General features: G+C 46.8%; 5 protein-coding genes, 1 long non-coding RNA gene and 1 other non-coding gene across 13 annotated transcripts; 2 read left to right on the top strand and 5 right to left on the bottom strand.

Moving 5' to 3' along the window:
• Window positions 1–20,134: 20,134 nt before the first annotated feature.
• UCKL1 (uridine-cytidine kinase 1 like 1) lies at window positions 20,135–61,457 on the top strand. 3 transcript variants are annotated; one of them, XM_077831596.1, is made up of 16 exons: window positions 20,160–20,248; window positions 35,886–36,121; window positions 36,711–36,904; window positions 38,770–38,876; window positions 40,119–40,289; window positions 41,510–41,581; window positions 44,930–45,119; window positions 45,710–45,771; window positions 51,778–51,797; window positions 55,510–55,608; window positions 56,342–56,435; window positions 58,223–58,285; window positions 58,912–59,034; window positions 59,786–59,893; window positions 60,505–60,661; window positions 61,094–61,457. In XM_077831596.1, exons 4-16 carry the CDS (start codon window positions 38,814–38,816, stop codon window positions 61,162–61,164), a joined length of 1,293 nt encoding a protein of 430 aa, XP_077687722.1. In that variant the 5' UTR covers window positions 20,160–20,248; window positions 35,886–36,121; window positions 36,711–36,904; window positions 38,770–38,813; the 3' UTR covers window positions 61,165–61,457. The 3 variants fall into 3 exon arrangements, with proteins under 3 accessions (XP_077687720.1, XP_077687721.1, XP_077687722.1); XM_077831594.1 differs by lacking the exon at window positions 35,886–36,121 and having other exon boundaries at window positions 20,135–20,248; XM_077831595.1 differs by lacking the exons at window positions 35,886–36,121; window positions 51,778–51,797 and adding an exon at window positions 47,877–47,893 and having other exon boundaries at window positions 20,135–20,248.
• A 32,806-nt stretch (window positions 61,458–94,263) lies between these two features.
• Window positions 94,264–105,698, bottom strand: LOC144273782 (tripartite motif-containing protein 54-like). The gene is made up of 10 exons (XM_077832482.1): window positions 105,526–105,698; window positions 103,622–103,789; window positions 102,288–102,453; window positions 101,218–101,313; window positions 99,701–99,934; window positions 98,845–98,867; window positions 98,625–98,749; window positions 97,310–97,623; window positions 96,346–96,678; window positions 94,264–94,353 (listed from the first exon to the last, which is right to left on the bottom strand). The coding sequence occupies exons 1-10, from the start codon at window positions 105,696–105,698 to the stop codon at window positions 94,264–94,266; spliced, it is 1,722 nt and encodes a 573-aa protein (XP_077688608.1).
• A 1,916-nt stretch (window positions 105,699–107,614) lies between these two features.
• On the bottom strand, window positions 107,615–173,200 carry DNAJC5 (DnaJ heat shock protein family (Hsp40) member C5). Of its 2 annotated transcripts, XR_013347746.1 has the most exons (9): window positions 173,034–173,200; window positions 160,600–160,646; window positions 143,606–143,674; window positions 120,373–120,490; window positions 118,702–118,915; window positions 116,193–116,364; window positions 115,054–115,157; window positions 109,081–109,277; window positions 107,615–108,954 (listed from the first exon to the last, which is right to left on the bottom strand). XR_013347746.1 is itself a non-coding variant. In XM_077831858.1 (8 exons), exons 4-7 carry the CDS (start codon window positions 120,477–120,479, stop codon window positions 115,054–115,056), a joined length of 597 nt encoding a protein of 198 aa, XP_077687984.1. In that variant the 5' UTR covers window positions 120,480–120,490; window positions 143,606–143,674; window positions 160,600–160,646; window positions 173,034–173,200; the 3' UTR covers window positions 107,615–109,277. The 2 variants fall into 2 exon arrangements, 1 of the variants encoding a protein (XP_077687984.1); XM_077831858.1 differs by having other exon boundaries at window positions 107,615–109,277.
• A 600-nt stretch (window positions 173,201–173,800) lies between these two features.
• On the bottom strand, window positions 173,801–173,872 carry TRNAE-CUC (transfer RNA glutamic acid (anticodon CUC)). The gene has a single exon. It is a non-coding gene; the product is annotated as a tRNA-Glu (tRNA).
• Window positions 173,873–174,623: 751 nt separating this feature from the next.
• On the top strand, window positions 174,624–185,761 carry LOC144273714 (uncharacterized). The gene is made up of 4 exons (XR_013347783.1): window positions 174,624–174,773; window positions 176,553–176,741; window positions 180,650–180,697; window positions 182,091–185,761. It is a non-coding gene; the product is annotated as an uncharacterized LOC144273714 (long non-coding RNA).
• On the bottom strand, window positions 185,498–209,162 carry TPD52L2 (TPD52 like 2). 4 transcript variants are annotated; one of them, XM_077832405.1, is made up of 8 exons: window positions 209,001–209,162; window positions 207,466–207,611; window positions 206,060–206,208; window positions 204,414–204,473; window positions 203,026–203,085; window positions 196,749–196,850; window positions 187,646–187,694; window positions 185,498–187,329 (listed from the first exon to the last, which is right to left on the bottom strand). In XM_077832405.1, exons 1-8 carry the CDS (start codon window positions 209,017–209,019, stop codon window positions 187,237–187,239), a joined length of 678 nt encoding a protein of 225 aa, XP_077688531.1. In that variant the 5' UTR covers window positions 209,020–209,162; the 3' UTR covers window positions 185,498–187,236. The 4 variants fall into 4 exon arrangements, with proteins under 4 accessions (XP_077688531.1, XP_077688532.1, XP_077688533.1 ...); XM_077832406.1 differs by having other exon boundaries at window positions 207,466–207,584; window positions 209,001–209,159; XM_077832407.1 differs by lacking the exon at window positions 203,026–203,085 and having other exon boundaries at window positions 209,001–209,159.
• An 8,277-nt stretch (window positions 209,163–217,439) lies between these two features.
• Window positions 217,440–218,786, bottom strand: ABHD16B (abhydrolase domain containing 16B). Its single transcript, XM_077832397.1, has one exon. It carries the CDS (start codon window positions 218,784–218,786, stop codon window positions 217,440–217,442), a length of 1,347 nt encoding a protein of 448 aa, XP_077688523.1.
• Between the last annotated feature and the right edge of the window lie 21,219 nt (window positions 218,787–240,005).

Here is a 240,005-nt window from a genome sequence, read left to right as displayed (position 1 = left end):
AAATTCACCTGATTGGCGACTTGTGCACACAGGTTCCATGATTGCACATGCAGCAGCAGTCACTGTGCATGCAAGTTAGGCCCTCATTTGCACACTGGACCATGTAACCTCCAGAGTCATCAATACATTGGGGAGAAGAATATCAGAAATTTCTGGAGCAGAAAAAGACCCTCTGGCCCAATGTGGCAGCCATGTTAACAGTTCTCGTTCTGCCCCAGTCTCAAGTTTCCATTCCTTTTCTCTCTCCGGAAGCAAAGCTTGGCGTCTCTTGAGCTCATTTCTGCTATCATTGCTGTTCCCTACAGTTTGCTCTATGTGTTTGTCACACCCACGTCTGATAGTCCTGCCAGGGTTCCACATATACTCCTAGTTTCCCACTTTCTAGATTCTTGGTAATGAACTGAAGCCCGATGGCCAAGAATTCCCAGGACTGCCCTTCCCCCGGACACAATGATAGCCAAGCGCTAGGTCTCTGATCTGATTGATAGTTTAATGGTCAGTGACGTATTTTTCATAGTAGTTCGTTCCCTTCTTTCACTTTCCATTTCTGTTCCGTGCTGACTCTTTCTCTCTCTCTCTCTTCTGATTTTCAGCTCTCGATCTCTGGCCGAGGAGGGCTGGAGAGAATTTCCTCCAGAGCCCGTCAGTGTCATTCAGTCCATGGGAGCTTTCTGTATAGCAACGTGAGGCTTATGTTCCCTGCCCCTTCTGCCCTACTCAGTTCTCAGGGATCTAAGTGCGGTGCAAGTGCCTGGCCACCGTGCTCGTTACTGAAATATCCATCTGTCCATCTGAGACATTTTGAATGCCTTAGTATCCAGGTACCAATGTCTCCGGTAGCTGGAGACCGAGGGCCATGTGCTGGCCACCGCTACAGCCCTTTTGCATTGCTCTGACCTGGCAAAGGGGCCATAAAACTGCCCTGACTGGGCAGCTTCAGATTGCCCGGATATGGGGGAATCTTTGGGTGGTAGAGATCCAACATAGTACCCCTAACAGATCTCCTGCCTCGGTTCCTACACTGAGAGCTTGGCTGGACCCAATTGATTGGGACCCAAACATTGCAAATGCAATTAGCTCCTTGCTGGTAGCCAAAAGCCATGAAATATATTCCTAAGTCATTTTATATTTGCAATTGGTAGCTTCAGTGACTGTTAGAAAACATTTGGCCCTTCTGCATGCATGTGGGGCTGTGTGAGTATTACACACCGGACTCTTATCAGGGCTGATCTGTTCCTGCTAGGCAAGCACTCTGCCAGTCGACTGCAATGGGAGTTTTTCCTAACTAAAAACGTGCCAGACTGGAATCTCCAGTGGGAGCGCAGGTCAGTGTGGGGGTGGTGGTTAAGAAACAAACAGAAGAAAGACATTTTCCGTAGCACTGCAGTCAAATCCATTAAATACAAAGGTAGAGATCCTCAGCTGGTGGAAATCGGTGTAGTTCCATAGTTGTGAACAGCTGCACTGATCTACATCAGGAAGATCACAGTAGCACTTATTCTCTGTACGGTTAGATACCAGGGTTACTGCAAGATCCCTCATATGGGGAATGTGCGTATAATGGCGTCCACTGTGTGCAGAGTGGGTTTGATTGGGTGTTGCTCGTTTTAGATTGTTTTGTATGTGTTTTTCTGTTTTACGGCACTTTGATACACATATTCTATTCGACATTGGTGAGGCCTCATCTGGAGTACTGTGTCCAGTTTTGGGCCCCACACTACAAGAAGGATGTGGATAAATTGGAGAGAGTCCAGCAAAGGGCAACAAAAATGATTAGGGGTCTGGAACACATGACTTATGAGGAGAGGCTGAGGGAACTGGGATTGTTTAGTCTGCAGAAGAGAAGAATGAGGGGGGATTTGATAGCTGCTTTCAACTACCTGAGAGGTGGTTCCAGAGAGGATGGTTCTAGACTATTCTCAGTGGTAGAAGAGGACAGGACAAGGAGTAATGGTCTCAAGTTGCAGTGGGGGAGGTTTAGGTTGGATATTAGGAAAAACTTTTTCACTAGGAGGGTGGTGAAACACTGGAATGCGTTACCTAGGGAGGTGTTAGAATCTCCTTCCTTAGAAGTTTTTAAGGTCAGGCTTGACAAAGCCCTGGCTGGGATGATTTAATTGGGGATTGGTCCTGCTTTGAGCAGGGGGTTGGACTAGATGACCTCCTGAGGTCCCTTCCAACCCTGAGATTCTATGATTCTATAATATGGAGCAGGTAATCTGTGCATTTGCCTATCCAAACTGGGTAACTGTGCCCACAAATGGCTGCTGGTGCATGCAATTACCTGTGCATGTGTATGAACTTGTGTGTTCCCAGTGGTTGATTTTGTGTGCACGCACCAGAGTATACATGACCTAAGCCACGTGGAAAGTTTGCCTCCAAGTCCACTGTCTCCCTGTGGGAGTAAAACATTTTGGCCCTGATGCTCATTATCACAAAGGCCCCTTTACCCCACTCTGGCAGTGTAAAAAGGGGCCTTTAGTGCAAATGACATCAGGCCCTTTGAGATCAGCAACCCCCTATGATCCGAAGTGCTGTCTGCAGCTCCAGGTTGGTAGCAATGCCAGCAGGGTGTTGGCCACTTCTCCAGGTACAGCAGCTTTGCAGCACATCTATTTAATACCAGGAAGCTTTTGAAATTGACATTTTGGCCCAGATTCAGTGAGTAGGAGATGCAGACAACTCCTACTCACTGAATCTTGCCTTTGTGACACGCCTTTTGATTGGATATCTGGTTTTGCTCCTTGGCTGCTTCCGTTAAAACCCGAAGTGTTAACTGCAAAAGCCATTTTAAAAATATTACCTTTACCTCACGACTCGGTAATAATCAAAGGCTGAAACACTTACCGCAGAGCTCTGGGGCGGGAGGACGAGGGATGTGTCCTTTCTATTTATCAGTCATTTCTATATTTCATGTGCAGTTTCCATGCAGAAGACAAGGCAGCAGGGTGTCATTGTGACCTTTATCTTCACGAGCAAGGGGAGTGACAGCTTGTATCTGTTCGGTAGCTATGATTAGTTCATGGAAAGAGTTATAGAAAGAGAGGTCAGGAGCAGAAACTGGAAATAACCCAAACAAAGGTCCAGATCCTCAGCTGATGTCAATTCCTGGAGCTCCATTGAAGTCAATGCCAGTATACACTGACTGAAGATCTGAATGAGTTGTGTTCGGAGTTCTTTAGGGGTCATCTCTCCTCTCCCCTCCTTCCCACGCCCAGGGCCTTCATTAAAGAGTTCCCATCTCTCCTCTGAGTGGGAGTCAGCTGATACCTGCAAACTGTATTGGGGATACATATTCCCAGTTAGATGTTGCCGCCCTTTGTGTCTTGCACATCTGATGGGAGAAGGCCTCAGAAACTTGCATGAGCTGCCACAGATCAGTCAGCCCAGAAGCAGCCAGAAAACAGGAAAAATCGGTTATAAAATTGTGGGCCAGAACCTCAGCTGGTGTACATGAACCTACCTCCATTAGCTTCAAAGGAGCTGCACTGATTTACCCCTGCTGAGGATCTAGTCCTGTATCACTGGCAGCTGTTTCAACACCTGCGTTGCAGGGATGAGAGTGGAGATGCTGTAAGGCTAGTTATAAAACTTGGCCAGGAGAGGAGGATATTCTAATTCAGAGAGTTAATGTGGCCAAATGGGTAATGCACTGAACTGGGACTTGGGAGACCTGGAGTTCTAGGCCTGGCTTTACTGCTGGGTGGCACTTGGGCCAGTCGTGTCCCTGCTCTGTGCCTCAGTTTTCCCATCTGTAAAAGGGGGGTGATGGTACTGACTCCTTTTGTAAAGTGCTTTGAGATCTACAGACGAAAAGAGCTAGTTATAATAGGAGTTCTCACTGTAGCTTTTATCACTGCTGTTTTTTCAGAGCTTTACCGACTGCAATAGATGATATGAATTTTGATATTTACCATCCTGGTGTATGTGTCTTTGCTATCTGTGAAATTTCCAGTTGCTAGTTGTGACTAGTGGTGGCATATTTTATACCCTGATTATCCTCTTTATTGTCATAAATACTGACGCTCTGGTGGTAAGATTTTCCATCAGGGTTAGAGTTTTGGATTTAAATCTCTTTGAGCCTTTAATTGAGCAGAAAGGTTTTAAAGTTGGTTGCAAGAGGGTTGGTTTATTGTTCTTGCTGGGGGGTTTTTCCCTGGGGCTGAAGTCTGCGTTGGTCCCTCCACCATCTTGGTTTCATTCTCAGTAAGGAAGTGTTTTATTGTTGGAAGAAGTTCAGAAAGTAGATGGAAGAACATACTGTAAACATTGAGCGAGTATATAAATCTGGATCCCATCCTGCTTCTGTTGAAGCCGATGGCAGCACTGCCATTGGCTTTACTGGGATGAGGAAAATCATATCCAGGTTCCACTCGTTAAAAGTCAATTCTCATGAAAAAGGAAACAAAAGGGAGCTTGTTCTGCAGCTAGGGGGGCCCCATTGATTTCAAAGGGAGGGTCATTCATGGAGTGACTTTGGGTTAGCAATGACACTGGGGTATATTATTCCTCTTGCAGCCAGCCGTGGTTATCCATGTATCAACAGAAACAGTGTCATCACTTGGGTTTTAACTGCTTTTCTGCTTAGTTCTTGCTAGATCGTCGGCTGGACCTAGCTTCCAGGATGCTGTATCTGTACTGGATGCACAGGGCAATGTGGGGCAATGCACAGGGCAACGCACAGGGCATATGTACTGCTTTCACGACCCGGATATATTAGAGTTCGATCCAGTTCCATTAAAGTTAATAGATGTTAGATCATGTCCTCAGCCAGCATGGAAGCTGGGGAAAAAAACCCACTTCTTAGGAGATGGCTACACTGGAAACTTCAAAGCACTGTCGTGGGAACACTCCCGCGGCAGCGCTTTGAAGTGTGAGTGTGGGGTTGCGCGCGAGCGCCGGGAGAGAGCTCTCCCAGCACTCCTGGTACTCCACCTCCACGAGGGGATGAGCTCCGAGCGCTCGGAGCCTGTCTACACGAGCGCTTTAAAGCGCTCAGACTTGCTGCACTCAGGGGGGTGATTTTTTACACCCCTGAGCCAGCAAGTTAGAGCGCTATAAAATGTAAGCATAGCCAAGCACTTAGAAACTTTGGTTTCAATGGGAGCTAGGTGCCTAAATATCTTTGAGGATCTGAGCCATCAGGCCACCCCCCATAATCTGTCCTCTGTAATCATGCCTATTTATAACAGCACAGGTGTTATAACAGCACAGTGAGGGTGGCATGGTACTTCAGAGTGGGAACAGCTAGGGCCTTTTGAGACGTCCCATCAGATTCACGTACTAAAATCCTAATACCTGAATCCCTACTCTGTGGAGACGTTCATGAGTAGGGCCCCACCAAATTCACGGCCGTGAAAAACGGGTCACGGACCATGAAAGCTGGTCTCCCACATTGAAATCTGGCGATTGTAGGGGAGGGCAGATTTCACAGAGCGGAGTGGCCTGCGGGCGGCGGCGGCGGCTGGCCGGGAGCCCAGCTCTGAAGGCAGCAGCAGCGCAGAAGGAATGGTGGGGAGACTGCGACCCGGTCACGACACTGTGAAATGTGTGATTTAAATACCTGGCACCATGAAATTTACAACTTTTAAAATAAGACGATCGTGAAATTGACCAAAATGGACCGTGAATTTGGTCGGGTCCTATACATGAGCCTGCAGCTATGTACGATGTGAGCATGTAGGTATAGGCAGAGAACAACAGATGGGCTGCAGAGGATAGCAGGGAAATAATTTAATTAGGAGGGCCCTGGGGAGGTTGTAACCGGGTCAGAACTCTAATACTTCGGGCCCCAGAATCCCCCAGATTTGGGGGCCCCATTTGAAGTTCTTCGTCTAGCCTGGAGCTGATTCCAAATTTGTAATCAAAACTTTTTTTAAAAGGGAAAATTTTAATGAAAGGAAAAATGTTGTGAGAAAACGTCTGGTTTCATCAGCATTTTTTGTATCTTCACAAAAAAACAAACAGGGGAGGGGAAGTTGATCTTCAGCTGTCATAAATCGGCGGGGGGGGTGCTTTGGGGAGGTTGCTTTGTTTTTTTTTAACAAAAACTCAAAATTCCATGAAAAACAATGGAAGAAAAAAAGTTAACTTTTTTCAAAACACTTTAGTGGAAAATTGATGGCATTTTCCAGCCCGGTCTGCTCTGTGGGTACAGATCACATTCTCATTGAAGCCAAAGGGGACTTGGCATCACTCAGGACAGGACCCCTGTTAGCTGCACATCTCCCAGAGCCAGAGAGACAGGAGAGGAGAAGCCCCCATCTGGCTACGGCTGGAGGTGCTGAACCTGACGTGACTTTCGAGGGACTGACTTGTCCCATCCTGCCCCTGTAAGACAGAAAGAGGCAGAATGACTATGGGAAGCTGGTTGAAGTGGGCTCCGAGCAGCAAGAACTGTGCCCGTCGCCCGCTTCAGCACTGGCCTCCCCTCAGGTACATGGAAGCAAGCCCTCCTCCCCTCCTCACATGCGCCCGTAGGATGTTCCTTGCCGGCAGTGCCTCTAGACCTGTGCTCAGCTGCAGCATTGTAGGTGCTTCATTCTTCGGTGGCATGCTGTGGAGGGGCTCCCCTGCTACTTCCCCTGCTGACGACGCTGGGCATAGCAGCTTCTCTCAAGGGCAAGTCCTCCATCCCCTGCATCCTCCCAAGTCTCTTTGAAGGCCCTCCTTTCCCCAAAGCTGTGTCAGGGACCTGCCCTAAGGGCGGCTCTCTTTCGGGCTCTGAAATCCACACGCCGTCACAGCTCAGGGGCCATGCCTTCAGCCGGGTTTGCAACTGCGTGGGTCAGGCTAAGCATTGTGGCTCTTGCTCAGAATGAGACTGAGCCGAAGTGGGGGATGGGGACGGGGTGATAGTGGGGAACCTCTAGCCAGAATGCAAGGAAGGGGTAGGGGTGGGTCATTCTCTGTTGTTTATTTCCCAGAGCCGTCCCTCCCATGCCCCACCAATCTTCACCAGGGAGCTGACCAAATAACCCAGCCTGGCATCAGACAGGTGTTGCTGATGTGCAGGACACGTGCTTCCTTCCATATTCTCTCTAGGCTTGATGATAAGATGCTGAAAGGCTGTTTGAGGCATTTGCTTTCAGTCACTCATGGATGTGAGGATGTGCAATGGCTCCCCTTCCTGGAAAGGCCAGTTCTATAGCCAGCCTCGAGAACAATCAGGAATTCTTGTTAAACAGCAGCGGGGCCACCTGACAATTCCTCCCCCCAACACAGGCTAAGCCAATACAAGCCCCTACCCCCCAAAGAAGTGTTTCTGATCATAGTGGAGAATAGTGCCTTTAGGGGCAGCCTGCAAACCTGTTCTTTCTTGCTAGGTCATTTCTACTTTGGGCTTCTCAGATGAGAAACCCCAACCCTGGATACTCAAAAATGGGCTTAAGTGAGTCTCTGCCTTTGAGAAATGCTGATGGAGGTAAAAAGCTAGATACAAGCCCCAAATGGAAGGTTCAAAGCCAGACTTCCCCAAAGCTGGGGCGTGTTTGGATCCAGGGGTTCGGTTTGGGGAGTTCTCTCTGTTGTGCTTCTTGCTATCTTAAGCAGCAGAAAAATAGTAGCAAGGCAGAGTAAATGCCATCTTTACTCAATATGAGAAACCAGCAGAACTCGGTTAAGGATTAAAACCAGTATGCAGACCTCTCTGAACCTAGCAGTCAGTTACACCTTGCAGCCTGGAGCAATTACAGCAGCAGAATGGGAAGCAGAGAGAGAGAGGGAGTTATTTTCTTAGCACATCATGGAAAAGAATAAAGTTCAGTACCTGAGACCCAAGAGGCGTCGAGTCAAGTTCACTTCTTCCCTGGACATGGCAGGGAGTAGGGCAGTCATCATCTGCATAGCTTGTTATCATAGCACCTTGATTGCAGTAACTTGCATTGTCTTCAGTTGTGACGCTTCTTTGAAAGTAATGAAATTCACCGTTTTTCTGGGATAGTCAGAATAGCCACCAAGACCCGGCTCCTTTCGAGCCCTTTTAATTCTTTGCTGGAATTGCATAACCAGCTCAGGGGTTTAAAGGAAAATGGCTAATTTATTTGCAGTGCAAAGGAGCCAGACACTGGTCAGTTTCGCTTGTGTAAGTCCTGAGTGGCTGTGAGCAGGAATTCAGCCCAAGGGTTTGCTGAGCTGCCAGATTTTAAGTGGGGAGAAAGTTCAGAAGACTCTTTTTTAATCACCTGAAAAATAATAATTGCATAATAAATCTTTATTTAAGAAAGTATTATCTATCATGGCTCACGTTTTCAACAGGCACCTGAGCAGAACTCTTACTACCCGATTTGTGCATGCAAATCTCCATTTGCGTGCACAATTGCAGCTAGTTAAATAGACAACTAGAGTTTGTGGAGGCCAGCTGAAAATTTGAGCCAATTTCTTTCCATCCAGCACAGCCCTCCCCATATGTAGGTAGCCCTAGAAAACAATTGACAGGGTATGAAATAAGTAAGGACCACATTTTCAGAATTTGGCCGCCACAATATAGGTGGATTGGTGGGAGCATCCATTTGTGCATTCAAATGAGATAAATGCACTGCACGGATGACTAATTAGATGCACAGGTACTCAGCCTGCATACATCTATAAGTGCATCGTTTTGTAGGCCACTTTTGAAATCGTGCCCCTCAATGTCAGTGCTGGATACACCGGTCCTAGTGTCTGGTGTTGTCGTTAGCTTCCTGTGGTTGTTACTTTAGCACTTTACTCTGCTTCAGGAAGGGGATCTGCTTGGATCAAATAGCACCTCCAGGCTGGGGGATTAAGTTTAACATGGGGGGGATTAAAATAACCTAAAATGCACCCCAAATGAAGATCAGGGCTTAGATGTAGAATGAGAGTTTCAATATAAAACAACCTGAAATTATTTCAGAGGCATGGTCTTTTGGCCAAAGTAAAATACAGTATCAGTTTACTCTCTAATACCTCTTCTATCTGGAAACTGTGGGCCAAATGCTGATCTCATTTACATTGGCACAAATCTGAAGTAACTCCAGTTCCTTTTCAGTGTATGAGATTTACTCCAGATTTAGGCTGGTGCAGATCTGGTTTACCTCTCACCATGGCAATGGGACGAATTCACTAGGACAGGTCCTAACCCCTACTCTGGCTTCTTTGTGCTGTACTAGTGTTGCAAAGAGTCTGTAACGCTTCCATAACATGGCAGCTGAGGATTCCCCCAGCATGGGGGCAATTCCTGGCTGGCAGAGAGTCGGTTTTACCCATCTCTGTGCCAGCCCTAACTTGCCCCCTCTCATCTTCAGCTAAGGGAGGGAGCAAGACTGCATTCCAACAATGTCTGCCAGTATAGCAGTCTTTGGACAGCTCTTACAAGCTGGTGCAAGTTAGAACAACCTTGTGGCAGCTCTAAATTGTGCTGGGAAGCAAATCAGCCCCAAGGATCAGGGGAGCACAAAGGTGGTATACAGCCCCTATACCTCCCCGCCTCCTTTGGGTTCTGCTCCAAGCACTGGACCCAAGAATGAGTTAATGGGTCTTTTCCAACTCCGATACCTGTGATCTGTTAGATCCTGTGATCTGTTTGGACTCCTGGCTACCCAGGTACAAGAGGTGCAAAAAAGAACATCAAAAAATTGCCAATTGCAGTGGTTTTATGTTGGAATTCCAGTTTTGTCAAAGAAAGCCTGCTTCCTCCACCCGGGCACTGGACAAAAGGTTCTGCTCATTCACCTTGCCCTCCCGTAGGGACCTTTATATCATCAACTTCAGAGTAGATCAAAAGGAAAAGTCAGCACATAACTAGAGAGCTGGAATGATTGTCATGGGACTCTGAGCTCTTAAACAAACATAACGCCCCCAAAAGTTAAAGGGAGTATTACGCATATAGAGGTTGTGGGAGTGGGACCTTAGATGCCAAAATGTGTGAGTTGAGTCCCAGACAAGATGCTGAATGGCTGGCAGGCTGAGTTCTGGTGAGACATACACAGGAAACCACGACCGACCTCGCAAAGGGCACCACAGTCAATGGCCTCTCTGGAGTTGATCCCAAATACATTGAGGGAGAGACGTGCCAAAGCATTCTGTGGGTTTTTTGCATTCTTTTTTTTTTTTAACCATTAACTTCACCAGGAGCAAGGTTCGATGATTGCTGGCTGCTTTTCAAAATCCAGCCCTGACGTTTCACAGGCTGTAGGCGAGATCCGTCCATGTCCTATCACCTTAGGGAAATTCCTTCCAGAAACTCAACTGAGCACGTTTTAATCTGATCTGTGTTTAATCCCCAATAAAACTGACACTCATCAGGTTTTGTAGGTATTAATAGGTTTTCCTTCACAATAAGGCATGACACGCACAACACACTTGCAAGGCTCCCTCTTGCATTTTGATTTCCTTTTCAGGCCTCTGTGCTCAGCAATTTTGACACATTTTGTTATGTTTTCTAACACAGAAGAGCTCTGTACACAGAAGAGCTCTGTACAGGCAAGAAACCCAGGATCTGGGTTAGAGCAGTGGATGGCAAGCAAGGGCCCAATTCAGTAGGATTTGTGGAGACCTTACAAAAAATCCAATAGATGGGAACGTTGAAGATGAACAGGGGTCTTTCACCCAAACTGAGGGAATTAAGATGATCTGGGGTGCAAGTCAAGCTCTTGACATCTTTATTTGGCTTATTTTCCAAAGGAAGCTGAGGCAGGGAAGCTGTGGCCATCCAAGAGGTCCATCTCAAAAGCCATGCTAGAAATATCTGTCTATCACCTCTGGTCCAGTCCACAGAATAGCATGTTGTAATAGCTACATTGTTCTGAAAACAGAGTTGGGAGCAGGGTTTCGGAGGGAGACTGCCCCCATGCCTTTAGACATTGCTGGAAATATCCTGGCTTGCTCATGTTGTGGTTCGTCCATCGTAAAGGGATGCTTGGCGGAGATTTTTGGATGGGCTGGGGTGGCTGGACTTTATAGGAAACCTGCCGTTCAAAGGAAAATATTTGCCATCATTCAGGCTGGCAAGGGAATCCATGCATTGATCCCTGTGGATAGGGTGCGATCCCACCCATGAAGCGCCAGCCCCCTTTATTAATACTAGGTGATGGCTAATCAGATGTCCTTTTCCTCCTCCTCCTCCATTTCATTCCACTCATGTACCTGTCTATATGAGGCATGAGCATAAAACAATTTCAGTTTGGTTTAAAAGGAGGATGAGATCTGGGAACTTGTTTCTCTGACTTTATCAGCTTCAGATCTAGTTGAGCTGGGTTAAGGGTCGATCAGTGGTTCTGAAGGTGGTTTTAAGGTCAGGCTTGACAAAGCCCTGGCTGGGATGATTTAGTTGGGGTTGGTCCTGCTTTGAGCAGGGGTTTGGACTAGATGACCTCCTGAGGTCCCTTCCAACCCTGATATTCTATGATTCTAAGGTCCTGGAGCATGCTGTGTTCGGGGTCCATACATACCTCAGACTTTGGTTTTATTGTATATCCCATAGGCAGAGGAATTTAATTGTAGCCCAATTCTTCACTCCCGACATGTGTAAATCCCATTGAAGCCAATGGGAGTTCTACAGGGAGAAGAAATTCATGACTGGGCCCACTGTTTCGTCAGGCTGTAGCTCTGGTGGTATTTGGTCTCATTTCTCATGCAGTCACAGAAGCTGATGACATGTCTATCACTTACTCACATGCTGATCCTGTCGAGCTCTCTGTGAGCCCTTTGCCCATAGTACCTCTCTCCTAAGGATTTGGCCTAGCTTGGGCTGCCTAAGGAAATTAATCCAGGTGCAGACCACGGCTACTTCCTGCAGCTACCACCTGCCTCTTCTGTATTTTTAAATTAAGGAATTTCTCCCCTCTCCCCACCATGGATTGATTGCTGGGAGCTCCCTTGTCCCTGTGGGAAATGCTGATTCCTAATCAGCGCAGGGAATGCAGCGTGTGACTTTTGCGTCCGTGCTGTTCATTTGCAAATGGGGTATCCTCCGTGGCTGTAGTGCCTCTTAGTCTAGCCTGTGCAATAACTACACCCTAAACACCTAAGCCATAGGGTCACCCCAAAGGAGACGCCGCAAAGCCTTTGGGTCCATTATCGAAGCCAACCCTCCCTGAATGAAACTGACGAATCTGGAGTTCAGACTCTCGTCAGGGACCCGTCTTCTAAAATGGCTTGACATAAGCAGAGCGATTCAAACGACATTTGTTCAGCCGTGCGGGTTGGCCCGTTTGTGCTGCACGGTTCAATAGACCCACTCCATTCAGCTGAAGTTGACAAAGGCCTGTTGCAAGCAAAGAAAGGGATAATAAGAAGGGTCTGAAAAACCAAACTGATTGTGAATATCTAGCTAGTTTATAAATGCAGGAAGGTATTGCAACTGGGCAGTCATGCTGAGCACCCATGTTTCAGGAGGGGCTGAAGGCATCTGCACATGCTTTTTGCGTTACTGTTTTCTGTGCATAACACCATAATGGTTTAAATGAAGGCTTCCAAATACCCATTTAACTTAGATTTAATAAGGCAGCTATTGCATGGTAAGTAAATCCCAGAAACTTCTCGGAGTTTAATAACTGTGTTGTGGGGGAGAGTCTGTTCCAGACTTTATTGTCTTCTTTAATCTAAATGAAGGGCCAGGGTTTCAGAACTGCAATGACCCTGACTGCGCACACAAATCAGGTAATGTCACCAATTCTTTTGCACACCATCACGGTTACTGCACACACAAATTTCACACACATTTTTGCACATGCAATAGTGCATCTCCAGTGGGTGAAAATCTGGCCCTAGATGTGCGTCTGCAAATCATAAATTGAAGGGCTAACATTTCAAAAACGACACAATTCAATCATACATACAAAGTGTGGCTTTGCACTCGAGTTCCATAACCACACACTTCACAGCATGCGGTGAAAATCTAGCCCAAACTGTTACCTGAAACACCAACTCCAGCCTTGATCTCAAATTTTCTCTTCCTTTTGGGAAACTTTGAAGTGAAAATGAGAGTGCAATATATCAGGAAAACCTTTGTACCCAATGACAGCAAATATCATGGTTCAATACGGGGAGAAAATCAATCTCTGGTCAGATTCTTGTTACTGTAGTTCTACATGGTGACTGATTCCTGACTGGAGTCACCTCTGAGGATGATCCAGCCAAAATGGGCACAGGAATTGCTTTCATCCCAGTAGACTCGCGCACATCAGCGCAAATCGTTTGGGATTTTTTTTTCTTTCCGTTCTCTTTGCAGCACCCATTCCATGACATGTCCGAATGTTTCTTGTCAATGCCAGTTATAAGTGCATAAGTGCATTTTGGAAAAAAAGATTTTCAATTTATCACTTGTAACCATATATATAAATATAAATATATATATATATAAAAGTGTTTATTTGCAAAAAATAAAAAAAAATGTTTTAACAGTAAACTATCTTATAATAAACTCCCAATTTGTGACGATCTGTTCTTTTGTTAATCATAGACAAAGCCTCTGCTTGAGAGTACTGTAATAAATAAATATTAACAACAGCGCCACTGAACACCTAGAAGGGATACATCTATGTACTGTATATATTTAAAAAAAAACAAAAAAAAACTGTATCAAATAAATGTTTATTGATTTTTTTTGTAGTTTGGTGTTAGTGAGTTTGTTCACTGAAAGACAAGGGTTATCCTCCAATCAGCATCTTGTGTCCTCTCTCATTTGGCTTGAGTCTCTTGCAGGAACGTTGACTGGGTGCTGAAGAGGAACTCTTTCCCCCCAGCAGAGAAAATTCTTGTTATTGGGATGAGGTGGTCTGGTTGGGCGTGAGACTGAGCCCATTTGGCTTAAGAGGTGATGTGGCCGAAGGCAAAGTACCCTGGACGGGGACTCACAAGACCCACTTCTGTTCCCACTCTGCCACTGGCTGGTAAGGTGACCTCAGGCAAGTCACTTCACCGTGCAGTGCCTCAGTTTCCCCATCCGTAAAATGTGGACAATGCTACTGACTGCCTTTGTAACATGCCTGGAGCTCTGCTGAGGCCAAGTGCTGGTATTATTAAGCAGTTGATTCTGCAAAGTGTTGAGCAGCCTCGGCTCCAGCTATCATCCCCGGGTAGGCACTCAGGTTAAATCTTAATGCTTAAACAGTGGCTAGCTTTTCCTTTGGAATCTTCACCTGCTGGCCTCATGGCTTCTCCTCCCAGCCTGGTGCATGAGTCACGAGTGACTCCCCCCCACGCTAGGAGCTAGATTCCAAACAAGCCGAGAAGGTAGGGCCTGGAGATGATGCATTCACTCTTCTACAGGACAGGCGCTATCTCCAACCGCACCCTGCCTCTGCAAGCCCACCAGAGGTAGGACAGCTTCCCCTTAGCAGATCAGCTGGAGATGCCACCAGACCAGGCCACCTCCTCAGCTTGTTGGGGAATGCAGAAGGTCCTGCGTTTCCCCCGTCAGAAGCTTCATACGGGTTCCGTGTCTCTACTAGTTAGAGGGTTATTCATCTGTCTTGCAACATAGGCTCAGCGTGCCTGCAATACCGCAGGGGCAAAACAAGTTTTCACATGGAGCCTCTCAATATTCCTTGAACTCAAGTCTCCACATGGATGGAACCCACATGCTAAAGCACCAGTCCAGCTCCCCATAGGGCCCACGTCTTCCTAGCATGAATGGAGCTCTATTAATAGAATATGAAAGTCCAAGTACGGGGGCTATAGACTTTGGAGGTGCTACTATGCTCCTCCATGCATCAAGATCTCGGAGAGAAATTCACAAGGCAGCCTGAGAAGATTTCCTATCTGAGTACTTGAGGGGAGTCCTTTAGAGTTCACAGGTTGCATTACAAAGAGGTAAGCAGATGCATCCTTCTCTGCACTTATACAAATGGGCCAGGACCCGGTAAGCCTAGATAACTAAACCAGCTTGGGGCAAGCTGCGTGCTGGGTAGTTTCCCAGCCAGGGATGCAGGCAGTAAGAGGCATTGCGTCTGGCAGCGGGCACCACACGCTGTCTACATCCTCGGTTTTGTTCTTTTTTAAACACCCTCTCTGTGTTCACAGTACGGGTAGAATAATGAATGGCTCTAGAGAGACCAAGTGACAAGCATTTTCCAGCTGTTCCAAGCCTGCCTGCAAAGCCCACAGCTTGACAGCTGCTCCAGCCTCTCGAGTGTTCAAACAAAAAGCTGTTCTTGGTGAATGAACCTCATTCATCAGCAACTGGGTCATCTGGGCTGAGCCGACAGTTCAAGTTGGTGGCCCTGCATGAAAGCATCAGGTGAACAGAACCTGAATGCTGCCCCTCAGGAGGCAGATCAGAGGGATGTGCTCTTGGCAGGCGGGGGGTCGTTTCTTTGCTTGGCCAGGGTGGGGATGTGGATAATGAACACATCTCTCTCTAGCCCAGCGCTGGCTGCCAGCTCCTCAGCTAGGACAAGTGCCAACGGGGCAAGAACTCCTGTCGTTCTTTCAGGAATAATAGAGTCGTGCTGATCACTGCACAGCAAAAAACAAAGGGCCACACTACTCTGTGAGGCCCATTGGTTTAACCCGCTCGGCACTGAAGCGAGAGGTTTCTAGGAACTCGGGCCAGTTCAGCCAGACCATCAGGCTCAGTCAGCTGGTCCCTGTATTAGACCTGGATGTTCTCCAGCTGCAGGTCCCATCCCCAGCAACCCCCACCGGACTAAATTTCCCCCCCGGCCTTGAGAACAAGCCTCTGCACCGGTCCTGGTGCATCACTGCTGTCCATGCCCCAGGCCAGGGGTGGCCAACCCGGGGCTCCGGAGCCACACGCGGCTCTTCAGAAGTTAACGTGCGGCTCCTTGTCTAGGCGCCTACTTTCCCATGGGCCGGGGGGTGCTCACTGCTCAACCCCTGGCTCTGCCACGGGCCCTGCCCCCACTCCACCCCTTCCCGCCCCCTCCCCTGAGCCGGCCGTGCCCTCGCTCCCCCGCCTCTGAGCCACGAAACAGCTGATCAGGAGGTGCGGAGAGGGAGGGGGAGGCGCTGATTGGCGGGGCTGCTGGTGGGCGGGAGGCGCTGGGAACAGGGTGGGGGAGCTGATGGGGGGGCTGCTGACGTATTACTGTGGCTCTTTGGCCATGTACATTGGTAAATTCTGGCTCCTTCTCAGGCTCCGGTTGGCCACCCCTGCCCCAGGTAACCAGGCCCCCTGAACAGTGCAAGGCCTAGGCTGTGGGTTAATGCACCCGTAACGGACAGGTTTAGGGGAGGTCTTAGGCCTAGTCTTGCTTCCATTGAAATCAATGGGAGCTTGGCCATTGATGTCAATGAGAGCCGGATTAGGGCTGCAATGCGGCACACGGGTACGCTGACAACATGAGGAACTGCTGCCCTGTGGAAGGCTGCTCCCAAGACGTGGGCCGAAAGGATCAGCGAATCCCTCTGGTAACTGGGAGATTTATGATCTCTGGCTACTAGGGGAAGAGGAAAGAGCTCAGGTCTCCTGAATTTTGACCCCCTGACTCAGCTCCTTCTCTGAGGGAACTATTCTCTCTGGGGAGATGAGGGGAGGGGGCATGGAGTAGGAATCACCATAGAAACCCATCCTCTTTCCACTAGAAGGAAGGTCAGTGTTAAACCAGGGTCAGTTTAGTGATCAGCAGAGTCACCTCCCCCAGTGCAGACATACATTTCCACCCATCACCTTGATTTAGCTGGTTGAGGTTAAGTCTGGGGGAGACGCATCTGATCTTGACACGCCGGTCCCTATGTCAGGCTTCTGCATGCAGTATTTCAGTCAGAGCCCCCAAAGGTTTTCATTCATGAAAATCTCCTGGGAATATGCACGTGCAATTCCTTTCCAGCCACTGGATGGAGCTGTTGTTATTTGAAACCTCTCCTGGTTCCGTTAGCCCCCTCCCCCCCCCCCACCCCCCCACCCCCCGGCTCTGGGTGATGCTCCCAGGCGGCTCTGATCCAGCACAAAAATAGAAAGTTGAGACCTCGGGCAATGTTCTTCCCCACCTGAGAGGGAAAATGGGGATCACTAAAATAAGACATGGGAATGTGGCCATGTGTTTCCATGGACAACGCCTCCCACTCTGCGAGAGAGCAGCGGATAGTTTCCATAACCAGGCAGCTTTCCTTCAGTCCCTTGTGACTGGGCCAGAGCTGTGAATATAAACAGCAGAGGAACTTTCAACCAGCTGCAGGAGGAAAGGCAGGCTCATGACTGTTAAATCCCCAGTTCATCTGGGAGACTCAAACGTGCTCAGATGGCAAAACTCCCCGTTTGGCCGTCTCATGAGTAAAATTGAAAAGCCCTCAGTCTCCTTTCAGGGAGCATTTGCCTGGCTAGATGATTGCTAATCCCAGATTCACTTTGGTTTCTCGCCATACTAGAGCTACTTAATGTTAGGCCCCGATCACTCCCCTGCACCTGCCCAAAGCCTCATTAAAGTCAACTATGGGGTGCAAGGGTCCCCTGTCCACAGACCAATTGCAGGAGATGGACCTCCGTTTGCATGAGCTTGTTTAGCAATAGGCATAGCAAGGGCAGGCTCTGGATAAACTTCCTCCATATAGTTCTGCTCCTGCACCTTAACTCTGGCTTGCAGCATCATTTGCTTTACACTAGCAGGTCATGGCCTCTCTAACGCAGACATTGCCAGCTGGGTTTAACGGTGTGGTGTTTTGGTGATGTGCACAACTGGGAGCCATGATGAGACTCAAATGCATTAGTACTTGTCTTCTGTGGGAAGAGCTGAACTCAGATCGCTAGAGATGACAGGATATTGCACCAGACGACTGCACCAGCTACTCCACCAAGGTCAAGACAATTGGTCAGAGGGGCAAATCGTGACCCCTGCTGCTTCTGAATTTTGTGAGCTGGATCCATCTCTGGCATGAACTGTAAATATATATATGTGGTAGTCAGTCTAAAGCAATGCTCCACCTCCCCCCATTTCACTTCCAGGTGTATGGTGTTACCTGGCCCTTGCAAAGTCCTTGCTTAAGTGTTCACAGCAGCTGGGGACACCAAAGATGTAAGAATGAGACCTGCCTGTAGGATCAGGTTTAGATTGCCAATAAAGTCCTCGTCACTTTCTAATGCCTTTTTTGGCAGATCACCAAACAGGCAGCAGAGTTAGTCAAATCTCCCTTAACACAGCAGTTTGCCAACAAATCTGTGAGTTGGACCAATGAAATGAGGCTAAGGCCCTCTTTGACAGGGAGATTAGGAACATGTAAAGCAAGCTGGAGGATTTTCTGCATCTGCCCTTTCCCTTACCCCCTCCAAAACACAAGCCATCCTGAATTACACCCCGTGCAGCCCACAAATTCAATGGGGATGTAACTCAGAGCAGATCTGGATCTAATAATATCTATATTGTGCCAGGTTCCATTGCACCATGTGGCATTCACCTTGGTGAGTATGAGGCCAGGCAGCCCTCCAGTGAAGAAGGGAGATGGCACTTTTGCCTTCTCAAGTGTCTGCAAAGGGTCAATAATTCACTTAAGTCTCAGGCAGTTCAAGAATGCAAAAGGCCAAGAATGTGCACAATGCCATGGGTAAGCAAGTGCAGCAGATCTGCAGCTCCCCTCCCTGTGAAATTTGCATTGTTGAGCCAGTTCCTTTCTGAACTTAGCATTGTTTGCACACATCTCTCATTTAGCCTTCTCTGCCACTAATGCTATTAATGACTCAGCCAACAGCTGCACCTCGTGCTGGAGAGAAGGCGAGAAAGCAAGTGCTCTTGTCTGTTCTCTCAGCCTTGGCTAATAGTGTTTGTGTTTCAGGGGCTGCTGGATGATGTTATAATCACTATTTTCTATTTAAGTGCATTGGGGCAGGGAACCCAAGGGTTTTCTTGCTCCTGCATTGGGCCAGGAGGGGAATGTCTTTTTTTAGTTACTGCCTAGTCACAGAAGAAAAGCAGTCTTTGCCGTGTGGATGGCATAGCCATGTTGCTGTCAAAGGGACATTTTACCCTTTCACGTTCTTTTCTGTTCCAGTATTTTCTTCTGTCCCTTTTGAGTCTCGAGTCGCATTCATTCAGATTTGCAACTGTTTGTGGGAGAAGGCATTCCAGTAACCTTTGTGATCATGGAAAGAGAAATCTAATGCCCTGATCCTGCAAAGCCATGTGCTTAGTTCTACACACTGTGTCTTCAATGGGACCACTCCTGGGATGTAAATTCCACAGAATTCTTTGCAGGATCAAAGCTTCCTAACAATCAACCACATTATCTACCATCTGCTAATTCAGTTATGACAGCTAATGTATGCATCATTTCTGCATGAGCTAATAAATAAAATACACCTGAAGAGTGCCGAGATCAGTCATAGGCTTGAAGGAGGAATTACTGAGTGGAATTCTATGACTTGAGACCAGACAAGATGATCACCATGGCCCCTTATGGCTTTAAAAATCTATGAAGGCTCAGAATGGAACCCAAGTTCTGACGCTTAATTTAATAATACAGTAGCTATTTGCTGTTAACCCACCGCTGGTCACACACAATAGTCTAAGAATATACCCAGCTCACGTGACTTAACTTCCTTATAGGACTTGCTGCAAGAGCTGCCAAGTCTCACCCATCTGGGGAGGGAAGCTCATTGCTGATTACTGTTGAGGCAGTTTTTAAAGGCGCTCTCAGCACTGAAGGAATGTGCAGCGTGCCACCGAAGCATGTTAACTCTCACATGCAATTTTGGGAGATCTCCCTTTTCCCCAGTTTTTCCCGTTTACCACAGGGCCTGGTTGTTGACTTAGCACATGGTATAAAGTTATATAGCTCCAGCATTTAGCAGGGCTACGATTTTGGAGGCTCACTGGTAAGTAGCTCTAGTATTTTGCAGGCCCGGTGTCCTCTCCCTCTAATATTTTGCAGGCGGACGGCTCTGGCATTTTGCAGGCTCGCTAGTGCACGCTCTGGTCCTTTGCAAGCTCTTTTTACATTTAAACCCACCACAGGGCTTTGTGTGGCCAGCAGCATCCATCTCCTTGCTCTGCACCCCATGACCTCCAACCCGCCCTTTCAGTTTCCTTTCCTTGCACGGTCGTTAAGTTTCCTCCCCTGCAAAAAAAAAAAAAAAAAAAAAAAACTACGACTCCCATGATGCAAAGGGCTCCCACCCTTCCGGCGAGTTGTAGTCCACCCATGGGTTCCTCGCCTCTGGGAGTAGCGCGTTCGCGCCCGCCTGTGAACTACAACTCCCATGAAGCCCTGGGGCGCAGGGAGCGTCCCGCCCCAGCCCCTCTCCCAACAGCTGATCGCGAGGCGCGATGGCTGCAGCCGCCGGTGATGGTGGGGGAGAGGGAGTGAATGAGGAGAGAGGAGCGCCAGGAGACGGCAGGTAACAGGGCCCACTGGGGAGCCAGGGGCGGCCCCTGGGGGCTCTTTGGGGTGCAGGAGGGGGGTGTTTCTGTGGCTTGTTTGCGCCGGGGTCGGTTGCCAGGGCAAGGCTGGTAGGGCTGGAGTCCAGGCAAGGCAGGACAAGCTCCCCTGAGCTCTCCAAGGGGAAGGCTTCAAGATGCATCCACTTTGCCCCTGCAGTTTGCTGTGGTGGGGGCTTTCTGAGGAGCCCCGGAGCGCGGTGGATCTGTCTCTTTTGCATGGACATTAACCATCTCCCTGGCACTCCCACGGGGCAGGATTTGCCCTAGGGAGCTTGTCCAAACTTTCCCTTGCGTCTCTGGCTTGCAAGGTGCTGTGCACCTGAGCTGGCTGCATTTCAGTGGGGCAGCATGGAGAGCATTTGGAAAGCGCCCTGGGGATACTTCAGGGTGAAAAGTGTTTGTGTTTCCACTGCCCTGTACTGGGCTGAATCAGGCCTGCTCAGCTGCCTGGGTGTCAGAGGCCCTACCTTGCTAGTAGAGATTCTTCTTAAACTCAAGAATCTGGGGCTAGTACAGGAGATCTGAGTTCAAACTCAGCTCTCCGCATGAAGCTCCAAATGCCTGTGATGAGCTCTGTGATAACGGTGGAGTGCTCAGTGGGCTTCATGTTTTTTGCAGGGGTCACTATTCAGAACCATACAGTTTTACATTATGACAGGTTTCAGAGTAGCAGCCGTGTTAGTCTGTATTCGCAAAAAGAACAGGAGGACTTGTGGCACCTTAGAGACTAACCAATTTATCTGAGCATAAGTTTTCGTGAGCTACAGCTCACTTCATCGGATGCATTCAGTGGAAAAAATGAAATCCACCGAATGCATCCGATGAAATGAGCTGTAGCTCACGAAAACTTATGCTCAAATAAATTGGTTAGTCTCTAAAGTGCCAAAAGTCCTCCTTTTCTTTTTACAGTTTTACAGTGTAAATTATAGTATGATATGCCCTGCACTCATTAGGGAATAGTGTGGTACCCTTAATTACTTGCAAATCTCAACTGTAAATATTTAGAGGTGACCAGTGTACGCATCACAGACGGCTCTTGCAAGGGTTATAAAATCTGCAGTTTGTTCTTCTGGGGTGAAATTCTAAACCCTCTCCTGCCCTGTGGCCCCCCCCCCCCCAAAGTCAATGGCAAAACGCCCACTGACTTCAGAGAGGTCAGGATTTCACCTGATGTTTATAAACACAACTGGAACCTTTCTGCACTTGTGAAATCTTTATCTGTTGCTATCTTGAAAACTGTGAAAACGATCTCTGTGTTGAACTCTTTCAGTGAGGAAAGATTCTAAGTGGGTGTTAGTTTCACACACCTCAACATTAGCAAAGGGTTCTAGTCTGCATACACAAAACCAAGGAATTAGTCACTTTTTTTCTTGTTGCTTTGTAAAATGGTCAACAGATTAAACTGCCCTGAGGATTAGCTTTCTGGAAAATATTAAAGTTTAGCTGTTTACAAATCATGTGTGCTTTTGCACGTATGCACACACCCCTTCCAAATATCCTGCACTGCAAAAAGTGTCTTAACATTTGCCATCTTGGAAAAGACGTGTGTATATTTTTTCCCTACTCACATAACAGAAAAATGGGTGGATGGATTTTCCTCAAAATTTCTTAAAAAAAAAAAAAATTCTTTGGTCTGAGACCATGCATGGAATATACCAGCTCTAGAGGTGAAATGTTCAGAACTCTATGATGAGTGTCTACAAACGATATTTATAATAAATGCTGCAAAGTAACTCTTACTACAGTGCAGTGCACCCTAGTCTAGTGTTTCGAGCAAACCCCTGGGGATGTCCAGAGTTCCCATGTGTTTTGCTCCAAATTAGTCAGCCACGTGATGTGTGACTGTGGGCAAGTCACTAAGGCCAAATCTTTCAAACTTGGGGGCTTAGGTTTTTCAGAGACGCTGAACGCACTGATTTCCAGTTGAGTCCGTGACAAACAGACCACTTACTTGGGGGGAAAGAGAGACTCAGGCCCCGGCGTTGGAAAACATTGCCCTTAACCTTTTGGTGCCTCAGTTTCATCAACTGTCAAATGGGGCCTATGAACACAATGAGTTTACCAGAGGAAGGAAGTGCATTACTGAGTAATAGCTAGAGAAGCTGATGAGTAGTTGGGTTGTACAACAATGGCTGTTTTAACCAGGTAGTCGGGTATCAGTTACACTGACCTCATGGTTTCCTGTGTCCAAGCTGTCAGAAATGCAAAAATGAACAGATCATAAACTGTGGTGAGAAGGGTGCATTATTTTTGAACTTCATGGAGCTTTGATAATCAAAGTTATTAACAGAGGATAAACAAATGTGCGTGTGTTATTCCACGGTGCCTGGTTCTCCTCTGTTATACCGGGGTAGGGGAATAATGATTCCATCACACTCAAGGGAGTCACTCCAGTGGAAATGCGGTGTATGTTTGTGGCGGGTCGGGCCCCTGATTTTTCAGTGAATGGAGCTCCTTTCGATGATTTGCCTTATATAAACACTCCTTGCTGGCCAGGCGTGGGCTCTCTTCTCTGCTAGCAGCAGTGATTCTGCATTTTTTCCCCGTGGGCATGAATTTTGCATTCAAGTTGCTTCATGATTGTGGAATGGTGTTGCCATAGAAGGAAGTGGTGGTACCGTTGACCTCTGTTGTGGTATTTAAATATTTGGACATTTACCACTAGGGGGTGCTAGCGCAATCCCCATAAACGTGTCTGGAGCCGCAGATTAAGGTGCTGCTGGTTATACTCTAGAGTGGAAACTTTTTAACTCTTTGGACTCTGGAGCATTTTCATCCTGTGCAACTGGTGATCCGGACTGGCTGTACCAGCGGCTCTGCCAGTGTCAGGAGTTGGGTCCTGCCTCTCACCAGGAGAATGGGACTCTGTCCCTATCTCCCTTTCCCCGTTCTTGGGGCAGGTTAGCACTGCACGCACCAAGCCACAGTTACGTGTCTCGCTCTGGTGGTCGTGGCGGTGGGAGGATGCAGAACGCTACTTCCGAGCTCCTCCCTTCTGCTCCTGGGCTGAAGCTGCTGCTCTGATGAGCTGGCGGGGGCCAGGGAGGGCTGGGGGAAGGACTCCGCTCCCTTTCTGTTGTTAGGGAGGCTCAGTGAGGGAAGAGGCGCGTCTACCCTGTCAGTTCTGCACACACAGCTCAGGGCTCAGCTTTTTGCTAGGCGAGGCAGAGCGCTTCAGTTCTTGGTCCCAATCATGAAAACAATTATTTACTTTTGCCAGTTATGCTTGCGGGTTTCAGCCCTGCTTTCTATTAGCCTCATGCATCCTTGTTAGGAGTTTGCCCCACCAGCGTAACTATGACAACGTGGTTACACCGGTGCACGTTTCTCTAATGTAGGTGAGGCCCCAGTCTGATGGGCACCCAGCAGCTGCATGAGAGGAGTTCAGGGGACTTGCATGTGTCCTTTAGACTCTTTGATTGTTTGCTGATGTCTCTCTTACGCACCCACCCTGGAGCAGAGGCTCCTGTGTGCAGAGACAAAGGTGGATGTCCCTCTCTAAGGACGAGAGGCCCTTCATGCTTTGTGCTGATGGGGCTGTCATGGAGAGAGATGGGTGTGACGAGAAGGATCAGAGGTGGCTTCTTCCTCAGTGTTAACGCAGCCCAGGAGTCTGAGCAGGTGGCAGGGCTATAGTCTGGCCGGTGGTTAGTCTCAGAGACCTTCTCTTGCTGTCATTTCACCGGCAAATCAGCCTCGCTCCACCAGGCTCAATGGAGCTGTGTCAGTTTGCACCAGCTGAGGATCTGGCCCTGACAAACGCATAAGGTCCCAAATGGCTTGGAATCGTGGTGTACAATTGTTACAGTCTGGTGGGGGGCTGTCCTTCAGATCCCGAATCTCTCTCTCTTCTCCCCCCCCTCCACTCTTTTGGATTGTGACATCCACCACTCTGTCATGGAGGGTCAGTAGAAGAAATAAGTGAGACAGGGTTTATACAGGACGTAGTGTGTTCTGCCAAGCCAGCGGTGTGAGCCAATGCTACATTCATAGCAGGGCCCACTATAACTGGTTCACGCACACAGGCCCTGATCCTGGAGTTGGATCTACGTGGGTGGTCGCCTGCTGGGGTCATGTATGGACACGAAGGCCCACATGGATCCAGTTGTAAGACTGGGGTCATGGTGACCAAAAGAGAAAGAACCCTGGTTCATTTCAGCTTTATCCTAAAAATTAAAGGAAAAATAAATGATTAGCATTTTCCCAAAATCTGCATGAACGTGCTGGAATGAAGGCAAATTGGGAAGACATGACTCTAGCATTTATATTGAGTGCATGTCCTATTATGATAATGTCTGGGCCATTTTAATAGTCAGTGTGCAACGCCAGACACAGACCATCCCTCACTTTTATGAACACCCCTCCCTCAGCATCTGCATTTCACTTACACTCACCCAAGGGCCGTTGGGCTCTCAGTCGTAGAACTAATATAATATAGACATGATGACCAGTATCTTACACTCGGACACCGCTTGTGAGGCCAGCTAAGAGCAGAGTTGCTGTGTTCCCATCAGCCTAACCAGCTGTAAAGGGAAGTTCACAAGCATCTGAAAGGTACGCATGCTAAGGAGACCGAGGGATTGTTTAAAGAGGGTCAAGGAACAATGGGGCGAAATTAACAAGAGAACCTGTTTCAAATCTCTTTTAAATCTGCCTTCTTTGATTTTTCACAACTAACCCGTTGCCACTGCTGGATGAATCGACTGGAGGAAACGTGGGTGCTTCTGACGCAGATTGCCAGCTCTGATTATTGTATTGTATCGCTATATTTAGGGGAGGGAGGGCTTCCAAGTTCCAGGTCTTCGACCTCATTCTCACTTGCTTGCGTTAGAGTCTCGGCTTACATTTCTTTTTAAAAGTAAGTTTCTAGCCCTTCTGGGCCACATCTACACCGGAAGCACATTGGCAGTAAAGGAATATCGGTATAGGATGGAAGCAAAGCTCTTCCTAGTGTGAATGCAGCTATATTGCTTGGGGTGGACAGTGCTGTTGATCATTCCTTTCAGACTCTTCCTGAAGGTCCGCGAGCTCTTTGGAAGGCAGTCTATGTTGCCAGAAAGTGCAGTCCTTAGAACTGCCTTCAGACTAGATTTGATCTGATGCACTCCTCTTGTGGACTGCCACTGAGTCTTTGTTCAGAGTCCGAGACTATTTGCAAAGATGGAAAATGTTGTTCTTGGCATACTTTTAAAACAACCACAGCATAGAGTGAAGAAAGGCGATTTTGTCTGACTCTTACTAAATTAGGAGCTAGATTAGACTGCGGAGTAGACTTTGTCAGGAGAATAGGTGAAAGCCCCGTCATTTGGCCATTGAGACAAAGACCGGAAAAAGGCTCTGATGTTCGCTGTAAAGAACAATGAAGCATTGGTGGGGAGCTTTGTATGTCTTTTTCTTTAATGGGAAAGAATAGAAATCACTGGGGAAAGATTTTATTTTTAAACTTCTGAAAGTGCTTTACAGACACGGGGGAGTTTAAAATAAAATTACAGCGCGGGAAAAGTTCTCCACATGTTCCTTTGAAGTTCACCAACTCTGCCGTGCGATTGGCATCATTATTTAGGGGGGATGGCTCAGTATAATGGCTTGAGTTAGGGCCGCATTGTCAGTTTTACCTTTGAATTCCCTTCCCCTTGTGCTGGCCGTGTGTCGCAGTTTTACTGTTATTTCAAGCAGGGGTTTGGGGCAGTTTCTTTTTGTCTGTTTCTTTACATGTCCTCATTGGTCCAAGTGTTAGTGATTTGATACATATTTCAGGGTAACATTCTCTTCTGTTAATCTAGCTGTTGGGCATTGGTGCTATAGTTTTGTGTGCTCCATACTAGACTAGGATCCCAGTGCCCCGAAATCCTATTCACCCACTCTCGTGCACACTCCTGTTTGTTTCGGAGTTGGGCCTTTGTCTCCAGAGACCAGTGCAGCAGGCCATTGAGTGTTGAAATATCTGAGACCGTTGCAGTTGGGCTTTCAGACCCCGTAGCTTGCATTGACCAGTCGGGGTGGTGGCTCCTGAAAATCAGACACCTGAAGTGTCGTACCTGCCTCAGCAAAGGAAACCAGCTCAGAGAGGTGCGTTACAGCCTTTAAAGGTCACTCACAAAAGTTATCTGTATTGCACTGGTGCCTGAAGGGCCCCAAACAGGATCGAGGGCCCCTTGTGCTGGACAGGGCTACAGTGTTCTTAAAACCCACATTCCTGGCACACTTGGAGCAAATGCTCAATGCCTGTCCCCTCAGGTGTACGGAATAGCCCCTCTGATCTGGGCCTTCTTTTGGTCTGCCCTTCCCCCTCTCCAAACGCACCTCTTGGCCCCCTTCTTCTCCACAGCCTGGCGGCTCCATTTTTCAAAGCACTTAGGTTGTCAAAAGTCAAACCCAGAATTCCTAGGGAGGGTTGGCCGGAGGCAGCTGTTATGGGTGCAAAACAAAGGAAAAACTTGATCAGAAATTCTGTCCTGGGGAGCTGGGCCCCTCAGTGCAGGGGAGCAAATCAGGACCCCAGTTCTGATCAGTCTGCGTTGTGGGGCGGCAGGGGAAGCTTATTTAATATTCATAATCTGGATCATAATCACTGCCCGTGTGAGGGGTGAAAGTCCCTAATTATTATGGGTGTTTACCCCAAACTTGTTGTCTTTTCTCTTTGTTCGAGTAACGTCCCTTTTGCTTTGGTGATACATCAGTCTTACGTACGCCGGTGACCTCGGAGCAAGGCCCGGATGTGTGGCACACAGCCTGGCAGGCTCTCATGTGCCCTGGGAAGGTGTATACAGCCCATATGCTGCACCAGACACCTGCTGCTAAGTGGCTGAACGCCCTGTATCCTGATGCTCCTAGTCCCCCAACCCTTACCAGCTCTGCTGTGCCAGCCCGTCTGTGGTCCTTTGCCTAGAATCCTCCCCCCTTCACACTTCCCCTCACTCCCTGTGTTCAGTTTGGTAATTCCCCTCTTCCTGTACTCCGATGCTCATTCATGCCTCAGCTGCCCCTTGGCATCTGCTGGCAGTCAGGTATTTCCCCAGGCCCAGCCACATGGCCCCATGCCTTTCCCCATGTACGGCTCCTTCCCACGTTGTTGTCTCTGCCAGGAGGATGTGTTAAGCTGGGAGAGGAGCAGCAGGTGGAAAATTGCTGTTGAAGTGGCAGGGCTGGCATAAAGCACCTGGCAGCAGGATGGCTGAGAGTGCAGAATGCAGCGGCCTCGTGCATGGGGGGCGAGGGGCGTGTGAGGGGGTGTCTTGTTTGCGTGGTTACCCATGGCAGGGGGTGTTGAGTTTCACAGACTTGTTTATGCTGGGGCTGGAGGCAGGTCCGGGGATATCAGGAGACCTCCGCAGCTGCAGATCCACCTCCAGCAACAGGCTCGGCCACAAGCTGGGAGCTCGTCATAACTTCCCTGCTCAGAGTGAATTTGAATTTGTAGCCAAAAGCCAGGAGGCTAGGGGCTCCTGGCTCCCTCCCCTGCAGAGCTGGGGTCTGCCCCAGGAATACCAGGGCAATATTAATACCCCGGCTCAGCTTCTGGTGATCTGCTGCTTAGGACAGAGAGTCTCTTCTGTCCCCACTGGCTCTTGTTTGGGTATTAGTCTACTCATTCCCTAGGGGGAGACTATCTGCCCTAGCAATGGGATGGGCCAGCTAATCCACTCGCTCTGATCCGTTCCGAAGGACCCCGGCTCCCCCCCACAGCCCCAGCTGCAGCTCTCTTTATCCAGACGCTGCTACAATTGCTGGGCTGGGGGAGTCGGCCCGTCACTTACCCCAGCAGTGGGGCATCCTTGCTGCTTCCCCCAGTGAGTCCAGACTCTGAATGTCAGTAGCAGGTGAGTGAGCCCTGTCCCAAGCCGCGGGTCTGTTGGTCGGGGTGAGGGGTGGGGGGAAGAGGAGGTGCTGCTGTCTTTTTTTTAAACAACGTCCGTGCTATTAATATCAGGTAATGAACATAATCTCCAGGATAAGTGATCCTCTTCCCAGGCGTGTTGGCCGCTCCAGGACTCTGCTGCTGGTGCTTTCTCTCCTCCCGCTGTCTTCTTTGCCCAGCCCTTCACTAACACCCCAGCCCCCTAAGATTTCAAAGGAAACCGTGCTGGGTGTCTGAAACCCTTCCTCCAGCCCCACAGGCTCTCTGGGGGTAGGGAATAGCCCCACGCAGGACTACGCTGGTGTCATTTCTCCAGAGTGCTTCATTCACATGGCAGCCCTGTTACAACGTTAGTGCCGTTCAGGCAGCCATGTGACAGGCAAGCCAAAAAATACACACACACGCTCTAAACTCCTGAAACCCATCCCTCCCTTGCCCCCCACTAGAGACTGATTCTGCAGCAGCTGGGTGGAATGAGCAGCCCCCCGATGTATGCGGGTGTCGGGATATCTGGCTGCTGGGCCCTTGGGGCTGAAGGCAGGTGAGTGTCATAGTTTGCTTGCTTTGTTTTTTTTTGTTTTTGTTTTTGTTTTTTAAATCCCTGTTTGCCTGCGAATGAATTCGTAGCACCTCCGGACCCGAAAGCATCGTGCCTGTTTGTCAGAGGGCTGGGAAATTGGAGACAGCAGCTGGGAGAGAGAGAGCAACTTTGCCTAGGACACAGGGTGAAACCTGTGCAAAACAGCTCCTCTTGCTGCAGGATTTAGGGGTGGCTATTGTTATGGCAGGGGAGGAAGATAGCTGGGAAGAGAGTCTGGCTCAATGGTTAGGCTTAGCATGTTGCAAACAGGGGTGGGATTCCCCTTTAACTCACTGGCTTTGGATCCAAGGTCAGGAGCTTTACTGGCTGTTAGGGGGAAGGAGAAACTGTGATTTTTTTTTCCCCCGGGTTGGGAGTGTTTGGGAAGTGTGTGAACTCTTTTTCCGACTGAAAATTAAACCTGCTGCCTTTTTAGATGGCCCAACCTTTGGGTGGGGGTGGGGGTGTCTTCTCTTTGGCCTCTCAACCCGTCTGATCCTGTCCATGATGCCAGCTGGTCCTAAAGCTAATCAATGGCAGTTTGAAGCACAAAATGCATTGGGATAGAAGGAACTAAATTTTAAAAGGGGGAAACCCTAGGACTACCTGAGACAAGGGGCAAAGTCTGAACTAAAATTGGAAGCATCCTTCTCCTCTCCCCCCTGTATGATGAGTAAATTGAGTGACAAAAGAAAAGCTACCTTAGTTTGTGCCAATATTAATTTGCACAACTAATTCCCATCTTGCAGCAGAGTGGGGCTAACAAATCAATCACCAACAGGAGTGCAGTTGATTTACTCTCCAAGATTAACAGACAGCTTTGTGGGACACCGGTGAACGAATTGCACTGTGGTGTTTCACACTGGTAAAGGAACTGGAATTATCCCTGGGGCTTGCTCTCCCCTCCCCCGGTCAGGGCAGGTGGGATTAGGTGGGCGGGATTTAATCTGGAGTCCTGTTTGGAGGAAGGATTGTGGTTGAGAATCAGGAGGAATCTGCAGAGACAGGAGAGAATTTTGTGAGGTTGGGAGTGTTGTGATGAGCATCCAGGGCTGTGTAGCCAGAGCATGTCTCTATCCTTCATCTGGTCAGGTTTAGTGTTGAAAGCTGAAATAATACTTCCCTGGTTTATCCAGAATCCCCGTGTCTCTGAGTAGGAGGGGATGGGGCAAAGGGCAGCAAGGAAGGAGAGGAAACTTCTCTGTCTATCCAGCAGCGAATAATAATTTCACACTCTTCATATCTGGCTCTTCTCATCACAGATCTCAAAGCGTTTGTTGGGGGGAGGGGGGGTTAGGATCATTCTCCCCATTTTACAGATAGAGAGCATGAGGCATGGAGAGAGGAAGTGACTTGTCCAAGGTCTCCCGGCAAGAACAGAACACAGGTCTCCTGAGTCCCAGTCCAGTGCACGAGTTACTAGGCCACACTATGCGTTACCCAAATACATTTGGGAGGTGCCAAGCCTTCCTCCTATTAAACTCTTGTAGCGTTTTTGGGCTGATGTGACGCTTTGTTTTTAACTGGAAATTCCATCTCCCTGTCCCACCCAAGACAACATACCATGGTGGGATGTGTCGTTCCCCTGCGGCTTCCTGGATTGACTTCATTGGAAACAAGCTCCCACAGAGGGGACGTGTCCCACCAGGCTGTACGTTAGGGAGCAGCCGAGAAGGAGGAGGGGTTACTTGTCCCTGGTGTGTCTCCACTCCCCTCCTTTGGGAATAGCAATGAGAAGGCCCAAGTTGGGGAGCCACTGAAGGGGGTGGGGTACCTCCGATGTATCAGAGCCCTTCTTTGAGGTCTAAGCTGAAGACCAAGAGGGGAAACAGTAAAAGGATCGTTCCTGGTCTCTTCCGTTCTCCAGACCATTATGCTTCAGATATAGACTGAAGTTCTGGCTTTGTTGAAGCCACCGGCAAAAGTCCCATTGACCATGGGTGGAACCAGGATTCCACCCCCAGGTTCTTTTGAAATGTTATGTCGAAGCCTGAGTCCTGCTGGTTTTCGACAAGACTTCGGCTGCGAGGTCACTTAGTTACTTTTAGAAACGTTACCCGTAGAACCGTGGGCACGTCACCGTGGGGAGAAAACTACAACCAAGACCAATCCCCTTCGTGTTGTGTAGGTGGCATTAACGCTGGGCTTTCCTAGTCATTGCTGAGCCAATGGGCTTCACTTTGTGCCTGTTTCAGGATCTACAATTCGGTGAGCAGTTCTGGGGAGGATTACCTTGCATTAGTCGTTATTTACTGGTGGCGTTGTGATGGTTCCTTGGGGCCCCAGTTGCGGAGCAGGACCCTGTTGGGCCAGGTGTGGTACCCAGACAACGGTAGATGTCTTTAGAACTGAGCGATGCTATAGTGCCCCATAGGCTTTGAAATGCTTTCTGAGGACCCGCCACACCCCACAAAGCATGTGGAGCAATGCTAAAGTGCTCCCCTGCAACTCCCGGACCGGGCAGACCTTTAGTATGGCCTCCTGTTGTAATTCCAACTTCCAGCAACGTAAGCCAAGCAGTGTAGATGTCATAAGTGATCGTTCTGAATCAAATTATTTCAAATCTCTCCAGAAACCTCAAGGCCCAATTTCTTCTTCCTAATACAAAATACAAATTTTCTTTTTACGAATACCTTTCCATATGGCCTTGGGCCATTAACCCAGAAATGACTGTAGCCCCCTTGCCTAAGGGGCAGGATTGTGTGTGCTAAATGCCCAGGCTTGTTGCTGTTTCATGTTACAGCCAGCCAATATCAGGGCCCCACTTAGATTATTTGCTCTCTGAGGCAGGGAACCATTGTTTGTTCTGTGTTTGTACAGCACCTAGCACTATGGGCTCCTGTTCTATTACTAGTGTTGCTAGGCGCCACTGCAAGACAACGAATTATTATTCTGTTTGAATGCCGTACACACGTGGCAAGACTGTCCCTTTTGCAAACCCCTTACAATCTAAGTAGGCGAGATTGAGGTATAAGTAAGGCTACGTTTTAGTCACGGGTATTTTTAGTAAAAGTCATGGACAGGTCACAGGCAGTAAAAAAATATTCACAGCCCCATGACCTGTCCATGACTTTTATTGTATACCGCTAACTAAAACTTGGGCCAGGGGGCTGCGGGTGCTCTGGGGGGAGCACCCCAGCCCCCTGCTTCAGCCCTGAGCCTCCTCTCACACCCAGACTGATGCTGCTGGCCCAGGGGGGACAGGGGATTCTCTGTGCTGGGCTCCTAATGGTTTGAAAGAGTAGGAGCAGTTGTAGCATTAGGCATCTGCGCCAACTGCGGGGTCCCAAGGCAGCGAAGGGCCCCCTGAAAGCCAGATCTGACCCGCCAGGTGTCAGCTGCTCTGTTCTCAGTGCCGGCCGGGGCTCAAAATGGTGCCCTCCGTACGGCGTGATCTTGCCCACGCTGTGCGTGTGAGGTCACGGGTAGGGCCCAGAACTGAGCTATGCAGGAGGCCCCCACGGGACAAACACTGCCACTGAGGATGAGACAATCCCTGCCCTGCCAAGCTTACTACCTAGAACCCCACCCTGCCCAGAGAGCCCTGCACCTGCCCAGAGCCCAGCTGAAGTTGCCCGCTCGTCTCACAATGGTATCGCTGATACTGAGAGTGAGAAGGGCTCTGGTAGACAGGATCCCTGTGTTCTCCATCGGTAAAACTCCCTTCGCCGCTTCAGCAGCATATCCATCCCCACCCAGAGAGCTGCATTTGGAATGTAGATGAAACGATCATTTTCCCCTCCCTGGTAAATAACAATCGCGCCTTCGTCATCTTTGCTTTTATCGAGCTGGAACGTCTCTGTTTACGCACCAGCATCCTTCTCCGGTGTCAGCACCGCTTGGGGAATCGCGGGCACTGTTTAATTGCTGTCTCGGGGCCCCCCAAAGAAGAGCAGAACAGAATACCCAGGCGGGCTGTCTGTGCTTTTCGCGCTTTCTCTAGGCGGGGAGGAGTCCTTCGAGTTGATACAGTCTAGTGGACTTTCCCTGTCGGCCTCACCTGTTTGTGATCATGGTTTTTAATTCTCTGTTCTGGACATTTCTGTGTGGGCAGATTCCTGCACCTGGATGCAACTCCATTGAAGTAAAGGAGAAGCAGGGGCTGCCCACATCATTCTCTGGTCAGATGTGACCTAAATAGAGGAAACAGAGAAAAGGAAGGACAGCTGTTATCTGAAGCCCAGAAAGGCTACGTGAGTCACTCAAGGTCATGCAAGGAATCCGTGAACTGGGAACTGAACCTGGATTGCTTGATTCCTGGCCCTTTGCCTTACCCACCAGCCCTTTCTCCTGCTAGCTAAGACAGCAAGATTTACACCTCTTCACTGTTCATTCTGCGTAGCTGCAGCAGGTGCTTTTAACATTTAAACTTTCATTTGTGCTTTTGCTGAGGGTTTTCAGACCAACCTTTGACCAGATTTAAAATTGTTATAAGCAGGTTGGGAGAAAAAGCTTAAAAAAAAACCAAACAAACCCATAAAAACTTACCACTGGGTAACCAAGAAATATAAAAAACCCCAAGGCAGTCCCTTGGTGTTGGACTCAGAGGATCATGCTCTTCGTGTTGGATCTGCAGCAGCTACCATGCCATGTCCACCAGAACCTGACTGCCACAGTCAGTGCTGCCAGGGGTCCGTCCTGCTGTTACCGTCCGGATGACGTAAAAGTTGTTAAAGGCGAGATGGTTCTGTTTCTGCTCCATTCAGACCCCAGGGAGTTGGGGAAAGGGAGAGGTGGGGGCGAATTGGTGTTTGCGAGGTGGGGGAAAACCCCAAAGGTAGTTGGGGGGGAAAAGGGCCGTCAAGCCAATAGGAAAGAAAAAACTTGTCACCACCATCAGAAACAGCTCCATGTGGATGGCAGGTGCCTTCATGCTGTGGGATTGGTGAATGCTGAATGCTCATCTCCTCTGAAGCCGGGCGAGAGTTTCACTGGGAGATGGATGCTGGCATGTTGTTAAATGCCGAGCCAGGTAGATGATCTCTCTAATCCCTTGGCTGGTTGCCTGCTGCTGAGGCTCTCAAGCAGGGTTTGAAAGGTTACAGCCAGAACTGATCAGAGACCAAAAGGGTTTGGAGTGAGTCCGCAGAGGGCCGGGAGCTGCTCCACCTTCCAGGAGCCCGTTCAGCCTGCGTGACTCCGCTGCCTTTCTGAACTCACTTAAAGATCATCTTGTCTGCAAACACATACCTTTTCCACCGCCCCCAGCCCCTGGTCCCCATCTCGCTTCTTAAAGAGAGTACAGCATAGAAATAGGATGGTATTGAAATCATGCTGCAGGGGGAGCCCCTGGAAATAAGTGGGGGGTCACCCCAGCACAGTGAACATAGCAAGAGGGGATCCCCAGATTTCCTGTCCTGCGCAGGGTGATTTCCTCTGCCTGCCTTTTGTGGCCTGGCCGTTTTCTCCCACGCTTTGACCCCTTCAGCAAATCAGCTGGGGTCAGGAAGTGGGGTGGGGGTGAGACGCTTGATGTCCAAAGCACCTCTTTGTCTCCAGTTCCTTCTGTGTCCTGCTAATAGACCTGGGCAGCTCCACAGCAGGCTTGTCCCGCGAAGAACGGTGTTCCCAGAGACAAAGGAAGTGGTAGTCACACCAGCTCTAGCGTCCATCCTTCGGTGCCCCTCTTATCTGCTGGTTCCCCACCTGCCTAGGCCAGAAGGGACAGCTGTGACAATCCAGTCTGACCGCCTGGATAACTGGCCATAGAACGTCCCCCGGATAATTCCTCTTTGAGTGAGAGCAGATCTTTTAGAAAAACACCCAATCTTGATCTACAAATGGTTGGTGACGCTTGCCAATTCGCTTTGCAAGGGTGATGGCTCTGCGGCTGGCCTCTAGGATGGGGCCCCCCAAGGGTGGGGGAGCAGTGTCAGGTGTCGTGGCCTCCTTGGTCTCCCCAGGTTGCTATGCAGAAGGGGCTCTGTACAGGGAAGGCTGAGAGGACCCTTGTCCCCTTTGTATGGTCAGGGGTCTCAGGAATAGCTTGGATCCTAGGTAGGAGAAGAAAGAGTAATAGCTCTCTCCAGGAATGAGCCGGTGGCCCTCACTTTCTACTGTTCCCACGCCAGCTCTGGTCTTTCTCCACTAGGACCCAGGAGATGGGGGCAGGCGGTGCTAAGCCTGCTTCCCTGCCCAGGCAGCGCCTGCTGGTGCTGTTGTTATCCCCTTACGTGTACTTAAGAGGGAGGAAAGGTCCCCCGAGCCTTGGAAATGGAAAGCGCGAGGAGCAGGGAGGCCAGAGTCGGCAGGATCTGATAGAAATAATCTGTTCCATCCCTGGCACGTCGACCTGGCAGCGCCGGCTGCAGCTTATCTCCTGGCCGGCTGCAGTTTATCTCGGCACCTCTGCCACGGGGCTACCAAGTGTGAAAGGACTTGGTTCCCCCCCTCCTGCTGCAGCAGCTGGTGAGAGGAGGAGGCGGCCCTTAGCAGCGCAGCACAGGGCAAGCTCACACACCCACCCCTCGCGCTCCCCTCCCCAGGGGCTCGTGTGATTGTACTACAGCAGCCTGCGTCCCCCTCCCGCTGTGAGGCCAGAAGGGCTGGAAATGCACTGGCTGCAGCCAGACCGCCACTTCTCGGCAGATGGAGGGGTTAAAAATACAACCCACCACGCACCACCCTGCTATCAGGGAAGGAGGGGGGTCTCCTGTCTGTGCCTGGCTATTTTTGATCTCTTTATATGGGTGATCTTTTCTTTGTCCCCATGAACCCCTCTGCCTTCTCACTTGGGGGAGTGGGTCTGGTGTCTGCTAACCCGGGGGGTTGCCATGTGTTGGTATTACGTGGATTGTAAGCTCTTCGGGGCAGGGACCATTTTTTGTTCAATGTGTGTACAGCGCCTGGCACTGGGGGGTCCTGAACCATGCTTGTGGGACCTCTAGGTTCTACTGCAAGGCAAAGAATAATCATTATTAAATACATAAACACTGAATATCCGCAGCACTTTATAACCCTGGGCACACATTCCCTGCCCTGAAGAGAGAAAATCTGAATGAGATGAGATTCAAGAGGGCAGTTCAGGGCATGCCGGTGGGGGGCACTTTGGGAGTGGCTAACGGGGGAAGGGGAAGGAGGAGATATTGCTTGAAGAGGTGTGTGTTAAGGAGTGGGAGTACGTGGCCTAATATAGACACTTGTGTGTTCTCCACAGTAGTGTAAACACGTCTGGGCTACTTCAGGCCAGGCCAGGCTAAAGAACAGAGGTGTTTTTACCCTGGCACATGGATAACACAGAATTCACTGCTTGCTGAGAGAGCTTTCGAGAGGAGAATGTCTCCATCATGGCACTTACCAATGCTATGTGCTTGTGTAGCCCCTTCACTGGGGAGGATCTCAGAAGCTTTCACCACCAAACTTCCCTCTGCACCCTGAGTGAGGTACCAGCAGGCAAGTTTTTTTCACATGGGCAAACTGAGGCATGTAATGGTTGAGCGACTGGCCTGAGGTCACACAAGAAGCCTGGCACAGCCAGGAAGAGAGTCCAGGGGTCTTGAGCCCCAGGCCCCTCTATCCACTAGAGACACTTACCCCGAACAGCAGCTTGCTGCTGATGGCACTAGTCAGGGCCAGAACTTGGGGCAATTTCCTTGGGGCAATTTCAGATAGCCTGTTTCCCAAGCCTGTCAGACGCAGGAGCGCCCCGTAGGCAGTGGGTTAATGCAGTGCTTTGGGCAGGGCCCTCCTCTGGTCTGTTCCATCCCACTGGCAATGCGAAGAACTGCCGCAGAATCCACTGCGGAGATCACACGGTGGCTGGGAGAGGAGGGTTCATCATTAACCCAGCTGTGTTCCTTCCCCTGAGTGAGTTCAGGAGAACACGGTTTATCGTTAATCCCTCTGGCCTCTTTTCAAGTCAATGCGTCAGTTTCAGCCTCTCGAGGGGATGCCCTCACAGATCAGGGGGCCCCCGCTGCGAATGTTGCCCCAGATGACCAGGTTTCTTCTTCTCCTTCTTCTTCTTCTTCCCGTCTCCTAGCACCAGCGGAGCGGAATCCTTAGACAGACTGTACCCTGCGGTGGGTGCTGCAAGGCCGCCCCGGAAAAGGACCACCAGCCAGTGCAAATCCGAGCCGCCCCTGCTGCGGACGAGCAAAAGGACGATCTACACAGCTGGGCGGCCGCCATGGTACAACGAGCACGGGACGCAGTCCAAAGAGGCCTTTGTCATCGGTAAGGCATCTGCTGGGAGCTTTCCGAGCGCAGGCCTGTCAGGCGTTAACGGCCAGAGGGTGGCTTCAGAGGCTCTTTGCTGAGGGCTGGTGTGGCGTGTGTCCCTTCAGGTCTTGCCGTCCCTCGCAGCCGCCATAGCAAGGATCTTGGTTTGATCTTGGCATAGGGTCCTTTGCAACAGTGCATCTCTCTGAGATGGCTCCTGCCTCACTAGCACACCTCGCTACCATGCCAGAGACTCCAGCTTGGTTCCCAAGCTTGGGCCCCCACTCTTCTCAAACTGAGGGGGGGCTCTGATTAGTCTGTCTTAGCGACTGCTCCCTTAGGGTCCTTGTCTTTCTCCGTGGGCAGCTGAAAGCTACAATGCTCTAGGAATTATGCTCTGGCCTGTGTTCTACGGGAGGTCAGACTAGACCAGAGGTGAGCAAACTACGGGCCACATCCAGCCCACGGGACCATCCTGCCCGGCTCCTGAGCTCCTGGCCCGGGAGGCTGTCCCCCCTCCCATGCCACCACGTGGCGCAATGCTCTGGGCAGCGGGGTTGCAGAGCCCAGCCTGCCCTGGCTGCCTGTCCTGGTGCAGCCACGCTGCCAGCCATCAGTGCTCCAGGCAGCGCGGTAAGGGGGTGGGGGGCTTGGATAGAGGGAAGAGGAGTTTGGGGGGTTGTCAGGGGCGTGGATAGGGGTCGGGGAGGTCAGAGGGCAGGGAATGGGGGTTAAATGGGGGCAAGGGTCCCGGAGGGCAGTCAGGAAGGAGAGGAGGGGTTGGATGGGGTGGCAGGGGGGTGGTCAGGGGACAGGGAGAAGGGGTGGTTGGATGGGGGCAGGGTTCCGGGGGGGCAGTCAGGTAGGAGAGAGGGGGTTGAATGGGGTGGTGGGGGGCAGTTAGGGGCAGGGAGCAGTTAGGGGCGAGGGGTCTGGGGGCGGTCAGGGAGAAGGGGTGGTTGGATGGGGCAGGGGTCCTGGGGGAGGGGTAAGTCAAGGGAGGGGGGGGTTGGATGGGGCGGCGGGGAGCAGTTAGGGGCGGGGGGTTGCAGGGTGGTCAGGGGACCGAGAGCAGGGGGTGGTGGTGGATGGGGCAGGGGTCCTCGGGGGGCTGTCGGGGGGATCAGATGGGGGTGGGGGCTGGGCCATGCCTGGCTGTTTGCAGAGGCTCAGCCTCCCCTAACCGGCCCTCCATACAATTTCAGAAACCCGTCGCAGCCCTCAGGCCAAAAAGTTTGCCCGCCCCTGGACTAGATGATCCCCATGGTCCCTTCTGGCTTTGGAATCTATAAATACAGGATTGCAGGGGAGTGGGGCGGATCTGCAGTCCTACCAGTCACCATGGTCACAGAGTGACCCCCTGCGTACGCACCCTAGAACTTGGGGGACACCCCCCCCCAGTCTGTTGCGGAGAGACAGACATTGGTGCATTGGACGTATCTGTTTGTATTACGGTGGTGCCCAAAGATCCCACTGAGATAAGGGTCTCATGCCTTTGGCTGCTGTGTGTACACATAACGAGCGATGCCCTCATGAGCTGATGCTCCAAATAGCCAGGGCAGAGGAGGGGTGGGGCTCGCTCTCTCTCTCTCAGCAATGTCCCCCTGTTTGCACCTCGTGCTTGTGGGAGGAGTTTATTTTTTACTGCCGTGTGTGACCGATACCAGGACTCTCTCCGGGCTGGTTCGAATGCTGGCTCTCCTCCTAACCCAGTGATTCTAGGCTGAAGGGCCTTCGCCATCCCCAGTTACTTGTAATGACGGAATCATTCGTTTGTCAAGTGCAGCCCAGCGAGATCTGCCAGCGTTAACTGAGCTTGGAAGGTCGGGCTGCTGGTACGTTTGCTTCATTCTTCTCTCTCTGTCTCTCCCCCCCATCAGGCTTGGGAGGGGGCAGTGCTTCTGGAAAGACCACCGTGGCCAGAATGATCATCGAAGCTCTAGATGTCCCCTGGGTGGTCCTGCTCTCCATGGACTCTTTCTACAAGGTGAGCCGCCGCCAGCTCCTTAGCCCACAGCCGGCTCAGGTTTGTCCCCTCCGGAGTCCTCCCCATCCTGCTGAATGGGGTATGCCGACACACTCGGTAGAACAGGTCAGGGGGAGGCAGGCGGCTCTTTCGAGTGTGTGTCTGTGGCCTGGCTGCATCAGGAGCGATGCGCCAGTGACATGGTTCTGTCTTGCACAAATCCCGCCTGCATTAGGCCTCTGTCTCGGTTACCAGGGGACCAGGCTGGACTAACGTGGTCGGGACTGAGCTGTGTTAGCTGAATGACACAAGCTCTCTAACGTTAATGAAAAGCGTTGTTTCGATTGAACCCCCACTGCTGTAGGACCCAAGCGTCTCTCTGTCTTTAATGCATTAAAGATTCATAAAGCCCTGTGAGGTAAGGAATTGCTGTCATCCCTGTTTTACACGTGGGAAACTGAGGCACAGAAAAACTTGACCTTGGCTGATGGGTGAGGAAGGCACTCAGTCTATCTGTGCCTCTGTCCTCCGTTAGGAAGGGCTGTGGCAGAGCAAGGATTTGAACCCACATCTCTTGAGAGCCACAGGGCCAGCCTTATAGGTGGGTGCCGTGGTCAGGGGGGCGCTGTGGTCACACACACAGCCTGCCCCAAGGCCCTTTTAACCCCCGAGTGCTGGGCCTGGAGCTGGGGGCCCCTGCTATACACCGGCCTCCAGCGTCCTGGCTGGGCTGGAGAGGGAAAAGGACTTCTTCTTCCCCTGCATGGGCCACTCCCAGGGCCAGGTCAGACCCACCTCCGGGAACCTCCCCCGAGTTGCAGGAAGCTCTGCACTCCCTCATTCCTGCCCCCATTGCTCCCAGCCGCAGGGGGAGGGGTCAATGTCTGGGGAGCTGCCCCCTCCCCCATTTGCCCAAGCCCCGTGCAGCCAGACTCTCAGAAAGGGCCAGCCCTGGGATGAAACCCTAACCACGGGGCCATCGTCCCTCTTCCCTAGAAATAAAAGGGCTAGGGTCTCGTCAGCTGCAGCCCACACCCCGCGGTACGGGCCAGCAAGCCAAGCTGCTTCTGCCTGTCAGGGTAGGAGACCCAGGGAATCCCTGGCTCTAGGGCAATTCTTCACAGTTTGGCCTTCGTCCTGCTCTCTCATGCACTGTCCATAGCGCAGCCCACGTGGCTCCTGGCTGAGGCTTCCCAGGCTGCGGCGCTCTCTGTTTTGACGGCGTACAATGAACCCTGCAGCTCCCTCTCCTGTCTCGGGTAGGTGCTCACCAAACAGCAGCAGGAGCAGGCGGCCAGCAACGACTTCAACTTTGACCACCCCGACGCCTTCGACTTTGACTTGATCATCTCCACCCTGAAGAAACTCAAGCAAGGCAAGAGCGTAACGATCCCCATCTACGACTTCACCACCCATAGCCGGAAGAAGGAATGGGTACGAGGACACAAAGGGACTGATGGGGCCTGGGGGTGAGGGGTGATTCGTGTGCTGGGGGTGGAGGGGCTATCCTGAGATGGGAAGAGGGATAATGCACCTGCATCTTCAGACTAAAAGTCCCATCCCTTTCAAACACCATAGATTGAAAACCCAAGATCCCAGCCTAGTGGTCACGTTGCCGTGTGGGACGTATGGTGTCTGTTTCTGGTGCCTGGCTTGGTAGGAACCCAGGAGTGGCAGTGTGCTCTCCGCGAATGGGCTGGCTTGGTGTGTATAAGGGAGGGAGCAATGCTGTCATCTAGTGGCTGACAAACAAAAGATAAAGGATCTACTGCTACTGGCAGCAAAGGGAGTTCCCCATTAACTCAAGTGGTAGAAGCCCATGGTTTTGAAGCCGACAGAGCAGGTCTCTGGTCCCAGCTGCCCAGGGACAGGAGCAGGTGTGTGTGAGCACTTGTCTCTCGGTTGGTTACAGTAGGGAGAGCTGTAGATTATGCAGCACTGACCCCGGCCGTCGATGTGAGGAATAGCACAGAGAAGGTCTGAAGGGAATTCGATTCAGACCTCCTTGCAGAGGGGATGGTATCTGCAGCATACAGTCTTGAGGGAGGGAGGCAGAGATTTTACATGGAAAGGCTCTGAGTGGGTGAGATTTCCCAGCGCGGGGAAGGAGAAATGAAAAGACAGTCTCTTTAGGGGAAGCACCCGTCTTGGGACTGGTATTCATAAGCGGTATAGAAGAGGCCTCCTCCGTAATGGGCTTGTTCAATCCCCAGTCAGGCTGAGCACTTTCCTTCCTTCTTTGGCTTGAAGATCAATTTAAAAGAAACACAGCAGCCTCGTCTCTTGCCTGGAAACATGTGGGAGACCAGGTGGTGCTCCCTTTATCTGACGCATCCTCTCTCTGGGGATGGTGTCTCTTAAGGGGCTGGACCCTCTGGTATCGTTCATAGGTTGGTCTGTTCCATCGCCGTTTCTACTGTAAGGGGGGTGCCCTTGTCATGTCCAGTGTCCCAGCGGCACTTTTCCAGCACCCACTCGTTGGGGCCCAGCAATGGGGCCTTAATTGACCCCGGATTTCCAGAGCATTCAAACCCTTCCTGTTGTGCTGAACTTCATGCTCCTTTATCATCTCTCCCTCCGGTGGAGTATTTTTCTCCTCTCGTTCTTTTACTAACTGCATTGGGTTTGACCAATGTCCTTCCGTTTCCTCCCAGAAAACACTGTACGGCGCCAATGTGATTATCTTTGAAGGCATCATGGCTTTTGCGGACAAGGAGCTCCTGGAGGTGAGAAAGGGTCCTTTAGAAGGATGATGGGCTGCAGAGGCAAAGCCAAGAGGGTCTCACGGCATCGTCTTGCGTCCTGGCTGGGAAAGTAGGAGCTGTCGGGGAGCATTCCTTGCTGTACGCCTCCCCACCTCCTGCTCTCCATCCACGTGCATGTGGGGAGAGGAAGGAAAGATGGAATCTTCCCCCTAATGGTCTCTGATGTCTAGGGCCAGGGAGATGGATGCTTTCAGCAGATGTATTCCTGATTGCTGTAGGAGTTTACTGTAGGATCTCAATGGGCTTCAGCTGCTAATAATTACAAAGCCAAGTGGAAGGACGTTGGGAGAAACACAGGCTAATGCTCTAACCCATCTGTAGAGATGTGGAGGCTGGTGATTTGGTACCAGGTGTAATGAGTTTAGTGGTTACAATCTAATTCCTGGTGGCAATTGTCCACTGCACAAAAGCACCACTAAATCTGGCACAATTCTATTCTCCTAGTCTCTGTAATCTCTACACATTGCAGTCCGTTTGCTAGGATGAGCTGGTCCAGCAACTGCAAGCTTATCTGATCCTTGCCAGGGCTGCAAGTTCCTTTTTTTTTTATGAGCCCTAACGCAATACTTGAAAAATGTAACATGAGAGGCCAAGCTGTGTACAAACCCGAATGTGTCTGCCTGCTTTCATCTAGAAGCTTTGCTTTATTGTTCAATGCACTTTCGTGATCTGCTCGTCTGGAGCAATAATGACATCCAGTGGTCAGCTGCGTGAATCTCACTTGGAGCGAGGGATGTGATTCCCAGTTCACAAAGCCGCCCTAGCTCTCATCAAGCTAGCATGTTACAGACAGCATAGCTGGGGTTGAACAGGCATCAGAGAATGGCCTGTGGGGTAGTTAGCCTACCCAAGAACATACCCATGGGGGTCAGGCAGGTTTATGGCTAGTCCATGCCACTACTCACTGCCATGGTTACGCTTCTATTTTTAGCATGCTAGCTCATGGGAGCTAGCAGGAACATGTCTGCATGAGCTGGAAATCGCACCCCTATCTCCAAGTGTAGATGTAGCCCCAGAGGAGTATTTCCTGGGGGGAGAGAGAGATTGTTCTTGCTTTTCCTACTTAAAGGCAGCGCTGTGACTTGGAGCCGCCATGGGCGACCTGCTGTGTTTGGCCCACTTCCAGCATTAGCCAGCCAGTGCCCACAAGTTACATTCTGGCACATCCTAATAGGTCTCTGCCATTGTCACTAGCCACTCGAATCTCCTCCGCATCCTTTTAAAGTTGAGCTTAGGAAATAGCGCCCTGGCAAAAGAGTGGGATCTACTAGTACAAGTGAGTTTTAGAACAGAATGGATCTCGCGGGCATGAGAATAGATGTGTGAATTGCACTTGCTGAGATACAGAAAGTGGCTGATTAAGGCTGCGTTGGCTCAGATGCAACAGATCAGACTTAAGGCCCATAAAGCCTGATGTCCTGTCTCTGGAAATGGCCGTTCCCTGACTCTTTGCAGGACATGAAGGAGCCCTAGCGAGTCATGCAATGCTGTGTACAGAGGAGACGGGGAGGGCACTCAGAGGCTATGCTGATAGGATCCAATAAGAACCTGGATAGATAGAATTCCCTCCTGACCCATGATGAGCAGTGCGTGCCTGAAGTTTAGCTTGGATTATCCCTTCCCCCACCTTACTGATCCTGATGTTGGGCACAAGTTTATCCAGCCCTTTAAAAAGAGAATCAGCTGCTATATTGGACTCTCTGACCTCTTGTGGCAATGAGTTCCACAGGCAGACTATGGACTGGACCTTTGCCTGGAGAATGAAAAGTTGGCCCATCCTGACTGGGCTCCCAGCTCGGGAACTACAGTGTCTCAGTTGACCTGGATTTCTAGTGGCTTCATGGGTGTCTCTGAAGGTGCATTGGAGGGAGGGCTATATTCAGATTTTGCAATGTAGAGGCTGTCACCCGTTCATTCCATTAGGTTAGGGATAGATTTAGGCTTGGAAGAATAAGATTTTTTTCAGTAAACGTCGATTTCACCACACACACACACAAAATAAATATTCCCAGCAATGATCATTGAAATTTACAGCTAGATAAAGTAAGAAAAATGCTTCCTGAGAATTTATAAGAGTTTGATTTAAGGATTTTTACCTTGGATGTTTGACATGTGATGTTGACAGTTCATGTTTAATAGTTATAAAACTTTTAACTTTTTGAATCTCAACATCTGCTGTCATTAAATAATTAGTCTGACCCCTCCATACATTCCTGCAACTGTGAAAATTTAAATGGATACAAATAAAGCTTAAAAATAAACATCAATAGTACCCGGGGAAATTATACCAAAAAAATCAAATTCTGCCAAGCCTAAATATATTTAATGTTAGTAGGGCAAGTGTCACTAGGTGACACTGTTACACATAGTCTTCCACGACATTTTTCTTAGTGTGCACGCAAATGCTTAGTCTTGGGAAGACGTACACGGTGGTGGTGGTTTTTTTGTTCTGCCCGGTTCTGCATCGAGGAATTGGTCCTTGGAGAGGGAGTTGTGTAAGCAGCAGTTTGAGATCAGCTTTTGAGGCAGAGTTGCTCCCTGCATGCTGGCTGACCACCTCTGTTCCAGGACTGGTCTATATGTATAAGTTACACATATACTCAGACACCACGTCTTTGATACCAGTGGGAAGCTGAACTGCAAGGCCCTGATATCTGCTGTTGCTCAGCAGAGTGCTGACCCTGGTGTCAAAAGAAGGGTGACAATAGGCATAAAATTTCCCTCCCCCATTGATGGATCTTTGAACCAAACTTCTCGTGCCTGTACCCATTACTGGCTCTGGCTGTATGGGCCCCTTTTCAGTGGCAGACCCTCGCTACCAGGTAAATTACAATCTCCCGCCGATGGTCCCGTTGAGCTGTAGGGGAAACGCACACTAGAAGAGGGGATTGTGATGAATTCCCTTCTGCCGGGTGAGGCTGGAGTTGGGGGGCTGTTTCTCTGTCACGATGATGCAGGCTTGTGCAGCAGAACTCCAAGCGCTGCCCTGACATATCTTAGTTCCCCTGCTGTGATTTCCAAGGCTGCTTGGACCCTGGTGACTTCCCAATGGGTGATTTTCCAGCTCCCTTCAAGGGGCTTGAACCGGGCCCTCAGCTCTGTGACAGCAACAGGGGGATCGGGGAACGGCTAACCGCAGAGGGAGAGCTCCCCTCCCTCTCCCTGGCTTGAGCGGGCAGGGCTCCACCCGCGGTTTCCCCTCCCTGCTAGCTGGTGCAGTGAGAGCGCGCCCTCAAGGCAGCACAGCGGGAGGGGTCCGGCACGAGTGATGCTCCACCTGGGCTGTGTGCGTGTTCTGCCTCCTTTCAGCTTCTCGACATGAAGATATTTGTCGACACGGACTCGGACATCCGGCTGGTGCGCCGCCTGCGTAGGGACATCGGGGAGCGCGGTCGGGACATTGAGGGGGTCATCAAGCAGTACAACAAGTTTGTCAAGCCTGCCTTCGACCAGTACATCCAGCCCACCATGCGGCTGGCCGACATCGTGGTGCCCCGAGGTACCCGGCACAGCTCGCTTCCGGCCGGCCTCTTTCCTCGTTCATTACGTTGGCTCACTGAGAAATCCCATGCCTCGTTGTCTCTTAGCAGAGGAGTCCGAACGCCAGCTCCCGCACCTCCTCCCTCTGCTCTGGCCTCTGGCTGTTCCCTTCTGCCCTCCTGCTGGCATCAATGCCAACTGCGGCAGACAACTAGGGCATTGAATGACCCTACAGCCCCTGCTCTTGATGGCTCCCAATCAAAATTAATTGGCCTGGCAACTCTCTGTGGGCACGTGTTGGCACCAGGGTGAGCTGGCTGCCTGTGCCAAACCCTTGCCAAGGAGCTAACGGTGCTGCCGTGTGGGGAGTGGTTTTTGGTTACGTCGGTGGGTCTGCCTCAGTTCACCCCGGGTGACTGCCTGGGCCTGCCACTAGATTAACCAGCAGGGAGCAGAGTGACCGTTTTGTGGGTTATGGTTTGGGTCTGGGAAGGCAGGGACCCAGCGTTCCCGTGTTTCAGAATCGCAGGCAGCAGAGAGGATGGTGCTGACTTGACGCCGAGTCCCTGGAACTCACCCTGTCTCTCTCTTGTTCTTGGCGCACTGAAGGTAGCGGGAACACCGTGGCCATTGACCTGATCGTCCAGCATGTCCACAGCCAGCTGGAAGAGGTAAGGGCTGTGCTGTGAAGCTCCAGTTCAAAGCCTTGCCTCGGAGGTGGCAATACGGGTGCTAACCGCCTGGGGAGAGCCGGGGGCAGTGGCGTGGCTAGGGACACCATCCAGCACCTAGCGGGGTATCATTTGGCTTGGGATTTGCATGTGAGAGCAGCGGGGCGATGATACAAGATTCCTGACCTCCTAAGTAAACTCCGCTCCAGCCTCCCTCTTCTCAACCAGGCAAGTCTTCCCTCTCCCCTCCGCCACCGCACTGGCTGGGAGCTGGGCAAGGCAAGCTGTGCATCCATGTGCCCGCTGCTGCTGGGCCTGCCTCTGTACAGTGGCATGCGACAAGCTGAAGGCAGAGGGCTGCAGCCTGGATGCTGGCGCTTTGCACAAGGGTGCTGGGGGCCTGCAGAGCTGCATGGCACCTCTCCCTGCGTTCTCTGGGCTGCACCCTGCCCTGGCCCTGGGCCCAGGCTTGGCACATCCCAGTGCTTCCTTCCGTGCCTGCAGACCCGGGAACCTGCCTGTACCTTACTGGGAGCTCTTGGATAATAGCAACTTCTTGCTGGGAACTGAGAGTTTGCTGGTAAGCATAATCCACTGTACTTGCCTCATCCCCGGTACAGTATTCCTAACTGCAGGCCTAGGAAACTCAGCAGCCCCAAGGAGTTAAGCACAAACCGGGCCCTGACTTCTCCCTCCAGTGCATTGCTCTGGCCCCTTCTCTTCAACCAGTTCCTGCCCTCCAAGCACGCGCTGCCGTTGGGTTTCTGGCTCTGAACAACTCTCAGAACAGGCCAGTTTTTCAAATCCGGTTCAGACGCGCTCCCCCACATTGATTGAAGCCTTGCGAAAATGGCTGAGGTCTGCCCCCTGGGAGCGGAGACCTTTCAGCAGCAGCCAACCCAAATACCACAATTCAGCCTCACACCTGAATACTAGTCTGAACCGGCTCGAAGGTGGATCCAGATTGCTACTTCCTCAGCCATCTCTAGTTTTCACAAATCTTGAATCCCGTAACTGGACTGTAACTGCTCTGGAGGGTGGGTTATGTCTGAGCACTCGCGGGGGGTGTCAGATCAGCGGATGAGGTTGTGTACCATACACTGTGGGCTGCAGTTCCTGGTTTCCCTGGGAAGATTAAGGGCAGACTGGTGATCTCAGGGCCACAACACTCAGGTCTATATAGCTTTGGTATGTTAACTCGGGGATATGCTGGGGGCAGGGGGAGGGGTCTCTTTGCACTTTGATTTTGCCATTGGAATCTGTTTGTTTTTCAAGATAGCTACGCTCCCCTTCTGCTCAGGGCAGAGTTCCAGAAGGGCGAATGCGCACACAAGTCAGATGCACTTGGAAGTAAAATTCTCCACTCCAGTTGGCCTTTCTAAGCTCCCACTCGGCTACAGCCATCTGGCTGCCTGGTATTGCATGCATGAGACTGCATGCAATACCATACAGGCCAGCAAGTCCATATAGGAGACATTGCTCCTATACGTTAGCACTTGCCTAGAGTGTGCCCCTCCAAAAATGTCTCCTCTCCTAGTTAAAAAGGGGTCCCTGTATTTTCCTGCAAACAGCCCTATTTGTAGTGTTGAAATAAGGGCAGGTCTAGAGATTGTGAAAGCCAAGTTTCATTTTGCTACCCGGCCATAGGAGCTGTTTTCTTGTATAAGTATGAAACGCTGATGTCATATCAGAAGAATAACTGGTATCTAAAACAAGATGGAAACTGGTTTTGCAGTCTCTGAACTGACTCATAGCTGGGGTCCGAGACCTGGCCGGTTTCCATGGAGATGAGATAGCTACTGCTTCCAGGAACAGGCCTCAGGAAAAGCAAATTAGAGCAAAACTTTCTTTCAGCTAAATCTCACAGCAGGTTAGAAATGTGGGTCCTTCCCAGACTGCTGGTTTGGGAGAACCTGTGGATGCTAAGTTTTGAGGTGTGGGAGGGGTTTATTGGGGGGCAGAGGGAGAAAGACTAACTGTGAATGCAGGAAAATATTCCTATTTTTCCCTTTTTTTTTTTTTTTTTTTTTTTTTTGTCTCTAAACGCCCGTGGGCTTGACAATGCTTAATGCCGGTTGCGTTGTGTCTTTGTGTTACTGCTGCAGCGTGAACTCAGTGTCAGGTAAGACCCTCATGACTCTGTCCTGTCTGCGTGACCTGAGGCATTTCCAATGCCAGGCACTGCTTGGGCTGCACTGTCTCTATCAGAATCCAGTAACTTCCTCCTGGAGCTCAGACCAGTAGAGCTCATCTCACCCTTTGTGCTCAGGTACAGCCAGGAGGGCAATATTTTAAGCACTGGGCATATATAGAAAGTGAAGGTACCTGCAGTTTATATGGCCAACATCTGACCTGACTGCGTACCCAATCCAACTCCCATTGACGTTGGATCCAGGCCTAACTTGTTCTTCGGTGAATCAGAGACATTCACAAGGCTGATGACTTGCAGAATGGGAAAGAGTTTGGTATTTTTTACCAGAATTTTTTTTTTCTTCAACTAATGTGAAAAGTGGTTTGGAGAATTCTTCTTCTGAGCAGCGGCCGCTGGAAAAGCATAGGAAAACCAAGGCCTTGTGTTCGTAACCCAAAGGAAATTTAAGCTGAACCCTCCTCACATTTAAATGAAGTTCCTTGAGAATTCAGGCAGCCTCGGGGAGCAGGAGACTAAAGCACAGGGGTCATAGCGCCCAAAGGGAACTCGACTGATTCTGAGTGGTAACACACACGCTTTGGTCCAGGAGGACAAGTTCTATGGAAATAATTTCAGGATTTGACAAAAATATAGTGGGAGATACGATTGCCTAGTAGCTCCAGGTGTATATACAGAGTAGACACCTATTTAGCTACCCTTACAATATCAGCATGTAGATGGTGCTTCTGCTTTTTCACTTCCATTAGGCATTCAGCTAAGATTTCAGCTATTTTTGTGGGAGGCGAAAAGATGCATTTCTAAAAATGCATTTCCACTTAGATGTATATCTTTGTTTAAAGAGACACGTAACTCAGGTAGGCCTGAAGTTTACATTTGGCATAAAAAAGCTTTTACAAACCCTCAGATGAATAGAAAAGCTTCTGTTTTTTCCCAAAGCTAGTTATTTTCAAGCAAGTAAATTGGATGGTTAAAATTTCACTTTTAACAATCTCAGGGCCTAATGTGGCAAACATCTATACGTGTGAGTAACTCTACTCCTACGGGTACCTGTGCTCATGTACGTAAGTGTTTGGAGGGTCGGGAGGCGGCATATAGTGACACAACCATGCAAATGTTTCAGTTACAAATGTCTAATTTGTAACAGGCTGATTTTTGCCCCCAAGCTTATATTATTCTGAAATCCAAAAAGTACTATTCGTCGTCTTGATTTTGCCTTTTCTTCGTGCATCTTGAAAATCAACAAATCGAATAAAATGGTGCTGATTGTGTAATGGAGAGTTTAGTGCTGCACCACTTTAATTGCACAAATAACTACAACTACAACACTTGGGTAACCTCAGAATCCTTATCGTGTATTTCAATCAAGGCTTCCTTTCTGGTAAAAGTTTGAAAAAAATGAAGGTCCGGAGTTGGAACATGCCTGCAAACATTGGTTTAAACTCATGAAACCCAAAGGTTTTTATTAAGTCAGCTGTCTCCAGCGCCCCGTCCACCCAGGGGCAGCTGTGTGTTAGGTAGCAGATCAGGGCTGATAGATGGGGACATGCAACAAAAGTGAAACATGCCTGAAAAAAATTGGGCCTTCCAACTAACTGAACTCCACAGCCTCAGTTCTTAATGGCTTATAATGAATACCAAAATCCCCCATTCTAAGGTCAGTGCCTTTCAAATGCTGTGTTGGTGAAGCTATGCATAATCTGTAACTGGTAGAGAAAAACCCAGATGTCGGATCTGGGCCCGGGCTAACCTACCTTCCACACAAACTGTAGGTAAATTTCGGTAGGAATCCAGATCCAAACTCCATTGCTTTGGCCCCTCTCTAGCACTTCGTCAATGGAACTTTTTAAGTATTATGGAGGTGAGCTGATTCTAAACCCAGTTGTAATGACAGGGTAAATTACCAGGATGAACTGTTGATACCTCTAACTGGATGGTAACAGAGTTAGTTGCTGATGCATCCAAATTCTCACTCATTTAAAGAAAATTGTAATAATCGCTGGACATTCGACTTTTCAGTTTCACACCCAGATGCACGTTTCCTGTCTGAAACTGCACCACACTGAGCCATCCATGTGCAGGCACTGTACACCCACGCGTGCAGTTCCCCTTAACACCAGTAGGAACAGACACACACCCTTCCTCAGCAGAGCAGACCCCGGAGTCTGCTTGCTTGTATCGAAGTATGATGCTCTCAGTGATGTCTTGATCCATTTTTTTTTTCCTTCCGCCATGCTGTTTGAGAACTGGACTTGCTTCTAGAAACGGGTGTTCTCGAAGATGAATTCACCGTTGCCAATCGATACTTCCCGTCCCCAGGTCTAGATCACCTCCATGTGCCCTTTGCCAATTGTCTTTAAATATCAAGCCGTGGCACGGTGTAGTAGTCCTTGTTTGAAATGTCAGCCGTTAAAAGCCAGCTGCCGTACGTGTTTGAAATGCCTTACCTACATTAGCTTCTTTGTAGCTGGCTGTCTCTTGTCTGCTTCCTGTCTGATTGCATGTACAGCAAAGAGCTGGTGGTATTCACCGTGCCTTTCTGAGAGACGGTCACCCCCATATTTCTTTTGCTTTCATTTCTCCCTCCCCCCCCCCCTTTGAAGCTTTCATTCTGGGGAGGGAAATAAGTTTCCAACCTGAGACATTTTCTCGACCTGCTCATGGTGGCTTGGCTGAATGTTCCATTGCTGGTCAGCCACAGCGAAGCGGGGAGAGGAAATTCTGCTCACCTGCCTCACCCACAGGATGGCTGAGAGCCAAGACAGCAAAGAGGGACAAACTCCTGCAGGCCCCCTAAGCCTGATCTGTCCGCCATTCTCCAGCGCAGGGTCCAGAGAGAGCATGAGCTCTTGTCCCTGTCAGGTTGGCTGTGCAAGCTGCCGAGCTGTTCTCGCTGCCCCATTTGCGATCCCCTGGTAGGGTCCACGCCGAGTTCTGTTCAGCGGGCCGGATTGCCAGTGTCTCTCTGCAGAACATAAAGTGCTCTTGCCGTGTGTGTGCAAACATGGATTGTACTCAACTACACTCCCATTCCACTGGGAGAGGAGCCTGGGCTGTGGATCCCAGGCCAAATCTTTAACTGGGCCTCTATCAAGAGGCACCTGCCACCCAAGTGTGAGTGTTTGTGTCCCCACGTGGGCCTGGCAAGCAGGTCGGTGGGCACATCTTGTGCCTGTTTGCATGTGCCAACCGTGCACTTTTTGAGGCCCAGCTGCATGCTTGGCCATCAGTGTGTGTCCTTCCCCAGCTTTCCCAGTTGCTGGGATCTTGGAGTAAATGAAGGCTCCTCTCTCTGATCGTGGGAATGCACGGAGTCCTGGATGAGGGGTCTGGTCTCTCCTCCATGCAGCAGAGTCAGGGACGGAGCCATAGACACCAACTCCTGTTAGCGTCAGCAGGAGCAAGGTGTGCAAGTCGTGGAAGGCACAATAGACTCCTGCCCGTCCGGCGTTTGTGACATCACGCTTCTCTGCCAAGGCCATGGCTGGGACTGGGGCCTTGCTCCATTGAATGCACAGGGGACATAACACTGTCATTTTTCCCCTGCGCTAGGTTGGTGTGAGTGCTGGGTGGGGCCCCTGGGAGACTGTCCAGCAGAGGGTGGCACCTCTAAGACAATCTGTTAAGCAAACACAGGTTCAGTGGAAAAGACGGTTGCCGAGGGATCTCTCCCTGATGGCTCAGCCGTTGATCGAATCCAACTGGTACTGCTTGAAGTTAATACGGATCATGGCTCCCCTCATCCCCCTGGTTCTTTGACTAATTGAAATGCTTTTTCCTCCCCCCCCCCCCCTTTAAACCCTTGTTGTATTTCCTGCTTTGTCACTCCCTGAACATCCCTCCCATCTGGTGAACAGAGGAAGCTACGCTGGGATATGTGAGGAACGCTTGCAGTGTTTTGATTTTGATACTAATCATGGGAGCTGTGGGGTGACGGCGTGTGAGCCAGGGCTGCATGCTGAACGTGGGGGCCCACCAAGAGGGAGCATGTGCAGGTTCCTACAAGTGTGATGTTCTTTAAGCTGAACCAAAAGGAACCCTCTCTCCCCTCAGTACCTCTTCTCCAGATCAGATCGTCCTGAGAATTAGACTATGAAGGTATCTGTCTTGGGTACCTATATGGCCACATTGCCATAGTATCTGGGCACCTCCTAGTCATTAATGTATTTATCTTTAGAACACCCCTGGGAGACCGGGCAGTGCTATTATCTCCGTTTTACAGATGGGGACCTGAGGCACAGGGAGGCTAAGTGACTTGCCCATGGTCTTGCAGGACGTCTGTGGCGGAGCGGGGACTTGACTTTCTCTCCAGCCCTAGGTTATTGCTCCAACCACTGGACCATCCTTCCCCTCTGCTGAATCTGGAGAGTTCCCCAGAGCATGAGGTGTCTAGTCCCACCATTGCTTTGGGGGATTGTTTGCCATGAGATCCACAGCAACTAATCCCTGGTCTGCCTCTTACCCCACAGAGTGGTATAGGGCTGCAGGCACCCCAAGGGGCTCCTCTGCTGTCACAGCCTGGAAAGCAAAGTGCAAGCATTTCAGGAACAAATGGAAACATAGGTGACAAAATGACAGGTTCCCCCGGGCCTGTTCACAGCTCGGTGGTGTAGGAGGGGTGTTCCTGGTTGCGTTATGCCTGGTTGTGGCATCCGGGGACCGTGTCTTGGTGTTTTGTGTAGGTGCTGGAGAAGACAACATGGGCTGATCCTCTCTGGTGTGGCACACAGTGACGTACCACGGTGTGCGTGGGGGCGGGGAGCTGGAGGGCGGCGGTGACCAGCACTTGGATCGGATACAAGGGCTTGGGCAGCAGAGAGCCGTGACCTCGGAGGGCCTTTGCAACCCACAGGGCCGTTCGGTTTGTGGCTTGTGACGGTGCTGACCACGCTCCTCGCTTTAAGGCCTGGGTCCCAATGAGTCTGCAAACGCCGAGTTGAGGCCAGCGCACCATCCTCAGGGGCGGGGGGCGTAGCCTTAAGGTGCAATTCCCTGGCTTGTGGCACGTAGGTGTAAAAGGACCTGCAAATGGCAGGGGTATTGGTGAATCCTCTGCCAGGCCTAACAAGAAAAAGTGAACTGCTCTGCCCTGGAGCCGTTACTGCTGGCTCTTGTCCAGCAGGTTTGCCAGCCTTGAGCACTGCACTGCTGCCAGCCCTGTCTTTCCGCAGAGAGGCGAAGCTCAGGGTCTGCCCCCGGGGGAGTTCTCTGAGGAGCCCCTGGGACGCATCACAGGGAGTGAGGTCGCTTGTCCTAGTGGCCTGTTCAAATGCCACCTCTGGGAGTTTTCCATCTCCTGTAGGTGCCCTGCAGTTGGATCTGCTGCCCTTATCTGCTGTTGCTGGGCCCTGCCACAGAACTGCCTCGTTCCCACCCCGGGCGGCGGGTGCGTAGAGCCCCGTGTTTCGGGTCTGGCTGTGACGTGCTTTGAGATCCAGGTGCTGTGTAAAAGCAGGGCACCATTACCCCTGCCCCAGCAGCGCTGTGGGGGCGGCAGCCCGTTCTCCCAGTAGGGGGGCATGCTGGAGATGCCCCAAGCCCATTGCTCTTGTTTTGTGACAAGGAATGTTGGCTCCAGCTGGTTTCTTTGATGATTTCTCCTTTTTTTGTTTTTATCCCCCTCGACCCTCCTGCCCCCTCCCCCCCACACACACACAATTCTCCCCCTCTCATGCCAGTGTAGACCAAGTCAAAACCTGTTTGTGGGCCCAATCCTGCAGCCATTCCCCAGGTAAAGTGGCTGCAGGATTGGGCCCTTATGAAGAGGGAGGGCCTCTAGTGAGGCTGGGGTTAGACTGCCCTGCAGAAGCCTGGAGCAGCGGCACAAGGAGGGGACCTGCAGGAGCATAGCAGCCTCTTGCTGCTGGCGAAGCCTCGCTGTGGGCATGGGGAGGGATGGGACACAAGTGGGGTGCCAGGGAGACTAACCAGGGGGTCTTCCTCGCTAACCGAGTGCAGCTTGTTTTGCTGACCATCTGCCCCCGAGGCTTTGAGGGGTTCGTCTTACTTCAGAGCACAAGTGGTGCCGGGGCGGCACTTTGGATAACGCTCTTGCAAAGCCTCCCCCTAGAACTGAGTGCACCCCATTTGTCTCTCCGCCCTTGGTGGGGGTGTATTCAGCTTTCCCCTCAAAGTATTTCACAAATGCCCTTTCCCAGCTTGGTTCCTGCCATTGAAATTTCTACCCTCTATCTGGGGAGTGGAAACCCCCCCCCACACACACACACATGTGCACACATCCCCAAACCTATTGCAGCCTTTCTGTGTAATCAGCTGATGCATCAGGGTGGGATCCCTGCATGCCCACACATGCAGAATGGTCACAGGCCATCCACAGCCCTGGTGACATGGGCACAGAAAGCATCTGCTTCCGTAAAGAAACATCTCTTTGTTTTTTAACAGTCAAAACTGGAGCTAGTGGAATAAGCACGAAACCCTCAAACGCTCAACGGGCTTCGCTCATGTCTTGATTTGCATTTGTTTTAGCCAAGGCCAAAGGATGACTGGGTAGATGGAGGAATCTGATCACCATGCCCCTCTTCCTAAATCCCTACCTAGTCATCTTCGTCCTCCTGGCTTGCTTGTGTGTGTTGCATTAATTAACCAGGGTGGTTCTCTACTAAATCTGTACTTGGCTGGTGCTTTTATCTTTTCCTTCCCCCAATATGTTCCCGAACCAGTGGCAGTCATTTTTGTGTGTGATCCAATGTACAGCTGTCCGAGTCCTGCGTTCCTCACGTGCAAGGCTGATTGGTTCATCCTTTCCAGCCAGACCTTACTACATCTTTCAAACAAAGAGAGGCAAGCTAATGGGAACCCATTATCAATGGCATTTCCTTGATCCAGGAATAGGCATTGCACTCAGCCATGTTAATTGATTTGTCATCCAGAGATGAGTCATCCCAGTCACCAGGCCTGTCCAGCTATAAAGCGTCTTGAGGCTATTCCTAATTTTGTAACGACGTGACTGTCTATGAATGGACCAGAGCTCCCGCACCAAACCCTTCCTAGAACAGTCGTGCATCCCAAGGGGTGCAGTTAATCTCAAGGGATCAAAGCTGTCAGCCGGTGCATGAGTGTGGGACATGCTGACCAAGTACCCTGTTTCTGATGATGTACCAGAAAATATTTGCTCTGAGAGAGGCACCTTTTATGGGGTTAAATTTGAGATACTTTACTCCTAGCTGTCCCTTCCTCATTCATTGACTGAAGGATCCATCCACTGAATTAGATCAAAGAAAGCAAATGAGACCCGTGAGCCGCGGGAGTGTGATCTATTTTTCTGAGAAGCTTTCTCTCTCCTAACATGACTGGTCAGTTACAGTAGATGGCACGTCCTGGATGGTAAATATGTTTGTGCAGCCAGTTGGAGCCTTAACATCCCAGCTGTCGTGGGGGCTGGTGGGATGCAAAGGCTCCGGGATTCTAGACGTGGCTTCTCATTAGTGTCAACAACCCCCTTGTCACCTTTGGGTGTCTTCCTCCCCCTGGACTGCAGGTCTTGGGTGCTGCCCTTGGAGTTTGGCTGGATGAGTGTTTATGCATGTAAACAAGCGCTCACCTAGCTGTGGTGTTGTGTTGGTCTCCAGGGCAGCGCTGGCCTCTGCCCACCAGTGCCATCCCCTTCCTCGGACTCTCAGCGTGCTGAAGAGTACCCCACAAGTACGCGGCATGCACACCATCATCCGGTAAGCACGCCACCTTGCGTTTGGAGTGGGTGAGGCTAAGGCCTTGGGGGCCTTTGGCATCATCCAACCTTGGTCTGGGTGTTTGACATCTCCCACTCCCCCAAGAGATGAAATCCTGCCCTGGGCCAGAGACCCTAGTCGGGGCTGGGCAGTTCTCACCCATTTCCTAGAATCATCCATTTAAAATAGGATAATGTCAACCCCTAACTCTGAGCGTCTGCATGCTGGCTGCCCTGCTCAGCTGTGAACAGCTAATCCTGCCATCACCCCAAAAGCTGGGTACCGTCCCTGCTGTACAGACAGAGAAACGGAGGCATAGAGAGGTAAGAGACCTGCCCAAAGCCCCACAGCAAGATCACGGCAGAGTTAGGATTAGAACCCTGGAGCTCTGGGACAGCGATTGCTCCACCTCGGCGCTCCCTTTGCAAAAGTGCCTATGTCCCAGCAACAAACCTGCAACCTGGGGTGGGACAGGACGACGCAATATCACGCAATTCCCGGTAAAGGGGACTGGTGACGTTCAGGGTCCTCGGCTGGATCCCCCTGGTGGAAGGCCTGTGGTGATATCAGCTGCCTCGACCTGGGAGGAGACTGAGGAACCTGCCATGTGTATCTGGTCCACCTTTTTCTTCCTGCACGACCCTGCCTCACCCTTAAGGCAGCCCCTGACTCACAGTCAGCAACTCATGGAGAGTTCTCATTGACGGACGTGCCTTTCTCCCCTCCCCCTTAGAAACAAGGAGACCAGCCGAGACGAGTTCATTTTCTACTCCAAGAGGCTGATGCGGCTGCTGATTGAGCACGCGTTGTCATTTCTGCCTTTCCAGGTATGTACAGGAAACAAGGGGATGGAGGGGAAAGCCCATTGTTCTCTCCTTTCTGATCCAAGTCTGGGGGGACAAGGAGAGGTCTGCGTTTGCCCCGTGGAGCCTTCCCTACTTCTCTGTGACTTGCCCTCATGGAAAAGGCTAAAAAGAAATGATTCTCCTAGGTCAGACAGCAGTGATCACGAGAGATGGGACCCTGTTCTGTTGTATATGCGTTCTTATTACCACACTCATCCCCGTAGTGTCTACATGCTTTCCAGCGGTGCAGTGAGCAGTGTGACTGACAGCTGTCACGTGTCTTGTTCTCATCTCCTCCCTGGGGGAAAAGGTTTCAGAGTAGCAGCCGTGTTAGTCTGTATCCGCAAAAAGAAAAGGAGGACTTGTGGCACCTTAGAGACTAACCAATTTATTTGAGCATAAGCTTTCATGAGCTACAGCTCACTTCATCGGATGCATGCAGTGGAAAATACAGTGGGAAGATTTTATATACACAGAGAACATGAAACGATGGGTGTTACCATACAGACTGTAATGAGAGTGATCACGTAAGACGAGCTATTACCAGCAGGAGAGAGAGAGAAAACAAAAAACCTTTTGTAGTGATAATCAAGGTGGGCCATTTCCAGCAGTTGACAAGACCATGTGAGGAACAGTAGAGGGGGGGAAAATAAACAAGGGGAAATAGTTTTACTTTGTGTAATGACACATCCACTCCCAGTCTTTATTCAAGCCTAAGTTAATGGTGTCCAGTTTGTAAATTAATTAACGTAAACCTAAAAGTGGCAATTCTTCAACAAAAAAACTTCAAAAACAGACTCCAAAGAGAGACTGCTGAATTGGAATTAATTTGCAAACTGGACACCATTAATTTAGGCTTGAATAAAGACTGGGAGTGGATGTGTCATAATGTCATAATGACACATCCACTCCCAGTCTTTATTCAAGCCTAAATTAATGGTGTCCAGTTTGCAAATTAATTCCAATTCAGCAGTCTCTCTTTGGAGTCTGTTTTTGAAGTTTTTTTGTTGAAGAATTGCCACTTTTAGGTTTACGTTAATTAATTTACAAACTGGACACCATTAACTTAGGCTTGAATAAAGACTGGGAGTGGATGTGTCGGTGATTCTGTGATTACACAAAGTAAAGCTATTTCCCCATGTTTATTTTCCCCCTCTCCTGTTCCTCACATGGTCTTGTCAACTGCTGGAAATGGCCCACCTTGATTATCACTACAAAAGATTGTTTGTTTGTTTTTTCTCTCCTGCTGGTAATAGCTCACCTTACGTGATCATTCTTGTTACAGTCTGTATGGTAACACCCATTGTTTCATGTTCTCTGTGTATATAAAATCTCCCCACTGTATTTTCCACTGCATGCATCCGATGAAGTGAGCTGTAGCTCCCGAAAGCTTATGCTCAAATAAATTGGTTAGTCTCTAAGGTGCCACAAGTCCTCCTGTTCTTCCTGGGGGAAAAGGTGTCTGCAGGGCATGTCTCCACCATCACTGCTGCTGTGGGGTGGGTAATTGTATAGCACAAGGGCACGTCCATCGCTCGGCTTTGGGAGCAGAGATCACAGTGCTGGTGCAGCCGTGTTTCTAAGGCAGCTAAACCCCTGCCCCTGAGTAAGGGGCCTTCTCTGGCTTGCGCGGCTAGTGTCCAGGGCTCAAGCACCTCCCCTGGCTCCATGACTGTGTCCAGGGTGCACCAGCCTGTGGCTTTTGTGCCATGGCTCCTGTGCGCCGGCGGTCTGAGCCCATGTTAAAGCCTGTGCTGTGATCTTTCTAGAGCTGCACCGTCCAGACCCCTCAGGGAGAGGACTACGAGGGGAGATCCTACAGTGGGAAGCAGGTAAGGGGAAGGGAAAGGCTGGATTCAATTGCACACACTGGGGCCAGATCCTATGCCCATTGAAGTCAACGGGAAGAGTCCCCCGGACTTAATGGGCCCCTCCTCAGCATCTGGAATAGCTGGGTCTGCTCCAGGGGGCAGCTGGCTTTCTGCTGGGCTGTAGAGACCAGGGGATCCTCACAGCAGTGACTAGTCAGGTCAGGCCCTTCAGTAGCACTAATTAGGTGTGTGCGCCGAATCGCTCCTCTTCTCATCCTCCCATGTATCCTGTTGGGGAGGCAGCTGTGTCTTGTTGGAGTCTGGATGGTAGCTGGGAGGAGCTGGCTGCCTAACCCCCTGTCACTTCTGGAGGAGATGTGGTTCACACGCGGCTGTGCATGGTTCAGTCCCATTGCTGGCCTGGGCAAACAGGAGCAGGGGACCAGGCCTGGGGCTTGCGTTCTGCGCACAGCCCATAGATCAAGAGCAGCTAATGAACTTACCTGTGGCTGTGAAGTGCTTTGAGCCTCTGGATCCAAAATTGCTGTAGATCCGTGCTAGGTCTAGGTCCTTTGGAGACCAGAGAACACTGGCGTAGGAGCATTTGAGGGACCCCGCGTGGCCACTTCATCCCCACTCTGTTGCAGATCACAGGTGTGTCTATCCTGAGAGCAGGAGAGACTATGGAGCCGGCACTCCGAGCCGTGTGCAAGGATGTCCGAATCGGCACCATCCTCATCCAGACTAACAGCAACACTGGAGAGCCAGAGGTAAAGGTCCTCAGAGTCGAGGGCGCCTTGCACCCCGTGACCATTCGCAGCAGCCGAGTCTCTGTTGCAGGGATCCCGAACGCTGCCACATGCCTAGTAATTGCAATCAGTTCATTCGTTCCTGCTGGACACAGCAGGTCTCGTCAGCAGGTGGCCGGTTGGTAACTGGCTTTCATATTTAATAAGCATCGGTCATTGAGGTCCAAAATGTCTGGCTTCAGGCGAACCCATAGGGTATGTCCCGTGGTCTGGAAGCGTTCACAATCGGCTGTGCAAAAATACACACACAGTTGCACGTGCAGTGACTGGGTAGACGTCTAGTCAGATGCACATACACCGGCCACAGCTGAGTGTGGCCTGGGCGTGCCAGTGAGGCACAGAACTGCACACAGTTCAGTGCACTCGCCATTAAAAATTCAGACCAAGGTCATTGGGGCTTTTTAAATGTATCCTCTTCACTAAGTGTTCATCCCCGTCTGGTAAGCACCAGCCCATTGCCTCGGTGCTTGCCCGGCTAGCCTTTTAGCAGCAACTGCCTCATAAACAAAGGGTCTGGTAACAGGCCGGCAGCCTGTACCTGATTCAGCCCAGCCCATTAATCCTGCCAGCAACGGGGTAAGTGGGCTCCGCTGTCTCCCTGCGGCAGGTGGTGCATCCCCCGCCCAGGTAAGGGAGATGTGAGCAGAGCTGTTCTGAGGGCACTTTCCCGACCGCATTTCCCAAATCCCTCTCTGGCCTATCCCTTGCCCAGCTCCACTACCTGAGGTTGCCGAAGGACATTCGTGAAGATCACGTGATCTTGATGGACTGCACCGTCTCCACGGGGGCGGCGGCCATGATGGCGGTGAGAGTGTTGCTGGTAAGGAAGGACGGAGGGGGCCCGTCTCCGTTCAGAGGGGGAAACCCCAGAGCAGCCCTGGGGGTGCTGGGAACTTGGGGAGGGGGGCGGGTCCAGCCCAGCTCTCTGATGCCAAATCCCGGAGTCCAAGTAAACAAAGCGAATGCCGGTACCTTTAAACCTGGGCCCCGCGGTGAAAAGAGGAAGGAGGCCGGCTGGCGTGGTGCAAGCCGCAGTGACCTTCGGGGCCAGACATTCCTAGTCACCCTTCCCTGGAGCAGCCCCAGGGGACAAGCCCTGCAGGAACTGAATTCACGTCCTCCCCAGCTCCTTCCCGAGACTTGGTTCCCGGTGTCCCCAGCCCAGCAGGGAGATCAGCTCCGAGAAGGAGATGAGGCAGGGGGCTGCTCTCGGTCCCCGGGGGCATAGGCCCAATCACAGTGCTGGCCCTTTAGGGTGGGAGGCCAAGGGTTTGAACTGGCCTGAAAGCGGAGTTCTCTCCAAGTCGGGGCTGACGGGGAGGAGGGGCGTACAGACCCTTGCACCGCTGCGGTCTGTGCATAGGGAGGAGGGGAGTCTCCAGAGCAGTGACATGGCCCCTCCCCCACCCTCACGCCACGACTCTCTCTTAGGATCACGATGTCCCCGAGGACAAAATCTTCCTTCTCTCCCTGCTGATGGCGGAGATGGGCGTGCACTCGGTGGCCTACGCCTTCCCCCAGGTGAAGATCATCACAACGGCAGTGGACAAGAAGGTGAACAATCTTTTCCGGATCATCCCCGGCATCGGTGAGTACCCGCCGGGTGGGATCAGAAGGGAAGGGCTGACGGCAGCGATCGCCCAACAGGGTGTGACGCTAAGAAGGGGAAATAAAGGAGGTTGCTCTGATCCCGCTGCTGTCTCCTCATTCAGCATTTCTTCTCCACCTTCCTTTTGCAAGTGACGGAAACTGACGCCCCCTGCCCTGGCCTTTTCATGCCCATGTGGGAGAGCAGAGTGCGTGGGCGGCCCAGCAGCCCCTCTGTTCTTGCAGGCTGTCCCGGGGGGCTCTCCCATGGGATGGCAGAGCAGTCGTCCTTCATGTTCTTTGGGGAGCGGGTATAGTTCCCACCCAGCTGGGTTAAGGGTGTGCGGCATTCCTGCGGCACCGATCTCCATGTGTAACTTCACATTGATGCCTTGTGCGTGCATGTCTCTCCCTCCCCACCCCCGTGCCCTAGGGAATTTTGGAGATCGCTACTTCGGGACCGACGCCCCCCCTTACTGGAGCGACGACACCCTGGACACTTAACAAACACCCCCTCCTGCCCTGGGTCAGAAGAAGAGACCCCACCCTGGAGACAAGGCAGCTTTGGCACGGCACCTTACTCTTCTATTGTACATTTCCAAAGGGATTTCCCCTGGGGCATAGATATTTTTTCAGCTGTTGCGTTTGAAGTCTAGGGCATATTTTTTAAAAAGGAAGAAATGCAAATCCTAGCTGACTGTCCTACTTTAGAGCGGAGTTAATTTATTTTAATTTAAATATTTGCCTATGTAACTTATGTGAGTTTTTATAACAAACAAAATAAAGTTTTTCTCCAGTTTTCTTGCAGCATAGCTGTTAGCAGTTAGACCCAACCCCCTGGCCTGGCTGCAGTGCAGGTAACTGGGTTGAATCCCTGTGCAGCTCACAGATAAACCCAGGAGGAGCTGTAAATATGAGTTTTATCACCCTGAATCTGGCGCCCGTGTTGAAAATGCTCCGATCCCTTCTCCGCCGCCACTCTGTCCTGGGGGACATGGTACAGCAACTAGGAGGGCAACTGCTAGATGCTCTGAAAGGCAAGGGTGGGCCATGGCTGAGGTCGCAGGCGCTGTCCTGCTGTCCCAGTGAGTTGAAGGAGGCGCTCTGGGGGAGTCGTGAGTTGCGCTGTATCCTTGTCTTCCTGTCACTCCACGGCAAACAGCCGCGTCTGTGGGGACTGATGTTTGTAGCACCAGCCCTTGCTGCAGCTTCACTCGGTACTCGCCGCTCTGGCCAGCGGTCAGGAGCAATGCCTGCCTGCCTGCCTGGCTGGCTCCAACTCCAGGGGCTGCCTGTTCCTATCAGTACAGATGCTAGCAGGAGGGCTAAAGGCACAACCTCGCTGTGGGAGCAGGGAGCCCAACGCCGGAAGGAGAACGCGGTACGCACTGCAGCCCGGCTGAGAGCAGCCGAGTGCAGACACGCTGGCTTCCATGGTTCTTGATCTCCCTGGACCGGGCCTGCTCTCTGTGTCCCCTCCTCGGGCTTGTCCTCGCTGAATCAGAGTGGTGACACAGCAGGAGGGTCGGGGACTGTCTGCAGGAAGCTGCTCGAGTTTTGTAACCCTCCCGGGAAGGGCTCCCTGCCAGAATAACTGGATTCTGCCAGAAAACCTGCCCAGCTGAACAGCCGGTGCCAGTTTCCTGCAGGATTTCAGAGCAGCCTCCAGTATTTTCCCCTCCTCGCGGCCAGGTTCCGAGTAACGCCAGCAGGAGAGATTCAATCAGCCCAGCCCTGCTGCTCTGCAGGGAAAGGGCCCAGCTCCCCTGGTACAGGGGCACACCCCTTGAGCTGACAGCTGAGGCTGGAATGTACTTATTGGAAGGGCTTAGCAAAGGTTGTGTGGGCAGGAAGCCGCGAGGGTGGCGTGGGGGCAGCAGGGTGGAAATCAGTGAGGGGTTTGAGCTCAAAATAGCTGCACTAGTGAGTGCAAATTCTTGCGCAAATCCTCAACTAATTAAAACAGACTCAGCCCCCCACATGGCGAGCGCAGGATCTCAACACTTGAAAGCTGTTCTGGGAGGCAGGGCTGCTACCTGATGAGCTAGCACTAAAAATACCTCCAAGCGTAGGTGGCCCGAAAGCTCGTGAGCACAAATGCAATGAGAGAGAGAGAGAGAGGGTGAGTTTCCGTGGCTGAGAAAGTGACCCACAGCACGAGCTGCAATGCCAAAGGGGGAGCAGCAAAGCGAGCCGCCCTGGGTGTGACCCGAACCCAGCCCTAGCGGACGGATGCGAGGGCTAGTCCCGTTGGACCAGGCCTTCCCCTCCAAGGCCTGCTCTATACCTAAAATGTAGGTCAACCTAGTAGAGGCACTGAGTTCAGGCAGTGGAGGGGGTGGCTTGACCTCCGCTCTGCCTCAAGACATGCCCCACGCAACCCCTTCCCCTAAACCCCCGCTCCGCCTCTTCCTGTCCCGCCCCACTCCTCCCCACCCCCAGCGCCTCCTGCATGCCACTGAACAGCTGATTGCCGCTGGTGGGAGATGCTGGGGGGGAGCTAATCTGCGGGGCTCTGGTGGGTGCTGAGCACCCACTACCTTTTTTCTGTGGGTGCTCCAGCTGCAGCACCTATGCTAGCTACATCACTGGGAGGGAGTTAACCGCCTAGAGAGAGGTTGTTAAGCTGCCGTGAGCCCCAGTGTAGACACTGCTAGGTCGCCGGAAGAACGCTTCCGTCAACCTAGCCCCTGCCTTGTGGAGCGGTGGCTGAACTCCAGTGATGAACAGTTGACTCAGGCTTGAGGGGCTAAAGATAGCAACATAGATGTTTCCAGCTGGGCTGGAGCCTGGGCTCTGAAGGCCAGTGAGGATGTGAGAGCCCAGGCTCCCACCCAAGCTATTTTTAGCCCAGCAGTGCAAGCCTGAGTCAATTGCCTTGGGCGCTGACACTTGGTGCCGTGGATTTTTCTTTGCAGTGGCGCGTTTGGAAATGGGATTTAGGCTGCTAAGTCACTGAGGCACGTTGGACAACCTTGCCCCTCCTTAATAATAGATGTAGCCCTCATCTAGCCCTCAGCCCAAGGGCTCTCCCAGTTTGGCGCTGGTTCGCTTACAGACACCCCCAGCACGCCAGCTGCAGGGGAGCCATTATTCCATTTGGTGACCAGCAGCTCTGCCCAGCTGGCAGCTGTGAGACCCCAACTGCTCCCTGGCAAATTGTTCATTTGAAATAAAAGGGGCTGGAGGCCCAGCCTTCAGCTGCAAGAGCTTTGCTGGCCAGCAGCAGCTGCACCATTGTGCAATTCGGAGTCACAGTGACCCCCAAGCTGCAATGCGCCCTGCTGCTGAATGGGGGCTAAGCACAGCAAATGGTGGGCGTCACAGCTGGTGGAAGAGCAAGGCAGCACTTAGCACTGCCATAGCGGGCTCTCAGGTCTAGATCGCAACATGCTGTCAGTTATGCGAGTGCGCTGTAAGAAGCGCGGCCCGTAGCGCGTTAGTTAATACAAAGAGCACCATCTGCTGGCATGCAAGAATACATAGCGTTGCCCATGAGTTAGTATGATCAGTAAAGTTGTTGCTGTACATGGCAAATGCAGCTCTCTGCACTGCTCATGAGTGGGCAGGCATTGTCCCTGCTTTACATGGGTAAACTGAGGCACAATGCGTTTAGACGGCTTGCACAAGGTCACACAAACTAAACTCAGCTGGTTTGGGGAGATATGATTGGTCAAACACATCACGTGGTGGTTCGTCTGGGCACAGATTGGGTGACGAATCTGGTGCAAGCTTTTATGGCCTATGAATTTAGCATGTGTTTTCCAGAGCTACTTGTATAAGTGTCTTGAAATGCGCTTTGAATCAGTGTGGAGATTTGGGAAAGACCAAGCACTGCAGGCTCCTGAGGGCCTGGCCAGTGGGAATGCATCCCAAAATTCATGGGCGGGGCCTGTCATTTTTCATCAAAATATTTCTGTCCCCAGCTTGTTGCTGATTGTACGGTACATAGGGACCTGCCCTAGCAGAACCCTCAGCGTCACCATTGACCAGGCCTCTCTAACTCATCCTGACAGAGCAGGGCTTGCTTTTAAATAGACGGTCCTGCGGGAACAGCCACCAAGCCAGGTGAGCTCAGACAGGGGCATGGCAGTTGAAAGGCTGCTACATAGCGCAAGGTTAGCCAGGTGAGCAGCGCTGTCCCTGCCAAGGTGGAAAGAGGCCAGAAACTTTCTCCTGATAGGCAGCCTTTTGGAGTCCTGGAATTGTCTCCTTCTCCTGTGTTTGGCCCAGGAGCAGTGAAGATTTCCCCGGGCAAGCTGGGAAAGTAGTCTCCAAAACTTCAGCACCCAGAGCCTCAAAGGTATTTAGGTTCCCAGCATGCATCGAAAGCCGTGAGAACCAGGCACCTAGCTACCATTAACGAGCTGGTCCCATGGGTCTGGGTGTAGGTTTTGTGACTGCCTTTGCCCCGTTGATCATTCTACCCCTTCCCTCTCCTTCTTCCAAAGTGTATAGGGTGTCCTATGTTTGGTTACTGAGGGGACCAGTGGTTTGGCCTATATTTGGAGCGCTGCCTTCTATTAGAGGGCTGACACTAGTCTATAAACCAACTCTTAGGCCTGCTCTGCACTTAAAAAGTTTTACAGTCCTAACTCATGCACAGGTACCTCGTGTGCCCACAGCGGGAGCTAGCTGCATGTGGTTTACGCTGCTGTTTGGCTGTAGAGGAAAAGCTCTGCTAATGTAAAGCACCTTCACGCCGCTGTAACTGCAAGCCCACTAGGCAGGTCCTACCACTTTAGGTTAAAGCTGTATCACGTTCCAGTGTAGACAAGCCCTTAGTGAGGCGTGCAAGAGTGTACACACACCTATGTCCAAGGGACAAAGAGGGAGCTACCAGCATCACTGGACACCCTCTAGGCATTAGACAGGGACGCCATTTAACTTGGCTTCCTTTATAGGGTAAATGACGAGGCCTCAGCGATGGAACCAGTTTCCTTCTCATTTCTGCAACTGAGTGCGACTTGCTCTCTCTGGGTATATCTACACTGCAATGTAACCCTGTGCTTGAGGCCTAAGCTCAAGCCTAATCCCTCTTTGTGTCTACGCTGCAACTGTGCTAACCCATGGGTTGGAGCTAGGGTCTCAGGACCCCACAGGGCTGGAGGGTCCGAACTCCAGTTCAACTGGGACCCAGGGTCCCAGCCCCATTGCTTTGCAGTGTGTAGACAGCCCCGCTTGACTCGGGTCCTGGGAGTTAGCCGGAACTATCCCACAATTCCACGGGACAATTCCTTAGTCCTCTCTGTCCCAACGATATGCAAAATCCATTCTGTTGAAAAGGGATGCCAGCCACCCCCTTTTCAAATGGCAGCAGCTCAGTTTAGCATAAACCCATTCTCTTCTGATGGCTGATCTGCATGCACGCTATCAGAGAGCCTCCTGGGTTTGCAACAGAGAGCGAATCTATCAAGCCTTTTGCAAAGCGAGCTGCTTCCTGGTACCATACAGGGACGGCAGTAAAGTTTTCCCACAGTGCACCACGGTCCTAGGTCTACAGTGGCCGCATTTCGGGCTGGGTGGCACTAGGGACTCTGGGACGTGGTTAATTTTACTTGGGTCTGAGCACTGCAGGTTCAAGCCCAGGTTAGAAAAGTCTGACCACAGGGTTAAACTACAATGTAGATGCTCAAGCCCAGGGTTCCCTAACATGGGTCAGCTGACGCGAGTCCCAGTAACCCTGGCTTTACCGTGCAGTGTAGACGTACCCTCCCTTCCTCCTGGCCTCACCCAGGTGAACAGCTCCCTGAACAGGTGGGAGCTGGGGCAGTAGCAGTGCCAGGAGAGGCAGGTACAGCTTAGCAGGGCTGGGGTGTTTCATAAGAAGCAAAGGAGATGGCTTGCTGAGGCTTCTGCTGCAGTTTTCAAAAGCGATGCAGGGAGGCAGGTGCCCAGCTCCTGCTTGATATAGGCACCTAACTACGCTCCTTGGAAATTCCTGGCCTTTGCCTTTTCTTAAAAAACGTAGCTAGGAAACTCATCTACCAGGCCTTGCTCCCATGGGGGGGGCCCTGCTCAATCATGAAAGCAGCCAAGGGAGCGTTCCCCAAGTTGCTTTGGTGTCAGCTAGGAGAGGTGCGAGGAGACGCCCACGCTTTGTATCAGGACCAGGGGGACGTTGGACTTGCCCCCAGCTCCCCACCGAACTCTCACACCTCTCGGTCCTCTTCCACAAGCAGGCCCATGAGTCAAACTAGGCGTGTGCTGAACCAGTGCACCCCAGCTAGGAATGCCATGCTGGGCTCTGAAGGGGGCCCCCGAGGAGCACGCTGCCAAGTCACAACACAGAGTGGCCTCTAGCCCTCAGGAAACCGAGAGCAAGTGGACAGTCTGCAAAGAATCCCCTTTTCTCCCAGGGCTAGCCCCAGCCCCAGGCCGGGCTCATGTATGCCACTTATGTGAGGCCCGCCGCAATCAGCCAGAGAGTGCTGGCCCCTTCCTTCCAGCGGGCCAGCACATAGCTTGTCCCAGGCAGAGACCTCCAGGGAACCTGGGCTCACCATGTTCTCCTCTCGCTGCCCAGAGCAGCACGCCCACTGCTCAGACACTGGCAGCTCCATGCACAATGCCTGCTGTCAGCATGCCACGCGGCTCAGTTCCTTTGCTGGCACAGCGAGGGCAGGGCGGAGCTACCGCCCTGAACCCATTGCTGCCAGGAGCCCTCTCATTGTGCACGTCCCCGCCCTTCCTTTTTCAGCCTTTCAAGAGCAACTTTCTATTGTTTACAGCAAACTTCTGGCGGCAAAGCCACCACATCGGAAAAAGTGCGTGGGAGGCCGTGTTAACCCTCTGTCTCTGCTCGCTGGCCAGACGGCAGCGTGCACACGCCCACCCGGCAGTGACCAGAAAGGCTGAGGCACTGACAGGCTACGGCAGCGAAAACAACAACTCGGCTGTGCTGAGATACCAATCTTACAGAGCCCCACAGACCCCCTGCTTCCTTAACTAGCCTTGCAGAAAGAGCTGTGTCAAATGAACGGGCTTTAACAGCAGGGGGGGCGCATGGCAAGGCAGGTGGGGCTGGTCCCAGGCCATTCGTTTCGTCTTCAAAGATTTGAAGGAGGAGAAATCACCTGTGCCTGCCAGCCCCAGATTGCCCTGCATAGTAAGATTGTTCCAACAACCCTAAGAGACTGGGGGGAAATGCCCTTTTCTGACCAGAAGCCTGGTCTCCTAGGTCAGGTTTGCCTACTTCCCAGTGCGCCCCTAGAGAGCCTTGGTCACTCAGAGCCACACTCTGGGTATGTATCTGTTTAGAGACAACAGTCGCAAGAGAGTAAATGTCACCCTCCCCCCATCTCATGGAAGCAGCAGCCAGTTGAGACTGGGGATCCCCTGTTTAATGCATGATGCATGCTGCCAAGGAACAAGCTTTATATCACCTTCCCCCTACCCCTTGATCTTCAGTATTGCATATGGCACGACTGTGCATTAACAGTATTATAACTACAGTGCTGCAAAGCGTGCTGGGTACGCTGCAGCCAAGCTGAAAGATGAAGCCCCTGCACCAAAGACTTTACAGTGAAATCTGTCCTTATTTCTGAGAGGGGAGGGCTGCCCTGTCCCCGGGCTGCAGAGTGAAAGTTGTCATTGTGAGATGGAGGGAGGGATATTTGAAAAGTTAGCACTGGCATCTTTTGGAGCAGTGGGCAGTGCCTGGAATGGTGATGAGATGTGTCAGGATATATTGAATCAGTGGTCCTCCTAAACCTGAGGTGTGAATTAAAGAAAACAGTTGTAGCGACACACAGGCTTCCGCACAGCTCCTGTTCCAGCTTTGTCTTCCTTGTTTACCAGGGACTGCACCCTACTTATTTGGGACTGAAAAAGCACACAGAGACATCCAGTGGCTGAACAACACACTGCAAGAAAATACAGTATTACAAGGTAAAAGGCTGTCAGGCAGTAGTCTCCAGCGGGCCAGCAACTGCCTGCCCTGTGATTACTGTAGGCCAAGATATCCCCCACCCTTACTATATTAAATAAAGGGGTTGCAAAAAATAATCCCCTGAAAAAACTGGGATGCTCCTGGTAATGAGAAAAGCATTTACCAAACTGAAGCTACTGCCCTACTTACACACTGAGGAAATGTTACACTACTGCTTCCATGTCTCCCATCCCCCTTGCCACCTTCTACCCATTGATTAAATTAGTCCAAAGCAGCTTCAAAGCACTTGATTTATTCCCATCACCTACTATCAAAAACCCCATCAGGCAGGGTTCAGGCTGACTGCTCCTGCTCTCTGTCCCTGAGCAGGAGACCTCCTCCCACCCCAGTAGCTTCTGCAAACTCAACCGAAGCCCAGGAACTTCTTGTCTGACTTCCTGCCCAACACCAGGAGCTAACCAAACCACAAGTAGCCTGACCAGCAACCTAAGGACTTGAACCTGGGCCCCTCGCAACTAAAAATAGACAAGAGCAGTAAAAATTAAATGTCTGCTTGAATATGAAAGACAAAGTCGCTCACGCATTTCAGGCAGCGTACTCTGGAAATGGTAGTACTTTCCGATGGTAGTTTCTCATGCTACAGAGCAGGAGACAGGGCCCTCTTAAAGATGTGCAGTACTATCTTATTAGCATACTGTAAGCACCAAGCTGGGACACCTCCAATGCACTGCTTGTAGCCACTGGTGTGTGGACGGAAGCTCAGAGGGGTACGGAGACTTTTTTATAAACGCTCGGCTCAGAACAGTAAATTCATTTTCCTTTTGACCTTTCAATCCATGTGTTTTCTACTTTTTCAGAAAGAGAGGGAGCCACAGCTTTTAGCCTGAAACACGAAGGTGCTATACTGTATTCGTCTGAGAACTTGGGCAATTTACTCCAAAATTGCACGATTCTGAGGAAACAGACCAAAGCCCTGGATTTTTCCCCTTGGACGCATGGATCTGAAATAGAACGACGTGGCAAAGTCGTCCTGTCCCGGGAATCCGCTGGCCCGTAATTTCACGGGATGCAAACGCAGCCAATTAAAATGACTGCCTCACTCCTGCTTACTGCACACAGTGAAACGTGTCTGAAGCAGCCACCGAAAAGGTCGGCAGTAAAAATGGTCACCTAGCAGCGACGGGTCTTTAACTAGAAGTTGATATAAAATTGTAGCGGAAAATGTGGGGATATTTTTAAAATGTCTAAGGGGAGGAGTATAGTGCAGCAATCAGTGTGTGACATGTTTACGTACACAACAAGGTTAGATAAGATGCAAGATACTGAATTAGTGGAAACTATGATTCACCGATACCGAAAATTAAATTCATATTGTCTGTCATTTCGTATATTTCCCAGATTGGGATCACTTACCTGGCAGCCATTTACATAAGCCAAAGAAAGTGGAAAGAGTTTGTTCTCTCCAGCTCTCAATGGCATTATACCAGGAGAATTAATGTGGATAAAAGACATTTACCATGAGAAGAATAAAAAGCCGGTAAAAGAATTCAATAAAATAATCAAAAGAGTCAACAATTGTCCTGTGTCACCCCAGAGATGGCTACAATTCAGTGAAGTGTTTCAGGCTGTCACTTTGTAAAACAGTCGCTTTGGGATCTTTCAGGATATAAGACAATCATCTCAATACTTGGGCTGGATGAAAAAAAACTTTGAATTGTCCAAATGTTAATGAATTCTTTCTGCAGGGGAAGATCACATTTGACCATCAACCCACATAATTCCAACTTTATGCTGGGATTATTTAATTTTAAAAACCCACTGCTCTTCCACGGGGGGTGGGAGGGAGATGGGTGAGTGAGACATATATATTAATTACATTGTGGGAGGTGCAGGAATTTAGTTAAAGCAATTAGATACAGTATATTATTATCCATACATTTAATATATTTGCTAACAGTATAGCCATATAGCCAGCTCAAGTGCATCCAAGTGCCTTTCTCGACATTATATTTTAGTGGTTTGTAAAGCTCATTAACTCATAACATTTTGATCTAGATTGAGATTTTACCACTTTCCCCCCGCCCCGGGGGAGGGGGGGGGTCTTTAAAAAAAGAAGTTATCTGGTGAATAAAAACAGTTTTCAAATTCTAGTTAGGATTTTTAAATAAAAAAAACTTGCAATATAAAATTATTTTAATAGTCCCATTTTGCTGAGCCTTAGTCCATAAAGGTAGCACTAGTGTCTTGAGAATTACACACACACATACACGTGAAATAAGAAATAATTTGGCTGATTTTATTATATATGTACCCACCCACATAATTAGCCAGGGTTTCAGGCAGGTTCAAACACCCCGAGCTGAAGTCCATGCTGCCGTATCTTCATTATCGATCTGTGAGCTAACTAGATTAAAGTTTAGATCATAAAGCTAGATTAAAGCTAGCTCAGGTATGTCTTCCCATGCTGCAATTGCATCTCCCATTGCCATGTAAGACACACCCTGAGCGTACCCAGGTTTGCTCGACAGTGACAAAGATATGGGTCTTTATGGCGTGTTGTGTCCATGATCTGTCTATTATGGGAGTGTCTCATGCTAAGGTTAGGATCACAATGGCTTTGAGAGAGGAATAATAGTTCTCTGAAAGGGCCTCAGAACCTTATATACTGTATACAAAGCAGAATCTAGAGGCAAAATAGGGTGAGTTCAAACTGGAAGGAGAAAGCTAAAATACTAAATATTATTTTACCATATTTTTCTGTCTTTGAAGGAGAAAAGGCATCCAAAATATACACGTATTATTCCCCAGCCCTTTCTTCATCTCCTTCCCTCTGTAATTACTGCTGCAAACAGTGAATTTAGTGTGCAATGTAATGTAAGGTGTAAACTTTGAACACCCACCATTACCAAGAAGCCCTTTGAAGCCAGGCAGTGTTAGTGTCACTAATGGACAAGCAAATACATACAAGTGCTTTTACAATGGTACACTGTCTAATGCAACCCTGGACGTTTGCAGTGAAACCGACCGTCCTCTCGCATGGGGATGCAGCCGCATGGTTCAAGGTTTTTTTCATAATAATTTAACGCTTGCAAGGCACTTCGCCCAAAGAGGTTAAACCACCGTGTCCACCCCAGCCAAGGGAATGGCTTTCAAGAGCTCCTGGTCAGAATGTACCAAGCAGATAAAGAGCTTGCAGGATGCACGCTAGAAACTGGGACTATACTAAATATTCTGGGCCAGATTCTGGCACATTTGGGGGGGGGGGGGGGGGAAGGATGTAATCACCTCCTCTAAACATACACTACAAAATGAGTGGCAATGTGCACCCACATCCCCATTGTGAGGAGCCCCCCCGCCCTTTCTCTTTGACAGCTGCTCCCCACTAGTACCAAGAATAGCCGCTCTGAGCTGGTGTGCGGGGTAGCTCCCCCCAGACTGTGGGGCATTCACCATGGATCACACTCTGCACATCTCAACCCGGGGGGCCCACAAGCAGGTTTCAGAGGGTCGGCCAGCCAGAGCTGGCGTTAGACTGGCTGGGGGCCGGGGCAGAAAGCCTAAGCCCTGCTGTGTGATGCGGAGGCCTGGGGCCTGAACCCTAAGCAACTGAGGTAATTGCCCGGCTTGCGACCCCCTAACACTGGCTCTGGCTCTTATATGCAGAATAACAATTGCACAGGCGGGCACAGGCGGGCCGTGGAGTTTGTATAGCAGGGGGAGGGCGGGGGGGAGGAGGGGCTCCGAAGGACAAATGTTACGAACCCCCAGCTCGAGTGCCTTGCATCCAAGGATCTCAAAGCACTTTGCAAACAGTTCTCTCAAATAGGGTCTGTCAATACCGGGGACATTTGCACACCCTCGGGGCAGAGGCCCCCGCCCTGGTGCTGCCTGCGCCTTGCGGTGGTGCCGACTGTTCCAGTTTGAAAGGTGTGTCCTGACGTAGGGATGACGCCAGTGCAGACAGGGGCTAAGGCTCCCAGCACCTTTCTCCCTGTCTGGTGGGTCCTACCCCCATTCTAAAGAAGGGGAAATTGAGGCAGGAAGCGGTGACTTATCCAAGGTGTTGGGCATAGAGTCAGGAATAGAACAGCGGTGACCGAGCAGTTCTTTAACCACAAGAGCACTTCTCTTCCCCAGTGACACGTGGCCCTCACAACTCAACGCCTCGGCCACACTGTGCCCTTCTCCAGCTTCTACCGCAGAGAGTTTGCAAAAGCAGCATTTCCATGCGGTTTCACAGGAGCCAGAAAAAGGCAGGTAACATTCCCATCCACCCCTTGCCCCATGTTTGCCCGCTCACTGCTATGCACATCATCAGCCGGAACATAGCCCTGGCGTGGAGACACAAATTAGGCAAGGAGCAGCCAGCGTCTTGGTCTGGAAACCAATGTGCTCCAGGAAGCAACGTGATCTAATGTGTCCGGGACAGGCTTGGCTCTACTCCTAACTCTGCTATGGGCTAAGTCAAGCCATCTCTCGGACCATGGGCCCATCACGGATCTTCTCCGTACCACAGCATCCCCGTCTTCTCAGTGGGATAATGCTAGTCAATCTCTCTTGTAAAAAGACAAGGAGGACTTGTGGCACCTTAGAGACTAACCAATTTATTTGAGCATAAGCTTTCGTGAGCTACAGCTCACTTCATCGGATGCTGTAGCTCACGAAAGCTTATGCTCAAATAAATTGGCTAGTCTCTAAGGTGCCACTAGTACTCCTTTTCTTTTTGCGAATACAGACTAACACGGCTGCTACTCTGAAACCTCTCCTTTGTAAAGTACTTTCAAATCCGCTGATGCAAAGTGCTCCGTAAAAGCAGTGTCTTTTATTGCACCCCGTTTTTCACCTCTGCCCTCATTTGCTTTTTAAAGGCCCACATTTCTTTAGCAAAATGTGTTTTCTCTGCTTCTTTCAAACAACAGAGGCTCTTCTAGGCTTAGAAAGCGATGATGTAAAAATCACTTCTCACTGCACAGCCCATTCTTTGGGCATGGCCATGCCGGCTCTACTGCCCTTCGTAAGGAAAATACACTTCTGTGTCGTGGTGCTCTTCTCTGCCCTGCAGAGTCAATACAGCCCTGGGAAAGGGAGCTAGGTTCTAATCTGGATCATGCATTGTCAGAAGGGTTATTAGCTAAAATCCCACTTGCAGATCCGTGCCAGCGAGCTGGATCCTGGAACCAAACCTCAGCTGGGTCAGAGGTTCCTGGTGCAGATGCAGGTGCTACCTTGACTGTCAGACCCCAGGCTGAGTTTGCAGAGTTGGCAGCTAGAAAAATGCACGTTTCTTCTTGTAAACGGAGCACATTGTACCTAGGTTCCTTGAGTGGGGACGTACAGAGAACCTCCTGGTAACATTTGCACAGAGGCTCTTCTACCTGTGAAAGTTTCCATTCTAACAAATGCCCCAGTGACCCAGTATCGTGTAGAAATTAAACCCAGGGATCCATGAAGCGAACACAGATTTTCCCTGTTCCTGGGGGCACCAGACCTCTGGTCTTACCACTAAGGAAACCCTCTTTTAAGTCTATTTTAAAAGCTGAGTGGCTCAGAAATGTTCCCTTCCTTAATTTCGAGTAAGCTTAAAGAACCTCTTCATTGTAAGCCTTTTTTGTTCTTCTTCTTCTCTGAGCAATTTTGCCGCCTCGTCTGTCCAGTGGTGTAATGGAAATTTTACCACAGACGTAAGCGATGAACAAACAGGAAGCCCGCAGAATGTGTGGCAATTTGCTACTAGCTGGCTCAACTCAGCCTAGTGCCGAGGAGGGCCATAAAAGCAGGCGTGGGGGAGGCAGTGGAGGAGTGAATGTGAGAGGCGGGGACCTGAGTCTGGGGCTGGGGAAGCCAAAGAAGAGAGACCAGAAACCATCAGCTCTCCTCCCAGAAGAAGTCACAGTTTCACAGGTAAGACAAACACTGCTCTGCACCTTCTTCTCCCCCCCCCCCCCACCCTCTTTGCAGAGGTAATTTCTAAGTATCCTTTGGCGTCCTGCAATGTATTTAAATGTCAAACCATTTTTATGCAATGGCTCGTTGCTCAGGAATTTGCTCAGGAATTTGCAACTGTTTCATCAACGCTTTATAAACATATTAAAGCTTCACACTGCTGCTGCAAAGGATATGGGAGAGAAGGGCACAGGGCGTATTCTAATTGAGTAAATGTACCCTTGCCTTTTGGCCTTAACAAACCAGGGCATGGGAGCTAAATCAGCCTATAGAGCTTCGTGCGTTTAAAAAACTTGTTGCTCAGAGATCTGGCACCCTTCAGGATAAGCGCACGGCACAACTTGGCGATTCTCATCACCCCCGGGAGCCAGCTGTTGCTTTCATTGGCGTTGGTGTGAACCCTGAGTAACTCCGCTGAAATCCGTCAAGTTCACACTGGGGGAGCTGGGAGACGAATTTGGTTCAATGCACAGTAGAGAGTGTGAAAATAATCCAATCAGGGAAACTAACCGGTAAAACCAGTCAAGGAATTGAGGACAGACAGCAGGTTCCTTTATGCATTTTTTGAATGAGTTACTGGACCTATTGGGGTTTTTCATGAAGTATTGTCAGCCATACAAAAGAAAAAAATCTCTCTTCTGAGACGTTTCAAATAATTCACTTTTTAAGTCTGCAAAACTTAACTAAGCAGTTCCCCTGCTTGTGACAAAGTGCCTTATGATAAGACTGTAAAATGAACAGATCAAAGAGAGCATGTCTGTGTGCTGGCCCAGGTATAACGCAGCATTGCACAGAGTTAAGAAAGTGAAAAGGAGCCTTTTGGGAAGTGTGCTGGTGAATGGATGGGTGACCTCTTAAATATGCAGGAGCTCTTGTGCGGCTGAATTTCAGACTCCAAGGAGCCCTTCTAGAAATACACTGCAGCACGCGGCAGCAGCAACCCAAATGCCCACGGCTTACAAGAGTGCCACTGTGGTGCTTTGGACCACTACTGTGCTGTTAAATATGTGATCAGGAAACCCCCAAATTTTGCTCCTTTATCTGCGCTCGATGCTGCACAAGCTCGCACCAAAGTTTGCAATTAATGGCTCAGCCCCACAAGGTGGTTGGTGGGCTCTCTGGCCCTTATCCAGCACAGACCTTGCTTAACTTTAAGCGTGAGAGTATAAATAGTCTGGTTTGATCTCAGTGCGCACACTAGTTGGCTGGAGAGCTCCATCTCTATACAAGGAGATCTTAGGCTGCTGCCCTAAATTGTTCTTAAGCACTGCCTGACACCCAGCCTCTGCAGAAATTAGCATGCTGGTTTTATGGTGTGCATTCATATATAGGCACAGAAATAGGAAGAAGAGTCTACTTCTATCTAGCCCAGATAACCATTAGTGCAATCCATGTATATCTATGTCACACACACAGAGGGAGAGTACATCTCTGTGTAAGCCATAATGCACACACCTTTATGTAAGCCATAACACATGACAGAGCACGTAGTTAATATGCAGTAAAAACCACACGGGAGACATCGTGGGCCAGAATTTCAAAGAGTCGGGCACACACCACTACCACAGTGGGAACTGGGTTCTGCAGTGCTCCCCTGAAGGTGTTGGCAAACCTCCCATTGACTTAAAATAACAGCAGGTTACCCTCCAGCCCTGCTCGCCTTACCTAGAAATATCTAGCCCTGCAAGTCCATCCTGCATGGGACAGAGCCCTCGCTGGCCTCCATTTGGATTAAAAATGCCAGCCTACCATTCCACTGTCTGCTTGCACATGGTGGGAAGCTCTGGCTTGCCCTCTCTGTGTCCCGGCTTGTAAAACCTCATGCTAACCATGCCATTGCACCCTAACGCCCTGGGCTGACTTCCACCCTGAACCTCGGCTGGTGTCTAGCTTCTAACCCGGCACCTTGTCCTGGAAATCTGTAAGGCATATTTACAACATTTAGAAATGTATATTGTCACACGTTGCTAGAGCACGGGGGTCACAGAGTAACTCTTGCCCTTCCAACGCAAATGTCCATTAACAGCACGCCCCCTCCTCAGTAGCTATTAACAGACGACACAAAGCCTTCCTCTCCCCAGCCTACATGTGCGGGTGTGACCTACCTATCTGCACCTTAGCTTTGCCAACGCAAGGACATGTGCTTTGCAAATTTCTTGCAGGTGCAAGGACGGGTGCAAAGTCTATGGGACTGCCCGTATTGCAAAGCTGCATCCGGTTTAACTTCAGGTCAGAATTTAAAACCGTGCACAGCTCTTTGTGGACACTGAGTTTGGTTTAAAAGCGGCTTTCTTTGGTTTAGCTTTAGTCAGTTGGGAACAGGCTCGACCACAATAAGTTGCTTTTAAACTGGAATAAGAGTGTCTATACAGGGGTTTGCACTGGCCTAACTAAATCAGTTTCAAAAGCGTGTGAAGTTAACCAGTTACAGTGTACCCCTGTACAGCACAGGCACGGGGGCCCTTGCACCTACGGGTGAGGGTCCCAGCCGGCCATGTTTGCCAAAATCCCCAATGCACAGGCGGGTAAAGTGCTGGAAGGCCTGCAATGGCAATCACACAAACACCTTGCTGGAGCACACACCAAACTGCCACATGCCCGTTCAGTGCTCTGCCTCGGACACCCACGCCGGGAGCTGCCAAGCCTCTCCTGCAATCCCTGGACTCCACAGCGTTTTACATTCTGTGCTGGGTTGAAATGAGCCCCGCTGAAGGGGAGGTAGGCAGTGCTGATGTGCCATTCCCCAGCCCAGGGGCTGACCCTCTCCGCCCCCGCGCGTTAAGGCAGGGGGAAAAGGAACCTGTGGTCACAGCCCGTAAGGCCTGGGGTACTAATTCCGCATGTGCAGCAGTGCACAGCCCTATCAGGGAAGCACGCGGAAGCATGGCCACTTATAAGACTGGAGTTAGGCATTAGACAAGCGCTTGCTGCCCAGGCTGGGGGCATCATGGAGCCAACGGTCGCCATCCCAATGGAGGAGGAGGAAGGGTCACTGCTCTCGACACAGTCAGCTCTGTCTCTCACAGCAGTGACAGCACATGGAAAAGCTTCCACAGGAAAGGGAGGGAGAGAGGGATAGCTCAGTGGTTTGAGCATTGGCCTGCTAAACCCAGGGTTGGGAGTTCAATCCTTGAGGGGGCCATTTAGGGAGCTGGGGCAAAAATTGGGGATTGGTCCTGCTTTGAGCAGGGGGTTGGTCCTGAGGTCCCTTCCAACCCTGATATTCTATGATTCTAAGCTACCCCAGGCCCAATCAAGCTGTTCTGCAGGCCCATTTGATGGCGATCATCAGCTGCCCCAGCCTCAAAGTGATATTTGCCCTTGTATGGTCATAATGCAGGTGCCTGTTGAACGAGCGAGCAATACTAATGTTACCAAATGGGCCTTCCCTGGGGTGGGCAGGGTCTCCGTAATCGCTACGTTCGCCACTAGGCCAAACACAGTGTCGTGAGGCACTGGCCAGGCATAAGTACAAGGATGCCAGCAGCAGGAGAATCCCAGCATCCTAAGGTGTATTTTTGCTTTGCCAGATGGTACCCTCCCATCTATCTGCTTAGGCCTTGCCTGGCCCAGAAACCCACTCCCGGAAGCCAGCCCCTGCCCAGCCCTGTGAGGGCTCTGAGAAGGTGATATTTTACTGCATTACAGGCTGGTGTGGAGGTGAAGAAGCTGAAATGCCTGGCTGGGAATAGAGGGATTGTAACTAGGAACGTGTATCAAAGGAATGGTTCACAAAATGTTTCCTCAGCTCTTCCACCCCAAACTCACCGCGTGCAAGAACGCAAGCACAATTGCAACCCTCTGTCAGTGCACATGCAGTTCCCATGACTGCACACGCTGTAGCCATGGGCAGGCAAGGGAGTTGCACGTGCTCTCAGGGTAACCCTCTGCACGTTCTCTTTTGCATATGGACCTTGGGTTCTGAATCCTTGATCCCCCCACAAATGCAGGAGACCAGTCTTGTGATATTTCAACCATCATCTGCCGTGACAGCAACAAGTTGCCACTGAGTGTAGGGAAGGCCTAAGATCAATACAATACATCCACACAGGCCCCCCGCTGCAGTAGGGAGAGGTCAGTAAGGGAGCCCCTCCGGCACTTACAGGGGGGAAACTTTCCAGCGCAGGTATACGACTGAATGGCTGTCACAGCAGCCACTTCTGGCCTAGACCATGGTAGACAGCTACACAATTTGCTACCATTAACTCATGCCGTCAGCTGGCTGCTGTTTCGATAACTAGCCCCCTGAATGGTTATTAATACAGCGCAGTAGCCGCAGGTGGCATTGGGGGTGAGGGCTCTAATTCACTCTCGTCCATGAAGAGCTCCGACACGGTGAGCAGACATGGTGTGTAGACATTGTTGCCGGTACGTAAAGAGGGAGGGGGAGGTATAACGCTTCTCTCTCTCATCTCTACTGCAGGGGACAGGCGGGGGAAGACATCCCACAGACGGAGCCTGGCCGCTGCCCAAGTGAGGGGTGTTTCGAGGACTGTCTAACCTGAGAATGGTGAAACATGAAGGTCAATCTCAGGTTCGTCAGCCCATGAGACGCCTTCTCCAGAGCTGGAGAGGCAGCACAAAACCTGCACGTCGGGCTGGCGGCTGGACCCATCCCAGGGATAAGATATTTCCATGCGGTTTGTGGGGGGTCACCCTGTCCCTCTCAGAACGGGGCACAAAGCAGCCCCACGCGGCCTTCCAGGTGAACCACAGAAATGTTATGGGTGACGGTCAAGGCGCTGGTGTTACCCTATAAAGCCCTGAGGGAACCCCTCTGCCTATGGCCTACACCACAGCGAGACCAGCACCAACTCCCTTAATATAAACCAGAGGGCACTGCTGGCAGGGTGTTCTCCGGGAGGGGGTACTGAGTTGGGGACTCACTCCCCCGCCCCCGCACACCTTGGCCCAGGTGTGTAATCTTCCCCTGCACACTGCAAGATCCATCTCTCCCCCTCGTTGCTAAGGCCGCTGATGAGGGTGTGGGCCGAGGTGGAGAGCTGGATGGGCCATCCCTGGGAGTGGGGAGGGCTGGGCTTTCTAGCGTGTGGGCTGGGCACCTAGAGCACTGGCTGGCGCTCAGAGGGGGAATTTTTTTTAAAAAACGGAAAAACAAATAAATGAAACTATGCCTGTTCCACGTCCAGGCGGCTGAATTGACGTACAGGCACTCAAAGAGGTGCCCCAAGCGTGGGAACGCATGAATTCTAACCCCAGGGTAGCCAGCCCAACAGAGGGCATTGGAGCCAAGACGTTCAGCACGAAAAATATGAACCTGTCACACCCAAGCTAAAGGGCTAAGGCCTAGATCTGCAAATGTGACTCGTCATCTTGGGTGCTTCCGGTTTAGCTGCCCAACGTGAGGCGCCTGAAAGGACTTGATGCTTCAGAGGGTGGCTTCCCAGCAATTCCTGAACATCAAACCCTTTGACGTGCCTCGAGTCGGACACCCAAAAACAGGGGCACCTAAACGTAGCTGTCCCTTCGGAAATGCGTGGCCCGAGTCCATAAGCATTAAGCAATCAGAGTTGGAAGACTTCTTGGTTAACCAGCCACTAGATGGGGCTAAAGACTCACATTCATCTCGTTGTGGGGGTCGCAACAACATTGCCACTAGTTTGGCATCTGACCTTGGATAAGTCATTTCACCTCTCTGTGACTCAGTTTCCCCACAGTAAAATGGGGATGACACCGCCTCTGTCCCTGGGCTGTTGTGGGGCTTACCATCAGCAAAGCCCCAATGGAAGGTGCTGTGTAAGTGCAGGAGACTCCTCCAGTTACAGTGAAGGGATGTCTGCGTCTCAGTGGCAGAGTTTCCACAAGTGCAAGTTCATTTCAGTCTCTCCCCAGAGGCTGAGAGCAGCGATAAGGGCATTGACTCATCTCTTCCTTTATATCTGGCCACCCTTCAGCACTCACCAATGTTATCAGCACCGACCGCATCTCCCCCAGGGCTCGGATGCAGTCAGTGCTGATCCTACCTGGCTCATCCCTGCCCATTGCAGAACTTTACTGTACTGCTTTCTGTCCAGCCATACATGCCAGGGTTTGCGCCAAGCCAGGGTGGCACCTTACCAGCTCTTCTCAGCAGGCTTCAGCTGGGAGACGGGAGAAACGCGGTCAATGCCAGCTCCACCTAGCTCCACCCTTTGGCCTAGTTTTTAATCTCAAAGGGGTGAGTGGGGTTGTTGTTCTGGGGAGCAGGGAGAGGTCTCTCATTTCTTTCTCCCCACTAACTGACCAAAACCTCCCGTGCCCTTCTCTGAAAGCAAACCTTGCTGCCCAAGGACAAGTGCCCTGGAGTGTTCCACGCTGGTCACCCAACTCCTAGTGAAATAGAGCTGCCTCAGCCTCTCCTTTGGGCTCACTGCAGCCATGCAGATCTGGGAGAGACCAGACATAGAAATGGGTTCGGACCCTGCTGCAGGTTTAATGAGACCAATCACAGCTGTGCCCTGTTCTGCCTCCTCTCATGCCCACAGAGAACATTCCCCTCTGTGAGAGCACCCAGACTGCCCCACAGGCAACTCATTGACCAACCCATGCCCTTGCACAATGTGGCGAACGCCTGCCTCCAGAACAGAGGCGAACCTACATGACATAAGCCAATGAGTCTGCTGGGGAATGAGTGCTACAAATTCCTGAGCCTCTGTTTCCGGATGTTCTCATTGCTCTGAATGTTACACAGCTAGTTTATTAAAACTTTCTGCGAGACCTTTCTGCAAGACAAAGTTGCGACACTATTCCCCCATATTCTTCATCGAGATGTTGTTATGGTATGATTATGGCATAACTATTATGTATTTTATGCAAGATAAGGCATGTGAGGTGTCATTGGAAAGGTTCTGATTTACTGAAGATGAGTATCCTAGTTGTATGCATGTATCATTTTTGTAGCTGAAGTTGGGAATATTGTCTATGCATCTATTACAAATGTGTTTACACCTGAGGAACACCCACTAGACAGAAAATGAATCAATCTGGTTGGCTCGCTGGGAAGGGACATTAGGGAAAATAATACATCTTTGAAGATGCCAATCTCCCACCAGGAAGCCTTCCTGAGGACACTGAAAGCAGCCCCTGAGCTATGACTGCAGGGACATATGACCAAGTCACCTGGTACTGGATTTCATGATAATACTAGTGTTTTTCCACTGACCAGGGGTGGGAATCAAACTGGGAGACAAAGGATTCCCACCATATGCAAAGACTATTTATAGCAGGGGAGTGACATCATCGTGATTCGTTCTTCAGTGACTCCCTGCCCGAGAAAGAGGATTGCTGGAAACACCTAAGAACAAAAAGACTGGACTAGGGGAGAAGGGCTGAGCCCAGACTGGGAAGGTGTCTGGCCTTTGAAAGATATATCTGGAGTTTTAAGCTGCAAGCAGGTGCTGTTTGCCTTCCAGAATCTCTGCAATCTGCCTAAAATGTTTAGGGTGAGAATTTGCTACTTATAACCAGTTTCTTTAGTATATTAGCTTAGTTTGTGTGTTTGATTCATTTGCTAGGTAATCTGCTTTGATCTCTGTTAGCCCTTATAATCACTTAAAATCTATCTTTTATAGTGAATAAATTTTCATTTGTTTTGTCTAAAACCAGTGTGTGTGGAAACCATAACTGGGAGCAGAAAGCTGTGTGTATCCCTCTCCACATTGAGGGAGGGGGTGAATTTCATGAGCTTACACTGTACAAATCTCTGTGCAGCACAAGATGGTACAATTTTGGGTTTACCCTCTGCGGGGGGTGCACCTCAGTAGTGGGCAATTCCTTAGCTGAGCCTTCCCATGCAGAGCTGATCTCAGCATCTGTGTGTATAGCTGCAGCTGGGTGTGTCCCTACCTGTTTGCATGCTGGTTAAGTGCGTCTGAAGCCTCAGGAAGGGCTTGACAGGCTGCATAGCAGTACAGTGGAAAGGGAACACAGGCTGGTGAGTTAGGCAAGCTCAGTGGTACCCCAGTCCCAGGTGGCACCCGGGGGGGGGGGGGCATCACAAAAGTATTGTCTCTCATTTGGCTGTATGGATCAGGTTTCAGCCCAGCCCCATCATGTGTAGGAAGAATCAAAACCACTTAGAGCCTCCAGCCTAAAATGTTAGTAAGGACTAAGGAAAGGAATTCCTAGTGGAGAAAAGTTTTCAGTGCTGCTAGGAAACACGCGTTTGCCAGGAGAAAGAAGTGAAAATTATTCATGCTTTGCTGGAGCTGAACTTGTCATGTTCCCTAGTTCAGAACTGCCACATCTAGCTGTTCAAGAGAGGGAAAGCTCCCATGACAAGTCGTCCCTAATTGGGAGGCTCTTTGAGTCCCAAGAGCCATGGGACCGCTTGGATGATCCAATGAATGGAGCTGACTGATGAGCTTGACATCACTGAAAGCTTCATGAACACTTAGCTGCCTTCTGTTTTTACTAGAGGAAAACAAAATGGCATCCTTAACAATAAAGCCATAATTAATCCCCAGGCTGCCTGTCTGCATGTGCTTTTCAGCTATGAATGTGTCATTGATTCTGTGACAGAACAAAAATGTTTAAAAAATCCTGAGACGAGATCTCTAAATACTATGCACACCACTTATTAGACTCAGCTGTTGGTAAAGTTTTAAATGTCTCTCCTATGATTAAATGACTAATCCTAAAACACCAGGGGCAAAAGAAAAATGTTCCAAAGCACTATCACGCAGGATTTGCCATAAGGGAAACAGAGATACCGAGGGACAAAACTAGCTTTACAATCCTGAGGCAGCTCTGCCTGATAAATGTAATCTGCAAAACAATCTCTACTCATCGAGTTAGGATCTGACTTTCAAATTGAGCTGAAACCACTCACACCATCACACAGAGAAGGGCAGGGACGAAGGGTCTTAGCAGCTCAGTTGCTGTGTGACAGTGAGCTAGGGGTGTTTGATCTTGCAGCTAAGGCACAGGACCAAGACTGGGTTCTGTTCTCTGTCCTGCCACAGACTCCTGGGAGACTTTAGACAAGTCTCTGAATTACTGTGGCTCAGTTTCCCCTTCTCGACCGGACTGGGGACAGACCCGGTGCTGATTTTCAGAGCTGCAGGACCCACAATTCCACTGAAAGTCGTTCAGCGCTGCAGGTGATGAGCATGATGAAAATCAGGCCCCTGGCATGTTTCTAAAACCAGGCCCTGAAAAAAGGACAGGTCTGAAACTTTGGGCCCGCGATATAAAGGTCTTATGGGGGTAGATCCTCAAATGGTGAGCTCTCTGGAAGTGCAGAGCTGTTCTTAGTGCAATGCCAAAGTAAAGAATTCCACAACGTGCCTTTGGAAACCTTAGTGACTCCAACAGATGAGACTAGAGAGAGCTTTACAGCGAGTATATAACAGAGCAATGCAGGTGTGACGAGCTATGGTCACAAATGAATTCTGGAGGGGACAAGAGAGGATGCTGGAGGCGGACAAGCTATTTCGTGTAAATACCTTCCGGTGCAATGTGGCTTAGGCTAAGCTGATCAAACGAACACATTCAGACACTTTAACAAGACACAACCTGAGCCATTTGCTTACCCTGTAAGAGATCCGGGGTCTTCAGAGTGGGGGGGAAAAAACAAATCAGCCAACCTCAGGTTGTAGCTCACTTCCTGCCCTTCAGCAGCTGGTGCTGTTTACTCCACCAGTATGGGCAGGCAGAGAAGCTTGTACTCCAGAGTGGTTAGCATTGACCCCATAGCCCCAGTAAAAGGACAGAAACCAGAGGCTTTGAATTGCTGAGACGTAATGCTGCCAGGCCCAGGCTGAATGTCTGCATGAGTTAGCTAAAGCAGAGGTAACAGGAAATGTAAATCAAGGGGCGTAAAGGATTTAGTGCCCAAATCCCATTGAAATCCAATAGCAGTTTGCCCCCAAAGCCCCTTAGACCAGGCCTGCAGGAAAAGGGTTTCCAGCATAGTTAGCCCTTTAGACAGCAGAGCCTAGACAGGTTCCCCAAGTGACATAAGCTAGGCCAGCAAAAGCACTTGCATGCTGGGGAAGCTTCATCTACCTCAGGGCTTTTGCCAGGATAGCACTTAGGGGTGTGATTTGTAATGCCGTTGCTATACTGCTAAAAGCCCTAGTGTGGATGCAGCTATACAAGCCTAAAAGTGCTTTTGCTGGTAGATCTTATTTCACTCACTGAATCAGTATAAGCTGCACTTTTGTCTGGGATAAGCTGGTTTTACCCTCGGTGGGTTTGCTGGTATAGCTAAGCTGGCAAAGCTTTTCTAGTGTAGACCTGGCCAAACACTCCTTGCAAATCCGACACTAAATTAACAACCTTTGCACTTCCCCACAGCCTGCACACCGGATCCAAAAGGAATCTGTGCTCTCTCTACACTTTAGCACTCAAGCAGGGCTACGTCTAAGCTGATTAACTGCTCCACATGCCACCAGTGTCTCCGGCCAAATCTAGGTTCTAGACAGATTTGGCTGCATCTATTCACAAAGCAGCACCAGCCAGCTGGCTCCCTGTTGAATCTGGAGCGATGCTGCAACCTGACACCCAGGAAAATTCATCCACCTCCAGAACCACCATTTAAAAGAAAAAAAAATTTTCCACTTCCCCACTACTCACTCTGCAGGAGCTGCACTGCTTCTCATAAACAAGCATATGAATGAAACACCAGGCCTGCAGTTTGGTGACTGCCTTCACACCCCTCCTTGCCAGAGCTGTTCCCCAAAGAGCCAGAACATCCTGAGGTGCAAGCTAGAGCAGGGCTGAGAACTGCTGTCACACTCAGAGGAGGACCCAGAGCCCACTGTCCCAACAGTCAGCTCCCTGCTGGTTTTAATTCCATGTGCAGTGCTCACATAAAGTGGGGAGAGAGGGAGAGATAATCACATCAAATAGGGAAATGCTCCAAAACTTTAGTCCTCCATCTCACACTTATGGTTTCAGCAGGACCATCTGTTAGGGAACTAATTTAGGGCCTGATCCTGCACAGAGGTCCACTGCTGCCCATCATCTTCTATGCAGCTGCAGGGGGTCGGCCTGTCCGGTACCCATTGCTGGGCCCTTAGGCTAGCTCATTCCTCTCAAAAATGAGGGGAAAATATGATGGTTTCATTTTAGACTCAGTTATAAAATGTTCTCATCTGGACAGCAATTTCTTTCCCACAAAGGAATTTGAATGGCAAAAAAGAAAAAAACAACGCAGTGACCCACAATTACAGAATTAGAAGATATTCTGACACTTCTTTCTCAGGATAATAGATGGTTTAATCATCATAATACTTGTTTCTTCACAGTTTTTGAGCATATACATAAAATAAAACCTAGAAAATAAACTTGGACTTCAAGTATCACTATGTACCACCCCTTGGCAAATGTAACTACATCATACAAACTAGGACCCTGAGTCTGCCAATGTTTATGCATCTGAGTAACTTTACACACACAGGTAGTGCCATTAATTTAATGGGGACTGTTCATTTGAGTAAAGTTACTCACGTGTGTGTGTGCAGAATCAACCGCTGTCTGACTGCAAGTGACTCTTGTCTACGGACATCTTCATTCATTTATGACACTAAGAACTTGTTAAATGTCATAAATCTGTCATGGGTGCATTCGCTCTCAGGAATAACCATCCATATCAATTATTTAACGTTCGGACCTCCTCTGTACCATTCTCAGAATCAGATGTCACGAAAAGAAAAAGGCAAAACATTATGAAAGACATGGGCAATCTGTACTGAACAGCGACTTGCATTTGAACCAGGAGGGAAAATGAAGATTAAAAGCGTCTATCACCAGATCTTCCTTTTCTTTAGGTAATGATAGCTGCAAGATGCCATTATGAACGATTGCTCAGTTCCATTATACTAGGAGTTACTATAGATGATGCCTTCACACAGTAGCAGTTGTTATCTGTGTCTGTTACTTGTCATCACGTCTACCTAGGGAGAATTGCATTTTATAAGGTGTAATCACTGTAGATTGGCCTTTATTATCTGAGTGAGACATGGTGCTACCCATAACCAAGTAAAATGTGTTCTCTTGTTAACATTTTCCATGTTCAGAAGATCCATCAAAGCTTTCACTTGAGTTTACAATCCTGATCACAACCCAAATGGGACTCAGCCTCTCTCTCTCTCTCTCTCACCTCCCCACCCCCACCCCCCCACACACACCATTTCTAGAGCTCTGAGCCTCACGTTCAAACAGAAAAGGGAGACATTCACTTTTTTTTTACTAAACTTACATCAGATCCTAATATTGATTGACAGGAAAATGGATAGGAAACTGACAGGCTGTATCAGACCTACAGTCTAGCCCAGTATCCTGTCTCTGGCCAGCACCAGATGCTTCAGAGGAATACCTAAGAACCTCACAGTAGCAGTTGTGAGATAATCTGCTGGCTACATTAGGTCTCATTCTGGTCCCCTTAAATTAGAGATTGTCTTAATCCCTGAAGCACAAGGTTTAATATCCCTTCCAGAACTAAGGACTCTGTATACTATCCCTATATACCTCCAAATCAGAAAGCCACCATTTGATCACCTGGACTGTGGTCCATGGAGAGATGGCTGGTGATACGGTCCTTGATTCTAGCTGTTAAATGCCAAAAAGAAGCTGAAAAGACATTAAGGAGGGGATTTTTCCGTGGCAGGAAGGGCAGTTCCACACCCACTCCCCCGGGAGTTGAGCGCCTCGCTCTTCTGTGTGTCTTTGAAAATCTCTCCCTAAATACTTTCCTGAAGTGACTGTGCCATGTGAGCAACTGTTGTAGTTGCCAGAGGGATGTTATTCAGCTGCCAGTGAGAGGGGAGATGGCCACAAATGGGAAGGGAGGCTTCCATCTTCTGACACGTGGTCCACACCAGGAAAAAACATAACAATCCATGGTACATCTGACTGCCTGTGGCCCTTATAAGGCCGCCCTCTTTGGACCAGCAAACAGAGCTGCCTTTGGCCTCATCATTGTGCAAGGCCAAGATTTTCAAATGTGACTGGTAATTTTGGGTACCAGACTTGAGACACGTTAAAGGTGGGGCCTGATTCTGGGGGAAAGGGGCCATCCAGCACTTTCTGAACATCAGTCTCAAGCTGAGCACCTGAAATTACAGCCCTGGGTAATAACTGAAACCAACAAAGGAGCAGATACCAAAGAACTCCAGCAAAGGGAAAGTGGAGAAGATGAAATGTACATTGCAGTCTCAGTCCCTGGCCAATTATACTTTTTGATGTTGCTTTAAATCAATTTTCATTTGAATGGGTTTCAGGCAGCAATGCTCGGGCTGGCTGGCAGGCAAACGCTGCTTAGAATATTTTGAATGAATAGCAAGAAAGCAGCCTCCCTTTTGTCTTCAGAACGAGCCTGCACATAGGGTCACCTAAACTAAGGATAGTGCTTCTTTCCAAGCAGCCAAGCTCTGGCCTGGCAGAAATCTCTTTACCCTTGAGCTGTTTATTGAGCAGAATCTTAATTCTGCAAGATCACCATAATAACTGAGCATTTCACTCCAAAAGCTGAATGATGTAAGCACCAGTTGGGGGGGGGGGGGAGGAGAACCACCCCGCAAGCCACAATTTGCAGTAAGAGGCATATACCTTGGTGGGTGATTAGGCAAAGAAATGTATTTACCTCTGTACTCAGCCAAAGGAGGAAAATTGCTTTCAGGAGCGTAAGTGAAGTTTTAATCTCCATGAGCTCATAAAATGAATCACTCTAAGAGGAGAATTGCAGACAGGCTAGTCAGGTAAATCACTTCGCTTCCCAACTTATGAAAGAGACACTGCAGCTCACATTTTTCACTCATAGAAACCTGCAAGGCTTCATTGCTCAGGCCAGTGGTTCTGGACCCACTGGGGGGCCCCTTGCAGCCCGGTCAGCGCCCAGCTGCAGGACCATGTGACGTGCTCAGGGCCATCCAGGTGATATAGCTACTGTGTGAATAGGGCCCCCGTAACACAGAGAGAGCTGCACACGGGGCCCGCAAGGGTAAACAGGGTGAGAACCACTGGCTCCCTCCAATGCAGGCCACATTAGTGGCCAGTCGCCAACGTCCACCGGGCACATAGGCGGAGAGAGAAATAGAAATAATATGGATCTTTTATCCTATCGCACAGCACCCCCCCCCCCAGGCATACGCCACACATGCATTGGCATATATCAGCGTGTGTGTGTGTGTTTGTGTGTGGACCTATATAGGTACCGGGTTTTTAAAGAATGCCTAAAATAAGCCCCCACATCCTTAGCCGGGCTCCTTCGCACTAAGTGGCTCCTTTGCAAAAGCCCTGCACACCCAGCCGTGTCCACTGCGGGGCGGGAAGCCGGGCCACTTTCGGGGGCCTGTGTCGGGAATTCGGGGCCTGACCTCCGGCTCTGAATTTTGAAAATCAGGGGCGGGGGGGGGGGGGAGGGAGAGCCGCGGGTGCCTGTGTATTTGCGAAGGAAAGAGGGCTACACAGCCGGCTGCTGGGCATGTCAGACAGAGGGAGCCTGCCCCCCCCCCCCCGCCCACCCCCCAGCCATACCGGCCGAGACAACAAAAACAAAGGGCCAAGTCCTGTCTTTTCGGCTACCGCCGGTTTGCTCGGGTGGGACAGGCGCCCCTGGCCCCGCGCCCCCGCCTGTCCCTGCCGTGGAAACGCCCGGACCAGGCTCCTCGTGGGAGCAAGCCCCGCGGCGTTTCAGCACCTTGGGCAGCTCCAGCGCCCGAGGCCGGCCCCAGCCTGGCTGCGCCCGCAGGGATGTGTGCGCTAATGAATGCCCCCCCCCCCTCCCCCCAGCCCCGGGTCCCCTGTGTGCAGCCCAGCGACCCAGCCCCGCTCCGCGGGGAGCCCGGCTCCCCTTCCCCAGCTGGTCTCTAGCGCGTCACGATTCCAGCAGCTCCCCGATCCGGGGCGCTGATCTGTGCCCCCCCCAGCAGACGCCCGAGGAGCGGAGCAGCCCGTCACGTGGTGGGGTGCCTGGCAGGCTGCCGGGGGTATATATAGCCCTGCCTGTATGGCTCGCCATGGTGTTCATGTGTGAGGGGCTCCTGCCACCTGCTGCGCTTGGGACCAGCGGCTGAATTCTCCAGAGAACCGCAACTGTGAGTCCCCCCAGCCCTGCGCCCGGGGCGAGGGTCCTTGGCTGGGCTGCAGCCGTCCGGCCTCTCCAAGGGCGATGCGGGGCGCTCCTTGGCTTCCCCTCCGCTCCCGGGGCCCCTAGTCCAGCGGCTGCCGCTCAGCAAACTTGAAAGCCAAGCGGCACCGCTCTCCGGTAGATGTAACTGAAGCTCCGGGGTGGCTGGTACCCCCCCCCCCCCGCCCCCGGGGCAGGGCTGGGGATCGGGCGGGGACAGCTCCTTTGCCCTGGCTGGGGCGAGCCTTAGGAGCCTGGCTTGGAGGGCGGAGAACGGGGGGAGTTTCTATCGCCTCCCTGCCATGTGTTCAGGGGACAGGGCTGGCTCCTGGTAACCGCCCCGGGGATGGATCCGGCGGGGTGGGGTGGGGGGCTCGATGCTGCTCGCCCCGGGAAGGTGCCTGGGTCGGGGCTGCCCGTGGCGGAGGCTTGCAGCGCCCCGCTGGCTTTGGGTAACCCCTCCCGGGCTCTCTTTGCAGGCGCCCAGCCCCAGAAGCAGAAGCTATGAGGATCCGGATGATGTCGGCTGCCTTCGTCCTCGTCCTGCTGTTTCTCCCGTCGGAGAACGGATCCCCGCTGGAGCTGCCCCGGGGAGCTGCCCCGCAGTTCGCTCTGGTCCCCGGTCCAACCTGGGAACTGTGGCCGAGGAGACCGGGGCTGGGGGCCAAGCCCCCGCTGCCTTCAGCGGGCACAGAAGCGGGGGCCCCCTCTCTCCACAGACTGCTCGGTCCCTGCGAGGCCGGGGGCGCGGAGAGCACCCCGGAGCTGCGAAGGAAGGAGAGGTCGCCCTACTCCTCGCGGCGGAAAGACGGCAGACCCAACTCCCTCGACCTGACCTTCCACCTCCTGCGGGAGTTCCTGGAGATGTCCCGGGAGGAGAGACTGGCCCAGAAAGCCCTGAGCAATCAGATGCTGCTGCAGAACATCGGGAAGTGAGGGCGGGCTGGGGGAGGAGAGAGGGGGCTGGGGGGGGAGCGTTTTTAGGTTGAACATTTAAATATATTCTTGTAACAAGTGTCAATGGGGGGGATCGGCCCGGCGCCCCTGAATCCCTGGGGCGCGAAGCGGACCCGGAGCGCGGGGCAGGAAGGGAGATAAACACCCCGCTCTTGGGGCAAGGGGAGGGGGACGGCAGGGGGGGCGCTGCCAGGTGTGCGTCCCACGGGGCCAGGTGTGTTCTCGCTCCGCTTAGCGCTCCGTCCCGCGCCGCTGTTTGCCTGTGTTCTGTGTGTGCCGTGGAGTAAAGCATGGCAATGCCCGAGCTCGCAATAAACTCTATTTTAACAAGCCTGCTTCTCTTAACGCCCGCCGGCCCCTTCCTGGCCCCGGCTGGAGCCTTCGGGCTGGCGCTACCCGGCCTGCTGCAGGCACGATGCCAGGGGGATGGCCGGGTTCTCACAGCGGCGCCCTGATGGGCTGGGGACGCACGGAGGGGGGGCGCCCCAGAGCTGCCCCCCCCCCCAAGGAGGTCAAAGACCGAGGGAGGCCTTTTCCGAGAGGGACAGGTTCGAACCTGCTACAGGGGCTGGATTTACACAAACTTGTTTGTTGGCATTTCGGACCCGGCTTGACTCCGGTGTTCCATTGGCTCCACACGACATTTGTTCAGAACCAGAGTGAGAGGAGTCCCCGAATGCATCCCAAGCAGGCAGCGCTGGCCGGGGCACGGATCCCCCTGGGGTCCCGTTGGCAAGCTAGGACTCAAAGGGCTTTTCAATCAGCATCTTATTCCATCTGATCCCCCTGAGCTTTCAGGTAAAATGCTGGAGGTGATGCCAGAGGCTCATGCCTTGCTGAAACCCAGGGGCTGCCAGCAAAGCCACCTTACAGTGGCAACATATCTTCCCTCCCCTCCATGCCAATTTCTCCAACGCCGGGGTGTCTAAAGTGCAGGAGCAAATGCAACGAGCAGACGCCTGGAGCCCTTCACTTTCTGTTCCCTCACTGTGCAGAATCAAGACAGCTGCAGCAATCCCTATTCACCGCCCCAGGCACAGATACAAGCAGACACAAGGTGAGCGTGCGGACGCTTTGGGTTTTATTTATTTACAGGTACATTTCTTTGCGCATTCTATGCAGCCCTGGGGCTCCCGGTTAGTCACCATCCTGGCCTTTGCTATTCTAAATGTAGGCAGCCCTGCTCCTAGCAGTCCCATGCCACCTTTCCACTTGCTCCCATGATTCAGTCTAGCCGCCTTATCTTCTTCCAAACAAAAAATCCAGATGGGTGGACGGGGGGTTTCAGATCAGAAAATTTCACCAGGAAAACAAGAAACCATAACTCTGGTGGTTTTCAGCTGTTGAGCTTGGAAGGTGGACCTGGGAGAAAAACCATTACAATCGTGTTAGATGTCTGCCCTGGTTTCTCTAGTGTCTGAATGAAAGACATTCACGCAGTAACATCAGTGTCCACAGAGTACATTTCACTGAAATGGAGTTCAATGCTTAAAAAAAAAAACCACACACCAGTACTGGGTGTCTAACACCCTTTTAGTCTTCCAGAGACTCCTGCTACACCAGGGCTCTGAAATGCAGGGAGGAAGACTGTGCATGGCAGAGACAGACACACTAAATAGCTAAGGATTTTACATGGCTTTCCCAGGACATATTTAATGAGGATTTTACATTTTTGCACATTTCCCTCCAAAGACTTCTTGATGGAGAGCACACATGGCAGATGTTTGAGGTCAGAAGGGGCCCTTCTGATTGGCTAGTCTGATCTCCTGCACTACAGGCCGAGAACTTCAATACAAATTAGAAACAAAAGGCCGGACTTTCAGCTGTGCTGAGCACTTACAGCTTGCGCCGGATTTGTAGGTGTTCGGTGCCTCTGAATATCAGGATGCTAATGTATCAGTTACTATTACTGAGGTAAGAAACCAGCGCAAGTTATCCAGTGTCTCTCTGCCCAGTCTCAGCCAAGGGTGGCTCTACCTATGAAAATGAAAAAGGAGGGCAAGGGATTGGGGGCAATGGGGAATTGCCCACCCCAGGAAGCAGAAGGAGCCCTGCACCCACCTTGTCTTCATCTTGACATCACAGAGCAGGACTGAAGTTACTCCCAAATGGAGCTTCACTGCTTTCCTCACTCTTCCCATCCACCACAGAGGGGTCCTGGAGAAGCAGGAAGGAGCATATATTCAGTGCCGCTCCAGAGAGCAGGGGCAAGCTCCTCATTTCATCCCTTGTAACTCTCTAACCTGCTCTCTAACAGAGGGAGAGAGAAGGAGGAAGCTCAGTAACCATCTGTGGTTCAGGGTATTATACCTGGCTTGAAACGCCACACTCCCATCCCCAGAGCAGGCACATGGCTGCTGAGTTCCAAAGGCATGTCAGGATGATCACCCAGGCCAGCACTGAAAGGGAGAAAGCTACAGCCTGGTGGAGAATCTCTCACACACACAATGCTGTGATCAGATGGGAATGCAGGCAAAGGAATGGGGATGTACAACAAACAGAAAGTGGTGTCCTCTGTGTATAAACATAGAAGCTGGCAAGGCAGGTACTAGTCCATAGGCTCCTGTCAATACTGTAAGCTCCTTGGGGCTCTTTGTTCTATGTTTGTACAGCAGCACCTAGCACAATGAGGTTGTGGTCTATAAGTAGGGCTCCTAAGCGCTGGGGTAATACAATCAATCAATCATAATACGCCATATTCCCCAGGCCTCTGAACTGCCCTTCGTTGTGAGACAGCTCTCTCATTCCAACACCAAAGCCCCCTAAGTCTCATAGAGATGTGAAGACCCCTCTCGTTGACTGCTGAAAATTGCTTACAGCAGCATGAAAGAGGCCTTTAGAAATCTCACCCCTTTTTCAGTTTTCTGCAGGAATCATTCTGATGGCGACCTTCATCATGTGTCTGTGCCACATTGTGTCCTACCCCCTCTGGCCTCAGCTGGCTGAAAGATGGAGTGCTTCCCTCCGACCCTCTGTGCTTAGAGAACCAGCTATAGAGAACAGGGCACTGAGATGACCCTGAGCAGTGGTTCTCAACTGTATCCATACTGCCCCCTCCGCTCAGCTGGGATCTAAACAACCGCAGGCTGATAGTTCATGGCGGAATGGACTTTCAGACGGGTTGGGGGCTTAATCTGTGAGTGCAAGTGCAGTAACTTGGTGCAAATCCATCCAAATAGTGATTTGCATGAGCAATTACCTGATGCATGCACAGGCCCCCGTCTGAAAATCTTTCCTCTCAGTGCTTCATTATCTCCATTACAGAAGGGGAAACTCACACCCATCTCTGCAAGAGCCTTTGAGATAAAAGGCACTGCACAAGTGCAGAGCATCATTAGATCACTACAATCCTTCAGAAAGAGGACGGGAACAGAGTCTCTAAAAATACATTTAGTTGGAGCAGGCAAGGGCAGTTCAGGTTCCCCAGCCTAGAAGGGAAAAAGCTTGATCATGGCCGAAGCAGCAGCTCGCTTTGCAGGGCTAATGCACGTGGGTTATTCTGGGGTATTTTTTTAAAAGTACATTTTTTCCCCATCTGTAAAATACAACGTAGGAAATACCTAAACCCTGCTATTTCTACTGGGGACGGGAAGAATGGTTTCATGGTTAAAACAGGGCCATTTATGCACAGTCTGTGCTGGCAAAGAAGTTGCTGGTGATATTAACCCTTCACATGAGTGCACCTCAAGTTCTTAACAGCTGTAGGTGAATAGTTACATAGACTCTGGTCCAGTATCTCTCAGTTGAGAGAGGGATGAAAAGGGAGCCAGTGGCTGCTTCCCTGGTCCTGGATGGGGTTCTCTTTGAACAGGCTGATCTTCAGAAAGACCTGAAGTGTAATAACCATACCAAAGTGAACAGAGGTTCTCCAAATACATTAAGAGCAAGAGAAAGATGAAGGAAAGCATAGGTCCTGGAGTACTGTATTCAGATCTGGGTGCCACTCTTTAAGAAAGATATGGACAAATTGGAAAGAGTCCAGAGGAGAGCTATAAAATGATAGAGAAGCTGACTTATAAGGAAAGGTTAACAAATCTGGGGATGTTTCATCTTGAGAAAGGAAAGCTGAGGGGAGATCTGATAGTCTTCAAATATGTTCAGGGCTGTTAGAAAGAAAACAGTGACCAATTGTTCTCAGTGTCCATTGATGGTAGGACAAGAAGGAATGGACTTAATCTACAGCAAGGGAAAATTAGGAAGTTTACCTAACTATAAGAAAAGGAGGACTTGTGGCACCTTAGAGACTAACCAATTTATCTGAGCATAAGCTTTCCTGAGCTACAGCTCACTTCATCAGATGCAACTGTAGCTCACGAAAGCTTATGCTCAAATAAATGGGTTAGTCTCTAAGGTGCCACAAGTCCTCCTGTTCTTTTTGCGAATACAGACTAACATGGCTGTTATTCTGAAACCTAACTATAAGGATAGTTAAGCTCCGGAATAGGCTTCCAAGGGACCCCATCATTGGAGGTTTTTAAGACCCAGGTTGGACAGAGACTTGTCAGGGATAACTCGATCCTGTCTCAGTGCAGGGGGGTGGACTTGATGACTTCTTGAGGTCCCTTCAAGCCCTACTTTTCCATAACTCTATTATTCTAACAGTCAGAGGATTGTTTCTGGCATTTGGAGAACTCTGCCTGCAGAAGTGCTAAGTGTGAAAACAGGGAAGACTAATATATGAAAGGTGACCAGCGATGGGGGGCGATTCCCGTGCACCAGTGGGCATTCTGTTCCCTTCTCCCTTCTGCAGGGATTTATTGCTGCAGCCTGGCCAGCAGCATTGTCTCCTCTGGATCTAAAGGACACAAGTTACACCAGGTTTTGGAGTCAGCCGCACCACAGCTGCTGCAGTGCAGCGGTAGGGCGGTGCTGAACTGGCCTCAGAGCCTTCCATGGGTAAGGCATTGAATCAAGATCCCACCCACCCATCCCTGTTGACTATCCAGAAATGAAAGATTCCAGAACATTTCCTGAATAATAAAGGAACCCCCACCCCCCACCACTTACATTGAGAGCCGTGAGACTAACAGGGTTTTCAGTTCACCGGTAATGCCAAAAAATTGGGGGGCAGGGTCAGACTGGAGGGAAAAAACTTTCCAAAATTTTCAGTGAATCAAGAAGTCCATAAAAAGATCATATCTGGTCAAACTCAATGTTTTCCTTCAACCCAAAATGAAATGTTTCATTTCCATGTCAGGCTTCTTTCAGAACCTTTCGGTATTGTTTCTTTACCAACATGGGGGAGGGATAGCTCAGTGGTTTGAGCATTGGCCTGCTAAACCCAGGGTTGGGAGTTCAATCCTTGAGGGGGCCATTTAGGGAGCTGGGGCAAAAATTGGGGATTGGTCCTGCTTTGAGCAGGGGGTTGGACTAGATGACCTCCTGAGGTCCCTTCCAACCCTGACATTCTATGGTTAAAAACCTTTTCTGGTCATTTCAGCCCCAAACCATGGGAACATTTCCATTTGAAACTGCCCAGATTAAATGTTTGGATTATTTTATGGGGGGCGGGGGGGGACATTCCAGCCCCCACAATTGAGGTGAAACCTACACAACTTGGCAACATGTTTCCTTGTTGCCAAATCTGCATCCCCCCCCCCCCCCCCAACACACACACACTAAGAAAGAAAAATGTGGATGAAACCTTGTCTCCAGCTCCCTCTCCGGGTGTAACAAACTCGGGAAGTCGCTCCCTGGCTGGAAGGCTTCAGGGATTACTTCCCAACGGCAACAGGCGTTGCCAACGCACCCACACCTCCTGGGCCATAAGTGGACCCTGCCCAGCCCGAGGGCCCCTAACCAGCCGCAGGGGCTGACTGACCTGGCCGGAGGCAGACGCCACAGCGAGGCCCCCCTCCGCGCTGTCTCTGGCGGGACTGGTACCGCCCTGGCTTGGGTCAGCACCCTTCTTGCTCCCGGCTGAGCTGTCCGAGGTGCTGAATGTCTCGGCGGGGACAAAGCAAGTGGCTTCTTCTGCCTCGATGGTTCCCCTGCCCTGGGCTGCGGAGTCAGCTGCGGTTTCCAGGGCATTTTCCTTGGGGTTATTTTGCAGGGCAAGATTTGGGGCGGTCATTTGCCAGGCGTTGCTAGACTCGGCAGCTTCGGCCCCGGACCCCTGAGAGTCTGAAGCAGTCCCACCCGGAACAGCTGCATCCTTCGAAAAAGCAAACACCAGGGAGGGGCGAAGGGGAGGCAGTGAGAACACCTGTAAGGGAAATGCTCGGGTGTGGAAGGAATTTATACCAGATGCCTTCTAGAAACCCTGTCCAAACGGAGCCCTTCCTGGGGGAGATGGGCCTAATGACCGGACTAGGTTTGTCCCCTCTCCAACACCTCTGACACTCTCTCTGTAGGGTCCAATTTGTGTAATGACACCATCGATCGCTCGACCAAGCGTGGGCTGGGGGCAGGATTTCATTAATCCTGAGCTTCTCCACCCCCTCAGCTCTGCCACTCCTCTGTGAAGCACTTTCATGATAGCATAGGATGGGGCGGGGGGGGTCAAGTTGGAGGGTGCAAATAGGTCTCAGGAGAGTCACAATCACCATGTGGCTAAAGGGGATGGGGGTTCTGGTCTGGAGAAGATGGGGGCCATTGGCCTAGACCAACCTAACGGGGATTATATTACACATGTCCGCACAGACATGTCGTACACGGCTCGCTTGTATGTCATGCATGACTGTATATCTTTGGCTTTTGAGAGGACAATCCTACCACAGCAAGTGTGGGTCCCGGGGCCTTCCGCATCACTGCTGTAGAGATCAGGAGAGTCCTGAAGCCATTACCTGCTTGGCACTGCCCGGCTCTCTCTCAGATCCCTCTTTGCCAGCTGGGACATCCAACTCTGCAGCTTGAGCTGAACCTGGTAGTTTAGCCTTGGCATCAGCTTCCCCAGCAGTCTCACTCTCAGCCTCCTTTAACATCAGGGCTTTTCCTTCTGCCTCCTCTTCCTTTCCATCTGCAGGGACATTCAGGGTCTCCTCTCTGCCCTCACTGCTGGCCACTTGCTCGTCTGCCACAGACTCTGCTGATGCACCTTCAGCATCTCCCCACACAGCATCTTCCTCTCCTTCCTCTGCCCCTTCTTCAGACTCATCAACTACAAGGATAATAAATAGCCCTGGCAATGTGAAAGGGATGCAGAAATCACCTAGTCCAGATGGGCACAGACACCTAGATTTCATAGACGCTGACGTCAGCAGAACTGTCAGCTGAGGAAGTCTCAGAGCAGCCGAACCCCGCAGTCTATCAATTTACAGGGAAATAGGAAAACTACAGAAAATACCTGGATGTTCCTCCCCAGTGTGAATGGACTCTGGGGAAGAACAACTCAAATGGGGATTCTGCTGAAGAGGAAGGAGCTGAGCTGGATTTCTGTTTCCCTCTCAAAGGAACTTTGGGGTCAGAGTAAGCTGAGCTGGATTTCCGTGCCCAGAATGGAATAGAAACTGGAATCCTGATCCAAAGCCCATTGGGGTGAATAGGAACCTCTCCACTGACTTCAGTGGGCTTTGGATTCAACCCTCAGGAGGAAAAGGTTCCCCAACTGAACAAAGCACAAAGGTACCATGAGGTGCTGGTTTTGTGGCATCCTACACCGTATGTTTCGTTCTTCTCTTTGCTCCCCAGCTGTCTCCCTCCCTCCCTGTCTCTTTCCTTCACTCATTCATGAGAAATGCACCCAGTGAACGCAGCACTGCACCTCCAATGCTTCCATCCCAGGACACAGAGTGGAGAACCCCAAGGAGGCGGCTTCCAGAGGAGCAGCCACAGGCTTCTGGTAGATGTAACAGGGATAAACGTCCAATGCAAGGAGAAAGGCTCTCGGCCCCTCCCCCACATAAAGGCTGGATTCTGACACCTGTGCTCACACTCAGGAGTACACATTGTCCCACTGAAATCAGCGACCAGTGAAATGGACAAGGTGGCAGAACTGGGACACAAGTGACATTAGAATCAAGAAAAGGAGGAACGTTTTTATGCTGGTTGAAGTAGCCCCCGATACCACAGTGAACGGAACATTGTGAGCCCGCAGACAGACCAGCAAACTCTCCTCTCCAAGGCCCCCATTTCTGACCAGCCCAGACCATTTCCTCTCACCTTTAATGAAGTCCAACTGATAAAGCACCCGCTCCTCAGCATTGAAATCCACAGCGTAGTGCTCCATATTGTCATAACCAGACTCCAGCGCCTCCACTTCACAGCTCTGGGTCACCTCGGAAATCCTGGGAAAGGGAAGGAAGATACGATTCCACATTATCCAGTCCCTCAGATAAATTGGGGTCAGAATGTGAATGTGAAAATAGGGAGTTCTACTTACTTCTGTATGAGAACTTTGGCATTCTGAGTAGCCAGAAAAGGAGAAGAGAAGAAAGGTGAGATTATGGGAATAGAACAAAAAATATCAAGATAAAAACATGTGGCGAGCGTGTGCGCATTTGTGTGTGTGTGTGTGAGACAGACAGACAGAGAAAAACAGGTGGAGTTCCCACATAAGAACGGCCATACTGGGTCAGACCAAAGGTCTATCTGGCCCAGTATCCTGTCTTCCGACAGCAGCCAATGCCAGGTGCCCCCTAGCGAATGAACAGACCAGATAATCATCAAGTGATCCATCCTCTGTCACCCATTTCCAGCTTCTGACAAACAGAGGCTAGGGACACCATCCCTGCCCATCCTGCTCCTTATAAAGGATACACACTGTATATAAACCCAATACAGCACCTTTGGGCTTTTGCTGAATTGTGAACCCAAACAACAACAAACAAGCACAAAGCCCAGCCCAAGTGCTCTCCTCAAGCCTGGCTGTCCTTAGGGTTTTCCCTACAGAAGCTGTCTGCGCAAGAACCTAGTTTCCTCTGCCTTAAAAGTGGTGACAACTCCTTATTCCAGAGCCACACCTTCCTGGACTTGAAGGATCTCAAGCAAGTGGGAGACTCCAAGCTATCAAGGTGTTGGCGGGAAAGGAAGATATGACTCCATTCCCATGGCACTGAGTTACAAGTCTGCCTTGAAAAGCAATGGTTGCTTGTATTTTAAAGCCAGTCTTGTCCTACTCATGACTTCCCCCTACCCTGTTCATCTCTTGGCTCTGAGAAACAAAGCATACTGGTTGGCAACAGGAGACCCAAGGTTGAACAAGATGACAATGGCCACTCAGCCTCCTGCCACGTTACCTGCACAAAGACTGTCATCTGCAGCTCCTCCATGGACTGCAGCGCTGCATCCACCAGCTTGGAGGATGACTCAATGTGTTCACTGTACAACCTGGTGAGGGACTTCAGATGCTGGGTCTTCTCCTCCTGTTCATAGGTGATCCTTTGCAGCATGATCTTCCTCCTCTCCTCCAAGATGGCATACATGCGGTCAAACTTCTCACACAGAGCCTGCTTCTGGGCCTTGCTGTTGTCCTGCTCGAAGGATGCAAAGAGCACATTCACTAGCTCAACTGGCTTGGCTTAGACATAGGTTTGGACAGCTGATTCATGAAGTGAGGGGCAGGGGCTGAATATACTTTTTCTTCAGTAATATTGGATCATCTGACATTTGTATTGAGCATTTCAAAACAAGAGGATTCCAATGCCCCTCAAAGCTATATAGGAGGCAGCATGATTTCATAATTAAACAAAGATCTGGGTAGACTAGAGTGAAAATTGGAATTTCCATCCCGTGGGAAATTCTGATATTTTGACATTTGTTTTAGTTGGGATGAAGTTGAAATCTCAAAAAATTTCACCAAATGCAGCATTCCAAAAAATGTCAGTTTGGAAACATCATTTCTGGAGTTCATTTCCTGTACCATGGTCAAGTGACTCCCAGAATGCACTATGCTGCTCAGTCCGTTGAAATTAACGTGCATCATGGGAGATGCAGTCCAGACAAGGAGCCTGCCCCATATGAGAGAATGGGAGCACAAAACATCCAAACTACATCTCCCATGAGACTCCACAGTTCTATAGGCAAATACAGTCTAATGTTGGACTGATTCAAAATGAAAGGTTTCAGGTCAGCTCACCAAACCAAAATATTTCAAGCTGGATTGATTGGAAGCAAAATGAAGTATTTTATACTGTTTATCCCAAGGGAAAATTTTAAAAATTGATCAAAAACAAAAATCAGCAAAGACCTTTGACTTTGCTGAAACTACAGGTCATTTTGACAAAAAATTCATGAGCAGCTCTACCTGTGGGAGTCAGGACTCCATGGTTCTAGTCCCAGTTCTGCCACTGTGTGCTCAAGATACATCCCCGCTGCTTCCCAGCTTCCCCAACTGTCTAAGGAGTGAATGAACTTCTCTACATCACAGGAGGCTTAGTTCATTATTGCCAGTAGAGCCCTTTGGCAGCCTCAGATGGAAGGTACCTTAGAATGATATAGGCACTTGGCCACTGAAATGCAGCCCCAGAGCAGCCAGCCAGCCAGGACTCATTGTATCCCAGTGCAAAAAAAAAACCTATTAGGACATCCCAGCAAACTTCTGCCCTGGAGTGTCCACGCAGGGCAGACAGGGACTTTGGTTTCCCAGGTTGTCTTCAAATGCAGCCAACTAAAGGAAAATGCATCTGTGCCAACAGCAGGAGCTTCCAAACTATCTGGGCCCAAAGAGCTGCCCCTCTCTGAGCTCAGAAATGTTTTATGGGGCTCCCCCTCCTCCTCCTCCCCAAAAAGGATCCTGAGAACCTGCATGCAGTACCTCGATGTTCCTGCAAGTGCCTTGCAAGTTATCAATGAAGGCCTGGATTCTGTCATTGGTGGCCACAAGGGCTCCAATCCCATCTGTCAGAGCAGACTGTGGGGGGCGGGGGGAGGGAGAAAGAGAAAGAGAGAGCTCAGATAATTTACCATTCAGCACCGAGAACATGGCCAGCAATGCACAAGACACCAGGAGATTAAGATGGTCCAGGCTCCAAAGAGCCTGCCGCTGTGACAGACCATTCCCTCATTCACTACCACCCTGGTTCCCAGCACAGGTGCCTGCTGTGGTGGAAGGCAAGCTTCACATTTTCAGAGACAAGAGGGAATGGCTTCATGTTGTCACCATTTGTGTAGTGTTCCCAAGCACCTCTTCCAGGGGGTGCTGGATAAATAAGACATCAGTGTCTTCCCACCCCACCCCAAGACCCATCTAAGTCTCTGTCCATCTGCTGACAGCACTGTCCCAGCAAAAAACATACAGTCTGGCTTTAAATTTATCTCACCAAGTACAAGTTAGAGTGTAGGATGGGAATCAGGAGACCCACAGCATCCTGATCCCAGTGTGACCTTGAGGATGTCACGGGCTTACCTCCATAGCCTCAGCTTCTCCATCTGTTAGGAGGAGATAACATGTGCCTGACAGGGGTGTTGTGAGAATTAATGAGCATCAAAGTCTTTGAGATCCTTAGGTGGACATTGCAGGTATACTGTGTGCACCATCTCCCTACCTCCACCCCACCCCAATGAACCTCGGGTCTATCTTGTTGCATGTTCTGTATAGTCCCTATGTACCAGTGGTGTGAATGAACAGTGACACTGAACTCAGCACCTGAAGCTTCTGAATGGTCTTCTCTAGTGGACAGGACCTACACTGATGGAATGGGAGAGCGGCTGGTATGCATGCATCATTTTAAATCTTCGTTTTGTCTAGGACCCTCGTAGCAGAGCCTGGAGTGGATAAAAGGCTGCACTCTGTAAGAACAAGATGCCCAACTTTCTCCCCTCCACCCTGGTAGCAATGATCCAGGTACCGGGCACCCCATGAGCAAATGCCAGGGAGAAGCCAACCTTCTGTTTCATGTAGATGTCCGACAGGGGAGCTACTTCACACTCCTTGTGCTCTCCAAAGACCTTGCAGAGGGAGCAGGTGGGCACCCCACATGTCATGCAGTAGATGTTGATCTTTTCTTCCTCATGCTCTTCGCAGCTTGGATGTTCTGTCTTTAACAGAGGCCTGGAGCTACATGGGGGGAGAGGGCATGTGAGAGAGGGAGGCGGAAAGTCAAGATGGGGTTTTGACTTTTCTTCCCCCTACCAGTGCCAAGACCTGAAGCCCAACAGGACAGATGCTACGTGCTGAGAAGTCAGTACTGAGACCCAGGCTCTGGGGCAATGGAAACCAACCAGCTGCAAGCTCAGGTGAGCAGTGCCATCTGCTAGGAGTTCTGCACTGGTGTTAGCACCAGAGAGGCTCACCTCATTTCCTTCCTACCAAAACCAGCAGGAACAGGAAATGAACAAGGGGAGGCAACATCCAGTGGACTGGAGGAGGTCAGGAGATCTGGGTTCTCTCCCAGCCCCCAACTGAGGGCCAGTCACTTTCAGCTCTGTGCCCCTCTCACCCTTGGTCTCTCTCGTCTACTTGCGCTGTAAGCTCTTTGGGGCAGGGCGTGTCTCTCACGCTGCGTACATACACCTGCGGGGCACTTGCATAAATGACAACTTCTTACTCCACCAATCTATCCCGTCAGCAGCCCAGCGCTGCTGATGTTAGTAGGGAAGCTTCCCCCACTTTTTTTACTTCTGTTAGCCCTGCAGAGCCAACCCAGCTGAGAGCGGGGGGACCAGGGTTCTATTCCCACTCGTGGGTCAACAGCAGAATTGTTTGCTAAGTTCTACTTGCAGATGTGTAAATGCCCTGGAGGCAAGGGTGCTACAGAAAGCACAGTTTGGCCTGTAAAACCGTTAGTCCGAGGTGATGATGCACGAAAAGGAAAGACCCAAGTTTTTCTCTTAGATCCCACAGTGAGTTAACAGTTAGAAAAACTCTTTTTTTGACTTATAAAGTGGGCACGTTTGATCTGGAGTTGCCCTCTCATTTACACAGAGGCAGAGTCGCGTCTGTCGTAATCTATGGAATCAAAGCTCGTATGCAGGAGACATTGATTAAAGAAAACAACGACAACTATAGACACAAACAGGCTTCCACATAGGTTGATTTTTAGCTTTGACGTCTGCCTTTACCAGGGGACCGGAGCCTGTCTGGAACACTACACAGTACACAGAGACCTCTAATGGCGGAATAATATTTTGCAAGAAGACACATTATAGAGTCTGCAGGCTGTACTGATGGATTCTCTCTCTCTCTCACACATACACAAGAAATGAACGGGTTGGGACACCTTGCCGACTCCTGTTTGTAAATATCAATGATGTTCTCCACCAGTAGATTCCTCTGCAGGCCATAGACACCGTGCCTGTCCAGGACCACTTCATGGCGACAGGATGGGCAGCGAAAGCGGCCTGCAGAGCCCAGGGTTGTCCCACGAGACTGAAACACAAACAAGGATCTTCATTAGATGCCGCTACAGGGGGGTTACTCAGCTGACCACAGACTGGTTTGATAGGAATCACATGACCCTAAGTGCACACTGCAAACCTGTCACATAGGAAGCAAAATGAGAAGAGGGTGTACTGTTAAAGAGAGGGATTGCGGTGCAGCAGCGAAGTGTAAACACAAGATATTTAATAGCCCAAAGGCAGGTGATGAAAATCCCCCAGGACAACAGAAGGATTGGAATGAGAACATGCAGAACCCGTCAGCTATGCTGAGCCATCTGCACATGACTCAAGAAGATAAATCTGGTACTGCTACCGGAAGAAAAGCCTTCTCTTGAAACGTTAAGTTAGTGCCCTCAGTTCTTCTCAGTTAATTTCAATCAAATAAGGAATTAGCCCTTCAAAGTCAGTGGTGGTCAGCAGCAAAGAGCCATGAAGGAGTTAAAAGCTATTAAAACTTCAGAGTGTATCATCACCATACCCAACATTCCTGCATGATGTGATGTGAGAACATGAACACTTCATGCTGAGGGAGATCCTGATCCAATGGCCCAAGCACAGGATTAAGAGCACCTATATTGTGATCATGGCTCAAACAGGCTCCCAGCACAGCCTTGGGCATGACACTTCACCCGTCAGTGACTCAATCTTCCCATCTGTAAAATGGAGACAGGAAGACTAACAGACCTGTCTCAGGTGTGGTGGTGCTCCTTAATGAAATGCCATGTGTTGCTATGAATGCCCAGATTGCCACAAAAGAAAATGATGCATTACTGAGCTGCCAGTATGCCAGCCCATTCCTTATGAACACACTAGAATAGTTTCTCCTAACAGGTTTGACATGAGCGGCCCCTCAAGTCTGTTGACAGCTCCTCTGCATTTAGGCTAACATTTCTCACTCTTGTGCATAAAGATGTTGCTTGACTTTCTGGGAAACTTGAGTCATTTTGTTAGAGGTCAGTGAAACACAAACTTCTCTACAACACTGCTAGGTGTGTGTTATAACAGACCGGAGCAGGCAACCATCAGAGCTACTACTAGATCACCTCTTCATGTTCTCTCGCCCCAGAAATGGAGCACTGAGCATTTTCATACATTTAAAAAGGACACTGGCCCTGTAACAGGGGAATCAGGTGCATGAGTAACACTAGCTGGGTCCCTCCCAACTTTCTGCTCAAGCTTTCTGTACATTAACGTTACAAATAGAGGCTATTCCTTGTTGGGGGTGTGGGATGGGAAAACACGGGACAGATGTTAAAGGATGGTCTCGTGGGCAGGGCACTTGACTGGAACTCAGATGATCGGCATTCTAGTCCTGGCTCTGCACACAGGCTCCCCGTGTGACTTTGGCCAACTCATTTCACCTCTCTGTGCCTCCGCGTCCCACCTGTGAACAAGGAATAGTTCACTCCTACCTCACAGTAGGCTGGGCTGTTAATCGTGAATGTTTCTAAGGCTCCCAGGTCCCTTGACAGAGTGAGCGGTCGGCCCTGACACTTGAACCAGCAGGAAAGGAATTCAGTGGATTACTTTCCTTTCCTGAGAGGATTGTGTGTGAGAAAATTTAGCAGAAGCTGGAAAGGGTTGACGACTAGGACGATTTGGGGGCATTCTCCTTTCCTACCCAATTGACCAATCCATATTTCAATAGCATGATCTCTTCCTGCCTACTTAAAAACACAGACACAGGACCCTACAGTATCAATTGGATTAAATAAATAAAAAAACCTCTCCCCACGAGCAGAACCTGCAACTCGGATTACTCACCTGAAATATGTCATTTGCGCATTTCCGGCACAGGTTGTGCTGACAAGGCAGGATTACCACAGGTTTGGTGAACACCTCCAAGCAAATAGGGCATATGAGCTGCCTCTCCAGGCTGTCGATGGGGTGATCCCGCCGATAGGAGTTGTATTCCATTTGGATAGACATGACAAGAAAGCCAATGCAGCCCTTGACTCTCCCTGCTCCCCCAACTCCCAGCAGCACTCAAGCAACAGAACAAGGAAGCACTGCGTGGCTCGGCCTGTTTGGCTCTGGACTGTGGTGCCGAGGAAGAGCACAGGAAGATATGGATGGGGAAAGCAGCCTGCCACACAGATTAAGTGCTGGATGCAGCTGTTGGCCTAGTAGGTCTCTGGGGCTCTGCTTCAGCTCCACTTTAGGACTCCTGGAATTTGATGGCTGAGGCTACTCCCCTCTCATGTTACTATTAAGGTTCTTGCTCATCTCTGGAGGGAAAGAAGGCTCATTCAGTCTGAATTCATAGCCCAGTGTCAGCAGATTACCCAACAGAGACATCCACTATAGGTGGTGAAGCTAAAAAGGACTCAAGCACATTTTTAGTTCACACAGAGCCAGGGTGCACACATCCAGGCACACAGTACGCATAAGCTCTTTGGCACAGGGGTTTCCCTAGTGCAAGGAAAATCTGACTAGCGACCTTTGGGTGCTGCTGAAATATAAACAAATGTGAGATTGAGAGCAGTTAAAAGAATAGTCAGGAGAAAAGCTCAGCCGTTTGATTATGGGATGGAGAGAGGGTTGCATAATGGCTACTCCTGACCACAGCAGCAGTCAACTAACTAGAGGATAAATCTTGATCTTGCACAGCACTCATTACTGGGACTTACATAAGAGGTTGCAAAGTGAGGAAGGATGATCCAGTGGTTAGAGCACTAGCCTACAACTTGGGAGAGCTGGGCTCAAGTCCCTGCCACAACCCTCCTAAATAACCTTGGAAAGTCACTTAGCCTCTCTGCCTCAGTTTCCCCATCTGTACAAGGGGGACAATCGCACTGCCCTACCTCACAGGGTGTTGTGAGGATAAATACATTAAAAGATTGTGAGGTGCTCAGATAGTATGGAGTCGGCGACCATGTATTTACCTGAGACAGAAGAAACCTCTCCTTTTCAATGTGTTCTTGACAGACAGGCAAACTTAACAGTTTTCCACACCCTATGAATTCTTAGCTCTATCAAGGCAAAGATATGATGTGCTAGCGGACAAGCTTCACATGATGTATGCTAGTTCCCATTTTATTCAAATGGTCTCTTGTTATATGATTAACGGAGTAATCCTTCATGAATGTTTTTTTAAGATTAATAGAATGCCAATCTGATCACATGTACAAAAAATTCATAAAAGCAAACAAACTTGAGAATAAATGTGTGTCAAGGGGTTTATTTTCATATGTAATTCTGGGAAAACCAACTATGTATTGGTAAAGCCTTATAAGTATATGCAACAATTTTGGCCATTTATGAGAGGTTCTGCATTATTTTTTTCCTTTTGAAAATTTAAGTTGTCTTCACGTATTTTACATGTTCAATATTTAAATTTGCCTACTTTTTGCATGTATGACACAAGGAACTAAAATTTAACGTTGCATTACACATCACAAAAGCCTTTTGAACCAAAACAGCACAATAGATGCTGGAATGTAGAGTTAGGGGAGAAAAAAAATGGTGATTTGGGGGCCAAAGGTGAGGAAAATTGAGAAACACCAGTGTAAGGGAATCCTAAACCAGGTTATTTCAAGGAGGAGATTTAAATATTCACGAGTCAAGAGCCAGCAGGTCTGTGCACATTCAGTAACGGGAAAACCTTTAGTGAAATCAAGTACAAACAAAACTCCACCTTCACCTGAAATCCACCTACTATTCCAGTCTCTTCTGAGTAGCAACCACAAAGTGTGTGGTGAGGTTCATTATGTGGACAAGTGTTCAAAGGTGCTAGGTAACACCCTCTGTGCTGTAGTTGACATCGCAAAGTGATGCTCTTGGTAGCCAAAGAAGGCTGCATTAAAGATAGAAAGAAAAAACCCAAACAAATGTTTCTGCATTGAAAACATTTATTTTACAACAGTGGTTTCAGATAATTTAGCAATCTTTATTTTAGTTTATACTGAGACATACATTACACAAGTTACCATGCTAAAACATAAAATAATTCCTTCTGCTTTAACCGTATGTATGTATGTACAGGAGCTCAGTAGTATCGAGTGTTACAATCCACAAAGTTCAGACAGCCACATTTACTTACATACAATTCAAAGTATGGTCCTTTAGTTACATAACAAAATATATATATGTCTATACATATATAATTGCTTTTCAGATGCTTTAATCCTTTGTTTTTACAACTGCTAACATTTTTTAAACAAGGGCTTTTCCCTCACCCCACCAGAGCTGAAAAACAGTGCAAATGTGAAATGCATTCTCTCATTACATCTTCAGCTCCCACAGGCTTCAGAAGAGGCTGATATGACAAACCCATAGTGAATTGCTTATCTCAGGGCCTTGCTTACATGCAAAACAAATATAAACCTTGTTGGATGTCAGTGACCAGGCAAACCAGTAGCCTCTCCTCTCTTACCTCAAAAAGGAGAAGAAGGAGGGGATGTGGCAGAATGAATGGCATGACAGCAATTGGCTTAAGTGGCACACATGCACCAAAAAAGGAAACCTCAACAGCAAAAGTTTTCTGAACTGGGCAAATGTCAAGGTTCATCTATTGTGACAGACACAAATGTCAGTTCAAACATTTAAGTAGCAAAAGGAACCCCTCCTTGATCCCTATAGATTTTCACATTTGTGCTGATTGCCATTAGCAAATAGAAAAACCAAATGTGATTTGCGCATGTACTTTGTGTTCATGTTAAGCAACACCCTCAGGGACATGGGGCCCAAGAAGGACCACCTGGCATTCTCTAACCAAGATGACTAGAAGTAATTTGGTGGTAGTAATATGAACACTGGCCACAATCTGTGTGGCTTTCAAGTCACCACTAGTTTTACCTCACAATTCATAATGAATTCCATGCCACCCTTTTGAAGTCAGTCTGTCTGTAAGCAACAAAAAATGGGGTTCCTCAACCAGACAGTGCAAAGGCATCTTATTATTCAAGATACAGTCATTCTAGCAAGGAGGGAAGACTTTGTGGACACACAGAAGCTGAGAGGATTTTTACCCCCCTTACATATGGCATGACATTCTTACTCAAATACTTTACCTAATTCTATTTATACAACAGGATCTGTTCATTTTTTTCCTTCACCTGTCATTCACTCACAGATCTACTTCTTTTTCCTGCAGCTGAAAGGAGAAGTTCTGATTCTGGGCACACAAAACTAACTTCTTCACTTGTCTGGCTGAGAGTTCATAAGAGCAGTGCTGGGAAGCAAATTTCGTGTTTTACCACCAAAGAAAGACAGCAGCAGTACCAGGTGCACACACGTTGTATAAATATATACATATGTGCATATACACACACACACAATATTGCAATCCCATACTTACAGCACAAGGTTTGGACCTCCTTGATTTGCAAACTACATTGAATCCCCCACTGCACAGGGTACAGTGTAGCTAAAACCAGCACAGGAATCAGGAACTATCGATGTTTTTTGTTACACCTCCAGTCACACAGTCTCCTGGGACAGGATCAAAGGGCAGTTGACAGGGTTCAAATAAGTCTTCAAGTCTTTTGGAAACCCCTGCTGCACACAAAATATAATCAGCAACCATCCACAAACAACAACAAGGAAACATTCTTTGTTGGTTGTGAAAATGTAGTAGGGAAAAAGACAGCCATTAATTCTTGAGCAATCTATTCGGGTTACAGCTGAATGTAACCTACCAATACCCAGCATTTCCCTCGAGGAATAAACAGAATGGTGCATGGAATATTGGCATTTTTCTTCCAAATGAAAATGTGTCTTCCCGAATTTGGCATGGCGGGCAAGAGACAAACAGTTGCCCTGATGTAGCTTAGCCTTTGAAGAAAGCACCTTCTTGGAATGAAACAGGGACTTCAGGCTTGTAGTCTCTCATTTAGATAACAGTGAAGTCTCCAAATGCAGTATGTGAAACAGACTATCAGTTCTCATAGGACTTGAACACTGACAAGATTTCCTGTCTTTTCCCTTCCCAATATAGCCAACAAAATTAAACTTTCCAAGCTATCAGTGGTATTTCTTTTAAGGTGTATAAGCAGTTCAGTGGTACACTACAAACTAGAAGGTCCCCTCTATAGAAGGGAGCAGTGGCGTTCAAATGGTTATGCATGTTCAATTCATACTAACCTCACACTATAAACATGTGTACAGGAGCTGGGTTTCAGTGCTCCAGTCCAAGGATTAATGCAGGCTGAACAGCACCCAGAGGGGTCAGTAAGATGGAGGAACTGCAAAGCGGCAGAAGCCTATCAATCTACCTAGCCAGGATCCTGTGTAAAAGCCGAGCCAATAACCAGTTGCACTAGGCAGGGAAAACTGCAGCACGAACACATTTCCTAAATTATTTGGAAACGTCGAGAACACTGAAGGGGATCAGACAGATTTTAAGGGCACAGGGCACCTCTTTCAGGGCCGATGTACACTACCAATACTCAAAGTCTAGCCCTGTAAAAGCACACACAGGTCCCACCACACTACATAAAATGACCCTAGTAAAAAAAAAAAATGGATCAGGAACAAACTTCAATCAGCTCCCTAACTTAGTTATATCTGTAGTGTAAACTGGCTCTGACAGAATGGGTTTTAAAAATTGTTGTCCCTCTACCACAACATTGTTGAAAGACTTAGTACCTTGTTCTAGTACCACATTAACACCTTCTTTCTGAACAGGTTCTGCACATATAAATCTCAAAAAGCATCATATATTTTAAACACTGAGCACTAATATCTAAAGCAGTTTAAAAATGTTACAAATCTAAAAATAAGACTGAAGATATGGCTCTAAAATGTCACTGCATGGGATTAGCAGAAATCTACATATCAAATGCCATTAAGACACTTACATAAACAAATTTAAATACAGATAAATAGTTAACTTCCTACATACATTACCAATGAAATTAAACTGGCATTTAACAGGCACAGTGCCCCTTCATTCACTTAAAGTGAAGATTTTGACTTGTCATTTGTTGCTCTAGATGAAGTTTGGGGATTTCCACATCCAGAGAAAGAATGGGGTACAATAAATCCATCACCAGCTACTTCAATGGCAGTTCTGCCGTTATGAAAAACTGATGGTATTTAAGTATTCGCTGATACTGAAGAGCTGCTTTGTTTACATATCCTCTCTAGGATTCACAACAAAACTTGGAAGTAAAGTCAGTGGTCCTTAATATCACTCATTAGGGTACTCCCCAGACTGGGCTGTCTCAAAAATCCCACCTCCTAGATACCAAGCGGTTATGTTTCTATCTACTAAGGGAGCTAGTGCTCTGAATAGATTTTATGAGCTGGATGGGAACGACTAAATAACCGAAACAAAGACCTCAGGAAACAGAGAAAATTTGTCTTATAGTGTAACTTTTAAAAAAACCTTAAGTTTAACTTTAAGTCTCTGGCAATACACTTAACACAGAACAAAGCTGCTTAGGTTAAGTGTTTTGGAAAGAAACATTCTGCATCTAAGCCAGTAACAATGGCCTTTAAGTTGATTTCCCTTTTTACTTCCCAGGCTTTGGTGCCTGTTCTAGCCTTCAAGTGAAGCTGCTATTCCAATTCTGGTAAGTACAATGCAGGCATCCCATCAAGTTTGGAAATGCTTGCTGCTGCTTAGCATGTAAGATTTTAGCTAAGGAACCACTATTTACATTTTGTACTCACTGGGTGTGTGTACAAAGTTTGGCCATTTTGCAATTATAAAAGTGCAAGCAGTAGTTTTAGACTTGTGGTGTTTATGTATAATGTATATGTCAATTAAAAATAAATGTGGCAAGTTATTTATTGGCAGGGCCCTTTTTTAAATAAAAAACAAAGATGAAAAGGAGAATGGATAACTTTCAAGTCTTCTGGATACATAATGCAGTTTAACATCCTTTTCTGAAATAACAAACTACATTTAAAATAACCACATGTTGCATATAAAAACTGAGCAGTCAGGAAAAAAAGGGATGACACTCCTGCAACAAATCTTACGTTGAAAAGATTTAAGATGTTAAAAAGTAAGGGAGGGAGTGCATTATGTCCTGAGATCAGAGTTCTGGTGTTTCCCTTACAACATAACCACATACAATGATGCATGGTCTGCTAATTTACTGTAGATGGATGTGGACACATCAACTGTTGAAAGGAAACTACCACTTTCTGAATTTGGGTCTTGCTAGGTAATTAGAAAGGAGGAAATTATGGACTTATGTAGTGGATAATCAAGTATATATAAATGTGTTACTAGTCTGAATCTTGGGTTTTTTTCCTCCCCTAACACCATTGTGGTGCACTTTTAAATGTACCCTTTCATGGCTCTTTTTCCATACAGTGCAGAACATGAACTGAGGTGTCATCTTTAACTTCAATTTTCTGATCTTCCTCAATTTCAGTTTTAAGGTTAGTTCGTATTTAAAAGTACACAGGGCTCCTACACTGTGACATTGTTTACAAAGAATGCAGCAAGTGACTTCAGTGGAGTTTGAAGCTAGAGTTAAGAAGCCTCGTCCTGCATTTAATTCTCACATTGCACATGGAAACATCCTGATGACTTTACTGATGCAAATGAAGTGTTACGGAAACTAAGAAATAGCATCTGCAATTTCAAAACTAACTAAAGATCAAAATTAACTTGGATCCCTGATACAAGGAGTCACAACTTCTTCACAATAAAGTGACAATTCAAATGAACTGATGTTTTGCATCAGTTGTTCTAGACCAGAGGAAGGAAGAATATTCTGGAGTGTAATTAATATATGCGGAAAGAGTCTCTCCCTCATTTTACCAGCCCCTTTTGTCAGCTATGCAGATAAATGTACAGTTAACGTCTACCCAGTAGCATTCACTGAGATGTTCAGACCACAAAAGCAGCTTTGGCCAGTAAGCTTCTAGGGAATTAAGTTTGCATATATATCCTAATGTACTCCAGAGTGGAACATAACACTAAGTACAGGTTTAGGTAGAGTCTATACAAGGCCACTGTGACCCTAGTTTTGAGCTGGAAACTTAATTTATTCCCCATCCAAAGCGGTTAAATAAAGTCTTTACTTAAGCAAGGATCTAAGATCAGTTTGTGACTGATCTCTTGAAACAGCAACACAGGCCTTTTCCTGATACTAAGTACTAAAACAAAGAGCAGAGCAGTAAATCACTGGTAGCCCAAGATATGCTGGTAATAGTGTCCAAGTAACTTCAAGTTTGTAGGATTACCAACTTTACTCAAATGCTACAGGGGGAAATGGCTCATAAATGTCTATGGTATCTAAAATCTCTTTAGTTAAGTAGTGTGACAGATTCCCTTTTGATACCACACCAGGAACCAACATAGTCAAAAGCACACTTTTGCTTGCATCAGACTTACATGCATGCAATTGTGTTCATGAACCAGCAGTTATTAGGGGGGAAAAGTCTGCTTTTAGAACAACCTGATTCAGCATGGAGAGTTGAAATCTTTTTTGGCTAATATGTTTGGCAGGATTTCAAGCCAGAGGTTTTAATTAATCTTTCACTATGTGCAAGGTTATAGTGAAGGATATTCACATGGACATTTCTGCACATCTTGACAAGGCACAAGCTACAGCCTTCAATAACAAAGAAACTATGCAAGGTTAGTCCAATTGTAGTGCTTTCCCTGCTATGGCAAGAGACCTTAGTTCAGTTCCTGGGCTCTTCTTCTTTAGGCTGGCAGGGAGACTTGAGCAGTGCTAAGCACTTTCTCCAAAGTGACCCCTCTGCCTTGTGAAAGAGCAGAATGGAAGAGTCCCAAAGGGAATGTTGGCTGGAAGGATGTCAGTCACTTTGTAGGGCCTGAAAAAGTGTGTGGTGGGGGCATGTGATGTGAAGAAACAGATGCAAAGGGAAGAGAGGAGAAGTGATATAGACATAAAAGATCAAAGCAGAAGAGGCATAACTAACTACCAAAAGCTCCCTGTGTACAAGTTTACTAGTTGTTCCCCTAAATCCTTATTCAACATTTTCTAAAGAGAAATCTGTTAAAATCAAAATATATCAGCTGCAAAGTAAATGCTTCTGTGACAGCTGAGCAAACCTAAAATTCACAAATTAAACTACAGTTTTAAACATTATTCAGACATGATTTGATTTCAAGATAGCACAGGAAACTGTTTAATAGTTTCCACAATAATTTATGTGAAGAAAAATAAAACGTGTAAACAAACAAATCTAAACAGAATACTGTGTGCAAACTATTATTTGAGATAAACACAAAGTGAGGTGTTTTGTTCTTAAATAGCCATTTACATATTCCAAAAAGTTGTTCATGACAAAGTTAAAGGGACATGGTCAGCTTAAAAGCATTTTTTTAAAAAAGTGTTCCTAACGGTCTTACTAATAGCATTTTAGATTATTAAAAGAGCATTTTAAAAATCTAATTTGCCTTCCACCATTGCTGCTATTTGTTTACTTTGTGTTTCCTTCACTTGGATAATGAAAATGGACTAATCAGTTTCACTTTAAGATTCTCATGCACTAACAAGAGGCTGCAATAAATACTGCAGGGGAATGCTTAAACTCAGACAAACAGCTTCAGCTTGAAATAAAAAAGTCCCTAAAAATAATTCTAACATTTGGTTTTTGTCACAACCTACATTTTGAGCCTATACTATCAGAGAATTCCCATTATGCATAATGAGCTGTCCATCAATTTAATGTCTGAAGAGTAAAAATCATAAATAAGGGAAGCATGCCCAGGGCAGTTTTATTTAGGCTGAAAACCGGCGTTAAAGAATTCCTGCCCTATCACGTTGGTGTTTTTTCAGTTCTTTGCACTGTAAACTTGCTTAGACAGAGGTGCAGGGAGAGACAGGAAGGGCTAAAAACAAAGATCTTAAGATCTTTGTGGCACTCATAAAAATGATGAGCTCTATGGTCTTCACAGTTCAACTGTATGGAAGCAGAGCAGCTTGTGACTGATTTTACTCACTTTTAAAAAGATCTTGTTTTAGGCTGGTATCACTGCTTAAAATGCAGAATGTCTCCATCATACTCTTATTGTGAAAACTCCTCAATACATAACACAAACAGACATTTAACATAACTCCATACATGCTATAAAAAAGGAAAAAACAAACAAATAAGACCATAGCTAAACTGCTTTAAATACTGCATGCTACAGCACTTCATGTATCATCAAGATACGACATTGAAGGTGACAAAAGGCTGAAGGGATTACAAAATATTCTCAGCAGGTTGGAGGCTGCCTTCTTACTGTGGCAAAACTTTTTTTTCTCCCCATTCACTATTTCTAATGTTCATGATTCTAGTGTTGAGTTGGCCATGTATTTATTCATCCATTCTAAATCAGTGTTTCCTTAACTTAGTTAAATCCATCAGTGTGGTAGCTGGGGTGAGAGTCGGTTGTGAGCTGGGTCGTCTCTGAGGCTGATGCTGGTTGTATCACAATAGGTGTGTCTGTGGCCTCTAAAAAGAAGTGAAAGCAATGTTTTATTGCACTGGGGAAAATAGTTTCCATTAATTTTTGGCAAGCAGCAGGCAATCACACTTCTCAGCAACAGTATCAACAGTACACTTCCACACCCTCTCTTCTGAAGCACTATCTTAATTCATTATTTTCAGTTGGAGTTCAAATCAAATGAGAACACCTGCATGCTAGGTACTTTATTTGAAGTAATGGTGTTTTAATTTACCTATCAAGAGCCATGCGTGCATAGAGCAGCCATTACTGATTTCCCTCTTAAAAGCATTAACTCCAGACTAAGTGAGCTAAATCATAATACCCAACTCAGCCTATTTCCTTTTAACTCAAAATCATTTTCTTGCCTCAAAGAAATAAGTTTACATAGCTCCATGCACTGATCAGCTAAAGACTGAAAGATAATATTTTCACTCATTAACAGCTGCTAGGGTCTCTGGCCCATCCCTGGAAGATAAGCTACCAGGTACTTTCTGTTCCCCTCTCTGGGCCTAGAGCTGATATCGGTGGGAATTGGGTAGGAGAAGAGTCTAAGGCTAGTGAGGAGAGGAGGCTGCAAAGCAGCAGAAAAGGTGGAGTGAAGTAGATCATCCATGGTAGTAGCTCCATGGTAGTCAGAGTCTAGAGGAGCTAGGAGCCTCAGCAATTCAACAGAGGATGTTAAAGCTGCTCCTTCATTTGCTCACTCTGTCCATAATTCAAGAAGAAAGCAGTACACAGCCCAGCAGCTGAGGCATCAGTAAAAAACATGAACAGAACGCAAGGTTTGCACTGATATAAACAATTTTAAAATGAAAGCTCAGATTCTGTGTTGATCGATCATATTGGACATGCTTATTATATGGGGAAGAATCCTTCTTCCCACATGCCTGAGGCGGTTTGCACAGCTGCTGTGACATTTAACTTAATGTGCTTTCCATGTAAAGGGCCACTACACGTAAGCACAAGAATCTGGCTGGTTTATTACTTCAGCTACCCCATCTCCAATGACCTATTCCTCACCTGCTGTTAATGAAACTTACCCCTTTCGTCCGACTGTAACTGTGCCTCCAAGTCCTCTGGAGAGACATAGTATTCCTGCTCGCTGCCTTCAGGAGGTTTAGGTTTACACTTTCCACAGCAACAGTTACAGCAGCAACACAGACAGCAACAGCAGTAGCAGCCTGTGATGAGCCCACAGAACACAAACAGGGCCTGCAGAAAGGAGAGGAACAGAAAGAATGTACACAACACATAAGCTGCATCTTCTAACAAAGTGGATAGCTCCTGTTACCTAACCTAGAGCTCTAACTACAGAAGAGGTCAGTTTAAATGGGTTAATTATATAAACAGAGATCCAGCTGCTTTGGACATAAGGCTCGTCACTGGAACAGAATCAAACAAATACGAATATGCAGTATTTTATTTCCTAATTAAGAAAATAGTCATTAACATTCTAGTCCAGTGTGAACACTGGGCTGCTGAGAAGGACTGGATACACAGGAAGAGGAACCCGAGGAGAAGCACTCTAGAGGCAAAGCAAATTAAAGGAATCTTCTCCTCTCCACCCTCTCCCAAAAGAGGGCCTAGGGTCAGGATACAAAGGGACAAAGCAACACTACTTAAAGATAAGACTCGTACATTATTCACAGCAGAATACTGCATCCTGAAAAAAAAATTCCTGAAATTGGGGTATACTGAGCTACTGTTTCAGCTGCATCCTAAAGTGTAGATAAGGCTAAGAACCACTCATGAAATACTAACAGGAGTTCGTCTTGTCTTGCCCCTCTCCAGGTGCCTGTGGTGTTCATAGTGGCACCCACTGATGGTAAAATGCAACTCTTTTTGCCTTGCTAACCGAGAGGGTTCTTTTATTTCAGCCAATTATCCAGTCACCGATCCATCAGTGATACAACTATTTTCTCACCCCAAAGGAGTCAGGAGATGAAGGTGCTGGCATCTATGCAGGAAAACATACCCAATGCCTGAATCATCAAGATTGGAAAACAATCTTAATCAACCACGTAGAATGGTAAGTAATGTCACTGTACGAAAGCACAGTGAGCTAGAACAGTTCAGATTCCTACTAAGAATCAAGTGGCTCCTAAGAAATATAATTAATCATGATATATTTGCATATGACAAACATTATCATCTGCCCTCCAAAAAAAGAGAATGATTTATAGATTATATATAACTCATATCTCATATTTTCTTTTAAATGTTCTAAATTCCTGAGTAGTAAAAATCTCACAATTGCATTTCAGGGTTTGCATGCATCTGAGCGCAGCAATATAAACATGAATCAAGTAAAACACAATGATTCTTGGGAACTGGCAATGTTTATTGCCAGAAACTCTCCACATAAGATTTATTACATCTCCTCTTCAATGTGCATATGAGACTATTAAGAGTTCAGGAGGACACGAGCTACAGTGTTACTGACTACAACAATATTCAGCTCTGTTTCCATCACTTCAGAACTGGCTGGGTGCAGCAGAATAAATAAATAATCCATTGTCTATGAAATTGAAAAGTGGATTAGAGCAAACTGGCTGAAGAAATGGTGGGTGTTGAGGGAGAAGATGGGAATACTTAGTGAGCTTGCCTGTTTAAGGGAGTGTGTTTCTGATTTGTGGCTCAAGTTTGCAATCTTGGAATTTATTAGGTCCAGGGATGTTTTTGTAAAATCTAGTAGCAGCTGTTGCTTAAAAAAACAAAAACAAAAAAATAAACAAAAAAAACACCACCCACAACCAAACATCGCTTCCATCTGCATCTCACTATGATGCAGAACTGGCTACTGTTATTTGTGCCTGTGTCACTTAAGACAGATTACTGTGATAGGCCTATCTGCAGTAGCACACTGAGACGCTGTGGAAGATCAAGATAGTGCAGAATGCTGTCGCCTAGCAGTTGAGCAGCACTCAGGAAGTGCACACCACCAATACGCAGACAGATACTGATGAACAATACATTTCTGGGCAGTTATCTAAGTGCCTGTTTTAGTCTATTAAACCTTAAAATGTTTCGGAACCTGGTTGCTTAAAGGACCCCCTCTCTTTCCTTGACCACGTTGTCACAGTTAAGATCAATGCAGATGCCTAAACTAGAGACCTCAACACAAATGGAAGGGCATTCTCCATGGTCTACGAGAGCTCAGATATGTTAATCTTCCTGGGCACACTGCTTATTTTATTTTCTCTTAATCACTTAGGGAGGTTGAGGGTTTACAGGCAAAGGAAACTGGAGGGTGACTGCGGTGGGATTCTATTAAATGACTAGCTATGGTGTGCAGTTCTTTGTGGGAGAGTCTATTAATTGGGAATTTGTAACTGGAAAATTGATGGATAAAAAGTATTGCATAAAAACAGATTTTCTAATGGTGTTTTAAATGTTGGGATCTGTCTAAAGTTCTGGATAGGTGCCAGATATATCAAATAAATGAAATAAAATACCACGAATATCCAATTACCAATATTGGTACAGTACCCATTGAATGGCTAAGCATCTGTTCAGAATAAATGCAAAAAAAATCTTTATTTCATTTACCTTTGCCCACCAGCTGGATAGGACGAAGTATGTGTTCACATTCTCCTCTCCAAACTGCTCTGCTACGTACAGGCCCAAGGAGCCATACTTATCATATATGTTTCGTTTTGTGGCATCAGTCAATATTGCATGTGCATTGTTGATCTCTTTAAATTTATCTGCAGCCTCTGGATTATCTGGGTTCTTATCAGGATGATATTTCAATGCAAGTTTCCTGTGGAGTGGGGGAAAAAATTCTCAGGTGCTTTTTTGCAATTCATCCTACTCCAAGAGGTAGATTGACCTGTCCATCTTTCCTCCCATCAAATCTGACAGGCTCTCCAGTCTCAGGCAAGAGTATTTACAGAATTATGATTTACTTCACTTCTACCTTTCCATTGCCCCACTGAGTCTCCTTTAGATGGTAACAAAATTGTAATCTTTCTACATGGTCTATACCACTAGCCTAGTGGAGCTCACAGGATGAATTTCAGATTGAGACTTCAGTACAAAGACAGAGGAAGCTTTCTTTTCTGCTCATCTGATCTAGCAATTTGTACTGTTAAGTTCTCAGTAGCAATGCTCCAAATGAAGGGGGGCATACATAACAGAATAGAATGCGCAACAAATCTAAGACAGGGTTCTGAAGGCCACATCTGAGAATGCTGCCACATCTAACCTGCAACGTCTAGCAAACTAAAAATAGAACTGACAATTATTTGGGATCAGTGCTCAAATCACTGTGCAGAAACAGCCTATTGTTCAATTCAAGATGTGCTTGTGGTGGAATTAACTTTCACAGTTACCAGATATCAGAAAATTATAGACTCCATTAAGTTTTCAGCAACATGGCTTCAATGGATCTGGAAGTGTATATAGCCTGTTGAAGTCACTGAATTCAGGAACAAAAGGTTCTTTTGATCTTTGGGTTCTGTTTAAATTTGAAAGTTCAGACACTCAGAAGAGAATAAAAAGAATCTCTGAAGAAAAACTGGTAAAATAACCTATTAATAGACATGAAAAGAGAAACCAATCGTCCATACTTTATTTGGGCCATTGTAATTCTGTGGTACAAAATTAGGGTAATGCCACCAAACTACACTACAAAAAGAAAAGGAGGACTTGTGGCACTTTAGAGACTAACAAATTTATTTGAGCATAAGCTTTCGTGAGAAAAAAGGGACAAAAATAAAAGGAAAACTATTTTCTCTCAAGAGCATTCACAAGCCAAGATTACTACTGACCCCTAGTGTAATGTTCAAACCACTGCCATTTGTTAACTATAACCATACTGAACTGTAGCACAATATTTACCAGTAGCAATTAAACACAAGAACAGTATTGTGATTTTTTTCTCCCCAAAAAAATAAGATTAAAAAAATTGGACAATGCAAAGCAGTTTCAGGTTTTTTTTGTTTTTTAAGGTTAAAAGTCAAATCTGGATTTTAAAAAATTAGTATTTAAAGTTTAATGTGAAAAAATGTTAACTGATTTTTACTGATACTGAAATACATTGCTGACACAAGTATTGTGTAAATATAATACTTATATTTAGTAATATAATAAGTAATATGAGTATTGATAAATATAAGCACAGACTACATAACACACTGAACGTGACATTCGGACTATCTGAAACAGTTAGTAAACATGCTCTGTGAAGTGTCAGGGACCAGACATTTGAACCTTTACCTGTATGACTTTTTTATATCATCGGAAGTGGCATTCTTATCCAGTCCTAGGACATGGTACAATGATTCTCCGGAGGTAGACAGCGAACGTTGCCTCTGGTCTGCCATGTTGAACTAACCTGAGTGGAAGAAACCCCCCATGCATTAGGGCAAAGCTATTGAAAATCCCATCTAAAACAAAGATACTTATAACCAAACAAAGTCCAGACCTCTGACTTTGTTCAATGATCAACCGCCAACTCCACTAGAGTTTTTATATGAACTTTTATCTTTCCTTTAAAAAAATTATAAGTGGGCTTTGAAGAGATGCTAAAAGTTCCAAACAAAGCTATTTACCTTGCTTTCTTAGATCTTCCAGCTTTGCATTGTCAGGGGAAAACAACAAACTATCAGGATAAATCTAGGCAAATCAAAACCACTACACACTTCTGGAACTGGGAAAAATTAGAAGCTGGGGCTCAACATAAAATTATGATAGAACATAGACTCAGACTCTACTTAAACATATTCATTTATAATGCAGGTAATGAAATGGAAAAGTCAGATGCTACAGAACCATGAAACGAGTTGAGGTAAACAGCTGATGTGCATAAATTAAACGTTCATAAAACTACCTCATTATCTTCCTCCAAATCTCTCCTTAAACACTCTCCTTTTCCACAATGCCTACAAAAAAACTTGACAACAATTAGGCTGCTTGTGTGCTGAGACCATCTTTTTGTTCTGGGTTTGTTCAGTTCCTAGCATAATGGAGTCATGGTCCACGACTAGGGTTCCTAGGTGCTGACAATACAAATAATAAATTACTTGTCTTGGTTAAATGAACTTTAAAGACTCAGGAAAGGTGTCAGACAGCTTGAACAGAGGAATTCCTCTGGTCACCCACAGCATGCACGGTATAGTGTAAGCTTCACCACATCATTCCAACAACGTATGTCAATCCTCACCCTGATTACACACACATACACACACTCTCTCTCTCTCTCTCTCACTAACTATAGTATATATATGGCTGAGAGCAATTCAATCTCTTCCCTGCTCACTAAATCCCTGGCCTCTCCACTGAGATCACCAACAAGGCTTGCAGTTGTGATAGTGGTTTAGCCAAAAAATCAACACCACTTTTGCTCAGGTTAGCAAACAGCCATTAGACAGTAATTTTCCACCACTACCAAATCTGGGCTGTATTCAATAGGTGATCTAGAAACAAAAGGTTCTGTACCTCATTACCAGCTCTCTCAGCCATCCAGTTCACCACAAACATAGTATTTAACTGAGAAGTATTGTACTGAAGGTTTCTTCTGACTTTTAAAACTAAATTCTAAAGTCAGATGTTTAATTAATCATAATCAAAATACCGTAACAGATTTTGGGAAAAAAAAAGTTGGAGTGCAAAGTTCAAGAGAGACCTTTTGTTTAAACAGTTACGTTATTCAAATCTGAACGCAGCATAACTACTTTACGACATCGACCATTTCAAATCTGCTTACTATTGGATTAGGAATTTCAAATGCTTAGATATACAATTACCATTAGAAAAAAGTGACTATCTAAAATAGGGTACATTCTATCCAAAGGATCTGCTCCATTCATGTATTGACTTATGACTGCTTACTTCACTGGCAAATAGAACAACTCCAAAATTTTCCTTTCCTCTAATGGGGAAGTCCACAGACCTCTTACAGTGGTTTCCTATTGCAGAATCAGATCCATCAGGACAAGATGGGAGTGGCTATCCCCTTGCAGGCTCCATCAGTTCAAGATGCTTTTACAGCTGTTGCTCATGTATTAAATTCTCAAAGGATTAGCAGCTTATTGAAACACCAGAAACTTAATATTAAGATTTCTTACAGCAGAACAAGTATTAATTCTGGCCTAACGCATGGCAACTGAGAGCAAAAGGAAATTAGCCTCCTGGAAATGAAAAATGCTTGTCACGGGCAAGACAAGTCTGCAGAACTTCCCACTAGAACAAAAGAAACTTTCAGTAAGTTAAAATACATTTTCCTACTCTTCTGTACAAGGGAGGTCTACAGATCCCATAGAGGTGGTACATCCAATATCAGCAAATAGCCAAGGATCGTATAGTATAATTAAGAATATGCAATTGAGTAAGACTCCCTCCCATCTGGTCATTGTGGTACCATGGCATGCAGAACCACTTGATCGAAAGCCACACGAGGCTTGCACATCCAGCTTGTAAAACTTTGTAAAGAGGGGTACCGACAACCAAGTGACTGTTTCCCCTCTTTGTAGGATGCATATGACCTTTCAGCCCCGGAAGTAGCCATTACTGAGAGAATAAGCATGGACATTTGCGGGAGCAGGAAGGCTTCTGGCCTTGTAAGCTTCTGCTATGCACCATTTTAGTCACTGGGGATATAAGAAAGCAGCCAAGGTATCAATTCACTGATGAATAGTATAAAACAAAAAGCAACAGTAGTATTCTGAAAAGGCTAGTGCATTCAATTTAGATCTGCAGTGGTCTCCTGACAACCAGTGTATGCCATAATTTTTAATAGGGTGACTTGGATGCTGACAGAAAGATGAAAGGACCTGCGCCTATGGAATACCAAATTTACTGTGGGAATGAAAACGGCATTAGTTCTTAAAACAACTTTGTCCTCCTGAAAAGTGCAGTACTGTGGTTCAGCTGATAAAGCTTCTAGTTCTGAAACTCTTCTTGCTGAAGCAGTGGCAACTGGAAAAAACATTTTTTGTGGAAACAGATATTTGGGACAGAGGTTCAAGTGGTTTATTTAGGGTATTTAACACTAAATTTAGAGGCCAAAGAGTCTGCTCCAAAAAGCCTTCCAATGTCCTGGTGGGACACCATCTTGCATTTGTCAGTAAAATGCTGGAAATTACAGCCATTGAAATTTTTGTTTGAGGTTTAAGCCCAATGCAATTTCTCTCTGCAGAAATTCCAATACATGATTTGCCTTTTTTCTTGGTGAGTTCTACATGAAATCTTCACACCAGGTCTTAAATCTAGACCAAGTCCTCAAATATGTCCTATTTTTCAATCCTTTCCTGGAAGCTAAAATGCTCTTCTGAGATCCTCGGACTATCCTTGTTTTAGCTGCCTGCAACTGAAGATCCTTCCTGAGTGGGAAAAGTAGCAGATATTAAGATGCCATCTCAATTACATCTGAAAACCAGTGAGGGGCTTATTTACCAATGAGAGGCCACTCGAATTACTCTGCCCTTTCCTTTCTCCTTTGAATTGCCTCGAAGAGTACTGCAAACAGGGGAAAGTATACAGCAATCCTTCTGGCCATGGACAAGAACGCATATATGTGGCTATGGGGTTAGCGGTCCCTTCACCAAGAGAAGAAATGGGAAATCTTCATGTTGAATATGGAAGCAAAGAGGTTGAGTGATAGGTGACCTAGGGCTCTGATTATTGAGTCAAAGACCTCCAGGTGAAAACGCCACTGCCCTGGTCCTATCCTATCTGCTCAGCCAATCCACTTAAGAAAATAGAGAAGGAGTTGTTTGCTAGTACTTACAATGCATGTCACACTTATATAAACCTGCAATGGATAAACAGTAAATATCTTCTTTCAATTATTACACTGAATATGCAAATGCTAGTTTTAAATATTACCGTCTTCCCATCTCTTACCTCCCTTGGAAAAAAATTAACATTCACTTATTTCATGCGCTTCGTAAATTTTTAGTAATAGCATTGGAGCTACTCACTGGGAAAGAGACTGCCCTTCCTCAAGTGGTATTGCTAATGCTATTTCAGATTGGGAAAGTTGCATGGGAGAAGTCAGGTGATCAGAGGCTGATACAGAAATGAGATAAACAGAGGTGCTGCAGTTCCAACTGACTAAGCTCTTTGCAACCCGAGGATACCACTAACCACCAGATGACTCATTTAAGTAAAGAAATAGAAATTAGTCCAACTGAGGTTCCCCCCACTTCACACCCCCTTGCCCCCGAATACTTCATGTACATTAACAGGCCATGATACAGTTGCGGTTGAGTTTTTTTGTTTTTTTACTATTTCCTTTGAAGGATTTTGGAAAGGAGTGGGGAGGAGAGAAAGAAGAGAGACTGCCTGACCATTTAGGTAGGAGGCAGTCTCCCCTTTAAGGGTTTACATTAAAGGGCCAAACCATGTAATATATCTTCTAGTTGAATAAAAATATTTGAACTTGAATTAACCTCTCAGTACACATACAAATATGAAAAACCCCAATGGAATTCTACCCTGTGGCAAACCATTGACAAATACGTCATGACCTTAACATTAGGAGATGAGCATTTGCCATCTTTTAGCTGCAGCCCTGGAACAAGGATGAGCATAGAAAGGAGACTTATTTTTGGATTATCTAGTTACAACTAACCCACACCAGATTAAATAGACCTTTGAAATGAGTATTTAAAGCCTCACACCCTCTTCTAGTTAAACCCTTTACCTTCTACAGTGAAAGGAGTAATTTCAGCTCATAGAAGACAATCTAAAACAAATACCCTTTGAAAGGTTGCAGCTTTCATCACTTGGTTTTCATGGTCAATTCCACAGAAAGGACTGGATGGATTTCCGTCCCAGAGGCAAAATCATCAAGCCTGCCACCGCAGCAGAGGATCTCTTAGTACCCTCAAATCATGTTCTATTCCACTCCAGAGCATTGTGTCTCTCAGCTGAAGCGTCCAACAGAGAGAACACAAACACTTGAGACAGCAGAATTAAAACAAAAGCACAAGAATTCTGCAAATTCCTTTCTCTGCATACAAACCATCAAAAGTTAAGATATGAGGAGAACAAAAATAATGGACAATGAACCATCATCCTGGTTTTAAGTAGCTGTGAGAAAGGAGCCCAATGCTCAGGTGGATAGTTTCAGGGGGATAGCTCAGGTGGACAGACGCAGGGTACTGTAATAGCTAGTTAAGATAACCACAATTAAATTTCAGTTTCGCTGTTTAATTCAGGAGTGGGCAAACTTTTTGGCTTGAGGGCCACATCAGGGAATAGAAATTGTATGGCGGGCCATGAATGCTTACAAAATTGGGGTTGGGGTGCGGGGGGGTGGGTGCGGGCTCGGAGGTGGGGCTGGGGATGAGAGGTTTGGGGTGCAAGAGAGTGCTCTGTGCTGGGATTGAGGAGTTTGGACAGCGGGAGGGGGATCAGAGATGGGGTAGGGGGTTGGGGCGTGGGGAGACACTCAGAGGCGCAGGTTCTGAGCAGCGCTTACCTCAAGCGGCTCCCGGAAGCAGTGGCCTATCCCTTCTCCGGCTCCTACACGTGGAGCAGCCCTTGATCCTGCTAGAGCGCTGGAGTGGGGCCATGCGGCTGCTTCTGGGAGCCGCATGGTGCGGCCCCTGACCCTGTGCCCCGGAGCGGGGCCATGCCACGGTTTCCAGGAGCCGTGTGGTGCGGCCACCGACCCAGCTGGAGAGCCAGAGCAGGGAAAAGCCTCAGACCCTGCTCCCCAGTGGGAGCTTGCAGGCAGACTTAAAACGGCTCATGGGCTGCATTCGGCCCGCGGGATGTAATCTGCCCATCCCTGGTTTAATTAGTATCAGTGGTCATTAATGTTTTAGATATGTTTCTTAAAGACTGTTGAGGCATTTAGTCTTGATCAAAAGGTCTCTAAAAAGCTGCTTCTGAACACTCATTGAGTTCTTATTTCAGCCTCACTAATCTAGTTTACAAATTTCTGATAGTCTACTTTAATACAACTTCTTTTCCGCTCCATGATTACAATTATGAGTTACAGATGAAGAAACAGAAATGTCCACTTTCAATGTGTCTCCTGTATGCATTAGTAGGAAAATGTACATGATATGCTGGTAGTAAAGATTTACTTCTGATCTAGACATTTCACATTGGAAAGAGACTGAAGACATAAAAGAATTTTAAAAATGGTGTGAACAGAGCAGACATTTTAATTTTGAAATACTTCCTCCACAGGCAAAAATTTAAAAACTTTTCCCTCTCCAAACTCAGCGACCCCAAAGAAGTACTTTGAAGCCAAAAATTATGGTCTGCTTCCTTCTTGGGCTAGATATCATGGCACAGCAAACAAAAAAGCCTCACACACAGCAAATGCTAAAATATTTAGGGTTCTCCCCTTGCTGCATACATAACTACTATTGAGATTAACAAGAGTCATGCATGAGTATCGATGGGGAAATGGCAGCACAGCTCCAATCGTAAATCTGAAACAACTGCATTAGAGTCCCTCCTATAAACTGTTGTGTACAGCAAATCTGAAATTCCATACTGTTGAACAAAGACAGAAGGACGAAGTCATATTATTACTTTACAAGTGTATATTAGGAATGTAAATAAGCCACTTTTTGGGTATTCACCAGACACCAAATACTAGCTACCATTGTACTGATCAGGCAGTACAAATACAGCCAGCCTTGTGTCGCTTAGCAGTAACTCTTGCTAATTTGCGTCACAAAACACTAGATCTACTGCTACAAATATATAGGTATGCTGAAGCATGGGAATAATTGACTGACTGGCAGGGACAGAAGAACTCTCCCTGATTTCTTGACAGGCAATTTCAACGCTACCTGACTGCAGCATGGACTCTGCCAAAAATAGATATAAATGCCATTCTCCCTCTCTTCTTAATTCTTTAAATATCCTTTAGGTTCTCACTATGGTAATTTAGCTGTTCCCCTGCCACAGATGCTGGGTCCAGAGAAACTGAAATAAGAATGAGTATTTCTCTACACAACTGAGGAGACCTCTCAAGAAAAGACCTCCCACAACATCACTGCGACAGGAAGCCTGAGAACAGGATCAAAGACTTAATGTTTTCAAGATGTTATTTGTTGTAAGTCACCAATAAGTTTTAAAGAAGTTATTTACTTCATTGTTTCCTGGGTACTTTTTTGGCAGTCCCTTTGAATTAACTGAAGATAACATTGGAATTCTTTTAAGTGTTATTCAGACAAACGCTTCACATGAGAAAACAAAAAGTTAGATGTTAAAAATATGTTACAGTTTTGCACTTTGATATCTACATATGCTATTTTTATGAAAAATCAAAGGGAAAGATTATGGGAAAAAAAACACAGATCATGTTAAGAATCTCGCTGTTCTACAATAAGCATCCCTTATAGTTTTCTGAAAGATGAAAAATATACAAAATAAACAATGCTATATATTTTGTTGACAGTTTGATAGATTATTATTTACAAACTGATAAGATTTATGTGAAAATTTAATCCAATTCCAGTATTAGTTACATCCTTCCTTATCTAACTACTTTTCCAGTAAGAATTCAAATGCCATTCACAAGCATAATTAAAGCACATATGTAATCTGAACCAATCTATCAGTCAATGACCACAAGCCATTTGGGGTTTTAGACCCTGCCTGGTTATGTCAGTGTCAAGGGTTAACTACTGGTGTCCATTTGGTCTTTCAAACTTGCCCTACACCTCATTACACTATTTTCAGGGCAATTTCTCTGTGTTGATCCTCTCTGCTAAACCAGCAAACGTGATTTTTAATTTCCTTTACTCTAATTATTAGCAGCTTTAAGAAATTAACAAATGTATTGATTTCTAGCTTCCTTGATAGACAATATTTAATGAGTAAAACACATCCATTCCTAAAATATTTTGTTTAAGAAACTGGGATGCAAGAGATAAACACACAGAAGAGTGAAATGTGGGTGCAGGGAAGGAGAGAACCCTTAATTTTCTGAAAAAGGGTAGTGGTAAATCATCAAAGGTCTCAAATGTGTGAGGAAAATTATTAAATGCTTGAGCATAAAGTACAGCAGATTTATGTATTTGGGCATTATCTTAAGCTGAGTGAAAGGTAGGAAAAATTTTCAGGAAGAGTATGCTATATGGCATGCTCAAACATATCACAGACCTTTGGTGCAGCTGCTCCCCATCTGTAGGCACTAGCCAACCTGGCTGTAGCCTACCCTGTCCCCCCAGCACACTGCAACCGGAGATATAATTGCAGCTCATTTAGGTATACCCAGGTCAGCTTTAATCTAGCTAGTGAAGCTAAAAATAGCAGTGAAGATGCAGCCATGGCAGAGGCTATATAAGCCCACTTGACACACGCCCCTCCCCCCCGTATGTACTCACGTTCCTCACTCATGCTGCTGCATCTTCTTGCTATTTTTAGCCACATTCGCTAGGTGAAAGCTAGCGCAGATATGCCTACACAAACTGCAGTCACACCAATTGCAATGTAGACATATCCTAAGAATGGTCCTACTGCCAAGATCAGCCTGCTGGTCCTGAATCTATCAATCTGGTAGCTAGCTAATCACACTGACCAGTACCCCATTGACCGTAAGGGATTCTCCTGCCCTTTTCACCTAAGGACAAACACCTTCTCCTTGCACCTGTCCTACAAGTTCCCCTTATGTCTAGTTACTTCTGTAGTGTAATCATCAGTGAGCACTTTCACCTTAAGTGAAGCTTCTTTACTACCTCTCACTGTTTCAATACCTATTTTACAAACTTTCCCCCAGAGATCTGTGGGATTTATATCCGAGTGTCTCAGGAAGGTTTGGCCTATTAAAATTTTAAACACTAATTTAGCTCTTGAAGGAACTGTCTATCAAGTAGGTTTTTGCCGTTACTGACAATCTAAAGATGATGAATACATGTGGCACTTTAAAACAAAACAAAACAAACCCCACTATGACTGTCATCAGGCAAGGAGATAGAGTTAATAAAGTTGAAACAAATCTGAATCCAGCCTATGCGTGTTCATTTATAGCCTTGCCTCAAGAATAAAGAAAAATATTGGTGTAGAAGTAGAATGATAATTTATCATCTTTAAAAGTTTGGCGTTGAAAATGATTAAAGCATCTGAAAATTAACAAAGTTCAGAGCCTGGAACGAATGACTGCTATTTGAATTTATTTTTCAAAATTGAAATGCAATTAACATGCAGGCCTATAAATGAGGTATTAATAAAGTCAGCGATAAAGTGTAACCTGATTACTGTAATTACAAAATTACTTACTAGTTACAAGTAACAGGTTCTTTATTCAGATGGCTACTTGGAGTTAATTAAGAAGATGAGACTGGTGAAACACAGAAACTTTATAAACTTCAATTAAACAGAGACAAGTATAACTGAAATCATAATCAATACACATCAGTATAAAAATAAGTTAAGTCAAGCGGTTTCCTGCAGTTTGAACTTTTTATTTGCAGCCTAATGGTGGTCAAAGATTTTTGCAGGCATCACAGCAAGAGTTTTACTTTTTAAAGGCTGAAGACCCAAGTATAGGTTACAATACACTGTAAAACTGAATGCACCAGGATACTGTCTATTCTACAGAATCTGCCCTTTCAAGTATTCTGATTAACAATATTAAGAGATGCTGGGTACCTTTAAAAAAAGTGTGGCATACCCACACACTCACCCGCCATCTGCTACATATTCTAATCAGACAGGATTCCCTGAAGAGGTTTCGCTCAGAAGGTTATGAAGACAGGTAATCCCCTGGATTAAACACCATCACTTTTAACCATCTGCACACCAAGTACCAAGAACATTATCATCCGTTAATCACCTCTACTGAAAAGTGTGCCTATGTATTTTTTGCTGTGCTAAACACATTTTGGTTGGGGATTTGTTCATTAAAAATTCTTTATGTTAATTAGGTATTTTTAAATGTTTTATGTCAGATATAAATTTAGATAAACAGCCATTTCAATTCCTCACTGATGCCTTGATGGTTAGTTAGATCCCTACAGGGACTCAAATATTCTTTTTTTAAAGCAAATGGCCAGCAGACCGTCTGTTCTTTTTTGTGAAAGCCCATTCCCATTCCCTAAAAGACCCACACAATATAGCAGGTACTGAGGAGAAAACTAAGCAAATCAAGTTTCTCATTGTATTTAAATTTTTAAAATTTAAAGCACTAACAAATCAGTGCTGTTAGAATTAATTCCCTAAAGCGCCAACCAAGCAATTGACAAAGTTAGTACATCTGGTTTAGAATCCAGACTACCAGAAACAGCTCTACTGTTGCTGCAAGGTAAATTTTTGCACTTATAATAGTTCTACTTTTACAATTCCCACATAAATCAAAAGGCCAGTTACACGTTTACACCACAGTCAAATCCTGAAAGGCGCAATCTCATTAACACAGTTAATCATCCATCTCAATACCTTTAATATATCCAACTCTAGACTTGGAGTCCGCACTATCAAACTGAGTTCTACCCTTTGCATACCAAATCTTGGTACCTTTGATCACCATCTTTGAAGTCCAATAACCTGGCAATGCTTTATTTGTATCAGAGTCTCTCCTATAGCATGCATGAGAGTAAGTTGCTCAGCCAAAAGTGAATCAGATTCAGACAGCAAGTATGTATTAAAGTTGTGTATATATGAACGTCTTCAACAACTACCATACCAATGCAAATCAAACCTTTCCTTCACAGATTCTGGATTACTGCAGAATGATTATCTAAATCATCAGTGATTTAGATAATGGCATAGAGAGTACACTCAGCAGGTTTGCGGACAATACCAAACTGGGTGAGTTGCAAGTATTTTGGAGAACAGGATTAAAATTCAAAATGATCTGGACAAACTGGAGAAATGGTCTGAAGTAAATAGGATGAAATTCAATAAGGATAAAATGCAAAATACTCCACTAATGGAGAAACAATCAGTTGCACACATACAAAATGGGAAATGACTGCCTAGGAAGGAGTACTGCACAAAGGGATCTGGGGGCCACAGTGAATCACAAGCTAAATATGAGTCAACAGTGTAACACTGTTGCAAAAAAAGAGAACAACATTCTGAGATGTATTAGCAGGAGTGTTGTAAGCAAGCCATCTTCTATGAGGGAAGATTGAAAAAACTGTTTGTTTAGTCTGGAGAAGAGAAAAAAGGCGGTTGGGGGGAGGAAGAGACGTGATAACAGTTTTCAAGTACATAAAAGGATGTCACAAGGAGGAGGGAGAAAAAATGTTCTCGATAACCTTTGAGGTAGGACAAGAAACAACAGGCTTAAGCAAAGGTGGTTTAAGTTGGACATTAGGAAAAACTTCCTGTAAGGGTAGTGAAGCACTGGAATAAACTGCCTAGGGAGGTTGTGGAATCTCATCATTGATGATTTTAAAGAGCAAGTTAGACAAACACCTGTCAGCGATGGACTCTAAATACCACTTAGTCCTGCCATGAGTGCAGGGGACTGGATTAGATGACCTCTCAAAGTCCCTTCCAGTTCTATGATTCTATGTTTCTAATGTAAGTGGTCCTTAGTATGAATTCTTTTAGTGCTGTGCTAAAACCTGGCCATGTTATTACCACAGTAAATCTGTTACACAGCAGAAGTAATTTAAAGAGTTCTCATGTCCACCTCTTTCCACAGCTGCCTGACTGATGGACAGTCCCTTAGAATGTGCATCAGGGTTCCAGGTTTACGATGGTTTTTGCAGTTTTGACAAGTTGTAAAGTGTTGTAATTTCATAATTCTATTGGCAATCCTGTGACGCATGCAATATCTAGAAATATATACAGGTTGTAAGTAATTTACCTTTTTGTATTTTTTATTCTTTATGAAAATCAATCAAAAAAAGTTCTCCAACACTACCTAGGATTCCAAAAAGATAAGATGTCTTGGTTGCTTTTGCAGAAACTGACAGTCAAACAAAGGCTGAATACCTTACAAATCTTCTTTGTACCATGCGTTGGATTCTTCATATAATGTCTCATTGGCCAGGCTTTCAGAAACATAAATCTGTTTTCATGTCCAGTTCATATACCATATGTAATCCAACTAAAAATTCACTTGCTACTACAATTTCACTCTCACAGGCTGCTGAAGCAATCAGAATTAAACAGCAGAGAATTCATAAGTAGTCAGGATAGAATTGTTCAAAACAGTGACGACATTGTTATGCTGGGAAGTACCGATGATTGCTTGAATCACAAATTAACATAACTGTCAGGATGAGTTAATCAAAAGCCCTCACCTAAGACAAAAGAGATTGTGAACCTGCCCAGGAGTTTGGACTGAATGAGCAGAGTACTTTCACTGTTTTGGGTAAGGAGTGTGTGGGTGCATATGTGTTGTGTCTTTTTTTCCCCCCCTCTCTCATACATACATACATAAATACACACACAAAGAGGCTTGGAGCTGTAAGCTAAGAAACTGCTCCTTTTGTTCTTGGTTCCTCCTGAATTCAAAGAAGCAGCTATTTGTAACCAAGCAAAACTGCATCAAAGAAATACCTGATTGTTATAATTTCTACTCGCGACTGGAAAATCCCAAGGGCCCCAAACTTTGACTAGCCATTCAGGTCAAAAAGGGGAAACCATACCTATAAGATGACAGCCCTCCTTACCTCAAAAGTTAAACTTGAGATTTCAGCTGTATTTCTGAACAGCCTAGTTGCCACCCAAACAAACGAACGCTTCCTCAGCTCTCATCCCCTAATGCCCCTACTCTCCTTGCGCTACACTGATGACATCTTCATCATCCGGACCCATGGAAAAGAAGCCCTTTAGGAATTCTACCATGATTTCAACAATTTCCATCCAACCATCAACCTCAACTTGGACCAGTCCACACAAGTGGTCCACTTCCTGGACACTATGGTGCTAATAAGCGATGGTCACATAAACACCACCCTATACCCGAAACCTACTGACTGCTACTCCTACCTACATGCCTCCAGCTTTCATCCAGACCACACCACACGATCCATTGTCTACAGCTAAGCTCTACGATGCAACCGCATTTGCTCCAACCCCTCAGACAGAGACAAACACCTACAAGATCTCTATCAAGCATTCTTACAACTACAATACCCAAATGCTGAAGTGAAGAAACAGATTGACAGAGCCAGAAGAGTACCCAGAAGTCACCTACTACAGGACAGGCCCAACAAAGAAAGTAACAGAACGCCACTAGCCGTCACCTTCAGCCCCCAACTAAAACCTCTCCAGCGCATCATCAAGGATCTACAACCTATCCTGAAGGATGACCCATCACTCTCACAGATCTTCGGAGACAGGCCAGTCCTTGCTTACAGACAGCCCCCCAACCTGAAGCAAATACTCACCAGCAACCACACACCAGAACCACTAATCCAGGAACCTATCCTTGCAACAAAGCCCATTGCCAACTGTGTCCACATATCTATTCAGGGGACACCATCCTCGGGCCTAATCACATCAGCCACACTATCAGAGGCTCGCTCACCTGCACATCTACCAATGCGATATATGCCATCATGTGCCAGTAATGCCCCTCTGCCATGTATACTGGCCAAACTGGACAGTCTCTACATAAAAGAATAAATGGACACAAATCAGACGTCAAGAATTATAACATTCAAAAACCAGTCGGAGAACACTTCAATCTCTTTGATCACTCGATTACAGACCTAAAAGTGGCAATTCTTCAACAAAAAAACTTCAAAAACAGACTCCAGGGAGAGACTGCTGAATTGGAATTAATTTGCAAACTGGATAAAACTAACTTAAGCTTGAATAGAGACTGGGAGTGGATGGATAATTACACAAAGTAAAACTATTTCCCCATGTTTATTCCCCCCTTCCACCTTCCACTGTTCCTCAGATGTTCTTGTCAACTGCTGGAAATGGCCCACCTTGATCATCACTACAAAATGTCACACCCCCACCCCCACTCTCCTGCTGGTAATAGCTCACCTTAAGTGATCACTCTTGTTACAGTGGGTACGGTAACACCCATTGTTTCATGTTCTCTATGTATATAAATCTCCCTACCGTATTTTCCACTGAATGCATCCGATGAAGTGAGCTGTAGTTCACGAAAGCTTATGCTCAAATAAATTGGTTAGTCTCTAAGGTGCCACAAGTACTCCTTTTCTTCCTAGATACTGTAACATTGTGTTTCAGATGTGCAATGAAAAACAAACAACATTTTAAAATGGATACAGAATTGAAGGAAAATTTGGAACATGTCATTATGTAAAATCAATACTATGCCCTTCCCTGTGTAATATTTACATATAACACCAGGGGAATTCAAATGGTTCCTCAAAGGAAGTAGCCGAAGTTCGAGATCCTGTGATCTGTATGCCTGATCGATGACTTTTCATTTGTTAGCAGACTGAGAGCCGGACACTGAAAATTTGAGCTGCCTGGCCATCCATGCAATATAATCAAAAAGCTCAGATAAGATGATGGTTGGCAGACAACTGATCACTGAATACAGGTTTTTTAAGTCAGGGCTTTTTTAGGTTTAACTCTAATTCTGACATTTGGAATTTGGGATAGAAATCACATGAGGTTTTTTTGGGAGGACAGGGTGGTTGTGATCCAAGCACCTCTTGAGGACAACTAGTAGGACAGGGATACACAGAGAATCCATGCGTTCACCAAAAGGGGTCATGTAAAATCTCTTCTGAAAGCCTACGTCACACTGGTCATCATAATCATTGCAAGATGTATGTACGGAAAATATATGAGGAGTTAGATATACATATTAAAAAATGTGTTCTTTAGGTCTGCGGTTAAAAGCAAGTCACTCAAAGGTAGCATCTCTTGAGACAAACTTCTCCAGACAGGGTGTGGTGGACCATTGTGTATTGTATGTCATACAACTGTAGTCTACTAGCATACTAAGTCAAATGCTAATGAAAGCTGGCAGAGACTTCCTGTTAATTTCCTTCTGAAGAGGTAAACAAGTTGAGGGAGCCTTATTTACAAGTGAACATCAAAGGCTTGTTCTAGTATATTTGGGTATGCAGACAGATACCCTGGTATTTCTTCAATCTGTGAGGACAAGCCACCAGCAGGTTTGCTCTTATGAGAAGGGATTTCAGCCATACTGATTGAAAACACTGGGGAAAAGGACTTGGGTAAGCTATCTTGTAGAGTACAGGGAACGTCTTGTTAAACATAAGAACGGCCATACTGGATCAGACCCAAGGTCCATCTAGCCCAGTATCCTGTCTTCCAACAGTGACCAATTCCAGGTGCCTCAGAGGGAATGAACAAAACAGTTAATCAATAAGTGATCCATCACTTGTAGCCCATTCCCAGCTTCTGGCAAACAGAGGCTAGGGCAGGGGTGGGCAAACTTTTTCGCCCAAGGGCCACATCTGGGAATAGAAATTATATGGAGGGCCATGAATGCTCACAAAATTGGGGTTGGGGTGCAGGAGGGGGTGAGGACTCTGGCTGGGGGTGCGAGCTCCAGGGTGGGGCCAGAAATTAGGAGTTCAGGGTGTGGGAGGGGGCTCCGGGCTGAGGTGGGGGAGTAAGGTGCAGTGGGAAGGGATGAGGGCTCTAGCTGGGATTAAAGGCTGTGGGATGGGGCTGCAGATGAGGCGTTTGGGGTGCAGAAGGGTGCTGTGGGCTGGGACTGAGGGGATCGGAGGGCAGAAGGGGAATCAGGGCAGGGGGTTGGTGCACGGGGAGAGGCTCATGTGTGCAGGCTCCGGGCAGCGCTTACTTCAAGCAGCTCCTGGAAGCAGCAGCCGCCATGTCCCCACTCCGGCTCCTACATAGAGCTGCAGCCAGATGGCTCTCTGCGCTGCCCTGTCCACAGGTGCTTCCCCTGCAGCTCCCATTGGCTGCAGTTCCCAGCCAATGGGAGCTATGGAGGCAGCGCTTGGCGCAGGGGCAGCATGCAGAGCGGAGCCCCCTGGCTGCCTCTTCACATAGGAGTCAGAGCAGGGTCATGGCGCTGCTTCCAGAAGCGGCATGGAGCGGCCCCTGACCCTGCTCCCCAGTTGGAGTGGGGCAAGCCACAGACCCTGAACGCCAGGGGGAGCTGGAGGGCCGACTTAACACGGCTCGCAGGTCAGATCCGGCCCATAGTTTGCCCACCCCTGGGCTAGGGACACCATCCCTGCCCAGCCTGGCTAATAGCCATTGATGGACCTATCCTCCAGGAATTTATCTAGTTCTTTTTTGAATCCTGTTATAGTCCTGGCCTTCACAACATCCTCTGGCAAAGAGTTCCACAGACTGATGGTGCGTTGTGTGAAAAAAATACTTCCTTTTGTTTGTTTTAAACCTGCTACCTATTAATTTCATTTGGTGACCCCTAGTTCATGTGTTATGAGAAGGAGTAAATAACACTTCCTTATTTACTTTCTCCACATTGGTCATGATTTTAATAGACCTGTCAAGGTTCCTCCCCCACTCTGAACTCTAGGGTACAGATGTGGGGACCTGCATGAAAACCTCCTAAGCTTACTTTTACCAGCTTAGGTTAAAACTTCCCCAAGGTACAAATTAATTTTATCCTTTGTCCTTGGAATATCCACTGCCACCACCAAACTCTAACTGGGTTTACTGGGAAACGTAGTTTGGACACGTCTTTCCCCCCAAAATCCTCCCAACCCTTGTACCCCACTTCCTGGGAAAGGTTTGGTAAAAATCCTCACCAATTTGTATAGGTGACCACAGACCCAAACCCTTGGATCTGAGAACAATGAAAAAGCATTCAGTTTTCTTACAAGAAGACTTAATAGAAATAGAAGTAAATAGAAGTAAAGGAATCACCTCTGTAAAATCAGGATGGTAGATACCTTACAGGGTAATTAGATTCAAACATAGAGAATCCCTCTAGGCAAAACCTTAAGTTACAAAAAAGACACACAGACAGAAATAGTCATTCTATTCAGCACAGTTCTTTTCTCAGCCATTTAAAGAAATCATAATCTAATACATACCTAGCTAGATTATTTACTAAAAGTTCTAAGACTCCATTCCTGTTCTATCCCCGGCAAAAGCAGCATACCGACAGACACAGACCCTTTGTTTCTCTCCCTCCTCCCAGCTTTTGAAAGTATCTTGTCTCTTCATTGGTCATTTTGGACAGGTGCCAGCAAGGTTACCTTTAGCTTCTTAACCCTTTACAGGTGAGAGGATTTTTCCTCTGGCCAGGAGGGATTTTAAAGGGGTTTACCCTTCCCTTTATATTTATGACAAGACCTCAATTATATCCTCCCTTAGCCGTCTCTTTTCCAAGCTGAAAAGTCCCAGTTTTATTAATCTCTCCTCATCTGGTAGATGCTCCATGCCCCTAATCATTTTTGTTGCCCTTTTCTGAACCTTTTCTAATATATCTTTTTTCAGACAGGGCGACCATATCTGCACGCAGTATTCAAGATGTGGGCGTACCATAGATTTATAGAGAGGCAATATGATATTTTCTGTCTTATTATCTATCCCTTTCTTAATGATTCCCAACATTCTGTTCTCTCTTTTGACTGCCGCTGCACATTGCGTGGATGTTTTCAGAGAACTATCCACAATGACTCCAAGATCTCTTTCTTGAGTGGTAACAGCTAATTTAGACCCCATCATTTTATATGTATAGTTGGGATTATGTTTTCCAGTGTGTATTACTTTGCATTTATCAACATTGAATTTCATCTGCCATTTTGTTACCCAGTTTTGAGAGATTCTTTTATAGCTCTCCGCAGTCTGCCTGGGACTGGACTACCTTGAGTAGTTTTGTATCATCTTCAAATTTTGCCACCTCACTGTTTAACCCTTTTTCCAGATCATTTATGAATATGTTGAATAGGACTGGTCCCAGTTCAGACCCCTGGGGGACACCACTATTTACCTCTCTCCATTCTGAAAACTGATCATTTATTCCTACCCTTTGTTTCCTATCTTTTAACCAGTTACCAATCCATGAGAGGACCTTCCCTCTTATCCCATGACTGCTTACTTTGCTTAATAGCCTTTGGTGAGGGACCTTGTCAAGGCTTTCTGAAAATCTAAGTACATTATATCCACTGAATCCCCTTTGTCCACATGCTTGTTGACCCCCTCAAATAATTTCAGTAGATTGGTGAGGCATGGTTTCCCTCTACAAAAAATATGTTTACTATTCCCAAATATGTGAATTATGGTGGTAAGATCCACATCAGAAACAGAAGTTTGCAATCTTCTAGAGAGAGATGCATTTAGATTGTAAGCTCCTTGGGACAAAGACTGTTTTTCTGCCAGGTGCTATACAAACACAGAACAATGGGGTCTTGGTACATGATTAGGACCCCTAGGCACTCCAGTAATACAAATAAATAATAAATGATTAAAAGTAGTTGTGTGCGCATGCACCTTGATTTTTTGTTAAAACCAGGATTTTTGTGGTTCATTTTAGATAGTCTCTGTAAATTTTGTGAACAGAACTTCAAAGCAAACATTCTAGCTTCTCAGGAAACACCAAAGCCACCATCCTGTTCTGTATCAAGTGACAGATCTCATTTTGAAGGCCACAGAGAATGACAGCTTTGTGAAGTAGTCACACAGCTCTAAATTAAACCATCTCCAAAACATTGTGTGCTCTATCAAAGGAAGCGCTGGAAACATTATCCTCAAGAATTACTCACACCTGACCGTAAGAATCAAGGACCTGAGAACTGATGCTGTACCTGGAAGAGGCTATGCAAGTTGTGGACAAGCTCCGAATAATATTTTCAATTTCAAAAACTGTGAAAGACTAGAACTGCTACAAAATCAAATCAAAATAATTCTTTGTATTACCATAGGTGTCCCTATTGGGAAAGAAAGGCCTGACCTAATTTTATTTATGGAAGAGCTATTGTCAAAATTATTAATATTACAAACCAGCAAGAACACTATACATGTAATATAGTGTTGGTAATGCAAATAGCACTCATTTTGCTTGAAATAAAGAGCCTGCTGACATATGGTCTAACCAGTTTAGCTATGCTCTTTGATAGAATCCAAACACTCTCAGTCCCAGCTGAAACCTACCTTGTCATCCTAAGCTAAAATGAATAAAAAATCCTCTCCTCAGAACTGAAGCACACAGCCAGCTGGAAACTCATACTTTCAGTGATTTTAGGGTTATTTTTTCTCCTGTCTCATCCTAGTTACACAGCATTTTAAAATACATATATTTAACAATATAGGACTCATGAGAGCCAGATCATGGCTAGAAACAAATAGCCTTGAAGCTCTGCATCAGTTCATTGCTAACTCAATGGACAGCATTGTCCATGTGTCACTAGACCATTAAGCTTGAATGCACATTCTAACAACGGTAGCTTTTCCTTTAGCTTCCAGACTTATGCATTAAATATTTATTAGTGAAATATTTTCAAACTGGAGACCACAAACTTGCCTCTAATATTACTTTACACACTTTAAAGATTAAAAGAAATACAAAACTAATTTGAATTAGCAAGGGTCCAGAGCAGAATAACCAATGGATTGACTGCTTTAGTCCAATTCCCCAGATGAGATACTGTTTTATAGCACATTCAAAGAGAGTCAAATGGAACTGAGGATGCTCAGCACCTCTGAAAACTTCTGCCACCCAAATTTTAAAATTTTGGGCTTAGCTCATACTGTGCAGTTTTTGCAAATAAAAATGGTGGTGTATTGTTAGTGATAAGATATTTTAGGAGTAATTTTCTGGGCATACAAATTACACAGAAACACTGAACCACCACACTTGGCTTATACATCTTTTCTTAACTTTGCCAATTGTGATTACTATGATACTTATATAAATGGAAGCTCTCTCCTTTCTGATCAATCTGCTCCTCCTGCATGATTTGTTGAGTACAGAAATTCAGAATCATTTCAAAGAAGAACCGTGATGTCACAAACACTGGACTGACATCACTGAACAAATCAAAAAGGGATGTGGAATATGGATGAATATGTAAGATAAGCCATATATCTGCAGACAGCCGATTCCTCTCGTGAGGCTGAAACACATCTTACCTATCAACCAACATTATGTGGGGCAATTAAATTCTCCCACAGCTCTGCATAAATAACTCAGATCAAGGGTCCAACAGGGAAAAGAGCAGTTAGCATAAGCTTTCAATGAGGAAGAAACTTCTAATAAGCATTTAGTTGTTCAATGTCCTATAGATCTGGGTCACAAAAATGTCTATCAAAGATACACAACTGTTCTTCACAATTAAGTCTGCATAAAGGGACTTTTTCCCCACAATCAAAGACTGTCCTGCTTAACCAACCTGCCTTGGTATTAAGAACTAATTTAAATGTACATTGTTTGGATGAAGGTGACATTTTCAAGCAAATTCCTTTGCATGTCTTCCTTAAACACTTGAATATTTCTAGTGCCATTGCTTTTTCAGCTAGGCTACAGATATAATGTTGTCTGCCACCACCATGCAATAAGGTATTTTAAAGATATGTAATAAACTATTCTAAGGCCTAAAAAGTTTATGCTGGGTTGTAGATCTATTGGACTCTATTGGCATGGCTACACTTGCAGATGTAGAGCACTTTGAGTTAAACCAGCCTTCGGAGAGCGCAGTAGGGAAAGCGCTGCAGTCTGTGCACATTGACAACTTCAAGCGCATTGGTGTGGCCACATTAGCGGCACTGGGAGTGGTGCATTATGGGCAGCTATCCCAGCATGCAAGAGACTGCAAAGTGCTTTTCAAATGGGGGTGGGGGGCTGGGGTGGAGTGTGACGGGGAGTGTTTTGTATGTATGTGGAGGGAGAGAGAGACTGGGTTTTTGGGGGGCTGAGAGCATGTCAGCATGCCGTCTTGTAAGTTCAGACGGCAGCAGACCTCTCTCCCTCCCCCCCCGCCACAGCATTCCACATTAACAGTTGCTTTGTCTCGGAGCAGATAAGCAGCCAGCTGTCAGAAACGGAGCTTTCAAAGGACATATCTGCATTCCTGCAGCGATTCTAAAACAATGACAGGAGTGGTCACTTGACTTACGGGGATTATGGGACGTTTCCAGAGGCCGATTAGAGCGCAGTAATGCAACACCTCGTTCACATTGACGCCCAGGTGTTTCAGCCTAGGCGCACCAAGCGTTGATCTTCTCGCCGAGGTGGAGTACCAGCAGTGCTCTAGCCACGAAGTCAGAGCGCTCTACATGCCTTGCCAATCTGGATGGGTAGTGAGCTAGGGCGCCCAGGGCTGCTTTAATGCACTCTAACTCGCAAGTGTAGCCAAGCCCTATGTTATCTGGAACTGCATAAGCTTCAAAGAGTTGTGAGAAATGAAAAATAATCCTGTAAAGGATATTTACATACCAGAAACTAGGAGTTCAAAATTTGTGCCTCAGCGGATCCACACTGTAGGATTAGCATGCCATGGAAGCATCTGAATCATTGACAGAAGTAAAAATTGACAGAATCCATGCATCTCACTCAGTCTCTAAGCCTTTTGGAACTAAAGGCCCTTCCACCTAACCAGCTCAATTACTCCCAACCTCAACAGAATCTAATTACAAAAAACCTGAAAGGTTCTTTGAGAAAAACAAGTCTCTTGGAGGCAAATATCTCCTTGGTGAGCGTGGATAAACAACATATCCAGCATATGAAGCTGAAAAGCAAAAACATTTCTCTCAGAAATCCTCTAGAACTCATTGCTTGCTTGCTGACAGATTTTATTAGAGGAATTCATATTCTGTCCTAACTAGGTTTTTCATGGTACTAGGTAAGTGACTTGTGCAGATCCTTAAAACTACTGTGGAAAGAGGGAGTCCTTTAATAACTTCTCTCTCTCACCTTCAGGGGGAAAACAGTCAATGAACCTAGAAGAATTTTTTATTTTTTAAAAAAGCCTCTCATCCTAGCCTTTATAAGACTATGCTCTCTGCAGCTGATTCATAGAAAGAAGAAGCAGGGAAAGGAATAAAGAAGAGCTCTATCGAAACAATAGGCTGGATACATCTCCTTCCTCTGGGTCAGACAGCAGCTCTTCCCCCTGCAAGATAGTTAGGCCAAGTGAGGAGCCCTGAAGCCCTAAGGACCTAACCATGACAGCTTCCCTTCTCAGTGAAGAACCTCCACTCAATTGCCTCCAAGAGTACAAGAAGAGGATCCAGACACCAATCAAACCACCAGAGGATAAGAAGAGAAAAGAAGTCATTTACAGGTGCTGAGGTCATCATCAGTTTCTGGAGTAGGAGAGTTCAGACACAGATGCTGAAGGGAGCATCTTACCACCAGGCGGCTGCTCAGGTGGATTTGCAGTTGAGCCATGAAAGAGGAACCTAGGTAGTTCCTGTAAAAATGGCAATACAACCACTCTGGATAATATTTATTGAACTCTGCTAGCGGAAAGGACATAGTTTAAGACAAGGCTAAAGAGAGTACACTTCTTGCCTTCCTTTCTTTCTTTCTTTCTTGGGTTTGTCTGGAGACGGGCACACTCATTGTGTAAGAAAAGCCAGGAGAGAGTTTTAACTACTCAAAACAGAGAAGGGGTTGAAAATTAAGCACCCTCAGCCTTTTATATGTCAAGGATCTTAGCATCAGTATCAACTATCCATCTTCTAGAATGGAGTCCAAGAATTCTTATCTTTTCCTCCACTTAAAGAAAAAGAATCCCACTGGCAAGATTAACAGATACTATGATAAACGATCTGATGCAAATGGTAGAAAATCATCACAATAACAGAGAGTAAAATAAAGAAGTGCTATCCTATGGGAACTTTTAGCACAGCTTGTAAAACTGTCATGAAAGTATCCGCCCTCACAAAAAAAAAAAAAAAATCTACTTGCCGTCCTTTACAATGATCATCATGAAAATGAAGAAGCTATCCCAGATACACTGTCCTGGAAGGCTGCTTTAGCAGATGAGCATGGAGACTGATCTGGGGCTGGGATTTTACCAGCTATTACAAAGAGTACCTCAAGTGGGTACTTTTTGCAAAATAATTTAGTGATGCTCTAGATTTTTGGGGAGGGTTTTTTATCCCACAACTGAATCCTGGCACCTGACTGCCTCTGTCCTGGTAAAATCTAAATGTCAATTACATATTAAAAAAAAGTAAACTTTCCAAATGAAAAAGAAAGTGAAATCTCAAGTTTTCCAGTGCAGCAGATTATGTAGTTGAAAACTAACACTTTCAATTAAGTGTTCTGTTTCAACCAATATTTACCAGTAAAAGACTGCATAAAACCCCGAACGATCAGCACGCGTATTAGTAAATGTTGATTTATACCATAAGTGTAATACCACTACTAGCCTCCACATCCAGTCCATCTGCTTCATGCTAATTAAGAGCAGTTATGATCTGGCATCTTTCTAGGGAACTAAATTCATGTATATTTTCTAAAGGAAAAACCCACATGTACCAGATCGTAGCATGATTTACGGTGTTTGGAAGGAGTTCTAAACTTTGGTTTCTCCTTCCACCCCCATCAAGATGTTGGGAAATTTCTCTACCCATGAAATGTGAACCTTCTGCTCCTTCTGTAGTATTTGCCAATTAAATGAGATTTGCAAACTCTGCAAGAAATCAAAAAGACATTACTTACCTTAATAAATGGTCAAACTAGATCCTAGGTGTCTAATACCCGTTTCCACAGAAATTAAACTGAATCCTCCTAAGGGAAGAACACAAGCAAACCATTTGTGTATTAGCATGATGCTACAATACTGTTCTGTTCCTGTGGTTTTTTTTAAATCCCTGAAACCTTTAATAAAAAATATCACCATCACCTTGTTACAGTTACCCTTTGTGCTATACTAGAGACAATAGATTTAAGTGAAATGCCAAAAGAGGATTTTATACTTCACTTTTGAAAAGAAATATTTTTCTTCTGACCGTTTAAATAGGATAACAATTGAAATCACTATCTCGGTATATCCTTACTGGATGTACAACTACTTAAAGTCAGTAGCAAATAAGTGACTGATTAAAAGGGACATTATCAGAGTATTTAAACACAAATGTTGGGTTTTGTAAACCATTTTTATGCAAAACCTAAGATACTGTATCTGCATGTTTATTAAAATGAATTAGTTTCCATTTAAACATTCCCATTATGCTTTGATCTAAACATTACCTCACTGTGGCAGGCCATAAAAAAAGAAAAGTGAACAGATTAATTTATTTTCATTGTCCAAGCTTAGTGAAGCACAAGTTAATGGCAGCAAATGGTGAAAAAAAAATTTAAAAAAAGAAAAACATTTTAAAGAAACACTTAATTGTTTAGAAAGTCAGAGAGGTATCTGCAAATACCTTTAACTCAGCCCCGTCAATATTTGTGATTTTTTTTTTTAAAACTACATTTTTCTTTAAAAAAATAAAGTTTTTTTCTACCCAGTTGCTACATAAAAGGCCTGCGTGCGCGCACACGCACACACATGGAAACCACAATAAAACTGACTAGACACAAAATGTTGTGGAATGCACAAAGGAAAACATTTTCTAATCTTTCCATAATTATCATTTAAGGTGTTATTTGTAACACCAGTAGCTAAAAACTTTCAAGTAGTATGATTTTTAAGTTGATGATGCCTTTTTAATAGTCTGAAATGTTTTTAGAAAGAACGTAAAGAAATTTGTTTTAAAAAATGAAAACAAAATTTTATGACATATGGTATGACCTGTTAGAAATAAGTGAACTTTAATTTTTAAATTTCATCCACAGTAAAATCTATATTTTACTTGTGGTATCACCCCATTTTTGGCAGTTTATGTACAACATTGTCCGATTGAAATTAAAGGGACTCATGCAAATGCATGGAGTAACTGAATTTCAATATGCCAATTTTAATGCCATTTTACATGGCATTAGCAACAAGAAGTTTGTAGCTTCATGCCGTGGGGACCACACTGACTCCACAACAATGTAGTTATGCCAGTGCAAATTTCCTTCATTTAGATAGGGCTTCTATTAACATAATTCCTGGAGCAGATTACATATAGCGGAAAGTGAACCAGTCGCAGCCTTGGTCCACACTACAAGCTTATGTCAGTATAAGTAGGTCGCTCGGGGTGAGAATTTTCTACACCCAAGTCACGTAGTTATACCAACCTAACCCCCAGTGCACTACGTCAACAGGGGGACTTCTCTCATCGACATAGCTACTGCTTCTTGGGGAGGTGGAATACCTACAGTGACAGGAGAAGCTCTCCCGTCGGCATAGGTAGCACCTTCACTAAGCGCTCCAGCTGTACCATTGCAGCACTCTAAGCCCTGGTCTACACTACGAGTTTAGGTCAAATTTAGCAGCATTAGATCGATTTAACCCTGCACCCATCCACATGACGAAGCCATTATTGTTGACTTAACGGGCTTTTAAAATCGATTTCTGTACTCCTCCCCGACGAGGGGATTAGTGCTGAAATTGACATCGCCGGGTGGAATTTGGGGTAGTGTGGATGCAATTCGACGGTACTGGCCTCTGGGAGCTATCCCAGAGTGCTCCATTGTGACCGCTCTGGACAGCACTCTCAACTCAGATGCACTGGCCAGGTACACAGGAAAAGCCCCGGGAACTTTTGAATTTCATTTCCTGTTTGGCCACTGTGGCGAACTCAGCAGCACAGGTGACCATGCAGTCCCCACAGAATGTTTCTACACTCCCCCTATCATCTCCGTCCCTGAGGTTATCGCAGATTAGAAGGCGAAAAAACCGCACTCGTGATGCCATGTTTTCCGAGCTCATGCAGTCCTCCTGCACTGATAGAGCACCGCTTAATGGATGGAGGCATTCAGTGGCAGAGGCCAGGAAAGAATTGCCGTGTTTGCTTAACAGCAAAAGTATCATGCCTTGCTAGCGATCCTGCCCGAGCCAGGTCACTGTGTCACATGCACTCCACGCTGTGTCAGCCTTGGGCGGGGTCATGACCACTTTGTGAGCAGGAAGGCCACAGATATAGACATTGCATTAGGTAGCTTCTGTGGCTAGAGAAAACATTCCTGTGAATTCGGCAAAGTCTGTGGCAAAAAAAAAGAAGTCCCGTGACACACCAAACTATTCATAATACACAACCACGTGTTACATAAAGTATAACAGGGACCACACGAGGGATACATTCAAGTTGGGTTTCTGTAGTGTAGTGGTTACCGCTTTCACCTAACACGCAAAAGGTGTTCGAAACAGGTTCCTTTTTCTGACTTCCCTCCTGCATTTTTAGTCTTAGAACAGACCGCGCTGTGAAATTTTACTTTGAATTGTATCAATTATGAGTTAAATAATATGGAAGCTCTCTCTAAATTACAATCCCGGGTTCCTTACCCTTTCAGCTGCTCTGATAAATTAACATTTTTGTTAGGGGTGGGGGAAAATTTTCATAAAGCCTTTTATAGGGACTAAACGCTATCTAGGACTCTGAAATAATCTTAACGTGGCCCACAGAGTGCAATCCTTCGTTCTCGATTTGTCATTCCACAAGTTGAACTGCTCCTTACTACTCTCCAGGCTTCATGAGCCATGGGAGCAAGGTGCAGGCTGGGGCAAGCACGACTGCAGGATGTTGCCGGCTGGGAGAGCAGCCTGAGGCAGAAGCCTCCAGCTCGCATGATATTCCAGGCAGGACTGAATCTCCATGAGATGAAACTTAAAGAAGAGAATGATCTGGAGTCACTCCCATTCAGTGCTCTACGAGGAGGATAGCCACGTCTGTCCAGGCGCCCCGATCAACCTCAGGAGCACTTCTATAAAATCGACCTGATTTCGTAGTGTAGACACACCTTAAGTGTAAACAAGCTCTCAGTAACTCGTGCTTTAGCATACAAGGAGAAAAAATGTGGGTCAGCAACATAAGCTGCTCCCCTCTCAGTGTTCTAGGTGAAAGGTGCGAAGATTGCTGCTTGTCACTGGTCACACATAAGTGATAAAGAAGAGAAAAGTCAAGCACCAACTACAGTGAATGGATGTGAGAAGCTGCAGGGTGCTACATAATGTGACAATGACTCAGGAAAATAAAAATGGGATACAGAGTTTTTTTGAATAAGAGGCCTTTTCTAGGGGCAAATCTAGTCCAAGTCAATAGTGACTGAAAGTTGTTGCCATCCGAAAACTGTATAGTAGTTTTAGTTAAATGACTGAAAGGTGGGGGTCTCAGTCCAATTTCCAACAGGCAAGAGTATACATCTGAGTTATTCAAAACCAAAAATTCTTGTTGTCAGACACCAAGAAACCAAAAATTGAAAGAGCTTGAACGTGAACTACCTACTCGCCCCAGAGGTGGGCTCTCTACGTCAAACTTGCAGTTTATTAGTCAAACAACAGAAAGAAGCTTACACCACTGCTGGGCATGCAGCATCTATTCTACTGTAAAACAGAAGACGATTTCTCTATGGGTGTCAATCTTTCACAAACACTGAGTACGGTTAATGAAGAAAACTGATGCTAATTAAACTCAGTAGCACCCCCATACTAAGGGAAGAATGAAGAACCCTAGTAAACATCCATCCTGGTCTTGATAAATCCCCTTGCTCACCTGATAGTTGTGGGTCGGAAACACTCTCTGGGACATGGGGGTGTTTAAGCCACCACTATCAGTAGAATAAAAAACTTTCCTTTAGAAAGAGTTTCTAGCCTGTATTGTTGCAAAGCCCTGGCTTACACTCAAAAGTTAGGTCGACATAGCTACAGCACTCAGGGATGTGAAAAATTCACACCCCCTGTGCAACATAGCTATGCTGACCTAAACTCTGGTGTAGATGTGATTAAGTCAAAGGAAGCACACTTCTATCAACCAGGCTACCATCGCTCAGGGAGATGGATTACCTACAGCAACAGAAAAACCCCTTCCATTACTGTAGAAAGCATCTACACTACAGACTATAGCAGCTTAACTATGGTGCCAGAGCAGTGCCATTGTAGCACCTGTAGTGCAGACATGGCCAAAGATAACCTTCCAAATACAAGTGGACATAGCGTCTCCTTTAACCTGCCAGCAGTTCTAGTGCCTCTGTTCAGTTTCCTCCAGCAAAAGAGTGAACTGATAAGATGGATGTTTCACAGGTGCTATTCAGAAATTTGCAAAGATTAATGAAACTTGATAATGTTGTCAATTAGGGTTGGGGTTCCCGGGATCTTTAGGAACTGGGATGGGCTTCTCATTAGGCCACTGGGCCTGGACCTTGTATGTGGTATACCCCAAATCTATCGTACCAGCCTCTAGCTAGGTGTATCTTAAGATTTTTCCAAGCCCTGCTCCCACAAGTACTGTAATTAGTAAATCTGTTTCAACCTGAAACTTAAGTTTGGTGAATTTAGGAGATCAGGTAAAACTGCAGTACAGCACTAATACACAGTTGAAAAAAATCTATGAACAAGCCAAGCTAGATGTGTCAAACTGATGTCTATAAGGGTTGTTTTCACTCTTCTGCCTCTGACGAAAGTTTCACCACAGACAAGAGTGCATGCAGTGTTTGACTGTCAATGACAAGTGGAGAAGAGTACTAAGCAAGGCAAGTACAAGATACCAGCACTGAGCTGCCCACATGCTGGCAACAGGAAACATTTTTCAGAAGTAAAACATACAAAAAAAGCTAGCTGGGGAAAAAACAAAGAGAAAAAATGTGTGAAAGAGAAAAAAAATTTTTCATGGTCTTTCTTTTCTTCAAGAATTAGCTATGGAGCTTGTTTGCTAGCATCAATTCTATCTACATCCAGAAAAATTCTTTAGCAGCAGAAAAAATAATTTGCAGCTGGAAACTACTTATCAAAACCAACATAGTAAATTACTAACAAACTTAATTCTGTTAAAATACAAACATATGAACAATCCCTGTCCCGGATATTCCTTACAATCTTCTCTTTCCAGAAATCGTATCACAGGGTCCAGTCTCACTTATTCATAGCATTCTCACAAACAATCCATTCTCACTTATTCATAGCATTCACTGTTCAGTTCAGGGGCCATCTGCAGTACAGATTTCTGGGATTTTACTCGCTTGGTTTCTGTTGCAACTGGCAACTCTAATTTAGTGATTCAGGAACGTTTTGATCCACATGTACAATCCAATTATTCATTATTCAACAGGCCAGATCCACTGACCCAGAGATCTACATAATACCCAGCCTGTAATCACTTGTAAATACCTTCCCTCATTATTACATTGTGTTCAGAATAAAAACAAATGGGGCTGAAACAGAAGGAAGGAACCCCGAAACGAAACAGAAAATGTTCAAAGACAAAATTAGCATATGCTCCAGGGTTGTCTGTCCCATTTAAAGACATAGGAGGAGCAAGAAAGGCCAGTGAGGATAAACAAGTGCTTGAAAGGCATGTGATAGATGAACAGGTATATAAATCAAACAAAAAGATTAAAGAATGCCAGAGCCAAGCAGGTTGCAACTGAAAGCAAGAGTACAAAATAGCAAAGCAAAATTCAATAATATACTAATATTAATGTAAAAAGTTTTTTAAAGTCTACATGAATTTTGGTTGTGGAGTATCCTTGTCCTGTTAACTGTGTGTATTATTTATTCAAAAAATTTCTGCCTGCCTCATTTGCTCTAATTCTTTGAATCAATGCAAACTATCGCATATTAAAAGATAATTTTCTCTGCTTCCCCTCTATGCTTTGCCCCAATTAGTGTTTTCAGCATCTCTTCTTTGAAGAAAATCAAGCAAGCCATATGTTCCCAGTTTTTCTACAGATTCCTAACTCCATCAGTTTTCCTGCCATGTTTCTGATTCTCTTTAGTATTTCCATTTCCTTCTGAAAGAAAAAGTATGCCTATTTCTGACACCTGCGCCACTCTCCTCCCACACACAAGAAGAGCGGTTTTTTAAGTAATTTCGCCTTTCAATAAAATACTGTCATCAATCTGAGTCCAAACCCTGATCCTCACTTTTTGTTTATGTATCATTAAAATATCTTACCCTGTGATGTGATATATCAGCACAATGAGAAATGGATAAATTCACAAGGATTCAAAGAATCAGTGCAAATAAGGTGACTGTATTAACTATTTAAATAATTCTAAGAGTTGTATACAGGGAAACTCCAAACCATAAACACGGATTTGGGGGGAAAAACTTTTCATATAACACTGCACCGATGATCAGTCTATACCAGCAAGCATGATATGCTCACAAATTTGATTAGCTAAAACTATTACTGTAACTAGATATTGTTCTGAGGCGACATCTGTAAATGTCAAAAGTTTGATGAAAAGATTTAAAAGGTTGACTAATGAAGTGTGAAAAGGATTAGTATTGTCAGATGAAATAGACTACAGATGAAACAAATTGCTAAAAGCTAACCACCATGCACAGGAAGGCTTACTGTTAAAACACTCTAGATACAGACTGTTTTATCTGTCTTAAAATGGTAACTGCAAGTATATTGATAAACAGACGGAGAAGTTGGTTCATTGCAACTTCAAAGTGCAGTACTTCCACATGCTCTTCTGCAGTCCTACTTATAACTTCCCATAGCAGTGTCCTTTTCCAAATCACAATACAAAGTCTTTTGGCTAAGATCTAGTATTCAGTCTGCTATCTGATATGACCTTTATCAAGGAACAGATGCTGCCCTTGCAGGAGGATGCAATGTCTATTAGGTACTTCCAACTCTAAGTGCTATGTTCCTGTGGGTTAAAGAGGATAGATCTTAACTATATACACAAGAGGAAACTGATGAAGCAAACAAACTGCCAGCCAACACAGCACGGCTTAAAGAGAGCCCAGCTAGCCCCACACCGCTATAACGGCAGCCAACGCCAGGTCTGGAGTGGGGAGAGAAGGAGAGAACCTGGGTCACCTTGGGGCTGCGTGGAGAAGAGGCAGGAGTTACCCTTCCCTACCTGAGGGGAAGAGATGCTAGCCTGCCAGCCAAGGTAGCCATATGGGAGTAACTACTGTCTCCTCAGACAAGGGAGACTGCAAAGGAGACCTAGGAGACTCTGGCATATAAGGTAACTAAGTGAGAAAAGCTCAGACACATTGTGGGGTTTGGCCTGACCAACTTGCAGCTGCCCCGCCCGAAGGAGCCAGGGACGACGGCAGGGCACTGCCCAAGATCCATGAAAGGGTGCTATGGGAGACAAGACACTCAGCAAATTGTACTAGAGGGGCCACACCACAAACTGAACAGAAAGTGGTAGGAAGTAGCCCAAGGCAGTGGATTTAGACTCCCTGCTAGGATGACCCCACAAGGTTCAGGGGTCGACACACACAGGGCCCTGGGCTGGGACCCAGTGGAGAGGGAGGGCCTGATTCCCCCAACCACTGCTGCCTAAAAGACTTAGGATCCTCAACCAAACAGGGAGCAGAAAGCTAAGCATGCCAACCACTAGGCCACCCGCCCTGCAAACCACCTGGTAGAGAACCATTTTTCCTTTTTAACCAAAGGGATACTAGTAATTTGAAGCATTGTGCTTCAAGCCACTACCTGACCTAAGTGTAAGTCTGAACTGAAGTTTGTGTTTTAAAAATTAATGTGTAGACGATTTTTGTGTTATAGAAAGTGAAAAATAAATGCCAGTGACTGAGCCAGACATAGCTGCAACAGAAATCCTCCACTTAAATCCTGATCTACAACTACCCTACTATTCTGGTCATGAACTTCTCAACACAGTCTCACTGTGTCAAATTTTGTGATGAAAATAGAGGGACCATGATGAGACCAAACTCATTTTTCGCTTGGAATAGAACCTAGGTCTCCAACAGTGAAAGACTATTGTTCTAAATACTAAACCACTTCTCTGAAGTAGTATGAGTTACAAAAGTGTTTTAAAGAAGCAATGCAAACGACTAAATAAATAAATAAATAAATAAAAACACAATACTAAAAACAAGGCCCAGGATAAACACAGCTCCTCTGATTAAATTTAAAGTCTGGATTGATTTTTACAGACATGAACCCATAAAACAGGGGCTATGTTGAAACTTAACTACAGCAGTACAAATGCCATCTCCATAATAAGCTTAGCGGATTAAAATTTAGCCATTTAAGGCTGATTGACCAACTTGTTATAAAGACTTGTGACCTTGTACAATCCACTGGTGATCTATACAATCCATTGGTGATCTTCCAGAAAACATCATCCTGGCCACTACGAATGTGGAAGCTTTCTACACCAACATTCCACACAAAGATGGACTACAAGCCGTCAGGAACAGTATCCTCGATAATGTCTCGGCAAACCAGGTGGCTGAACTTTGTGGCTTTGTCCTCACCCATAACTATTTCACATTTGGGGACAATGTATATCTTCAAGTCAGCGGCACTGCTATGGGTACCCGCATGGCCCCACAGTATGCCAACATTTTTATGGCTGACTTAGAACAACGCTTCTTCAGCTCTCGTCCCTTAACGCCCCTACTCTACTTGCACTACATTGATGACATCTTCATCATCTGGACCCATGGAAAAGAAGCCCTTGAGAAATTCCACCATGATTTTAACAATTTCCATCCCACCATCAACCTCAGCCTGGACCAGTCCACACAAGAGATCCACTTCCTGGATACTACAGTGCTAATAAGCGATGGTCACATAAACTCAACCCTATACCGGAAACCTACTGAACGCTATACTTACTTACATGCCTCCAGCTTTCATTCAGACCACACCACACGATCCATGGTTTACAGCAGTGGTCTCCAAAGTGGGGTGCGCAAGACGATTGATTGGAGGGGCGCAGCAGGAAGAGCGCCGCCAGAGCAAAAGGGCGGCGCGGCAGTAGGAGCACTGCTGGGGGCGGTGGAGGAGGAGGCAGCCCCGAGACCTCCGGCCCGTGGAGGAGCGGCCGGAAAGAAGCAGCACTTTCCCCTGCAAAGCTGGCCAGAGAGAAGTGGCGCTTTGAAGGGGAAAGCGCCACTTCTCTCCAGCCGCTGGCTGCGTGGCTGCCCCTGCTGAGTCCTCCAGCCCATGCTCTCAGGGCCACATTCCGAAAGGGGCTTTAGAGCTGCGGGTCAGGGCCCTGGGGCCCCCTTAGCCCAGGGCCCTGAAGCCCCTGCGTTCCGGGTGGCCCTGCCTGCCGGGAGGTGGGGTGGGGTGGGGGGATGGGACGACAGCTCCCAGAATCGCAGCTCCCAGAATCGTGGCCATGGGGGTGGTGCTGTGCTGCGTAGAGCCACCTGCACACCCCCTGCAGTAAACAGGAGCTGCCCCAGGTAAGTGCTCTGCACCTCCTGCCTGCCCCAGCCCTGAGCCTCCTCCCGCACCCCCACCCTGAGCACCCTCCCACACCCTAACTCCCTCCCAGACCCCGCACCCCCACCCTGAGCGCCCGCTGTATCACAAAGTGTTAAACCAAGATTTTCAAAAATAATAAAGCATATTCAATCACATTGCTCTCACTAAAAAGATTAATAATAATTTTTTTTAGTGAGAGCAAAAAGGTTTTTTGTACCGTTAATACAATAAAAAATTTAAAAAATATTGTTTATTTCATCTTTATCTCATTTTTTAATTTCTATTTTTTGTGTATGTTTTATAATTTACACAATATATTAGTACAGTAGTACATGTATATAATTTATACATAAATAAATATACATATATTGGGGGTGCGTGCTCAAAAAATTTTTATTAATGGGGTACGCGATCAAAAAAGTTTGGAGACCACTGGTCTACAGCCAAGCTCTATGATACAACCGCATTTGCTCCAACCCCTCAGACAGAGACAAACACCTACAAGATCTCTATCAAGCATTCTTACAACTACAATACCCAAATGCTGAAGTGAAGAAACAGACTGACAGAGCCAGAAGAGTACCCAGAAGTCACCTACTACAGGACAGGCCCAACAAAGAAAGTAACAGAACGCCACTAGCCGTCACCTTCAGCCCCCAACTAAAACCTCTCCAGCGCATCATCAAGGATCTACAACCTATCCTGAAGGATGACCCATCACTCTCACAGATCTTGGGAGACACGCCAGTCCTTGCTTACAGACAGCCCCCCAACCTGAAGCAAATACTCACCAGCAACCACACAACAAAAACACTAACCCAGGAACCTATCCTTCCAACAAAGCCCATTGCCAACTGTGTCCACATATCTATTCAGGGGACATCATCATAAGACCTAATCACATCAGCCACACTATCAGAGGCTTGTTCACCTGAACATCTACCAATGTGATATATGCCATCATGTGCCAGCAATGCCTCCCTGCCATGTACACTGGCCAAACTGGACAGTCTCTACGTAAAAGAATAAATGGACACAAATCAGACGTCAAGAATTATAACATTCAAAAACCAGTCGGAGAACACTTCAATCTCCCTGGTCACTCGATTACAGACCTAAAAGTCACAATATAACAACAAAAAACACTTCAAAAAACAGACTCCAACAAGAAACTGCTGAATTGGAATTAATTTGCAAACTGGACACCATTAAATTAGGCTTGAATAAAGACCGGGAGTGGATGGCTCATTACACAAACTATTTCCCCATGCTTATTTTTGCCCCCTACTGTTACTCACACCTTCTTGTCAACTGTTGGAAATGGGCCATCCTGATTAATAGCTCACCTTAACTGACCACTCTTGTTATAGTGGGTATGGCAACATCCATTTTTTCATGGTGTGTGTGTGTGTTTTCCTACTGTATTTTCCACTGCTCGCATCCGATGAAGTGGGTTTTGGCCCACGAAAGCTTATGCTCAAATAAATTTGTTAGTCTTTAAGGTGCCACAAGTACTCCTTGATCTTTCTGCTGATATAGACTAACATGGCTACCACTCTGAAACCTATAGAAGAGTAAGATTCAAATCTACTAAAGAAGAACTTTCACATCTTGAGGAAAGAAATACCTTAAATGTAGTTCAAATTCCCATTTAGGTGCTCCATCCTGACTCTCACCTTTTCCCCAATTAAACCAAATATACAAAAAGCTTTGTTTTAAATTTGCATTCATTGTTTAAAATCCCATTCCTCCTATTTAATCCCGCAGGAAAGTTCAATTATTATTTATGACATTACTGTAATTTCCACAGCAACATAATAGTGGCACAGATAGGATACTGCAGCAAACCCATAATTAAGATGGAGAAGAAAGCACTTGATCTGAAGTGGTGGAAAAAAGGCCAGAGGTCCATGAAAAACTGCAAAGTAAGTTGTTTTTTGTATTAAGGTTTTGGTTTGCTAAAATCCCCTTTTAAAGTTTCCCTATATTGGTCTGCACAGTTTTGTACTAGTACAACTATTTCAGTCAGAACAGAATGTACCAATTTTTACTTTTCCTGTGAAGAAGTGAGCAAATTACACTGGAAGTTGTCAAAACATAGCCAGACCGTGAAAGTGCTCTCCCAAACTCTTCTCCCAATTGCAACAATTTTGCATGGGATTCCCAAACATTGAAAGAAATGAAGCTAGATCAGAGGTGGGCAAACTACGGTCCAGGGGGACTGTCCTGCCCAGCCCCTGAGTTCCCGGTCAGGGAGGCTAGCCCCCGCTTGTCCTCCCTTCCCCGCAGACTCACCTCACCCCGCCGCCAGTGCTCTGGCCCGCTGCTTGCAGCGTGGCTGGCTCTGGCTGGGCTGCGAGCTCCTGCTGCTCTGAGCAGCATGGTAACGGGGCAGAGAAGGGGGTTGGAGGGCTGGATAAGGGGCACAAGATCCTGGGGGCAGTCAGGGGGGACGGGGTTGGATAGGCATGGGAGTCCCGGGGGGGCTGTCAGGGGAGGTTGGATACTGGGCAGGGGCCAGGCTGTTTGGGGAGGCACAGACTTCCCTACCTGGCCCTCCATACAGTCTCGTAATGCCAATGTGGCCCTCGGGCCAAAAAGTTTGCCCACCCCCGAGTCAGATGGAACGCAACATCCAATATGCAAAAAAGCAAAACACAAAATCCATTCCAACCTAGCCTTCCCAAAATAACATCAGACCAAACAAAAAGCCCAGTCTCTATTGACTGGAGGAGACAGATTTTTGCATGTTTTGGGACATGCTTCAGTGGAGGGTGCCATATAAAAATCTAGAAGAAAAAGACTGTGTAAGCATCTGGATCTTTCCATTTAACCAACTGCATGTGTCAAATTATGGCTATACTAGATGAACTGAGTTATCTGGGAAGAACAGAGGTTAGTCCAACAAGCTTCTTTCCCCAAAGCCAGTTTTGAGTAGTCAAAAATAACTGCAAACAAGTTATAAGCAAATTAAAATTAGTGTTGTAGAGAAAATCTAAAGAAAAACCACCACCACCAGAATGGACTAAAAAAAAATAATGTCATCATAATATTCCAGGATATTAACACATACTTTAATTAACGTTAGTCTGCCAAGTAAAAGCAATTACTTCACCAGGAAAGGCACAGATTTACTGGAAATTCCCCTCCCTATCTACCTCCTACAATAGTGGAGAACAGAAAAAGGAGACAAATGTTTTATCTGCCTTCATAAATAATTGTTGCATTCATAAATAATTATTGCAGATACTATAAAGTAACAGAGAATTACTGAAAAAGTGGATTTACAAAAAAAAACCCCAAATAATGCTAAATGGCCTTTATAAACATAAACAAAGGGATCCTGTCAATTCACTTTTGGCCCCAAAATTAGATTTTTATGTAAAAGCTTCTCTTTACAAAACTTAAACCCAAAAGAAATGTTTCCATGATTTAGTTACTAATTCCAATTGTAACAGGCTTTTAGTTCCCCCTCTCCACCCAACAAACATTGCCTTGCACCATTTCAATCTGAGCATTGCAGAACTAGTACAAGAGAACCTGAAAGCAAAACTGACTAGACTATTTTAATCGATCAAGCTGAGAGGAAAGGAAGAAATTAAATCATACTAAACAGTAAAAATACAAATATTCAAATTCTCAGCTGTATCTACCCAAGATCTTATTGGTAATAGATATAAGGAGGTTAGTCAAGACCATGACTGTTCAAAAAAGAAAGCCTCTTTGTGAAGAATCATAGAATATCAGGGTTGGAAGGGACCCCTGAAGGTCATCTAGTCCAACCCCCTGCTCGAAGCAGGACCAATTCCCAGTTAAATCATCCCAGCCAGGGCTTAGAATTAAAGAATTAGCTTTGTTTGTGTTCAGTTTCTTTTCTCTAACATTCAGTTCTGCACTTCCTTCAGCCATGTGAGCACACATCCTTACTTATGATGAGTCTACTCTGACATCCAAGAAAGCAAGAAAAAGATCCATCAGAACCCTTTGGGATACTGATGTCCCTTCTTGAGCAGTTCAACGCATTATCAAAGAATGCTGCATGTAATTCTGGTCACCCCATCTCAAGAAAGGTATTAGAATTGGAGAAAGTACAGAGAAGTACAATAAAAATGATTGTGGGTGTGGAACAGCTTGCACATGAGAAGATATTAGAAAGACTGGGAATGTTCAGCTTGGAAAAGACAACTGAGGGGGGATGTGATAGGGGTCTATGAAATCAAGAATGGTGTGGAGAAAGTGAATAAGGAAGTGCTGTTTACCCCTTCACAGAACACAAGAACCTGGGGTCACCTAATGAAATTAACAGGCAGCAGGTTTAAAAGAAAGTACTTCTTCACACAATGCACAGTCAACCTGTGGAACTCATTGCCAGGGGATGATTTGAAGGCCAAAACTATAATGGGGTTCAAAAATAAGTTCAAGGAGGATAGGTCCATCAATGGCTATGAGCCAAGATGGTCAGGGACACAACCCTATGCTCTGGGAGTCCCTAAACATTTGACTGCCAGAAGCTGGGACTGGACAACAGGGGATGGATCACTCAGTAAATTGCCCTGTTCTGTTCACTGGCTCTGAAGCATCTGACACCGGCCACTGTCAGAAGACAGGGTACAGGGCTAGATGAACCATTGGTCTGACCCAGTATGTCCATTCTGATGTTCTTATGTTCAGAGCAACAGAGCCAATTTTAAGCATAAGCAATGCAAGCAATTACATCCCCGTCCCCTAATGCTAACCTAGAAAAGGTCTCCCCACCTTATGAAATGATATGCTGTAGTGATCCTCCCTTGATACATCAAGTTCGAAGAGAGAGACAACCCTTGGACTCAGGAAAAGCTACTCACCGTCCAACCCTTCTCTGCCTGGTAACTTGGTCCCATAGAAACCAGCTCCAGAAACAGAATAGCTTAAGTGTCTTTAAGAAGTCACCAGGAATCTACTGCAACTATTCATGCACAGACCATGAGTTTGCCCCCGCCCTCCCTCTCCCACACAAACACTTCCTATTTCATAACTAGTATTAAGCCGTTTGTGTTGTAAAAAGGCAACGGTCAAAAATGATTCCTGGATGGTAGGACTAAGTCAATTTTTCTGAACAACAGTTGCATTTTCAACAATCAAAGATGGTCTGCAAAAGGATTATTTTAAAATATGGCTTATTTTCAGTTTTGCTTCTTCATGATTAATAGAGGGAATTAAAAGTGTGGGTTTGGTTTTTTTGTTTTTGTTTGGGTTCCCCCCCACTTTCTTTTACCTCAGAAATACCTGGTAAATCAAATCTGGTCTTCCCCAAGGTCTCAGAGGATGTATATCTAATTCTCACACCTTATATGAAGGGGTATGAATGTTGAAGCGTTTCTTTCTCCAAAATTTTAATTGATCAACTTAACCAGTGTTAACAAATACCAAAAATCTAACTTTTGAGCAGTATGTCTAAAAACCCATCCTCCTCTCAATTTTCACTCTCCCAGCTTTTGTAATGTCACAATTTCACTATATCTCTAGGCACTAGAGAGACTTCCAGAAAAGACCGGACTTGAATTTCTCATGCAAAGGAGCCCAGAGAAACAGAGCAGCAATTAGTAAAGGGACACAGTATGAGGCTGCTATACTTAAAGGGTCCCTGCGTTGGGACCCGGAGCAATGGGTGGGACAGGCCCCCTTCCAACCAACCACTGGGCAGAAGTAGCTACACCCTAAGGAAGGGAATTAGAACTGTGGCACTCCACAGAAGGGAACCACACTACTGGGACTGACTTAGTGGGGAGCTGTGGTTAGCAAACTGAGTCCAAGCAGGGTGGCTCAGCAGGAATGCCGGGCTCACTGAGGCCCCAAGGAGAGACAAGGAGTCCCCAGGGATGCTGTTCAGTACTAGAGGAGGAACCTTGCAACCTAGCTGGACCAACTGAGGGTACTGTGATGGGTTAAAGACTGAGCCCAGGGAGGGCTGCAGGACATTTTAGACTCTATACCCCGGAAGGAGTTACTTTGTTTCACACATGGACAGAGTGAGACTCGGCTGGAGGGCTGGGTCACGGAAGACCCGCCTGACAAGTGCAGAGACCGGGGGATACTGCGTGAGGAGAAAAAGCTCCAAATGAAGGCAACTATGTTTCACAATGTAACAAAGGGCACAAATTAAAAACAATGGTGTAGCTGAGAATCTTTATTACTGGTGATAATTAAAAAATAGCACAGCTTGAATTTCAGATCCCAGTTTCAGTCTGCAAGCTGGGTAGTTAGAAAAAATATTCTGCATCTGAAATGAGCAAAACTGATATAGAAATCATTGGGACAGTAAGATGGAGAAACCTTAAATTCCACTTTTATAAACTCAGTTTTCAGAGCAGAACCACACTTAAAATAATCTTCAGGGGTTTATAATACAAGTACTCATATTACTCTACTGCATCATTACAAGTCACTCCCATTCTCAATGTATATTGGTTTTAGTACTGTAAGGTATCAAGTTATTAAATGTAAACTTTTATTTCCCTAAAGAAAATAAGAGAGATCACGCTGCCAAAATGATGACTGGTCTGAGACTAGTTTGAGTGAGAGCAAAATTTTGGATCTACTTTTTTGGTGTTGACCAACACTAGAACATAAAAAGCATCCTATTATTCCTCATGCCATACTGCTCTCCACAGAATGCAAGCATCACCCCTATATATTAACCTACTGCTAATCCCCCTGAGAAGAGTAATACCTCTAGAGAATCCCCGTCAATTTATTGTTTATACAATGTTTTGAGATCCCCAACTGAAAGGTGCCACAGAAGTATTATTGAATTCAAACGGTCAAACTAGGGAAGGAGGGAAAATGATATAGATCAAACATATTGAGGGAAAAATACAATTCACAACCCACTTTCCCCCACTACTCCTCTTCCAATAGTATCTTTACACACCCTGACATTTTATTTATTTATTTATTTTTAACAAACCCTGCCACATGACAGCAAGGAAGGAAGAGTGAAATCTCTTTTGCAGGATTTGTTTAAAAAAAACACTCAAGGGGGACAGCTAAGGTACTACAGTAAAGGGTGCCAAGAACAGAACGTAAGGAAAGGAACGTGGTTTAAAATAAGAAAGGACACAGCAGGCTAGGGTGGGGAGGTGCACATGAGATGACAGCAAGAGATTAAGGGAAGGAGAGAAGTTGGATTTTTATCATTTCAAATGTACACAAATTAATGTTACAATTCTCTCAGAGATATGGTGACAGGAACAAAACAAGTTAACTTTGCTCACAGTTTATACTGTTACCAGAATCCCTTAATGCAACTACACTTTATGTGTTGTACAATTGTAACCATATTATTCTTCAAGCAATGGCTGACAAAAATCCACTTGCCTACTCAGAGTTGGCAAGTTAAAATCATGAACTAAGTGTTGTAGCAAAATGGTACTTACAAGTATAACAGGAACTCTTCCCAACAAGAGAATGGAAATCAGGAGTTCTATAGGATAAGACAGAAGGAATAAAGCATAGTAGGTCAGGTATAAGGAAGTGAAATGAGAAAACTAGTTTGTTAGTAATTAGGGATGGGACATTTTCTTACAGTTTACAAAGGGCTAGGATACCGGAAGGCAATGTGGATGGTGATTTTACATTGACTACAAGAGCTCCTTGCAGGCTTTCACAGACACGTGAACATTTAGCTATTTTTGTTTTCCCCTCAGATCTCTTGATCATCACATGCCTTCCCCCATAGGAAGTAGACTGCCACTCTCCAATACAATATTTGAGGAAGATCTTACATGTTCACTTTGTCTGCTGACAGCACTTCTCCCATGTTTCTATCAGAACTGAGAACCAAGCAAAATTACACTGAATCCATGACTATGAAGGAGGAAAAGGACTAAAAACCTCTAACATGCTTCCCCCCCCCCCCCACCCTCAAAGATTTGCTTTAACTCTTCACAGTACCTTAAATACTGTGATTTTTTTAAAAGATGTAAGAATTATTTTGGGAAAGTTCAGTGTCCTGCCTTATATAAGGGGTGACACTAGATGATCACAATGGTCCCTTTTAGCTATGATAGCTGTAACTTTTATTTATAAAAGCATCTCACTGGAAGCACTTGAGGCTATTAAGTACTAGCAGTATGAATTTCCTGTACCTGACACATTTCTAGATAGTTACATACACTCCTCTCTCTACTTACTGCCCTTAGCAATTTTTGTATGTCAGCATTTTTTCCTGCAAACAGCTGATTCAATGGTTAAAAAGCAAAAATGAACACCAACTTTTCCTTTTTACCTACAGCTTAGTTTCTTCTTATGGCATTATCAACTGATTTGAAAGCAAAAAATCTTTTGATGAGTGTAACAATCTGTGCAAAAGCTCAAATATATTATAGAGTATGGGTCAAATGTTTAATATTTCAAAGCCAAGAGAAATATTGTTACAAGATATCAATTAAGAACAGTAAAAAAAAAAAAAAAAGCCTAAGACAGAAAATAGCATTTGGCTTCGTGTTACAATACGAAAAATGGAGAGCAAAGGAATATTTTGTTGCAAATGTGATGTGTCATTCCATATTCTTTATGAAAATATGCTTATGACAGGAATATAACATAACTGAGATATACTTCATGCAAGACAGCTCATGTGAGATATCATTGGAAAGATTATGATTTACTGAATGCAATTATCCTATTTGTACGCCTGTATCATTTCTGTAACTGAAGTTAGGAATATTCACTATGTATCTGTATTTCAACTATGCTACTTTAGGTGACGCCCACTGCTAACACTTCAGGTACAACAATGGAAAAGCCACACATGGCGGAGGGCCCATCGATAAGAACAATGGACTGTGAAAAGTTTGGCTTTCCTGCAGAAGCTCCATGCTGCCAGTGACTCATGGAAGCTATGATACTACAGAGTCACGTGGTCTTGTCACCTGATAGTAAACATTACCTGGAACTTCTGGTAACTTTTAAAAAATAAAACAGACTGTGCTTTTGTCAGTGATTACATTAACAGAACCAAACAGCTTGAGAATAATATGAACTTCATCATAAATTTTATTTTTACTGACACATTTCAAATACAAAATTTATTTAGAATTGTTTTTTGGGTATTTTCTTGTAATAGATTACTTCTGATAACAGAATTTCTTTCAATTCCATCCTTATCTGATTCGTGCTTGCAGTGTCCTTTGGTAAGACACAAAAAAATAAATCTGTACAGCTTAGTATTTCTGAAGCAACTAAGGAAACCAAAGTTGTTTTTGAAACATGCAATAACCTTGTTTAGAATAAAAGAAGGAGCAGAACTAAATTATTTATGTAGCTCACTCATCCAGTGGAGATTTGACATAATGGGCCTATACAAGGAGTGGCACCTAGCTTCTCAAAGTGAGGCTTGGGCAACAGAAAACCAAGAAAACTGGAAGGGTACAAGCTAGTTTTCCTACAAATTCCTTCCTAATCTGATTTGAGGAAATTATACACGACATGTCTTTGCATGAGATCCCCCCAGGCATACAGACTCAAGGTAGGTCTACACTTAAAACACTGTAGCACTTCAGTGCAGACACTCACTAAAGTGATGGGAGAGATTCTGCCATTACTATAGGTAATCCATCTCCCAAAAAAGTGGTAGCTAGGTCACTGGAAGAATTCTTCCACCCACCTAGCACTGTCTAAACCGAGGATTAGGTTGGAATAGCTATGTCTCTCAGAGATGTGTATTTTTCATGCCCCTGAGAAAGGCAGCTATGCCAATGTAAGTTTTAAATGTCAATTAGCCCTCAGGAACTGACTTTTAAATCTCAAGAGCTCACCTGAAATACAGGTTACAGACAGGTGTCAATAGATGATCATCATCAAGGTAAAAAGTAAGTCAAGCAAAATTTACAGATATCTGTTCCTTTCTTGTTAAAGTAGGAACAATAAGGCCAGGTCTACACTCAAAAATTAATTAGACCCAGCTACGTCGCTCAGGGGTGTGAAAAATCCACACTCCTGAGCAACACAGTTAAGACAACCGAACTCCTGATGTAGACGCACAAGGTCAACAAAAGAATTCTTCCATAGACCTACCTAATGCCTCTTGGGGAGCTGGATTAACTACACGGATGGGAGAATCCCTCCCACCACCCTTGTGAGTGTCTACTCTGAAGTACGGCAACTGTGCCACATTGGAACTTTGTTGAAAGCAAGAAATATTTAAAGGGACACTGCTTAAAAATCAAACTTCAGTCTGAAAATTACCTGTTATTGCTACACAAATTAGTTAAGGATATTATAAATGAAAGGAGCAAAACCACACTTTTTTACAATTTGTTTCCTTTGTGCACTGGACATCACTTCGTATCATGTTTCGCTATTACTCCAATCCAGTAAAGTAGGTTTGTGGTTAACTTTAAGTGCACAAGTCGTCCAACTGACCTCAGTGTGACTACTCACTTGCTTGAAGTTAAGCACATGCTTAAGCTCTTTGCTTGATATAGCCTACATCACTTCCCCTGTTTTTGTGGGATTTTTATCCAGAAAAACGTGAGAAAAGAGTATTTTAAGACAACTGAGAAGTATAATTGTAACAAAAGTTAGCAGGGAGACTCACACACAGGGGTATTACCTGAAATTACTGTAAACTTTTGAAATGACTAGTTTTCAAATTGCCAAGGACCCTTTAAGATGAAGGCTTAAAACCAGCATCAAGGGAAAGACATACACTGTGGGAAATAAAATTAGTCTTACTGCTTCTTGTAGCAATGGTATTAACGATCAGGGATACAATCAGGTTGAATGCTAGTTTGTCATGATCTCAGTAAACAGGAAGTGAAAGTATCTGCAATGTGTTATCCAAGTGGTTCATCAATGCAACTTTATTACAATTTACTACCTACATATACTTAATGAATAGAAAAAGCTTTCAGCACTTCTAAACTCTTTGAAATACATGATCATAGCCAAGGAACATTGAATTATGAGGTTCTCCACACCCTGTCTTGACCTAATTCCAACAACTGAAGGAACAGTAGCGTACCAATTACCCTGCAAATTTTCTTTAAGAAACTCAATACAGGCATTTTGATAGCAAGGAGAACCTATTTTATTCGGGTGCAGCATTCTGAAAGTTCACACTTTCCAGCACACACTTAATACTAATTCAGAATACATAATGTTTAAAATTGTTTCTTCCAAGCATTAAACCTAGAAGAAAACAGATCTGTAATGAGGTATTGGACCGTCCACCATGCTGGTATCAGAGATGTTTCAGTACTACTGTAAAAACCAGCAGGGACTTCAGAAATGCTCATTTTAATGTAAAATTTATTTTTGGTAAGTACAATTAGCAATAACTGACACAGAGGATGTGCAACTATGTGTACTTTAAACATTCACAAGCAGCCTCATGTACTCTAATCCAAGACAAAAGCCAATTCAGAGATACTGAAGTGAGAAAAATGGGTAAAGCTCTCAAAAAATTATACTACCTTTTTAAAGGTTCTAGAAACAGCTACCAAAAAACATAATGGAAATTACTATCATATCTTCATTAAAAGTGCACAATCAATCCTTGGTGCAGTATTTATTTGGGATGTAGCTACACACAGGATACAGCAGTTTATCTAGTTTTCCTTCATGCAAATGAAGTATAAAATATTTCACAAGGTAATGAAAGATGTATCCTTTCTAATCAGAGCTCTTCACATATTTTTACGGAAATCTGAAAAATCAAAGTGAAATCCTAAATTAAACATAGTAATCTAGCAATCTCAAAGTACAGTCAGACTCAAACCTCTTGCCACCACTTAAGATAAAGGAAAACATGCTGTTTAGTCAATCACACACCATCAAGTCTGACTTTCATATTTTTTAACAAAACAATATTAAAAACATGAGCAGAAAAATACACTGAATAAATCGGCAAGAATTACTATATTGGAAAGAAAAGTGATGTTGGTGAATATCTGATACCATATGCTGGTAATCTATTCTGATATATTCCAGAATGCAGTTTGGTAAAATTAAAAAAAGTTAAATATGTCTAGTGTTCATTTTATTGGCTACCTATAGCTATCATTCGTTGCTATTCTTACTAGTTTTAGTACTATATCAAAGTGCATATTAAATTCCTAAAATCCTATCCCTTACCGTAAAGGTTCACCAACCTTCTCCATGCTATGAATTAATGCAGGAGAGACCCTCTCATACACCACATCCTCCCAGCCAGCTTTGTTCTTAAAATGTTTTGTTTTGCAGACTCAGAGACTTTCTGCATCTCACCAGACCAAGATGCTCAGACAGTTTATTTACAAGAGATCTCTATTAGCCACTGTACATTGGCCATACAACCAAGACACTTAATCTGGAGAATTCAGAAATAAGCAATATTAATTACGGTGATTCTTTTTAACATGTTCATAATTAAGCTCATTGCTACATTTGGGGTGAGAAAGGGGTTTTTCCACCAGACCATGTTGGCAGTAATGGAACATTTTGCCTTCCTCATCAGAATCGAGCAGGTTCTCATCCAATTCCCTATGCATTAGTAACATGACAAGTCAGTCTAGTGTTATGCGTAGGTGGATACATAGCTCTCTCCTGTGACTATACAAGATCAATACTGGTGAATCTTGGTCCTCTGTGCCTTTCTACTGTTAAAGTTAACAACTTTGGGTTCAAACAGTGGAAACACCTTGCCAAACAGAAGACCCAACCAGTTTTTGAAACCTTCATTCCTCAGACCAGCAAAGCTGGAGCATCCAGGAGGGAGACAGTAGCAGCTGTCCCCTACAAATAGATTCCCCTTCCTTGTGCTACTCACTCACCTGTTCAGCCAGCTGAAGGGGAGACAGGTGAAAGTGAAAAGGATGAAGACAATTAGTGACGATCTAGGAGAAAAAAACCCAGCTGTCCCTTCATTATTCTGTTGGACGGCTCCCAAAGGAACACTGACTAATATGGAGAGGTCCATGTGTTTTGATTTTCTGGATAGAAGTACAATCCTTTAGGCTTATCTGAAGCTGCCTTTATACTGACCCCAAAAACATAATGGTGCAACCCTGTAAAGATATTAATGGTTAAGCAAAACATAAAGGAACAGTCACTTGTGGCCCAAATCAAGTTTCAGATTAAATCCAATTAGTTTATTCTGTGAAAAGAAGAGGAGTACTTGTGGCACCTTAGAGATTAACAAATTTATTAGAGCATAAGCTTTCCTGAGCTTCACTTCATCGGATGCATACAGTGGAAAATATAGTGGGGAGATTTTATATGCACAGAGAACATGAAACAATGGGTATTACCATACAAACTGTAACAAGAGTGATCAGGAAAGGTGAGCTATTACCAGCAGGAGAGCTGGGGAGCGGTGGGGAACCTTTTGTAGTGATAATCAAGATGGGTCATTTCCAGCACTTTACAAGAACAGTAGGAGGGGAAATAAACAAGGGGAATAATTCTTGACGTCTGATTTGTGTCCATTTTTTCTTTTATGTAGAGACTGTCCAGTTTGGCCAATGTACATGGCAGAGAGGCATTGCTGGCACATGATGGCATATATGACATTGGTAGATGTGCAGGAAAAGAAGCCCTTGAGGAATTCCACCATGATTTCAACAATTTCCATGCCACCATGAACCTCAGCTTGAACCAGTCCACACAAGTGGTCCACTTCCTGGACGCAACGGTGCTAATAAACGATGGTCACATAAACACCACCCTATACCCGAAACCTACTGACCGCTACTCCTACCTACATGCCTCCAGCTTTCATCCAGACCACACCACATGATCCATTGTCTACAGCCAAGCTCTACGATACAACCGCATTTGCTCTAATCCCTCAGACAGAGAAACACCTACAAGATCTCTATCAAGCATTCTTACAACTACAATACCCAAATGCTGAAGTGAAAAAACAGATTGACAGAGCCAGAAGAGTACCTAGAAGTCACCTACTACAGGACAGGCCCAACAAAGAAAATAACAGAACGCCACTAGCCGTCACCTTCAGCCCCCAACTAAAACCTCTCGAATGCATCATCAAGGATCTACAACCTATTCTGAAGGACGACCCATCACTCTCACAGATCTTGGGAGACAGGCCAGTCCTTGCTTACAGACAGCCCCCCAACCTGAAGGGAATACTCTCCAGCAACCACACACCACACAACAGAACCACTAACCCAGGAACCTATCCTTCCAACAAAGCCCGTTGCCAGCTGTGTCCACATATCCATTCAGGGGACACCATCGTAGGGCCTAATCACATCAGCCACAATATCAGAGGCTCGTTCACCTGCACATCTACCAATGTGATATATGCCATCATGTGCCAGCAATGCCCCTCTGCCATGTACATTGGTCAAACTGGACAGTCTCTACGTAAAAGAATAAATGGACACAAATCAGACGTCAAGAATTATAACATTCAAAAACCAGTTGGAGAACACTTCAATCTCTCTGGTCACTTGATTACAGACCTAAAAGTTGCAATACTTCAACAAAAAACCTTAAAAACCAGACTCCAACAAGAGACTGCTGAATTGGAATTAATTTGCAAACTGGATACAATTAACTTAGGCTTGAATAGAGACTGGGAGTGGATGGGTCATTACACAAAGTAAAACTATTTCCCCTTGTTTATTTCCCCTCCTACTGTTCTTGTCAACTGCTGGAAATGGCCCACCTTGATTATCACGACAAAAAGGGTTCCCCTCCCCCCGCTCTCCTGCTGGTAATAGCTCACCTTTCCTGATCACTCTTGTTACAGTCTGAAAGGTAACACCCACTGTTTCATGTTCTCTGTGTATATAAAATCTCCCCACTATATTTTCCACTGTATGCATCCGATGAAGTGAGCTATAGCTCAGGAAAGCTTATGCTCTAATAAATTTGTTAGTCTCTAAGGTGCCACAAGTATTCCTTTTCTTTTTATCGATACAGACTAACACGGCTACCACTCTGAAACCTTAGTTTATTATGATTATTTAAAAATTGATTCTAATCTGTGGGTTCTTAACAAACCGTTACTATAAAACTTAAAATATTATGCACACAATTAAACGAACAAATTATTTAATAAATTGCCCAGAACTCAGAAAACACCCATCGTCATTTTTAAACTAAGGGCTGGAGGAAAGCCAACAGGTGCAAAGGAGGTTCGGACATCCCTTAGGGGAGGATCTATAAATGGAGATTCCCTATATCCTAATAAGGAGGAGACAGAGGATGGAAGATGATAAAATACAGGTAGGATCTGATGAGAAACAGTCAAAAGAAAAAGAGTCCCATTCAATTACATCATGTAATGGCGGACAGCTAAAAAGTGACAAGTTTTTAAAGTGCTTACATATCCGTGCTAGACATCTAAATAATAAGATGGGCGAACCAGAGTGCCTTGTATTAAATGAGGATATTAATATAATAGGCATCACAGAAACTTGGTGGCATGAGGATAATTAATGGGACACAGTAATACCAGGGTACAGAATATATCGGAAGGACAGAACAGGTCGTGCTGGTGGGGGAGTGGCACTATATGTGAAAGAAAGCATAGAATCAGATTCTACGACAGGGAAGTTTGGGCACCACTGACCTAGAGGATAACAGGGTTATGAGAAATAGCCAGCATGACTTGTCAAGAACAAATCATGCCAAACCAACCTAATATCCTTCTTTGTTACTGTTACTGCTCCGGGGGGGCTGTAAACATGATATATTTTTATTTAATACAGCTTTTGACACAGTCTCACATGACTTTCTCATAAGCAAACTATGGAAATGTGGTCTATATGAAATTACTATATGGTGGGTGTGTAACTGGTTGAAAGACCATACTCAAAAAGCAGTTATCAATGGTTCGCTGTCAAACCAAGGACGTATCTAGTGGGATCATGCAGGGGTTCAGTACTATTGAATATTTTCATTAATGGCTTGGATGATGGAGTGAAGAGTATGCTTATAAAATCTGAAAAATGACACCAAGTTAGGAGGGGTCACAAGCACTTTGAATGACAGGATTAGAATTCAAAACAACCTCAACAAATTGTGGAATTGGTCTAAAATTAACAAGATGAAATTCAATCAAGACACATGCAAAGTACAACATTCAGACAGGAAAAAAACAAATGCACAAATACAAAATGGGGAATCACTGGCTAGGCAGTAATACTGCTGAACAAAATGAGGGGGTTATAGTGGATCACAAATTATCTGAGTCAATGTTCACGCAGTTGCAAAAAAGTTTAATATCGTTCTGGGATGTATTAACCAGGGTGTGGTACGTAAGACACAGGAAATAACTGTCCCACCCTGTTTAGCATAGGCGAGGCTTCAGCTGGAGTACTGTGTCCCACTGTGCGTGCCACACTTTTGGAAAGATGTGGACAAACTGGGAAGTCCAGAGGAGAGAAATAAAAATGATAAAAGTTTAGAAAACCTGACCAATGAGGAAAGTTTTTAAAAAATTGGGCAGGTTCCGTCTTGATAAAAGAAGACAGAGGGGGCACCTGATTAGAGTCTTCAAATATGTTAAAGGATACTATAAAGAGAATGGGGATCAACTGTTCTCCTTGTGCACTGAATGCAGGACAAGAAGTAATGGCTTAATCCACAGCAAGGGAGATTTAAATTAGATATCAGGAAAAACTTTCTAACTATAAGGACAGTTATGCACTGGAATAGACTTGCAAGGGAGATTGTGGAATCCCTGTTACTGGAGGGTTTTAAGAACAGGTTGGACAAACAACCGTCAGGGATGGTCTAGGTTTACTTGGTCCTGCCTCAGCGCACAGGTCTGGATTAGATGACCTCTCATTATATGACCCGCCCTACATTTCTATGATGCTACGATTTTTGTTACCTATATTTGAAGTTTACAAAGAAAGCAAGTATGATGATCAAAGGCACAAGAATCAATAATCAGAAATACTATCTGCCGAACAGGTTAAACTGCAATAATTCAACTAGGTCAAGATTTTCAAAACTAGAAACCTTAAGCTAGGATCCCCAAAATCATATTTTTGGTACCTCCCTAATTTTCCAAAGTACTAAGCACTCAATAACTCCCACTGATGACTTTATAAATGCTTTAAATACAGATACAGGAATAAAATCTTGGTCCCATTCAATAAGTAATTTCATTCTCTCTCTGATTATCAGTTGTCCAGAGCAACTATCTGCCTGGCTGCTAATCATCTTTGGGTGATGAATCCTCAGTGAATGCTCTGGTATGACAGCCTCACCATCTCATTTACAAACTCAGTGAAATTACCCCAATTACTGTACTTTATTTTTGTAGCTCAAGTGCATTAACTTATCAAAATACAGGTTTCTTGGTATTTTAACTATGAAAGGCTGCAGGAGATGCACTGATTAGTCATATTCTTTTGAAAGGCCTTCCGACCCCTGCACAGCCAAGGCATGTGTTAATGACCTAGTAAAGTGTGTTTTGTCTCTTGCTGTTTCTTTCAAGCACACATTGATAAAACACATATATTAAACTACAGAGCATACCTACACCATGCATTTAGGTCACCCCTGTGTGGGGCATCAAGGTACTTAGACACTATTACCTAGGACTTGCCAATATGATGTATCAAAAACATGGAGCAGAAAATAAATGGTGTCAGACTAAAGTGACTCATCTACAACATGTAGTTTTATTCTCTTCACCACCACCGCCATAAACAGTCTTTTGCTCAGACTGTGCTTACCTTTAACAGTAAGATGAAATACGCAAGGAAGGGGAGGATATTTATTTACTTAGTGCTCATAAAAAGGAGGTAGATCAACAATCCTGAAGCCCAAAGACCGACTTATCCACAGAACAAATACACCATGGACATCGGTAGCACAAGTTTCCCTACACTGCTTTCTTAAAGTTAATTCTACCTTCTGTGTCTTAGTTATGATTTCTTCCCAAATCCAGCTTTGCATTAAGAAAAGCAGCACAGTTATAATTCTTACAGAACCCGCTCATCAGCATCGCCGGTATCTATCCCCCAGCACTAGCTACTCTGTCTAAGACCAGGCCACTTCTAACAACAAAATATATGTACACAATGACCCTGGGCAGTTTGAATGGTCGATATTAAAACATGAGCTTGTTCTTACAGTTTAACTGAATTTCTCCGTTGCTTAACAAATCTAAAACAAATGCTTCTTATGCACAACTGACAATATCCGACAGCCATTTGACCTGCCTCAGTGCACTTCACATGAAATAAAAAACCCTTGGCTCTTTTTAGATTTGCACGCTTATCATAGCTTAATATACCCAATGAGATGGCTAAAATGTTGCCAAAGCCAACCACTAAGTTGGCTTCAACCTAAAAGTTTTAGCTTCAATGGTAGCAGATTATAATAAATGTCAGATATACTATAATTTCACTTTTTCTTTTCCCAAAAGAAACTGTCGTAATAAAACACCATCGACTGAAGAGACAGATATATGCTATAAATTCATGCTCATCTTTGTATTTCTCCAAGAAGATCTTTTGAATTTGTCATTCACACTTACATACACATTTTATTACAGATTACAACCTCAGAGAGAGCATTAAATACACACAGACAAACCCATAGCAATGACTTTCTGCACACTCTGCACACTGATGCTTCACTGAATCAAATGCAAGCAAAAGCTGAAAATCTCCTTGTGTGTCACACAGCAGCAGCATCATGCATGGATGGCTTTCACCTTTCTCTCTGAGGGAGAAATGGCTCCATCTCTATATTATACGCCAGTAATAAACCAATTGCCTTGTGTTACTATGCATACAATTGCAAGATCTAGATAAAGCATAAGCAAAAAACCGAAGTATGTTAGTAAACTGACTACCCCATCCACATTGTTACATCAAGACAGAATACCATTGGAATCAAATTGTCTTCATTAAAGCATCACAAAAAGCAGCACAAAATAAATCAGTTCTCCCTTCTCTCCAAATTCCTGTTTCAAAAACTAGGTTTCCCGTTGGTTCTAAACGCATCATTTAACAAAACTCAAGTGTGTAATACTCTGAGCAGCCCTAATTATAAAAATCCCAAGCAGCAACATAGGGGGAGACAACATCTGAAATCCCAAGCTGTCATTTGTCATTAGGAGTCTCAGTTAACACAAGCCCTAAATCCAAAGTTATTATTTATATAGTCTTTGAGGACTTTTTATTGTCATTTTGAAGTCCAAAGACAGAGGACACAAGCACACAAAAACACTGCAAGTCCCCCTGGTACCAGGTATGCAGGAGAGGGAGGAGGGAAGGGGAAGCTGGGCTTTCTTCATCCCCCGCCCGCCCCCCCCCAGCAAGAGGTTCCCAGGGAAAACACAATGTCCATAATTTTTAATACCTTATTATGAACAGGTTCCGTAGCTATGTGGCATTTATGACAAATTGAGATAATCCCTTGTCCCCATACACACATATTGCCCCTCAACAGCTAATCCCCCCCCCCAAGTACAAAGACAGCTAATGTTTAACAGTCTCTGTTTCATGATCCAAAACCCAGCAGAAAGCAAAGGGGGTGGCAATTGGGGGTGGGATGAGGGATATTCCGCTTTCTGATGAGGTCCCCTATTCTATCCCCCCCGCCCCGCCATTCCCTCTCCCCCCACCCCGCCATTCCCTCTCCCCCTGCCCCCCTCCCCCGCCCCACCATTCCCTCTCCCCCGCCCCCCCTGCCCCTCTCCTCACGCCCCCCCCCCGCCCCCCCCGATGTGCTGCAGCGTCAGACCCTCCCCCTCAGCAGCATCAGCTCCATCTTGGCCTCCAGCCGCCCAGCCGGCCCTGGGTGCGTACGAGGCTCTGAGGCGCCACAGACCGGTGGGGGGGGGGGGGGGCCAGGCGGGGCGAACGGACCCTGCTCCCCCCTCATTTACCTGCGCCCTCCGCAGCGGGCCGGCGGGTGCGCAGCTCCAGGGAGGGGGGTGTCGCCGGGCGGGGGGAGGGGCGGCTCTCGACTCCCCCGCGGGTGGTTGCGGGGGGGAGGTGCGGGGCGGCGGCTCCTCCTCACAGGCCGGCCCGGGCTCCGGCGGCGTCTCCTCAGCAGCCCCAGCCGCCGCCAAGCGACACAAGCGAGCGGGACCTGGCGACACGGAGCGAAGGGGGGAAGAGCAGGGCAGAGGGAGGCTGCGTGCGCGCTCACACATACGTGCGCGTGCGCGCCCTCCCAGTTCCGCGGAGACGAGCGCGCCACATCCCAGCGGGGCAGGGAAGGGGGCGGGGTACGCCAGGGGGCGGGGGCGCGCGCCCGAGGGGATCCGTGCGGGCGCGCGCGCGCGCGAGGGGCGGGCTCCGCTCTGTGGGGCGGCGTGTCCCTGCGGGGAAACACCCGGGACCGGGACCAGCGCGGGGGCGGGCGGCTGCTCTTCCCGCGGGGCCGGGGTTCCTCCCCGTGCTCTTCGTCCGGGCGGCGTGCGGAACCGGGGAGCCGGTTTCGCCGCTGGCCCGTCCCGTCCCTGCCCATCGCTCCGGTGAGCCCCCGTCCCGCCCGGCTGGTAGTGAAGGCCGGAGGCGCCCCTGGGAAGCGCTGCCGCGGAAGCTAAGGGCGGGGGTAAAGCTGCGTGGGGCAGGGAGGCAAATCAGCGCGGCCGATGAGGGTTTTTGAAGAGGAAGCATAGAGGGGACCCTTAAAAAAGAAGGCACCTTCCCTGACCGGGAATCGAACCCGGGCCGCGGCGGTGAGAGCGCCGAATCCTAACCACTAGACCACCAGGGAGCGTTGGGGAGGGTTCTTCACACAGCCTTAACTTCTTATCAGTGTTTCACTTTCATTTTCCTAGTCAACACACCATTGGAGAGAAAGTGGGTGAGGTCATATCTTTGACTGGTGCAGTGTCTGTTGGTGAGAGAGACAAGCTTTGGAGCAGGCCCTGAAGAAAGGCTCTGTGTAAGCCCCAAAGCTTCTCTCTTGCACCAACAGAAGTTGGGCAAATAAAAGAGATGACCTCACCCACCTCCTCTCTGTAATAGCTGGGTCTAACTGCAATACAACATAGCAAAGTGAATGCTTAGCCTGCATTTAATCTGCTATATCAATGCAAAAAGTAAAGGAGGACTTGTGGCACCTTAGAAACTAACCAATTTATTTGAACATAAGCTTTCGGGAGCTACAGCTCACTTCATCGGATGCACAGCTCACTTCATCCAATGCATTCATCCGATGAAGTGAGCTGTAGCTCCCAAAAGCTTATGCTCAACTAAATTGGTTAGTCTCTAAGGTGCCACAAGTCCTCCTCTTCTTTTTGCGAATACAGACTAACAGGGCTGCTACTCTGAAATATGTCAATGCAGTATTTTTAAATAAGTGAAAGGTATTATGATACACTGAGTGCTCCAAAGAGCAGCACCTTTCTTTCAACTATTGTCGGATCCTCCAGCGTCAGACTTACATATTAAAAATGCCCAGCATGTTACTGATAGTAGTCATTTGATCTATTTCTCAGCAATGAAAAAGTCACCAACGCCACCATCCCCAGCCAAACAGAAGGTGAAAGGGATGGCAAGAGCCTTTCCTCTGACGCCTCCCCAGAAGCAAGTGGGGCTAAGCTGCAATCAGGAGCAGCTGTGGTGCTGGGACAGCCGGGCACAGAAGGGAGTCAGTGCCTGGCAGAAAGAGGGTAGGATTTGCTGGGAGGTAAAGCCAGGGGGCATCACCCTGCGTGGGCAGGCCAGGGTGAGATTGATGGGGCAGCAGGAGTTTTGGGCTGTCTCCCTTGTTCCCCATTCTGCCCTGTCCTTTTTCAGCCTCTGCCCCCATTTTGTCCCATGTCCCCCACTTCAGCCTCTTCTGTCCCTGCATCACATCCCCTCCCCCTCATTCTGCACTCACCCTGCTGTGGGGGTGGGGCCTGCAGGCACAGGTAGGCGCATAGAGACCCCTGGCCCCTCTGCCTCGGACAGGGGTGGGAAAACTTTTTGGCCTGAGGGCCACATTGGGGTATGGAAGCCATGAATGCTCACGAAATTGGGGGTAAGGATGCAGGAGGGGTTGAGGGCTCTGAGGTTGGGACAAAAATGAGTTCAGGGTGCGGGAGGGGGCTCCGGGTTGGGGTGCGGGAGTGCGGGCTCTGTGGTGGGCTGGGGATGAGGGGCTTGGGGTACAAGAGGGAGCTCTGGGCTGGGATCGAGGGGTTTGGAGGGCGAGAGGGGATTGGGGTGCGGGAGGGGGCCTCAGGGGTGCAGGCTCCTGGCGGCGCTTAGCACAGGCAGCTCCCGGAAGCATATCCCCGCTCCAGCTTCGAGGCACAGCCAGGTGGCTCTGCGGCCCTTCCTGGTCCACAGGCACCACCCCTGCAGCTCCCATTGGCTGGGAATCGCGACCAATGGGAGCCGCAGGGGCAGTACCTGCGGACAGGACAGCGCAGCGAGCTGACTGGCCACACCTCCGTGTACTACGTAGGAGCCGGAGGGGGGTCATGCTGTCTTCTTCCTGGGAGCCACGTGGAGTGGGGCAAGCTCCCGACCCTGCTCCCCGGCTGGAGCTGAGGGCCAGATTAAATGGTCTGACAGGCCAGATGTGGGCCGCGGGCCATAGTTTGCCCACCCCTGGCCTAGGAGCTGCAGGGACATGCTGGTGGGAGCTGGGGAGCCCCCCACCCCAGATAAGCATTGCCCCACACCCAAACCCCCTGCCCCTAGCCATGAGCCCCCTCCCACACACCCAAACTGCTGCTGCTCCTGCTGCCCACTGCGGAAGTCATGAAGATCACGGAAAGTCACAGAATCTGTGACTTCCATGACCTCTGTAACAGACATGCAGCCTTACTTATAGCATGGGAACATAGGAATTGCCAGACCGGATCAGACCCCAGGGCCATCACATCCAGAATCCTGTCTCTGACAGCTGCCAAAACCTGATGCTTCAGAGGAAGGTGTAAGAAGTCTGCGGTAGCAGATGTGGGATAATCAGACCCCCACATTGATCTCATCTTAATCTCTAATAGAGATTGGTTTAAGCCCCGAACCACAAAGATTAATATCCCTTCCAGAATTTTTGTTAGCGTAATTTATAAGAGCTCTAGATATTCTTGTGATCCATATAAATGTCCAGTCCCATTCTGAGTCTTCCTAAGTTCTTGGTCTCAACTTTGACAAACTTTAACTGTTTGGAACTAATATTGCATGCTTTCTCTCTGCCTCAGCAGGGATTTCATTTTTTTAAGTTTGAGCAAAAGTGATTCAGACAGTTTTGAGAAAAGAGATCAGTGAAATATATCATCGGCGATCCCTCAATTCGAGGATGATCTCTACCACAGATTTACATAAGGGTCTGAGATGACTCAGGAGTCTGATCCTGGAACCACAGATCTGCCCACAGTAGATACAGATATTTCCTGATGGGTCAGCTGCCTGCTGGGAGAAATTCTTTCTTTTTCCTTCCTTCTCTCTCTTTTCAGCTTTAAGGGCAAGATGCTTCTCCTCAAAGTGGGCCACTGCCTGATGGAGGATGTGGCACCAGTGACATATATACATATCCCTCCCAAAATCACACCAACTGGTTCCATTTAAGTCTGCTTTAATGGCTCAGCATTCACCATATACCAATGTCATATGGAGTTCAGATGGAGAACACAGTAGAGGAGCAGGTAAAGTGAAGACTTTTTTTACTGGAATATGCTTTATTTACTATTCTATATCACAGCAGATCTATGTTTCTTGCAAAATCACTTTGGATGCTAAAAGAAGTGTGTATCTGATCTCCCTGAGACCACATCCATGCTCCACTAGGGCTCCCTGATAGCTCACGTCAGAGCATTAGAGTAGAGCTGATTGACATGTTGGTTTGGTTTGTATTTTAAGTCACCCAGAGACATTTAAAGTTAGTTATTTCTCAAGCATCTGCCTTACTTTTTTGGCATTTGGGCATTTAGCGCACAAAAATAAATGCAGCTAATTCTATGCCATATTTTAAGGTATCTTTAAAAGCATCCTTTTTTACTGTAACCAACCTTTAATCATGACTGTCAATTTGTGGTATGTATTTTATTTAAAATTACTGGAATGGTAAGATGAAAAGATGGCAGCTATAGCACAGACATGCATTACTTTCATTTTTTTTTTTTTTAAACACACACACACACAGGCTCAAAGTCTGGGTGTTTTTCCCAGTAGCTTAAGTTTCCAGGATTCTTCTGTTTATTCTCCTGGTGGTGATATCATTGTCCATGTAGTATGCTGAACTTGTGAACTCCCTTCAAGCTTATGCATTTGGAAATATGAGTTGCCAAGGTTCCTTCCCCACTGATCTCTAGGGTACAGATGTGGGGATCTGCATGAAAACCCCCTCAGCTTATTTTTACCAGCTTAGGTTAAAACTTCCCCAAGGTACAAATTATTTTACCTTTTGCCCTTGGACTTTATTGCTGCCACCACCAAGCGTCTAACAAATATATAACAGGGAAAGAGCCTGTTTGGAAACGTCTTTCCCCCCAAAATCCTCCCAAACCCTACACCCCCTTTCCTGGGGAAGGCTTGATAAAAATCCTCACCAATTTGCATCGGTGAACAAAGACCCAAACCCTTGGATCTTAAGAACAATGAAAAAGCTATCAGGTTCTTAAAAGAAGAATTTTAATTGAAGTAAAAAAAAAATCACCTCTGTAAAATCAGGATGGTAAATACCTTACAGGGTAATCAGATTCAAAACATAGAGAATCCCTCTAGGCAAACCCTTACGTTACAAAAAGACACAAAAACAGGAATATACATTCCATTCAGCACAGCTTATTTTATCAAAAAAAGAAAAAGGAGTACTTGTGGCACCTTAGAGACTAACAAGTTTATTTGAGCATAAGCTTTCGTGAGCTACAGCTCACTTCATCGGACGAAAGCTTATGCTCAAATAAATTTGTTAGTCTCTAAAGGTGCCACAAGTACTGCTTTTCTTTTTGCAAATACAGACTAACACAGCTGCTACTCTGAAACCTTATTTTATCAGCCAATTAAACAAAACAGAATCTAACACATATCTAGCTAGATTACTTACTAAGTTCTAAGACTCCATTCCTTTTCTGTTCCTGGCAAAAGCATCACACAGACAGGGAGACCATTTGTTTCTCCCCCCCCTCCAGCTTTGAAAGTATCTTGTCTCCTCATTGGTCATTTTGGTTAGGTGCCAGCGAGGTTATCCTAGCTTCTTAACCCTTTACAGGTGAAAGGGTTTTTCCTCTGGCCAGGAGGGATTTTAAAGGTGTTTACCCTTCCCTTTATATTTATGACATGAGTCCACCATTGTTTAAGCAGGGAGCCCTGGATAACCTTTCCAATGTTTCATTAAGCACTGCATAGCTGGGTTACAGCACCGGGTCTCAAACAAAAGCCCTGCAGAGTTGAGTAATCTTTCAAAACCTAAGGATCAAAGGGTTTCACTTGCACCAACACCTTTCACATTCAGTTCCAGTTTGCCCTTTATTACCCCTTAAGAGGTCAATTAAGACAAGTGCACAGGTGCAAAATACTACAGTTAGGAAGGAAAAATCAAATGCACAAACACAAACTGGGGAATAATTGGCTAGGCAGCCATACTGCTGAAAAGGAGATGGGGCTGTAGGAGAGCACAAATTGAACATGAGCCCAACACTGTAATGCAGTTGCTAAAAAGGCTAATATCATTCTGGCATGTGTTAAAGGAGGGCCGTATGTAAGACATGGCAGGTACCTGTCCCACTCTACTAGGCATTGTTAAGCCTCTGCTGGAGTCCTGTGTCCCGTTCTGTGCGCCATAGTTAGAAATAGGGGAAAACTTTCTAACTATAAGGATAGTTAGGCTCTGGAATAGGCTTCCAGGTAGCTCGTGGCGTCCCCCCACCAGTGATTTTTAAGAACAGGTTGGACAAATAACTGTCAGGAATGGTCTAGGTTTACTTGGTCCTGCCCAGCGCACGGGTCTTGACAAGGTGACCTCTTGAGGTCCCTTCAAATGCTATATATCTTTGATTCTCTGATATCTGGGCCTTGTGAGATCTCCACATTATATGCATTAGCACAGCTTCTGGCCTTTCACAGTTCTAACAGGCCTTTTCCCATTTGACTACTCTGACCCACATTTTTAAAGGAATAAATTATAATGCATTTACTAACAGAATAATCAGGCTGAATCCTGTTATACTGCAGTAGTGCCATTCATTCAATACATCAGTGGGCACATGCCCATTATCTTGGTATGCACTGAAGAGCCACCAAGCAAAATTGAGCTACTTTGTCACCTTATAGTGCCCCAAACAGGTGAAGAAAGACATATAGACACTTATTAGTATTCCTTGAATTGATCACATGCTGGGACAGATACATGGTCCATCCTGTCTCCAACTGTGGCCTGCTCCTGAATGGAAGATACTTCATTATTATTCAGTGATGATTCTGTTCCTATAGCATCCAGAGACTCAGACAGAATCAGTTCCCCAGTGCATTAGGGAAAACAAAACCTGTACAAACAAAGATATGATCCTACTCCAAATTGCTTATGCTCTAAAAGTTTTAATTTCATCCTTGCTCCCATTGTTGATCCATTTTTTCAGAGTGAAGCCTTTGTAATTTTGTTCTCCCTAGTCTAAAATAGAGTTGCTATTATTTATATCAAATTATTTTTTCAAACAATATTTGCTTTAACATTAGCATGGAGTAGTAAATTCCACAACTTAATTGCATGTTATGTAAAAAGTAGTTCCTTTCAGCTGCTTGGAATTTGTTGCCTTTTAATTTCAGCACCTGGGATCAGACAAACAGGAGAAGCACTGCCTTTGTAACCTTCACTATTTTATATACAACAGTCATATCCCCCTTTACTCACCTAACCAGACTAGTAAGGGTTATTTATTTATTTTCCACCCTTTAATAGACATTTCTCATTGATGTCTCCAAATCATTTTTTGTGCCTCTCTCTGGTCCTTCAAAACTGAACACCATGTTGAGGGTAAGGGCCTAGATACCTTTTATCATCTCTTATGACTGCAGAAGACTTCGCACTTGAAAATTAAAAGAAAAATCAGATCTCTTGGTCTGCGTTTTGCTTAATTGGGACCCTTGCAATATTTGGTGGAGTTTATATATAAATTACTAATGTCCCTGTGTTTCAATTACTACAAATATTTTCAGGGTGGGGAGGATTTATTGAAAACAGATAAAAACTGAAGTTACAAATCAGCTCCATTGAAATCCCGCCATACCCTAGTTTGATGGTTCACTTTTCCGTTTCCCATCTCTGCAGCCCTTGGTGGATGCGTGTTGTAATTCCTGGTTCTAGGAATCTCCATTTTGACATTATGAATTTTCATACTAGCACAGGGAAGAAGCCAAGCCTTGCTCTCCTGAGTTACTTCTCTACGAAAGCTCAGTTCAGACACTGCAACTGTATTATTATTTTTATGAAGTACCTACTTCTCCTGGTTGAGATGAATCTTTGATCCATCTTTGTTATATGAGTGGTTGATCTTCGCAGCGGCGTGGAGCAAAAATATTTTCCATCCAATGACTGTAACCTTGTCTGCTTTTCTAGCTGCACTGATGGAGGCCCAAGATCATGACTCCTGACCAGGGGCACACAGTAAATAGATACCACTACATTAATGCCCCAATGGTAGGTGCTTCAGAAATACTACACATTAGGTTGGGTCCCAGAGTTTTGCATCATGAACAACATCTTCCTTGCAACAGTGAAGTGATGCAATGAAAAAAATTTACCAACTGCTGTGAAAGAAGAACCTTCTCAGCAGTGGAAGGGGGTCCAAGATGCAGGCTAACTGCTGCACAGTCAACAGCACCAGTGTAGGAGGAAATGTCAATATTAAGTAAAAGGCATCGAACCTGGTAACATTAGCCCCAGAATCTGACAACCAGTGCTGGGAATACAGATCTTATAAATTCAGAGCAACGAGGAAAAATAATCAGGTTTAAAAAAAAAACCAGAGGAATGGGAAGGAGGAGATTCTGAAAGAAGTGATGATGCTCTGTAATAATTTATGAATACTGTATGGTGACCTGATTATTGGGATGTTTGCTGTATGAATATATTGATTTAGATTAATAAAGGAGTTGGCAGGGAGGGAAAAGGGAACAATGGCTCAAAATAAGCCACTCCTCAGAAAATGGTTGATGGTTAATGGTTGATAAGAGACAAAGGCCTGAATTAGCTTTGAAGATTCTACTGCCTAGTTCCAGCTAATTTACAGAACTGGTTTGGGTGACTGGGGCCAACACCCGAAGTCACAAGAACAGAGGAGCTCTGGTTGGATTAAAAGGGAGAGAGCAGAGAGTTGTCAGACCAGACTGACAGACAGGTCCTTACGGGGGCAGGACGTCTTGGCTGCCATCAGTGGGTGACATGCCATAATGTAAGATAGACAGACGTATGTAGTTTGTGTTCTAAAATCCTCTAAATGCTTTGTTCCTACTGTTAAAACAGTATTTTGGCTTTAAGACGACTGTTTTGTCACTGAATACCACTGGGCACAGACTGGCACAAGAAAACTACAGGTACCACACCCAGTCAGACCTATTAGGAAAGCGAAGTTAGCACACAGGGTATGGTAGCCGAGGGCCTGGTCTAAAAGTAGGAGAAATGCAGATTTCCACCCCAGGGCATTTAGATTTGAGGCCTGCCAACTGAGTGCAGGGTGCACACCGACCAGAAAGGGGGCAAAGATGCAGCTAGCACTGTAATGGTAACAGGGTATACGTATGTGGTCTTGGGTATTGTACTTAACCGTTCAGGGCCAGAGTTTTAAAAGGCAATTAGGTGCATAACTCACATTGAAATCAATGGGAGTCAGGTGCCTAAATACCTTTAAAGATGTGGCCCTCACTCCCATTTCCTCTTCTGCAAAAGGAGGACAAATTTCCTTATGACAGCTGTAATCAGACAGTTTATTAGTGTTTGTAAAGCACTTTAAGATCCTTTGATAGAGGTATTTACAAACACAAATCTCTTCTCCCATCAGTGCTAGCACCTACAGCAGCTGTCTGGGGGTCTGTACTTTCTGCTTGGAACCTGCCTCCTGCCCTCACCCTGACAGTCCAGCCTTGCCATAAAATGTCTTCAACTGTAATCCTTCAGTTAACAGCTGTGGAAAAGCAAACATTCTTCCCTTAGTGCTCAGCCTGCAAGGAGATGTGCCAGGGACTGACAAGTTCTCTGCCTGACCGTGGATGAGGAAGATATATTGATAGTTCATGGCTAGGTGGGGATATGGAGAACTGGAGCCAATAGGCCAAATCCTGTTCACGGAGGAGAGCCATTGCCCTCCTCTCATGGGACCAGCTGAAAAGAGATGCATAAGACCATGCACCCACTGCAACAGAGAGGCTCTTTCTACTGCAGTATCCAAAATACAAGGGAGTACACGATATTTCCTCAAATTACCACCAATTCAGAGAGACATTGAAGAGCAATGGGAAAAGATCTGCTTGACCCTGGGAGAAAGGAGATGGCACTATATTATGTACCAACAGACTACCCGATCAAATATAAGCAGTCGTGACAGACAGACAGGATCAAACCCCAAATCCAGTGTATCCATCCTGGGCAGGTCATAACCACATCTGACAACATGGGGCTGATGTTCTTATTCTTTTACCCTATGTGAAGCTGGTCAAGCCACAGTTTAATTAAATTGAAAACTGAGTTGGTGCTCTGGCTCTCCCCTCCACCCACCTTTTCTACGCCACAAAAGAATCCAGCATCTGCGGAGTGAAGTGCTTTCAACAATATTATGCCCATGATTGTTGCTCACAACTCATGTGGATGGCACTGGGAGCTGCATGACCGGATCATGATAGACTGTGGCCTCATGTTTGGAAGTGAGGCAGCAAATATGAATAAAACCAAATAGCTTTTGTGGTCGGCCAATGGAAGTCTCCAGTTCAGCCACCTGGCTGCCCTCTGAAAGGAGAAAATATTTCCCTATGAGGTCACAGAGCTATGCTGTCTTTCCCTGAAACATATGTCTACTCCATATTCATCCTTCTCCAAATGTTGTGCAGCCTTTGGAGCAGTTCCAGACTAATCACAGAGTCAGAATTTCCCTTTTCCTTGCACTGCTTTAGTCACACATAACTGTCAACACAGTTTCCAAGAAGCTATTTTCCAGGATTATCATGCTAAAAATTTAAGCCAGTGTTTCAGCTGCTGCTTTTCCATATTCCAAGTTTCTCTGGCTTGAAGAGCTTCCAGAATTGTTGCTGCTGCTGCCGCCAAAGCTCAAATATGGGACAGAAGCCAAAAATAAGGTTGAGGAGGAATAACTGGAAGGAAGCTTACAGTCAAGTTCAATTAATCTTTCGCATACATTTCTAGCAGAGTGATGTATTTGAGATAAATTCCCAATACAAGCAGATCAATGAGATGGAAGCAATGATGAATCAATGGCTAGGATGGGAAAGAACTGACACTCCCCATGCAATGACAGCACCACAGCCCGAGCAGCCCACTGGCACGGAATGTTTTCATTCAAGACCTTGCTGTTTAAGAATTAAAATGAGGGGCTTTTTAGGCGGTGGGGTACACAGCAGGTTAACTTTGGTTACTCTGGCTCATTCCAGTGGCGAGAACAAGAGGAAGTTTAAAAAACAACACCTCCCGCCCTTTTCTAAACTATTCCCAGAGGGAATGAAAAAATGCCCACGTACAACTGAAGGCAGTCTGCAAGGGTATGAGAGTGACCTGACTTTTCTGAAGAACTAACCTGGGGCTCACTCCCCTCAGTCACTTTTTGGCCTACAGCTTTTTAACCACTTGCCAGCATCGCCTACAGCAGTGGCTCTCAACCAGAGGGACGCAGAAGTCTCCCAGGGGGTACATCAACTCATCTAGATATTTGCCTAGTTTTATAACAGGTTACATAAAAAGCACTAGCAAAGTCAGTACAAAATAAAATGTCCCACAATGACTTGTTTATACGGCTCTACATACTAGACACTGAAAAAATGTAAGTGCAATTGATTCATTTTATAATCGTACGGGAAAATGAGAAAGTCAGCAATTTTCCAGTAACAGGGTGCTGTGACACTTTTGTATTTTTAGGTCTGATTTTCTAAGCAAATAATTTTCAGGTGAGGTGAAACATGGGGGTATGCAAGAAATCAGACTCCTGAAAGGGGTACAGTAGTCAGGAAAAGTAGACAGGCATTGATCATTTACACATACGTTATTTTTAATGCAGCACTAGCATACTGCAATGCTCCTGCATCTTTTCCCTTCTCAAAACTAGGCCCAAGGTTTCCCAAGGGAGTTGTACGAGAAGAGTGGTTCCCAAACTGGGGTTCGCACAACGTTACAGGGGGTTCGCCAGAAAAATTTCACTCATGGCAGCCAGAGGACCCCAGGCATTGGAGGCAGCAGGTGGGACCTGGTTGCAGGGCAGACAGCCCGAGCCCCAGGGAGAGCGAAGCAGGGCAGTTGGTGCTGGCAGCCCGAGCCCCTCCATCCACGGGGGAGCCAGCTGCCTGAACCCTAGCGCTCCACACAAGACTGGCAGCCTGAGCCCCCGGCTGACTGGGGCCAGGCAGTTGGGGCTGGCAGCCTGAGCTCCTCCGTCAGCGGGGGAGCCAGCCGCCTGAACCCCAGCGCTCTGCGCGGGGCTGGCAGCCCGAGCCCCAGGGAGAACAGGGCCGGGCAGTTGGGGCTGGCAGCCTGAACCCCAGCAGTCAGCGGGACCTGTAGCCCAAGCTCAGTTGACTGGAGCGGTCAACGGGGTCCAGCAGCAGAAGCCCCACGGAGTGCAGAGGAAATTTAAACTTAAATCCCTGGAAATATTCATTTTTAGGAGGGGGTTCATGAGATTTCACAATTTAGTGAAAGGGGTTCGTGGCCTGTTAACGTTTGGGAACCACTGTACTAGACTGGTTTTTCCTGCTTTGGTACCTACTTTGCTTTGGTAGAAAGTATGTTCTGCTCTGTGCCTCAGACGATATGATGTACTGAGCTCTTTTCTGCTGATTCATTGCAAAACGAAATTGTCAGCTCATACCCTCATTCCACCAAGTTCCTTTTGGTTCCAATCTCTCCTCTTGACAGGGGCCAGCTCCTCCAATTTTGAAGCTGCATGCAAGTTCCATTACCTCCTTTGGTCAGTTTTGCACAAAAAGTTCATGGGAGCATACCGTATGTATCAACTGATGTTTGCTAGTGGCTGTTATAGGGAAGTACTAGACTGGAAGTACCAGTTCATCAGCTGAAGCATACCACAGGCAGAGGCTTCTAGAGGCCAGAATGACGTACATTACACAGAAGTCACCAGTTTAGGCCTCCCTCCCAAAATTACTCTGCTAGTTGGATATTGCCCTTGATGGGTTCGTAACCTTTGCACTTACTCATTTAGATTTCTAAGTATAAATTCAGGACCAAAAATTCACGTAATTTGTTTCCCAATGGAAAGCTTTATTGACAAATTTCCCCAACATTCACCTGTAGAGAGAAACAGTTCAATATTTAAGCTCCAGCAGTCCCCCATTTAACTGACACTGTTTTCCCCACATTGCGGGTAATTTCAGCCACAAACAATAAAACCTGGTAAATGACACTCTACACTCCACCTATTTCCTATCACATCTGCCTTCTAATTTTTCATAGTATGCTTCCCCCAAACACCTGCAAAATGGGGGAACAAGCGTGGTTATTGAGGTTTATGATCAGCAGATTAAAATGTCAAAACTTGCTTCTCTAAAGGGCAAAAAAAAACTTATCCTAGAGGAACTCAAACCACAGAAACGAATTTGATATGTATGTAAGCAAACCTAAAGACCTGAGTAAGTCCCACTTAGCCTCTAAGGCACAGAATTGCTCACTCTAGGTTTTTATGCGGAGGCACCTTTGCCTAGAATAAGATCAGGCCACCATTGGGTAACCTTTCATTCTACGGCTCCTGAGTGATAGTGTCGGACAGCAGAATAGCAAAACATCCAGACGCTTGAGCAATAAGTTAGTCTCCAGGATTCTCTGCAAGTACTGTAAACAAGGATTATGGGTGGAGATATTAGCCAAGAGAATGTACCATCAGATTTAGGACCCTCCAAACTGAACCACCTACACAATGGCAGGGTAGAGACAGGATTCTCCAGTACAGTGCCCACATTGCTAGAGACAGAGTTTTGTCCTTTTCTAATCTGGCCACACTGCTAGCTGCCTTCAGAGCTTCTTCCTTAAAGGACGATGAAGGCATACACCCAAGAACAGAGAAGCAAGTTTTATACACTCAGGCAACAGAGTGCACCAATGAAATGAACACAATAACTGGCACATAGGCATGCTGCTACTATTGTATGATGCAAAACTCCAGTGCTCCAACCCCAACTTTGTAACCCTCACATTTCTCTCTATATAAAAAGATTATAAACAAATAAAGCATAAGGTGATGTAAGGCTTGCGATTCAACTTCAGCATCCAAGGTATTATTTCCCTATATGATGCTAAAGCTCTCTCACGTAGCTTTTATTTTTGAAGTTCATTGCATTTAAAAATAAAGATTTTAGTTCTGTTAAAGCTAGAGCATTAGTGTAACAACTAGGCAGTTATTTCCTTTTTGGGAGCCCAGAGAAAATGACTGTTTACCCCATTCCCATCTTAATGAGAGAGAAGATTTTCAATGCCTCTCAGGCCCTGCTCCTCTATGGTAGTGGGAGAGAGCAGTGATGGGAGACTGGGAACTACTTCTCTTCATAAATAATTTAGAACAGAGGGCTGCTGCCAGAAATTGAAGATTTGTGTTTCCCATGCAGTTGGCTTCTTCCATATTTGCTCGTCCCACCCAATCTTGCCTACTCAAACAGCTTATCACTGAGTGAGAAATGCACGTGTTTGGCACCAGAAATGCTATTTCTGGACTAGGCTGAGTAAACTCCATTTTACCTGCTCTCCCAAAAGGACAGCACAGTGATACATTTCATCTACAAACTTTAGTGTAAAATATTTGTGTACAAAACATTTTTATTTTACTTGACTCCAGCAGCAATGTCTGTGTATGGATGTATGGATACTTCTCTTCAGAATGGGAACTGCCCCCTTCCTGTATTTGCACGCTGTTGCTGTTGTGAAGAACTAGTGGGGCTCCTGCAGTTGTGCACAGCCGTGCAAAAAGCCACACTGAGGGGTTAAAAAGGAGCGTTGTCCTGGGGGGACTTGTCACCAGAGCCTGTGGGGGAGTGTGGGTCAGTGCTGTTCTCCCTGCTGCCCACCACTTTGGACTGCAAAAGGAAGAAAAGTTGTTGAAGATGACAAGAGAAGGACACTGGTCTTGTGTCCTCAGTGCAGACAGTTAGCACTTCTCCAAGGGGTGTACTGACATACAGTAAAGTTATTCTCCCCCCATAATCTATTACCAATTGTTAGCCTTAGAGACTGCACACTCTTAAGAACAGGGGCCCCAAAGTGCCATTTACCCCGGAAGTTCTCTGTAAGCACTAGAGCCCCTTTGACAGTTTTAAGCTAGTTTCACACAGACTGTCTTGCATGGGGATTTGCTTATCATGGGAGTTGAGCAACAGGAGAACAGACAGTTACCTTTATGGTTCCAACTCGGTCTTCAAATGACTTGAAGGTCGTAGAGTTCCTTGAAGGAAAAAAGGCAATGTAAAGTCAAAAGGGGTAAGCTACTGGAGCAACTGGTTTTTAGTTTGAATTGAGCAGGCTGAGAATATCAAGCCTGTGAAAGTTCCTTAGCCATTCAAATGCAAGAGCACCACCACCCACAACACACCTAAGGCAGTTATCACTCCAGTCATCTTGCCATCTTCCTGCAAGTTAGGGTTCACTATCTCTAACTAGCCAACTGCATTAGACATGCTATACTTGGCATACAGCAAGGTCTGGAAGGCAGATATTTATACCACATTGTATTTTTCCCATTGTTTGAATAAAGGCCACTCAAGCTAAAAACCTAAAAGACAGGCTGAGTTCCATTATGAGTCAACGGATTACAGATTAGGTAAGAGGGGAAAGCCTCATAGACAAAGGAGTGGTTTCTCGTTTATGTAAGAAAGCCATGTTTTTAGTCCAAAGGGGAAGCTGAACATTTTAGACAGGCTTGAAAAAAGTCTTTCAGCTTTCTACATTACTTACTATTAAGCTGAAAAGGAAGGGCTTCTCCGGAGCAAAAGAGATTAACGGAACATTGAGAGTTATAACCCAACAAGAATACACGGGACTCTATTCTCTGACCACATGACAGAAGTAGTCACTTATGTCAGCGGGAGAGATTTGTGTCCTTTGGTATGAGAACTGAACCTTAGAGGTAAGCAAATAATTTTAATTCACTGTTTGATAAATGTACCCCTTCTGCTTACAGAACGATCACAAATGTCTCAGGAGTAGTAGTCTGTATTGAAGAGTTATGATTTCGCACATATATCATGGGGAATTGTTCCCGCGATGGACTGCAGTGCACAAGCTCTTCTAGCAAGAACATTCACAAGAACAGAATTCAGTTTCTGTTCCTAGACATTGCATACAAGACTCATTTTGAATATTTGCACCCATGCAACAAACTTACCTGCTTTAGTATGCCAGAAATGCAAAAGGTGCGAGTACAACCAAAGCAAAATTCATCTAAGAACCTGAACAAGTGAAAAGGGTCTGCACTCTTTGCCCAGCTCTACTCCCATCATACAGTTCATTCATCCCCATGTGTGGGAATGGAGATTACAGTTTATACCAGATTCTGCTAAATTCTGAAATTTAGCTAAAGTTTTTACTAGAAAATGAGCAGCTTTAAAGGATAGTTTTGACTTGTAAGATACAGGATTAAGCTTCTCAACTTTGTGGAGATTACTTAAGAGTGGAAAGGATTTGTATTGCTAACTCCTATGAAGATGAAAACACAAAAGCACATTTCTGTTCAGGGAAATTATACTGTCCCAAACAAAAGTAAACTCATGCAAAGGAGGCACTAAGGGAACATTTTTCTTACATGTTAAAACCAGAGCTTCCAATTAAACATTTTATTGTCAAGAGAAACCAGGCTTTTTAATCAGTTTGTAATTTCTTCAGTAGCTAGTGATCATAAAGGTAGTTAAATTTTGGAAGAGGTTACATGGGGAGGTTGTGAAATCTCTTGCATTGGGGGTTTTTAACAGGTGAGCAAACACTTGTCAGTGATGGTGTACATACACCTGGTCCTGTCTTAGCACAGAGGGATGGACTAGGTGACCTTTTGAGGTCCCTTCCAGCTCTATACTTTTATGATTTTACCACATAAGGAAGACATTGTTCTGCTGCAAAAGTCAGGGTATTTTGGCATGCTGGACCATTAGCTTGTAAACCAGGGATACAGCGGGAGGTCAGAGAGATGTCATCTGCACTACTAGTTACAACTGTATTGAAATTCTAAAAAAAGGATCATAATTCTCTTTAGGGACCTTTGAAAGCCATAAAATTGCAATTTGAGTTTTGGCAGGGTTACAACACTTCACTTGACTCCTCATTAAGAGAGAGTCTAACATAGCCACTAATAAACCTATGCAACAGGCCTCAAAGCCCTGAACTAGAGGGGCTGCAGGAGACATTACCCCACAGTGCACATTAGAGGTCAACTGAAGGAAACAGTCCCAATACACAAAATGAAAGTTGAATTTAAAGGCCCTAGAAGTGGGTTGGAATTAACTACATCTCCCACTCATCCCACTTTTATAGACATTTCGTACGTTACCTCATCGCTGGCATACTTATCGAATGGCGAATGGAATAACTGCTACTCGGAAGCATTAAAAGTGGAGAAGGAAGAGTTAGACAATTCAAACAGACATTGGGAGCATATGAGGTTAGGTCTTGCACAATTTCCAGACACGTACTGTACCCAACAACATTAAGGCTGCTGCAAATAGCTGAGGCAATAGAAGTAACCCACAAAAGCCCCTCTCTCCTGCCCTTTGACACACTGTAGTCCAAACTAGTTTTGTAATTATAGACTAGTTAGCCTGAATATCTCTAACTCAAGAATGCAAGATATGGACAGAGTGAATGGTGTTTAGAGGCTTTATGCTTCGACTGCTGACAGATTTGCTTATGTCAGTACAAAGAGCCAAACCTCCCACAGAAAAAAGTTTAATTTAGGAAAAGCTTTTTAAACACCACACTATGCCCAAGAATATCCAGAAAAGGCATCTGGCCCAAGATCCAGGACTAGATTATTTTTATTTGAGAGAGAAGAGATGTTGCATAGGCACCACACAAATAAAGAGCTGACAGGGTCTATGACTGGCTTTCTTGCACCAAGTTACTCTGTTACTCAGGGTTTAATTTTAAGAGGCAGGATATTCCCAGAATTTAGGAACAGCAGCGAGAAGTACAAGACGTATGCAGCAAGCCTGAGAATGGAACCGCACTGAGCTGTCAGCTTTCAAATAAAGCTGCTGTAAACTGCCTACAGCCCCATCTACACTACAAATATGACCAAGTCAAGGGACTCAATTACAGCACTGCAATTATTTATGTTCAACCCTCTACCAATGGCAATCTCATTGTAAAGCCAGTCCAGGGGCATCTGTTGCAACCAAGTTCCCTAACCCATCTGCATTACCAGTGCAGATGGCCCCACAGGTCAGCTCTAAGTCTGCAGTGCCCCCTGGAAAGATTAGCAAAAAAAATAAATAAGCCTCCTCTTTTAGCACCCCTGGAAAGCACCTTACCTAAAGGAATGCGAGAAGGGATGAGCCCTGGAAGAACCCATCGGCAGCAGCAGGAGAGAAAAGTGAAATGTTAGTTAGGCCCCCGTGTCCAGCTGACTGCCCCACATAGCTGCCCATAAATCTTGCATACAAATGCCTTAGACAGAAAGCCCACCTATCTACAACAAAATTTGCCTCAAGAGGGATTAAGAAAAGCTGCCCAAGACGTATTTCTTACCCTATGATCTTATATTATGTGAACTGAGGTATGAAGTTTTGCAAAGATCAATAATGGTACTGTCTGCAGTAAGAAGTTACAGCCAGATCACTGCATATTCCAGCACTACTGAATCTAGCCCCTGCCACAGAGCTGTGTTCACACACTCAAGCCTTGTCTTCATTAGAAAAAAAGGTTTTAAATCCACAAGTTGTCAACACTTGGATTTTACCAAGGGTTAGCAAACAATGGAAAACCCACCTCTACCCCCTACAGTGGCCACACCCTAAGCTTTCATTTAAAAAGCTTTGCTAGCCTTGCTGTTGTGAATACTCCTTACAGGAAACAAATGAAAGCCAGGGCACTGTTTTCTTCCTGAGTCTGCAGACATGGCTGGTGAGGGCATGATAACAAGAACTGCTCATCCTTACTATAATTTATGCCACAATCCCAAACTGCCTTCCACCCATTCTTGGGTGCCAAGTCACAACTACTCCACCCCCCAAGACTAAACTATCCTATCCAGGCCCGTGACAGCTTCTACAATGGTTACATGTTGCCAATACAAAAGAGTCTAAGGCATGATGAGAACATGGAGATGGCGTAAAATGAATTTACAAAGAAACACCACTGCGGCTACTCTGATTTCTCTTTTCATTTTATATTATTTAAACGTAGCTGTCAGAGCTTCATCCTTTGCAGTCGGTGCAGTAGAAACTAAGTAGTCTCGCCACACACTTCAGACAAAAACTTTCCATGGAGAACAAGGGGCTCTGATTACACCAAAGCCCAAGAAGTTAGTCATGCTTTGTGGTTTTGCCCCCGACATATATTAAGGCCATCTCTTCAACAGCTAGAGCCAGAGGCAAAGCCAAAGCCAAAACATTGGTATGTTTGAAAGTCAGAGTTTCTACAACTCATTCCTGTAAAAAGATTAACAGCTTGGACAATATACACAAACATGCACCACTCCCAACATCGTATGTATTACCACAAGCACAGCTCAGCCTATTTAGCACCTAAAACGGAACTTTTGAAGATCTATTTGTGCTTTTTGTAGTCCTTTTCCTTCTTTGATAAAATGTCTCCAGATTACATAAATTCAGGAGCTGTCCTGCAGCCAATCAGCTCAAAATAATATTTAACAATCAGTATGCTTGTAGTAGTAGTTACAGTAGCAGACTCCTTCAAACATTGAAATGAAATGTATATTAGAAAATATACATTCTGAAAATTATCCTCTCTAATGAGGAAGATGGCATTCCCTTAAGATTAGTTTACTGAAATTATACACTACAGTAAAATGCTGTAAGGTAAGAATGCCTGAGACCTGCATCAACAGAGAATGCAGAGATAACAGAGAAAGCTAAACTGGCTAAGACTTTTGTAGCTTTAATAGCAATGCTGTACACTACTTGCAGAACACCCATTCCCATTAGTTAAGATAGCCCCCATATGGACTAGTCTCAGAGATTAGGCGGCTGGGGAAGATGTAATAGAGTAACTAGCAACATCAGTCCTCTTATACATAGACAACTTCAAGTACCACAGGTTAACTATTGAACATGATGAATTCTAAAGCTATTAGATTTCAGACAATCCAGCAATGCATGGCAACTAACTGATGTACTGAAGATGTCTCCCAACACAAGTTATTTTGATTCTATAGTGGCAACGTTTTATACAAGGGAATTGTGACCAAGCGTTCTGCACATTTATGTTGTCATTACCCCCTTCTAGCATTTTTCAGTAGTTAACGAAGGCTGACAAACAGTCTGCAGTGTCCCTTTCCGTTACCTCAATCCTTCCAGCAGATGGGAAAATAAATGTCTGGATCCTTTTCTTATAACAAAATGCAGGATGAAGGGACAATCAGAGAGAAAGCCCCAGGAGAATTCTAACAAGCAATTACAGTTAAAGGCTAGCACCGAGATTCACTGAAAACAAGTAACATCTCACCCATTCAGAGGAAAACTGCTCACTACAAGAAACCAACCTCACTCACTGTAATCTCTGATCACGTTTCGACTACCAACAGTTTACAGTTCTATTTCAAGGGAACGTTGCTACTGAAGACTTTGCTCCAAAAAAAAAAAAAAAAATCAATTGAATCCGTGTTGAAAGTCTCAGGACCGTATTTTTTCCCTGAAGACAGCAGAGAAGTACAGACAGAGAGCAATATAGGTGTACACACACAACAGAGGAAGACTGGAAGAAGTGTTATTAAATCTTCACAGGAAAGAAGCAAAGGTTACTTTCATCTGTTTTCCACTATAGGGCCATAAATCCACAGCAAATCCTGCTGAGTTATTTGGTAATGCTTTGACTGATGTTACATATTTCTGACAGAGAAGCTGCCCACAGACCCACCACTTTGTCTTCCAAGAAGGAAGTGCTAATGGCACTAATGTAGGGTGTTTCCACAACCTTAGTGCTGCACGTTTAGACAGGAAATTCAGGAGTTTCTTCAAAGTAAATTACAATGAACGTGTGCCTTTTTCTATTCACTTTTTCTTGCTGAACTCATACTACGCAGCCTATGGCTTCTGATGGGGCCACTGGCATTGCTCTAGGAAACGTAAGGTTACAGAGTTAAATAGAGAACTAACAAGTTCACACTGCTGAACAAATAATATTTGTGCACGCTTTAGTCATGCCAGGTTCGTGGTAGCACAAATGTTCCCAATCAGACTGTGAAGGGATTGTGCTTGGAGGGGACAGAATTCACACACTTCTGCCACAGCTACCACGTTTGGTAGGTAGACCCCCACATTTATTATGCACTTATGACATTGGCAAAAGGAACCACATTTTGCCCATTTCAGTCTGCTACAGCATTAAAATAAATGGGAGAAAAAAAAAAGAGTTATACAAATTGCGGTGTCATTAGTAGGAAAGAGGAGTCAAATGTACACTAGAAAGGTTAGAAACTGGACTAGTTCTCTGCCCAATTCACACAAGCTGGGTGCTACTGAAGATGTGCACCAATATCTGCTAGTCCAGGAATGCCATGTACAACTCAGTGAGAGTAAATTTGGAATATTCTGTACTATGATCAGAGATTACATCAAGTGCTTACCACCTGGGTACTCCCAGCCACAGAGGAAAAGGACAATCTCTGTGAAGAATGAGAGCTGTGATGAAGCAACTGCCCAATCTGAATTTTGTCAAATGTCATGTTTAAAGACAGTTTTATTTTTGAACCAAAAAAGTTATTCTAATAAACTAGGCAGCTGTGTATGCAGAGTCCAGGGAAGAGTTGATATCCTGCAAAAAAAACTCTAGAGAAAAAGTTAAATACTGTATTTTACAAGGAATCTTTTCTGTACACTGTCATTAACTGTCTGGAAGACTTCTAACATCATCTTTCCCCATTATGTTTGGCCCATGCAAGACAGTTCTGGCACAGAATGGAGTAAGTGGGTTTCTGCTGTTCTAACACCTTAGTGCAAACACTTTGATCACAATGCTTTTGCACTGACCCTGTATGCAAAGTACAGCTTTACAAAAAACACACCATGTAACTCCCTTAGGACTAATACACATGTAACAGAGTTTAAGAGCAATGGCTGAAGTCATTCCGAGACTCTTTTCCCCCATCCCCCCCGGAGGGGATTACACTCTACAATTACTAGATACTAGTTTTGCATGAAGGTTCTGGACTACATATGACAGGTTTCAGAGTAGCAGCCGTGTTAGTCTGTATTCACAAAAAGAAAAGGAGTACTTGTGGCACACCTTAGAGACTAACAAATTTATTTGAGCATAAGCTTTCGTGAGCTACAGCATTCAGCATCCGATGAAGTGAGCTGTAGCTCACAAAAGCTTATGCTCAAATAAATTTGTTAGTCTCTAAGGTGCCACAAGGACTAAATATGATCACATTTAGTAATCAGCCTTGCAAGACCGAGGCAACTAATACTCAAGCACAGGCAATAATAATATTTAGAGATGAGCTAAAACTGCAGTTGTTCATCTGAAGACCTTTGAATTATTTCCACTTGAACCACTGACTCAAATCTGCCCTTATGGTTTGGTTTCCCTGTTAGACACCATACTGATGGGTGCAATATGGGCACTTAAATCAGAGCAAGCACTGCACCTAAAGCCAAACAGATAATTTTTCAGTTAAAGTGTGGCTAAAATCTAAAGAGTTTTTTTTAAAACCAGTCTGAACCCTAGTTCTAAGCTGACCTTGAACCTGAAGGGAAGGCTAAACCTTATACAGATTTGAACAGTACCTCTTTGATGCATCTGAGTTAGAGATATTGTCAACTTAAGTTACCTAGGAATTCTCTTAGTTCAGTGAAGACTGTTAACTTGGAACTTCCCTTTGCATAGCTACGAATGCAAAAAAGCAATGGGCTAGTACAAGAGAACTAGAAACTGACTAGTTTAGCCATCCAAGCCAAGTGAAATGTTAGAAAAGATTCAGCAGAAAGTGAATCACCAGAGTTTCATAGCTCAGTTGAAGGAATTCATAAAGAAATTAAATTACTTTGTCAGTATCCCTTTGAGATAGGTGTTTTATTAACTGATACTTCCTGCCCTCAAAATCAGGTCAAACCAATACTAGATGGCACTTACTGAAATCCTGAGTTGATCGCACATGAATGCCTGGGAATGCCTCATTTCCTAACTTGCATTATTTCATTGTTTATAGCAACCTCAAGTCATTAGAGATATTTATGAGGTTAAATATCCCCCATATCTAAGTGAAAGACAACTGAAATACAATTGGTTTTGTGCTCCAATGGCTAATATGTAACACTGGCTTATCCATAGTTTCTAAAGCCACCTTCTGCTGTCCCAGGGAGCTACCTCCTCGGCTACACGGTGAGACATTAGCAGCCTTCCTGGTACAGTAGCTAATACAAGTGTCTAAAACTTATGCAATAATCTAATATTAGCTTTTTCATCTAAAGATGTGAGAATTTTGGGTAAGTGACATTAATTCTAGATCTTTAAACAATTCCTCCTGTTCCCTTTCATTAAATTAGTGGGTTTATAAACCTCTGTAGTTACTGAACATGGAAAGGAAAAGTTCTAGTCCATATTAGTAACAAACATCTGGACTGAGTCACTTCCCTTATTAAACCCCCCCTACTCCCAATACCCATTCCCCACTGTGCTACGTAGTTGTGCCCATCAGCAAGGAATTTTAATTTTCCATACATCAGAGAACTGACGCATATTATTTTCGTCCACTTTTCTCCATCTTGAGGTTCTCTACATCTGTGATGGAGCCAAAGAGCTAGACTCTATTTTAACGCCAGCATAAGAAGTGAGAAAATGGAGTTCCATTTTCCTGCAGAAGAACAGAAAGGTCTCCCCTCAAATCTTTTCAACACCACTATTCGAAGAGGATGAATGAGCTGCAATGGAACAATATGGTACTTCTTCCCGGTATGGGGGAGACTACAATATTTTATCAGTTTGTGGAACAAGAGAATCAGATATTTAAATGTTCTGGGAACTGCTGAAAATTAAAGCGATAAGTGTTACCAAAGACAGACCTCTCAGAACACTGCTGGGGAAAGCGATAAAGAAAGGATTCCTGAGAATGAAGCTCTGACCAGAAATAGCTTAGAAAAATATGTATTAAACCCTGAGCGATATATACTGGGTCACAGGGAACAGCTGTATCAGATTAATTTTGCCATTAACTGCAGTGCACAGAACTGAAAATGGAAAAAAACTAGGCATGCATTCCAGATTTTTAAACCTCAACGTTGTGTGAATCCTGGACTCCAGTGCTATAGCGAAAGTGGAACAGAGCTCTTACCTCATGTCACCAAGTTTACGGCTGATAACAGAGCCCACATTGGAAAGGGCAGCTGAAGTCTTCTGTCCTGCCTGGGACAGGGTTTCCTGAGTCTTCTTATAACTAAGCAGAAAGAAGTTGAACAACTGAAGGTTAGTGGGGGAAATATTACGAGCAGCACCTGCCAGCATTTTGGAAAAGATGCCGAGGCAAAGAGAGCGGGGCACTAGGTTAGCAAGTTGCACTGACATGGCTGAAAGCTACTCTTCTGGTCTCATATGTACTTACGGCTTTGAATCTTAGCAAGAAAATGCAAGTAGATTTAATTTATTTCTTCATAGTTACTCTATATTTTTTACGATGTTGATATTTTAGTTTCTCTCTAACCATTAAATCTGATTAACATCGGATATTTCAGTGAACATTTCGAAATTTCCAGTTTGGGATTTTTTAAAGTGCTTATAGCTCCCCATTCTTCCTTTTCTCCTTTTAAGGGAAAAAACTGCCCCCTTCAGTATTAAGTAAATTGTTCTCATAAATAAACTTTCAGCCCTGAGTGAAGAGAAAGCATTTTTGTTGCAGAATTCAGTATGGAAGAAGAAAATGGTAATACCGACATGTTACAAAATAGATAAGAATTGCAAGAATGAGCATCACCTTTGCAATTGCAGCTTAGAACCAATAGCTAGAAAAGTTTCCAGTCAGTTACCTTTAACCACAGGTAAATGAGAAGTCTTGGACAGCTTTACATCAGTTTGATTTTACACATATTTGAAAAGTTCATAAGAGGGGTCAAGAGAAGAGGCACTTCAGAGCCTTCCTATATCAAGCCATGCTCTGGGACCACAGGTGAACAAATACATGCTAAGCCACTTGCACAACTGCATCCTATCCAAGTTACTCTTGGGTTGGCAATTAGCATCTAGATCTACAACAACTTCAACTCGTGAGAGAGAGAAAAAAAGTCAGCTACATACACCAACAAGAGAATATTAAATTGGAGGTAAATTAAATCTGGGTTTTCTGGCTCCTGAATATTTAAGCCTGAAGTTATCCTTCTTTCATAGAGAATTTCATCCTTCTTACATTACATCCTTCTCAACTGTGCTAGAGTATTTTGGAACAGGACGTGTAAGAGTCACCCACAACTCTCTCAACCCTCAAATACCAAAGCAAGAAGCAACAAGTTCAAGTAGACAATTTAGGCTGACAGTTATTTCTCTCTCTCACTCTCCAGATGGGAGTGTGGGAGTGAGAACACAGTGGCACTTTGAGCCAGATTCCAAGAAGTCCTCTTAAACTATGCTTTTTTAAGCCCAACAACCCACATTCTGTAACATGAACAGGCCTCTTGACTCAACTACACTAGTTACTGCACATGCCTAGTACTTCACAAAGCTCAGTAATGAACCAGCTTTACTTCTTCACCCCCAGTCCCAACAAAAATGACTATTCATATTGTGTAATCTAGTCATTTGCCAAATTCATGCCCCCCAAATTCAGTCAACAAAGACATAAAATCCGCGGGACATTGGATGTCTAACATCCAAGTCTTCCAGCTTCACTCATGATCCTTCTCCACAACACAATTTGTTTTGTAAGAAGTGGTGGTAATTATATGATTTAAGGGAGAGAGATATGTATTGAATGCTGTTAGCTTTAACACAGGCTTTTGGGCATTGTTGCAGCTAATGAATTTACACCTGACCTGCAGAGTCAAAACTCCCTTGGAATACAAGGAATTCAGGCCCATCCCTCCTGGGTACTGGGCATCTCCCCTGAGCAGGCTGTCACGCTGTTCAGTAGTGCTATCCAACAGAACCGTGACAAGAAATGAATCACACCACACATTAATTTTTGGATTCCAGTAATGCCCATAAATTGAGAGGCCTTAGGCTCCAATACAGGTTGGGACAGCAGATTGCACATATTAATGAAGACCAGTACTATGGCAGTGGACACATATGCAATATTATACAAACTTAAATTGGCCCCATATTTCATTTTTATGAAATTGAGAGCACTGGGAGCATTCCACATGTTTAAGATGTAATCTTCCTTTTTTAAAGTAATGCTGCAATGTTTGGGTTTCCAACACTGCAGCATTAGGAATCTGAAAGTAGATCCAATTAACAAAAGTTAGAGAGGCATCATTAGTTTCCATTGTCCCAGCTGACAGAAATGCAAGAGTAAACAGAGTGTAATTAGGAACAGGAACATTTTTACCATTAACCCTCTAGTCATAATAAAGCTTAACAAACGACTTCAGTAGACTGCCTCCAGTAGGGACAACTCCATCCTCACTTAAATAAGGGCACGTCTACACTTTATCTGGGGGCCTAATACCCGTGCTAGCGCTGAACAAGCTCAAGCACTAAAAATAGAGCGTAACCACAGAGGTGCAAGGGGCTACCCATCCCGAGTATGGGCGTGTCCAAGAAGCTAGGCACACATTCAGGGCAGCTGGCCCCTCCTGCTGCAGCTACACTCTTCAAGCTAGTGCGCTAAAATTATCAGAGCTAGTACGGGTATGTCACAAGCTGGGAGTTACAAGCCCTGCTCAAAGGGTAGATGTGCCCAGTTACACCCCACCCCACTTCACACAAGCCAGAGAAAGATGGCCTTGCACTTTACTATAAACAGGTCAAAGTCAGGCACTGTCAGATCAGCAGAGAGGGGAGCAATTCCTAGAAGAGAGGGCAGGCCCTTTAATAAGTACACTGTCATCCCCCTTCCCCACCCCAATCAGTTATTTAAATATGGGAACTACTACCTTGAGAGCCCTTGATATTCTTAACAGCTGAGGTCAAAGGCAAAAAGAGAGGTAGGTCTCTCAAAGAGCCAGGACTCAACCTATATAGGACTTCAAAGTAAAAATTTTATTGTACCTGGAAGTGACCAGAAAGCAAGAACTATTGAAGAACTGGTCCAATATGTTCTGTGCAACTGACCCTGCTAGGCAGCAGCAAGTTACAGCTAGTGCAGAATGCAAATGGTCTTAAAAGGGAGAACACATCAGATTATTGCTATCTGCAAGCCAAAAGCATGAACTACTGTAGTGAGGTATGGATCCTGAAAACAGACTTGCAAATTGATGCTATATGCTGCTGAAGGGAGGTAGTTTTGCATATGTCAGATAGGTATCCAGGAGTATCAAGGATGTAAGAGCACTTTTGAACTGCATACCTCTTGGACAAATCCCTTCAACACAGCGAAGGCTTACATCTAGACCCATAAAATCCTCCCCTCTCCCACTAGCATCACCTCCCCCTTGCTTGCTCCCATCCAGCTACCAGTGTGAAAGAGAAAGCAGAAATCACAGAACGTCTACAGCTGCCACTGACAGTTCTCTCATCTGACTAAATGATTCTGCAATCTCCCCCACCCACCTCATGTACACATTAGACAAGAGCACCAGCTTCTACCCTCTCTCCACATTGCATGCTTTGATTAGATGGCAAACCACGCTCTGCATCGAGGACTGGAAGCTAAGAGAAGCCTCTCAACAATGCACAAAGGATTTCTCTTCGAAAGTGCTATAAGTGTCATAGGTTAGGTCTTTGTTTTCAATTCAGTCAGGAAGCTTGTAAGTTATGCTGCCTAGCAGCTCACGCAGTGGTACAGCAGAAGAGTCCCAAGAAACCTGGCAGGAAAAACAACCTTGTATTTCTTGAATCTGACTACTGGCATTTATTTAATCCTAGATTGAGGAAATGGGAATTCTGCACTTGTTTCCCAGAATGCCCTAGGAATATCACTTTTCATCCCTTCCCACTTTATTTTAAATTTGTGTTTAGCTTGCTAGAGTGAGACAAGGCAGATGAGGTAATATTTTTAATTGGACTAACTTCTGCTGGAGAGAGAGACAAGCAAAAACTTGTCTCTCACCAACAGTAGAGAGTCCTATAAAAAAAATATTACCTCAGTCACCTTCTCTCTCTAATATACTGTGACCAACACGACAACAACATTGTCTAGCTTGCTAGCATTCCAACTGCCAGATAACATTCTTTGCAGTGCCAATCCAAGCAGGAAGACTGGCATACAAAAACTATTTTAGGTGTAAACAAACAGCTCTTGAACAAGCTACATAGGCAGGCTTCCTACTGCCGTTTTCTGCCATTTATTATCAATGACTGCAAGGAAACAGATCTAACAGGAAGTTTCTTATTCTAGGAGAACACACCCATGGACTGAACTCTGATTAAATGCTACCAGGGAAAGTTATTCACTGACTTAGGTCATAACTAGCATTTAAAGAACAGTGCTCAATATCACCAAGTAACAGAACAGCCAGGGTTTACTCTCATTTTGTAATACAAGTGGACAGTCTACTTGGAAAGTAGAACCCCACACTCTGATAAGTTCTGATGTTTCTCGCCCCCACACACAGTCCACACTGTATTACACAATGAAAAAAATCTTCCATTTGCTCCCATGACAGGAAGCCACCTTTACGCTGACACACACACTGGCAGTTAATATAATTCAAGTTACCAGAAAAGAAACTGAATTCCATACCACGAAGTACAGAAGGGAGTTCAGCTACAAGTGACCCATGACCTACATCTGCCTTTATCTAAGCAAAACTGGAAAATTAAGGAGATCCTACCTACCTCTCATAATCTACTCAGCTACAGTCTATTACAAATGGAGATTGCATTAAAAATGTAATAAGCAGTTTGAGGGCTCCGGATAATTTTTATATTATATTGGTAGCATTTACTCCAGAGAAAACTTCAGTCAGCTAAGCAGAAAAAAATAAAAAGTAGTCTAATTTAATATTCAGCTCCAACCAAGGAAACAAATTATGTAAGAACTCCCACAGTCAAGCTACTGTGCAAGCAGGCAATTTTGGCCATACTATGACAGGCAGCAAGGCTATTATGCAAGCTAAGCAAAGTTTATCTTTAGAAGACAGTAGTTACTAGGATTCCTGAGGAGTGAGATGTAACAATTTGCTTAGATATGAGTTAAGCTCACAGGTTAGACCCAGATTTTACTGCAGTACTGTTAACACCCTAAAATTAGCATGGAAAGGAGGAACCTCAACCCAAAGAAGGGATTGCTTAACATCAGAAGAGTGATTAAAGGGCTATCTGAGATTGACAAACAGAATACAATAGCTCTGGGGTTCGTAAGCTTTTAACATTTACTCGATGCTCTTAAAATGGTGTACTGAATGCCTTGGAAACTGAAGCCATATTGATTCTGAGATCAGACACCAAATAGGAAAAAGTGCATGCTGCATCACAACCACCCATTACTACCCCTCACCATGTCTAGGTATTCGATAGCTCAGTCTGTCTCTTCAATCCATGGCTTGTCAGGTCAGACTGACAAACCCAGTGCCAACTCTGAAGATGGTCAGAGTGATATGGATCCCGTCCACCAAAAATTGGAATGTATCAACTCATTTCTCCCAGGTCAGCAGACAGATGTTGGAGGGTAAAGATGTCACTACTGACCACAGTTGGATTTACATCAGTGACTTGAATATGAAATGTGTATTGATTGCAGGGGCGGGCAAACTTTTTGGCCTGAGGGCCACATCCGGTTTCCAAAATTGTATGGAGGGCCGGTTTGGGGAGGCTGTGACTCCCCAAACAGCCAGGCGTGGCCCGGCCCCCCGACCCCTATCCAAGCCCCCCCCCTTTTCGCCTCCTGATGGCCCCCCCGGGACTCCTACCCCATCAACCCCCCTGTTCCCTGATGGCCCACGCCCAGGACTCCTGCCCCATCCACCACTCCCTGTCCCTTGACTGCCCACGGACCTCCTGCCCCTGACTGCCTCCCACTACCCCATCCAACCCCTCCTCTCATTCCTGACTGCCCCCCCCGGGGCCCCGCCCCCATTCAACCCCCGTTCCCGACCCTCTGACCGCCCTGCCCCCTATCCACCCCCGCCCCCCCACCCCGAACTCCCTTGCCCTCTATCCAACCCCCCCGAGCACCAGTGGCTGGTGGCGCTACAGCCAAGCCGCCCAGCTGGAGACAGCCATGGCACCATGCAGCTCAGAGCACCCGGTCAGGCCGGGCTCTGCAGCTACGCTGCCCCAGGAGCTTGCTGCCCTGCCGCCCAGAGCATTGGGCCAGCAGCGCAGTGAGCTGAGGCTGCAGGGGAGGGGCCCGTAGGCCGTAGTTTGCCCACCTCCGATTTATTGGGTAAACATAAAAGGGTTTTGTCGGTAGTACTTTATGGGACTAGTCAAAGCAGAAAATTGTTAGCTTGGAGCAGAGAGTTAGTGACAATGTGCTTTTTTGAAAGGTGGTTTACACTAAAGGTTAAAACACTCACGCTTCTGATTGGGTTAATTTTTCATTCCAGTCCTCCAGTGTGCTGCTGGCTGAAAGATATCTACAAATACAACGGAAATTAGAAAAGGTGCCAAAGCTTTCAAGACAGATGCTCTCCTTCCTGGACCTTCCACATAACTAATGCCTCTAGATGTTTAAGGAAACAAGTGCTATTCCCATGTGATAGACTGGGGGAGGGAATGGCTATTAGAGGAAAGAATTATAAAACACTTTGTTCTTTTAGATGTGGGCAAACATCCAAGCCCAGGTTTCCTCTTTATTCAGATAACTGTTGATGGCAAAGAAATTGCACAGATTTAAGCTAGGAGTACAGACGTTATCAGGCCAGTTCAAAGTTGTACGGTCTGCCACTTTGCCTCCTATGGGGAATCACTCCCTCCCCTCCACGCACTATATAGCAGCTACACTGCAGCATGGTATAGCACAGAGCATAGGAACCAGGAATTTGAGTTCTATTTCCAGTCTGATACTGCCTTGCATGACCCTGTGCAAGTCATGTAACTTTCATCTCCATTTCCTCATCTTTAACAGGAAATTACATAAATCCAAAAACTTACAAGATCTCAATCGCTAGAAGTTCTACTACATGGCATAACCTACATTATTTTAGAACTACGATCAGTGAATGCCTAAGACAGATGACCAAGTAACTAGAAATGCATTGTAAGAACTACTGTCTGCTAGTAATTGAATTTCTACCACACCACACCAACTAAAATTCACAGCATTCTAACCTATACTCGCATCCAACAGATTAACAAAAGGCCCATATTTGTAAACTGTCAAAGTCACACGAACATGGTAGCAGCTACCAGTAGCTGACACATACATGCCCAAGTTTGTTTGGCCCTCATTCCGCCTAGGACTGAACACATCCAATTATCTTGTCTACCTTTGTGGCCAGAAGAATGGAGTCAGTCAGCTCGTCCCCAAAGTGTTTGCTATGATTTTTATGGAGTGAAGGGGAGAAAGTACAGATTAACTTTAAAACAGGAAATGCAATGTTCACTCTGATACGGCATGGGACTTCATTCACACTTGGCCTAACAAGGGCTAGCTGACAGGCAACAGTAATTCTTAACATTTCATACTTCATTTTATGTAAAGTGTGTCCTGGTAACTGACTGGAATTTTACTTCAGCTATGGCAACAGACAGCTAAAGAGATGACAGCAATATCTTTTGCTTCCATCATCTCTGCAGCCGTTGAAAGTCAGGTACATTGTTAATAAGCAAGAGCCTTGAACAGGACTTCACTGTGCCCCAAGCATACAATCAACCCCTTAATGCCTAAAAGAACAAGAAGCAGTACAAATTGGAGAATAGCGTGAGGAGCAAGTAGGTGGTGCTGATGACCAGAGGAACTCACAGTTCAGACTGTGTCACTTTCTCATTCCATTCCCCAAGTTTCTCAGATGTTTTCGTATAACTAGAAACAAAAAATCTGATTAATCATATTTTAAAGTGGGAACATTTTCATAAGGATAAGTTATCACTTTTGAGATTTAAGTGACATGTTGAAACCAGCCAATGATCAGAGACTGAGGGGAGAAGAAATGGGGAGCAAGATGTAGAGCAAGAAAGTCCTTCCCCACATGATGGCATTATCAGTCAGTTCAGATTCTAGTTATAGTCAACATGAGAACACTTATATTGGATAGGGTTCCTCTGGTTGCAACGCCTCCTTTCCCTCTTGATCATACTCCTAATGGCAGTCAATGGTGGTGCTCTTAACTCACCTCGTTTGCATGTGCTTCGTACTGCCAGACATAGGAAAAAATCTCAGTCTCAACACTAGTAGTGCCAGTCAGGGATACGACAGTCTGGAATGACTCATTAGGCTGTCTAAACCATGACCTCACATCTTTTCATGAAGTTTAGGTGCCTCACTATATTCTGTTCCTGGATGCAGTTTGCTGTAAGTAGGGCCCTACTAAATTCATGACTTTGCAGCCTCCCAAAACTCCTTTTTGGGTCAGGACGCCTACAATTACAGCACCATGAAATTTCATATTTAAATAGCTCAAATCATTAAATTTACGATTTTTAAAATCCTCTGACCGTGAAATTGACCAAAATGGAGCGTGAATTTGGTAGGGGCCCTAGCTATAGGGCTCAAAAATTGGTGACCTGAAGCAGGGATTGAGTAAACTGTGGTTTTCTACGTATTAGAAATGCCTTGTGCCCTTCCCTCTGAACAGTGAGGCTTTGTCTACACTATCACTTTTGTTGGTCAGGGATGTGAAAAAAAGCAAAAAAACCCACCCTGACCAACATAAATTCAACCAGCAAAAGTGATGGTGCAGACAGCGCTATGTCGGCAGGAGACGCTCTCCAAGAGGTATAAAAATGTAAAGAGATTAGACTGTTCTGTTTAAAAAAGGAGAGATCTCTGCAAGTTCTTTAACAGCAAAACTATTACGGAATGATTCACCTGAGCTCACAGGAGTGATATTCCATTTAGGATAAAATAAATGGGGCAGCTGTAGCAATGAGATTTAGAGCTCAATTACAGTTTGTTTCTCTTCACCTCTGTGCGTCATCAGGTGAGCTCTACTGAGCATTACATGCACTAGGCCATATGCACTATAAAACCAATTCCAATCCCCGCTAAAATATGAAATTAAGAACATTAAGCTTAACCAATGGAACACAGATCCCCATTGAGCCAACATACTGGTTTACATTACAAATACTGAATAATAGTTAGCATTTCAACGTTTAAAAAGAAAATACTGACTCCAGGACCATTCCAAATGTTCACGCCTCTGAACTATGACATGCACTCATTAGAAAATGCTTTACCCAAATCATTTCCCAGATAATCACAAGTGATAGATTTCTGGTACTTTTTGCTTGGCAGTCACATTTTACTATGACAAGCAAATATTGTGAGTTTCTTTACCCTCTCTCCACTAAGAAAGTCACAGAGGAACCTCACTGGGAAGGAACTGCTTTTTACAGAGAGTTATATACATATATATGTTTGAAATCTTTGGCACAGGGAACACCTACGCATTGGAGACTTGGACATCATGCCAGCTCTTTGACAGGTTCTGCTTCAGCCCATCAAAAGTGGTCAAACCCAGTTTTCTCTTCAGCTCTCCACAGTGCCTCTCTTTGGCAGCCAATACCTGACGTAAGGTACCAATTTCCTCTTCCACCTACAGGACAGGTTCCCAGTTAGAAGCATGCCTTAGTGTTACAGAAATTCAGTTTGATCACAACTTTTAATTAAGTGGTTAAACATGGAAAAATAGGCAATAATTTTTCACAGCTCGCTCAATATAAATCTGATATATTTATATACTGAAACTCTGCTAACAAAAATGTGAGAAGAAATCTAAATTCCACAGACACCAATTAAATTTGATTTTAAAATTTTAGACAGTTTAACTTAAGTATGCCACTGGTAAAAAAAATTGGAGGTTAAGTTAGGAAAATTTCCAGAAAAATAACCCTACTGGGCCACTTAATGTCACAAAAAAGTAACAGAAGCCTTTTCTAGGGCTGGATCATCAGTTAACAGTAGATTCTATTAACAGACCTGAAAAACTGCAGAATCCTGCATACAGGGAAAATGGTTTGTTTTTATAATTCTGTTTCTTTGTTTTTATTAAGAAACTAAGATCCATCTTTTTCTGTGGTTTATTTTCTGGTTTCAATCCTGTTTGGCATCAGAACTGTAAGCGTCAGAAAATAAGTAGTGGCAGAAGGAAACAAATCTTAACAAGCCACAACTCAGTACCTCTGGACTACTTTGCATTATTGAAATTGTGTTCAAGTCAAACAATCAGACTAGGTTTCTACAGTGAGTTCAGAAACTACAAGAAAACAGCTGTAGCTCTCACTTCCTGTTTTGTTTCAGGTGCAAGTTATAGACTGACATTTAAAGAGGTCACCTCCATTATTTGGCCATTCACATTTGAGTGTAAATTTGCAAACCCGCAATATCTTAAAAGCTTTTAGATCCAAAGCCATTGCCTATAATGGGAAGGAACATTAAAAGGAACTCCATGTCCTCATAATTCAAGGGTAGTTTCTCCCCCACACTCCACCTGTTTTCTCACTCTGAATGGAGCTTGACGTTAAATGGCTTTTTGTTTAGCCTCAGTTTGGGGAAAACCATTTTCCTTGTAACTTTGATGTCAGGAAAACTCTGATAAAGGTGCTAAGTGCTGTAGCAAAACCAGAAGGGAGAACATGAAATAAAGCATATTGTTAAAGTCTACAAAGTTAGCAATTAATTTTATTCTTCAGCAGTGAAATGATGGATTTAGATTCCAGAGGAGAGATTAACATTACACCATCGCTGAAGTGTCCCTTAAGCTTTCTTACAGCAGATAGAATTACCACTTGTCTCTTTTACTTCTCTCAGATATAGAGGCACAATCTAAACAGAAATGGTAGCACCATTTTACCTTGGCAAGCTCAGATCTTAACTCCTCTTCCTCAGCTTCAGTCAGCCCCTCTGGTGCAGAGGTCCTTGCACGAGCAGTACTATCCACGGGTACGTCTGTCATGGTATCCGACAACAGACCTTTGTTGGGAGAGTTAAGGTTGATATCTGTCACAGACAAGAAGCAGAATGTGGAAAAAATAAGCTGCTAGCAAGCAAAGCATGTTATGCAAGCAGATGTGTCCAGAGTACATACAGATGGAGTCCAGGGGAGAAAAAGAGGAAGAGAAACTTCTCATCTAATAAAAGACTTAGCATCTTTCAGAAGTATCAGAAGAAAAATTTACTTGTCAAAAATATTTTAACAGCTCCTTGGCCTAAAGTAACACATTAATAATCACTGAGCACATGCATTGCTAATACACAAGGCAGGGTAAACAAGTTGTATCTCTCTACACAGGAGTGATAAGATCTGGATCAGAAGTTAATTATAAACTGGGCAATCCATCGGAACCTATAACACATCAGAGAGAGCCGGTCCTGCAGGGAATATCTGTGCCAATACGTCCCCTGAAGTAGCTTGAAGCATATCTCTCATTTACGGAATGTGTATAAGGGAAGGCAACAATTCAGCTTCCATTTAATTAACAAGCGTCACGACCTCAACTAGCGGTTTAGTGACCTACATGCACTACACTGCAGCTGATACTGTTAGCATTGCAGAGGCAAGAAACCTTTGAAGCCATTCCAGCAAGCGTGCTCTCTAGAGCAGCATGGCATCTACAGACTGACAGAATCAAACCATAATTACTACAAAGAATGGAGTCAGACGCCCTCATTCCTATAATTGCAAATACATTTGTTTATAGCCTCATCCTCCATTTCTCAGTCTATTAAAAATAGGGGTGGCTCCAGCTCCAGGTGAGTTTTCTAATATATGAGAAATCGTAGAAGTTAAGACATTTCTTCTTCCACAGAGAGTTCAGCCGTGATTCTTCCGGTCTAGTATCTTCTAGATAGTATCTCTTGGGTTTCTGCCTAATGCCAGACAACATAATCAGGGTAATATCAGACACCCCCTCACTCAGCCAGGCAGGGGGATGGGCTTCCCCAGGGGAGGCCTTCTCCCCCGATCATTACTGCCCGGGGCGGGGGCTCATCTCCAGCGGGACCACGACTGTGCCTGCCAGGTTACCGGCGCAGCGTGCTGCAGGCGGAGCAGCCCTCATACGCGCCCGCGACAGGAACAGGAGCGTCCAGCCCTTCCTCACTCAGCCCCGCCCCGGGCGGCAGGTAGGGAGCCAGGCCGGGCCTCAGCAGCCAGCGCCCAGGCACCCCGACCCGGGCAGGGGAGGGGAGGCGGCGGCATGGCACCCCCCCCCGTCCCCCTCACCCACCGAGACCCGGCCGAGCCGCTACAACCCTGAGAGCAGGCGCCGCCTCAGCTCAGCCAGGGGCGCCCCAGCTGCAGCCGGCCCCCCCAGAGCCCGCGAGCCCCCGTCCTCCTGCCCCAACGGGCGCCCCTCCCCTCAGGGCGCGGCGGCCCCGGCGCAGTACCCTGGCTCGCGCTCTCCATCTCGGGCCCGGGCCCGCTGAGCGGCTGCAGAAGGGGAGCGGAGCTGCGCCGCCGCCGCCACCCAGCACGCAACCCGCCGCGCGACCCCTCAGCCGCCCGCTTCCGGGGAGGCGCGGGCCCAGCACGTCATCAGCTACGCCACGTCCCCGGACCGGAAACGGCCGCTTCGTGGGTGGGGCCACGAAAGGGGTGACTCGGGCGTGGTGGGCGGGGCACGGAACAGAGGAGCCGGCAAACGTCATGGGTAGGGGGCGGGGCCAGAAGGCACCCGATGACGTCAGGACGGGGGAGAGGGGAACAAAGGTTTAACGGGTCGGTTGGCGAGAGAGGTGGGGGGCGCTCGGGGTGAGGGGACCTTGGGTAGGTTGAGAGGGGTCTCATGGCCTGATGGGAACTTGGGGGGCCAGGGATGGGGGCTGAGGGGATAATGGGAACTTGAGGACAGAGAATTGGGGGCTGGGAATTTGGGGGGCTGGAGGGGCTAGGGGTTGTTGGGAGCTTGGGGGGCTGGAGGGGCTAGGGGTTGTTGGGAACTTGGGGGGCTGGAGGGGCTAGGGGTCGTTGGGCTGAAAAGGGTTAGGGGTTGTTGGGAACTTGGGGGGGCTGGAGGGGCTGGGGTCGTTGGGCTGGAAAGGGTTAGGGGTTGTTGGGAACTTGGGGGGCTGGAGGGGCTAGGGGTTGTTGGGAACTTGGGGGGCTGGAGGGGCTAGGGGTCGTTGGGCTGGAAAGGGTTAGGGGTTGTTGGGAACTTGGGGGGGCTGGAGGGGCTAGGGGTTGTTGGGAACTTGGGGGGCTGGAGGGGCTAGGGGTCGTTGGGCTGGAAAGGGTTAGGGGTTGTTGGGAACTTGGGGGGGCTGGAGGGGCTAGGGGTTGTTGGGAACTTGGGGGGCTGGAGGGGCTGGGGTCGTTGGGCTGGAAAGGGTTAGGGGTTGTTGGGAACTTGGGGGGCTGGAGGGGCTAGGGGTTGTTGGGAACTTGGGGGGCTGGAGGGGCTAGGGGTCGTTGGGCTGGAAAGGGTTAGGGGTTGTTGGGAACTTGGGGGACTTGGAGCAAAGGATGCTCCTGCTCCTCTGCCAGGCAAGCGGCTACTTTGTGGCTGTGTTCGTGCCCAGCACAGGGGTACCTCTGGATAGTTGACTGTCCTGGGGAGCTTCTTGAGTCCATGTGGGGGCACTGTGCACATCTGTAGCATTTTTCAGCCTCTGCAGGCCATGGCTTTCCTGCGTATTAGACCCATTAACTTATCCCACAGTGCAATCGAGTTGGGCTCCAGCCCTGCACGGGCTGCTCCCTTGTGCAGTTGAGTAGGCCACATTGAACCAGAACAATATGCCACTCCAAGCCCCAGTGCAGAACTGAATAGGGGCAGCAGTGGATGGGGAATCAGCACAACCCTTGGGTTCTATTCCTAGCTCTGCATGATCTTTGGCAAGTCTCTTCACCCCTGCCGACCAAATTCAGCCCACTAAAGTCACTTACACTACAACTGAATCTAGCCATCTTTGCCTCTGTTTCTGCATCTCTGGAATGGTGCTAATGCTTCTCTGCCTCAGCGATAAAGCTTAACTCAGATACATTATGCTGAGAAGTGCCTAGAGGCAAAATATCATCATGTTCTGCTGGCTTGTAACCTGAGCAGTAGCCAATGTAAAGGCCGTGCCATCAGAAATACAGTCAGCTTTCTGTGGGCCTGCCATTTGTCAGTGTGCTACTGGGAGAGGAGAATTGACAGCTCCCACTATATGCTGTCTGAGTAGTTATACCAATTTCCCAGATTATGAAACAAACCTAACAGCAACAACCCTATAACGCAGTTGGGACGCCTAACATTTCAGTTTGCTATTCTATAGCCCCAAACTAGCACTGATTATCAAAAACACCCTATCAAAGAAGTATAAGATGGAAGAGATACATTATGCCATTTAGAAAAGGAGTACTTGTGGCACCTTAGAGACTAACAAATTTATTTGAGCATAAGCTTTCGTGAGCTACAGCTCACTTCATCGGATGCATTCAATGGAAAATACAGTGGGGAGATTCATATACATAGAGAACATGAAACAATGGGTGTTATCATACACACTGTAACAAGAGACTGTCCAGTTTGATCAATGTACATGGCAGAGGGGCATTGCTAGCACATGATGGCATATATCACTTTGGTAGATGTGCAGGTGTATGAGCCTCTGATAGTGTAGCTGATGTGATTAGGCCCGATGATGGTGTCCCCTGAATAGATATGTGGTCATTGGCAACGGGCTTTGTTGCAAGGGTAGGTTCCTGGGTTAGTGGTTTTGTTGTGTGGTATGTGGTTGCTGGAGAGTATTTGCTTCAGGTTGGGGGGCTGTCTGTAAGCAAGGCATGCACTGAATGCATCCGATGAAGTGAGCTGTACCTCGCAGGGCAACATGTACATTCATTAAAGCTGATACAATAATAAAAAAAATACTCTTCCCAAATCCATTAAACCTTGTTTTTAGGCCCAGTGTGTAATTTTCTTTGCATTTTTAGGAGATACATTTCATACAGAAGACACATTCATCCAGCCCTCCAGCCACGTCTGGCTGAGAATTGGGAGGTGGAGAAGAAAGGGCAAAGCAACAAGAGCTGGCCACGGCTGTTTTTCTTTCAGCCTCTTCCAATTCTTGCTTGCTATGTCCTTGTTTGAAGGGGAGGTGGCAGCACCAGCAAGAGAATCCTCTCTGCCCACTTGCCAGGACAAGTGCTATTTATGTTATTTTTATTATTGTTCCACCCCAATTGTGACCTAGGTATGAGCCAAAGCCATGATGTGGTTCCGTTTAAAAAATCCCCACCTTGTCCTTCGTCATTGGAAATACCCCTTCTTCCACCACCCGAAAAAGAATTAATAGGAAAATCCATTTTACTCTGATCCATATTTCCTTCTCTGTTTTCAAAGGGCCCCCTTGCTCCAGTCATTGCATAACTACTGTAAGCCATCTCTTCCTCTGTAAGAACCCTTCACAAAGGAGTCATACCCCAGCACCACTGAAAATAGCAAAGCTCTCTTAATCTAGGACTTCACTTGCCACAAGGAGAACCCACAGCTAGCTGTTGTCTTTACATCTTGTGCCTTCATTATCAGCCTTTATGCAGGACCACAAAGGTCATTTCAAGACAACTTTGCCGTTAGCAACCATATGGCTTCCATACCATGTGACCGCAAGGAGACAAACTTCTTCCCTGCCAAGTGGAATTCTACATTTCCTTCCCAAGAGGGAATGAACTCTCAGGGTGGCTCATTAATTCACAATGAAACATTTCCAGTCATCCTGCCCATTAGTCGGCAGAGGATTTGGAACTCCCATAGTGATCAGGACCTCCCTAAGAAATGCAGATCCCTTTGCTAACCCTCCATGTCTTAAGGACACACAAACATCCAATGAGAGAAAAAAATATCTCTGAAAAATGAGGTTTTTGCTCTATGTTTGTATGTGCGTTTGTGTGTGACATGTGCAGAGACTCTATATGTAGGAAATACCCCAGTTACCGAGAAGCAGAGCACAGAATATATAGCAACATGCTCTTCTGTATCATACCAAAAGGCCACTGCCAGGTCAGAAATTTAGGTTTTGTTAAAAAGAATGGCTTTATTAATAATAAATGATGATAATACTTATAGAACTTTCCAGCTGAGCATTTCAGTGCTCTTCACAAACATTAAAGGGGCATCAGTGTCGTGAAAATCCCACTTCTATCTAAAAATGCTCTATTCTGGTTAGAAGTAACACAAAGCTGCAAAGAACTGAAAGGAGTTAGCAGGAAAAGAACACTCTTTTCTATTTTCACTGTGTTCCCTTTATGCTGTTGGCAGCACTTTGCTTATACTCGGTTTCATGGTTTCCCTGTCAAACAGGTCGGCTGCAACCCTGCACATGTTTAACTTTGATTTCTGTGGGACTGCTCACAGGCTTAAACTTGAATACATGCCAAAGTGTTTGCAGGATCAGTGCCTCAGTCAGTTTCTCCTTTGCTGAAAAGAGCCTGATAACAGTTGAAAGGGGATCAGGAAAGGGCTAGTCGGTTGCATTTTTCTTTATTTTTGCCATTTGGTTTGTTGAAATATCTAGTCAGTTGTATTTTTGTTTTTAGTCAGTTTCACGTTCTGATTTTCTGCCACTAGTCTGTTTTCATTGCCCAAGATAAGGCAAGTGTAAAAAGGCAAGCAAATAGAAAAGGTGGAAAGTGCATTCGTTCTCCAACATTATTTCCAATAGGAACACATGCAAGGCTACATGATGGTGCAGTGGCGTATAAAAGTTTTCTCAGGATGAGTTTGTAATAACCCCATTATTCACGAGAGGCGAGGTCACCAAGAATTTATGCAGGTCATCCCAAATGAGTGCCCAAAGCTCCTTTATGCCACATCAACACACATCCTGCACATGCTGGATAGTTTACAGAAAACGTTTTTTAAAAATGTTGTAGGGAGCTTAACATTTTGTATTGGGACTATTTTTTGCATCCCTCCATCGATGTAGGTATGTGCCTGAGTTAGTATAGTCCCGATTTTAAAACAGCCCAGCACCCAAAAGCTCCCAATGAAAACAATGGGAGGGGGCCACTGGGTGCTGAGCCCTTTTGAAAATCTGGCCACTTCATTGAGATGCCTAGTCAGGAACTGAGCTCTTTTGAAAATCTGGCCACATGAACACGGATGTACAGGGCTCAGGAGGAGCCATAAAGCGCCCTACCATTACCTCAGATAGCTTTGCTGTACATAAATGTACTACTTTAAAGTCCAGTATCTCCAGAGGTAGGAGCAAGAGCTGTGTGTGTCCCACTGGGAAGCTGGGACTCTCTCCCTTTCCAATGGTATAAAGCTTCTGTTTCTAGTTTCACTGGATCTCAGGACATTGGGCCTTAAATCTGTCCCAGGTGCTGCACTGATTAGTCCCTGTTCTGCCCCACTGGACGGTGAAGTTTTGAGGGAGGGAAGGTGCAACTCCACATCTGGGGGGAAGAAGAAACCATTTTTGTGCCAGGCTGAATTTTTGTATTTGAAATGGCATCTATCCAAAGCCGCTAGATGGGCTGGAAATGAATTTGTGGGCAGAGTGCAGGTGACCCGACCAGGTTGCCTGGTAACTACAGTGTATCCCCTGGCTTTGCTGTCTAACTCATCTCTGCAGGTGGGATGGATATTGATATTGACGGCTAGAGCTGTAACCAGATGAACCTGACAGCGTCCCCTTAAAGCTGGTTCCTAAGAGCACAGTTTACTCCAGCAGCGCCCAGGATGCAGGGCCGCCAGCGCTGTGCAGTGTACGTGCCTCCCCTTTGGGATGTGTTCATTTCTAAACTTCCAAACAGCCCTTTTCAGAAGCATTAGCTCACTCTCGCCACCACAGACCGGCTCGCTACAGACATTCCCGGAGTTCCCTTTTTACTGTTGTGGCGTTTGTCATCTGTGTGGGTTTGTCGCCTTTTCTGCTATTCAACAGCAAACCGTGACATTTGCATCAAGCCTGGACCCTGTTGTCTTTCAGTTCCCTGCGCATGGGGCCATGAGCAGAGAATGTATAATTGATAGATTTATTCCTACGCCCCCACAGGAGCGGTGTGTACTCTCCTCTTCCACACATCTAATCCCTGACACACACATGCACACACAGTGCTTCCCAACTGGGCAGTGCGCTTCAAGAGCAGCTGGGAATGGAGAGGGAGAAGGGGGGGAGGCAAGCCTTGAAGGGCAAAGGGAACATCCCATTGCTTTCTGAGAGGCAGGTGGAATCTAGCCCACGTCCCATGGGCCTGCTACATGTCTAGAGAAAGCAGAGGGCACCACGGGGCAGCACACCTTATGCCAGCCCTGCTCAGCCAGAGTCTAGCCACAAAACTTCCTTCTTCATCAGATGTGAGACCTGTTTGTTTTCTAGCTGCACTAGCTGCAGCAAATGAAACCCACAGCCTTAGGAGTAGATGTGCACTGCGCTTCTGCCACCTGCCCCCCCCTCTCTGAAATCAGAAGCCAGTGTTTGCCCAGGGCTCAGGCTCCTGTTGGCACCAGCTGCTTCCAGACCATGGGACAGACCCAGAATCCATTCCAGGTGGGCACAAGCCTTTCCAGTCTGTCATTTCTCCGCGTCTGTTCTGCGCTCAGACAGACTCTCTCTAGTCTGTTGAGTCCCTTGGAATCAGAAATGAATTGGGCTCAGTGCCCCTCTAAAAGAAAACCCTGACCTAGATTTCACTGCCCACTTGCCATGCCCATCCAGTACCGCTCTCTCCCATCCTTCCCCCTCTGCTGGAAAGGGCGAGGGCCTGATAAGGGGCCCTATAAAGCCATCTTGGCCTGCACTCATAAAAGCAAATAGAGCAAGTCCTGTCGGCTGATAGGGCCATATCACTGTTGTCTAGCACTGTACATTTCCAAAGCATCTAAGAATTAACTCAACATCTCTAAAACACCAGTGTGAGGAGGGGGAGCAAGTGTTATTATCCCACCTGGGATGGGGAAACTGAGGCACACAGTGGTGGATGGCCATATCTTCTCACTAGCACACAGTCCAGGGGAAGGGGTTCCATGATGGGGAGGTCACAATCTCCCCATCAAGGCAGCAGAGCCACTCCCCAGCCGCCACTAAGGCCTCTGTCCCTTTCCCCCAGGATATGGTTTGGCTGGGAGATCTGCATGGTTCATGTTTGCAGCATTCTGGACCTGCTGCAGTCCCTATTTGGGCCACAGGACTTGGCCCTAAGTAATTTTTCCAGCACTAGGAGCAGAACTGAGCAGTCCCTGCCACCAAGGCCTGCTGTACACAATCCTCTCTTCCCTGCAGACTTCCCCACAACCTGCCCTCCAGCCAGGAACCCCAAATGCCCTCTCCAACTGAAGTCACACTCTCTTTACCCTGCCGTCCAGCGGTGCTTCCCTTCTGTTCCACCCACGGGTCTTTAGTGGCCCTGTCCTCTTCCATCCAAAGCCCCAGTTTCTTCGGACACTTACCACGTCTGCTGCTCCTGCTGGTGGCAAGCAATCGCAGCTGTCTGCTACTGCCTAGTGGGGGCAGGGGAGTGATTCCCCACATGAGGAGCTCTTGCTCCCCCAGAAGAGGCCGCAAGATGGGTTGGTGGGTTCCAAAGAGCTGCCGGCCACCTGTATCCACTCCCTGGCTGCAGCACGAGATTCCTGCAGTGAGGGCAAAGATGTGGCAGGCTGCTCTCGGTCCACCCTGCTCTCCCCTCTGGCAACCCCTGCTGCCTCTACCCCACTGCCTCCCCTTGGGGGCCAGCCAGCCCCCATGGAGACTCACCATGCCCTTTGTGACAGCATCAGCTCCTGTAAGGTGCCTCCTATACTCACCCCCTCCCTCAGGCCCTGCAGAGGCTACCAGGGTGTGGGTCGTGCCTGGGGTGTTCCATCAATTATGTCTAGCATTACGGAGCAGTTTTACATGAATGTGACTTAATGTCACCCTGTCTGGTCTTAAAAAGCTACATCCTCCCCACACCTCCCTGAGACCTTCATCCCATTCCCTAGAGAGCCCCAGTTCTCCCCATCTCTCCACTCCTCTCCCTACAGAGATTCTCTAATCTCCCAGGTCATCGCTCTTGCTCCTGTCTCCCAGAGCCCTGTGCTGAGCACTGAAACTCACCCCACATATCAAGTCTTTAAAATTTACCACCCCCACCACTCACAAACACCTCCCACAGTCCCACACCAAGGTTGTAGGAGGCGTTAAGCGAATGACAGGCCCTAGTGTGAGGACAAACTCGTCTCTTTCCCATCTATACCAAACGTTGACTGGTTTATACAAAATCTGGTGCTTCAAATGCAATGTGACAATTAGCTGCGAAATATTCCAACCACGATAGGCGTCCCATCCAGCTTAGACCCCTCCCGTGTGATGATGTGGCTCTGCCGTCCCACTCCCAGGAGGCCACATGCCCAGTGGGAGAAGGGACGAGCAGGGGAATGGCAGATGGACGACAGAGTGGGTGGGGTAATTCACCACTGCTGTCCCAGTCCCACCACTCAGCACAGTGATGTCACAATCCCACTTCTCAGGTCTATGAGTCACAACTCCATGCTCAACAACACTCCTTCGCAGGGCAGCAGCTGAGAGGGCGGGAGGTGGACAAGGTGGGTAAGTGGACGGGATGAAAAACCAGTCAGCTCCTCCTCCCCGGCCTGCGACAGGTTCCTAGAGACCCGCTAGTAGTTGCTAATCATTTTCAATGTCGTGTGATCTTTTAACCACTTTATTTTGCATCCATCCACTCCCCGCTGGGTGAAATAAAGCCCCTCGGAGCCTGCAGAGCTTGTCACTTCACCTTTACTGGGTGCTCAGATGGGAATAATTGGAAATGCACACAATGAGCATATTGAAGAGGGAAACCCAGCTTGTTAAGTCCCTCTTTCTCTCTCCTGGGAAAATCTCCCCACCACTCCCCAGCTACAGCTTCCAGGGCATCTGGAATTCATTGGGCAGTAAGAGAGACCAGTGTGTGGCCTCCACATTCTTCATGTGCTTCCTGGCCAGAAACAAGGCCAGCTGCTGCCTTCTCCTGGGGGTCACATCTCTCCCGACCCTCCAGGGGAAGCTGTCTTCACCTCCGAGACAGGATTTGTAGCCTTGCAACTTGCTGACACACCAGTCATCATCCACCTCAAAGCGCCTGCAGACGGCCTCTTCCTGCCTGGGGTTGGAGGCTCGCAGCCAGTGGCGGACAGCCGCCTCCCCTTCCCAGGACATGACCTCGGGGTAGCGGGACTTCAGCAGCTGCAGGAGCAGCTCATTGCCTCTGTTGGACCTGATGTCAGCGAGCTGGTCCGCGGCACTGATGCGGGTGGTGGTGACCTCATCCTCAGTCCTCCGGATCAGCAGCACCGGCCCCGGGTAGCGGCAGAGCTGCTCAGCCACGTTGAGGTTGAAGTGCTGCCGTACCGTCTGGACCACCAGCTTGGTCCAGCTCTTGGGCATGACCTTCAGGGCCAGGGGGAGCAGGTCGTCGAAGGTGGCGTCCAGCACCAAGGCCCCCAGCTCCGGGTAGGTCTTGGCAGCCCAGGTGGCAGTGTAGCCCCCCAGGGACCAGCCATAGAGGATGATGTCTTGCACCCGAAAACCCAGGCGGCAGATGGCATACTGGATCACCACGTCCACAGCGTTGGCATCATTCTGTGGGAAGGGCAGGCCCGTGCTCCCAGCATAGCCGGGGTGGTTCCACCCCAGGGCCGAGTAGCCAGCCTCCAGTGGGGTGGAGAGACACCCCACTTCATAGAAACCAACATTCCCCTCGCAGCAGATCACCAGCTGCTTCCCTCGCTGCTCCTCCTCCATCCCTGAGCTCTTTCTCCTGTCCACAAACATGGTGTCAATCTCGTTCCCATCGCGAGCCACCAGCTTGGCCCGCTTCCCGTGAAACTCCTCCAGCAGGCGAGCCTGCCCCTTCACCAGTAAAGGCAGCAGGGCTTTCTGCATGAGGTACAGGGAGCCTGGGTAAAGCAGCCACCGGCCTAAGGAGTGAGCCACCATATAACAGACCAGCTGGCCAGGCAACTGCTTCATCTTGCGGAGGTAGTTACACTGGGTGGTCCTAGGCCCTCCGTGCAGAGCTGATCTCAGCAGACCCTTTCTGGCTGTGGTCTGGGACGCAGCCCGGTGGCCAGGGCTGCTATCCTTGTCGCCTGCCTCATCCCATCGGAAGTCCACGGGCCAGCTCCTGAACTCAAAGTTGTAATTGGCCATCAAATATGTTTTAAACACGTGGCCAAGAGCTTTAGTGAAGCATATAATGCACATAGGGGGAGCTGAGGACCTCGTCCATGCAAGAAGGAAACAGAAAGGGCACAAGGAAAGGGGCTCCAAGAAAGTTAGAAATCACAGGGCAAGTTGCCGCCAAGGGCCTCCATTGGAGAGGTTCCCCAGCAGATGTCAGCGGCAGCTCCGGGTTAATTAGCTGGGTTACAGCCCTTCCGCCATGACGTGCCCCTTTAAGCCGATGTAAGCCCAGCAATGTCTCCGAGAAATGCACAGGGCACTTCCTCCATGGTCTCCCCATGCCAGGTAATCAAGGCAGAGTAATAATGAGTGGGGTCAGTCTCCATTGTGAGCACGCGCTTCACTGAGTGCGAGGATCAGCTACCAACTGGCAAACCAGGGGTGCAGTTATCACTGAATACCACTAGGTGTCTTCTAAAGGCATGACCATGTGGGGTGTGGATACACGAGAGTTACTATAGAGGAGATCTATCTATCTATCTATTCCCATACACCCCCTTTAGCTAATCTATCTATCTATCTATCTATCTATCTATTCCCATACACCCCTTCTATCTATCTATCTATCTATCTATCTATCTATCTATCCCCATACACCCCCTTTATCTATCTATCTATCTATCTATCTATCTATCTAACCCCATACACCCCTTTTATCTAATCTAATCTATCTATCTATTCCCATACACCCCCTTTATCTATCTATCTATCTATCTATCTATCTATCTATCTATCTATCTATCACAACAAAATGCAAAACTGCCCCGCTCAGCCTAACAGCAGCTCCTGGCACATGCCTGGCAGATCAGAGACAGTTTTAATAACAAAAGAAGCCCATTATTTTTACAACCCATACCCCTTTCTTTGATCTCCAATAACCCTGTCCAGTGTAAGAGAGCATTTGCCTTCTGTAACCCTATGTAATGCTGCTGCACAGAGCTACATGTACCTCTGTGCATCAGTAACGAAGGCATTACTAGACTCAACAGGAAAACAAAAGTAAAATTAAAAATGGATTTTTAAAAAAATGTTTTATTGTTCCCCCCTCCCCATAGCTGCTTGGGTGCTACTGCTGTGATGTCCAAAGAGACGGCCCAGAAAAGAAAAGAAAAGAAAAGAAAAGAAAAGAAAAGAAAAGAAAAGAAAAGAAAAGAAAGCATCACTTTTTGAAACTACCTTGTTATTTGTGCTCAGATAAAGGTCATGATCCTCAGGATCACCCCCAATTCCTACTGGAATCAACGCTTGGCATCTCTCAAGATCAGGCCCTATGTTCAGGAAGTACCACTGAAATGCAGCCCTCTCTGGGGTGGTGGGTAGCAGCCAGCACACAGCACGCTAGGGAGGGGGAGGAAACATTTTGCCCAAGGACATGGGAGCAAACCCCACTCTTCAAAACCATGATATCTTTAAAGGTCACAGCGAGCAAACAGGAACTGGGTTTTTAATTGCTCATCCAGCCTGGTACTCAATTTAGTTCCCTTTGCAGGAGGAGAGACTCCTACTTGCATTCAACCAGAGATGCTGAGGGGTCTGGACATTTCCTGCCTTATGCTTAGATCACTGTGTCACCCTGGGTCAAGAGCCTTCACACTGAGCAGAGATAACACGAGCTGGATCTATTGGGAAGTCACAGGTTTTACTGGCTGGAAAACCCCCCTTGTGCATCAGGTGAACCAGATCCTCTTTTCTTTGTTTAGCGCCTGAACTTCTCTCTGCTTCATGCCGGGAGGCTGTAGCCTCTGTACCTTTCAGGCAGGAGCCAAGAGGGAAGTGCCCCTGTGACTGCAAGAGGCGTTCCTCTTTCTCAGACCTTCTGACACCCCTCACCACTCCACTGCAAGGGTATCGCCTTCCTACTCCTCAAAACTGCCGCTCACCAGACGCAATCTTCCTCTTTTCTCAAAACCTAAAATAACCCCAAGCCCCACCGGGGAGACAGCTGGGGGTCACGGTTCCTCTTTCAGCACACCCAGCATGGGGGAAGAGAGCAGGATCATCAAGTGGGCCCAGAACAACGTGGGAGGGAAGGAGCTAACCCAGAGCCAATACAGGATGCCTGACAGCTTCCTCCATCGGACAGTGTTGCCTGAGACATGGGTCCTCATGGGGGGATGGGGAATAACGTGGGGGACCACTGATGTGGACCCTTGTAATTCCATTTGGGTTGTGAAGGGGTGCACTGGGAGGGGCGGGGGCTAGAAAACAATGTGTAGCTCCAGTCTCCGAGGTGGAACGTGGCAAACCTTCCTGAAGTAGGATTTGCGGGTCACTGGCTTCTTAAGAGGGACTTCTCTGCGCAGCAGACAACTGGGGCTTGCCCAGTTTCTATCCGATCTCCAGTTTGTGAGCCATGCAGATTCAATATCCCCAGGTTTTAGAGGCACCTGCACTGCCCTGAATATGCAGGGCCCTACTGAGACCTCACACCCATTCCAAACCCTGCTCAAGGCAGACAGCAAAAACCACCAACACCCTGCCGCCCGGCGAACAGCAAGAAGCAGAGGAAAGTCCCTCCTTGAAACCATCTCTTCCCTGGAAAGACTCAATAACTCCCCAGCCCAGGTCTGTGTTTTCCCAGCCCCGGGAGAGCTTTCAGTAGCTTGTGTTCTCATTTGCTAACTACCAGCCCTGGGCAGGACTCTGTTCTTATTTAATTTGCTGTGGATAACATTGGCGTTTATGAGGGGTACTTTCAAATCAGGGCGCCTGAAGTCAGGCTCCAGAGACCAGATATAGGCTCCTCCCCTCAGCAGGTGCTCCTGTACCTCAGAAAACCAGGCACTCTTTATTGAGGGGCAATTCAGGAGTCTAACTTTGGTATGCCAACTTTGCAGGTGTTGGCCCTAATTTCTCCTTGATTATCACAACTATTTTTAGTCCTGTGTCCAAGACAAATTTTTCAGTGGTTCTCAGCTGCAAACAAACCTGCTTCTGCTGGAAGAAGCGTCTGTCTGCCGGCCTCTCTGTCACCAGCCTATCTGCTCATGTCTCTCCTGCGTCCTGCCCCTGTCTGGGGGTTGCGCTCCTCCTGCTTTTAGTTTACTTTGTTTTGCAGCCTTTCAATGGTTTTAACCATCTGATGGCTGTGCATTTCCATTCATAGCCATGGGGTATTTTTTTTTCATCAGTTTTCAAAGGGAGGTTGATACCGAAATTGACCGGTTTAAATAGAATCCTGCCAGGCTTGTGAATACTATAACAATTTCCTGACCGTCAAACATAGGCACCGACTCTGGCGAGGCAGGTGTGGGTGCTTGAGGGAAGAGGTGACTGGGTGTGGGGCCTGGGGCAGAGCAGGGTTCGAGCAGGTCTGAGTAAGTCAGCACCTATGCCTCCAAAGGAATGCACAATTGGTACTACACTGCACACCGTGGTCATGGCATCAGCAGGCACAGAATTCAGATCTTCCTGCTGCAGAGACATAGAAACCTTGAATGAAAGGAGAACATGCATTAGCTGTTAGCAGTATAGGGACTATGACACACAGCTGAGCAGTTCTAATTCCCTCCAATAGATGGCGATGGTGCACATACAGCTGAGCCAATTTTATATAATCTATATAGGCGTGGATGCTACTTACTGCTCTCCCCAGCTTTGAGACTTTTCTGTCGCTTTCCTCCTCCCACCTGAGGAATTTCACAAACGTCACTGTGCAGACCTGGGTTTTGTTTTTACTTCACAGTTTGTGGGTTGAGGGTAAAGTAATCAAATGGAAGAAGAACTCTCTCTTTCAAAGGCTGAACCCAGGCTGTGTTCGAATGCTGGTGTCTGAGCTGCAGGCCACAGCCTGGGCGGGGGGCTCCCAAAGCACAGGCCAGGAGCATGCTGGGTCGTATCCCAGTCACAGCTCCACCCACAACCTCCCTCATCGACACCAGTGGGGTGGTACCACTGAGCAACTGGGGATCAAAATGTTTCTCTCACAGAATGGGAGGTTGGAGGCCTAGTGTCAACCCTGGAGCCTCAAAGTATGATTAAAATCCAGGGCCTGTCCCCTCCCCGCTCCGGTACAAACCAGCTTTGAACGGAGGATCTAAGATGGGCTGGGCCTAGGAAGGAATCCCCCCGCAGCATAGCACTGGACACATCTGTACAGCCCCTCGCACCGCTAGGGCCCTGGTCCATGCCTAGGACTCCTGGGTTCTACAATCATACAAATCATAAATAATAATAATTAATAAAGATGCAGCTGCTCTGTTACCACAGCAGTTATAGGCTGAAATAGGAGCTGGGGCCTGGGCAGGGGTTATGGCAGTGGATCCACGAGCAACTTCCCCTCACCCCTCTCTGCCATGCCCCTGAGCCGCTGTGAACAGAAGCACATCCACAGAGCGAACGGCTTGGGGAACCCACCCTGGGCGGTCTCCACACATCAGCCCCCCATACCCTCTGTGCAGTGGAACCGGGTCCATCCTGCCACATTTCGGAGGCTTCCAACTCCACAGCGGGGCAACTCCTGGGACCAGGGAGAGCTTCCCTGGAGCAAAGCAAAGCACGGAAGTCTGTCTAGTTAGAGAAGGCGGGGTAGTTTGAGAAACTGTGGGGGTGACCGGGCCAGGAGGGGAACAGAGCAAAATGGGATCAAAGAGTAAAAAGCCAATGGGTGGATCAAATTCATCAAGGGGAGGGAGGGCTAATTGATGGGGGAGAAAGGGAGAGGGAAGGGTCAGCTGGGCTCATGTCGACAGCTGGGAAGGGAGTGGGATAGGAAGTTAGCAGGAAAATAAGAGATCTGACCTGAAACAGTAAAGAAACAAGAGCTCAGTGAGGAGGGGAAGGGAGGGGAGATCTCCCCTAAACCCTGTTCTCAGGCCTCTTAGTGGTACTGGGTTCCCCAGAATCATTCTTTGAGGCTGGACCCAGAGAGGTCACTGAGGTCACCGTTACTTAGTGAACTGATGTAAGAAAACACCGGTGCCTTGAGTGATTCTCCCCAGGGACAGGGCTGGGAACGGAGACTGGCTGGGGCTTCCTGAAATCTTTAGAGCTTTATCACCAGCCCTTGATTCTCCCCCTGGAGAAATTACTTCGCGTGCAACAAAAACATGTTTTCCTAAAGGAATGAGCCGACTTACCTCTCGCTACAGGAAAAAATAAAATGTAAACCACCCTGGACTGACCGTTCTTCTCCAGCTGCACGGCTCCTGCGAGGCCAGGGAGCGGGGGGCACGGAGGGTGGCAGGCAGGAGAAACTAAAACCAGTTAAACTTAAGAATGTGAAAAAGGAAGAGGGATGGTCGCAGGGTCAAGATACGGGTCTGAGCCATGGGACATCTGGAGTCAATTTCTGGCTCAGACCCAGCCTCCCTTGGGAAAGTCACATGGGACCAAGTTTCCAAGAACTCCACACCCACTGTTGGGGCTGGGTTTTCTACAGAGCCTCCCATGTTTCTGAAAATGTGATTCCTCATTTGCGGGCCTAAACATCCTTCAATCCTATGGCTCAGTTTCCCACACCTGTAAAACAGGGAGAGGACAACAACGTTTCCCTTCTCCCACCCTTGGTCTGTCTTCTCTAGTAAAACCATCGGCTCCACGGAGCAGGGACTGGTTCTCCCTATGTGTCTGCACAGCAAGGGCCCCGCTTTTGGTGGCAGCTCCTAGATGCTAGTGAAATAAATTATATACTAATAAACCCAGAGCAGTGTGACGCTGCAGGTAGGCCATGAGACGGGGAGGCTGGGTGCTAGTCTTGACTTTCCCCCTCACCCCCAATCTGCTGTGTGACTTTGGACACATGACTCATCTCCCCTGTGCCTCTATAAAATGGAGGTGATGCTCATTGTTGTAAAGCTCTTTGAGATCTACAGCTGATTTTCCCCTGGCTCAGGTACCAGAAGCCCCTGGGTCAGGCACTGCCGCAGGGATTCTGGGGAGCGTTTGATGAGTTCAGGCGGTAAGCAGCTGAATTTGAGTCATGATATGAGAGTCGGAGAACCCATGACCACATTGTCAGACCAGGGCCTCTAATTCTGCACAGGTGGTTCCAGATATGCTATGATGTGCATGTGCTGAATCATCAGTGGCTGGAAGTGCAAAAATAGAGGCCAAATGAAGCCTGTTTGGAAATTTGGCCTAGTAAGGTAAATAGGGTAAATAAGGTAAAAAAGCACCTGCGAGACTTAGGAGCCTGTGTCCCACTTCCAGAAGTGACTTAGGGTCAGATTTTCAAAAGAATGTAGGGAACCCCAAAGCCACCGATGAAATCAGTTGGAGTTAGGCCCCAAGGCACTTCTGAAACTCCCTCTGGCCACCGATCTGAATCTAACTATCTTTGAAAACCTGGCCCTCGGCACTAGGAAGTTAGTGGGACTTAGGCTGCTATGTCACTTTTAGGCTGTTTTGAAATGTGACCCTTAGCATCTGGAGGTCCTCCAGGTATGAGAACATCTGCACCCACTGCAGGAGGTTCAGGGAAATACCCTACAAACCGTCATTTGCGGGTCCTGTTGTAGAACTTGTTCGATTTAAATCCATTTCCTCTCTCTCTCTCTTTTTTTTTTTTTTCTTCACTTTTTTGGTCTAAGGCAATGGTTGGTCTCCAGCCTTCTCCCCCATCCAGCTCACCTCACCTTTGGAGCCATCCAGCACCATCTGCTACTTGGAAAAACCCGGTCTGCTAATCTGCTCTAAGCTCTCTGAATCCTATCTGCTCCCTCAAGTCTGTACAGTCTGCCGGGCGGTTTGATGGAAGAAAATGTCACTATCGCCCAGGTTTGCTGGGATATATGAACAGTGACAGCCACAGCTCTTCAAAGCCATCCCTGGGGAGCGCAGGTGGAGTGTCTGCCGATGCTGCCGGGCTCTGCAGTGTCAGCTGTAATTAAGGTTCCATTGGCATTTCCATTATAAATGGGATGGTGTAGGGAGAGGATCAGCTTGTTTTATTTTAATACCTCAGGCATCCCAATCTGCAGCTCGCGGACACCCACCCACCCCACAAGGCTGCCAGCCTGCATCTTTCGCTTTAATGTAAAAAAAAAAAGGACATAAATTCTGCAGACATTTTTTGAGAGCAGGAAACGCAGCTCTAGGTTTCAGCCCTCGCACCCTTTCAGCCCTCGCAATGACTGTTTTGTAAACAGTGATGGGCCAGTTCATCCCTTCCCCAGAGCTAGGCTCTGATCCTCTATTCTGGGACATGCCAGGAGCTGCCCTTAGTTGCCACCTAGCTGCAATACCCCTTATGGGCTGTTCCAACTGTCGGGAATAGCCAGGGCGTAGGAATGCCCCAGTTATGTGTCCTCTCTCCCTGCCTCATGCCCCAGGGAGGATGCCACATGGGATGGCACGAGGCTGGCTATCACCAGCTGTGCCTGTGCTGGGGTCTGCTCTATGCCAAGGCTGCTCCTTATGGATCGTTCTAGGGGCTTTGTGGCACCTTTCCTTTGCAGCCTCGCCAAAGCGAAGGGGCTGCAAGGCTGTTTGTCCCTTTGTGCTTAAAGCAGGCTGAGCAGTCATTATAACTAATCAAGCCACACATCTAAGGCCTCATTCTCCCTGGACCCTAGAGTCACTCCGGATTGACATCATGGTCACAGAGGAGAATCCTACCCTCACGTTGGAAAATTAGCGGCTAGAGGCTAGTTCCCTGCATTAATATCACATTGAAAAATGGCTCAATATGGCATGAGAGGCCCTTTTCCCTGTGCACCTCCCGCAGCTCCAGCCCCAGCCTCCCACCGCTCTGCAGATGCACCTCAGGCCTGGCCCACAGCACCTCCTGCTATTCAGAGCTCCAGCAGAGACAGCTAATCACACTTGCTTGTGCTTTAGGGAGCTCAGCTCAAGCCCATGCAATCTGGAGAGAATCTGGGCGGTTGAATTCTTCCCTGAGTCAATTCTTTCTCAGCCAGGTTCAGTTTTAAACCAACCAGCCCTTTATTTTCCAAGTGGGTATCTAATGCCAGCCCTGACTGGGTACCGGCTTTTGGAGCAGCTTCATTCTCAGCTGCCTCCCCATAATCTGCCACCTCTGCTGATTCCCCAACAAAAGGTTTTTCCAAGCAAGGCTGCCAGAAGAGAGCTGCTCTGGGGGAGCCTTGGCTGTGCTGGGTAATGGTGGGTGACCTTTGCTTGCACTCTATCTCCCTTTGCTACTTTTGCAAATGAGTCCGTGATTCCCAACACCCAGGGTTAGTTAGTGTCACTTCTAATCCCCTAATGATCCCTGTAATTGTGGAGGCATATGGGGCCTCCCACTGCCTTGCCAGATGACCCTCTCCCATCCCCCCACGCCGCTTGCAGGATAGCGTCCCCTTTTGCAAGGCTGACTTTGAACGAAAGCTCTGGACCCTGCTTCCCAATTCTGCCAGAGTCTGTTGTGACTATCAGATTCCCCCCGCCCTCCAGCTCTGAAGCACCCATCTGCCTCAAACATGAGGTCAGAGGGGGTAGGGCCGGCAAAGAGCTGCTGGCTCACGTGGGTCCATTTTCCAGAGCACCTCATGGGAAATGTATCGTGCAAGAGCAAAGACACGGGCCTGAGCCTGCAATGCCACCTCAGGCAAAACCCTCCGCCACCTGAGTCCGGAGCGCAGGCTTGGCCCCTTGAGAGAACCAGCCGAGGAGAGAGGGGAACAGAAGGAGAGAGACCTACAGGGAGATGGAGAGGGGGGACATGACAGAGAGCGAGAGAAAGGGACAGATAGAGGGAAATGGGGAGCAAAATGCAGCCGGAAGGGAAAGGAAGAGGGGGAAGGAATTAGAAAGAGAGGTGGGAGCCAGACAGAGGGAGAGCGGAGCACAGAGAGAGGGGCAAGAACTGAATTACCGTGAAAACTGTGCCACTCAGGAAGCGGGGGCTGGAGGAAAGGTGGGGAGAGGCTCCCGCCTCGGAGGAAATGCAGGGGAGCTCTTCCTAGAGGATGCTGGGCTAGTGCGGGCTGGAGAGGAAACAGCTGAGGCAGCTGCAGAACATCTGGCAGCAGAGAGAACTCCCCAGGGACCCCAGAGGACAGTGTGACTGGCAGGCAGGCAGAACAGGGTGGATCCCGCCAGCTCTTCGCTTCCTGCGCGGGCCTTGTTTACCAGATGTTTCTCTCCATTCATCCTCTTTGCTCCCCAGCCCCCAGCCCCCACCCCCTTCATGTTGAAGGTGGGGTGGGAGACTCCCCAGTGCTGCTCTGGGGAGGGCTGTCAAAGGGCGCTGGGAGGGGCATAGTCAGGGGCTGGGACGAGGCCAGGTGGCCCCTCTTGGTGCATCCGTCCTCATGCTGAGTCAATAGTTCCACCCAGCCTCTGTTTGCCTCCAAACACTTGCCTAGCGCCAGCCTCCATGTGCAATCCCAGCTGATGCAACCACCCCAGAGTGAAACACTCCCCCCATCACCCCAGGGTAAAACAGCCCCCACTGCCTCCATCATCCCAGGGTGACTCCCCCACCCCCTTTTCCCCAAGGAGAATCATTCCCCCCTGCCACCCTAACCCCAAAGTGAACCTCCCCTCCATTGACCCCCATGGTGTAACAGCCCCCCACTTGTCTCCATTACCTGAGAGTGATGCCCCACAACCCTGGGTGAAACATCCCTCTCCCCATTGCCCCAGCAACAGTCACGCTCCAGTTGTTCTCCTAGCACCCCAGACTAATAACCGAACCCCCACTGCCAAGTGACCTCGGGGCAGCAGCCTAGTCTCGTTGTCTCCTCTTGGTTCTGGGTAACAAACGTTTATTTGCTTAGGAGCCTTTCGGCTGTTATGGGCCTTGGGAATGGTCTGCTGCTGAGCCCCACTCCTTCCCGGCCCCCCAGCCCACTGTGTGAGCTCTGGTTCCAAGGTTCCTCACTGGGCACAGCCCTGATCTCCACTTGGAGCTGGAGTTGTTCAACCAGCACCCCAAGCATGGTCTTCTGGGGGTGGGATTGTGCTGTTGGAAGAGCTGTCTTGCAGAGATGTGCATAACCTAAGGGTCTGGTCCTGGAACCACTGACTGTGGGATACAGCTCCTTCCCTGCAATGGGATTACACTCGGTAGCAAGCACTAACGCAAGCCAGTGAGCATTACACTGTAGTTAGTGTCTGTAGAGTTGGACGCTGTCATGGCCTGCTTATACTCTGTCTTGTTGGTTCAGTTGGATACAGTATTGTTAGCTCCCAGTCCTGACCTGCTGCTTAGTCCTGCCGAGTGCTATAAAATGGCAGCTGTTTCCCACCCCACAAGGAATTGATTTTGGTGGTGGATGAAATCAGGTCAGAAGTCCAGTCAGGTGCTGCCCCTGTATTATGGAGAACAGTGTAAAGGAGAAAGAGCATTGATTGAAATGAAAAGGCTGTGGATTTAAAACACATATGAGGAAATGCCTTTTATACACAAGGGGTAGTAATCCCATGGAACTCACTGCCACCTGATTATTGCAGCAAACAGCTTGGTAAGATTTTTTGTTGAAGGATTAGACACACAAATTAAAAGTAGCCTCTTTCCTTAAATGAGCTCAGAAAAAAAATAATAACCAGAGTAACCACAGCTAATGATTCAGGGACTAAACTGATCACCAGCTGGGATCAGGACACTCTTCCTCCTACAATATTGCACAATTAGGTGCATTATGGGGAGCTTATGTCTTCCTCTGAGCCATCTGGCACTGGCCACTGTCTAAGACCGAATACCGGTCTAGCTGGCTCATTGGCCTGTCCCAGCACAGCAGTTCCTGTGCTCCTGGGAGACCATGTTAATGGGAGTTATGCAAACTAAATCCCCTCGCTCTGCTGAGCATTTACTCCTTAGTGTCCAATCAGTTTGTTTTATCAGGTGTTCATTTAACCCGGGTTTCCCATCAGTCTAGGGCATCCGTCCAACCTGCTGCATAGAACCTCTAACTGGGGTTGAGCACACAGTCCATTCCAGACAGGCCAATAGTCCACTTCAGGTTACTTTCCTCTCTAGGCTGTAAGCAGAGTCAAAGTTCCAGATGGCCTCCGAAATCCAGTTATTCTCCGCCCTAGAGCAATCCCTAGAGGCCATTTCCGATTGTCCCAGAAATCCAGGGCAGGATTTTCCCTACCTCAATCCACATGAAGAAACAGGCTGCGAGAGTCCTCTACCTCTCTTAACCCTAATGCAAGACTTAACCAACGTGCTTCCTGCAGGACAGTCAAAGGTAAATCCCAGCCTGGAGATTTGCTGGTTTCCTTGAAAGAGATTCGAGCTGGTCCCCCGCCTATCTATCTTTGCCATTCTGCATAGACGTTTGCTGGTACACCCCCGCCCCCGCTCCAGGGGACTGTCCCCTTCTCCTTGGTGGTACTCCTGCCAGTGGAAAAACCCTGCTTGGGGGTAATTTTCATGTGAAGGGCCAGGCCCTCTTGGGGAATGCTTCCTCTTTTTCTGGATCAGTATTTAAGATTCCTTTAGCAAAATGGACTGCTCTGATCTGTACTCTCTATTGGCTCAGCTCCCTGGGAGTTTCGCGTCAAGTTACTGCAAGAGCGATAGTAGCTCCGAAGGGAAGAAATAGGGAGTAAAAGTCAGAGAGATACAATTAAATTAAAAACATCTATTCTCTAATCCAGGGGATCCAAGGGGGGGAAGAGAAAAGCTGAAGCCGCTGAATGTTCACCTGCAGCACATTCCTAGCAGGATTTGTCTGTAGGCAAATTGCATCTCATATTCACTGTCACTGCCTAGCTGAAATCTTAATCCAGGCACAGCAGCGAGGGGAGGATTCCGAAGGAACGCAACCGACACAGGGATTTTACCAGGGCTTCTAACCTTCCTTCACAGCCCTTAAGAGTCTCCTGCTTTAGCTGTTTTTTTATTTCATCCAGAATGCTCTGCTCGGTGTGGCCTTACTCCTTGAGGCGTTAGCTCATCAGCACTGACACTAAAACTGATTAGCCACAATTTACCTACCTTTCACAGCTCCTGCTTGATCTTCCCTTGATCCCATGTGAGGCAGGAGAGAGGAATTTCCCTAAAGTCACAGGAAGCAGGGGCTCCTTGCTCATGTTCCTATTGTCCCCCAGAGGCCTTTACATACACGCAGGCCTAGTCAGGTCCCTGGGATGAAAACTCACCTCGCAATCAGCAGCCTCCCCTCACGCAAAAGGCCGACAGATGGCATATGGCAGCTGCCTCGCTCTGATGGTCACTTTAGGGTGGCATAGAGGGTTGGATAAAGCGGGGGCTTTCAAGGCCTGGTCTGGGGGAGCCCTGATTGTGGCAGTTTGGGGCTCTCAGATCCTTTGGTTGTGGGCAGGGCAGGGGAGGGGAAAGGCAGGAGACGGTTGTGTGTGGGGCAGAAACCCAGGGCAAGAGATCCAGTCTAGGTGCCCTGGTTCCATCTGTATCTGTCAGGTGACAGGCAAGGATTCTGGTCTTTGGTTCAAGTTCTCACGTGCAAGATGAGTGGTTTATAAAAAATAAGCCACCCGTGTTTCCATAAAGGGCGAGGGCCCTGATTTTGCAACGTCAGCAGAGTCCTGGGTTAGGTTATGTCAGCCCCTGACTGAGGACATTCACTCATCTGTCACCATCAAGGTTCACAGCTTGGGGGTCCAGTTAGATTCCCGTCAGATAACATCACTGACCAGCACAGCTCTTATCCATCCACATCCAGTCAGGAAGCTGTGTCCTTTCTTCCTGGGTGGACCCATGCTGCCCATGCTCCATATCTTGATCACCTCGAGGCTGGATCACTGCAATGCTCTCTGCCTGGGGCAGCACCTTAAATCCATGTGGAAGCTGGTGGAGAATGTGGAGACTCGCTTGTTTTGTATCTGGCCGGGGGCAGGTGTATCTGGCCGGGGGCAGGTGACAGCCATGCCCTCGGATCTGCACTGGCTGCCGATTGGCTCCAAGTGGAGCTTAAAGTGTTGGTGTTGACCTGCATAGCCCTAAGTGGCCTGGGGCCATCCCACCCGAGAGACCATGTCCCCCATCGCCCCACCTAGCACTGTTTGAGGTCAGCGGAGGGACTCATGCTGGAACTTCCAGGGAGAGGGGGCTGACAGCGGGGTGTTCTCCACAAGGGCCCCTTGGCTTTGGCATTCACTTCCCCTCCCTTGATCCCGCGCAGGTGGAATCTGCCGCCCTTCAGAGCTCACCGTTGTGAACCAGTGCTGTTGGGACGGGGCTGAGCGTGCTCAGGGAATGTCTCCACGGGCGCTGGGGGGCTTCAGACGGGATTGTGCTCTGGGCAACTCACCCGTCCTGCCGCTTGCCCTGCTGCAGCTGGCACTGCTATTTGTAGTGCACGCCTTGAATCGGCGCTAGAGCTGATATGGAAATCCCACCTCCAGCTCCAGTGTAGACGTACCTTGGTGGAAACCCAAGGGGTCAGGAAAGTTTGTGCGGCAGTGTTTCCCTGGCTGTATGGTGTGGACGGGGGCGGGAGTTTCTGCTGTTCTGGTTTTACTCTCCTGGATTGTATTTTGAGTCAATGGTGGGGTGTCTGCAGCTTGGGAGAGCCCCAGCATGTGCGCCAAGTTCAGACAAACAAAGGCTGCAGGATCTGAGCTTGAGTCCAGGGCTCGGCCCTACATTCTCCAACCCAGGAGAGCTGGCCTCAAGCACAAGCAAGGCAAGCCCCTGCTCCTTGGCAGCAGACACAATGACTCACAGGCCATTTCCCCTTTGAGAGTTCAGGCTCCTGCCGGCCAGCCGGGAGGAAGGGCAGGTTTTGGGCTGCTGGAGCAGAGCAAGCAGATGAAAGTAGAGGTGGTGGGTTATGGGAACAGGCTAAGCCCCGCTGCTCCTTCCGCAGGTGGCCACACACCATGGGAGGCAGGACCCTGGCGCTTTCGTCAGTTTCTTTTTGCAGCAGCTCGGGGAGAAGAGTGCGCTCTGCCCCCCTCCCTCCCACACCAGTAAAGGGCACCTGCTCCTTCCCCAACCCGGCTCTCTATGGCAGTTTTGTGGGGACTTGTGTAGCCTCAGGCTTCCTCCCCACCCCCAATAGTTGGAGAACGTCTTTCCGGCTAGACTGACGTCCCTCTGCCTCTCACAGCAGGAGGGTCTTTTCTCGGACAGCTCCCTGGGAGGCTAAAAGCCCAGCTGCATACCTTAGCAGGCCCCATTCCTGCACTGAGCTCGGCCTGGGCAAACTCTCCGCTTGCGAGGCACTCAGCGCAGGAATGGGGCGTAGGCAGGGCCCGAGGTGCTGCAGTTACATCCGTCTGCTTCTCCACCAGGCACTTTCCCTCCGTGCCGTCCCGTGTTCATGGAACACCCTCCCCACATAGGTCCAGGAAGCCAGCACCTTCTCCTCCTCGTCCAATTGCTGCCAGCGGCATTTGGATCACGCCCAGAGATGGACTGTCTTGTGCGTGATCTTGTCACTGTCACCTTCCCCTGAGTCTATGTCACATCTCCTTTTATGGTAGATTGGAAGCCCTTTCGGGCCTGGGCTGTTTGCAGAGAGTCCCGCACGCTGACGGGGGCTGCTGGGAGCTACTGTGATGCAAAGAGTAATCAACGAATCAAAACAGCCAGATCCCATCTGCTAGGTCATCAGTCAGCATTTCACTTTGATAAAAAAATCCCCCCCACACACACATCCCTCCCACTCAGAACAATCCTCCAAAGGAATTGCCAGCCTGAAGGACAGTGGGGTTTTACCTTATGTGACGAAGTGGGGATTTTCCCTTGTTATGTTGTATGTGAATCTAACTGTTGAGCCTATGTGAGTTTTACTGTTTTGCATGAATACTGTGTGTGCCTCAGTTTCCCTGTGTGCTGCACCAATACCTCGGTGGGGGGAATAGGGGTGTGTGACTTTGGCTGAGACCTCTAGGGCAGGTGAGGCGGCTCCAGCTTCCTGCACATATGCTATGACCTTTGTAACCTGAGACCCAGGAGGGGGATGCGACCGGGTGATGACCAAGTGACTCTTTGCCCAGGAAACGAGACACAGACAAGGAGGAAGAGCAACGGAGGTGTCGGAGGTTGGGTGGCTGGAAGCTGGAAGTCTGCTTGGGGTGACTGGAAGAGGGGAAGTCCAAGGCTTCTGGCCCAGGACTCCCCAAGATGGACTCAGCTGAAAGTCATTGATTTCTGTGTTAACAAGTTCTGTTCTACTCTATATTCCTGTCAACTAATAAACCTGTTTTACTGGCTGGCTGAGAGTCACGTCTGACTGCGGAGTTGGGGTGCAGGGCCCTCTGGCTTCCCCAGGAGCCCCGCCCGGGTGGACTCACTGCGGGAAGCGCACGGTGTGGAAGGGGATGCTGAGTGCTCTGAGGTCAGACCCAGGAAGGTCGAAGCTGTGTAAGCTTCCTGCCCTGGCCACAGTATGCTCAGCGAGAAGAGGCATGCTCCCCCGGAGTCCTGACTGGCTTCTTATGGAGTAGTTCCAGAGCATCGCCCAGGGACTCCGTGACACCTTACATGATGGAGGAGGGGAAGGTATTTGTGAGATAGAACAGGGAAATCAGCAGCACCCAGGTCCTTTCCTGCAATTTTGGGAAGAAGGCTCAGGTGGGTGGGGACAATAGTACCACAGTGAGTGTCTGGGAGACAGCTTCCTCTTTCTAGCAGCAACTAATAACGTGCCTGAGCCACTCCCTATGTTCTGACTTTGAAAGGAGTCCCCAAAAGGAGCCAGCTGCCCAGGGCTACAAACACCCAGGAACGGTTTCAGAAACCCAGGCCAATGCTGATCCCAATGGGACATCAGGCAAGCAGAGTCTCTCTGTGCTTCAGTTCTTCTACCTTTGACATGATCAGAATGATTCTTACCATCCTCTGGGAGCTGGGAGGAGAATTCTTGCCCACAAAGCTCCTCGGAGGGTACTGGGCTAAGTACAAAGCATCGCCATCATCAGTAGTAAACACGAGTCACCTGCACGGCAGCTGTGACTTTCTGCGTCTCCTTTGCTGTATCACCGGAACAGAAAGAGCCGTGAAGGATAGAATTAAAGAAGGGATCACCAGGAGGTGTAAATTCAAAGCGTAGGCTCACCCAGAAACCTTTGGCATTGGACAAACAGTAGAACCCACTGCAACCCGTTGGCTTGATATAGGAGAGTCCAGGAGCCAGATGGTCACTCTCTGTTGAGAGCATCACCTAAAGGGTGACTCAATGTCAGAGCAGTGGGGGTGGGTCAGCTCTGAAATCCAGCTGAGGTTGGTGAAAGGTGAGCCACAAACCAGACCTTCGTTGTCCCAAGAGATTCCCGGTCCAGAAGCAAAAGAACCTGCAGTGAAAAATTAGTAATAGGGCAGAGCAGCGCGGCTCCTTTCCCCAGCACATGAGGATGAATTGATCACAAGGGCTGGCACACTAGAGGAAAGTGGACGTCATTAAAGACAAAGGGCTGTGTCGGGTGTAAATGATAACAAAGGGGAGGTATCGTGTGGCGAGTGTCAGGAATAGAGAGCTGTTTCTTCATCTCTCTAGCAGTGTTGGCAACTCTACTGATTTTATTATAAGTCTTTCAAAAAAGAAAAAGAAATCAGTGTTTTCCTTAAAGCCCCAGCTCCTAGAGTCATGGGAAAACAGGAGAATTTCAGCTTGTTTTGTGGCCAGAGCATGGCAGAGCACCACCCTCTTTAGTTCCCTATTGTGAGCCTTCAGTCCTTCTTCTCACCATACACATAGGGACCTGCCAGCTGTAGCAGCCACTGCCAGTGTCCACCTCCTGACCTGAGCAGTCATCTCTCAGCCTTGACAGGGCCAGGATTCCCCGCTGGTGGGCTGCAGATCTCCCCTCTCCCTCCCCCGCTCCCCCCAGTCCTGTCAGCTGCCATCTCCTAGCAGAGTTCTTGTGGCACGTTAGAGACTAACCAATTTATTTGAGCATAAGCTTTCGTGGGCTACAGCTCACTTCATCGGATGCATAGAATGGAACATATAGTAAGAAGATATATACATACATACAGAGAACATGAACAGGTGGAAGTAGCCATACCAACTGTAAGAGGCTAATTAATTAAGATGAGCTATTATCAGCAGGAGAAAAAAAAACTTTTGTAGTGATAATCAAGATGGCCCATTTAGACAGTTGACAAGAAGGTGTGAGGATACTTAACATGGGAAAATCGATTCAATATGTGTAATGACCCAGCCACTCCCAGGCTCTATTCAAACCCAAGTTAATGGTATCTAGTTTGCATATTAATTCATGCTCAGCAGTTTCTCATTGAGGTCTGTTTTTGGAAGCTTTTCTGTTGCAAAATTACCACCTTTAAGTCTGTTACTGAGTGATTAGAGAGGTTGAAGTGTTCTCCTACCTGTTTTTGTATGTTATGATTCCTGATGTCAGATTTGTGTCCATTTATTCTTTTGTGTAGAGACTGTCCGGTCTTCAAATCAGCGGCACTGCTATGGGTACCCGCATGGCCCCACAGTATGCCAACATTTTTATGGCTGACTTAGAACAACGCTTCCTTAGCTCTCGTCCCCTAACGCCCCTACTCTACTTGCGCTACATTGATGACATCTTCATCATCCGGACCCATGGAAAAGAAGCCCTTGAGGAATTCCACCATGATTTCAACAATTTCCATCCCACCATCAACCTCAGCCTGGACCAGTCCACACAAGAGATCCACTTTCTGGACACTACGGTGCTAATAAGCGATGGTCACATAAACACCACCCTATACCAGAAACCTACTGACTGCTATACTTACCTACATGCCTCCAGCTTCCATCCAGGACACACCACACGATCCATTGTCTACAGCCGAGCTCTACAATACAACCGCATTTGCTCCAACCCCTCAGACAGAGACAAACACCTATAAGATCTCTATCAAGCATTCTTAAAATTACAATACCCACCTGCTGAAATGAAAAAGCAGATTGACAGAGCCAGAAGAGTACCCAGAAGTCACCTACTCCAGGACAGGCCCAACAAAGAAAATAACAGAACACCACTAGCCATCATCTTCAGCCCCCAACTAAAACCTCTCCAGCACATCATCAAGGATCTACAACCTATCCTGAAGGACAATCCCTCACTCTCACAGATCTTGGGAGACAGACCAGTCCTCGCTTACAGACAGCTCCCCAACCTGAAGCAAATACTCTCCAGCAACCACACACCACACAACAAAAACACTAACCCAGGAACCTATCCTTGCAACAAAGCCCGATGCCAACTCCGTCCACATATTTATTCAAGTGACACCATCATAGGACCTAATCACATTAGACATACCATCAGGAGCTCGTTCACCTGCACATCTACCAATGTGATATATGCCATCATGTGCCAGCAATGCCCCTCTGCTATGTACATTGGCCAAACCGGACAGTCTCTTCGCAAAAGAATAAATGGACACAAATCTGATATCAGGAATCATAACATTCAAAAACAGGTAGGAGAACACTTCAACCTCTCTAATCACTCAGTAACAGACTTAAAGGTGGCAATTTTGCAACAGAAAAGTTTCAAAAACAGACCTCAATGACAGGTTTCAGAGTAACAGCCGCGTTAGTCTGTATTCGCAAAAAGAAAAGGAGTACTTGTGGCACCTTAGAGACTAACCAATTTATTTGAGCATAAGCTTTCGTGAGCTACAGCTCATTTCATCAAAGTGAGCTGTAGCTCACGAAAGCTTATGCTCAAATAAATTGGTTAGTCTCTAAGGTGCCACAAGTACTCCTTTTCATTTTGAGACCTCAATGAGAAACTGCTGAGCATGAATTAATATGCAAACTAGATACCATTAACTTGGGTTTGAATAGAGTCTGGGAGTGGCCTGGTCATTACACATATTGAATCTATTTCCTCATGTTTAGTATCCTCACACCTTCTTGTCAACTGTCTAAATGAGCCATCTTGATTATCACTACAAAAGTTTTTTTTTCTCCTGCTGATAATAGCTCATCTTAATTAATTAGCCTCTTACAGTTGGTATGGCTCTTCAACCTTTTCATGTTCTCTCTATGTATATATATATATATATATATATATATATATATATATCTTCTTACTATATGTTCCATTCTATGCATCTGATGAAGTGGGCTGTAGCCCACAAAAGCTTATGCTCAAATAAATTTGTTAGTCTCTAAGGTGCCAAAAGTACTTCAGTTATTTTTGCGGATACAGACTAACAGCGCTGTTACTCTGAAACCTTTAAAAAAATACAATCCCAAGATATTTCTAAGTAAACCTTCCACACAAACTTCCTCATGGCTGGACTTTACAAAAACTAGACAAGCCATTTACAACACACACTTTGCTTCTCTATAAAAGAAAAAGGACACTAAACTATCTAAACGACTACATGCCACAAGGGGCCACAACAGTGGTTCCCTTAACCCACCCAGCAATATTGTTAATCTAGCCAACTCTACTCTTAGCCCAGCAGGAGAATCTGTCCTATCTCGGGGCCTCTCCTTCTGCCCCTCCACCCCCATGAACATGATACAGTTCTGTGGTGATCTAGAATCCTATTTTCGACGACTCCGACTCAAGGAATATTTCCAACACATCTCTGAACAGCATACTAACCCACAGAGACCTTTCTACCAAAACTACAAAAAGAAGGATTCTGGGTGGACTCCTCCTGAAGATCAAAACAACAGACTGGACTTCTACATAGAGTGCTTCCGCCGACGTGCACGGGCTGAAATTGTGGAAAAGCAGCATCACTTGCCCCATAACCTCAGCCATGCAGAATACAATGCCATCCACAGCCTCAGAAACAACTCTGACATCATAATCGAAAAGGCTGACAAAGGAGGTGCTGTCGTCATCATGAATAGGGCGGAATATGAACAAGAGGCTGCTTGGCAGCTCTCCAACTCCACTTTCTACAAGCCATTACCCTCTGATCCCACTGAGGGTTACCAAAAGAAATTACACTATCTGCTCAAGAAACTCCCTGAAAAAGCACAAGAACAAATCCGCAGAGACACACCCCTGGAACCCCGACCTGGGGTATTCTATCTGCTACCCAAGATCCATAAACCTGGAAATCCTGGACACCCTATCATCTCAGACATTGGCACCCTGACAGCAGGATTGTCTGGCTATGTAGACTCCCTCCTCAGGCCCTACGCTACCAGCACTCCCAGCTACCTTCGAGACACCACTGACTTCCTGAGGAAACTACAATCCATCGGTGATCTTCCCGAAAACACCATCCCTGGCCACTATGGACGTAGAAGCCCTCTACACCAACATTCCACACAAAGATGGCCGTCAGGAACAGTATCCCCGATAATGTCACGGCAAACCTGGTGGCTAAACTTTGTGACTTTGTCCTCAGCCATAACTATTTCACATCTGGGGACAATGTATACCTTTAAATCAGCAGCACTGCTATGGGTACCCGTACGGCCCCACAGTATGCCAACATTTTTATGGCTGACTTAGAACAACGCTTCCTCAGCTCTCGTCCCCTAATGCCCCTACTCTACTTGCGCTATATTGATGACATCTTCATCATCTGGACCCATGGAAAAGAAGCCCTTGAGGAATTCCACCATGATTTCAACAATTTCCATTCCACCATCAACCTCAGCCTGGACCAGTCCACACAAGAGATCCACTTTCTGGACACTACAGTGCTAATAAGCGATGGTCATATAAACACCACCTTATACCGGAAACCTACTGACCACTATTCCTACCTACATGCCTCCAGCTTACATCCAGACCACAGCACACGATCCATCATCTACAGCTAAGCTCTACGATACAACTGCACTTGCTCCAACCCCTCAGACAGAGACAAACACCTACAAGATCTCTATCAAGCATTCTCAAAACTACAATACCCAAATGCTGAAGTGAAGAAACAGATTGACAGAGCCAGAAGAGTACCCAGAAGTCACCTACTACAGGACAGGCCCAACAAAGAAAATAACAGAATGCCACTAGCCGTCACCTTCAGCCCCCAACTAAAACCTCTCCAGCGCATCATCAAGGATCTACAACCTATCCTGAAGGACGACCCATCACTCTCACAGATCTTGGGAGACAGGCCAGTCCTTGCTTACAGACAGCCCCCCAACCTGAAGGAAATACTCTCCAGCAACCACACACCACACAACAGAACCACTAACCCAGGAACCTATCCTTGCAACAAAGCCCGTTGCCAACTGTGTCCGCATATCTATTCAGGGGACACCATCGTAGGACCTAACCACATCAGCCACACTATCAGAGGCTCATTCACCTGCACATCTACCAATGTGATATATGCCATCCTGTGCCAGCAATGCCCCTCTGCCATGTACATTGGTCAAACTGAACAGTCTCTACGTAAAAGAATAAATGGACACAAATCAGACGTCAAGAATTATAACATTCAAAAACCAGTTGGAGAACACACCAATCTCT

The sequence above is a fragment of the Eretmochelys imbricata genome, chromosome 13, assembly GCF_965152235.1.
Source record: "Eretmochelys imbricata isolate rEreImb1 chromosome 13, rEreImb1.hap1, whole genome shotgun sequence".
NCBI lineage: Eukaryota > Metazoa > Chordata > Testudines > Cheloniidae > Eretmochelys > Eretmochelys imbricata.
This window is presented reverse-complemented; position numbering and strand designations above follow the sequence as displayed.

Excerpts from the sequence above, each read along its gene's own strand:
- UCKL1 (XM_077831594.1), top strand. The coding sequence starts at position 20,178 with ATGGCTGCAGCCGCCGGTGATGGTGGGGGAGAGGGAGTGAATGAGGAG. Across the intron at positions 41,582-44,929 it reads CGGACAAGGAGCTCCTGGAG|CTTCTCGACATGAAGATATT; the intron begins GTGAGAAAGGGT and ends GCCTCCTTTCAG. Across the intron at positions 60,662-61,093 it reads CCGGATCATCCCCGGCATCG|GGAATTTTGGAGATCGCTAC; the intron begins GTGAGTACCCGC and ends CCCGTGCCCTAG.
- LOC144273782 (XM_077832482.1), bottom strand. The coding sequence starts at position 105,698 with ATGGAATACAACTCCTATCGGCGGGATCACCCCATCGACAGCCTGGAG. Across the intron at positions 97,624-98,624 it reads TCAGTTGGACTTCATTAAAG|TTGATGAGTCTGAAGAAGGG; the intron begins GTGAGAGGAAAT and ends TTATCCTTGTAG. Across the intron at positions 96,679-97,309 it reads AGCCGGGCAGTGCCAAGCAG|GATGCAGCTGTTCCGGGTGG; the intron begins GTAATGGCTTCA and ends GCTTTTTCGAAG.
- DNAJC5 (XM_077831858.1), bottom strand. The coding sequence starts at position 120,479 with ATGGCAGACCAGAGGCAACGTTCGCTGTCTACCTCCGGAGAATCATTG. Across the intron at positions 118,916-120,372 it reads GATATAAAAAAGTCATACAG|GAAACTTGCATTGAAATATC; the intron begins GTAAAGGTTCAA and ends CCCACTCCACAG. Across the intron at positions 115,158-116,192 it reads GTTACAGTCGGACGAAAGGG|AGGCCACAGACACACCTATT; the intron begins GTAAGTTTCATT and ends ACTTCTTTTTAG.
- TPD52L2 (XM_077832405.1), bottom strand. Across the intron at positions 204,474-206,059 it reads GATGTCCAAGTCTCCAATGC|TTATACGAAAACATCTGAGA; the intron begins GTAGGTGTTCCC and ends TTTTGTTTCTAG. Across the intron at positions 196,851-203,025 it reads AAATTAACCCAATCAGAAGC|TTATAAGAAGACTCAGGAAA; the intron begins GTGAGTGTTTTA and ends CTTTCTGCTTAG.
- ABHD16B (XM_077832397.1), bottom strand. The coding sequence starts at position 218,786 with ATGTGCATTATATGCTTCACTAAAGCTCTTGGCCACGTGTTTAAAACA.